This window comes from Amblyomma mixtum, chromosome 10 (assembly GCF_055824585.1).
Source record: "Amblyomma mixtum isolate Tamu chromosome 10, ASM5582458v1, whole genome shotgun sequence".
NCBI lineage: Eukaryota > Metazoa > Arthropoda > Arachnida > Ixodida > Ixodidae > Amblyomma > Amblyomma mixtum.
The window spans coordinates 41438996-41727353 of NC_143021.1; the positions used below are offsets into that span (position 1 = coordinate 41438996).

Sequence of the window (288358 nt, forward strand, 5' to 3'; positions counted from 1 at the left end):
CTTCAAAATCCTGCAAAATGTTCTACACAGAATCCTCTCCCATCTATTTTGTCATATCAGTGCTCTCCTATATCAACTGTGGCAGTCCCGTGTGCACACAACCACCGGTGTCTTCCTACAAAAACTGCAACGAGCGCCCCCCTTCATCATTCAGTAGAGCAGGAGAAGTGGCGATTGCGGTGTCCCATGCACTCCGCCTAAACCTGTCTTCAAATTTATGCAAAAAGTTCTACACAGAATCGTCTCCCATCTATTTTGTCAAATCAAAGCTCTCCTATATCAACTGTGGCAGTCCCATGTGCACCCAACCACCGGTGTCTCTCTACGAAAGCTGCAACGAGCGGCCCCCTTCTTCATACAGTGGAGCAAGGGCAGTGGCGCCGCCACGGAGTCCCTTGTACTCCGCCCAAACCTGTCTTTAAATTCATGCCAAAAATTCTACACTGAATAGTCCACCATCTATTTCTTCATACAAAGCTCTCATATATCAACTGTGGAAACCCCATGTGCACCCAACCGCGGGTGTCTTCCTACAAAAGCTGCAACGAGCGGCCCCCTTCATCATTCCGTGGAGCAGGAGAAGTGGCGATTGCGGTGTCCCATGTACTCCGCCTAAACCTGTCTTCAAATTTATGCAAAAAGTTCTACACAGAATCGTCTCCCATCTATTTTGTCAAATCAAAGCTCTCCTATATCAACTGTGGCAGTCCCATGTGCACCCAACCACCGGTGTCTCCCTACGAAAGCTGCAACGAGCGGCCCCCTTCGTCATACAGTGGAGCAAGGGCAGTGGCGATTGCGGAGTCCCATGTACTCCGCGTAAACCTGTCTTCAAACTTATGCAAAAATTTCTACACAGAATCGTCCACCATCTCTTTCGTCATATCAAAGCTCTCCTATATCAACTGTGGCAGTCCCGTGTGCACCCAGCCACCGGTGTCTCCCTATAAAAGGTGCAGCGGGCGGCCTCCTTCGTCATAAAGTGGAGCAGGGGCAGTGGCGATTGTGGTTGCCCATGTACTCCGCCTAAACCTGTCTTCAAATTCATGCAAAAGTTTCTGCACGGAATCGTCCCCCATCATTTCGCCGTATCAGAGCTCTCCTGTATCAACTGTGGCAGTCCCGTGTGCACAAAACCACCGGGACCTTCCTACAGAAGCTGCAGCGAGAGGCCTCAGTCATCATTCAGCGCAGCAGGAGCGGTCGCGATAGCGGAGTCCAATGTACTGCGCTTAAACCTGTCTTTAAATTCGTTAAAAATTTCCTACACGGACTCGTCCACCATCAGTTTGTCGTATCAAAGCATATAAAAGGACAAGGCTCACCTGTGCCCCCCACACTTGCTCAGCGGCGGTGGCGGAAGCAACAGCGGCACAGAGTAACTGCAAATCCTTCACTTTGCAGTTCTTGGCCAGGCTTTGCAGTTCTTGGCCAGGCTTGCAGCGATACACGTGGTGAACTAAAGTGGCAAGAGCGACGACGATCGGCCCCGCAAGATAACGACACAAGCAGCACCAGCCAGGAGCATATAAAAGGACAAGGCTCACCTGTGCCCCCCACACTTGCTCAGCGGCGGTGGCGGAAGCAACAGCGGCACAGAGTAACTGCAAATCCTTCACTTTGCAGGTTGGTGTGCTTTCACTTATTGAAGTCATAAGAAACCTTCTGCCAAACGCCGCCGCCGCTTGAGTCTGTGCTGTTGCTGTAGTTGTTTTCTACTGTGCCGCATGCTTTTCCATCGCGAGTGCTATGGGTGATCCTGTTTGTGATATATGCCTAGTTTGTAATCAGCCACTTCCAGCAGAGGGCTCGTCCCTTACCTGCTCAGAATGCCGATACGGTTACCACTTAGGCGCTTGTTCTAATACGACGAAAGCTGCCTACAAAGCAATGACAGATATCGATAAAAAAAGTTGGAAGTGTCAAACATGTGTAGTTTCAGCTGCTCGAGGCTCAAACATTGTAACAAAGGTACAGAAGGAGCAGTCTCTGACAGAAAGGATGCTAATGGAAATCAACAAAAAGCTCTGTGAACTACCGGAAATCAAACAGAAGTTAGATATCCTTTTCCAGGTAAAAGAGACAGTGGAAAGTATGGAAAAGTCTGTTCAGCATCTTTCAGATCAGTATGATGAAGTGCTGGCCAAAATGCAGCTTCAGTCCACTGAGATTGTCACTTTATCGAAAAGGGTTGAAAAGATTGAGGCACAGATTCAGTCAGAGAACACTAACACCGAAGTCTGCGAACTACGACAGCAAATAAACAGTCTGGAACAGTACAGCAGGCGGAATAACTTGGAAGTACATGGACTTGCGCAAACCAAAAATGAAAACTTGTTCCAAAAAATCAATGCTATAGCCCAGGGCCTAGAGCTTCCTCAGTTGACTGAGCACGACGTTGAAGGCCTTCATAGACTGCCCGCTAAACGTGGCAAAACCCCGGCAGTTCTGGTTCGCTTTTCCTCACGTGTAATGAAGGACCAATGGATGGCAAAGAAGCAAAGTATGCAGGAAGCTGAATCCACAGTGTACTTTCTTGACAATTTAACAGCGCAGAACAAAAAGCTCATGTGGATGATGAGGACAAGGGCCACAGAAAAGCAGTACGAATATGCTTGGCACAGTAAAGGAAAGCTTTTTGTACGCAAGTGCCAGGGTGAAACGGCAATACGGATCGCGTGTGTTGCTGACCTGGAAAATATCATCTGAGCAGGCACCGCCTATACTTCGCCTTACTGATCAGTTTTTTTTCATTATTTTTCTTTGATGGCATCACAAACACAGCCTCTTTACTACAATGCTTTATCTTTTAACTCTGCGGTGCGCAGTTGTCTTGTTCACGAAAATGACAGGATGTCAGTCTTGCATGTGAATATTAGAAGTCTAAAAAATAAGCACTTTGAAATGCAATCAGCTTTGGATTCCCTGAATCACAGATTTGATATACTAGCGTACACCGAAACATGGTTCACAAATCAAAATGATGTTATCTTCTTTCGTGGCTACAAGTTTGAAGGCGTGTTCAGAGAAAACCGTAGAGGAGGTGGCGTCGCATTGTATGTTAAAGAAAACCTTGACTATGAAGTTTTATCAGATTTTTCTCTTGTCGATACCCACTACGAATCGGTTGCTATAAAATGTCATGGAACACTGATCGCTTGCATTTATCGGCCCCCATCTAGTGAAAGTACCGAATTTATCAAGTTTGTGCGTGATCTTCTTGAATATGCTTGTATCGTAAATATCCCTGTTGTTTTGGTTGGAGACTTTAACATTGATCTTTTGACAAACAGCTCCCCGCGACGTCTTTTTTGTGAAACCATTGATGCGTTTCTCTGCACCAATGTTATTCAGTCACCAACAAGAATAACCTTAGAGAGGGACTCATTATTAGATTTATGTGTTACAAATCATGAGTTATCAAGAGTGCTATCAGGTGTGCTTACATTTGATTTGAGCGACCATCTGCCTATATTCTGTTTTTTTCCTCGGGCGATAAAAAAAAGGAAGCAAGTACCAACTCCCCAGATAGTATATCGCAGTTTCAATCAAGAAAACTTAGCTAGGTTTAGATCCATGATGGAAAGCACTGCCTGGAGCGAAGTTTACAATGAGTTAAATCCTAGTATAGCGTACAATATCTTTCTTCAGTTAGTAGAAAGCAAATATGATACCGCATTTCCTTTGACAGTGGGAAAAACTCACAAAAAGTCTCGAAAGCCGTGGGTTACGAGAGAGTTATATCGACGAATTCAAACCCGTGACAGGCTTTTTGACAAATTCATCCAATCAAAAGATCCAGTCATACTTAAGGAATACAAAAAACTTAGAAATAAGTTAGGCTCTGATATTAAAAAAGCTAAGAAACAGTATTATCAGAATAAATTTTCAGCAGTCTCCAATTGCCCTAAGAAAATATGGGATTGTTTGAGCGACCTCATGGGAAGGGCGACAACCCATATTCCCAGCACATTAACATTCAATGGTGTTGAATACAGTGGCGCTGCTTTGGCAGACAAGTTTAATGCTCATTTCCTATCCTCTGGCGAATCATCTCAGAAGCAGGATAGAAATCATGAAATTGCTCAGTATATTGCCTCTCCAATTGGTAGTTCCATATTCTTGAATCCTTGCAGCGAACATGAAGTATTCACATTTCTTAGAAGCCTAGACAAATCCACTGCGGCAGGCGCAGATGAAATTAAGGCCGAGCCTATTATTGCTGTTGCCGATCTAATTAGCTTGCCCTTGCAGCATATATGTAACAACGCGTTAGTTCAAGGTATTTTTCCAGATGGTATGAAAATTGCCAGAGTGGTTGTTTTACACAAAGGTGGCCCTTGTGACAATATAAACCACTACAGACCTATATCTGTACTCCCTTTGTTTTCTAAACTGCTGGAATATTTGATCAAAATCAGACTGTGTAAGTTCTTTGACGACAGACAAATTTTTGTTAACGAACAGTTCGGATTTCGTGAGAAGAAGTCAACAGAAATGGCATTGCTTAGTATAAAGGAAAAAATATTTTCTAATATGGATGACAAACAATTTACAGTTGGACTTTTTTTAGATTTCAGGAAGGCATTTGATTCAGTTAAACATGATATTTTATTTTATAAGCTACCTTTTTACGGCATTCGAGGAGTTGCCTTAAATCTGATCCGTACTTATCTTTCCGGTCGCGTTCAGTATACATGTTTGAATGGTCATCAATCACAACTTGGTCAATTAATATACGGTGTCCCACAAGGGTCTATTTTGGGTCCAGTATTTTTCATTCTTTATATCAACGATATAATAGCCATCCCTCGAACTCCCACAATAATTTTATATGCAGATGATACCAGTGTATTTTTTTCTGGCATGCATCTTAGTAATATTCAGGCTGAGGCAAATGCATGGTTAGAAGAATTGTCTTTATGGTTGAATATAAATAAACTAGAGTTAAATGTAAATAAAACAAAGCTTATTGTATTTAAGGCACGTAACAAGCCTGATAACAGTGAAATTAATCTTACATTCAAAAATAGCGTAATTGAGCGTGTTTCTTCCTACAAATTTTTAGGCATAATCTTTGAAGAACACTTGAGTTGGACCCTGCATATTAATAAGATTCATGCCAGCATATCAAGGTCATTATGTGTATTATATAAACTTCGAGACCTTGTTCCGAAATGGCTGAAGTGGCAGTTATATTATACCCTAATTCAATCACATCTTCATTATTGTTTACTTGTTTGGGGATCTACAACGAAAACTAACCTCACGAGGCTGATAACATTACAGAAAAAAGCAATACGATATGTCGAAAACCTTGCATACAATGATCATACAGGTTTGTACTTCACTAAGCATACTATTCTAAAAGTCAATGAATTATTTGAGTTGAAACTGCTTTCTAATGTGTTTAACGATTTCAAACATCATCCCACTAAATATGTTCAATTAAACTCTAGTAGTGACGCGCCTTATAAATTAAGGCACGTCAGTTACAGAGTACCATTTGTAAGAACTAACTATGGAACCGAAATGCTTTCATATTTAATTCCCAGTCTTCTAAATAAACATACACAGGCCATAGAAATTATTCAGAAATCTGTTTCCCAAAAGTCATTCAATAGAAATGCTAAAGCTTACCTCCTTTCTCGCCCGAATGATTAAAATTCTTGATGTCCCTGTTTTTCCGTCAACTCTTTCAATTCTCGTGTTTTTCTTGTTGTGATGTGTCTTGTAAATATTTACTTTAATTATGTCATTGCAAAAGTATGCACCTTCCTCCTACTTTTACCTTGTATAATTATGTGTTGTTTTTTCTAATGAGAGTGTATGAAGCTCTTGCTTCTTTTGCCGCTTGCCGTGAGCATTGTGTCGGGTGCTTGGGCCCCGTCAGGCAGAGTGCATCTGCCTTTTGCCCCTGTATCCGAGACCTTGTTGTCTGAAATAAAGATCTATCTATCTATCTATCTATCTCCTATATCCACCGTGGCATTCCCGTGCACACCAAACCACCGGGATCTTCCTACAAAACCTGCAACGAGCGGCCCCGTTCATCATTCAGTGGAGCAGGGGCAGTGGCGATTGCGGTGACCCATGTACTCCGCCTAAACCTGTCTTCAAATTTATGCAAAATTTTCTACACAGATGCGTCCGCCATCTAGTTCGTCATATCAAAGGTCTCCTATATCAACAGTGGCAGTCCCGTGTGCACCCAACCACCGGTGTCTTCCTACAAAAGCTGCAACAAGCGGCATCCTTCATCATTCCGTGGAGCAGGAGCGGTGTCGTTAGTGGACTCCCATGTACTCCGCCCAAACCTGTCTTCAAATTCCTGAAATTTTCTACACAGATGCGTCCACCATCTAGTTCGTCGTATCAATGCTCTCCTATATCAGCTGTGGCAGTCGCTTGGCACCTAACCACCGGTGTCTTCCTACAAAAGCTGCAACGAGCGGCGCCATTCAACATTCAGTGGAGCAAGAGCAGTGGCGATTGCGGTGACCCATGTATTCCGCCTAAACGTGTCTTCAAACTTATGCAAAAATTTCTACACAGAATCGTCCACCATCTCTTTCGTCATATCAAAGCTCTCCTATATCAACTGTGGCAGTCCCGTGTGCACCCAGCCACCGGTGTCTCCCTATAAAAGGTGCAACGGGCGGCCTCCTTCGTCATAAAGTGGAGCAGGGGCAGTGGCGATTGTGGATGCCCATATACTCCGCCTAAACCTTTCTTCAAATTCATGCAAAAGTTTCTACACGGAATCGTCCCCCATCATTTCGCCGTATCAGAGCTCTCCTGTATCAACTGTGGCAGTCCCCTGTGCAGAAAACCACCGCGATCTTCCTACAGAAGCTGCAACGAGAGGCCTCAGTCATTATTCATCGCAGCAGGAGCGGTCGCGATAGCGGAGTCGAATGTACTGCGCTTAAACCTGTCTTTAAATTCGTTAAAAATTTTCTACACGGACTCGTCCACCATCAATTTGTCGTATCAAAGCTCTCCTATATCCACCGTGGCATTCCCGTGTACACCCAACCACCGGGATCTTCCTACGAAAGCTGCAACGAGCGGGGCCCTTCATCATTCCGTGGAGCAGGAGTGGTGTCGTTAGCGGAGTCCCATGTACTCCGCCCAAATCTGTCTTTAAATTCATGCCAAAAATTCTACACGGAATAGTCGACCATCTATTTCGTCATATCAAAGCCCTCCTATATCAACTGTGGGAACCCCGTGTGCACCCAACCACCGGTGTCTCCCTACAAAAGCTGCAACGAGCGGCCCCCTTCGTCATACAGTGGAGCAGGGGCAGTGGCGATTGCGGAGGCCCATGTACTCCGCCTAAACCTGTCTTCAAACTTATGCAAAAATTTCTACACAGAATCGTCCACCATCTCTTTCGTCAAATCAAAGCTCTCCTATATCAAGAAGAACTCTAGTTTGGGCTAGTTGGTTCATGATTCAACAGGAAAATGGCGCAAAAGACGTGGACAAAAGAGACAAACACGACAGGACCAGCGCCAACTTACAACTGAATTTTATTTCGCACCAAACCCGCCCTTATGTAGGCCAACACGCCCTAACAACCATAAAAAAGCTAAAAGGGCATAAAAAAGCTGGCCCAGGAAGAAAAAGGAAGGTCTCTGGAAGTTTTCTTCACCGTGAAGACCCACAAGCCTGGTTTACCGCTACGCACCATCGTTTCGGAAAGGGGGACGTGGCAACGTCTTGTCAGTAGCTACCTTGAAACCCACCTTGGACGCCTGGTAGGCAAGGACCCGTTTCTTGTGCGCAGTTCGTGCGAGGTGCAAAACCACCTGGAGTCTTTGCCCCCCAAGCACTACACAGGGTTTTCCATCGACATTGAAGAGCTGTTTTATTCCGTTCCCCATCAAGGACTTTTAAAGGCTGTCAGGGAAACCATCCAGTCCACCGGCGAAGTCCCTTTTCAAAATGCAGCAGGAGTAAGCGTTGACAATTTCATTTCTTTGTTAGAATTTTACCTAAGTTCGACTGCTGTTTTGTTTGATGGAAAATTCTTTGTTCAGAAGAAGGGAATCTGCATTGGCTCGTCTGTAGCTCCCGCCCTTTGTGATATTTTTCTCTCCATTGTAGGAGCTGACATCAGATGCCACCTTGTTGATCCGCACGTAGTCTCTGTACATAGGTATGTTGACGATTTCTTAGTTATCCTTAAAGACACTTCTGAGCATGATCTAGACGCTGCGGTCGCAAGGATTATGTCCGTGTTTTCAGAACACAGCCAAGGCCTCAGTTTTACTAAGGAGGTCCCGACAAATGGCGAACTCCAGTTCTTGGACCTTAGGGTACGGTTTTGCAAAGATGGCTTGTGTTGGATGTACAATCCGCGTTCGAAGAAAGGTTTGCTCCCCTTTGACAGTGCTCATTCGAAGCTTGTGAAGCGGGCAATTGTTTCGAACTCCTTGCAAGCGTCTTTGAACAAATCATGCCCCCATATGGTCTCGTCCAGTTTCAGTGCTCAAGTTCAGCGGTTAAAAGTAGCAGGATACCCCTCTTGTATGGTTACTTCCGTGTGTGAAGCCATACTGCAGAAGCTGAAGCAAGGTCCTAAAAGCAAAGATCCGGTTTCACGCAACCGTGTGGCAGTAATACCGTATATCCACAAGGTTTCACACAACCTTAAAAAAGTAGCAGGCAGACATAATGTTCAGGTCGCATTCTCAGCCCCCTGCAATCTTTCTAAGCTTTGTGCAATGACTAACGGGAAAAAACAACCGGCTTGTACTGTGAAACATCAAAACAAGTTCACACGGTGCAGGACGCGGGTTGTTTACCAGATTCCCTTAAGTTGCGGGCTCAGCTACATTGGCCAAACTGGTCGATGTTTTAACGAGCGAGGCAGCGAGCACTGCCGGAATCTGCGGAATAACGAAGGAAGCTTTCTAGTGGATCACTGCAAAGCCTGCAGGGGTTGCCGTCCGGAGTTCGAGAAAACGATTTTTTTGAGGAGTGGGAAGGACAGATTTGAGAGAGAGGTGGTCGAAGCCTTTTACATCAGGAAAGAAGGGAGCAGATGCGTCAGCAAGCCATCCATTACGCTTAGCAACGAGGAGTACACTTTTCTAGAAAGTTTTCTGTAGGCTCTTCGTTTTGTTTTGTTGTGCACGCTCTTTCCTTTGGCATTGGTTGCAATTATTGACGATTTTTTTTTGACGATGTGCGGTTTTTGCGCGGTTTTTGTTCTCGTTTTTTACACCTTTGACGCTGACCTTGGTCTGAGCTCCGCATTCATCCTTTTTCATGTTTCTTGTTGGTCATCGGTTATCATTCATATGGCTGCTGGTTGTTCGTTTCCAATTTTTTTCTCGTTTTTATACCTTTGACGCCGACTTTGGTCTCAGCTTCGTGTCCATCTTTTTTTTTTTTTTCTGGTTGGTTATCGGTTATCATTCATGTGGCTGCTGGTTTTAGGTTTCCAATTTTTAAGGTTTGCACTCTTCATCCATTTCAACCTTTTTTTTACCTTTGACACTGCTTTGGTCTTAACGCTTCATTCTTCACCTTTTTTCCACGTTTATTGTTGGTCATCTGGTATCACTCATGAGTGTGTATCATTTTTGGTGTTGAAGAGTTGCTTGGCCATGACCGTTTTAGTGTTGTTTGCTATACTTTTGTTGGTTTTTTGGGTTTTTTTTTTTTCAGCCATGATAGTATGTTACGTGGTTGCTATTGCGCTTCATGTGCTAGATATCTTACTGTGATCTTTTCTACTGCCTGTGCGTGATTACACGGTTGTTAGGGCGTGTTGGCCTACATAAGGGCGGGTTTGGTGCGAAATAAAATTCAGTTGTAAGTTGGCGCTGGTCCTGTCGTGTTTGTCTCTTTTGTCCACGTCTTTTGCGCCATTTTCCTGTTGACTCCTATATCAACTGTGGCAGTCCCGTGTGCGCCCAACAACCGGTGTCTCCCTACAAAAGCTGCAACGAGCGGCCCCCTTCGTCATACAGTGGAGCAGGGGCAGTGGCGATTGTGGAGTCCCATGTACTCCGCGTAAACCTGTCTTAATACTTAAGCAAAAATTTCTACACAGAATCGTCCACCATCTCTTCCGTCATATCAAAGCTCTCCTATATCAACTGTGGCAGTCCCGTGTGCACCCAACCACCGGTGTCTCCCTACAAAAGCTGCAACGAGCGGCACCCTTCATCATTCCGTGGAGCAGGAATGCTCGCGATAGCGGAGGCCTATGTACTTCGCCTAAACCTGTCTTCAAATTCCTGCAAAATTTTCTGCACAGAATCCTCTCCCATCTATTTTGTCATATCAATGCTCTCCTATATCAACTGTGGCAGTCCCGTGTGCACACAACCACCGATGTCTTCCTACAATAACTGCAACGAGCGCCCCCCTTCATCATTCAGTAGAGCAGGAGCGGTGTAGTTACCGGAGTCCCATGTACTCCGCCCAAACCTGTCTTTAAATTCATGCCAAAAATTCTACACTGAATAGTCCACCATCTATTTCTTCATACAAAGCTCTCCTATATCAACTGTGGAAACCCCATGTGCACCCAACCGCGGGTGTCTTCCTACAAAAGCTGCAACGAGCGGCCCCCTTCATCATTCCGTGGAGCAGGAGAAGTGGCGATTGCGGTGTCCCATGTACTCCGCCTAAACCTGTCTTCAAATTTATGCAAAAAGTTCTACACAGAATCGTCTCCCATCTATTTTGTCAAATCAAAGCTCTCCTATATCAACTGTGGCAGTCCCATGTCCACCCAACCACCGGTGTCTCCCTACAAAAGCTGCAACGAGCGGCCCCCTTCGTGATACAGTGGAGCAAGGGCAGTGGCGATTGCTGAGTCCCATGTACTCCGCGTAAACCTGTCTTCAAACTTATGCAAAAATTTCTACACAGAATCGTCCACCATCTCTTTCGTCATATCAAAGCTCTCCTATATCAACTGTGGCAGTCCCGTGTGCACCCAGCCACCGGTGTCTCCCTATAAAAGGTGCAACGGGCGGCCTCCTTCGTCATAAAGTGGAGCAGGGGCAGTGGCGATTGTGGTTGCCCATGTACTCCGCCTAAACCTGTCTTCAAATTCATGCAAAAGTTTCTGCACGGAATCGTCCCCCATCATTTCGCCGTATCAGAGCTCTCCTGTATCAACTGTGGCAGTCTCGTGTGCACAAAACCACCGGGACCTTCCCACAGAAGCTGCAACGAGAGGCCTCAGTCATCATTCAGCGCAGCAGGAGCGGTCGCGATAGCGGAGTCCAATGTACTGCGCTTAAACCTGTCTTTAAATTCGTTAAAAATTTCCTACACGGACTCGTCCACCATCAGTTTGTCGTATCAAAGCTCTCCTATATAAACCGTGGCATTCCCGTGCACACCAAACCACCGGGATCTTCCTACAAAACCTGCAACGAGCGGCCCCGTTCATCATTCAGTGGAGCAGGGGCAGTGGCGATTGCGGAGACCCATGTACTCCGCCTAAACCTGTCTTCAAATTTATGCAAAATTTTCTACACAGATGCGTCCGCCATCTAGTTCGTCATATCAAAGGTCTCCTATATCAACAGTGGCAGTCCCGTGTGCACCCAACCACCGGTGTCTTCCTACAAAAGCTGCAACGAGCGGCACCCTTCATCATTCCGTGGAGCAGGAGCGGTGTCGTTAGTGGAGTCCCATGTACTCCGCCCAAACCTGTCTTCAAATTCCTGAAATTTTCTACAGAGATGCGTCCACCATCTAGTTCGTCGTATCAAAGCTCTCCTATATCAGCTGTGGCAGTCGCTTGGCACCTAACCACCGGTGTCTTCCTACAAAAGCTGCAACGAGCGGCGCCATTCAACATTCAGTGGAGCAAGAGCAGTGGCGATTGCGGTGACCAATGTATTCCACCTAAACGTGTCTTTAAATTTATGCGAAAATTACTACACAGGTGCGTCCACCATCTAGTTCGTCGTATCAAAGCTCTCCTGTATCAACTGTGGCAGAGCCATGTGCATCCAACCACCGGTGTCTTCCTACAAAAACTGGAACGAGTGGCCCCCTTCGTCATACAGTGAAGCAGGGGCAGTGGCGATTGCGGGGGCCCATGTACTCCGCCTAAACCTGTCTTCAAACTTATGCAAAAATTTCTACACAGAATCGTCCACCATCTCTTTCGTCATATCAAAGCTCTCCTATATCAACTGTGGCAGTCCCGTGTGCACCCAGCCACCGGTGTCTCCCTATAAAAGGTGCAACGGGCGGCCTCCTTCGTGATAAAGTGGAGCAGGGGCAGTGGCGATTGTGGATGCCCATGTACTCCGCCTAAACCTGTCTTCAAATTCATGCAAAAGTTTCTACACGGAATCGTCCCCCATCATTTCGCCGTATCAGAGCTCTCCTGTATCAACTGTGGCAGTCCCCTGTGCAGAAAACCACCGCGATCTTCCTACAGAAGCTGCAACGAGAGGCCTCAGTCATCATTCATCGCAGCAGGAGCGCTCGCGATAGCGGAGTCCAATGTACGGCGCTTAAACCTGTCTTTAAATTCGTTAAACATTTTCTACACGGACTCGTCCACCATCAGTTTGTCGTATCAAAGCTCTCCTACATCCACCGTGGCATTCCCGTGTACACCAAACCACCGGGATCTTCCTACGAAAGCTGCAACGAGCGGGGCCCTTCATCATTCCGTGGAGCAGGAGCGATGTCGTTAGCGGAGTCCCATGTGCTCCGCCCAAATCTGTCTTTAAATTCATGCCAAAAATTCTACACGGAATAGTCGACCATCTATTCCGTCATATCAATGCTCTCCTATATCAACTGTGGGAACCCCGTGTGCACCCAACCACCAGTGTCTTCCTACAAAAGCTGCAACGAGCGGCACCCTTCATCATTCCGTGGAGCAGGAGCGCTCGCGATAGAGGAGGCCCATGTACTCCGCCTAAACCTGTCTTCAAATTTTTGCAAAATTTTCTACACAGATGCGTCCGCCATCTAGTTCGTCGTATCAAAGCTCTCCTATATCAACTGTGGCAGTCCTGTGTGCACCCAACCACTGGTGTCGTCCTACAAAACCTGCAACGAGCGGCCCCGTTCATCATTCAGTGGAGCAGGAGCCGTGGCGATTGCGGAGACCCATGTACTCCGCCTAAACCTGTCTTCAAATTTATGCAAAATTTTCTACACAGATGCGTCCGCCATCTAGTTCGTCGTATCGAAGCTCTCCTGTATCAACTGTGGCAGTCCCGTGTGCACCCAACCACCGGTGTCTCCCTACAAATGGTGCTACGAGCGGCCCCCTTCGACATACACTGGAGCAGGAGCAGTGGCGATTGCGGAGGACCATGTACTCCGAGTAAACCTGTCTTCAAATTTATTCAAACTTTTCTACACAGAATCGTCCCCAATCTATTTTGTCATATCAAAACTCTCCTATATCAACTGTGGCAGTCCCGTCTGCACCCTACCACCGGTGTCTTCCTACAAAACCTGCAACGAGCGGCCCCCTTCATCATTCAGTGGAGCAGGAGCAGTGGCGATTGTGGAGACCCATGTACTGTGCCTAAACCTGTCTTCAAATTTATGCAAACTTTTCTACACAGATGCGTCCGCCTTCTAGCTCGTCGTATCAAAGCCCTCCTATATAAACTGTGGCAGTCCCGTGTGCACCCAACCACCGGTGTCTTCCTAGAAAACCTGCAACGAGCGCCCCCTTCATCATTCAGTGGAGCAGGAGCAGTGGCGATAGCGGAGGCACATGTACGCTGCCTAAACCTGTCTGCAAATTTGTTCAAACTTTTCTACACAGATGCGTCCACCATCTAGTTCGTCGTATCAAAGCTCTCCTATATCAGCTGTGGCAGTTCCGTGTGCACCCAACCACTGGTGTCTTCCTACAAAACCTGCAACAAGCGGCCCCCTTCATCATTCAGTGGAGCAGGAGCAGTGGCGATTGAGGAGACCCATGTACTCCGCCTAAACTTGTCTTCAAATTTATGCAAAAGTTTCTACACAGATGCGTCCGCCATCTAGTTCTTCGTATCAAAGCTCTCCTATATCAACAGTGGCAGTCCCTTTTGCAGCCAAACACCCATGTCATCCTACAAAAGATGAACGAGCGGCTCCCTTCACCATTCCGTGGAGCAGGAGAAGTGGCGATTTCGCTGTCCCATGTACTCCGCCTAAACCTGTCTTCAAATTTATGCAAAAATTTCTACACAGAATCGTCCACCATCTCTTTCGTCATATCAAAGCTCTCCTATATCAACTGTGGCAGTCCCGTCTGCACCCAACCACCGGTGTCTCCCTACAAAAGCTGCAACGAGCGGCATCCTTCGTCATAAAGTGGAGCAGGGGCAGTGGCGATTGTGGAGGCCCATGTACACCGCCTAAACCTGTCTTCAAATTCATGCAAAAGTTTCTACACGGAATCGTCCCCCATCATTTCGCTGTATCAGAGCTCTCCTGTATCAACTGCGGCAGTCCCGTGGGCACAAAACCACCGGGATCTTCCTACAGAAGCCGCAACGAGAGGCCTCAGTCATCATTCAGCGCAGCAGGAGCGGTCGCGATAGCGGAGTCCAATGTACTGCGCTTAAACCTGTCTTTAAATTCGTGCAAAATTTTCTACACGGACTCGTCCACCATCAGTTCGTCGTATCAAAGCTCTCCTATATCCACCGTGGCAGTCCCGTGTACACCAAACCACCGGGATCTTCCTACGAAAGCTGCAACGAGCGGCACCCTTCATCATTCCGTGGAGCAGGAGCGGTGTCGTTAGCGGAGTCCCATGTAATCCACCCAATCCTGTCTTTAAATTCATGCCAAATATTCTACACGGAATAGTCGACCATCTATTTCGTCATATCAAAGCTCTCCTATATCAACTGTGGGAACCCCGTGTGCACCCAACCACCGGTGTCTTCCTACAAAAGCTGCAACGAGCGGCACCCTTCATCATTCCGTGGAGCAGGAGCGCTCGCGATAGCGGAGGCCCATGTACTTCGCCTAAACCTGTCTTCAAATTCATGCAACAATTTTCTACACAGATGCGTCCACCATCTAGTTCGTCGTATCAAATCTCTCCTATATCAACTGTGGCAGTCCCGTGTGCACCCAACCACTGGTGTCTTCCTACAAAACCTGCAACGAGCGGCCCCGTTCATCATTCAGTGGAGCAGGAGCAGTGGCGATTGCGGTGACCCATGTACTCCGCCTAAACCTGTCTTCAAATTTATGCGAAAATTACTACACAGATGCGTCCACCATCGAGTTCCTCGTATCAAAGCTCTCCTGTATCAACTGTGGCAGTCCCGTGTGCACCCAACCACCGGTGTCTTCCTACAAAAGCTGGAACGAGTGGCCCCCTTCGTTATACAGTGAAGCAGGGGCAGTGGCGATTGCGGGGGCCCATGTACTCCGCCTAAACCTGTCTTCAAACTTATGCAAAAATTTCTACACAGAATCGTCCACCATCTCTTTCGTCATATCAAAGCTCTCCTATATCAACTGTGGCAGTCCCGTGTGCACCCAACCACAAGTGTCTCCCTACAAAAGCTGCAACGACCGGCCCCCTTCGTCATGCAGTGGAGCAGCGGCAGTGGCAATTGCGGAGGCCCATGTACTCCGCCTAAAGCTGTCTTCAAACTTATGCAAAAATTTCTACACAGATGCGTATTCCATCTAGTTCGTCGTATCAAAGCTCTCCTATATCAACTGTGGCAGTCCCGTGTGCACCCAACCACCGGTGTCTCCCTACAAAAGCTGCAACGAGCGGCCCCCTTCGTCATACAGTGGAGCAGGGGCAGTGGCGATTGCGGAGGCCCATGTACTCCGCCTAAACCTGTCTTCAAACTTATGCAAAAATTTCTACACAGAATCGTCCACCATCTCTTTCGTCAAATCAAAGCTCTCCTATATCAACTGTGGCAGTCCCGTGTGCACCCAACCACCGGTGTCTCCCTACAAAAGCTGCAACGAGCGGCCCCCTTCGTCATACAGTGGAGCAGGGGCAGTGGCGATTGCGGAGTCCCATGTACTCCGCGTAAACCTGTCTTAATACTTAAGCAAAAATTTCTACACAGAATCGTCCACCATCTCTTCGGTCATATCAAAGCTCTCCTATATCAACTGTGGCAGTCCCGTATGCACCCAACCACCGGTGTCTCCCTACAAAAGCTGCAACGAGCGGCCTCCTTCGTCATAAAGTGGAGCAGGGGCAGTGGCGATTGTGGAGGCCCATGTACTCCGCCTAAACCTGTCTCCAAATTCCTGCAAAATTTTCTACACAGATGCGTCCACCATCTAGATCGTCGTATCAAAGCTCTCCTATATCAGCTGTGGAAGTCCCGTGTGCACCTAACCACCGGTGTCTTCCTACAAAAGCTGCAACGAGCGGCACCCTTCTTCATTCCGTGGAGCAGGAGCGCTCGCTATAGCGGAGGCCTATGTACTCCGCCTAAACCTCTCTTCAAATTCCTGCAAAATTTTCTACACAGATGCGTCCGCCATCTAGTTCGTCATATCAAAGCTCTCCTATATCAACAGCGGCAGTCCCGTCTGCAGCCAACCACCCGTGTCTTCCTACAAAAGCTGCAACGAGCGGCACCCTTCATCATTCCGTGGAGCAGGAATGCTCGCGATAGCGGAGGCCTATTTACTTCGCCTAAACCTGTCTTCAAATTCCTGCAAAATTTTCTACACAGAATCCTCTCCCATCTATTTTGTCATATCAATGCTCTCCTATATCAACTGTGGCAGTCCCGTGTGCACACAACCACCGGTGTCTTCCTACAAAAACTGCAACGAGCGCCCCCCTTCATCATTCAGTAGAACAGGAGCGGTGTAGTTACCGGAGTCCCATGAACTCCGCCCAAACCTGTCTTTAAATTCATGCCAAAAATTCTACACTGAATAGTCCACCATCTATTTCTTCATACAACGCTCTCCTATATCAACTGTGGAAACCCCATGTGCACCCAACCGCGGGTGTCTTCCTACAAAAGCTGCAACGAGCGGCCCCCTTCATCATTCCGTGGAGCAGGAGAAGTGGCGAATGCGGTGTCCCATGTACTCCGCCTAAACCTGTCTTCAAATTTATGCAAAAAGTTCTACACAGAATCGTCTCCCATCTATTTTGTCAAATCAAAGCTCTCCTATATCAACTGTGGCAGTCCCATGTCCACCCAACCACCGGTGTCTCCCTACAAAAGCTGCAACGAGCGGCCCCCTTCGTCATACAGTGGAGGAAGCGCAGTGGCGATTGCGGAGTCCCATGTACTCCGCGTAAACCTGTCTTCAAACTTATGCAAAAATTTCTACACAGAATCGTCCACCATCTCTTTCGTCATATCAAAGCTCTCTTATATCAACTGTGGCAGTCCCGTGTGCACCCAGCCACCGGTGTCTCCCTATAAAAGGTGCAACGGGCGGCCTCCTTCGTCATAAAGTGGAGCAGGGGCAGTGGCGATTGTGGTTGCCCATGTACTCCGCCTAAACCTGTCTTCAAATTCATGCAAAAGTTTCTGCACGGAATCGTCCCCCATCATTTCGCCGTATCAGAGCTCTCCTGTATCAACTGCGGCAGTCCCGTGGGCACAAAACCACCGGGATCTTCCTACAGAAGCCGCAACGAGAGGCCTCAGTCATCATTCAGCGCAGCAGGAGTGGTCGCGATAGCGGAGTCCAATGTACTGCGCTTAAACCTGTCTTTAAATTCGTGCAAAATTTTCTACACGGACTCGTCCACCATCAGTTCGTCGTATCAAAGCTCTCCTATATCCACCGTGGCAGTCCCGTGTACACCAAACCACCGGGATCTTCCTACGAAAGCTGCAACGAGCGGCACCCTTCATCATTCCGTGGAGCAGGAGCGGTGTCGTTAGCGGAGTCCCATGTACTCCACCCAATCCTGTCTTTAAATTCATGCCAAATATTCTACACGGAATAGTCGACCATCTATTTCGTCATATCAAAGCTCTCCTATATCAACTGTGGGAACCCCGTGTGCACCCAACCACCGGTGTCTTCCTACAAAAGCTGCAACGAGCGGCACCCTTCATCATTCCGTGGAGCAGGAGCGCTCGCGATAGCGGAGGCCCATGTACTTCGCCTAAACCTGTCTTCAAATTCATGCAACAATTTTCTACACAGATGCGTCCACCATCTAGTTCGTCGTATCAAATCTCTCCTATATCGACTGTGGCAGTCCCGTGTGCACCCAACCACAGGTGTCTTCCTACAAAAGCTGCAACGAGCGGCACCCTTCACCATTCAGTGGAGCAGGAGCAGTGGCGATTGCGGAGACCCATGTACTCCGCCTAAACCTGTCTTCAAATTTATGCAATATTTTCTTCACAGATGCGTCCGCCATCTAGTTCGTCGTATCAAAGCTCTCCTATATCAACAGTGGCAGCCCTGTGTGCAGCCAACCACCCGTGTCTTCCTACAAAAGCTGCAACGAGCGGCCCCCTTCATCATTCAGTGGAGCAGGAGCAGTGGCGATTGCGGTGACCCATGTGGCCTAAACCTGTCTTTAAATTTATGCGAAAATTACTACAAGATGCGTCCACCATCGAGTTCATCGTATCAAAGCTCTCCTGTATCAACTGTGGCAGTCCCGTGTGCACCCAACCACCGGTGTCTTCCTACAAAAGCTGGAACGAGTGGCCCCCTTCGTTATACAGTGAAGCAGGGGCAGTGGCGATTGCGGGGTCCCATGTACTCCGCCCAAACCTGTCTTCAAATTTATGCGAAAATTACTACACAGAATCCTCTCCCATCTATTTTGTCATATCAATGCTCTCCTATATCAACTGTGGCAGTCCCGTGTGCACACAACCACCGGTGTCTTCCTACAAAAACTGCAACGAGCGGCCCCCTTCATCATTCAGTAGAGCAGGAGCGGTGTAGTTAGCGGAGTCCCATGTACTCCGCCCAAACCTGTCTTTAAATTCATGCCAAGAATTCTACACAGAATATTCACCATCTATTTCTTCATATCAAAGCTCTCCTATATCAACTGTGGAAACCCCATGTGCACCCAACCGCCGGTGTCTTCCTACAAAAGCTGCAACGAGCGGCCCCCTTCATCATTCCGTGGAGCAGGAGAAGTTGCGATTGCGGTGTCCCATGTACTCCGCCTAAACATGTCTTCAAATTTATGCAAAAAGTTCTACACAGAATTGTCTCCCATCTATTTCGTCATATCAAAGCTCTCCTATATCAACTGTGGCAGTCCCGTGTGCACCCAGCCACCGGTGTCTCCCTATAAAAGGTGCAACGGGCGGCCTCCTTCGTCATAAAGTGGAGCAGGGGCAGTGGCGATTGTGGATGCCCATGTACTCCGCCTAAACCTGTCTTCAAATTCATGCAAATGTTTCTGCACGGAATCGTTCCCCATCATTTCGCCGTATCAGAGCTCTCCTGTATCAACTGTGGCAGTCCCGTGTGCACAAAACCACCGGGATCTTCCTACAGAAGCTGCAACGAGCGGCCTCAGTCATCATTCAGCGCAGCAGGAGCGGTCGCGATAGCGGAGTCCAATGTACTGCGCTTAAACCTGTCTTTAAATTCGTTAAACATTTCCTACACGGACTCGTCCACCATCAGTTTGTCGTATCAAAGCTCTCCTATATCCACCGTGGCATTCCCGTGCACACCAAACCACCGGGATCTTCCTACGAAAGCTGCAACGAGAGGCGCCCTTCATCATTCCGTGGAGCAGGAGCGGTGTCGTTAGGGGAGTCCCATGTACTCCGCCCAAACCTGTCTTTAAATTCATGCCAAAACTTCTACACGGAATAGTCGACCATCTATTTCGTCATATCAAAGCTCTCCTATATCAACTGTGGGAACCCCGTGTGCACCCAACCACCAGTGTCTTCCTACAAAAGCTGCAACGAGCGGCACCCTTCATCATTCCGTGGAGCAGGAGCGCTCGCGATAGAGGAGGCCCATGTACTCCGCCTAAACCTGTCTTCAAATTTATGCAACATTTTCTACACAGATGCGTCCACCATCTAGTTCGTCGTATCAAAGCTCTCCTATATCAACTGTGGCAGTCCCGTGTGCACTCAACCACTGGTGTCTTCCTACAAATCCTGCAACGATCGGACCCCTTCATCATTCAGTGGAGCAGGAGCACTGGCGATTGAGGAGACCCATGTACTCCGCCTAAACCTGTCTTCAAATTTATGCAAAAGTTTCTACACAGATGCGTCCGCCCTCTAGTTCGTCATTACAAAGCTCTCCTATATCAACAGTGGCAGTCCCGTGTGCACCCAACCACCGGTGTCTTCCTACAAAAGCTGCAACGAGCGGCACCCTTCATCATTCCGTGGAGCAGGAGCGGTGTCGTTAGTGGAGTCCCATGTACTCCGCCCAAACCTGTCTTCAAATTCCTGAAATTTTCTACACAGATGCGTCCACCATCTAGTTCGCCGTATCAAAGCTCTCCTATATCAGCTGTGGCAGTCCCTTGGCACCTAACCACCGGTGTCTTCCTACAAAAGCTGCAACGAGCGGCCCCATTCAAAATTCAGTGGAGCAATAGCAGTGGCGATTGCGGTGACCCATGTATTCCGACTAAACGTGTCTTTAAATTTATGCGAAAATTACTACACAGGTGCGTCCACCATCTAGTTCGTCGTATCAAAGCTCTCCTGTATCAACTGTGGCAGTGCCATGTGCACCCAGCCACTGGTGTCTTGCTACAAAAACTGGAACGAGTGGCCCCCTTCGTCATAAAGTGGAGCAGGGGCAGTGGCAATTGTGGATGCCCATGTACTCCGCCTAAACCTGTCTTCAAATTCATGCAAAAGTTTCTACACGGAATCGTCCCCCATTATTTCGCCGTATCAGAGCTCTCCTGTATCAACTGTGGCAGTCTCCTGTGCACAAAACCACCGGGATCTTCCTACAGAAGCTGCAACGAGAGGCCTCAGTCATCATTCAGCGCAGCAGGAGCGGTCGCGATAGCGGAGTCCAATGTACTGCGCTTAAACCTGTCTTTAAATTCGTTAAAAATTTTCTACACGGACTCGTCCACCATCAGTTTGTCGTATCAAAGCTCTCCTATATCCACCGTGGCATTCCCGTGTACACCAAACCACCGGGATCTTCCTACGAAAGCTGCAACGAGCGGCGCCGTTCATCATTCCGTGGAGCAGGAGCGGTGTCGTTAGCGGAGTCCCATGTACTCCGCCCAAACCTGTCTGTAAATTCATGCCAAAAATTCTACACGGAATAGTCGACCATCTATTTCGTCATATCTAAGCTCTCCTATATCAACTGTGGGAACCCCGTGTGCACCCAGCCACCAGTGTCTTCCTACAAAAGCTGCAACGAGCGGCACCCTTCATCATTCCGTGGAGCAGTAGCGCTCGCGATAGAGGAGGCCCATGTACTCCGCCTAAACCTGTCTTCAAATTTATGCAACATTTTCTACACAGATGCGTCCCCCATCTAGTTCGTCGTATCAAAGCTCTCCTATATCAACTGTGGCAGTCCCGTGTGCACCCAACCACTGGTGTGTTCCTACAAAACCTGCAACGAGCGGCCCCGTTCATCATTCAGTGGAGCAGGGGCAGTGGCGATAGCGGAGACCCATGTACTCCGCCTAAACCTGTCTTCAAATTTATGCAAAATTTCCTACACAGATGCGTCCGCCACCTATTTCGTCATATCAAAGCTCTCCTATATCAACAGTGGCAGTCCCGTGTGCACCCAACCACCGGTGTCTTCCTACAAAAGCTGCAACGAGCGGCGCCCTTCATCATTCCGTGGAGCAGGAGCGGTGTCGTTAGTGGAGTCCCATGTGCTCCGCCCAAACCTGTCTTCAAATTCCTGAAATTTTCTACACAGATGCGTGCGCCATCTAGTTCGTCGTATCAAAGCTCTCCTATACCAGCTGTGGCAGTCCCGTGTGCACCTAACCACCGGTGTCTTCCTACAAAAACTGCAACGAGCGGCCCCCTTCGTCATTCAGTAGAGCAGAAGCGGTGTCTTTAGCGGAGTCCCATGTACTCCGCCCAAACCTGTATTTAAATTCATCCCAAAAATTCTACACCTAATAGTCCACCATCTATTTCGTCATATCAAAGCTCTCCTATATCAACTGTGGAAACCCCATGTGCACCCAACCACCGGTGTCTTCCTGCAAAAGCTGCAACGAGCGGCACCCTTCATCATTCCGTGGAGCAGCAGCGGCGTCGTTAGCGGAGTCCCATGTACTCCGCCCAAACCTGTATTTAAATTCATGCCAAAAATTCTACACAGAATCGTCTCCCATCTATTTTGTCAAATCAAAGCTCTCCTATATCAACTGTGGCAGTGCCGTGTGCACCCAACCACCGGTGTGTCCCTACAAAAGCTGCAACGAGCGGCCTCCTTCGTCATAAAGTGGAGCAGGGGCAGTGTCGATTGTGGAGGCCCATGTACTCCGCCTAAACTTGTCTTCAAATTCATGCAAAAATTTTCTACAGAGATGCGTCCACCATCTAGTTCGTCGTATCAAAGCTCTCCTATATCATCTGTGGGAACCCCGTGTGCACCCAACCACCGGTGTCTTCCTAGAAAACCTGCAACGAGCGGCCCCCTTCATCATTCCGTAGAGCAGGAGCGCTCGCGATAGCGGAGGCCCATGTACTCCGCCTAAACCTGTCTTCAAATTCATGCAAAAATTTTCTACACAGATGCGTCCACCATCTAGTTGGTCGTATCAAAGCTCTCCTATATCATCTGTGGGAACCCCGTGTGCACCCAACCACCGGTGTCTTCCTACAAAAGCTGCAACGAGCGGCACCCTTCATCATTCCGTGGAGCAGGAGCGCTCGCGATAGCGGAGGCCCATGTACTCCGCCTAAACCTGTCTTCAAATTCATGCAAAAATTTTCTACACAGATGCGTCCACCATCTATTTCGTCGTATCAAATCTCTCCTATATCAACTGTGGCAGTCCCGTGTGCACCCAACCACCGGTGTCTTCCTGCAAAAGCTGCAACGAGCGGCACCCTTCATCATTCCGGGGAGCAGCAGCGGCGTCGTTAGCGGAGTCCCATGTACTCCGCCCAAACCTGTATTTAAATTCATGCCAAAAATTCTACACGGAATAGTCCACCATCTAGTTCGTCGTATCAAAGCTCTCCTATATCAACTGTGGCAGTGCCGTGTGCACCCAACCACCGGTGTGTCCCTACAAAAGCTGCAACGAGCGGCACCCTTCATCATTCAGTGGAGCAGGTACAGTGGCGATTGCGGAGACCCATGTACTCTGCCTAAACCTGTCATCAAATTTATGCAAAATTTTCTACACAGATGCGTCCGCCATCTAGTTCGTCGTATCAGAGATCTCCTATATCAACTGTGGCAGTCCTGTGTGCACCCAACCACTGGTGTCTTCCTACAAAACCTGCAACGAGCGGCCCCGTTCATCATTCAGTGGAGCAGGAGCAGTGGCGATTGCGGAGACCCATGTACTCCGCCTAAACCTGTCTTCAAATTTATGCAAAATTTTCTACACAGATGCGTCCGCCATCTAGTTTATTTATTTTATTTATAGATACTGCGATCTTGTACAGATCATAGCAGGGTGGGAAAAAAAACAAAATACAAGCTGTAATGAGACGACTCGCACAATTAGTGTGAACGGCCGGTCTTTGTTCAAGCGGTGCTGTTCAGCAGGCCAGCGTTCGCAAGCGCGCTCCCGAGCTTCGTCAGCTTCGTCTTCTATCTTCTTCGTCTCCTTCGTCGGCGCTAGCCGCTGGGGCAGCAAACCCCAACTCTCTTTATTACAATACCCCCGGGGTGAAAAGGCGCCATCCGGGCTGCCTAAGGGCTCGAGACGATGGCTGGGTCGTAGTAGGGCTTCAGGCGGTCTTGGTGCACAATTTCACGGCCGCGGCGGCGATTGTCAGACGAAGGCGTGAGGGGCTCGATCAGGTAGTTAACTGGGGATGTCTGCTGAACAACGCGATAGGGGCCTTGGTATTTGCTCAGCAGTTTTGTAGACTGCCCCGAGCTGGAGGAGGGCACCCAAAGCCAAACCAAGGATTGAGGAGCATAAGACGGCGGCAGACCGGGGGAAGCGGCGCGGGCGCTTTTCTGACGGTGCTGGTCGTGAGAAGTAAAGGAACGGGCCAGTTGACGGCATTCTTCGGCGTACGCAGCGGCTTAAGAGACGGTGGTCAATTCGGACGAATCGGGGCAGTAAGGGAGTATGGTGTCCATGATGGAGGAAGGCTCGCGACCATAGACAAGAAAATACGGGGAAAAACCAGTAGTGGCTTGCGTTGCAGAATTGTAAGCGTAGGTAACGAAAGGGAGAACTCGGTCCCAGTCTGAGTGATCGGCAGAAATGTACTTGGCCATCATATCGCCGAGGGTCCGGTTAAAGCGCTCGGTCATGCCGTTGGTCTGCGGATGGTACGAAGACGTCGTGCGGTGAACGATATGACATTCCCGAAGGAGGGCTTCCACGACGCCGGACAAGAAGACGCGACCCCGATCGCTGAGCAATTCCTTAGGCGCACCGTGACGAAGAATGATGTTCTGAAGTATGAAACCGGCTACTTCAGAGGCGGTCGCAGCTGGTAACGGTGCAGTTTCCGCATAGCGCGTGAGATGATCAATGGCGACGATGATCCAGCGGTGGCCGGCGGCAGTGAAGGGAAGAGGGCCATAAAGGTCAATTCCAACACGGTCAAATGGCCGGACGGGACACAGTAAAGGTTGCAGAGGAGCAGGAGAGTGCGGTGGTGGGTTCTTGCGACGCTGACATTCCAGGCAAGAGCGTATGTACTGGCGGACAAAACGGTACATGCCCCGCCAATAATACCGAAGGCGTAGGCGGGTAAAAGTTTTTAGCAGACCGGCATGACCGCATTGCGGGTCATCGTGATAACTGGCACAAATGGCGGAGCGGAGATGCCTAGGAATCACGAGCAGCCATTTGCGACCATCGGGGAGGTAGTTCCGACGGTACAGCAGCTGGTCACGCACGACAAAGTGATGGGCTTGACGACGGAGCGCTCGAGAAGGGAGGTGCGCTGAGCGGTTGGCTAGGAAATCCAGAAGAGAAGTAATCCAAGGATCCTTGCGCTGCTCAGAAGCCATATCAATAGAGTCAAGAGAAGGTGTGAGGCCGGAAATAGATGGTGGGTCAGGCTCAGAGGTCACAGGGGAGCGCGAGAGAGCGTCGGCGTCGGAGTGTTTACGGCCGGAACGATAAATGACCCGAATGTCGTAATCTTGTAAATGCAGAGCCCAACGAGCGAGGCGGCCAGATGGATCTTTGAGTGACGACAGCCAACAAAGGGCATGGTGATCGGTAATGACATCGAACGGGCGCCCATATAAGTAAGGACGAAATTTTGTGATCGCCCTAATAATCGCCAAACATTCGTTTTCTGTGACGGAATAATTAGTCTCCGCTTTTGTGAGCGCACGGCTGGCGTAAGCAACAACGTACTCATTGAAACCGGGTTTCCGCTGAGCTAGAACGGCACCGAGACCAATGCCGCTGGCGTCTGTGTGCAGTTCTGTAGGCGCGGAAGGGTCGAAATGGCGCAAGATCGGAGGAGAGGTGAGGAGCTGGCGCAGCGTTGCAAAAGCTTCGTCGCATGCAGGGGACCAAGCCGACAAGTCGTTGCTACCAGCGAGAAGTTGCGTCAGCGGGGCGATAACGGCAGCAAAATTCTTGATGAACCGGCGAAAGTAGGAGCAAAGGCCAAGAAAGCTTCTGAGTTCTTTCAGGGATGTGGGCTTCGGGAAATAAGCAACTGCGCGGAGCTTGGCAGGGTCCGGGAGTACACCATCCTTGGACACGACGTGGCCTAGGATAGTCAGCTGTCGGGCGCCGAAGTGACACTTTTTCAAGTTTAGCTGCAGTCCAGCGTCACTGAGGCAGCGAAGAACACTCTCGAGGCGAAGAAGATGGGAAGGAAAATTCTGGGAGAAGATGACAACATCGTCCAAGTAGAAGAGGCAGGTCTGCCATTTAAGCCCACGGAGGATGTTGTCCATCATACGCTCAAATGTGGCAGGCGCGTTGCAGAGACCGAAGGGCATCACATTAAATTCATACAGCCCATCAGGTGTGATGAAAGCTGTTTTCGGGCGATCGACTTCGGCCATCGGCACCTGCCAGTACCCAGAGCGCAGATCCAACGAAGAAAAGTACTCTGCTCCCTGCAAGCAATCCAGCGCGTCATCTATACGAGGCAGGGGGTAGACGTCCTTCCGAGTAATTTTGTTTAGCCGGCGGTAGTCTACGCAGAATCTAATGGAGCCGTCCTTTTTCTTCACGAGCACGACCGGAGAAGCCCACGGGCTGTTAGAGGGCTGGATCACGCCGCGGTGTAGCACCTGTTCATCAATGATGCGGCGCTCGGCGGAGGAGACGCGGTAGGGGCGTTGGCGCAAGGGTCCATGGGTGCCAGTGTCGATATGGTGGCGAACCGCTGCTGCACGACCCAACGGTGCTTGAGGGGAGTCGAAGGATGCGCGGAAGCGGGTTCGCGACGTACAGGGCACCACAACCACCAGAAAGTGTGAGCACGGCATGAGGGAGCATGACAGATTTTCGGTGCGCACAAAGAGGAGAGGGAGGACAATAGCGTCAGAGAGGGCAGCACAAGTCAGCGGCACGAGAACAGATGAGAAAGCTGGCACGTCGACGTCGTCAGCGGCGAGAATAGGCGCGGCGGTAACAGGGAAGGCGTCCAGAAGAGCATCACACAGCGGCGACAAATTAATTTCAGCACGTGCACAGTCAATGATGGCGTGATGCGCGGACAGAAAGTCCCACCCGAGGATGATGTCATGAGAGGAGCGGGTGAGAACGAAGAACTCAATGGTGTAGGAGAGGCCATGGATGAATGGCGGGCAGTGCACGCTGCCAGAGGGCGAATGGGGTCAGCGCTGGCGGTGCGAAGCGAAAGGTCCGAAAGCGGCGTCATCACTTTTTTTAGTCTGCGGCACAAGTTGCGACTAATGATGGACACGGCAGCACCAGTGTCAATGAGCGCGTCAACAGTAACACCTTCAACGATCACTTCAATAACATTCGTAGGAGCGGTGATAGGGCTTGAGACGGTCGTCGACGGCGCAGTTCTTGCCTCCGGAACTGCGGCGCCTAGTTTTCCGCTTGGAGGGGTGGTGACCGGCGGCGCATAGGAGAGAGCGAGCGGCGTCGAGGAGACGGCGACCGATGGCTGCGGTTGTAGGAGTCGGAGCTGGACGGGGAGGGATTCTGAGGAGGCAGAGCAGAAGAGACAGGTACGGAAGGCAACGGAACGTCGTACGTCGGCGGGCGCCCGTAGTCGTGAGAACCGGATCCGCGCGTGCGGCACCAGCGGGCCACGTGACCAGCGAGACCGCAAGCATAGCATATCGGGCGGTTATCTTGGGTACGCCACGGATTCATAGGGCGGGGACCGGTACGAGGCAGATGATGGTGAGTGAGTGGCAGAGCAGGGGCGAGCTGCCGCTGAGGGTACACGGTGACAGGTGGCGAATAAGCAGGCACAACTGGCTGAGCTCGTGGCCCGGCGAGTGCTTCTGCATAGGTCAGCGGTGCAGTGACCAGAGGGGGTGGATTAGTGGGTGGCAGGACCTCAGCTACCTGCTCCTGGATGACACGCTGAATAGATGGCGACAGCGATGGCGTTGGGGTGGATTGGCAGGTAACGAGCGATAATTGACGAGCGACTTCCTCCCGCACAAACTGCTTGATGTGCTGAAGAAGTGCCGGCTGAACGTGGGCAAGACTGCCTGCTGCCAAGCTCGAAATGGTGTCGTCCGAGCAAGTGGTACGGCGGGTGACATGTCGCTGTTTGCGAAGCTCGTCATAACTCTGACACAAAGACACCACGTCGGAAACGGTTTGGGGATCTTTGGACAACATTTGAAACGCATCGTCCTCAATCCCTTTCAGAATGTGTCGGATTTTTTCTGCTTCGCTCATAGATGGATTGAGCCGCTTACACAAATCAACGACGTCCTCGATATAGCTCGTGAAGTTCTCGCCGTTCTGCTGGGCACGACTGCGCAACCGTTGTTCAGCACGAAGTTTTCGGACAGCGGGGCGGCCGAAGACGTCAGTCAGGCTGGTTTTTAGAGCCGCCCAGGTAGTAAAATCCGCTTCGTGGTTGCGGAACCACAAATTGGCGACATCAGTCAAGTAGAAGATGACATTCGTGAGCTTTACGACGTCATCCCACTTGTTGTAAGCACTCACGCGTTCGTAGGAGGCCAGCCAATCTTCTACATCGGTGTCGTCAGTGCCGCTGAAAATCGCAGGGTCGCGCTGACGGACGGCACCGGAACAGATGACAGCGGTGGGGACAGGTTGGGCCGACGTTTCGGTTGTCGTGGTAGAGCCTGGTAGCCTGGGCATCGTGGCGTAGCTCCAGGAGAAGAGCAAGCAGCACCTCCACCAAGTGTAATGAGACGACTCGCACAATTAGTGTGAACGGCCGGTCTTTGTTCAAGCGGTGCTGTTCAGCAGGCCAGCGTTCGCAAGCGCGCTCCCGAGCTTCGTCAGCTTCGTCTTCTATCTTCTTCGTCTCCTTCGTCGGCGCTAGCCGCTGGGGCAGCAAACCCCAACTCTCTTTATTACAAAGCATATAAACACACACAAATTCACAACATTTACAGGCACTTTTCAAACAGAAGTAAAGAATTTTGATTAACAGTCTCGCTATTAAGTTTGTTCCAATCAGTAATTGTCCTCGGAAAAAAAGAATATTTAAAGCAGTTATTTCGCGCGTTCAAAGGGGTGATTGTTAGTGCATGCCTTTGTCTCGTGTTATAACCTAAGGAGTAAGAAAAATAATTAGAGGTATCAACTTTATAATGTCCTTTTACAAGCTGGAAGAAAAACTTTAATCGACAAACACGATTGCGCTCAGTGACGGGGGGTAACCCACTTCGCCTCACGAGCTCACTTACAGATGCACGGCCATATGAGTTAAAAACAAATCTAGCTACTTTATGCTGTATTCGCTCTAATTTCTGAATGTTTGTTAACGTGAAAGGGTCCCAAATGATTACGGCATATTCTAGTAACGGACGGATGAGGGAATTGTACGCCAATAGACGAACACTAGATGGGGATGACTTTAGGGAGCGCCTCAAGAAAAATAGTTTCCGCATTGAGTTTGCTACTACAGCGTCTATGTGTTTTGACCACGAAAGGTTTTTAGTAATCCATAGGCCCAAATATTTATACTCTGTCACTTCTAATAATGATATGCTGTTAGTACCGTACACAAAATGAAGAGGCATTTTCTTGTTTGTAATTTTCATGAACACGGTTTTTTCAAAATTAATGCACATCTGCCATTTGTTGCACCACGCAACCACCTTCGCTAGGTCATTATTTAGACGCACCTGGTCGTCAACTGAAGACACCATTTGATACAGGACACAGTCATCCGCGTACAGCCTCACGCGAACTGAAAGATCTGCCACAATGTCATTAATAAACAACAGAAATAAGAGTGGTCCCAAAACAGATCCCTGGGGGACGCCAGACATAACCCGGACACTGCTAGAAGAAATATTGTTCAGAGTGACGAACTGACATCTGTTCGAGAGATAAGCTTTAATCCATGCAAGTATCCTGTCGTTTTTAATGTAATAACTTAATTTATGAATTAGTTTGTTATGTGACACCTTATCGAATGCTTTACGGAAATCCATGAATATTGCGTCTGTTTGTTTTCCCTGGTTAATCGACTGAGAAAAGTCATGCACAGTTTCAACTAACTGTGTACTTGTGGACAACCCACGCCTGAAGCCATGCTGAAAATCGGTAAGTACTTTGTGCTGTTCCAAGAAACCTAATATACGTTTATGAATTATATGTTCTAAAATTTTACATGACGTGGAAGTTAGAGATATGGGTCGGTAATTCTCGATGTGTGCTTTTTTTCCGGTTTTGTGCAGAGGTTTAATCGCGGCTGTCCTCCAGTCATCCGGTAAAGATCCGTCATGTAAAGATCTGTTGAATATTACTGTCAAGTACTTTGCGCACCACTCCGCATAGCGCTTCAAAAAAGTGTTTGGTATGTTATCGGGACCTGCTGATTTTTTGACATCAAGGTTCAAAAGCAAATTACAAACACCAGTCTCTGAAATTACAACATCAGATATGGCAGGGAGTGCTGCAGAAAAGTTGGGCAGGCATCCATTATCCTCTGTGAATACTGACTGAAAAAATTTGTTGAACGCAGAACAAACAACAGCCTCATCACGCACACATTTGCCGTCTACTATGAATTCGTTCGTGCAAGAAGATTTGGGCGTGATTTGGCGCCAGAATCTCTCGGGAGACGTTTTAATGAACGAGGGCAGGAGCGTTCCGTAATACTTTTCTTTGTCGCAAATTATTTTCTGCTTAAGTTCCTCTGAAATTGCTTCCACAATTGGTTTTAATGATGAATTCCTGCTTGATTTCTTTTTTAACCTTTTAAGCCTTCGCTGCAAGCGTAACGTCTCCCGAGAAATCCAAGGATTGCGGTACACAGACTTTTTTGCAATTTTGGGAACGAAACGGGCAATACAATGGGAGACGATCATTTTAAAAGTGAGCCATAGGTCATTCACTTTATCAGTGCTATTCCTAAAATTCTCATAACATGGATCAAGCATGTCCGGAATAGATTCGTCTTCCGCACGCGAAAAATTGGGAAAAAATTGCACGCTAGTTTGACGATCTGGGTACACATTTGACAAGCTCAGCAGCACAGCTTTGTGATCGGATATTCCGTTTGTGACTTCACAGGCTACGAAATTGCGGATGGCACCACTGACAAAAAATAGATCTAGAATTGATACCGCGGCTCCTTGCATTCTCGTAAAATTATTTACTACTTGCAGCAGGTCAAATGTGAACACAATGTCGAGCATTACAGTATCAGCATTATGGGCAGAGAATGATGAAAAGGTGTTCCAGTCAATATTAGGCAAGTTGAAATCATCAGCCAGTATTAGTCTATCGTCTCTTTTTACATGGCATTGTAAATATGCTCTTAAGTTTTCCAAGACCGCAACCGAAGAGTTGGGAGGCCTGTAAAAACACCAAGAACAAAGCGAACCCTGTTGATGTATGTTTTACAAAATATGGCTTCAATGCCTTGAGCATCAGGCATCCTGAAAAGTTGCAATGATGATTTCATTAAAATTGCCACTCCTCCACCTCTTCTGTCACGGTCACTACGAAAAACCTTATAATCTTTAGGTACAAATTCACTGTCAAATATTTCATTGCATAGCCAGGTCTCGGTAAGCATGGCAACGTCCGCGTCATGTGAGAACAGCATGCCTTCGAGTTCTGCAGCTTTGTTTACGACGCTGCGACAGTTTATGTTAAGGATTTTGAAAACCAGACTGTTCCCTTGTTGGTGTCACTTTTGGTTCCTCGGGATTTTATACCGAGTGTTTCTTGCATTATCCCATCCGAACATGTTACCGTCGATGTTAAGCTTGTCAAACACCAGCTTAACCTTGGCACCATTGCTCTTTTGCCGAGATGCGCTTTCCCATAACTTTTTTCTGACGTCACGAATTCTTTTTGAGAAGTCTTCACTAACCGAAAACTCTGTGCCTTTCAACTTCGGGCATGCCTTCATTATTGAAGCCTTTTCTCGGTAGTCACTCAATTTTATGATAACAGGGCGATTCTTTGTTGATTTCATACCTATTCTGTGGCACCTTTCTATACTGTTTATTGCCACTCCTAACTTCTCGTCAAAAATTTCCCTTGTTATTTTCTCCCTAAGCTCTGCTTCTGATTCTTCATTCTCTTCTTTTACTCCGAAAATAAGTAGGTTGTTCCTACGGCTCCTGTTTTCCAGGTCGTCTGTTTTATTTAACAGGTATGTAATGGTGTCTTCCATTTTAGTTACAGTCGACTTCAGGTCCTGCAATTCCGTTTTTAAAGTATTGATCGTTGCTACCTCATTTTCAAGACTTTTAATCCTATCTGTCAAGCCATCTATTTTTTCTTCAAAAGAACCCTGTTTTGCCAGAATGTCGTTCACAGACGACGCCAGGGTGCTTTGGCCCAAGAGCAGCTGCTGCAGCATTTCCTTTTCTGTCATATCTGGGCCTGGATTTGATTCTGTCACCACATTTTAACAGATCGTCTTGGAAAGAATAAACGTACGACAAAGCATTTTTTATACACAGTGGGCAGGGCAGCAGCAACAGAAAGCGGTTATCGCTACGATAGCAACTGGCAGATAAATAGTTACCAACCTGCGCAATGAAGCAAAATGGGTTCCTGAGCATTGTGCTCGATGTGCTGCTGCCGAGCCCGCTGGATGCCGGCGGCGATGAGGAGTTTCTTATATAGGCGTCGATACCCTCGTGATGTGACGTTCCCAGTGATGGCGCAGTCGCAGAAACGGTGGTGATAGGCACGCTGGGGTGGTTAATCAAGCAAAGGGTGGCACGTGCTGGAGTCTCGAAGCAAACGTCACTTGCTTGATATGAAGGCACTTCGAAGAAATCATAACCGAGGCATGATGGTTGTACGGGCAGTAAGACGGCCAAAACCTGCGCAATGAAGCAAAATGGGTTCCTGAGCATTGTGCTCGATGTGCTGCTGCCGAGCCCACTCGAGCCCAGTTCGTCGTATCAAAGCTCTCCTATATCAACAGTGGCAGTCCCGTGTGCAGCCAACCACCCGTGTCTTCCTACAAAAGCTGCAACGAGCGGCCCCCTTCATCATTCAGTGGAGCAGCAGCAGTGGCGATTGCGGTGACCCATGTACTCCGCCTACACCTGTCTTCAAATTTATGCGAAAATTACTACACAGATGCGTCCACCATCTAGTTCGTCGTATCAAAGCTCTCCTGTATCAACTGTGGCAGTCCCGTGTGCACCCAACCACCGGTGTCTCCCTACAAATGGTGCTACGAGCGGCCCCCTTCGACATACACTGGAGCAGGAGCAGTGGCGATTGCGGAGGACCATGTACTCCACGTAAACCTGTCTTCAAACTTATGCAAAAATTTCTACACAGAATCGTCCACCATCTCTTTCGTCATATCGAAGCTCTCCTATATCAACTGTGGCAGTCCCGTGTGCACCCAACCACCGGTGTCTCCCTACAAAAGCTGCAACGAGCGGCCTCCGTCGTCATAAAGTGGAGCAGGGGCAGTGGCGATAGAGGAGGCCCATGTACGATGCCTAAACATGTCTTCAAATTTATTCACTTTTCTACACAGAATCGTCTCCCATCTATTTTGTCATATCAAAATTCTCCTATATCAACTGTGGCAGTCCCGTCTGCACCCTACCACCGGTGTCTTCCTACAAAACCTGCAACGAGCGGCCCCCTTCATCATTCAGTGGAGCAGGAGCAGTGGCGATTGTGGAGACCCATGTACTGTGCCTAAACCTGTCTTCAAATTTATGCAAAATTGTCTACACAGATGCGTCCGCCTTCTAGCTCGTCGTATCAAAGCCCTCCTATATAAACTGTGGCAGTCCCGTGTGCACTCAACAACCGGTGTCTTCCTACAAAACCTGCAACGAGCGGCCCCCTTCATCATTCAGTGGAGCAGGAGCAGTGGCGATAGCGGAGGCCCATGTACGCTGCCTAAACCTGTCTGCAAATTTGTTCAAACTTTTCTACACAGATGCGTCCACCATCTAGTTCGTCGTATAAAAGCTCTCCTATATCAGCTGTGGCAGTTCCGTGTGCACCTAACCACCGGTGTCTTCCTACAAAACCTGCAACGAGCGGCCCCCTTCATCATTCAGTGGAGCAGGAGCAGTGGCGATAGCGGAGGCCCATGTACGCTGCCTAAACCTGTCTTCAAATTTATTCAAAGTTTTCTACACAGATGCGTCTCCCATCTATTTTGTCATATCAAAGCTCTCCTATATCAACTGTGGCAGTCACGTGTGCACCCAACCACCTGTTTCTTCCTACAAAACCTGAAACGAGCAGCCCCCTTCATCATTCAGTGGAGCAGGAGCAGTGGCGATAGCGGAGGGCCATGTACGCTGCCTAAACCTGAACGCAAATTTATTCAAACTTTTCTACACAGATGCATCCACCATCTAGTTCGTCGTATCAAAGCTCTCTTATATCAGCTGTGGCAGTTCCGTGTGCACCTAACCACCGGTGTCTTCGTACAAAACCTGCAACGAGCGGCCCCCTTCATCATTCAGTGGACCAGGAGCAGTGGCGATTGCGGAGACCCATGTGCTCCGCCTACACCTGTCTTCAAATTTATGCGAAAATTACTACACAGATGCGTCCAAGATCTAGTTCGTCGTATCAAAGCTCTCCTATATCAGCTGTGGCAGTTCCGTGTGCACCTAACCACCGGTGTCTTCCTACAAAACCTGCAACGAGCGGCCCCCTTCATCATTCAGTGGAGCAGGAGCAGTGGCGATTGCGGAGACCCATGTACTCTGCGTAAACCTGCCTTCAAATTTATGCAAAAAGTTGTACACAGAATCGTCTCCCATCTATTTTGTCATATCAAAGCTCTCCTATATCAACCTTGGCAGTCCCGTGTGCACCCAACCACCGGTGTCTTCCTACAAAACCTGCAACGAGCGGCCCCCTTCATCATTCAGTGGAGCAGGAACAGTGGCGATTGCGGAGACCCATGTACTCTGCCTAAACCTGTCTTCAAATTTATGCAAAAAGTTCTACACAGAATCGTCTCCCATCCTTTTTGTCATATCAAAGCTCTCCTATATCAACTGTGGCGGTCCCGTGTGCACCCAACCACCGGTGTCTTCCTACACAAGCTGCCACGAGCGGCCCCCGACTTCATTCAGCGGAGCAGGAGCAGGAGCAGTGGCGATAGCGGAGGCCCATGTACTCCACCTAAACCTGTCTTCAAATTCATGCAAAATTTTCTATACACATGCGTCCGCCTTCTAGTTCGTCGTATCAAAGCTCTCCTATATAAACTGTGGCAGTTCCGTGTGCACCCAACCACCGGTGTCTTCCTACAAAACCTGCAACGAGCGGCCCCCTTCATCATTCAGTGGAGCAGAAGCAGTGGCGATAGCGGAGGCCCATCTACGATGCCTAAACCTGTCTTCAAATTTATTCACACTTTTCTACACAGAATCGTCTCCCATCTATTTTGTCATATCAAAGCTCTCCTATATCAACTGTGGCAGTCCCGTGTGCACCCAACCACCGGTGTCTTCCTACAAAACCTGCAACCGGCGGCCCCCGTCTTCATTCAGCGGAGCAGGAGCAGGAGCAGTGGCGATAGCGGAGGCCCATGAACTCCACCTAAACCTGTCTTCAAATTCATGCAACATTTTTTACACAGATGCGTCCACCATCTAGTTCGTCGTATCAAAACTCTCCTATATCAGCTGTGGCAGTTCCGTGTGCACCTAACCACCGGTGTCTTCCCACAAAACCTGCAACGAGCGGCCCCCTTCATCATTCAGTGGAGCAGGAGCAGTGGCGATTGCGGAGACCCATGTGCTCTGCCTAAACCTGTCTTCAAATTTATGCAAAAAGTTCTACACAGAATCGTCTCCCATCTATTTTGTCATATCAAAGCTCTCCTATATCAACTGTGGCAGTCCCGTGTGCACCAACCCACCGGGATCTTCCTACAAAAGCTGCAACCGGCGGCCCCCGTCTTCATTGAGCGGAGCAGGAGCAGTGGCGATAGCGGAGGCCCATGTACTATGCCTAAACCTGCCTTCACATTTATGCAAAATTTTCTACACAGATGAGTCCGCCTTCTAGTTCGTCGTATCAAAGCTCTCCTATATAAACTGTGGCAGTCCCGTGTGCACCGAACCACCGGCGTCTTCCTACAAAACCTGCAACGAGCGGCCCCCTTCATCATTCAGTGGAGCAGGAGCAGTGGCGATTGCGGAGACCCATGTACTCTGCCTAAACCTGTCTTCAAATTTATGAAAAAAGCTCTACACAGAATCGTCTCCCATCTATTTTGTCATATCAAACCTCTCCTATATCAACTGTGGCAGTCCCGTGTGCACCCAACCACCGGTGTCTTCCTACAAAACCTGCAACGAGCGGCCCCCTTCATCATTCAGTGGAGCAGGAGCAGTGGCGATTGCGGAGACCCATGTACTGTGCCTAAACCTGTCTTCAAATTTATGCAAAATTTTCTACACAGATGCGTCCGCCTTCTTGTTCGTCGTATCAAAGCTCTCCTATATCAACTGTGGCAGTCCCGTGTGCACCGAACCACCGGGATCTTCCTACAAAAGCTGCAACCGGCGGCCCCCGTCTTCATTCAGCGGAGCAGGAGCAGGAGCAGTGGCGATAGCGGAGGCCCATGAACTCCACCTAAACTTGTCTTCAAATTCATGCAACATTTTTTACACAGATGCGTCCACCATCTAGTTCGTCGTATCAAAACTATCCGATATCAGCTGTGGCAGTTCCGTGTGCACCTAACCACCGGTGTCTTCCCACAAAACCTGCAACGAGCGGCCCCCTTCATCATTCAGTGGAGCAGGAGCAGTGGCGATTGCGGAGACCCATGTGCTCTGCCTAAACCTGTCTTCAAATTTATGCAAAAAGTTCTACACAGAATCGTCTCCCATCTATTTTGTCATATCAAAGCTCTCCTATATCAACTGTGGCAGTCCCGTGTGCACCAACCCACCGGGATCTTCCTACAAAAGCTGCAACCGGCGGCCCCCGTCTTCATTGAGCGGAGCAGGAGCAGTGGCGATAGCGGAGGCCCATGTACTATGCCTAAACCTGCCTTCACATTTATGCAAAATTTTCTACACAGATGAGTCCGCCTTCTAGTTCGTCGTATCAAAGCTCTCCTATATAAACTGTGGCAGTCCCGTGTGCACCCAACCACCGGCGTCTTCCTACAAAACCTGCAACGAGCGGCCCCCTTCATCATTCAGTGGAGCAGGAGCAGTGGCGATTGCGGAGACCCATGTACTCTGCCTAAACCTGTCTTCAAATTTATGAAAAAAGCTCTACACAGAATCGTCTCCCATCTATTTTGTCATATCAAAGCTCTCCTATATCAACTGTGGCAGTCCCGTGTGCACCCAACCACCGGTGTCTTTCTACAAAAGCTGCCACGAGCGGCCCCCGTCTTCATTCAGCCGAGCAGGAGCAGGAGCAGTGGCGATAGCGGAGGCCCATGTACTCCACCTAAACCTGTTCTCAAATTCATGCAAAATTTTCTATACACATGCGTCCGCCTTCTAGTTCGTCGTATCAAAGCTCTCCTATATCAACTGTGGCAGTCCCGTGTGCACCCAACCACCGGTGTCTTCCTACAAAACCGGCAACGAGCGGCCCCCTTCATCATTCAGTGGAGCAGGAGCAGTGGCGATAGCGGAGGCCCATGTACACTGCCTAAACCTGTCTTCAAATTTATTCAAACTTTTCTACACAGATGCGTCCACCATCTAGTTCGTCGTATCAAAGCTCTCCTGTATCAGCTGTGGCAGTTCCGTGTGCACCTAACCACCGGTGTCTTCCTACAAAACCTGCAACGAGCGGCCCCCTTCATCATTCAGTGGAGCAGGAGCGGTGGCGATTGCGGAGGCCCATGTACGCTGCCTAAACCTGTCTTCAAATTTATTCAAACTTTTCTACACAGATGCGTCCACCATCTAGTTCGTCGTATCAAAGCTCTCCTATATCAGCTGTGGCAGTTCCGTGTGCACCTAACCACCGGTGTCTTCCTACAAAACCTGCAACGAGCGGCCCCCTTCATCATTCAGTGGAGCAGGAGCAGTGGCGATAGCGGAGGCCCATGTACGATGCCTAAACCTGTCTTCAATTTTATTCAAACTTTTCTACACAGAATCGTCTCCCATCTATTTTGTCATATCAAAGCTCTCCTATATCAACTGTGGCAGTCCCGTGTGCACCCAACCACCGGTGTCTTCCTACAAAACCTGCAACGAGCGGCCCCCTTCATCATTCAGTGGAGCAGGAGCAGTGGCGATTGCGGAGACCCATGTACTGTGCCTAAACCTGTCTTCAAATTTATGCAAAAGTTTCTACACAGATGCGTCCGCCTTCTAGTTCGTCGTATCAAAGCTCTCCTATATCAGCTGTGGCAGTTCCGTGTGCACCTAACCACCGGTGTCTTCCTACAAAACCTGCAACGAGCGGCCCCCTTCATCATTCAGTGGAGCAGGAGCAGTGGCGATAGCGGAGGCCCATGTACGCTGCCTAAACCTGTCTTCAAATTTATTCAAACTTTTCTACACAGATACGTCCACCATCTAGTTCGTCGTATCAAAGCTCTTCTATATCAGCTGTGGCAGTTCCGTGTGCAGCTAACCACCGGTGTCTTCATACAAAACCTGCAACGAGCGGCCCCCTTCAACATTCAGTGGAGCAGGAGCAGTGGCGATAGCGGAGGCCCATGTACGCTGCCTAAACCTGTCTTCAAATTTATTCAAACTTTTCTACACAGATGCGTCCACCATCTAGTTCGTCGTATCAAAGCTCTTCTATATCAGCTGTGGCAGTTCCGTGTGCAGCTAACCACCGGTGTCTTCCTACAAAACCTGCAACGAGCGGCCCCCTTCATCATTCAGTGGAGCAGGAGCAGTGGCGATAGAGGAGGCCCATGTACGCTGCCTAAACCTGTCTTCAAATTTATTCAAACGTTTCCTCACAGATGCGTCCACCATCTAGTTCGTCGTATCGAAGCTCTCCTATATCAACTGTGGCAGTCCCGCGTGCACCCAACCACCGGGATCTTCCTACAAAAGCTGCAACCGGCGGCCCCCGTCTTCATTCAGCAGAGCAGGAGCAGAAGCAGTGGCGATAGCGGAGGCCCATGTACTCCACCTAAACCTGTCTTCATATTCATGCAAAATTTTTTACACAGATGCGTCCACCATCTAGTTCGTCGTATCAAAGCTCTCCTATATCAGTTGTGGCACTTCCGTGTGCACCTAACCACCGGTGTCTTCCTACAAAACCTGCAACGAGCGGCCCCCTTCATCATTCAGTGAAGCAGGAGCAGTGCCGATTGCGGAGACCTATGTACTCTGCCTAAACCTGTCTTCAAATTTATGCAAAAAGTTCTACACAGAATCGTCTCCCATCTATTTTGTCATATCAAAGCTCTCCTATATCAACTGTATTAGTCCCGTGTGCACCCAACCACCGGTGTCTTCCTACAAAACCTGCAACCGGCGGCCCCCGTCTTCATTCAGCGGAGCAGGAGCAGGAGCAGTGGCGATAGCGGAGGCCCATGAACTCCACCTAAACCTGTCTTCAAATTCATGCAACATTTTTTACACAGATGCGTCCACCATCTAGTTCGTCGTATCAAAACTCTCCTATATCAGCTGTGGCAGTTCCGTGTGCACCTAACCACCGGTGTCTTCCCACAAAACCTGCAACGAGCGGCCCCCTTCATCATTCAGTGGAGCAGGAGCAGTGGCGATTGCGGAGACCCATGTGCTCTGCCTAAACCTGTCTTCAAATTTATGCAAAAAGTTCTACACAGAATCGTCTCCCATCTATTTTGTCATATCAAAGCTCTCCTATATCAACTGTGGCAGTCCCGTGTGCACCAACCCACCGGGATCTTCCTACAAAAGCTGCAACCGGCGGCCCCCGTCTTCATTGAGCGGAGCAGGAGCAGTGGCGATAGCGGAGGCCCATGTACTATGCCTAAACCTGCCTTCACATTTATGCAAAATTTTCTACACAGATGAGTCCGCCTTCTAGTTCGTCGTATCAAAGCTCTCCTATATAAACTGTGGCAGTCCCGTGTGCACCGAACCACCGGCGTCTTCCTACAAAACCTGCAACGAGCGGCCCCCTTCATCATTCAGTGGAGCAGGAGCAGTGGCGATTGCGGAGACCCATGTACTCTGCCTAAACCTGTCTTCAAATTTATGAAAAAAGCTCTACACAGAATCGTCTCCCATCTATTTTGTCATATCAAACCTCTCCTATATCAACTGTGGCAGTCCCGTGTGCACCCAACCACCGGTGTCTTCCTACAAAACCTGCAACGAGCGGCCCCCTTCATCATTCAGTGGAGCAGGAGCAGTGGCGATTGCGGAGACCCATGTACTGTGCCTAAACCTGTCTTCAAATTTATGCAAAATTTTCTACACAGATGCGTCCGCCTTCTTGTTCGTCGTATCAAAGCTCTCCTATATCAACTGTGGCAGTCCCGTGTGCACCGAACCACCGGGATCTTCCTACAAAAGCTGCAACCGGCGGCCCCCGTCTTCATTCAGCGGAGCAGGAGCAGGAGCAGTGGCGATAGCGGAGGCCCATGAACTCCACCTAAACTTGTCTTCAAATTCATGCAACATTTTTTACACAGATGCGTCCACCATCTAGTTCGTCGTATCAAAACTATCCGATATCAGCTGTGGCAGTTCCGTGTGCACCTAACCACCGGTGTCTTCCCACAAAACCTGCAACGAGCGGCCCCCTTCATCATTCAGTGGAGCAGGAGCAGTGGCGATTGCGGAGACCCATGTGCTCTGCCTAAACCTGTCTTCAAATTTATGCAAAAAGTTCTACACAGAATCGTCTCCCATCTATTTTGTCATATCAAAGCTCTCCTATATCAACTGTGGCAGTCCCGTGTGCACCAACCCACCGGGATCTTCCTACAAAAGCTGCAACCGGCGGCCCCCGTCTTCATTGAGCGGAGCAGGAGCAGTGGCGATAGCGGAGGCCCATGTACTATGCCTAAACCTGCCTTCACATTTATGAAAAATTTTCTACACAGATGAGTCCGCCTTCTAGTTCGTCGTATCAAAGCTCTCCTATATAAACTGTGGCAGTCCCGTGTGCACCCAACCACCGGCGTCTTCCTAGAAAACCTGCAACGAGCGGCCCCCTTCATCATTCAGTGGAGCAGGAGCAGTGGCGATTGCGGAGACCCATGTACTCTGCCTAAACCTGTCTTCAAATTTATGAAAAAAGCTCTACACAGAATCGTCTCCCATCTATTTTGTCATATCAAAGCTCTCCTATATCAACTGTGGCAGTCCCGTGTGCACCCAACCACCGGTGTCTTTCTACAAAAGCTGCCACGAGCGGCCCCCGTCTTCATTCAGCCGAGCAGGAGCAGGAGCAGTGGCGATAGCGGAGGCCCATGTACTCCACCTAAACCTGTTCTCAAATTCATGCAAAATTTTCTATACACATGCGTCCGCCTTCTAGTTCGTCGTATCAAAGCTCTCCTATATCAACTGTGGCAGTCCCGTGTGCACCCAACCACCGGTGTCTTCCTACAAAACCGGCAACGAGCGGCCCCCTTCATCATTCAGTGGAGCAGGAGCAGTGGCGATAGCGGAGGCCCATGTACACTGCCTAAACCTGTCTTCAAATTTATTCAAACCTTTCTACACAGATGCGTCCACCATCTAGTTCGTCGTATCAAAGCTCTCCTGTATCAGCTGTGGCAGTTCCGTGTGCACCTAACCACCGGTGTCTTCCTACAAAACCTGCAACGAGCGGCCCCCTTCATCATTCAGTGGAGCAGGAGCGGTGGCGGTTGCGGAGGCCCATGTACGCTGCCTAAACCTGTCTTCAAATTTATTCAAACTTTTCTACACAGATGCGTCCACCATCTAGTTCGTCGTATCAAAGCTCTCCTATATCAGCTGTGGCAGTTCCGTGTGCACCTAACCACCGGTGTCTTCCTACAAAACCTGCAACGAGCGGCCCCCTTCATCATTCAGTGGAGCAGGAGCAGTGGCGATAGCGGAGGCCCATGTACGATGCCTAAACCTGTCTTCAATTTTATTCAAACTTTTCTACACAGAATCGTCTCCCATCTATTTTGTCATATCAAAGCTCTCCTATATCAACTGTGGCAGTCCCGTGTGCACCCAACCACCGGTGTCTTCCTACAAAACCTGCAACGAGCGGCCCCCTTCATCATTCAGTGGAGCAGGAGCAGTGGCGATTGCGGAGACCCATTTACTGTGCCTAAACCTGTCTTCAAATTTATGCAAAAGTTTCTACACAGATGCGTCCGCCTTCTAGTTCGTCGTATCAAAGCTCTCCTATATCAGCTGTGGCAGTTCCGTGTGCACCTAACCACCGGTGTCTTCCTACAAAACCTGCAACGACCGGCCCCCTTCATCATTCAGTGGAGCAGGAGCAGTGGCGATAGCGGAGGCCCATGTACGCTGCCTAAACCTGTCTTCAAATTTATTCAAACTTTTCTACACAGATACGTCCACCATCTAGTTCGTCGTATCAAAGCTCTTCTATATCAGCTGTGGCAGTTCCGTGTGCAGCTAAGCACCGGTGTCTTCATACAAAACCTGCAACGAGCGGCCCCCTTCATCATTCAGTGGAGCAGGAGCAGTGGCGATAGAGGAGGCCCATGTACGCTGCCTAAACCTGTCTTCAAATTTATTCAAACGTTTCCTCACAGATGCGTCCACCATCTAGTTCGTCGTATCGAAGCTCTCCTATATCAACTGTGGCAGTCCCGCGTGCACCCAACCACCGGGATCTTCCTACAAAAGCTGCAACCGGCGGCCCCCGTCTTCATTCAGCAGAGCAGGAGCAGAAGCAGTGGCGATAGCGGACGCCCATGTACTCCACCTAAACCTGTCTTCATATTCATGCAAAATTTTTTACACAGATGCGTCCACCATCTAGTTCGTCGTATCAAAGCTCTCCTATATCAGCTGTGGCACTTCCGTGTGCACCTAACCACCGGTGTCTTCCTACAAAACCTGCAACGAGCGGCCCCCTTCATCATTCAGTGAAGCAGGAGCAGTGCCGATTGCGGAGACCTATGTACTCTGCCTAAACCTGTCTTCAAATTTATGCAAAAAGTTCTACACAGAATCGTCTCCCATCTATTTTGTCATATCAAAGCTCTCCTATATCAACTGTGGCGGTCCCGTGTGCACCAACCCACAGGGATCTTCCTACAAAAGCTGCAACCGGCGGCCCCTGTCTTCATTCAGCGGATCAGGACCAGGAGTAGTGGCGATAACGGAGGCCCATGTACTATGCCTAAACCTGTCTTCACATTTATGGAAAATTTTCTACACAGATGAGTCCGCCTTCTAGTTCGTCGTATCAAAGCTCTCCTATATCAGCTGTGGCAGTTCCGTGTGCACCTAACCAACGGTGTCTTCCTACAAAACCTGCAACGAGCGGCCCCCTTTATCATTCAGTGGAGCACGAGCAGTGGCGATTGCGGAGACCCATGTACTCTGCCTAAACCTGTCTTAAAATTTATGTAAAAGAAGTACAGGAAGGTGGGCAAGTTGGGTATTACTATCCATGGTAAAACAGCGCGGAAAAAACACGAGGACGGAACAAACACGACAACACGAGCGCTGCTTTTTCTTTGAACTGACAATTTATTACGCACATGTGTACATATATAGCATTCCCGCCAAACACTAAAAAAAAAACACTGCATCATCACTGAAAATATTAAATCTACATATCTACAAATGCATGCTCCAAAAAGGTGATTTCGCGGTTAGCCAGAGATAATGAGGGCTTACTAATGCATGCTTTACCCCCTTTGTCAATGTGATATGCCTCTACTATTTCCCTTACTATCTGATCCTTATGTTTGAAGATGACGGATGTCTGATGAAGAAATGGGGCGCTCGTGTGCTCAGGTTGCCTGCAGTGAAGCGCCAAATTCGAACCGGCTGCCTTGTCCAGACTGGGAGATGTCTAAACGAACGCCTGAGGGGGCACCATAATTCTTTGGACAAGGCAGCCGGTTCGAATTTGGCGCTTCACTGCAGGCAACCTGAGCACACGTGCGCCCCATTGCTTCATCAGACATCAGTCATCTTCAAACATAAGGATCAGATAGTAAAGGAAATAGTAGAGGCATATCACATTGACAAAGGGGGTACAGCATGCATTAGTAAGCCCTCATTATCTCTGGCTAACCGCGAAATCACCTTTTTGAGCATGCATTTGTAGATATGTAGATTTAATATTTTCAGTGATGATGCAGTGTTTTTTTTTGTTCTGTTTAGTGTTTGGCGGGAATGCTATATATGTACACATGTGCGTAATAAATTGTCAGTTGAAAGAAACAGCGCTCGTGTTGTCGTGTTTGTTCCGTCCTCGTGTTTTTTCAGCGCTGTTTTACCTTGGATAGTTTATGCAAAAGTTCTACACAGAATCGTCTCCCATATATTTTGTCATATCAAAGCTCTCCTATATCAACTGTGGCAGTCCCCTGTGCACCCAACCACCGGTGTCTTCCTACAAAACCTGCAACGAGCGGCCCGCTTCATCATTCAGTGGAGCAGGAGCAGTGGCGATAGTGGAGGCCCATGTACGCTGCCTAAACCTGTCTACAAATTTATTCAAACTTTTCTACACAGATGCGTCCACCATCTAGTTCGTCGTATCAAAGCTCTCCTATATGAGCTGTGGCAGTTCCGTGTGTACCTAACCACCGGTGTCTTCCTACAAAACCTGAAACGAGCGGCCCCCTTCATCATTCAGTGGAGCAGGAGCAGTGGCGATTGCGGAGACCCATGTACTGTGCCTAAACCTGTCTTCAAATTTATGCAAAATGTTCTACACAGAATCGTCTCCCATCTATTTTGGCATATCAAAGCTCTCTTATATCAACTGTGGCAGTCCCGTGTGCACCCAACCACCGGGATCTTCCTACAAAAGCTGCAACCGGCCCCCCGTCTTCATTCAGCGGAGCAGAAGCAGGAGCAGTGGCGATAGCGGAGGCCCATGTACTCCACCTAAACCTGTCTTCAAATTCATGCAAAATTTTCTGCACAGATGCGTCCACCATGTATTTCGTCGTATCAAAGCTCTCCTATATCAGCTGTGGCAGTCCCGCGTGCACCTAACCACCGATGTCTTCCTTACAAAAGCTGCAACGAGCGGCCCCCTTCATCATTCAGGGGAGCAGGAGAAGTGGCGATTGCTGTGTCCCATGTACTCCGCCTAAACCTGTCTTCAAATTTATGCAAAAAGTTCTACACAGAATCGTCTCCCATCTATTTTGTCATATCAAAGCTCTCCGATATCAACTGTGGCAGTCCCGTGTGCACCCAACCACCGGGATATTCCTACAAAAGCTGCAACCGGCGGCCCCCGTCTTCATTCAGCGGAGCAGAAGCAGGAGCAGTGGCGATAGCGGAGGCCCATGTACTCCACCTAAACGTGTCTTCAAATTCATGCAAAATTTTCTACACAGATGCGTCCACCATCTATTTCGTCGTATCAAAGCTCTCCTATATCAGCTGTGGCAGTCCCGTGTGCACCTAACCACCGGTGTCTTCCTACAAAAGCTGCCACGAGCGGCCCCCTTCATCATTCAGTAGAGCAGGAGCGGTGTCGTTAGCGGAGTCCAATGTACTCCGCCCAAACCTGTCTTTACATTCATGCTAAAAATTCTACACAGAATAGGCCACCATCTATTTCGTCATATCAAAGCTCTCCTATATCAACTGTGGAAACCCCACGTGCACCCAACCACCGGTGTCTCCCTAGAAAAGCTGCAACGAGCGGCCCTCTTCGTCATACAGTGGAGCAGGGGCAGTGTCGATTGCGTAGGCCCATGTACTCTGCCTAAACCTGTCTTCAAATTTATGCACAAATTTCTACACAGAATCGTCTCCCATATATTTCGTCATATCCAAGCTCTCTTATATCAACTATGGCAGTCCCGTGTGCACCCAACCACCGGTGTCTCTCTACAAAAGCTGCTTCAAGCGGCCCCCTTCGTCAAACAGTGGAGCAGGAGCAGTGGCGATAGCGGAGGCCCAAGTACTCCACCTAAACCTGTCTTCAAATTCATGCAAAATTTTCTATACACATGCGTCCGCCTTCTAGTTCGTCGAATCAAACCTCTCCTATATCAACTGTGGCAGTCCCGTGTGCACCCAACCACCAGTGTCTTCCTACAAAACCTCCGACGAGCGGCCCCCTTCATCATTCAGTGCAGCAGGAGCAGTGGCGATTGCGGAGACCCATGTACTCCGCCTAAACATGTCTTCAAATTTATGCAACATTTTCTACACAGATGCGTCCGCCATCTAGTTCGTCCTATCAAAGCTCTCCTATATCAACTCTGGCAGTCTCGTGTGCACCCCACCACCGGTGTCATCCTACAAAGCCTGCAACGAGCGGCCCCGTTCATCATTCAGTGGAGCAGGAGCAGTGGCGATTGCGGAGACCCATGCACTCCGCCTAAACCTGTCTTCAAATTTATGAAAAATTTTCTACACAGATGCGTCCGCCATCTAGTTCGTCGTATCAAAGCTCTCCTATATCAACAGTGGCAGTCCCGTGTGCAGCCAACCACCCGTGTCTTCCTACAAAAGCTGCAACGAGCGGCCCCCTTCATCATTCAGTGGAGCAGGAGCAGTGGCGATTGCGGGGACCCATGTACTCCGCCTACACCTGTCTTCACATTTATGCGAAAATTACTACACAGATGCGTCCACCATCTAGTTCGTCGTATCAAAGCTCTCCTATATCAGCTGTGGCAGTTCCGTATGCACCTAACCACCGGTGTGTTCCTACAAAACCTGCAACGAGTGGCCCCCTTCATCATTCAGTGGAGCAGGAGCAGTGGCGAATGCGGAGACCCATGTACGCTGCCTAAACCTCTCTTCAAATTTATTCAAACTTTTCTACACAGATGCGTCCGCCATCTAGTTTGTCATATCAAAGCTCTCCTATATAAACTGTGGCAGTCCCGTATGCACCCAACCACCGGGATCTTCCTACAAAAGCTGCAACCGGCGGCCCCCGTCTTCATTCAGCGGAGCAGGAGCAGTGGCGATAGCGGAGGCCCATGTACTCCACCTAAACCTGTCTTCAAATTCATGCAAAATTTTTTACACAGATGCGTCCACCATCTAGTTCGTCGTATCAAAGCTCTCCTATATCAGCTGTGGCAGTTCCGTGTGCACCTAACCACCGGTGTCTTCCTACAAAACCTGCAACGAGCGGCCCCCTTCTTCATTCAGTGGAGCAGGAGCAGTGGCGATTGCGGAGACCCATGTACTCTGTGTAAACCTGCCTTCAAATTTATGCAAAAAGTTCTACACAGATGCGTCCGCCTTCTAGTTCGTCGTATCAAAGCTCTCCTATATAAACTGTGGAAGTCCCGTGTGCACCCAACCACCGGTGTCTTCCTACAAAACCTGCAACGAGCGGCCCCCTTCATCATTCAGTGGAGCAGGAGCAGTGGCGATTGCGGAGACCATGTACTCTCCCTAAACCTGTCTTCAAATTTATGCAACATTTTCTACACAGATGCGTCCGCCTTCTAGTTCGTCGTATCAAAGCTCTCCTATATAAACTATGGCAGTCCCGTGTGCACCCAACCACCGGTGTCTTCCTAGAAAACCTGCAACGAGCGGCCCCCTTCGTCATTCTGTGGAGCAGGAGCAGTGGCGATAGCGGAGGCCCATGTACGCTGCCTAAACCTGAACGCAAATTTATTCAAACTTTTCTACACAGATGCGTCCACTATCTAGTTCGTCGTATCAAAGCTCTCCTATATCAGCTGTGGCAGTTCCGTGTGCACCTAACCACCGGTGTCTTCCTACTAAACATGCAACGAGCGGCCCCCTTCATTATTCAGTGGAGCAGGAGCAGTGGCGATTGCGGAGACCCATGTACTCTGCCTAAACCTGTCTTCAAATTTATGCAAAAAGTTCTGCACAGAATCGTCTCCCATCCTTTTTGTCATATCAAAGCTCTCCTATATCAACTGTGGCAGTCCCGTGTGCACCCAACCACCGGTGTCTTCCTACAAAAGCTGCCACGAGCGGCCCCCGACTTCATTCAGCGGAGCAAGAGCAGGAGCAGTGGCGATAGCGGAGGCCCATGTACTCCACCTAAACCTGTCTTCAAACTCATGCAAAATTTTCTATACACATGCGTCCGCCTTCTAGTTCGTCGTATTAAAGCTCTCCTATATAAACTGCGGCAGGTCCGTGTGCACCCAACCACCGGTGAATTCCTACAAAACCTGCAACGAGCGGCCCCCTTCTTCATTCAGTGGAGCAGGAGCAGTGACGATTGCGGAGACCCATGTACTCTGTGTAAACCTGCCTTCAAATTTATGCAAAAAGTTCTACACAGATGCGTCCGCCTTCTAGTTCGTCGTATCAAAGCTCTCCTATATAAACTGTGGCAGTCCCGTGTGCACCCAACCACCGGTGTCTTCCTACAAAACCTGCAACGAGCGGCCCCCTTCATCATTCAGTGGAGCAGGAGCAGTGGCGATTGCGGAGACCATGTACTCTCCCTAAACCTGTCTTAAAATTTATGCAACATTTTCTACACAGATGCGTCCGCCTTCTAGTTCGTCGTATCAAAGCTCTCCTATATAAACTATGGCAGTCCCGTGTGCACCCAACCACCGGTGTCTTCCTAGAAAACCTGCAACGACTGGCCCCCTTCATCATTCTGTGGAGCAGGAGCAGTGGCGATAGCGGAGGCCCATGTACGCTGCCTAAACCTGAACGCAAATTTATTCAAACTTTTCTACACAGATACGTCCACTATCTAGTTCGTCGTATCAAAGCTCTCCTATATCAGCTGTGGCAGTTCCGTGTGCACCTAACCACCGGTGCCTTCCTATTAAACATGCAACGAGCGGCCCCCTTCATCATTCAGTGGAGCAGGAGCAGTGGCGATAGCGGTGGCCCATGTACGATCCCTAAACCTGTCTTCAAGTTTATTCAAACTTTTCTACACAGAATCGTCTCCCATCTATTTTGTCGTATCAAAGCTCTCCTATATCAACTGTGGCAGTCCCGTGTGCACCAAACCACCGGTGTCTTCCTACAAAACCTGCAACGAGCGGCCCCCTTCATCATTCAGTGGAACAGGAGCAGTGGCGATTGCGGAGACCCATGTACTGTGCCTAAACCTGTCTTCAAATTTATGCAAAATTTTCTACACAGATGCGTCCGCCTTCTAGTTCGTCGTATAAAAGCCCTCCTATATAAACTGTGGCAGTCCCGTGTGCACCCAACCACCGGTGTCTTCCTACAAAACCTGCAACGAGCGGCCCCCTTCATCATTCAGTGGAGCAGGAGCAGTGGCGATAGCGGAGGCCCATGTACGCTGCCTAAACGTGTCTGCAAATTTATTCAATCTTTTCTACACAGATGCGTTCACCATCTAGTTCGTCGTATCAAAGCTCTCCTATATCATCTGTGGCAGTTCCGTGTGCACCTAACCACCGGTGTCTTCCTACAAAACCTGCAACGAGCGGCCCCCTTCATCATTCAGTGGAGCAGGAGCAGTGGCGATAGCAGAGGACCATGTACGCTGCCTAAACCTGTCTTCAAATTTATTCAAGCTTTTCTACACAGAATCGTCTCCCATCTATTTTGTCGTATCAAAGCTCTCCTATATCAACTGTGGCAGTCCCGTGTGCACCCAACCACCGGTGTCTTCCTACAAAACCTGAAACGAGCGGCCCACTTCATCATTCAGTGGAGCAGGAGCAATGGCGATTGCGGACACCCATGTACTCTGCCTAAACCTGTCTTCAAATTTATGCAAAAAGTTCTACACAGAGTCATCTCCCATCTATTTTGTCATATCAAAGCTCTCCTATATAAACTGTGGCAGTCCCGTGTGCACCCAACCACCGGGATCTTCCTACAAAAGCTGCAACTGGCGGCCCCCGTCTTCATTCAGCGGAGCAGGAGCTGTGGCGATAGCAGAGGCCCATGTACTCCACCTAAACCTGTCTTCAAATTCATGCAAAATTTTTTACATAGATGCGTCCACCATCTAGTTCGTCGTATCAAAGCTCTCCTATATCAGCTGTGGCAGTTCCGTGTGCACCTAACCACCGGTGTCTTCCTACAAAACCTGCAACGAGCGGCCCCCTTCATCATTCAGTGGAGCAGGAGCAGTGGCGATTGCGGAGACCCATGTACTCTGCGTAAACCTGCCTTCAAATTTATGCAAAAAGTTCTACACAGAATCGTCTCCCTTCTATTTTGTCATATCAAAGCTCTCCTATATCAACTGTGGCAGTCCCGTGTGCACCCAACCACCGGTGTCTTCCTACAAAACCTGCAACGAGCGGCCCCCTTCATCATTCAGTGGAGCAGGAGCAGTGGCGATTGCGGTGACCATGTACTCTCCCTAAACCTGTCTTCAAATTTATGCAAAATTTTCTACACAGATGCGTCCGCCTTCTAGTTCGTTGTATCAAAGCTCTCCTATATAAACTGTGCAAGTCCCGTGTGCACCCAACCACCGGTGTCCTCCTAGAAAACCTGCAACGAGCGGCCCCCTTCATCATTCTGTGGAGCAGGAGCAGTGGCGATAGCGGAGGCCCATGTACGCTGCCTAAACCTGAACGCAAATTTATTCAAACTTTTCTACACAGATGCGTCCACCATCTAGTTCGTCGTATCAAAGCTCTCCTATATCAGCTGTGGCAGTTCCGTGTGCACCTAACCACCGGTGTCTTCCTACAAAACCTGCAACGAGCGGCCCCCTTCATCATTCAGTGGAGCAGGAGCAGTGGCGATTGCGGCGACCCATGTACTCTGCCTAAACCTGTCTTCAAATTTATGCAAAAAGTTCTATACAGAATCGTCTCCCATCCTTTTTGTCATATCAAAGCTCTCCTATATCAACTGTGGCAGTCTGGTGTGCACCCAACCACCGGTGTCTTCCTACAAAAGCTGCCACGAGCGGCCCCCTTCATCATTCAGTAGAGCAGGAGCGGTGTCGTTAGCGGAGTCCCATGTACTCCGCCCAAACCTGTCTTTACATTCATGCTAAAAATTCTACACAGAATAATCCACCATCTATTTCGTCATATCAAAGCTCTCCTATATCAACTGTGGAAACTCCACGTGCACCCAACCACCGGTGTCTCCCTAGAAAAGCTTTAACGAGCGGCCCTCTTCGTCATACAGTGGAGCAGGGGCAGTGTCGATTGCGTAGGCCCATGTACTCTGCCTAAACCTGTCTTCAAATTTATTCAAACTTTTCTACACAGATGCGTCTCCCATCTATTTCGTCATATCAAAGCTCTCCTATATACACTGTGGCAGTCCCGTGTGCACCCAACCACCGGTGTCTTCCTACAAAACCTGCAACGAGCGGCCCCCTTCATCATTCAGTGGAGCAGGAGCAGTGGCGATTGCGGAGACCATGTACTCTCCCTAAACCTGTCTTAAAATTTATGCAACATTTTCTACACAGATGCGTCCGCCTTCTAGTTCGTCGTATCAAAGCTCTCCTATATAAACTATGGCAGTCCCGTGTGCACCCAACCACCGGTGTCTTCCTAGAAAACCTGCAACGACTGGCCCCCTTCATCATTCTGTGGAGCAGGAGCAGTGGCGATAGCGGAGGCCCATGTACGCTGCCTAAACCTGAACGCAAATTTATTCAAACTTTTCTACACAGATACGTCCACTATCTAGTTCGTCGTATCAAAGCTCTCCTATATCAACTGTGGCAGTCCCGTGTGCACCAAACCACCGGTGTCTTCCTACAAAACCTGCAACGAGCGGCCCCCTTCATCATTCAGTGGAACAGGAGCAGTGGCGATTGCGGAGACCCATGTACTGTGCCTAAACCTGTCTTCAAATTTATGCAAAATTTTCTACACAGATGCGTCCGCCTTCTAGTTCGTCGTATAAAAGCCCTCCTATATAAACTGTGGCAGTCCCGTGTGCACCCAACCACCGGTGTCTTCCTACAAAACCTGCAACGAGCGGCCCCCTTCATCATTCAGTGGAGCAGGAGCAGTGGCGATAGCGGAGGCCCATGTACGCTGCCTAAACGTGTCTGCAAATTTATTCAATCTTTTCTACGCAGATGCGTTCACCATCTAGTTCGTCGTATCAAAGCTCTCCTATATCATCTGTGGCAGTTCCGTGTGCACCTAACCACCGGTGTCTTCCTACAAAACCTGCAACGAGCGGCCCCCTTCATCATTCAGTGGAGCAGGAGCAGTGGCGATAGCAGAGGACCATGTACGCTGCCTAAACCTGTCTTCAAATTTATTCAAGCTTTTCTACACAGAATCGTCTCCCATCTATTTTGTCGTATCAAAGCTCTCCTATATCAACTGTGGCAGTCCCGTGTGCACCCAACCACCGGTGTCTTCCTACAAAACCTGAAACGAGCGGCCCACTTCATCATTCAGTGGAGCAGGAGCAATGGCGATTGCGGACACCCATGTACTCTGCCTAAACCTGTCTTCAAATTTATGCAAAAAGTTCTACACAGAGTCATCTCCCATCTATTTTGTCATATCAAAGCTCTCCTATATAAACTGTGGCAGTCCCGTGTGCACCCAACCACCGGGATCTTCCTACAAAAGCTGCAACTGGCGGCCCCCGTCTTCATTCAGCGGAGCAGGAGCTGTGGCGATAGCAGAGGCCCATGTACTCCACCTAAACCTGTCTTCAAATTCATGCAAAATTTTTTACATAGATGCGTCCACCATCTAGTTCGTCGTATCAAAGCTCTCCTATATCAGCTGTGGCAGTTCCGTGTGCACCTAACCACCGGTGTCTTCCTACAAAACCTGCAACGAGCGGCCCCCTTCATCATTCAGTGGAGCAGGAGCAGTGGCGATTGCGGAGACCCATGTACTCTGCGTAAACCTGCCTTCAAATTTATGCAAAAAGTTCTACACAGAATCGTCTCCCTTCTATTTTGTCATATCAAAGCTCTCCTATATCAACTGTGGCAGTCCCGTGTGCACCCAACCACCGGTGTCTTCCTACAAAACCTGCAACGAGCGGCCCCCTTCATCATTCAGTGGAGCAGGAGCAGTGGCGATTGCGGTGACCATGTACTCTCCCTAAACCTGTCTTCAAATTTATGCAAAATTTTCTACACAGATGCGTCCGCCTTCTAGTTCGTTGTATCAAAGCTCTCCTATATAAACTGTGCAAGTCCCGTGTGCACCCAACCACCGGTGTCCTCCTAGAAAACCTGCAACGAGCGGCCCCCTTCATCATTCTGTGGAGCAGGAGCAGTGGCGATAGCGGAGGCCCATGTACGCTGCCTAAACCTGAACGCAAATTTATTCAAACTTTTCTACACAGATGCGTCCACCATCTAGTTCGTCGTATCAAAGCTCTCCTATATCAGCTGTGGCAGTTCCGTGTGCACCTAACCACCGGTGTCTTCCTACAAAACCTGCAACGAGCGGCCCCCTTCATCATTCAGTGGAGCAGGAGCAGTGGCGATTGCGGAGACCCATGTACTCTGCCTAAACCTGTCTTCAAATTTATGCAAAAAGTTCTATACAGAATCGTCTCCCATCCTTTTTGTCATATCAAAGCTCTCCTATATCAACTGTGGCAGTCCGGTGTGCACCCAACCACCGGTGTCTTCCTACAAAAGCTGCCACGAGCGGCCCCCTTCATCATTCAGTAGAGCAGGAGCGGTGTCGTTAGCGGAGTCCCATGTACTCCGCCCAAACCTGTCTTTACATTCATGCTAAAAATTCTACACAGAATAATCCACCATCTATTTCGTCATATCAAAGCTCTCCTATATCAACTGTGGAAACTCCACGTGCACCCAACCACCGGTGTCTCCCTAGAAAAGCTTTAACGAGCGGCCCTCTTCGTCATACAGTGGAGCAGGGGCAGTGTCGATTGCGTAGGCCCATGTACTCTGCCTAAACCTGTCTTCAAATTTATTCAAACTTTTCTACACAGATGCGTCTCCCATCTATTTCGTCATATCAAAGCTCTTCTATATACACTGTGGCAGTCCCGTGTGCACCCAACCACCGGTGTCTTCCTACAAAACCTGAAACGAGCGGCCCACTTCATCATTCAGTGGAGCAGGAGCAATGGCGATTGCGGACACCCATGTACTCTCCCTAAACCTGCCTTCAAATTTATGCAAAATTTTCTACACAGATGCGTCCGCCTTCTAGTTCGTCGTATCAAAGCTCTCCTATATAAACTGTGGCAGTCCCGTGTGCACCCAACCACCGGTGTCTTCCTAGAAAACCTGCAACGAGCGGCCCCCTTCATCATTCTGTGGAGGAGGAGCAGTGGCGATAGCGGAGGCCCATGTACGCTGCCTAAACCTGAACGCAAATTTATTCAAACTTTTCTACACAGATGCGTCCACTATCTAGTTCGTCGTATCAAAGCTCTCCTATATCAGCTGTGGCAGTTCCGTGTGCACCTAACCACCGGTGTCTTCCTACTAAACCTGCAACGAGCGGCCCCCTTCATCATTCAGTGGAGCAGGAGCAGTGGCGATTGCGGAGACCCATGTACTCTGCCTAAACCTGTCTTCAAATTTATGCAAAAAGTTCTGCACAGAATCGTCTCCCATCCTTTTTGTCATATCAAAGCTCTCCTATATCAACTGTGAAAGTCCCGTGTGCACCCAACCACCGGTGTCTTCCTACAAAAGCTGCCACGAGCGGCCCCCGACTTCATTCAGCGGAGCAGGAGCAGGAGCAGTGGCGATAGCGGAGGCCCATGTACTCCACCTAAACCTGTCTTCAAACTCATGCAAAATTTTCTATACACATGCGTCCGCCTTCTAGTTCGTCGTATTAAAGCTCTCCTATATAAACTGCGGCAGGTCCGTGTGCACCCAACCACCGGTGTCTTCCTACAAAACCTGCAACGAACGGCCCCCTTCATCATTCAGTGGAGCAGGAGCAGTGGCGATAGCGGTGGCCCATGTACGATCCCTAAACCTGTCTTCAAGTTTATTCAAACTTTTCTACACAGAATCGTCTCCCATCTATTTTGTCGTATCAAAGCTCTCCTATATCAACTGTGGCAGTCCCGTGTGCACCCAACCACCGGTGTCTTCCTACAAAACCTGCAACGAGCGGCCCCCTTCATCATTCAGTGGAGCAGGAGCAGTGGCGATTGCGATGACCCATGTACTGCGCCTAAACCTGTCTTCAAATTTATGCAAAATTTTCTACACAGATGCGTCCGCCTTCTAGTTCGTCGTATCAAAGCCCTCCTATAGAAACTGTGGCAGTCCCGTGTGCACCCAACCACCGGTGTCTTCCTACAAAACCTGCAACGAGCGGCCCCCTTCATCATTCAGTGGAGCAGGAGCAGTGGCGATAGCCGAGGCCCATGTACGCTGCCTAAACGTGTCTGCAAATTTATTCAATCTTTTCTACACAGATGCGTTCACCATCTAGTTCGTCGTATCAAAGCTCTCCTATATCATCTGTGGCAGTTCCGTGTGCACCTAACCACCGGTGTCTTCCTACAAAACCTGCTACGAGCGGCCCCCTTCATCATTCAGTGGAGCAGGAGCAGTGGCGATAGCGGAGGCCCATGTACGCTGCCTAAACCTGTCTTCAAATTTATTCAAGCTTTTCTACACAGAATCGTCTCCTATCTATTTTGTCGTATCAAAGCTCTCCTATATCAACTGTGGCAGTCCCGTGTGCACCCAACCACCGGTGTCTTCCTACAAAACCTGAAACGAGCGGCCCCCTTGATCATTTAGTGGAGCAAGACCAGTGGCGATTGCGGAGACCCATGTGCTCTGCCTAAACCTGTCTTCAAATTTATGCAAAATTTTCTACACAGATGCGTCCGCCTTCTAGTTCGTCGTATCAAAGCTCTCCTATATCAGCTGTGGCAGTTCCGTGTGCACCTAACCACCGGTGTCTTCCTACAAAACCTGCAACGAGCGGCCCCCTTCATCTTTCAGTGGAGCAGGAGCAGTGGCGATAGCGGAGGCCCATGTACGCTGCCTAAACCTGTCTTCAAATTTATTCAAGCTTTTCTACACAGAATCGTCTCCCATCTATTTTGTCGTATCAAAGCTCTCCTATATCAACTGTGGCAGTCCCGTGTGCACCCAACCACCGGTGTCTTCCTACAAAACCTGAAACGAGCGGCCCCCTTGACCATTCAGTGGAGCAGGAGCAGTGGCGATTGCGGAGACCCATGTGCTCTGCCTAAACCTGTCTTCAAATTTATGCAAAAAGTTCTACACAGAATCGTCTCCCATGTATTTTGTCATATCAAAGCTCTCCTATATCAACTGTGGCAGTCCCGTGTGCACCAACCCACCGGGATCTTCCTACAAAAGCTGCAACCGGCGGCCCCCGTCTTCATTGAGCGGAGCAGGAGCAGTGGCGATAGCGGAGGCCCATGTACTCCACCTAAACCTGTTCTCGAATTCATGCAAAATTTTCTATACACCTTCATCCGCCTTCTAGTTCGTCGTATCAAAGCTCTCCTATATCAACTCTGGCAGTCCCGTGTGCACCCAACCACCGGTGTCTGCCTACAAAACCTGCAACGAGCGGCCCCGTTCATCATTCAGTGGAGCAGGAGCAGTGGCGATTGCGGACAACCCATGTACTCCGCCTAAACCTGTCTTGAAATTTATGCAAATTTTTCTATACAGATGCGTCCGCCATCTAGTTCGTCGTATCAAAGCTCTCCTATATCAACAGTGGCAGTCCCGTGTGCAGCCAACCACCCGTGTCTTCCTACAAGAGCTGCAACTAGCGGCCCCCTTCATCATTCAGTGGAGCAGGAGCAGTGGCGATTGCGGTGACCCATGTACTCCGCCTGCACCTGTCTTCAAATTTATGCGAAAATTACTACACAGATGCGTCCACCATCTAGTTCGTCGTATCAAAGCTCTCCTATATCAGCTGTGGCAGTTCCGTGTGCACCTAACCTCCGGTGTCTTCCTACAAAACCTGCAACGAGCGGCCCCCTTCATCATTCAGTGGAGCAGGAGCAGTGGCGATTGCGGAGACCCATGTACTCTGCCTAAACCTGTCTTCAAATTTATGCAAAATTTTCTACACAGATGCGTCCGCCTTCTAGTTCGTCGTATCAAAGTTCTCCTATATCAGCTATGGCAGTTCCGTGTGCACCTAACCTCCGGTGTCTTCCTACAAAACCTGCAACGAGCGGCCCCCTTCATCATTCAGTGGAGCAGGAGCAGTGGCGATTGCGGAGACCCATGTACTCTGCCTAAACCTGTCTTCAAATTTATTCAAACTTTTCTACACAGATGCGTCCACCGTCTAGTTCGTCGTATCAAAGCTCTCCTATATCAGCTGTGGCAGTTCCGTGTGCACCTAACCACCGGTGTCTTCCTACAAATCCTGCAACGAGCGGCCCCCTTCATCATTCAGTGGAGCAGGAGCAGTGGCGATTGCGGAGACCCATGTACTCTGCGTAAACCTGCCTTCAAATTTATGCAAAAAGTTCTACACAGAATCGTCTCCCATCTATTTTGTCATATCAAAGCTCTCCTATATCAACTGTGGCAGTCCCGTGTGCACCCAACCACCGGTGTCTTCCTACAAAAGCTGCCACGAGCGGCCCCCTTCATCATTCAGTAGAGCAGGAGCGGTGTCGTTAGCGGAGTCCCATGTACTCCGCCCAAACCTGTCTTTACATTCATGCTAAAAATTCTACACAGAATAATCCACCATCTATTTCGTCATATCAAAGCTCTCCTATATCAACTGTGGAAACCCCACGTGCACCCAACCACCGGTGTCTCCCTAGAAAAGCTGCAACGAGCGGCCCTCTTCGTCATACAGTGGAGCAGGGGCAGTGTCGATTGCGTAGGCACATGTACTCTGCCTAAACCTGTCTTCAAATTTATTCAAACTTTTCTACACAGATGCGTCTCCCATCTATTTCGTCATATCAAAGCTCTCCTATATACACTGTGGCAGTCTCGTGTGCACCCAACCACCGGTGTCTTCCTACAAAACCTGAAACGAGCGGCCCACTTCATCATTCAGTGGAGCAGGAGCAGTGGCGATAGCGGAGGACCATGTACGCTGCCTAAACGTGTCTTCAAATTTATTCAAGCTTTTCTACACAGAATCGTCTCCCATCTATTTTGTCATATCAAAGCTCTCCTATATCAACTGTGGCAGTCCCGTGTGCACCCAACCACCGGTGTCTTCCTACAAAACCTGCAACGAGCGGCCCCCTTCATCATTCAGTGGAGCAGGAGCAGTGGCGATTGCGGTGACCATGTACTCTCCCTAAACCTGTCTTCAAATTTATGCAAAATTTTCTACACAGATGCGTCCGCCTTCTAGTTCGTTGTATCAAAGCTCTCCTATATAAACTGTGCAAGTCCCGTGTGCACCCAACCACCGGTGTCTTCCTAGAAAACCTGCAACGAGCGGCCCCCTTCATCATTCTGTGGAGCAGGAGCAGTGGCGATAGCGGAGGCCCATGTACGCTGCCTAAACCTGAACGCAAATTTATTCAAACTTTTCTACACAGATGCGTCCACCATCTAGTTCGTCGTATCAAAGCTCTCCTATATCAGCTGTGGCAGTTCCGTGTGCACCTAACAACCGGTGTCTTCGTACAAAACCTGCAACGAGCGGCCCCCTTCATCATTCAGTGGAGCAGGAGCAGTGGCGATTGCGGAGACCCATGTACTCTGCCTAAACCTGTCTTCAAATTTATGCAAAAAGTTCTATACAGAATCGTCTCCCATCCTTTTTGTCATATCAAAGCTCTCCTATATCAACTGTGGCAGTCCCGTGTGCACCCAACCACCGGTGTCTTCCTACAAAAGCTGCCACGAGCGGCCCCCTTCATCATTCAGTAGAGCAGGAGCGGTGTCGTTAGCGGAGTCCCATGTACTCCGCCCAAACCTGTCTTTACATTCATGCTAAAAATTCTACACAGAATAATCCACCATCTATTTCGTCATATCAAAGCTCTCCTATATCAACTGTGGAAACTCCACGTGCACCCAACCACCGGTGTCTCCCTAGAAAAGCTTTAACGAGCGGCCCTCTTCGTCATACAGTGGAGCAGGGGCAGTGTCGATTGCGTAGGCCCATGTACTCTGCCTAAACCTGTCTTCAAATTTATGCACAAATTTCTACACAGAATCGTCTCCCATATATTTCGTCATATCAAAGCTCTCCTATATACACTGTGGCAGTCCCGTGTGCACCCAACCACCGGTGTCTTCCTACAAAACCTGAAACGAGCGGCCCACTTCATCATTCAGTGGAGCAGGAGCAATGGCGATTGCGGACACCCATGTACTCTCCCTAAACCTGCCTTCAAATTTATGCAAAATTTTCTACACAGATGCGTCCGCCTTCTAGTTCGTCGTATCAAAGCTCTCCTATATAAACTGTGGCAGTCCCGTGTGCACCCAACCACCGGTGTCTTCCTAGAAAACCTGCAACGAGCGGCCCCCTTCATCATTCTGTGGAGCAGGAGCAGTGGCGATAGCGGAGGCCCATGTACGCTGCCTAAACCTGAACGCAAATTTATTCAAACTTTTCTACAGAGATGCGTGCACTATCTAGTTCGTCGTATCAAAGCTCTCCTATATCAGCTGTGGCAGTCCCGTGTGCAGCCAACCACCCGTGTCTTCCTACAAGAGCTGCAACGAGCGGCCCCCTTCATCATTCAGTGGAGCAGGAGCAGTGGCGATTGCGGTGACCCATGTACTCCGCCTACACCTGTCTTCAAATTTATGCGAAAATTACTACACAGATGCGTCCACCATCTAGTTCGTCGTATCAAAGCTCTCCTATATCAGCTGTGGCAGTTCCGTGTGCACCTAACCTCCGGTGTCTTCCTACAAAACCTGCAACGAGCGGCCCCCTTCATCATTCAGTGGAGCAGGAGCAGTGGCGATTGCGGAGACCCATGTACTCTGCCTAAACCTGTCTTCAAATTTATGCAAAATTTTCTACACAGATGCGTCCGCCTTCTAGTTCGTCGTATCAAAGATTTCCTATATCAGCTGTGGCAGTTCCGTGTGCACCTAACCACCGGTGTCTTCCTACAAAACCTGCAACGAGCGGCCCCCTTCATCATTCAGTGGAGCAGGAGCTGTGGCGATAGCGGAGGCCCATGTACGCTGCCTAAACCTGTCTTCAAATTTATTCAAACTTTTCTACACAGATGCGTCCACCGTCTAGTTCGTCGTATCAAAGCTCTCCTATATCAGCTGTGGCAGTTCCGTGTGCACCTAACCACCGGTGTCTTCCTACAAAACCTGCAACGAGCGGCCCCCTTCATCATTCAGTGGAGCAGGAGCAGTGGCGATTGCGGAGACCCATGTACTCTGCGTAAACCTGCCTTCAAATTTATGCAAAAAGTTCTACACAGAATCGTCTCCCATCTATTTTGTCATGTCAAAGCTCTCCTATATCAACTGTGGCAGTCCCGTGTGCACCCAACCACCGATGTCTTCCTACAAAAGCTGCCACGAGCGGCCCCCTTCATCATTCAGTAGAGGAGGAACGGTGTCGTTAGCGGAGTCCCATGTACTCCGCCCAAACCTGTCTTTACATTCATGCTAAAAATTCTACACAGAATAATCCACCATCTATTTCGTCATATCAAAGCTCTCCTATATCAACTGTGGAAACCCCACGTGCACCCAACCACCGGTGTCTCCCTAGAAAAGCTGCAACGAGCGGCCCTCTTCGTCATACAGTGGAGCAGGGGCAGTGTCGATTGCGTAGGCACATGTACTCTGCCTAAACCTGTCTTCAAATTTATTCAAACTTTTCTACACAGATGCGTCTCCCATCTATTTCGTCATATCAAAGCTCTCCTATATACACTGTGGCAGTCCCGTGTGCACCCAACCACCGGTGTCTTCCTACAAAACCTGAACCGAGCGGCCCACTTCATCATTCAGTGGAGCAGGAGCAGTGGCGATTGCGGACACCCATGTACTCTGCCTAAACCTGTCTTCAAATTTATGCAAAAAGTTCTACACAGAGTCATCTCAAATCTATTTTGTCATATCAAAGCTCTCCTATATAAACTGTGGCAGTCCCGTGTGCACCCAACCACCGGGATCTTCCTACAAAAGCTGCAACCGGCGGCCCCCGTCTTCATTCAGCAGAGCAGGAGCAGTGGCGATAGCAGAGGCCCATGTACTCCACCTAAACCTGTCTTCAAATTCATGCAAAAGTTTTTACACAGATGCGTCCACCATCTAGTTCGTCGTATCAAAGCTCTCCTATATCAGCTGTGGCAGTTCCGTGAGCACCTAACCACCGGTGTCTTCCTACAAAACCTGCAACGAGCGGCCCCCTTCATCATTCAGTGGAGCAGGAGCAGTGGCGATTGCGGAGACCCATGTACGCTGCCTAAACCTGTCTTCAAATTTATTCAAACTTTTCCTCACAGATGCGTCCACCATCTAGTTCGTCGTATCGAAGCTCTCCTATATCAACTGTGGCAGTCCCGCGTGCACCCAACAACCGGGATCTTCTTACAAAAGCTGCAACCGGCGGCCCCCGTCTTCATTCAGCAGAGCAGGAGCAGAAGCAGTGGCGATAGCGGAGGCCCATGTACTCCACCTAAACCTGTCTTCATATTCATGCAAAATGTTTTACACAGATGCGTCCACCATCTAGTTCGTCGTATCAAAGCTCTCCTATATCAGCTGTGGCACTTCCGTGTGCACCTAACCACCGGTGTCTTCCTACAAAACCTGCAACGAGCGGCCCCCTTCATCATTCAGTGAAGCAGGAGCAGTGCCGATTGCGGAGACCTATGTACTCTGCCTAAACCTGTCTTCAAATTTATGCAAAAAGTTCTACACAGAATCGTCTCCCATCTATTTTGTCATATCAAAGCTCTCCTATATCAACCGTGGCGGTCCCGTGTGCACCAACCCACAGGGATCTTCCTACAAAAGCTGCAACCGGCGGCCCCTGTCTTCATTCAGCGGATCAGGACCAGGAGCAGTGGCGATAACGGAGGCCCATGTACTATGCCTAAACCTGTCTTCACATTTATGCAAAATTTTCTACACAGATGAGTCCGCCTTCTAGTTCGTCGTATCAAAGCTCTCCTATATAAACTGTGGCAGTGCCGTGTGCACCGAACCACCGGTGTCTTCCTACAAAACCTGCAACGAGCGGCCCCCTTCATCATTCAGTGGAGCAGGAGCAGTGGCGATAGCGGAGGCCCATGTACGCTGCCTAAACCTGTCTTCAAATTTATTCAAACATTTCTACACAGATGCGTCCACCATCTAGTTCGTCGATCAAAGCTCTCCTATATCAGCTGTGGCAGTTCCGTGTGCACCTAACCAACGGTGTCTTCCTACAAAACCTGCAACGAGCGGCCCCCTTTATCATTCAGTGGAGCACGAGCAGTGGCGATTGCGGAGACCCATGTACTCTGCCTAAACCTGTCTTAAAATTTATGTAAAAGAAGTACAGGAAGGTGGGCAAGTTGGGTATTACTATCCATGGTAAAACAGCGCGAAAAAAACACGAGGACGGAACAAACACGACAACACGAGCGCTGCTTTTTCTTTGAACTGACAATTTATTACGCACATGTGTACATATATAGCATTCCCGCCAAAGACTAAAAAAAAAACACTGCATCATCACTGAAATATATTAAATCTACATATCTACAAATGCATGCTCCAAAAAGGTGATTTCGCGGTTAGCCAGAGATAATGATGGCTTACTAATGCATGCTTTACCCCCTTTGTCAATGTGATATGCCTCTACTATTTCCCTTACTATCTGATCCTTATGTTTGAAGATGACGGATGTCTGATGAAGCAATGGGGCGCTCGTGTGCTCAGGTTGCCTGCAGTGAAGCGCCAAATTCGAACCGGCTGCCTTGTCCAGACTGGGAGATGTCTAAACGAACGCCTGAGGGGGCACCATAATTCTTTGGACAAGGCAGCCGGTTCGAATTTGGCGCTTCACTGCAGGCAACCTGAGCACACGTGCGCCCCATTGCTTCATCAGACATCAGTCATCTTCAAACATAAGGATCAGATAGTAAAGGAAATAGTAGAGGCATATCACATTGACAAAGGGGGTACAGCATGCATTAGTAAGCCCTCATTATCTCTGGCTAACCGCGAAATCACCTTTTTGAGCATGCATTTGTAGATATGTAGATTTAATATTTTCAGTGATGATGCAGTGTTTTTTTTTGTTCTGTTTAGTGTTTGGCGGGAATGCTATATATGTACACATGTGCGTAATAAATTGTCAGTTGAAAGAAACAGCGCTCGTGTTGTCGTGTTTGTTCCGTCCTCGTGTTTTTTCAGCGCTGTTTTACCTTGGATAGTTTATGCAAAAGTTCTACACAGAATCGTCTCCCATATATTTTGTCATATCAAAGCTCTCCTATATCAACTGTGGCAGTCCCCTGTGCACCCAACCACCGGTGTCTTCCTACAAAACCTGCAACGAGCGGCAAGCTTCATCATTCAGTGGAGCAGGAGCAGTGGCGATAGTGGAGGCCCATGTACGCTGCCTAAACCTGTCTGCAAATTTATTCAAACTTTTCTACACAGATGCGTCCACCATCTAGTTCGTCGTATCAAAGCTCTCCTATATCAGCTGTGGCAGTTCCGTGTGTACCTAACCACCGGTGTCTTCCTACAAAACCTGAAACGAGCGGCCCCCTTCATCATTCAGTGGAGCAGGAGCAGTGGCGATTGCGGAGACCCATGTACTGTGCCTAAACCTGTCTTCAAATTTATGCAAAATGTTCTACACAGAATCGTCTCCCATCTATTTTGGCATATCAAAGCTCTCTTATATCAACTGTGGCAGTCCCGTGTGCACCCAACCACCGGGATCTTCCTACAAAAGCTGCAACCGGCCCCCCGTCTTCATTCAGCGGAGCAGAAGCAGGAGCAGTGGCGATAGCGGAGGCCCATGTACTCCACCTAAACCTGTCTTCAAATTCATGCAAAATTTTCTGCACAGATGCGTCCACCATGTATTTCGTCGTATCAAAGCTCTCCTATATCAGCTGTGGCAGTCCCGCGTGCACCTAACCACCGGTGTCTTCCTTACAAAAGCTGCAACGAGCGGCCCCCTTCATCATTCAGCGGAGCAGGAGAAGTGGCGATTGCTGTGTCCCATGTACTCCGCCTAAACCTGTCTTCAAATTTATGCAAAAAGTTCTACACAGAATCGTCTCCCATCTATTTTGTCATATCAAAGCTCTCCGATATCAACTGTGGCAGTCCCGTGTGCACCCAACCACCGGGATATTCCTACAAAAGCTGCAACCGGCGGCCCCCGTCTTCATTCAGCGGAGCAGAAGCAGGAGCAGTGGCGATAGCGGAGGCCCATGTACTCCACCTAAACGTGTCTTCAAATTCATGCAAAATTTTCTACACAGATGCGTCCACCATCTATTTCGTCGTATCAAAGCTCTCCTATATCAGCTGTGGCAGTCCCGTGTGCACCTAACCACCGGTGTCTTCCTACAAAAGCTGCCACGAGCGGCCCCCTTCATCATTCAGTAGAGCAGGAGCGGTGTCGTTAGCGGAGTCCCATGTACTCCGCCCAAACCTGTCTTTACATTCATGCTAAAAATTCTACACAGAATAATCCACCATCTATTTCGTCATATCAAAGCTCTCCTATATCAACTGTGGAAACTCCACGTGCACCCAACCACCGGTGTCTCCCTAGAAAAGCTTTAACGAGCGGCCCTCTTCGTCATACAGTGGAGCAGGGGCAGTGTCGATTGCGTAGGCCCTTGTACTCTGCCTTAACCTGTCTTCAAATTTATTCAAACTTTTCTACACAGATGCGTCTCCCATCTATTTCGTCATATCAAAGCTCTTCTATATACACTGTGGCAGTCCCGTGTGCACCCAACCACCGGTGTCTTCCTACAAAACCTGAAACGAGCGGCCCACTTCATCATTCAGTGGAGCAGGAGCAATGGCGATTGCGGACACCCATGTACTCTGCCTAAACCTGTCTTCAAATTTATGCAAAAAGTTCTACACAGAGTCATCTCCCATCTATTTTGTCATATCAAAGCTCTCCTATATAAACTGTGGCAGTCCCGTGTGCACCCAACCACCGGGATCTTCCTACAAAAGCTGCAACCGGCGGCCCCCGTCTTCATTCAGCGGAGCAGGAGCTGTGGCGATAGCAGAGGCCCATGTACTCCACCTAAACCTGTCTTCAAATTCATGCAAAATTTTTTACATAGATGCGTCCACCATCTAGTTCGTCGTATCAAAGCTCTCCTATATCAGCTGTGGCAGTTCCGTGTGCACCTAACCACCGGTGTCTTCCTACTAAACCTGCAACGAGCGGCCCCCTTCATCATTCGGTGGAGCAGGAGCAGTGGCGATTGCGGAGACCCATCTACTCTGCCTAAACCTGTCTTCAAATTTATGCAAAAAGTTCTGCACAGAATCGTCTCCCATCCTTTTTGTCATATCAAAGCTCTCCTATATCAACTGTGGCACTCCCGTGTGCACCCAACCACCGGTGTCTTCCTACAAAAGCTGCCACGAGCGGCCCCCGACTTCATTCAGCGGAGCAGGAGCAGGAGCAGTGGCGATAGCGGAGGCCCATGTACTCCACCTAAACCTGTCTTCAAACTCATGCAAAATTTTCTATACACATGCGTCCGCCTTCTAGTTCGTCGTATTAAAGCTCTCCTATATAAACTGCGGCAGGTCCGTGTGCACCCAACCACCGGTGTCTTCCTACAAAACCTGCAACGAGCGGCCCCCTTCATCATTCAGTGGAGCAGGAGCAGTGGCGATAGCGGTGGCCCATGTACGATCCCTAAACCTGTCTTCAAGTTTATTCAAACTTTTCTACACAGAATCGTCTCCCATCTATTTTGTCGTATCAAAGCTCTCCTATATCAACTGTGGCAGTCCCGTGTGCACCCAACCACCGGTGTCTTCCTACAAAACCTGCAACGAGCGGCCCCCTTCATCATTCAGTGGAGCAGGAGCAGTGGCGATTGCGGAGACCCATGTACTGTGCCTAAACCTGTCTTCAAATTTATGCAAAATTTTCTACACAGATGCGTCCGCCTTCTAGTTCGTCGTATCAAAGCCGTCCTATATAAACTGTGGCAGTCCCGTGTGCACCCAACCACCGGTGTCTTCCTACAAAACCTGCAACGAGCGGCCCCCTTCATCATTCCGTGGAGCAGGAGCAGTGGCGATAGCGGAGGCCCATGTACGCTGCCTAAACGTGTCTGCAAATTTATTCAATCTTTTCTACACAGATGCGTTCACCATCTAGTTCGTCGTATCAAAGCTCTCCTATATCATCTGTGGCAGTTCCGTGTGCACCTAACCACCGGTGTCTTCCTACAAAACCTGCTACGAGCGGCCCCCTTCATCATTCAGTGGAGCAGGAGCAGTGGCGATAGCGGAGGCCCATGTACACTGCCTAAACCTGTCTTCAAATTTATTCAAGCTTTTCTACACAGAATCGTCTCCCACCTATTTTGTCGTATCAAAGCTCTCCTATATCAACTGTGGCAGTCCCGTGTGCACCCAACCACCGGTGTCTTCCTACAAAACCTGAAACGAGCGGCCCCCTTGATCATTCAGTGGAGCAGGACCAGTGGCGATTGCGGAGACCCATGTGCTCTGCCTAAACCTGTCTTCAAATTTATGCAAAAAGTTCTACACAGAATCGTCTCCCATCTATTTTGTCATATCAAAGCTCTCCTATATCAACTGTGGCAGTCCCGTGTGCACCCAACCACCGGGATCTTCCTACAAAAGCTGCCACGAGCGGCCCCCGACTTCATTCAGCGGAGCAGGAGCAGGAGCAGTGGCGATAGCGGAGGCCCATGTACTCCACTTAAACCTGTCTTCAAATTCATGCAAAATTTTCTATACACATGCGTCCGCCTTCTAGTTCGTCGTATCAAAGCTCTCCTATATAAACTGTGGCAGGTCCGTGTGCACCCAACCACCGGTGTCTTCCTACAAAACCTGCAACGAGCGGCCCCCTTCATCATTCAGTGGAGCAGGAGCAGTGGCGATAGCGGAGGCCCATGTACGATGCCTAAACCTGTCTTCAAGTTTATTGAAACTTTTCTACACAGAATCGTCTCCCATCTATTTGTCATATCAAAGCTCTCCTATATCAACTGTGGCAGTCCCGTGTGCAGCCAACCACCGGTGTCTTCCTACAAAACCTGCAACGAGCGGCCCCCTTCATCATTCAGTGGAGCAGGAGCAGTGGCGATTGCGGAGACCCATGTACTGTGCCTAAACCTGTCTTCAAATTTATGCAAAATTTTCTACACAGATGCGTCCGCCTTCTAGTTCGTCGTATCAAAGCTCTCCTATATCAGCTGTGGCAGTTCCGTGTGCACCTAACCACCGGAGTCTTCCTACAAAACCTGCAACGAGCGGCCCCCTTCATCATTCAGTGGAGCAGGAGCAGTGGCGATAGCGGAGGCCCATGTACGCTGGCTAAACCTGTCTTCAAATTTATTCAAGCCTTTCTACACAGAATCGTCTCCCATCTATTTTGTCGTATCAAAGCTCTCCTATATCAACTGTGGCAGTCCCGTGTGCACCCAACCACCGGTGTCTTCCTACAAAACCTGAAACGAGCGGCCCCCTTGATCATTCAGTGGAGCAGGAGCAGTGGCGATTGCGGAGACCCATGTGCTCTGCCTAAACCTGTCTTCAAATTTATGCAAAAAGTTCTACACAGAATCGTCTCCCATCTATTTTGTCATATCAAAGCTCTCCTATATCAACTGTGGCAGTCCCGTGTGCACCAATCCACCGGGATCTTCCTACAAAAGCTGCAACCGGCGGCCCCCGTCTTCATTGAGCGGATCAGGAGCAGTGGCGATAGCGGAGGCCCATGTACTCCACCTAAACCTGTTCTCGAATTCATGCAAAATTTTCTATACACCTTCGTCCGCCTTCTAGTTCGTCGTATCAAAGCTCTCCTATATCAACTCTGGCAGTCCCGTGTGCACCCAACCACCGGTGTCTGCCTACAAAACCTGCAACGAGCGGCCCCGTTCATCATTCAGTGGAGCAGGAGCAGTGGCGATTGCGGAGACCCATGTACTCCGCCTAAACCTGTCTTGAAATTTATGCAAATTTTTCTATACAGATGCGTCCGCCATATAGTTCGTCGTATCAAAGCTCTCCTATATCAACAGTGGCAGTCCCGTGTGCAGCCAACCACCCGTGTCTTCCTACAAGAGCTGCAACGAGCGGCCCCCTTCATCATTCAGTGGAGCAGGAGCAGTGGCGATTGCGGTGACCCATGTACTCCGCCTACACCTGTCTTCAAATTTATGCAAAAATTACTACACAGATGCGTCCACCATCTAGTTCGTCGTATCAAAGCTCTCCTATATCAGCTGTGGCAGTTCCGTGTGCACCTAACCTCCGGTGTCTTCCTACAAAACCTGCAACGAGCGGCCCCCTTCATCATTCAGTGGAGCAGGAGCAGTGGCGATTGCGGAGACCCATGTACTCTGCCTAAACCTGTCTTCAAATTTATGCAAAATTTTCTACACAGATGCGTCCGCCTTCTAGTTCGTCGTATCAAAGTTTTCCTATATCAGCTGTGGCAGTTCCGTGTGCACCTAACCACCGGTGTCTTCCTACAAAACCTGCAACGAGCGGCCCCCTTCATCATTCAGTGGAGCAGGAGCTGTGGCGATAGCGGAGGCCCATGTACGCTGCCTAAACCTGTCTTCAAATTTATTCAAACTTTTCTACACAGATGCGTCCACAGTCTAGTTCGTCGTATCAAAGCTCTCCTATATCAGCTGTGGCAGTTCCGTGTGCACCTAACCACCGGTGTCTTCCTACAAGACCTGCAACGAGCGGCCCCCTTCATCATTCAGTGGAGCAGGAGCAGTGGCGATTGCGGAGACCCATGTACTCTGCGTAAACCTGCCTTCAAATTTATGCAAAAAGTTCTACACAGAATCGTCTCCCATCTATTTTGTCATATCAAAGCTCTCCTATATCAACTGTGGCAGTCCCGTGTGCACCCAACCACCGGTGTCTTCCTACAAAAGCTGCCACGAGCGGCCCCCTTCATCATTCAGTAGAGCAGGAGCGGTGTCGTTAGCGGAGTCCCATGTACTCCGCCCAAACCTGTCTTTACATTCATGCTAAAAATTCTACACAGAATAATCCACCATCTATTTCGTCATATCAAAGCTCTCCTATATCAACTGTGGAAACCCCACGTGCACCCAACCACCGGTGTCTCCCTAGAAAAGCTGCAACGAGCGGCCCTCTTCGTCATACAGTGGAGCAGGGGCAGTGTCGATTGCGTAGGCACATGTACTCTGCCTAAACCTGTCTTCAAATTTATTCAAACTTTTCTACACAGATGCGTCTCCCATCTATTTCGTCATATCAAAGCTCTCCTATATACACTGTGGCAGTCCCGTGTGCACCCAACCACCGGTGTCTTCCTACAAAACCTGAAACGAGCGGCCCACTTCATCATTCAGTGGAGCAGGAGCAGTGGCGATTGCGGACACCCATGTACTCTGCCTAAACCTGTCTTCAAATTTATGCAAAAAGTTCTACACAGAGTCATCTCAAATCTATTTTGTCATATCAAAGCTCTCCTATATAAACTGTGGCAGTCCCGTGTGCACCCAACCACCGGGATCTTCCTACAAAAGCTGCAACCGGCGGCCCCCGTCTTCATTCAGCGGAGCAGGAGCAGTGGCGATAGCAGAGGCCCATGTACTCCACCTAAACCTGTCTTCAAATTGATTCAAAAGTTTTTACACAGATGCGTCCACCATCTAGTTCGTCGTATCAAAGCTCTCCTATATCAGCTGTGGCAGTTCCGTGAGCACCTAACCACCGGTGTCTTCCTACAAAACCTGCAACGAGCGGCCCCCTTCATCATTCAGTGGAGCAGGAGCAGTGGCGATTGCGGAGACCCATGTACTCTGCGTAAACCTGCCTTCAAATTTATGCAAAAAGTTCTACACAGAATCGTCTCCCATCTATTTTGTCATATCAAAGCTCTCCTATATCAACTGTGGCAGTCCCGTGTGCACCCAACCACCGGTGTCTTCCTACAAAACCTGCAACGAGCGGCCCCCTTCATCATTCTGTGGAGCAGGAGCAGTGGCGATAGCGGAGGCCCATGTACGCTGCCTAAACCTGAACGCAAATTTATTCAAACTTTTCTACACAGATGCGTCCACCATCTAGTTCGTCGTATCAAAGATCTCCTATATCAGCTGTGGCAGTTCCGTGTGCACCTAACCACCGGTGTCTTCCTACAAAACCTGCAACGAGCGGCCCCCTTCATCATTCAGTGGAGCAGGAGCAGTGGCGATTGCGGAGACCCATGTACTCTGCCTAAACCTGTCTTCAAATTTATGCAAAAAGTTGTATACAGAATCGTCTCCCATCCTTTTTGTCATATCAAAGCTCTCCTATATCAACTGTGGCAGTCCCGTGTGCACCCAACCACCGGTGTCTTCCTACAAAAGCTGCCACGAGCGGCCCCCGACTTCATTCAGCGGAGCAGGAGCAGGAGCAGTGGCGATAGCGGAGGCCCATGTACTCCACCTAAACCTGTCTTCAAATTCATGCAAAATTTTCTATACACATGCGTCCGCCTTCTAGTTCGTCGTATCAAAGCTCTCCTATATAAACTGTGGCAGGTCCGTGTGCACCCAACCACCGGTGTCTTCCCACAAAACCTGCAACGAGCGGCCCCCTTCATCATTCAGTGGAGCAGGAGCAGTGGCGATTGCGGAGACCCATGTACTGTGCCTAAACCTGTCTTCAAATTTGTGCAAAATTTTCTACACAGATGCGTCCGCCTTCTAGTTCGTCGTATCAAAGCTCTCCTATACAAGCTGTGGCAGTTCCGTGTGCACCTAACCACCGGTGTCTTCCTACAAAACCTGCAACGAGCGGCCCCCTTCATCATTCAGTGGAGCAGGAGCAGTGGCGATAGCGGAGGCCATTGTACGCTGCCTAAACCTGTCTTGAAATTTATTCAAGCTTTTCTACACAGAATCGTCTCCCATCTATTTTGTCGTATCAAAGCTCTCCTATATCAACTGTGGCAGTCCCGTGTGCACCCAACCACCGGTGTCTTCCTACAAAACCTGAAACGAGCGGCCCCTTTGATCATTCAGTGGAGCAGGAGCAGTGGCGATTGCGGAGACCCATGTGCTCTGCCTAAACCTGTCTTCAAATTTATGCAAAAAGTTCTACACAGAATCGTCTCCCATCTATTTTGTCATATCAAAGCTCTCCTATATCAACTGTGGCACTCCCGTGTGCACCAACCCACCGGGATCTTCCTACAAAAGCTGCAACCGGCGGCCCCCGTCTTCATTGAGCGGAGCAGGAGCAGTGGCGATAGCGGAGGCCCATGTACTCCACCTAAACCTGTTCTCGAATTCATGCAAAATTTTCTATACACATGCGTCCGCCTTCTAGTTCGTCGTATCAAAGCTCTCCTATATCAACTGTGGCAGTCCCGTGTGCACCCAACCACCGGTGTCTTCCTACAAAACCTGAAACGAGCGGCCCCCTTGATCATTCAGTGGAGCAGGAGCAGTGGCGATTGCGGAGACCCATGTGCTCTGCCTAAACCTGTCTTCAAATTTATGCAAAAAGTTCTACACAGAATCGTCTCCCATCTATTTTGTCATATCAAAGCTCTCCTATATCAACAGTGGCAGTCCCGTGTGCAGCCAACCACCCGTGTCTTCCTACAAGAGCTGCAACGAGCGGCCCCCTTCATCATTCAGTGGAGCAGGAGCAGTGGCGATTGCGGTGACCCATGTACTCCGCCTACACCTGTCTTCAAATTTATGCGAAAATTACTACACAGATGCGTCCACCATCTAGTTCGTCGTATCAAAGCCCTCCTATATCAGCTGTGGCAGTTCCGTGTGCACCTAACCTCCGGTGTCTTCCTACAAAACCTGCAACGAGCGGCCCCCTTCATCATTCAGTGGAGCAGGAGCAGTGGCGATTGCGGAGACCCATGTACTCTGCCTAAACCTGTCTTCAAATTTATGCAAAATTTTCTACACAGATGCGTCCGCCTTCTAGTTCGTCGTATCAAAGTTCTCCTATATCAGCTGTGGCAGTTCCGTGTGCACCTAACCACCGGTGTCTTCCTACAAAACCTGCAACGAGCGGCCCCCTTCATCTTTCAGTGGAGCAGGAGCAGTGGCGATTGCGGAGACCCATGTACTCTGCGTAAACCAGCCTTCAAATTTATGCAAAAAGTTCTACACAGAATCGTCTCCCATCTATTTTGTCATATCAAAGCTCTCCTATATCAACTGTGGCAGTCCCGTGTGCACCCAACCACCGGTGTCTTCCTACAAAAGCTGCCACGAGCGGCCCCCTTCATCATTCAGTAGAGCAGGAGCGGTGTCGTTAGCGGAGTCCCATGTACTCCGCCCAAACCTGTCTTTACATTCATGCTAAAAATTCTACACAGAATAATCCACCATCTATTTCGTCATATCAAAGCTCTCCTATATCAACTGTGGAAACCCCACGTGCACCCAACCACCGGTGTCTCCCTAGAAAAGCTGCAACGAGCGGCCCTCTTCGTCATACAGTGGAGCAGGGGCAGTGTCGATTGCGTAGGCACATGTACTCTGCCTAAACCTGTCTTCAAATTTATTCAAACTTTTATACACAGATGCGTCTCCCATCTATTTCGTCATATCAAAGCTCTCCTATATACACTGTGGCAGTCCCGTGTGCACCCAACCACCGGTGTCTTCCTACAAAACCTGAAACGAGCGGCCCACTTCATCATTCAGTGGAGCAGGAGCAGTGGCGATTGCGGACACCCATGTACTCTGCCTAAACCTGTCTTCAAATTTGTGCAAAAAGTTCTACACAGGGTCATCTCCCATCTATTTTGTCATATCAAAGCTCTCCTATATAAACTGTGACAGTCCCGTGTGCACCCAACCACCGGGATCTTCCTACAAAAGCTGCAACCGGCGGCCCCCGTCTTCATTCAGCGGAGCAGGAGCAGTGGCGATAGCAGAGGCCCATGTACTCCACCTAAACCTGTCTTGAAATTCATGCAAAATTTTTTACACAGATGCGTCCACCATCTAGTTCGTCGTATCAAAGCTCTCCTATATCAGCTGTGGCAGTTCCGTGAGCACCTAACCACTGGTGTCTTCCTACAAAACCTGCAACGAGCGGCCCCCTTCATCATTCAGTGGAGCAGGAGCAGTGGCGATTGCGGAGACCCATGTACTCTGCGTAAACCTGCCTTCAAATTTATGCAAAAAGTTCTACACAGAATCGTCTCCCATCTATTTTGTCATATCAAAGCTCTCCTATATCAACTGTGGCAGTCCCGTGTGCACCCAACCACCGGTGTCTTCCTACAAAACCTGCAACGAGCGGCCCCCTTCATCATTCTGTGGAGCAGGAGCAGTGGCGATAGCGGAGGCCCATGTACGCTGCCTAAACCTGAACGCAAATTTATTCAAACTTTTCTACACAGATGCGTCCACCATCTAGTTCGCCGTATCAAAGCTCTCCTATATCAGCTGTGGCAGTTCCGTGTGCACCTAACCACCGGTGTCTTCCTACAAAACCTGCAACGAGCGGCCCCCTTCATCATTCAGTGGAGCAGGAGCAGTGGCGATTGCGGAGACCCATGTACTCTGCCTAAACCTGTCTTCAAATTTATGCAAAAAGTTCTATACAGAATCGTCTCCCATCCTTTTTGTCATATCAAAGCTCTCCTATATCAACTGTGGCAGTCCCGTGTGCACCCAACCACCGGTGTCTTCCTACAAAAGCAGCCACGAGCGGCCCCCGACTTCATTCAGCGGAGCAGGAGCAGGAGCAGTGGCGATAGCGGAGGCCCATGTACTCCACCTAAACCTGTCTTCAAATTCATGCAAAATTTTCTATACACATGCGTCCGCCTTCTAGTTCGTCGTATCAAAGCTCTCCTATATAAACTGTGGCAGGTCCGTGTGCACCCAACCACCGGTGTCTTCCTACAAAACCTGCAACGAGCGGCCCCCTTCATCATTCAGTGGAGCAGGAGCAGTGGCGATTGCGGTGACCCATGTACTGTGCCTAAACCTGTCTTCAAATTTATGCAAAATTTTCTACACAGATGCGTCCGCCTTCTAGTTCGTCGTATCAAAGCTCTCCTATATAAGCTGTGGCAGTCCCGTGTGCACCAACCCACCGGGATCTTTCTACAAAAGCTGCAACCGGCGGCCCCCGTCTTCATTGAGCGAAGCAGGAGCAGTGGCGATAGCGGAGGCCCATGTGCTCCACCTAAACCTGTTCTCGAATTCATGCAAAATTTTCTATACACATGCGTCCGCCTTCTAGTTCGTCGTATCAAAGCTCTCCTATATCAACTGTGGCAGTCCCGTGTGCACCCAACCACCGGTGTCTTCCTACAAAACCTCCAGCGAGCGGCCCCCTTCATCATTCAGTGGAGCAGGAGGAGTGACAATTGCGGAGACCCATGTACTCTGCCTAAACCTGTCTTCAAATTATGCAACATTTTCTACACAGATGCGTCCGCCATCTAGTTCGTTGTATCAAAGCTCTCCTATATCAACTGTGGCAGTCCCGTGTGCACCCAACCACCGGTGTCTTCCTACAAAACCTCCAGCGAGCGGCCCGCTTCATCATTCAGTGGAGCAGGAGCAGTGACAATTGCGGAGACCCATGTACTCCACCTAAACCTGTCTTCAAATTCATGCAACATTTTCTACACAGATGCGTCCGCCATTTAGTTCGTCGTATCAATGCTCTCCTATATAAACTGTGGCAGTTCCGTGTGCACCCAACCACCGGTGTCTTCCTACAAAACCGGCAACGAGCGGCCCCCTTCATCATTCAGTGGAGCAGGAGCAGTGGCGATAGCGGAGGCCCATGTACGCTGCCTAAACCTGTCTTCAAATTTATTCAAACTTTTCTACACAGATGCGTCCACCATCTAGTTCGTCGTATCAAAGCTCTCCTATATCAGCTGTGGCAGTTCCGTGTGCACCTTACCACCGGTGTCTTCCTAGAAAACCTGCAATGAGCGGCCCCCTTCATCATTCAGTGGAGCAGGAGAAGTGGCGATAGCGGAGGCCCATGTACGATGTCTAAACCTGTCTTCAAATTTATTCAAGCTTTTCTACACAGAATCGTCTCCCATCTATTTTGTCGTATCAAAGCTCTCCTATATCAACTGTGGCAGTCCCGTGTGCACCCAACCACCGGTGTCTTCCTACAAAACCTGAAACGAGCGGCCCCCTTGATCATTCAGTGGAGCAGGAGCAGTGGCGATTGCGGAGACCCATGTGCTCTGCCTAAACCTGTCTTCAAATTTATGCAAAAAGTTCTACACAGAATCGTCTCCCATCTATTTTGTCATATCAAAGCTCTCCTATATCAACTGTGGCAGTCCCGTGTGCACCAACCCACCGGGATCTTCCTACAAAAGCTGCAACCGGCGGCCCCCGTATTCATTGAGCGGAGCAGGAGCAGTGGCGATAGCGGAGGCCCATGTACTCCACCTAAACCTGTTCTCGAATTCATGCAAAATTTTCTATACACCTTCGTCCGCCTTCTAGTTCGTCGTATCAAAGCTCTCCTATATCAACTCTGGCAGTCCCGTGTGCACCCAACCACCGGTGTCTGCCTACAAAACCTGCAACGAGCGGCCCCGTTCATCATTCAGTGGAGGAGGAGCAGTGGCGATTGCGGAGACCCATGTACTCCGCCTAAACCTGTCTTGAAATTTATGCAAATTTTTCTATAGAGATGCGTCCGCCATCTAGTTCGTCGTATCAAAGCTCTCCTATATCAACAGTGGCAGTCCCGTGTGCACCTAACCTCCGGTGTCTTCCTACAAAACCTGCAACGAGCGGCCCCCTTCATCATTCAGTGGAGCAGGAGCAGTGGCGATTGCGGAGACCCATGTACTCTGCCTAAACCTGTCTTCAAATTTATGCAAAATTTTCTACACAGATGCGTCCGCCTTCTAGTTCGTCGTATCAAAGTTCTCCTATATCAGCTGTGGCAGTTCCGTGTGCACCTAACCACCGGTGTCTTCCTACAAAACCTGCAACGAGCGGCCCCCTTCATCATTCAGTGGAGCAGGAGCTGTGGCGATAGCGGAGGCCCATGTACGCTGCCTAAACCTGTCTTCAAATTTATTCAAACTTTTCTACACAGATGCGTCCACCGTCTAGTTCGTCGTATCAAAGCTCTCCTATATCAGCTGTGGCAGTTCCGTGTGCACCTAACCACCGGTGTCTTCCTACAAAACCTGCAACGAGCGGCCCCCTTCATCATTCAGTGGAGCAGGAGCAGTGGCGATTGCGGAGACCCATGTAATCTGCGTAAACCTGCCTTCAAATTTATGCAAAAAGTTCTACACAGAATCGTCTCCCATCTATTTTGTCATATCAAAGCTCTCCTATATCAACTGTGGCAGTCCCGTGTGCACCCAACCACCGGTGTCTTCCTACAAAAGCTGCCACGAGCGGCCCCCTTCATCATTCAGTAGAGCAGGAGCGGTGTCGTTAGCGGAGTCCCATGTACTCCGCCCAAACCTGTCTTTACATTCATGCTAAAAATTCTACACAGAATAATCCACCATCTATTTCGTCATATCAAAGCTCTCCTATATCAACTGTGGAAACCCCACGTGCACCCAACCACCGGTGTCTCCCTAGAAAAGCTGCAACGAGCGGCCCTCTTCGTCATACAGTGGAGCAGGAGCAGTGTCGATTGCGTAGGCACATGTACTCTGCCTAAACCTGTCTTCAAATTTATTCAAACTTTTCTACACAGATGCGTCTCCCATCTATTTCGTCATATCAAAGTTCTCCTATATACACTGTGGCAGTCCCGTGTGCACCCAACCACCGGTGTCTTCCTACAAAACCTGAAACGAGCGGCCCACTTCATCATTCAGTGGAGCAGGAGCAGTGGCGATTGCGGACACCCATGTACTCTGCCTAAACCTGTCTTCAAATTTATGCAAAAAGTTCTACACAGAGTCATCTCCCATCTATTTTGTCATATCAAAGCTCTCCTATATAAACTGTGGCAGTCCCGTGTGCACCCAACCACCGGGATCTTCCTACAAAAGCTGCAACCGGCGGCCCCCGTCTTCATTCAGCGGAGCAGGAGCAGTGGCGATAGCAGAGGCCCATGTACTCCACCTAAACCTGTCTTCAAATTTATGCAAAAAGTTCTATACAGAATCGTCTCCCATCCTTTTCGTCGTATCAAAGCTCTCCTATATCAGTTGTGGCAGTTCCGTGAGCACCTAACCACCGGTGTCTTCCTACAAAACCTGCAACGAGCGGCCCCCTTCATCATTCAGTGGAGAAGGAGCAGTGGCGATTGCGGAGACCCATGTACTCTGCGTAAACCTGCCTTCAAATTTATGCAAAAAGTTCTACACAGAATCGTCTCCCATCTATTTTGTCATATCAAAGCTCTCCTATATCAACTGTGGCAGTCCCGTGTGCACCCAACCACCGGTGTCTTCCTACAAAACCTGCAACGAGCGGCCCCCTTCATCATTCTGTGGAGCAGGAGCAGTGGCGATAGCGGAGGCCCATGTACGCTGCCTAAACCTGTCGTCAGATTTATTCAAGCTTTTGTACACAGAATCGTCCCCCATCTATTTTGTTGTATCAAAGCTCTCCTATATCAACTGTGGCAGTCCCGTGTGCACCCAACCACCGGTGTCTTCCTAGAAAACCTTAAACGAGCGGCCCCCTTGATCATTCAGTGGAGCAGGAGCAGTGGCGATTGCGGAGACCCATGTGCTCTGCCTAAACCTGTCTTCAAATTTATGCGAAAATTACTACACAGATGCGTCCACCATCTAGTTCGTCGTATCAAAGCTCTCCTATATCAGCTGTGGCAGTTCCGTGTGCACCTAACCTCCGGTGTCTTCCTACAAAACCTGCAACGAGCGGCCCCCTTCATCATTCAGTGGAGCAGGAGCAGTGGCGATTGCGGAGACCCATGTACTCTGCCTAAACCTGTCTTCAAATTTATGCAAAATTTTCTACACAGATGCGTCCGCCTTCTAGTTCGTCGTATCAAAGTTCTCCTATATCAGCTGTGGCAGTTCCGTGTGCACCTAACCACCGGTGTCTTCCTACAAAACCTGCAACGAGCGGCCCCCTTCATCATTCAGTGGAGCAGGAGCTGTGGCGATAGCGGAGGCACATGTACGCTGCCTAAACCTGTCTTTACATTCATGCTAAAAATTCTACACAGAATAATCCACCATCTATTTCGTCATATCAAAGCTCTCCTATATCAACTGTGGAAACCCCACGTGCACCCAACCACCGGTGTCTCCCTAGAAAAACTGCAACGAGCGGCCCTCTTCGTCATACAGTGGAGCAGGAGCAGTGTCGATTGCGTAGGCACATGTACTCTGCCTAAACCTGTATTCAAATTTATTCAAACTTTTCTACACAGATGCGTCTCCCATCTATTTCGTCATATCAAAGCTCTCCTATATACACTGTGGCAGTCCCGTGTGCACCCAACCACCGGTGTCTTCCTACAAAACCTGAAACGAGCGGCCCACTTCATCATTCAGTGGAGCAGGAGCAGTGGCGATTGCGGACACCCATGTACTCTGCCTAAACCTGTCTTCAAATTTATGCAAAAAGTTCTACACAGAGTCATCTCCCATCTATTTTGTCATATCAAAGCTCTCCTATATAAACTGTGGCAGTCCCGTGTGCACCCAACCACCGGGATCTTCCTACAAAAGCTGCAACCGGCGGCCCCCGTCTTCATTCAGCGGAGCAGGAGCAGTGGCGATAGCAGAGGCCCATGTACTCCACCTAAACCTGTCTTCAAATTCATGCAAAATTTTTTACACAGATGCGTCCACCATCTAGTTCGTCGTATCAAAGCTCTCCTATATCAGCTTTGGCAGTTCCGTGAGCACCTAACCACCGGTGTCTTCCTACAAAACCTGCAACGAGCGGCCCCCTTCATCATTCAGTGGAGCAGGAGCAGTGGCGATTGCGGAGACCCATGTACTCTGCGTAAACCTGCCTTCAAATTTATGCAAAAAGTTCTACACAGAATCGTCTCCCATCTATTTTGTCATATCAAAGCTCTCCTATATCAACTGTGGCAGTCCCGTGTGCACCCAACCACCGGTGTCTTCCTACAAACCCTGCAACGAGCGGCCCCCTTCATCATTCTGTGGAGCAGGAGCAGTGGCGATAGCGGAGGCCCATGTACGCTGCCTAAACCTGAACGCAAATTTATTCAAACTTTTCTACACAGATGCGTCCACCATCTAGTTCGTCGTATCAAAGCTCGCCTATATCAGCTGTGGCAGTTCCGTGTGCACCTAACCACCGGTGTCTTCCTACAAAACCTGCAACGAGCGGCCCCCTTCATCATTCAGTGGAGCAGGAGCAGTGGCGATTGCGGAGACCCATGTACTCTGCCTAAACCTGTCTTCAAATTTATGCAAAAAGTTCTATACAGAATCGTCTCCCATCCTTTTTGTCATATCAAAGCTCTCCTATATCAACTGTGGCAGTCCCGTGTGCACCCAACCACCGGTGTCTTCCTACAAAACCTGAAACGAGCGGCCCCCTTGATCATTCAGTGGAGCAGGAGCAGTGGCGATTGCGGAGACCCATGTGCTCTGCCTAAACCTGTCTTCAAATTTATGCAAAAAGTTCTACACAGAATCGTCTCCCATCTATTTTGTCATATCAAAGCTCTCCTATATCAACTGTGGCAGTCCCGTGTGCACCAACCCACCGGGATCTTCCTACAAAAGCTGCAACCGGCGGCCCCCGTCTTCATTGAGCGGAGCAGGAGCAGTGGCGATAGCGGAGGCCCATGTACTCCACCTAAACCTGTTCTCGAATTCATGCAAAATTTTCTATACACCTTCGTCCGCCTTCTAGTTCGTCGTATCAAAGCTCTCCTATATCAACTCTGGCAGTCCCGTGTGCACCCAACCACCGGTGTCTGCCTACAAAACCTGCAACGAGCGGCCCCGTTCATCATTCAGTGGAGGAGGAGCAGTGGCGATTGCGGAGACCCATGTACTCCGCCTAAACCTGTCTTGAAATTTATGCAAATTTTTCTATAGAGATGCGTCCGCCATCTAGTTCGTCGTATCAAAGCTCTCCTATATCAACAGTGGCAGTCCCGTGTGCAGCCAACCACCCGTGTCTTCCTACAAAACCTGCAACGAGCGGCCCCCTTCATCATTCAGTGGAGCAGGAGCTGTGGCGATAGCGGAGGCCCATGTACGCTGCCTAAACCTGTCTTCAAATTTATTCAAACTTTTCTACACAGATGCGTCCACCGTCTAGTTCGTCGTATCAAAGCTCTCCTATATCAGCTGTGGCAGTTCCGTGTGCACCTAACCACCGGTGTCTTCCTACAAAACCTGCAACGAGCGGCCCCCTTCATCATTCAGTGGAGCAGGAGCAGTGGCGATTGCGGAGACCCATGTAATCTGCGTAAACCTGCCTTCAAATTTATGCAAAGTTTTCTACACAGATGCGTCCGCCTTCTAGTTCGTCGTATCAAAGTTCTCCTATATCAGCTGTGGCAGTTCCGTGTGCACCTAACCACCGGTGTCTTCCTACAAAACCTGCAACGAGCGGCCCCCTTCATCATTCAGTGGAGCAGGAGCTGTGGCGATAGCGGAGGCCCATGTACGCTGCCTAAACCTGTCTTCAAATTTATTCAAACTTTTCTACACAGATGCGTCCACCGTCTAGTTCGTCGTATCAAAGCTCTCCTATATCAGCTGTGGCAGTTCCGTGTGCACCTAACCACCGGTGTCTTCCTACAAAACCTGCAACGAGCGGCCCCCTTCATCATTCAGTGGAGCAGGAGCAGTGGCGATTGCGGAGACCCATGTAATCTGCGTAAACCTGCCTTCAAATTTATGCAAAAAGTTCTACACAGAATCGTCTCCCATCTATTTTGTCATATCAAAGCTCTCCTATATCAACTGTGGCAGTCCCGTGTGCACCCAACCACCGGTGTCTTCCTACAAAAGCTGCCACGAGCGGCCCCCTTCATCATTCAGTAGAGCAGGAGCGGTGTCGTTAGCGGAGTCCCATGTACTCCGCCCAAACCTGTCTTTACATTCATGCTAAAAATTCTACACAGAATAATCCACCATCTATTTCGTCATATCAAAGCTCTCCTATATCAACTGTGGAAACCCCACGTGCACCCAACCACCGGTGTCTCCCTAGAAAAGCTGCAACGAGCGGCCCTCTTCGTCATACAGTGGAGCAGGAGCAGTGTCGATTGCGTAGGCACATGTACTCTGCCTAAACCTGTCTTCAAATTTATTCAAACTTTTCTACACAGATGCGTCTCCCATCTATTTCGTCATATCAAAGCTCTCCTATATACACTGTGGCAGTCCCGTGTGCACCCAACCACCGGTGTCTTCCTACAAAACCTGAAACGAGCGGCCCACTTCATCATTCAGTGGAGCAGGAGCAGTGGCGATTGCGGACACCCATGTACTCTGCCTAAACCTGTCTTCAAATTTATGCAAAAAGTTCTACACAGAGTCATCTCCCATCTATTTTGTCATATCAAAGCTCTCCTATATAAACTGTGGCAGTCCCGTGTGCACCCAACCACCGGGATCTTCCTACAAAAGCTGCAACCGGCGGCCCCCGTCTTCATTCAGCGGAGCAGGAGCAGTGGCGATAGCAGAGGCCCATGTACTCCACCTAAACCTGTCTTCAAATTCATGCAAAATTTTTTACACAGATGCGTCCACCATCTAGTTCGTCGTATCAAAGCTCTCCTATATCAGTTGTGGCAGTTCCGTGAGCACCTAACCACCGGTGTCTTCCTACAAAACCTGCAACGAGCGGCCCCCTTCATCATTCAGTGGAGAAGGAGCAGTGGCGATTGCGGAGACCCATGTACTCTGCGTAAACCTGCCTTCAAATTTATGCAAAAAGTTCTACACAGAATCGTCTCCCATCTATTTTGTCATATCAAAGCTCTCCTATATCAACTGTGGCAGTCCCGTGTGCACCCAACCACCGGTGTCTTCCTACAAAACCTGCAACGAGCGGCCCCCTTCATCATTCTGTGGAGCAGGAGCAGTGGCGATAGCGGAGGCCCATGTACGCTGCCTAAACCTGAACGCAAATTTATTCAAACTTTTCTACACAGATGCGTCCACCATCTAGTTCGTCGTATCAAAGCTCTCCTATATCAGCTGTGGCAGTTCCGTGTGCACCTAACCACCGGTGTCTTCCTACAAAACCTGCAACGAGCGGCCCCCTTCATCATTCAGTGGAGCAGGAGCAGTGGCGATTGCGGAGACCCATGTACTCTGCCTAAACCTGTCTTCAAATGTATGCAAAAAGTTCTATATAGAATCGTCTCCCATCCTTTTCGTCGTATCAAAGCTCTCCTATATCAACTGTGGCAGTCCCGTGTGCACCCAACCACCGGTGTCTTCCTACAAAAGCTGCCACGAGCGGCCCCCGACTTCATTCAGCGGAGCAGGAGCAGGAGCAGTGGCGATAGCGGAGGCCCATGTACTCCACCTAAACCTGTCTTCAAATTCATGCAAAATTTTCTATACACATGCGTCCGCCTTCTAGTTCGTCGTATCAAAGCTCTCCTATATAAACTGTGGCAGGTCCGTGTGCACCCAACCACCGGTGTCTTCCTACAAAACCTGCAACGAGCGGCCCCCTTCATCATTCAGTGGAGCAGGAGCAGTGGCGATTGCGGAGACCCATGTACTGTGCCTAAACCTGTCTTCAAATTTATGCAAAATTTTCTACACAGATGCGTCCGCCTTCTAGTTCGTCGTATCAAAGCTCTCCTATATAAGCTGGGGCAGTTCCATGTGCACCTAAACACCGGTGTCTTCCTACAAAACCTGCAACGAGCGGCCCCCTTCATCATTCAGTGGAGCAGGAGCAGTGGCGATAGCGTAGGCCCATGTACGCTGCCTAAACCTGTCTTCAAATTTATTCAAGCTTTTCTACACAGAATCGTCTCCCATCTATTTTGTCGTATCAAAGCTCTCCTATATCAACTGTGGCAGTCCCGTGTGCACCCAACCACCGGTGTCTTCCTACAAAACCTGAAACGAGCGGCCCCCTTGATCATTCAGTGGAGCAGGAGCAGTGGCGATTGCGGAGACCCATGTGCTCTGCCTAAACCTGTCTTCAAATTTATGCAAAAAGTTCTACACAGAATCGTCTCCCATCTATTCTGTCATATCAAAGCTCTCCTATATCAACTGTGGCAGTCCCGTGTGCACCAAGCCACCGGGATCTTCCTACAAAAGCTGCAACCGGCGGCCCCCGTCTTCATTGAGCGGAGCAGGAGCAGTGGCGATAGCGGAGGCCCATGTACTCCACCTAAACCTGTTCTCGAATTCATGCAAAATTTTCTATACACATGCGTCCGCCTTCTAGTTCGTCGTATCAAAGCTCTCCTATATCAACTGTGGCAGTCCCGTGTGCACCCAACCACCGGTGTCTTCCTACAAAACCTCCAGCGAGCGGCCCCCTTCATCATTCAGTGGAGCAGGAGGAGTGACAATTGCGGAGACCCATGTACTCTGCCTAAACCTGTCTTCAAATTATGCAACATTTTCTACACAGATGCGTCCGCCATCTAGTTCGTTGTATCAAAGCTCTCCTATATCAACTGTGGCAGTCCCGTGTGCACCCAACCACCGGTGTCTTCCTACAAAACCTCCAGCGAGCGGCCCGCTTCATCATTCAGTGGAGCAGGAGCAGTGACAATTGCGGAGACCCATGTACTCCACCTAAACCTGTCTTCAAATTCATGCAACATTTTCTACACAGATGCGTCCACCATCTAGTTCGTCGTATCAAAGCTCTCCTATATCAGCTGTGGCAGTTCCGTGTGCACCTAACCACCGGTGTCTTCCTAGAAAACCTGCAATGAGCGGCCCCCTTCATCATTCAGTGGAGCAGGAGAAGTGGCGATAGCGGAGGCCCATGTACGATGTCTAAACCTGTCTTCAATTTTATTCAAACTTTTCTACACAGAATAGTCTCCCATCTATTTTGTCATATCAAAGCTCTCCTATATCAACTGTGGCAGTCCCGTGTGCACCCAACCACCGGTGTCTTCCTACAAAACCTGCAACGAGCGGCCCCCTTCATCATTCAGTGGAGCAGGAGCAGTGGCGATTGCGGAGACCCATGTACTGTGCCTAACCTGTCTTCAAATTTATGCAAACTTTTCTACACAGATGCGTCCGCCTTCTAGTTCGTCGTATCAAAGTTCTCCTATATCAGCTGTGGCAGTTCCGTGTGCACCTAACCACCGGTGTCTTCCTACAAAACCTGCAACGAGTGGCCCCGTTCATCATTCAATGGAGCAGGAGATGTGGCGATAGCGGAGGCCCATGCACGCTGCCTAAACCTGTCTTCAAATTTATTCAAACTTTTCTACACAGATGCATCCACCATCTAGTTCGTCGTATCAAAGCTCTCCTATATCAGCTGTGGCAGTTCCGTGTGCACCTAACCACCGGTGTCTTCCTACAAATCCTGCAATGAGCGGCCCCCTTCATCATTCAGTGGAGCAGGAGCAGTGGCGATTGCGGAGACCCGTGTACTCTGCGTAAACCTGCCTTCAAATTAATGCAAAAAGTTCTACACAGAATCGTCTCCCATCTATTTTGTCATATCAAAGCTCTCCTATATCAACTGTGGCAGTCCCGTGTGCACCCAACCACCGGTGTCTTCCTACAAAACCTGCAACGAGCGGCCCCCTTCATCATTCAGTGGAGCAGGAGCAGTGGCGATTGCGGAGACCCATGTACTGTGCCTAAACCTGTCTTCAAATTTATGCAAAATTTTCTACACAGATGCGTCCGCCTTCTAGTTCGTCGTATCAAAGCTCTCCTATATAAGCTGTGGCAGTTCCGTGTGCGCCTAACCACCGGTGTCTTCCTACAAAACCTGCAACGAGCGGCCCCCTTCATCATTCAGTGGAGCAGGAGCAGTGGCGATAGCGGAGGCCCATGTACGCTGCCTAAACCTGTCTTCAAATTTATTCAAGCTTTTCTACACAGAATCGTCTCCCATCTATTTTGTCGTATCAAAGCTCTCCTATATCAACTGTGGCAGTCCCGTGTGCACCCAACCACCGGTGTCTTCCTACAAAACCTGAAACGAGCGGCCCCCTTGATCATTCAGTGGAGCAGGAGCAGTGGCGATTGCGGAGACCCATGTACTCTGCCTAAGCCTGTCTTCAAATTCAAGCAAAAAGTTCTACACAGAATCGTCCCCATCTATTTTGTCATATCAAAGCTCTCCTATATCAACTGTGGCAGTCCCGTGTGCACCCAACCACCGGTGTCTTCCTACAAAACCTGCAACGAGCGGCCCCCTTCATGATTCAGTGGAGCAGGAGCAGTGGCGATAGCGGAGGCCCATGTACGCTGCCTAAACGTGTCTGCAAATTTATTCAAACTTTTCTACACAGATGCGTTCACCATCTAGTTCGTCGTATCAAAGCTCTCCTATATCAGCTGTGGCACTTCCGTGTGCACCTAACCACCGGTGTCTTCCTACAAAACCTGCAACGAGCGGCCCCCTTCATCATTCAGTGGAGCAGGAGCAGTGGCGATAGCGGAGGCCCATGTACGCTGCCTAAACCTGTCGTCAGATTTATTCAAGCTTTTGTACACAGAATCGTCCCCCATCTATTTTGTTGTATCAAAGCTCTCCTATATCAACTGTGGCAGTCCCGTGTGCACCCAACCACCGGTGTCTTCCTAGAAAACCTTAAACGAGCGGCCCCCTTGATCATTCAGTGGAGCAGGAGCAGTGGCGATTGCGGAGACCCATGTGCTCTGCCTAAACCTGTCTTCAAATTAATGCAAAAGACCTACACAGAATCGTCTCCCATCTATTTTGTCATATCAAAGCTCTCCTATATCAACTGTGGCAGTCCCGTGTGCACAAACCCACCGGGATCTTCCTACAAAAGCTGCAACCGGCGGCCCCCGTCTTCATTGAGCGGAGCAGGAGCAGTGGCGATAGCGGAGGCCCATGTACTCCACCTAAACCTGTTCTCGAATTCATGCAAAATTTTCTATACACATGCGTCCGCCTTCTAGTTCGTCGCATCAAAGCTCTCCTATATCAACTGTGGCAGTCCCGTGTGCACCCAACCACCGGTGTCTTCCTACAAAACCTCCAGCGAGCGGCCCCCTTCATCATTCAGTGGAGCAGGAGCAGTGACAATTGCGGAGACCCATGTACTCTGCCTAAACCTGTCTTCAAATTATGCAACATTTTCTACACAGATGCGTCCGCCATCTAGTTCGTTGTATCAAAGCTCTCCTGTATCAACTGTGGCAGTCCCGTGTGCACCCAACCACCGGTGTCTTCCTACAAAACCTCCAGCGAGCGGCCCGCTTCATCATTCAGTGGAGCAGGAGCAGTGACAATTGCGGAGACCCATGTACTCCACCTAAACCTGTCTTCAAATCCATGCAACATTTTCTACACAGATGCGTCCGCCATTTTGTTCGTCGTATCAAAGCTCTCCTATATCAGCTGTGGCAGTTCCGTGTGCACCTAACCACCGGTGTCTTCCTAGAAAACCTGCAATGAGCGGCCCCCTTCATCATTCAGTGGAGCAGGAGAAGTGGCGATAGCGGAGGCCCATGTAAGATGTCTAAACCTGTCTTCAAATTTATTCAAGCTTTTCTACACAGAATCGTCTCCCATCTATTTTGTCGTATCAAAGCTCTCCTATATCAACTGTGGCAGTCCCGTGTGCACCCAACCACCGGTGTCTTCCTACAAAACCTGAAACGAGCGGCCCCCTTGATCATTCAGTGGAGCAGGAGCAGTGGCGATTGCGGAGACCCATGTGCTCTGCCTAAACCTGTCTTCAAATTTATGCAAAAAGTTCTACGCAGAATCGTCTCCCATCTATTTTGTCATATCAAAGCTCTCCTATATCAACTGTGGCAGTCCCGTGTGCACCAACCCACCGGGATCTTCCTACAAAAGCTGCAACCGGCGGCCCCCGTCTTCATTGAGCGGAGCAGGAGCAGTGGCGATAGCGGAGGCCCATGTACTCCACCTAAACCTGTTCTCGAATTCATGCAAAATTTTCTATACACCTTCGTCCGCCTTCTAGTTCGTCGTATCAAAGCTCTCCTATATCAACTCTGGCAGTCCCGTGTGCACCCAACCACCGGTGTCTGCCTACAAAACCTGCAACGAGCGGCCCCGTTCATCATTCAGTGGAGCAGGAGCAGTGGCGATTGCGGGGACCCATGTACTCCGCCTAAACCTGTCTTGAAATTTATGCAAATTTTTCTATACAGATGCGTCCGCCATCTAGTTCGTCGTATCAAAGCTCTCCTATATCAACAGTGGCAGTCCCGTGTGCAGCCAACCACCCGTGTCTTCCTACAAGAGCTGCAACGAGCGGCCCCCTTCATCATTCAGTGGAGCAGGAGCAGTGGCGATTGCGGTGACCCTATGTACTCCGCCTACACCTGTCTTCAAATTTATGCGAAAATTACTACACAGATGCGTCCACCATCTAGTTCGTCGTATCAAAGCTCTCCTATATCAGCTGTGGCAGTTCCGTGTGCACCTAACCTCCGGTGTCTTCCTACAAAACCTGCAACGAGCGGCCCCCTTCATCATTCAGTGGAGCAGGAGCTGTGGCGATAGCGGAGGCACATGTACGCTGCCTAAACCTGTCTTTACATTCATGCTAAAAATTCTACACAGAATAATCCACCATCTATTTCGTCATATCAAAGCTCTCCTATATCAACTGTGGAAACCCCACGTGCACCCAACCACCGGTGTCTCCCTAGAAAAACTGCAACGAGCGGCCCTCTTCGTCATACAGTGGAGCAGGAGCAGTGTCGATTGCGTAGGCACATGTACTCTGCCTAAACCTGTATTCAAATTTATTCAAACTTTTCTAAACAGATGCGTCTCCCATCTATTTCGTCATATCAAAGCTCTCCTATATACACTGTGGCAGTCCCGTGTGCACCCAACCACCGGTGTCTTCCTACAAAACCTGAAACGACCGGCCCACTTCATCATTCAGTGGAGCAGGAGCAGTGGCGATTGCGGACACCCATGTACTCTGCCTAAACCTGTCTTCAAATTTATGCAAAAAGTTCTACACAGAGTCATCTCCCATCTATTTTGTCATATCAAAGCTCTCCTATATAAACTGTGGCAGTCCCGTCTGCACCCAACCACCGGGATCTTCCTACAAAAGCTGCAACCGGCGGCCCCCGTCTTCATTCAGCGGAGCAGGAGCAGTGGCGATAGCAGAGGCCCATGTACTCCACCTAAACCTGTCTTCAAATTCATGCAAAATTTTTTACACAGATGCGTCCACCATCTAGTTCGTCGTATCAAAGCTCTCCTATATCAGCTTTGGCAGTTCCGTGAGCACCTAACCACCGGTGTCTTCCTACAAAACCTGCAACGAGCGGCCCCCTTCATCATTCAGTGGAGCAGGAGCAGTGGCGATTGCGGAGACCCATGTACTCTGCGTAAACCTGCCTTCAAATTTATGCAAAAAGTTCTACACAGAATCGTCTCCCATCTATTTTGTCATATCAAAGCTCTCCTATATCAACTGTGGCAGTCCCGTGTGCACCCAACCACCGATGTCTTCCTACAAACCCTGCAACGAGCGGCCCCCTTCATCATTCTGTGGAGCAGGAGCAGTGGCGATAGCGGAGGCCCATGTACGCTGCCTAAACCTGAACGCAAATTTATTCAAACTTTTCTACACAGATGCGTCCACCATCTAGTTCGTCGTATCAAAGCTCGCCTATATCAGCTGTGGCAGTTCCGTGTGCACCTAACCACCGGTGTCTTCCTACAAAACCTGCAACGAGCGGCCCCCTTCATCATTCAGTGGAGCAGGAGCAGTGGCGATTGCGGAGACCCATGTACTCTGCCTAAACCTGTCTTCAAATTTATGCAAAAAGTTCTATACAGAATCGTCTCCCATCCTTTTTGTCATATCAAAGCTCTCCTATATCAACTGTGGCAGTCCCGTGTGCACCCAACCACCGGTGTCTTCCTACAAAAGCTGCCACGAGCGGCCCCCGACTTCATTCAGCGGAGCAGGAGCAGGAGCAGTGGCGATAGCGGAGGCCCATGTACTCCACCTAAACCTGTCTTCAAATTCATGCAAAATTTTCTATACACATGCGTCCGCCTTCTAGTTCGTCGTATCAAAGCTCTCCTATATAAACTGTGGCAGGTCCGTGTGCACCCAACCACCGGTGTCTTCCTACAAAACCTGCAACGAGCGGCCCCCTTCATCATTCAGTGGAGCAGGAGCAGTGGCGATTGCGGAGACCCATGTACTGTGCCTAAACCTGTCTTCAAATTTATGCAAAATTTTCTACACAGATGCGTCCGCCTTCTAGTTCGTCGTATCAAAGCTCTCCTATATAAGCTGTGGCAGTTCCGTGTGCACCTAACCACCGGTGTCTTCCTACAAAACCTGCAACGAGCGGCCCCCTTCATCATTCAGTGGAGCAGGAGCAGTGGCGATAGCGGAGGCCCATGTACGCTGCCTAAACCTGTCTTCAAATTTATTCAAACTTTTCTACACAGAATCGTCTCCCATCTATTTTGTCGTATCAAAGCTCTCCTATATCAACTGTGGCAGTCCCGTGTGCACCCAACCACCGGTGTCTTCCTACAAAACCTGAAACGAGCGGCCCCCTTGATCATTCAGTGGAGCAGCAGCAGTGGCGATTGCGGAGACCCATGTGCTCTGCCTAAACCTGTCTTCAAATTTATGCAAAAAGTTCTACACAGAATCGTCTTCCATCTATTTTGTCATATCAAAGCTCTCCTATATCAACTGTGGCAGTCCCGTGTGCACCAACCCACCGGGATCTTCCTACAAAAGCTGCAACCGGCGGCCCCCGTCTTCATTGAGCGGAGCAGGAGCAGTGGCGATAGCGGAGGCCCATGTACTCCACCTAAACCTGTTCTCGAATTCATGCAAAATTTTCTATACACATGCGTCCGCCTTCTAGTTCGTCGTATCAAAGCTCTCCTATATCAACTGTGGCAGTCCCGTGTGCACCCAACCACCGGTGTCTTCCTACAAAACCTCCAGCGAGCGGCCCCCTTCATCATTCAGTGGAGCAGGAGGAGTGACAATTGCGGAGACCCATGTACTCTGCCTAAACCTGTCTTCAAATTATGACACATTTTCTACACAGATGCGTCCGCCATCTAGTTCGTTGTATCAAAGCTCTCCTGTATCAACTGTGGCAGTCCCGTGTGCACCCAACCACCGGTGTCTTCCTACAAAACCTCCATGGAGCGGCCCGCTTCATCATTCAGTGGAGCAGGAGCAGTGACAATTGCGGAGACCCATGTACTCCACCTAAACCTGTCTTCAAATTCATGCAACATTTTCTACACAGATGCGTCCGCCATTTAGTTCGTCGTATCAAAGCTCTCCTATATAAACTGTGGCAGTTCCGTGTGCACCCAACCACCGGTGTCTTCCTACAAAACCGGCAACGAGCGGCCCCCTTCATCATTCAGTGGAGCAGGAGCAGTGGCGATAGCGGAGGCCCATGTACGCTGCCTAAACCTGTCTTCAAATTTATTCAAACTTTTCTACACAGATGCGTCCACCATCTAGTTCGTCGTATCAAAGCTCTCCTATATCAGCTGTGACAGTTCCGTGTGCACCTAACCACCGGTGTCTTCCTAGAAAACCTGCAATGAGCGGCCCCCTTCATCATTCAGTGGAGCAGGAGAAGTGGCGATAGCGGAGGCCCATGTACGATGTCTAAACCTGTCTTCAATTTTATTCAAACTTTTCTACACAGAATCGTCTCCCATCTATTTTGTCATATCAAAGCTCTCCTATATCAACAGTGGCAGTCCCGTGTGCACCCAACCACCGGTGTCTTCCTACAAAACCTGCAACGAGCGGCCCCCTTCATCATTCAGTGGAGCAGGAGCAGTGGCGATTGCAGAGACCCATGTACTGTGCCTAAACCTGTCTTCAAATTTATGCAAAAGTTTCTACACAGATGCGTCCGCCTTCTAGTTCGTCGTATCAAAGTTCTCCTATATCAGCTGTGGCAGTTCCGTGTGCACCTAACCACCGGTGTCTTCCTACAAAACCTGCAACGAGTGGCCCCGTTCATCATTCAATGGAGCAGGAGATGTGGCGATAGCGGAGGCCCATGTACGCTGCCTAAACCTGTCTTCAAATTTATTCAAACTTTTCTACACAGATGCATCCACCATCTATTTTGTGATATCAAAGCTCTCCTATATCAACTGTGGCAGTCCCGTGTGCACCCAACCACCGGTGTCTTCCTACAAAACCTGAAACGAGCGGCCCCCTTGATCATTCAGTGGAGCAGGAGCAGTGGCGATTGCGGAGACCATGTACTCTCCCTAAACCTGTCTTCAAATTTATGCAAAAATTTCTACACAGATGCGTCCGCCTTCTAGTTCGTCGTATCAAAGCTCTCCTATATAAACTGTGGCAGTCCCGTGTGTACCCAACCACCGGTGTCTTCCTAGAAAACCTGCAACGAGCGGCCCCCTTCATCATTCTGTGGAGCAGGAGCAGTGGCGATAGCGGAGGCCCATGTACGCTGCCTAAACCTGAACGCAAATTTATTCAAACTTTTCTACTCAGATGCGTCCACCATCTAGTTCGTCGTATCAAAGCTCTCCTATATCAGCTGTGCCAGTTCCGTGTGCACCTAACCACCGGTGTCTTCCTACAAAACCTGCAACGAGCGGCCCCCTTCATCATTCGGTGGAGCAGGAGCAGTGGCGATTGCGGAGACCCATGTACTCTGCCTAAGCCTGTCTTCAAATTCATGCAAAAAGTTCTACACAGAATCGTCCCCCATCTATTTTGTCATATCAAAGCTCTCCTATATCAACTGTGGCAGTCCCGTGTGCACCCAACCACCGGTGTCTTCCTACAAAACCTGCAACGAGCGGCCCCCTTCATGATTCAGTGGAGCAGGAGCAGTGGCGATAGCGGAGGCCCATGTACGCTGCCTAAACGTGTCTGCAAATTTATTCAAACTTTTCTACACAGATGCGTTCACCATCTAGTTCGTCGTATCAAAGCTCTCCTATATCAGCTGTGGCACTTCCGTGTGCACCTAACCACCGGTGTCTTCCTACAAAACCTGCAACGAGCGGCCCCCTTCATCATTCAGTGGAGCAGGAGCAGTGGCGATAGCGGAGGCCCATGTACGCTGCCTAAACCTGTCGTCAGATTTATTCAAGCTTTTCTACACAGAATCGTCCCCCATCTATTTTGTCGTATCAAAGCTCTCCTATATCAACTGTGGCAGTCCCGTGTGCACCCAACCACCGGTGTCTTCCTACAAAACCTTAAACGAGCGGCCCCCTTGATCATTCAGTGGAGCAGGAGCAGTGGCGATTGCGGAGACCCATGTGCTCTGCCTAAACCTGTCTTCAAATTAATGCAAAAGACCTACACAGAATCGTCTCTCATCTATTTTCTCATATCAAAGCTCTCCTATATCAACTGTGGCAGTCCCGTGTGCACAAACCCACCGGGATCTTCCTACAAAAGCTGCAACCGGCGGCCCCCGTCTTCATTGAGCGGAGCAGGAGCAGTGGCGATAGCGGAGGCCCATGTACTCCACCTAAACCTGTTCTCGAATTCATGCAAAATTTTCTATACACATGCGTCCGCCTTCTAGTTCGTCGCATCAAAGCTCTCCTATATCAACTGTGGCAGTCCCGTGTGCACCTAACCACCGGTGTCTTCCTACAAATCCTCCAGCGAGCGGCCCCCTTCATCATTCAGTGGAGCAGGAGCAGTGACAATTGCGGAGACCCATGTACTCTGCCTAAACCTGTCTTCAAATTATGCAACATTTTCTACACAGATGCGTCCGCCATCTAGTTCGTTGTATCAAAGCTCTCCTGTATCAACTGTGGCAGTCCCATGTGCACCCAACCACCGGTGTCTTCCTACAAAACCTCCAGCGAGCGGCCCGCTTCATCATTCAGTGGAGCAGGAGCAGTGACAATTGCGGAGACCCATGTACTCCACCTAAACCTGTCTTCAAATCCATGCAACGTTTTCTACACAGATGCGTCCGCCATTTAGTTCGTCATATCAAAGCTCTCCTATATCAACTGTGGCAGTCCCGTGTGCACCCAACCACCGGTTTCTTCCTACAAAACCTGCAACGAGCGGCCCCCTTCATCATTCAGTGGAGCAGGAGCAGTGGCAATTGCGGAGACCCATGTACGGTGCCTAAACCTGTCTTCAAATTTATGCAAAATTTTCTACACAGATGCGTCCGCCTTCTAGTTCGTCGTATCAAAGTTCTCCTATATCAGCTGTGGCAGTTCCGTGTGCACCTAACCACCGGTGTCTTCCTACAAAACCTGCAACGAGCGGCCCCCTTCGTCATTCAATGGAGCAGGAGATGTGGCGATAGCGGAGGCCCATGTATGCTGCCTAAACCTGTCTTCAAATTTATTCAAACTTTTCTACACAGATGCGTCCACCATCTAGTTCGTCGTATCAAAGCTCTCCTATATCAGCTGTGGCAGTTCCGTGTGCACCTAACCACCGGTGTCTTCCTACAAAACCTGCAACGAGCGGCCCCCTTCATCATTCAGTGGAGCAGGAGCAGTGGCGATTGCGGAGACCCATCTACTGTGCCTAAACCTGTCTTCAAATTTATGCAAAATTTTCTACACAGATGCGTCCGCCTTCTAGTTCGTCGTATCAAAGCCCTCCTATATAAACTGTGGCAGTCCCGTGTGCACCCAACCACCGGTGTCTTCCTACAAAACCTGCAACGAGCGGCCCCCTTCATCATTCAGTAGAGCAGGAGCAGTGGCGATAGCGGAGGCCCATGTACGCTGCCTAAACGTGTCTGCAAATTTATTCAAACTTTTCTATACAGATGCGTTCACCATCTAGTTCGTCGTATCAAAGCTCTCCTATATAAACTGTGGCAGTCCCGTGTGCACCCAACCACCGGTGTCTTCCTACAAAACCTGCAACGAGCGGCCCCCTTCATCATTCAGTGGAGCAGGAGCAGTGGCGATAGCGGAGGCCCATGTACGCTGCCTAAACCTGAACGCAAATTTATTCAAACTTTTCTACACAGATGCGTCCACCATCTAGTTCGTCGTATCAAAGCTCTCCTATATCAGCTGTGGCAGTTCCGTGTGCACCTAACCACCGGTGTCTTCCTACAAAACCTGCAACGAGCGGCCCCCTTCATCATTCAGTGGAGCAGGAGGAGTGGCGATTGCGGTGACCCATGTACTCTGCCTAAACCTGAACGCAAATTTATTCAAACTTTTCTACTCAGATGCGTCCACCATCTAGTTCGTCGTATCAAAGCTCTCCTATATCAGCTGTGCCAGTTCCGTGTGCACCTAACCACCGGTGTCTTCCTACAAAACCTGCAACGAGCGGCCCCCTTCATCATTCGGTGGAGCAGGAGCAGTGGCGATTGCGGAGACCCATGTACTCCACCTAAACCTGTCTTCAAATTCATGCAACATTTTCTACACAGATGCGTCCGCCATTTAGTTCGTCGTATCAAAGCTCTCCTATATAAACTGTGGCAGTTCCGTGTGCACCCAACCACCGGTGTCTTCCTACAAAACCGGCAACGAGCGGCCCCCTTCATCATTCAGTGGAGCAGGAGCAGTGGCGATAGCGGAGGCCCATGTACGCTGCCTAAACCTGTCTTCAAATTTATTCAAACTTTTCTACACAGATGCGTCCACCATCTAGTTCGTCGTATCAAAGCTCTCCTATATCAGCTGTGGCAGTTCCGTGTGCACCTAACCACCGGTGTCTTCCTAGAAAACCTGCAATGAGCGGCCCCCTTCATCATTCAGTGGAGCAGGAGAAGTGGCGATAGCGGAGGCCCATGTACGATGTCTAAACCTGTCTTCAATTTTATTCAAACTTTTCTACACAGAATCGTCTCCCATCTATTTTGTCATATCAAAGCTCTCCTATATCAACTGTGGCAGTCCCGTGTGCACCCAACCACCGGTGTCTTCCTACAAAACCTGCAACGAGCGGCCCCCTTCATCATTCAGTGGAGCAGGAGCAGTGGCGATTGCGGAGACCCATGTACTGTGCCTAAACCTGTCTTCAAATTTATGCAAAATTTTCTACACAGATGCGTCCGCCTTCTAGTTCGTCGTATCAAAGTTCTCCTATATCAGCTGTGGCAGTTCCGTGTGCACCTAACCACCGGTGTCTTCCTACAAAACCTGCAACGAGTGGCCCCGTTCATCATTCAATGGAGCAGGAGATGTGGCGATAGCGGAGGCCCATGTACGCTGCCTAAACCTGTCTTCAAATTTATTCAAACTTTTCTACACAGATGCATCCACCATCTATTTTGTCATATCAAAGCTCTCCTATATCAACTGTGGCAGTCCCGTGTGCACCCAACCACCGGTGTCTTCCTACAAAACCTGCAACGAGCGGCCCCCTTCATCATTCAGTGGAGCAGGAGCAGTGGCGATTGCGGAGACCCATGTACTGTGCCTAAACCTGTCTTCAAATTTATGCAAAATTTTCTACACAGATGGGTCCGCCTTCTAGTTCGTCGTATCAAAGTTCTCCTATATCAGCTGTGGCAGTTCCGTGTGCACCTAACCACCGGTGTCTTCCTACAAAACCTGCAACGAGCGGCCCCCTTCGTCATTCAATGGAGCAGGAGATGTGGCGATAGCGGAGGCCCATGTATGCTGCCTAAACCTGTCTTCAAATTTATTCAAACTTTTCTACACAGATGCGTCCACCATCTAGTTCGTCGTATCAAAGCTCTCCTATATCAGCTGTGGCAGTTCCGTGTGCACCTAACCACCGGTCTCTTCCTACAAAACCTGCAACGAGCGGCCCCCTTCATCATTCAGTGGAGCAGGAGCAGTGGCGATTGCGGAGACCCATCTACTGTGCCTAAACCTGTCTTCAAATTTATGCAAAATTTTCTACACAGATGCGTCCGCCTTCTAGTTCGTCGTATCAAAGCCCTCCTATATAAACTGTGGCAGTCCCGTGTGCACCCAACCACCGGTGTCTTCCTACAAAACCTGCAACGAGCGGCCCCCTTCATCATTCAGTAGAGCAGGAGCAGTGGCGATAGCGGAGGCCCATGTACGCTGCCTAAACGTGTCTGCAAATTTATTCAAACTTTTCTATACAGATGCGTTCACCATCTAGTTCGTCGTATCAAAGCTCTCCTATATAAACTGTGGCAGTCCCGTGTGCACCCAACCACCGGTGTCTTCCTACAAAACCTGCAACGAGCGGCCCCCTTCAGCATTCAGTGGAGCAGGAGCAGTGGCGATAGCGGAGGCCCATGTACGCTGCCTAAACCTGAACGCAAATTTATTCAAACTTTTCTACACAGATGCGTCCACCATCTAGTTCGTCGTATCAAAGCTCTCCTATATCAGCTGTGGCACTTCCGTGTGCACCTAACCACCGGTGTCTTCCTACAAAACCTGCAACGAGCGGCCCCCTTCATCATTCAGTGGAGCAGGAGCAGTGGCGATAGCGGAGGCCCATGTACGCTGCCTAAACCTGTCGTCAGATTTATTCAAGCTTTTCTACACAGAATCGTCCCCCATCTATTTTGTCGTATCAAAGCTCTCCTATATCAACTGTGGCAGTCCCGTGTGCACCCAACCACCGGTGTCTTCCTACAAAACCTTAAACGAGCGGCCCCCTTGATCATTCAGTGGAGCAGGAGCAGTGGCGATTGCGGAGACCCATGTGCTCTGCCTAAACCTGCCTTCAAATTAATGCAAAAGACCTACACAGAATCGTCTCTCATCTATTTTGTCATATCAAAGCTCTCCTATATCAACTGTGGCAGTCCCGTGTGCACAAACCCACCGGGATCTTCCTACAAAAGCTGCAACCGGCGGCCCCCGTCTTCATTGAGCGGAGCAGGAGCAGTGGCGATAGCGGAGGCCCATGTACTCCACCTAAACCTGTTCTCGAATTCATGCAAAATTTTCTATACACATGCGTCCGCCTTCTAGTTCGTCGCATCAAAGCTCTCCTATATCAACTGTGGCAGTCCCGTGTGCACCTAACCAGCGGTGTCTTCCTACAAAACCTCCAGCGAGCGGCCCCCTTCATCATTCAGTGGAGCAGGAGCAGTGACAATTGCGGAGACCCATGTACTCTGCCTAAACCTGTCTTCAAATTATGCAACATTTTCTACACAGATGCGTCCGCCATCTAGTTCGTTGTATCAAAGCTCTCCTGTATCAACTGTGGCAGTCCCGTGTGCACCCAACCACCGGTGTCTTCCTACAAAACCTCCAGCGAGCGGCCCGCTTCATCATTCAGTGGAGCAGGAGCAGTGACAATTGCGGAGACCCATGTACTCCACCTAAACCTGTCTTCAAATCCATGCAACATTTTCTACACAGATGCGTCCGCCATTTAGTTCGTCATATCAAAGCTCTCCTATATCAACTGTGGCAGTCCCGTGTGCACCCAACCACCGGTTTCTTCCTACAAAACCTGCAACGAGCGGCCCCCTTCATCATTCAGTGGAGCAGGAGCAGTGGCGATTGCGGAGACCCATGTACGGTGCCTAAACCTGTCTTCAAATTTATGCAAAATTTTCTACACAGATGCGTCCGCCTTCTAGTTCGTCGTATCAAAGTTCTCCTATATCAGCTGTGGCAGTTCCGTGTGCACCTAACCACCGGTGTCTTCCTACAAAACCTGCAACGAGCGGCCCCCTTCGTCATTCAATGGAGCAGGAGATGTGGCGATAGCGGAGGCCCATGTATGCTGCCTAAACCTGTCTTCAAATTTATTCAAACTTTTCTACACAGATGCGTCCACCATCTAGTTCGTCGTATCAAAGCTCTCCTATATCAGCTGTGGCAGTTCCGTGTGCACCTAACCACCGGTGTCTTCCTACAAAACCTGCAACGAGCGGCCCCCTTCATCATTCAGTGGAGCAGGAGCAGTGGCGATTGCGGAGACCCATCTACTGTGCCTAAACCTGTCTACAAATTTATGCAAAATTTTCTACACAGATGCGTCCGCCTTCTAGTTCGTCGTATCAAAGCCCTCCTATATAAACTGTGGCAGTCCCGTGTGCACCCAACCACCGGTGTCTTCCTACAAAACCTGCAACGAGCGGCCCCCTTCATCATTCAGTAGAGCAGGAGCAGTGGCGATAGCGGAGGCCCATGTACGCTGCCTAAACGTGTCTGCAAATTTATTCAAACTTTTCTATACAGATGCGTTCACCATCTAGTTCGTCGTATCAAAGCTCTCCTATATAAACTGTGGCAGTCCCGTGTGCACCCAACCACCGGTGTCTTCCTACAAAACCTGCAACGAGCGGCCCCCTTCATCATTCAGTGGAGCAGGAGCAGTGGCGATAGCGGAGGCCCATGTACGCTGCCTAAACCTGAACGCAAATTTATTCAAACTTTTCTACACAGATGCGTCCACCATCTAGTTCGTCGTATCAAAGCTCTCCTATATCAGCTGTGGCAGTTCCGTGTGCACCTAACCACCGGTGTCTTCCTACAAAACCTGCAACGAGCGGCCCCCTTCATCATTCAGTGGAGCAGGAGCAGTGGCGATTGCGGAGACCCGTGTACTCTGCCTAAACCTGTCTTCAAATTTATGCAAAAAGTTCTGCACAGAATCGTCTCCCATCCTTTTGTCATATCAAAGCTCTCCTATATCAACTGTGGCAGTCCCGTGTGCACCCAACCACCGGTGTCTTCCTACAAAACCTGCAACGAGCGGCCCCCTTCATCATTCAGTGGAGCAGGAGCAGTGGCGATTGCGGAGACCCATGTACTGTGCCTAAACCTGTCTTCAAATTTATGCAAAATTTTCTACACAGATGCGTCCGCCATTGAGTTCGTCATATCAAAGCTCTCCTATATCAACTGTGGCAGTCCCGTGTGCACCCAACCACCGGTGTCTTCCTACAAAACCTGCAACGAGCGGCCCCCTTCATCATTCAGTGGAGCAGGAGCAGTGGCGATTGCGGAGACCCATGTACTGTGCCTAAACCTGTCTTCAAATTTATGCAAAATTTTCTACACAGATGCGTCCGCCTTCTAGTTCGTCGTATCAAAGTTCTCCTATATCAGCTGTGGCAGTTCCGTGTGCACCTAACCACCGGTGTCGTCCTACAAAACCTGCAACGAGCGGCCCCCTTCGTCATTCAATGGAGCAGGAGATGTGGCGATAGCGGAGGCCCATGTACGCTGCCTAAACCTGTCTTCAAATTTATTCAAACTTTTCTACACAGATGCGTCAACCATCTAGTTCGTCGTATCAAAGCTCTCCTATATCAGCTGTGGCAGTTCCGTGTGCACCTAACCACCGGTGTCTTCCTACAAAACCTGCAATGAGCGGCCCCCTTCATCATTCACTGGAGCAGGAGCAGTGGCGATTGCGGAGACCCATGTACTCTGCGTAAACCTGCCTTCAAATTTATGCAAAAAGTTCTACACAGAATCGTCTCCCATCTATTTTGTCATATCAAAGCTCTCCTATATCAACTGTGGCAGTCCCGTGTGCACCAAACCACCGGTGTCTTCCTACAAAACCTGCAACGAGCGGCCCCCTTCATCATTCAGTGGAGCAGGAGCAGTGGCGATTGCGGAGACAATGTACTCTCCCTAAACCTGTCTTCAAATTTATGCAAAATTTTCTACACAGATGCGTCCGCCTTCTAGTTCGTCGTATCAAAGCTCTCCTATATCAGCTGTGCCAGTTCCGTGTGCACCTAACCACCGGTGTCTTCCTACAAAACCTGCAACGAGCGGCCCCCTTCATCATTCAGTGGAGCAGGAGCAGTGGCGATTGCGGAGACCCATGTACTCTGCCTAAGCCTGTCTTCAAATTCATGCAAAAAGTTCTACACAGAATCGTCCCCATCTATTTTGTCATATCAAAGCTCTCCTATATCAACTGTGGCAGTCCCGTGTGCACCCAACCACCGGTGTCTTCCTACAAAACCTGAAACGAGCGGCCCCCTTGATCATTCAGTGGAGCAGGAGCAGTGGCGATTGCGGAGACCATGTACTCTCCCTAAACCTGTCTTCAAATTTATGCAAAAATTTCTACACAGATGCGTCCGCCTTCTAGTTCGTCGTATCAAAGCTCTCCTATATAAACTGTGGCAGTCCCGTGTGTACCCAACCACCGGTGTCTTCCTAGAAAACCTGCAACGAGCGGCCCCCTTCATCATTCAGTGGAGCAGGAGCAGTGGCGATTGCGGAGACAATGTACTCTCCCTAAACCTGTCTTCAAATTTATGCAAAATTTTCTACACAGATGCGTCCGCCTTCTAGTTCGTCGTATCAAAGCTCTCCTATATCAGCTGTGCCAGTTCCGTGTGCACCTAACCACCGGTGTCTTCCTACAAAACCTGCAACGAGCGGCCCCCTTCATCATTCAGTGGAGCAGGAGCAGTGGCGATTGCGGAGACCCATGTACTCTGCCTAAGCCTGTCTTCAAATTCATGCAAAAAGTTCTACACAGAATCGTCCCCCATCTATTTTGTCATATCAAAGCTCTCCTATATCAACTGTGGCAGTCCCGTGTGCACCCAACCACCGGTGTCTTCCTACAAAACCTGCAACGAGCGGCCCCCTTCATGATTCAGTGGAGCAGGAGCAGTGGCGATAGCGGAGGCCCATGTACGCTGCCTAAACGTGTCTGCAAATTTATTCAAACTTTTCTACACAGATGCGTTCACCATCTAGTTCGTCGTATCAAAGCTCTCCAATATCAGCTGTGGCACTTCCGTGTGCACCTAACCACCGGTGTCTTCCTACAAAACCTGCAACGAGCGGCCCCCTTCATCATTCAGTGGAGCAGGAGCAGTGGCGATAGCGGAGGCCCATGTACGCTGCCTAAACCTGTCGTCAGATTTATTCAAGCTTTTCTACACAGAATCGTCCCCCATCTATTTTGTCGTATCAAAGCTCTCCTATATCAACTGTGGCAGTCCCGTGTGCACCCAACCACCGGTGTCTTCCTACAAAACCTTAAACGAGCGGCCCCCTTGATCATTCAGTGGAGCAGGAGCAGTGGCGATTGCGGAGACCCATGTGCTCTGCCTAAACCTGTCTTCAAATTAATGCAAAAGACCTACACAGAATCGTCTCCCATCTATTTTGTCATATCAAAGCTCTCCTATATCAACTGTGGCAGTCTCGTGTGCACCCAACCACCGGTGTCTTCCTACAAAACCTCCAGCGAGCGGCCCCCTTCATCATTCAGTGGGGCAGGAGCAGTGACAATTGCGGAGACCCATGTACTCTGCCTAAACCTGTCTTCAAATTATGCAACATTTTCTTCACAGATGCGTCCGCCATCTAGTTCGTTGTATCAAAGCTCTCCTGTATCAACTGTGGCAGTCCCGTGTGCACCCAACCACCGGTGTCTTCCTACAAAACCTCCAGCGAGCGGCCCGCTTCATCATTCAGTGGAGCAGGAGCAGTGACAATTGCGGAGACCCATGTACTCCACCTAAACCTGTCTTCAAATCCATGCAACATTTTCTACACAGATGCGTCCGCCATTTATTTCGTCATATCAAAGCTCTCCTATATCAACTGTGGCAGTCCCGTGTGCACCCAACCACCGGTGTCTTCCTACAAAACCTGCAACGAGCGGCCCCCTTCATCATTCAGTGGAGCAGGAGCAGTGGCGATTGCGGAGACCCATGTACGGTGCCTAAACCTGTCTTCAAATTTATGCAAAATTTTCTACACAGATGCGTCCGCCTTCTAGTTCGTCGTATCAAAGTTCTCCTATATCAGCTGTGGCAGTTCCGTGTGCACCTAACCACCGGTGTCTTCCTACAAAACCTGCAACGAGCGGCCCCCTTCGTCATTCAATGGAGCAGGAGATGTGGCGATAGCGGAGGCCCATGTATGCTGCCTAAACCTGTCTTCAAATTTATTCAAACTTTTCTACACAGATGCGTCCACCATCTAGTTCGTCGTATCAAAGCTCTCCTATATCAGCTGTGGCAGTTCCGTGTGCACCTAACCACCGGTGTCTTCCTACAAAACCTGCAACGAGCGGCCCCCTTCATCATTCAGTGGAGCAGGAGCAGTGGCGATTGCGGAGACCCATCTACTGTGCCTAAACCTGTCTTCAAATTTATGCAAAATTTTCTACACAGATGCGTCCGCCTTCTAGTTCGTCGTATCAAAGCCCTTCTAAATAAACTGTGGCAGTCCCGTGTGCACCCAACCACCGGTGTCTTCCTACAAAACCTGCAACGAGCGGCCCCCTTCATCATTCAGTAGAGCAGGAGCAGTGGCGATAGCGGAGGCCCATGTACGCTGCCTAAACGTGTCTGCAAATTTATTCAAACTTTTCTATACAGATGCGTTCACCATCTAGTTCGTCGTATCAAAGCTCTCCTATATAAACTGTGGCAGTCCCGTGTGCACCCTACCACCGGTGTCTTCCTACAAAACCTGCAACGAGCGGCCCCCTTCATCATTCAGTGGAGCAGGAGCAGTGGCGATAGCGAGGCCCATGTACGCTGCCTAAACCTGAACGCAAATTTATTCAAACTTTTCTACACAGATGCGTCCACCATCTAGTTCGTCGTATCAAAGCTCTCCTATAATAGCTGTGGCAGTTCCGTGTGCACCTAACCACCGGTGTCTTCCTACAAAACCTGCAACGAGCGGCCCCCTTCATCATTCAGTGGAGCAGTAGCAGTGGCGATTGCGGAGACCCATGTACTCTGCCTAAACCTGTCTTCAAATTTATGCAAAAAGTTCTGCACAGAATCGTCTCCCATCCTTTTTGTCATATCAAAGCTCTCCAATATCAACTGTGGCAGTCCCGTGTGTACCCAACCACCGGTGTCTTCCTACAAAACCTTAAACGAGCGGCCCCCTTGATCATTCAGTGGAGCAGGAGCAGTGGCGATTGCGGAGACCCATGTGCTCTGCCTAAACCTGTCTTCAAATTAATGCAAAAGACCTACACAGAATCGTCTCCCATCTATTTTGTCATATCAAAGCCCTCCTATATCAACTGTGGCAGTCCCGTGTGCACAAACCCACCGGGATCTTCCTACAAAAGCTGCAACCGGCGGCCCCCGTCTTCATTGAGCGGAGCAGGAGCAGTGGCGATAGCGGAGGCCCATGTACTCCACCTAAACCTGTTCTCGAATTCATGCAAAATTTTCTATACACATGCGTCCGCCTTCTAGTTCGTCGCATCAAAGCTCTCCTATATCAACTGTGGCAGTCCCGTGTGCACCCAACCACCGGTGTCTTCCTACAAAACCTCCAGCGAGCGGCCCCCTTCATCATTCAGTGGAGCAGGAGCAGTGACAATTGCGGAGACCCATGTACTCTGCCTAAACCTGTCTTCAAATTATGCAACATTTTCTACACAGATGCGTCCGCCATCTAGTTCGTTGTATCAAAGCTCTCCTGTATCAACTGTGGCAGTCCCGTGTGCACCCAACCACCGGTGTCTTCCTACAAAACCTCCAGCGAGCGGCCCGCTTCATCATTCAGTGGAGCAGGAGCAGTGACAATTGCGGAGACCCATGTACTCCACCTAAACCTGTCTTCAAATCCATGCAACATTTTCTACACAGATGCGTCCGCCATTTAGTTCGTCTTATCAAAGCTCTCCTATATCAACTGTGGCAGTCCCGTGTGCACCCAACCACCGGTTTCTTCCTACAAAACCTGCAACGAGCGGCCCCCTTCATCATTCAGTGGAGCAGGAGCAGTGGCGATTGCGGAGACCCATGTACGGTGCCTAAACCTGTCTTCAAATTTATGCAAAATTTTCTACACAGATGCGTCCGCCTTCTAGTTCGTCGTATCAAAGTTCTCCTATATCAGCTGTGGCAGTTCCGTGTGCACCTAACCACCGGTGTCTTCCTACAAAACCTGCAACGAGCGGCCCCCTTCGTCATTCAATGGAGCAGGAGATGTGGCGATAGCGGAGGCCCATGTATGCTGCCTAAACCTGTCTTCAAATTTATTCAAACTTTTCTACACAGATGCGTCCACCATCTAGTTCGTCGTATCAAAGTTCTCCTATATCAGCTGTGGCAGTTCCGTGTGCACCTAACCACCGGTGTCGTCCTACAAAACCTGCAACGAGCGGCCCCCTTCGTCATTCAATGGAGCAGGAGATGTGGCGATAGCGGAGGCCCATGTACGCTGCCTAAACGTGTCTTCAAATTTATTCAAACTTTTCTACACAGATGCGTCAACCATCTAGTTCGTCGTATCAAAGCTCTCCTATATCAGCTGTGGCAGTTCCGTGTGCACCTAACCACCGGTGTCTTCCTACAAAACCTGCAATGAGCGGCCCCCTTCATCATTCACTGGAGCAGGAGCAGTGGCGATTGCGGAGACCCATGTACTCTGCGTAAACCTGCCTTCAAATTTATGCAAAAAGTTCTACACAGAATCGTCTCCCATCTATTTTGTCATATCAAAGCTCTCCTATATCAACTGTGGCAGTCCCGTGTGCACCAAACCACCGGTGTCTTCCTACAAAACCTGCAACGAGCGGCCCCCTTCATCATTCAGTGGAGCAGGAGCAGTGGCGATTGCGGAGACAATGTACTCTCCCTAAACCTGTCTCCAAATTTATGCAAAATTTTCTACACAGATGCGTCCGCCTTCTAGTTCGTCGTATCAAAGCTCTCCTATATCAGCTGTGGCACTTCCGTGTGCACCTAACCACCGGTGTCTTCCTACAAAACCTGCAACGAGCGGCCCCCTTCATCATTCAGTGGAGCAGGAGCAGTGGCGATAGCGGAGGCCCATGTACGCTGCCTAAACCTGTCGTCAGATTTATTCAAGCTTTTCTACACAGAATCGTCCCCCATCTATTTTGTCGTATCAAAGCTCTCCTATATCAACTGTGGCAGTCCCGTGTGTACCCAACCACCGGTGTCTTCCTACAAAACCTTAAACGAGCGGCCCCCTTGATCATTCAGTGGAGCAGGAGCAGTGGCGATTGCGGAGACCCATGTGCTCTGCCTAAACCTGTCTTCAAATTAATGCAAAAGACCTACACAGAATCGTCTTCCATCTATTTTGTCATATCAAAGCCCTCCTATATCAACTGTGGCAGTCCCGTGTGCACAAACCCACCGGGATCTTCCTACAAAAGCTGCAACCGGCGGCCCCCGTCTTCATTGAGCGGAGCAGGAGCAGTGGCGATAGCGGAGGCCCATGTACTCTGCCTAAACCTGTCTTCAAATTATGCAACATTTTCTACACAGATGCGTCCGCCATCTAGTTCGTTGTATCAAAGCTCTCCTGTATCAACTGTGGCAGTCCCGTGTGCACCCAACCACCGGTGTCTTCCTACAAAACCTCCAGCGAGCGGCCCGCTTCATCATTCAGTGGAGCAGGAGCAGTGACAATTGCGGAGACCCATGTACTCCACCTAAACCTGTCTTCAAATCCATGCAACATTTTCTACACAGATGCGTCCGCCATTTATTTCGTCATATCAAAGCTCTCCTATATCAACTGTGGCAGTCCCGTGTGCACCCAACCACCGGTGTCTTCCTACAAAACCTGCAACGAGCGGCCCCCTTCATCATTCAGTGGAGCAGGAGCAGTGGCGATTGCGGAGACCCATGTACGGTGCCTAAACCTGTCTTCAAATTTATGCAAAATTTTCTACACAGATGCGTCCGCCTTCTAGTTCGTCGTATCAAAGTTCTCCTATATCAGCTGTGGCAGTTCCGTGTGCACCTAACCACCGGTGTCTTCCTACAAAACCTGCAACGAGCGGCCCCCTTCGTCATTCAATGGAGCAGGAGATGTGGCGATCGCGGAGGCCCATGTATGCTGCCTAAACCTGTCTTCAAATTTATTCAAACTTTTCTACACAGATGCGTCCACCATCTAGTTCGTCGTATCAAAGCTCTCCTATATCAGCTGTGGCAGTTCCGTGTGCACCTAACCACCGGTGTCTTCCTACAAAACCTGCAACGAGCGGCCCCCTTCATCATTCAGTGGAGCAGGAGCAGTGGCGATTGCGGAGGCCCATGTACGCTGCCTAAACGTGTCTGCAAATTTATTCAAACTTTTCTATACAGATGCGTTCACCATCTAGTTCGTCGTATCAAAGCTCTCCTATATAAACTGTGGCAGTCCCGTGTGCACCCAACCACCGGTGTCTTCCTACAAAACCTGCAACGAGCGGCCCCCTTCATCATTCAGTGGAGCAGGAGCAGTGGCGATAGCGGAGGCCCATGTACGCTGCCTAAACCTGAACGCAAATTTATTCAAACTTTTCTACACAGATGCGTCCACCATCTAGTTCGTCGTATCAAAGCTCTCCTATATCAGCTGTGGCAGTTCCGTGTGCACCTAACCACCGGTGTCTTCCTACAAAACCTGCAACGAGCGGCCCCCTTCATCATTCAGTGGAGCAGGAGCAGTGGCGATTGCGGAGACCCATGTACTCTGCCTAAACCTGTCTTCAAATTTATGCAAAAAGTTCTGCACAGAATCGTCTCCCATCCTTTTGTCATATCAAAGCTCTCCTATATCAACTGTGGCAGTCCCGTGTGCACCCAACCACCGGTGTCTTCCTACAAAACCTGCAACGAGCGGCCCCCTTCATCATTCAGTGGAGCAGGAGCAGTGGCGATTGCGGAGACCCATGTACTGTGCCTAAACCTGTCTTCAAATTTATGCAAAATTTTCTACACAGATGCGTCCGCCATTGAGTTCGTCATATCAAAGCTCTCCTATATCAACTGTGGCAGTCCCGTGTGCACCCAACCACCGGTGTCTTCCTACAAAACCTGCAACGAGCGGCCCCCTTCATCATTCAGTGGAGCAGGAGCAGTGGCGATTGCGGAGACCCATCTACTGTGCCTAAACCTGTCTTCAAATTTATGCAAAATTTTCTACACAGATGCGTCCGCCTTCTAGTTCGTCGTATCAAAGTTCTCCTATATCAGCTGTGGCAGTTCCGTGTGCACCTAACCACCGGTGTCGTCCTACAAAACCTGCAACGAGCGGCCCCCTTCGTCATTCAATGGAGCAGGAGATGTGGCGATAGCGGAGGCCCATGTACGCTGCCTAAACGTGTCTTCAAATTTATTCAAACTTTTCTACACAGATGCGTCAACCATCTAGTTCGTCGTATCAAAGCTCTCCTATATCAGCTGTGGCAGTTCCGTGTGCACCTAACCACCGGTGTCTTCCTACAAAACCTGCAATGAGCGGCCCCCTTCATCATTCACTGGAGCAGGAGCAGTGGCGATTGCGGAGACCCATGTACTCTGCGTAAACCTGCCTTCAAATTTATGCAAAAAGTTCTACACAGAATCGTCTCCCATCTATTTTGTCATATCAAAGCTCTCCTATATCAACTGTGGCAGTCCCGTGTGCACCAAACCACCGGTGTCTTCCTACAAAACCTGCAACGAGCGGCCCCCTTCATCATTCAGTGGAGCAGGAGCAGTGGCGATTGCGGAGACAATGTACTCTCCCTAAACCTGTCTTCAAATTTATGCAAAATTTTCTACACAGATGCGTCCGCCTTCTAGTTCGTCGTATCAAAGCTCTCCTATATCAGCTGTGCCAGTTCCGTGTGCACCTAACCACCGGTGTCTTCCTACAAAACCTGCAACGAGCGGCCCCCTTCATCATTCAGTGGAGCAGGAGCAGTGGCGATTGCGGAGACCCATGTACTCTGCCTAAGCCTGTCTTCAAATTCATGCAAAAAGTTCTACACAGAATCGTCCCCCATCTATTTTGTCATATCAAAGCTCTCCTATATCAACTGTGGCAGTCCCGTGTGCACCCAACCACCGGTGTCTTCCTACAAAACCTGCAACGAGCGGCCCCCTTCATGATTCAGTGGAGCAGGAGCAGTGGCGATAGCGGAGGCCCATGTACGCTGCCTAAACGTGTCTGCAAATTTATTCAAACTTTTCTACACAGATGCGTTCACCATCTAGTTCGTCGTATCAAAGCTCTCCTATATCAGCTGTGGCACTTCCGTGTGCACCTAACCACCGGTGTCTTCCTACAAAACCTGCAACGAGCGGCCCCCTTCATCATTCAGTGGAGCAGGAGCAGTGGCGATAGCGGAGGCCCATGTACGCTGCCTAAACCTGTCGTCAGATTTATTCAAGCTTTTCTACACAGAATCGTCCCCCATCTATTTTGTCGTATCAAAGCTCTCCTATATCAACTGTGGCAGTCCCGTGTGCACCCAACCACCGGTGTCTTCCTACAAAACCTTAAACGAGCGGCCCCCTTGATCATTCAGTGGAGCAGGAGCAGTGGCGATTGCGGAGACCCATGTGCTCTGCCTAAACCTGTCTTCAAATTAATGCAAAAGACCTACACAGAATCGTCTCCCATCTATTTTGTCATATCAAAGCTCTCCTATATCAACTGTGGCAGTCTCGTGTGCACCCAACCACCGGTGTCTTCCTACAAAACCTCCAGCGAGCGGCCCCCTTCATCATTCAGTGGAGCAGGAGCAGTGACAATTGCGGAGACCCATGTACTCTGCCTAAACCTGTCTTCAAATTATGCAACATTTTCTTCACAGATGCGTCCGCCATCTAGTTCGTTGTATCAAAGCTCTCCTGTATCAACTGTGGCAGTCCCGTGTGCACCCAACCACCGGTGTCTTCCTACAAAACCTCCAGCGAGCGGCCCGCTTCATCATTCAGTGGAGCAGGAGCAGTGACAATTGCGGAGACCCATGTACTCCACCTAAACCTGTCTTCAAATCCATGCAACATTTTCTACACAGATGCGTCCGCCATTTATTTCGTCATATCAAAGCTCTCCTATATCAACTGTGGCAGTCCCGTGTGCACCCAACCACCGGTGTCTTCCTACAAAACCTGCAACGAGCGGCCCCCTTCATCATTCAGTGGAGCAGGAGCAGTGGCGATTGCGGAGACCCATGTACGGTGCCTAAACCTGTCTTCAAATTTATGCAAAATTTTCTACACAGATGCGTCCGCCTTCTAGTTCGTCGTATCAAAGTTCTCCTATATCAGCTGTGGCAGTTCCGTGTGCACCTAACCACCGGTGTCTTCCTACAAAACCTGCAACGAGCGGCCCCCTTCGTCATTCAATGGAGCAGGAGATGTGGCGATAGCGGAGGCCCATGTATGCTGCCTAAACCTGTCTTCAAATTTATTCAAACTTTTCTACACAGATGCGTCCACCATCTAGTTCGTCGTATCAAAGCTCTCCTATATCAGCTGTGGCAGTTCCGTGTGCACCTAACCACCGGTGTCTTCCTACAAAACCTGCAACGAGCGGCCCCCTTCATCATTCAGTGGAGCAGGAGCAGTGGCGATTGCGGAGACCCATCTACTGTGCCTAAACCTGTCTTCAAATTTATGCAAAATTTTCTACACGGATGCGTCCGCCTTCTAGTTCGTCGTATCAAAGCCCTCCTAAATAAACTGTGGCAGTCCCGTGTGCACCCAACCACCGGTGTCTTCCTACAAAACCTGCAACGAGCGGCCCCCTTCATCATTCAGTAGAGCAGGAGCAGTGGCGATAGCGGAGGCCCATGTACGCTGCCTAAACGTGTCTGCAAATTTATTCAAACTTTTCTATACAGATGCGTTCACCATCTAGTTCGTCGTATCAAAGCTCTCCTATATAAACTGTGGCAGTCCCGTGTGCACCCTACCACCGGTGTCTTCCTACAAAACCTGCAACGAGCGGCCCCCTTCATCATTCAGTGGAGCAGGAGCAGTGGCGATAGCGAGGCCCATGTACGCTGCCTAAACCTGAACGCAAATTTATTCAAACTTTTCTACACAGATGCGTCCACCATCTAGTTCGTCGTATCAAAGCTCTCCTATAATAGCTGTGGCAGTTCCGTGTGCACCTAACCACCGGTGTCTTCCTACAAAACCTGCAACGAGCGGCCCCCTTCATCATTCAGTGGAGCAGTAGCAGTGGCGATTGCGGAGACCCATGTACTCTGCCTAAACCTGTCTTCAAATTTATGCAAAAAGTTCTGCACAGAATCGTCTCCCATCCTTTTTGTCATATCAAAGCTCTCCTATATCAACTGTGGCAGTCCCGTGTGCACCCAACCACCGGTGTCTTCCTACAAAACCTGCAACGAGCGGCCCCCTTCATCATTCAGTGGAGCAGGAGCAGTGGCGATTGCGGAGACCCATGTACTGTGCCTAAACCTGTCTTCAAATTTATGCAAAAGTTTCTACACAGATGCGTCCGCCTTCTAGTTCGTCGTATCAAAGTTCTCCTATATCAGCTGTGGCAGTTCCGTGTGCACCTAACCACCGGTGTCTTCCTACAAAACCTGCAACGAGCGGCCCCCTTCGTCATTCAATGGAGCAGGAGATGTGGCGATAGCGGAGGCCCATGTATGCTGCCTAAACCTGTCTTCAAATTTATTCAAACTTTTCTACACAGATGCGTCCACCATCTAGTTCGTCGTATCAAAGCTCTCCTATATCAGCTGTGGCAGTTCCGTGTGCACCTAACCACCGGTGTCCTCCTACAAAACCTGCAACGAGCGGCCCCCTTCATCATTCAGTGGAGCAGGAGCAGTGGCGATTGCGGAGACCCATCTACTGTGCCTAAACCTGTCTTCAAATTTATGCAAAATTTTCTACACAGATGCGTCCGCCTTCTAGTTCGTCGTATCAAAGCCCTCCTAAATAAACTGTGGCAGTCCCGTGTGCACCCAACCACCGGTGTCTTCCTACAAAACCTGCAACGAGCGGCCCCCTTCATCATTCAGTAGAGCAGGAGGAGTGGCGATAGCGGTGGCCCATGTACGCTGCCTAAACGTGTCTGCAAATTTATTCAAACTTTTCTATACAGATGCGTTCACCATCTAGTTCGTCGTATCAAAGCTCTCCTATATAAACTGTGGCAGTCCCGTGTGCACCCAACCACCGGTGTCTTCCTACAAAACCTGCAACGAGCGGCCCCCTTCATCATTCAGTGGAGCAGGAGCAGTGGCGATAGCGGAGGCCCATGTACGCTGCCTAAACCTGAACGCAAATTTATTCAAACTTTTCTACACAGATGCGTCCACCATCTAGTTCGTCGTATCAAAGCTCTCCTATATCAGCTGTGGCAGTTCCGTGTGCACCTAACCACCGGTGTCTTCCTACAAAACCTGCAACGAGCGGCCCCCTTCATCATTCAGTGGAGCAGTAGCAGTGGCGATTGCGGAGACCCATGTACTCTGCCTAAACCTGTCTTCAAATTTATGCAAAAAGTTCTGCACAGAATCGTCTCCCATCCTTTTTGTCATATCAAAGCTCTCCTATATCAACTGTGGCAGTCCCGTGTGCACCCAACCACCGGTGTCTTCGTACAAAACCTGCAACGAGCGGCCCCCTTCATCATTCAGTGGAGCAGGAGCAGTGGCGATTGCGGAGACCCATGTACTGTGCCTAAACCTGTCTTCAAATTTATGCAAAACTTTCCACACAGATGCGTCCGCCATTTAGTTCGTCATATCAAAGCTCTCCTATATCAACTGTGGCAGTCCCGTGTGCACCCAACCGCCGGTGTCTTCCTACAAAACCTGCAACGAGCGGCCCCCTTCATCATTCAGTGGAGCAGGAGCAGTGGCGATTGCGGAGACCCATGTACTGTGCCTAAACCTGTCTTCAAATTTATGCAAAATTTTCTCCACAGATGCGTCCGCCTTCTAGTTCGTCGTATCAAAGTTCTCCTATATCAGCTGTGGCAGTTCCGTGTGCACCTAACCACCGGTGTCTTCCTACAAAACCTGCAACGAGCGGCCCCCTTCGTCATTCAATGGAGCAGGAGATGTGGCGATAGCGGAGGCCCATGTACGCTGCCTAAACCTGTCTTCAAATTTATTCAAACTTTTCTACACAGATGCGTCAACCATCTATTTCGTCGTATCAAAGCTCTCCTATATCAGCTGTGGCAGTTCCGTGTGCACCTAACCACCGGTGTCTTCCTACAAAACCTGCAATGAGCGGCCCCCTTCATCATTCAGTGGAGAAGGAGAAGTGGCGATTGCGGAGACCCATGTACTCTGCGTAAACCTGCCTTCAAATTTATGCAAAAAGTTCTACACAGAATCGTCTCCCATCTATTTTGTCATATCAAAGCTCTCCTATATCAACTGTGGCAGTCCCGTGTGCACCAAACCACCGGTGTCTTCCTACAAAACCTGCAACGAGCGGCCCCCTTCATCATTCAGTGGAGCAGGAGCAGTGGCGATTGCGGAGACCATGTACTCTCCCTAAACCTGTCTTCAAATTTATGCAAAATTTTCTACACAGATGCGTCCGCCTTCTAGTTCGTCGTATCAAAGCTCTCCTATATAAACTGTGGCAGTCCCGTGTGCACCCAACCACCGGTGTCTTCCTAGAAAACCTGCAACGAGCGGCCCCCTTCATCATTCTGTGGAGCAGGAGCAGTGGCGATAGCGGAGGCCCATGTACGCTGCCTAAACCTGAACGCAAATTTATTCAAACTTTTCTACACAGATGCGTCCACCATCTAGTTCGTCGTATCAAAGCTCTCCTATATCAGCTGTGGCAGTTCCGTGTGCACCTAACCACCGGTGTCTTCCTACAAAACCTGCAACGAGCAGCCCCCTTCATCATTCAGTGGAGCAGGAGCAGTGGCGATTGCGGAGACCCATGTACACTGCCTAAACCTGTCTTCAAATTTATGCAAAAAGTTCTACACAGAATCGTCTCCCATCCTTTTTGTCATATCAAAGCTCTCCTATATCAACTGTGGCAGTCCCGTGTGCACCCAACCACCGGTGTCTTCCTACAAAACCTGCAACGAGCGGCCCCCTTCATCATTCAGTGGAGCAGGAGCAGTGGCGATTGCGGAGACCCATCTACTGTGCCTAAACCTGTCTTCAAATTTATGCAAGATTTTCTACACAGATGCGTCCGCCTTCTAGTTCGTCGTATCAAAGCCCTCCTATATAAACTGTGGCAGTCCCGTGTGCACCCAACCACCGGTGTCTTCCTACAAAACCTGCAACGAGCGGCCCCCTTCATCATTCAGTAGAGCAGGAGCAGTGGCGATAGCGGAGGCCCATGTACGCTGCCTAAACGTGTCTGCAAATTTATTCAAACTTTTCTATACAGATGCGTTCACCATCTAGTTCGTCGTATCAAAGCTCTCCTATATAAACTATGGCAGTCCCGTGTGCACCCAACCACCGGTGTCTTCCTACAAAACCTGCAACGAGCGGCCCCCTTCATCATTCAGTGGAGCCGGAGCAGTGGCGATAGCGGAGGCCCATGTGCGATGCCTAAACCTGTCTTCAAGTTTATTCAAACTTTTCTACACAGAATCGTCTCCCAACTATTTGTCATATCAAAGCTCTCCTTTATCAACTGTGGCAGTCCCGTGTGCACCCAACCACCGGTGTCTTCCTACAAAACCTGCAACGAGCGGCCCCCTTCATCATTCAGTGGAGCAGGAGCAGTGGCGATAGCGGAGGCCCATGTACGACGCCTAAACCTGTCTTCAAATGTATGCAAAAAGTTCTATACAGAATCGTCTCCCATCCTTTTTGTCATATCAAAGCTCTCCTATATCAACTGTGGCAGTCCCGTGTGCACCCAACCACCGGTGTCTTCCTACAAAAGCTGCCACGAGCGGCCCCCGACTTCATTCAGCGGAGCAGGAGCAGGAGCAGTGGCGATAGCGGAGGCCCATGTACTCCACCTAAACCTGTCTTCAAATTCATGCAAAATTTTCTATACACATGCGTCCGCCTTCTAGTTCGTCGTATCAAAGCTCTCCTATATAAACTGTGGCAGGTCCGTGTGCACCCAACCACCGGTGTCTTCCTACAAAACCTGCAACGAGCGGCCCCCTTCATCATTCAGTGGAGCAGGAGCAGTGGCGATTGCGGAGACCCATGTACTGTGCCTAAACCTGTCTTCAAGTTTATGCAAAATTTTCTACACAGATGCGTCCGCCTTCAAGTTCGTCGTATCAAAGCTCTCCTATATAAACTGTGGCAGTTCCGTGTGCACCTAACCACCGGTGTCTTCCTACAAAACCTGCAAAGAGCGGCCCCCTTCATCATTCAGTGGAGCAGGAGCAGTGGCGATAGCGGAGGCCCATGTACGCTGCCTAAACCTGTCTTCAAATTTATTCAAGCTTTTCTACACAGAATCGTCTCCCATCTATTTTGTCGTATCAAAGCTCTCCTATATCAACTGTGGCAGTCCCGTGTGCACCCAACCACCGGTGTCTTCCTAGAAAACCTGAAACGAGCGGCCCCCTTGATCATTCAGTGGAGCAGGAGCAGTGGCGATTGCGGAGACCCATGTGCTCTGCCTAAACCTGCCTTCAAATTTATGCAAAAAGTTCTACACAGAATCGTCTCCCATCTATTTTGTCATATCAAAGCTCTCCTATATCAACTGTGGCAGTCCCGTGTGCACCAACCCACCGGGATCTTCCTACAAAAGCTGCAACCGGCGGCCCCCGTCTTCATTGAGCGGAGCAGGAGCAGTGGCGATAGCGGAGGCCCATGTACTCCACCTAAACCTGTTCTCGAATTCATGCAAAATTTTCTATACACATGCGTCCGCCTACTAGTTCGTCGTATCAAAGCTCTCCTATATCAACTGTGGCAGTCCCGTGTGCACCCAACCACCGGTGTCTTCCTACAAAACCTGCAACGAGCGGCCCCCTTCATCATTCAGTGGAGCAGGAGCAGTGGCGATTGCGGAGACCCATGTACTGTGCCTAAACCTGTCTTCAAATTTATGCAAAAGTTTCTACACAGATGCGTCCGCCTTCTAGTTCGTCGTATCAAAGTTCTCCTATATCAGCTGTGGCAGTTCCGTGTGCACCTAACCACCGGTGTCTTCCTACAAAACCTGCAACGAGCGGCCCCCTTCGTCATTCAATGGAGCAGGAGATGTGGCAATAGCGGAGGCCCATGTATGCTGCCTAAACCTGTCTTCAAATTTATTCAAACTTTTCTACACAGATGCGTCCACCATCTAGTTCGTCGTATCAAAGCTCTCCTATATCAGCTGTGGCAGTTCCGTGTGCACCTAACCACCGGTGTCCTCCTACAAAACCTGCAACGAGCGGCCCCCTTCATCATTCAGTGGAGCAGGAGCAGTGGCGATTGCGGAGACCCATCTACTGTGCCTAAACCTGTCTTCAAATTTATGCAAAATTTTCTACACAGATGCGTCCGCCTTCTAGTTCGTCGTATCAAAGCCCTCCTAAATAAACTGTGGCAGTCCCGTGTGCACCCAACCACCGGTGTCTTCCTACAAAACCTGCAACGAGCGGCCCCCTTCATCATTCAGTAGAGCAGGAGGAGTGGCGATAGCGGTGGCCCATGTACGCTGCCTAAACGTGTCTGCAAATTTATTCAAACTTTTCTATACAGATGCGTTCACCATCTAGTTCGTCGTATCAAAGCTCTCCTATATAAACTGTGGCAGTTCCGTGTGCACCTAACCACCGGTGTCTTCCTACAAAACCTGCAACGAGCGGCCCCCTTCATCATTCAGTGGAGCAGGAGCAGTGGCGATAGCGGAGGCCCATGTACGCTGCCTAAACCTGAACGCAAATTTATTCAAACTTTTCTACACAGATGCGTCCACCATCTAGTTCGTCGTATCAAAGCTCTCCTATATCAGCTGTGGCAGTTCCGTGTGCACCTAACCACCGGTGTCTTCCTACAAAACCTGCAACGAGCGGCCCCCTTCATCATTCAGTGGAGCAGTAGCAGTGGCGATTGCGGAGACCCATGTACTCTGCCTAAACCTGTCTTCAAATTTATGCAAAAAGTTCTGCACAGAATCGTCTCCCATCCTTTTTGTCATATCAAAGCTCTCCTATATCAACTGTGGCAGTCCCGTGTGCACCCAACCACCGGTGTCTTCCTACAAAACCTGCAACGAGCGGCCCCCTTCATCATTCAGTGGAGCAGGAGCAGTGGCGATTGCGGAGACCCATGTACTGTGCCTAAACCTGTCTTCAAATTTATGCAAAACTTTCCACACAGATGCGTCCGCCATTTAGTTCGTCATATCAAAGCTCTCCTATATCAACTGTGGCAGTCCCGTGTGCACCCAACCGCCGGTGTCTTCCTACAAAACCTGCAACGAGCGGCCCCCTTCATCATTCAGTGGAGCAGGAGCAGTGGCGATTGCGGAGACCCATGTACTGTGCCTAAACCTGTCTTCAAATTTATGCAAAATTTTCTCCACAGATGCGTCCGCCTTCTAGTTCGTCGTATCAAAGTTCTCCTATATCAGCTGTGGCAGTTCCGTGTGCACCTAACCACCGGTGTCTTCCTACAAAACCTGCAACGAGCGGCCCCCTTCGTCATTCAATGGAGCAGGAGATGTGGCGATAGCGGAGGCCCATGTACGCTGCCTAAACCTGTCTTCAAATTTATTCAAACTTTTCTACACAGATGCGTCAACCATCTATTTCGTCGTATCAAAGCTCTCCTATATCAGCTGTGGCAGTTCCGTGTGCACCTAACCACCGGTGTCTTCCTACAAAACCTGCAATGAGCGGCCCCCTTCATCATTCAGTGGAGAAGGAGAAGTGGCGATTGCGGAGACCCATGTACTCTGCGTAAACCTGCCTTCAAATTTATGCAAAAAGTTCTACACAGAATCGTCTCCCATCTATTTTGTCATATCAAAGCTCTCCTATATCAACTGTGGCAGTCCCGTGTGCACCAACCCACCGGGATCTTCCTACAAAAGCTGCAACCGGCGGCCCCCGTCTTCATTGAGCGGAGCAGGAGCAGTGGCGATTGCGGAGACCCATGTACTGTGCCTAAACCTGTCTTCAAATTTATGCAAAATTTTCTCCACAGATGCGTCCGCCTTCTAGTTCGTCGTATCAAAGTTCTCCTATATCAGCTGTGGCAGTTCCGTGTGCACCTAACCACCGGTGTCTTCCTACAAAACCTGCAACGAGCGGCCCCCTTCGTCATTCAATGGAGCAGGAGATGTGGCGATAGCGGAGGCCCATGTACGCTGCCTAAACCTGTCTTCAAATTTATTCAAACTTTTCTACACAGATGCGTCAACCATCTATTTCGTCGTATCAAAGCTCTCCTATATCAGCTGTGGCAGTTCCGTGTGCACCTAACCACCGGTGTCTTCCTACAAAACCTGCAATGAGCGGCCCCCTTCATCATTCAGTGGAGAAGGAGAAGTGGCGATTGCGGAGACCCATGTACTCTGCGTAAACCTGCCTTCAAATTTATGCAAAAAGTTCTACACAGAATCGTCTCCCATCTATTTTGTCATATCAAAGCTCTCCTATATCAACTGTGGCAGTCCCGTGTGCACCAAACCACCGGTGTCTTCCTACAAAACCTGCAACGAGCGGCCCCCTTCATCATTCAGTGGAGCAGGAGCAGTGGCGATTGCGGAGACCATGTACTCTCCCTAAACCTGTCTTCAAATTTATGCAAAATTTTCTACACAGATGCGTCCGCCTTCTAGTTCGTCGTATCAAAGCTCTCCTATATAAACTGTGGCAGTCCCGTGTGCACCCAACCACCGGTGTCTTCCTAGAAAACCTGCAACGAGCGGCCCCCTTCATCATTCTGTGGAGCAGGAGCAGTGGCGATAGCGGAGGCCCATGTACGCTGCCTAAACCTGAACGCAAATTTATTCAAACTTTTCTACACAGATGCGTCCACCATCTAGTTCGTCGTATCAAAGCTCTCCTATATCAGCTGTGGCAGTTCCGTGTGCACCTAACCACCGGTGTCTTCCTACAAAACCTGCAACGAGCAGCCCCCTTCATCATTCAGTGGAGCAGGAGCAGTGGCGATTGCGGAGACCCATGTACACTGCCTAAACCTGTCTTCAAATTTATGCAAAAAGTTCTACACAGAATCGTCTCCCATCCTTTTTGTCATATCAAAGCTCTCCTATATCAACTGTGGCAGTCCCGTGTGCACCCAACCACCGGTGTCTTCCTACAAAACCTGCAACGAGCGGCCCCCTTCATCATTCAGTGGAGCAGGAGCAGTGGCGATTGCGGAGACCCATCTACTGTGCCTAAACCTGTCTTCAAATTTATGCAAGATTTTCTACACAGATGCGTCCGCCTTCTAGTTCGTCGTATCAAAGCCCTCCTATATAAACTGTGGCAGTCCCGTGTGCACCCAACCACCGGTGTCTTCCTACAAAACCTGCAACGAGCGGCCCCCTTCATCATTCAGTAGAGCAGGAGCAGTGGCGATAGCGGAGGCCCATGTACGCTGCCTAAACGTGTCTGCAAATTTATTCAAACTTTTCTATACAGATGCGTTCACCATCTAGTTCGTCGTATCAAAGCTCTCCTATATAAACTATGGCAGTCCCGTGTGCACCCAACCACCGGTGTCTTCCTACAAAACCTGCAACGAGCGGCCCCCTTCATCATTCAGTGGAGCCGGAGCAGTGGCGATAGCGGAGGCCCATGTGCGATGCCTAAACCTGTCTTCAAGTTTATTCAAACTTTTCTACACAGAATCGTCTCCCAACTATTTGTCATATCAAAGCTCTCCTTTATCAACTGTGGCAGTCCCGTGTGCACCCAACCACCGGTGTCTTCCTACAAAACCTGCAACGAGCGGCCCCCTTCATCATTCAGTGGAGCAGGAGCAGTGGCGATAGCGGAGGCCCATGTACGTGCCTAAACGTGTCTGCAAATTTATTCAAACTTTTCTATACAGATGCGTTCACCATCTAGTTCGTCGTATCAAAGCTCTCCTATATAAACTATGGCAGTCCCGTGTGCACCCAACCACCGGTGTCTTCCTACAAAACCTGCAACGAGCGGCCCCCTTCATCATTCAGTGGAGCCGGAGCAGTGGCGATAGCGGAGGCCCATGTGCGATGCCTAAACCTGTCTTCAAATGTATGCAAAAAGTTCTATACAGAATCGTCTCCCATCCTTTTTGTCATATCAAAGCTCTCCTATATCAACTGTGGCAGTCCCGTGTGCACCCAACCACCGGTGTCTTCCTACAAAAGCTGCCACGAGCGGCCCCCGACTTCATTCAGCGGAGCAGGAGCAGGAGCAGTGGCGATAGCGGAGGCCCATGTACTCCACCTAAACCTGTCTTCAAATTCATGCAAAATTTTCTATACACATGCGTCCGCCTTCTAGTTCGTCGTATCAAAGCTCTCCTATATAAACTGTGGCAGGTCCGTGTGCACCCAACCACCGGTGTCTTCCTACAAAACCTGCAACGAGCGGCCCCCTTCATCATTCAGTGGAGCAGGAGCAGTGGCGATTGCGGAGACCCATGTACTGTGCCTAAACCTGTCTTCAAGTTTATGCAAAATTTTCTACACAGATGCGTCCGCCTTCAAGTTCGTCGTATCAAAGCTCTCCTATATAAACTGTGGCAGTTCCGTGTGCACCTAACCACCGGTGTCTTCCTACAAAACCTGCAAAGAGCGGCCCCCTTCATCATTCAGTGGAGCAGGAGCAGTGGCGATAGCGGAGGCCCATGTACGCTGCCTAAACCTGTCTTCAAATTTATTCAAGCTTTTCTACACAGAATCGTCTCCCATCTATTTTGTCGTATCAAAGCTCTCCTATATCAACTGTGGCAGTCCCGTGTGCACCCAACCACCGGTGTCTTCCTAGAAAACCTGAAACGAGCGGCCCCCTTGATCATTCAGTGGAGCAGGAGCAGTGGCGATTGCGGAGACCCATGTGCTCTGCCTAAACCTGCCTTCAAATTTATGCAAAAAGTTCTACACAGAATCGTCTCCCATCTATTTTGTCATATCAAAGCTCTCCTATATCAACTGTGGCAGTCCCGTGTGCACCAACCCACCGGGATCTTCCTACAAAAGCTGCAACCGGCGGCCCCGTCTTCATTGAGCGGAGCAGGAGCAGTGGCGATAGCGGAGGCCCATGTACTCCACCTAAACCTGTTCTCGAATTCATGCAAAATTTTCTATACACATGCGTCCGCCTACTAGTTCGTCGTATCAAAGCTCTCCTATATCAACTGTGGCAGTCCCGTGTGCACCCAACCACCGGTGTCTTCCTACAAAACCTCCAGCGAGCGGCCCCCTTCATCATTCAGTGGAGCAGGAGGAGTGACAATTGCGGAGACCCATGTACTCTGCCTAAACCTGTCTTCAAATTATGCAACATTTTCTACACAGATGCGTCCGCCATCTAGTTCGTTGTATCAAAGCCCTCCTATATCAACTGTGGCAGTCCCGTGTGCACCCAACCACCGGTGTCTTCCTACAAAACCTCCAGCGAGCGGCCCGCTTCATCATTCAGTGGAGCAGGAGCAGTGACAATTGCGGAGACCCATGTACTCCACCTAAACCTGTCTTCAAATTCATGCAACATTTTCTACACAGATGCGTCCGCCATTTAGTTCGTCGTATCAAAGCTCTCCTATATAAACTGTGGCAGTTCCGTGTGCACCCAACCACCGGTGTCTTCCTACAAAACCGGCAACGAGCGGCCCCCTTCATCATTCAGTGGAGCAGGAGCAGTGGCGATTGCGGAGACCCATGTGCTCTGCGTAAACCTGCCTTCAAATTTATGCAAAAAGTTCTACACAGAATCGTCTCCCATCTATTTTGTCATATCAAAGCTCTCCTATATCAACTGTGGCAGTCCCGTGTGCACCCAACCACCGGTGTCTTCCTACAAAACCTGCAACGAGCGGCCCCCTTCATCATTCAGTGGAGCAGGAGCAGTGGCGATTGCGGAGACCCATGTACTGTGCCTAAACCTGTCTTCAAATTTATGCAAAATTTTCTACACAGATGCGTCCGCCTTCTAGTTCGTCGTATCAAAGCTCTCCTATATAAGCTGTGGCAGTTCCGTGTGCACCTAACCACCGGTGTCTTCCTACAAAACCTGCAACGAGCGGCCCCCTTCATCATTCAGTGGAGCAGGAGCAGTGGCGATAGCGGAGGCCCATGTACGCTGCCTAAACCTGTCTTCAAATTTATTCAAGCTTTTCTACACAGAATCGTCTCCCATCTATTTTGTCGTATCAAAGCTCTCCTATATCAACTGTGGCAGTCCCGTGTGCACCCAACCACCGGTGTCTTCCTACAAAACCTGAAACGAGCGGCCCCCTTGATCATTCAGTGGAGCAGGAGCAGTGGCGATTGCGGACCCATGTACTCTCCCTAAACCTGTCTTCAAATTTATGCAAAAATTTCTACACAGATGCGTCCGCCTTCTAGTTCGTCGTATCAAAGCTTTCCTATATAAACTGTGGCAGTCCCGTGTGTACCCAACCACCGGTGTCTTCCTAGAAAACCTGCAACGAGCGGCCCCCTTCATCATTCTGTGGAGCAGGAGCAGTGGCGATAGCGGAGGCCCATGTACGCTGCCTAAACCTGAACGCAAATTTATTCAAACTTTTCTACTCAGATGCGTCCACCATCTAGTTCGTCGTATCAAAGCTCTCCTATATCAGCTGTGGCAGTTCCGTGTGCACCTAACCACCGGTGTCTTCCTACAAAACCTGCAACGAGCGGCCCCCTTCATCATTCAGTGGAGCAGGAGCAGTGGCGATTGCGGAGACCCATGTACTCTGCCTAAGCCTGTCTTCAAATTCATCCAAAAAGTTCTACACAGAATCGTCCCCCATCTATTTTGTCATATCAAAGCTCTCCTATATCAACTGTGGCAGTCCCGTGTGCACCCAACCACCGGTGTCTTCCTACAAAACCTGCAACGAGCGGCCCCCTTCATGATTCAGTGGAGCAGGAGCAGTGGCGATAGCGGAGGCCCATGTACGCTGCCTAAACGTGTCTGCAAATTTATTCAAACTTTTCTACACAGATGCGTTCACCATCTAGTTCGTCGTATCAAAGCTCTCCTATATCAGCTGTGGCACTTCCGTGTGCACCTAACCACCGGTGTCTTCCTACAAAACCTGCAACGAGCGGCCCCCTTCATCATTCAGTGGAGCAGGAGCAGTGGCGATAGCGGAGGCCCATGTACGCTGCCTAAACCTGTCGTCAAATTTATTCAAGCTTTTCTACACAGAATCGTCCCCCATCTATTTTGTCGTATCAAAGCTCTCCTATATCAACTGTGGCAGTCCCGTGTGCACCCAACCACCGGTGTCTTCCTACAAAACCTTAAACGAGCGGCCCCCTTGATCATTCAGTGGAGCAGGAGCAGTGGCGATTGCGGAGACCCATGTGCTCTGCCTAAAAACCTGTCTTCAAATTAATGCAAAAGACCTACACAGAATCGTCTCCCATCTATTTTGTCATATCAAAGCTCTCCTATATCAACTGTGGCATTCCCGTGTGCACAAACCCACCGGGATCTTCCTACAAAAGCTGCAACCGGCGGCCCCCGTCTTCATTGAGCGGAGCAGGAGCAGTGGCGATAGCGGAGGCCCATGTACTCCACCTAAACCTGTTCTCGAATTCATGCAAAATTTTCTATACACATGCGTCCGCCTTCTAGTTCGTCGCATCAAAGCTCTCCTATATCAACTGTGGCAGTCCCGTGTGCACCCAACCACCGGTGTCTTCCTACAAAACCTGCAACGAGCGGCCCCCTTCGTCATTCAATGGAGCAGGAGATGTGGCGATAGCGGAGGCCCATGTATGCTGCCTAAACCTGTCTTCAAATTTATTAAAACTTTTCTACACAGATGCGTCCACCATCTAGTTCGTCGTATCAAAGCTCTCCTATATCAGCTGTGGCAGTTCCGTGTGCACCTAACCACCGGTGTCTTCCTACAAAACCTGCAACGAGCGGCCCCCTTCATCATTCAGTGGAGCAGGAGCAGTGGCGATTGCGGAGACCCATCTACTGTGCCTAAACCTGTCTTCAAATTTATGCAAAATTTTCTACACAGATGCGTCCGCCTTCTAGTTCGTCGTATCAAAGTTCTCCTATATTAGCTGTGGCAGTTCCGTGTGCACCTAACCACCGGTGTCTTCCTACAAAACCTGCAACGAGCGGCCCCCTTCGTCATTCAATGGAGCAGGAGATGTGGCGATAGCGGAGGCCCATGTACGCTGCCTAAACCTGTCTTCAAATTTATTCAAACTTTTCTACACAGATGCGTCAACCATCTAGTTCGTCGTATCAAAGCTCTCCTATATCAGCTGTGGCAGTTCCGTGTGCACCTAACCACCGGTGTCTTCCTACAAAACCTGCAATGAGCGGCCCCTTCATCATTCAGTGGAGCAGGAGCAGTGGCGATTGCGGAGACCCATGTACTCTGCGTAAACCTGCCTTCAAATTTATGCAAAAAGTTCTACACAGAATCGTCTCCCATCTATTTTGTCATATCAAAGCTCTCCTATATCAACTGTGGCAGTCCCGTGTGCACCAAACCACCGGTGTCTTCCTTCAAAACCTGCAACGAGCGGCCCCCTTCATCATTCAGTGGAGCAGGAGCAGTGGCGATTGCGGAGACCATGTACTCTCCCTAAACCTGTCTTCAAATTTATGCAAAATTTTCTACACAGATGCGTCCGCCTTCTAGTTCGTCGTATCAAAGCTCTCCTATATAAACTGTGGCAGTCCCGTGTGCACCCAACCACCGGTGTCTTCCTAGAAAACCTGCAACGAGCGGCCCCCTTCATCATTCTGTGGAGCAGGAGCAGTGGCGATAGCGGAGGCCCATGTACGCTGTCTAAACCTGAACGCAAATTTATTCAAACTTTTCTACACAGATGCGTCCACCATCTAGTTCGTCGTATCAAAGCTCTCCTATATCAGCTGTGGCAGTTCCGTGTGCACCTAACCACCGGTGTCTTCCTACAAAACCTGCAACGAGCGGCCCCCTTCATCATTCAGTGGAGCAGGAGCAGTGGCGATTGCGGAGACCCATGTACTCTGCCTAAACCTGTCTTCAAATTTATGCAAAAAGTTCTACACAGAATCGTCTCCCATCATTTTTGTCATATCAAAGCTCTCCTATATCAACTGTGGCAGTCCCGTGTGCACCCAACCACCGGTGTCTTCCTACAAAACCTGCAACGAGCGGCCCCCTTCATCATTCAGTGGAGCAGGAGCAGTGGCGATTGCGGAGACCCATCTACTGTGCCTAAACCTGTCTTCAAATTTATGCAAAATTTTCTACACAGATGCGTCCGCCTTCTAGTTCGTCGTATCAAAGCCCTCCTATATAAACTGTGGCAGTCCCGTGTGCACCCAACCACCGGTGTCTTCCTACAAAACCTGCAACGAGCGGCCCCCTTCATCATTCAGTAGAGCAGGAGCAGTGGCGATAGCGGAGGCCCATGTACGCTGCCTAAACGTGTCTGCAAATTTATTCAAACTTTTCTATACAGATGCGTTCACCATCTAGTTCGTCGTATCAAAGCTCTCCTATATAAACTGTGGCAGTCCCGTGTGCACCCAACCACCGGTGTCTTCCTACAAAACCTGCAACGAGCGGCCCCCTTCATCATTCAGTGGAGCAGGAGCAGTGGCGATAGCGGAGGCCCATGTACGATGCCTAAACCTGTCTTCAAGTTTATTCAAACTTTTCTACACAGAATCGTCTCCCATCTATTTGTCATATCAAAGCTCTCCTATATCAACTGTGGCAGTCCCGTGTGCACCCAACCACCGGTGTCTTCCTACAAAACCTGCAACGAGCGGCCCCCTTCATCATTCAGTGGAGCAGGAGCAGTGGCGATTGCGGAGACCCATGTACTGTGCCTAAACCTGTCTTCAAATTTATGCAAAATTTTCTACACAGATGCGTCCGCCTTCTAGTTCGTCGTATCAAAGCCCTCCTATATAAACGGTGGCAGTCCCGTGTGCACCCAACCACCGGTGTCTTCCTACAAAACCTGCAACGAGCGGCCCCCTTCATCATTCAGTGGAGCAGGAGCAGTGGCGATAGCGGAGGCCCATGTACGCTGCCTAAACGTGTCTGCAAATTTATTCAAACTTTTCTACACAGACGCGTTCACCATCTAGTTCGTCGTATCAAAGCTCTCCTATATCAGCTGTGGCAGTTCCGTGTGCACCTAACCACCGGTGTCTTCCTACAAAACCTGCAACGAGCGGCCCCCTTCATCATTCAGTGGAGCAGGAGCAGTGGCGATAGCGGAGGCCCATGTACGCTGCCTAAACCTGTCTTCAAATTTATTCAAGCTTTTCTACACAGAATCGTCTCCCATCTATTTTGTCGTATCAAATCTCTCTTATATCAACTGTGGCAGTCCCGTGTGCACCCAACCACCGGTGTCTTCCTACAAAACCTGAAACGAGCGGCCCCCTTGATCATTCAGTGGAGCAGGAGCAGTGGCGATTGCGGAGACCCATGTGCTCTGCCTAAACCTGTCTTCAAATTTATGCAAAAAGTTCTACACAGAATCGTCTCACATCTATTTTGTCATATCAAAGCTCTCCTATATCAACTGTGGCAGTCCCGTGTGCACCAACCCACCGGGATCTTCCTACAAAAGCTGGAACCGGCGGCCCCCGTCTTCAATGAGCGGAGCAGGAGCAGTGGCGATAGCGGAGGCCCATGTACTCCACCTAAACCTGTTCTCGAATTCATGCAAAATTTTCTATACACATGCGGCCGCCTTCTAGTTCGTCGTATCAAAGCTCTCCTATATCAACTGTGGCAGTCCCGTGTGCACCCAAACACCGGTGTCTTCCTACAAAACCTCCAGCGAGCGGCCCCCTTCATCATTCAGTGGAGCAGGAGCAGTGACAATTGCGGAGACCCATGTACTCCATCTAAACCTGTCTTCAAATTCATGCAACATTTTCTACACAGATGCGTCCGCCATTTAGTTCGTCGTATCAAAGCTCTCCTATATAAACTGTGGCAGTTCCGTGTGCACCCAACCACCGGTGTCTTCCTACAAAACCGGCAACGAGCGGCCCCCTTCATCATTCAGTGGAGCAGGAGCAGTGGCGATAGCGGAGGCCCATGTACGCTGCCTAAACCTGTCTTCAAATTTATTCAAACTTTTCTACACAGATGCGTCCACCATCTAGTTCGTCGTATCAAAGCTCTCCTATATCAGCTGTGGCAGTTCCGTGTGCACCTAACCACCGGTGTCTTCCTAGAAAACCTGCAATGAGCGGCCCCCTTCATCATTCTGTCGAGCAGGAGAAGTGGCGATAGCGGAGGCCCACGTACGATGCATAAACCTGTCTTCAATTTTATTCAAACTTTTCTACACAGAATCGTCTGCCATCTATTTTGTCATATCAAAGCTCTCCTATATCAACTGTGGCAGTCCCGTGTGCACCCAACCACCGGTGTCTTCCTACAAAACCTGCAACGAGCGGCCCCCTTCATCATTCAGTGGAGCAGGAGCAGTGGCGATTGCAGAGACCCATGTACTGTGCCTAAACCTGTCTTCAAATTTATGCAAAATTTTCTACACAGATGCGTCCGCCTTCTAGTTCGTCGTATCAAATTTCTCCTATATCAGCTGTGTCAGTTCCGTGTGCACCTAACCACCGGTGTCTTCCTACAAAACCTGCAACGAGCGGCCCCCTTCATCATTCATTGGAGCAGGAGATGTGGCGATAGCTGAGGCCCATGTATGCTGCCTAAACCTGTCTTCAAATTTATTCAAACTTTTCTACACAGATGCGTCCACCATCTAGTTCGTCGTATCAAAGCTCTCCTATATCAGCTGTGGCAGTTTCGTGTGCACCTAACCACCGGTGTCTTCCTACAAAACCTGCAACGAGCGGCCCCCTTCATCATTCAGTGGAGCAGGAGCAGTGGCGATTGCGGAGACCCATGTACTCTGCGTAAACCTGCCTTCAAATTTATGCAAAAAGTTCTACACAGAATCGTCTCCCATCTATTTTGTCATATCAAAGCTCTCCTATATCAACTGTGGCAGTCCCGTGTGCACCCAACCACCGGTGTCTTCCTACAAAACCTGCAACGAGCGGCCCCCTTCATCATTCAGTGGAGCAGGAGCAGTGGCGATTGCGGAGACCCATGTACTGTTCCTAAACCTGTCTTCAAATTTATGCAAAATTTTCTACACAGATGCGTCCGCCTTCTAGTTCGTCGTATCAAAGCTCTCCTATATAAGCTGTGGCAGTTCCGTGTGCACCTAACCACCGGTGTCTTCCTACAAAACCTGCAACGAGCGGCCCCCTTCATCATTCAGTGGAGCAGGAGCAGTGGCGATAGCGGAGGCCCATGTACGCTGCCTAAACCTGTCTTCAAATTTATTCAAGCTTTTCTACACAGAATCGTCTGCCATCTATTTTGTCGTATCAAAGCTCTCCTATATCAACTGTGGCAGTCCCGTGTGCACCCAACCACCGGTGTCTTCCTACAAAACCTGAAACGAGCGGCCCCCTTGATCATTCAGTGGAGCAGGAGCAGTGGCGATTGCGGACCCATGTACTCTCCCTAAACCTGTCTTCAAATTTATGCAAAAATTTCTACACAGATGCGTCCGCCTTCTAGTTCGTCGTATCAAAGCTCTCCTATATAAACTGTGGCAGTCCCGTGTGTACCCAACCACCGGTGTCTTCCCAGAAAACCTGCAACGAGCGGCCCCCTTCATCATTCTGTGGAGCAGGAGCAGTGGCGATAGCGGAGGCCCATGTACGCTGCCTAAACCTGAACGCAAATTTATTCAAACTTTTCTACTCAGATGCGTCCACCATCTAGTTCGTCGTATCAAAGCTCTCCTATATCAGCTGTGGCAGTTCCGTGTGCACCTAACCACCGGTGTCTTCCTACAAAACCTGCAACGAGCGGCCCCCTTCATCATTCAGTGGAGCAGGAGCAGTGGCGATTGCGGAGACCCATGTACTCTGCCTAAGCCTGTCTTCAAATTCATGCAAAAAGTTCTACGCAGAATCGTCCCCCATCTATTTTGTCATATCAAAGCTCTCCTATACCAACTGTGGCAGTCCCGTGTGCACCCAACCACCGGTGTCTTCCTACAAAACCTGCAACGAGCGGCCCCCTTCATGATTCAGTGGAGCAGGAGCAGTGGCGATAGCGGAGGCCCATGTACGCTGCCTAAACGTATCTGCAAATTTATTCAAACTTTTCTACACAGATGCGTTCACCATCTAGTTCGTCGTATCAAAGCTCTCCTATATCAGCTGTGGCACTTCCGTGTGCACCTAACCACCGGTGTCTTCCTACAAAACCTGCAACGAGCGGCCCCCTTCATCATTCAGTGGAGCAGGAGCAGTGGCGATAGCGGAGGCCCATGTACGCTGCCTAAACCTGTCTTCAAATTTATTCAAGCTTTTCTACACAGAATCGTCTCCCATCTATTTTGTCGTATCAAAGCTCTCCTATATCAACTGTGGCAGTCCCGTGTGCACCCAACCACCGGTGTCTTCCTACAAAACCTGAAACGAGCGGCCCCCTTGATCATTCAGTGGAGCAGGAGCAGTGGCGATTGCGGACCCATGTACTCTCACTAAACCTGTCTTCAAATTTATGCAAAAATTTCTACACAGATGCGTCCGCCTTCTAGTTAGTCGTATCAAGGCTCTCCTATATAAACTGTGGCAGTCCCGTGTGTACCCAACCACCGGTGTCTTCCTAGAAAACCTGCAACGAGCGGCCCCCTTCATCATTCTGTGGAGCAGGAGCAGTGGCGATAGCGGAGGCCCATGTACGCTGCCTAAACCTGAACGCAAATTTATTCAAACTTTTCTACTCAGATGCGTCCACCATCTAGTTCGTCGTATCAAAGCTCTCCTATATCAGCTGTGGCAGTTCCGTGTGCACCTAACCACCGGTGTCTTCCTACAAAACCTGCAACGAGCGGCCCCCTTCATAATTCAGTGGAGCAGGAGCAGTGGCGATTGCGGAGACCCATGTACTCTGCCTAAGCCTGTCTTCAAATTCATGCAAAAAGTTCTACACAGAATCGTCCCCCATCTATTTTGTCATATCAAAGCCCTCCTATATAAACGGTGGCAGTCCCGCGTGCACCCAACCACAGGTGTCTTCCTACAAAACCTGCAACGAGCGGCCCCCTTCATCATTCAGTGGAGCAGGAGCAGTGGCGATAGCGGAGGCCCATGTACGCTGCCTAAACGTGTCTGCAAATTTATTCAAACTTTTCTACACAGAATCGTCCCCCATCTATTTTGTCGTATCAAAGCTCTCCTATATCAACTGTGGCAGTCCCGTGTGCACCCAACCACCGATGTCTTCCTACAAAACCTTAAACGAGCGGCCCCCTTGATCATTCAGTGGAGCAGGAGCAGTGGCGATTGCGGAGACCCATGTGCTCTGCCTAAACCTGTCTTCAAATTAATGCAAAAGACCTACACAGAATCGTCTCCCATCTATTTTGTCATATCAAAGCTCTCCTATATAAACTGTGGCAGTCCCGTGTGCACAAACCCACCGGGATCTTCCTACAAAAGCTGCAACCGGCGGCCCCCGTCTTCATTGAGCGGAGCAGGAGCAGTGGCGATAGCGGAGGCCCATGTACTCCACCTAAACCTGTTCTCGAATTCATGCAAAATTTTCTATACACATGCGTCCGCCTTCTAGTTCGTCGCATCAAAGCTCTCCTATATCAACTGTGGCAGTCCCGTGTGCACCCAACCACCGGTGTCTTCCTACAAAACCTCCAGCGAGCGGCCCCCTTCTTCATTCAGTGGAGCAGGAGATGTGGCGATAGCGGAGGCCCATGTACGCTGCCTAAACCTGTCTTCAAATTTATTCAAACTTTTCTACACAGATGCGTCCACCATCTAGTTCGTCGTATCAAAGCTCTCCTATATCAGCTGTGGCAGTTCCGTGTGCACCTAACCACCGGTGTCTTCCTAAAAAACCTGCAACGAGCGGCCCCCTTCATCATTCAGTGGAGCAGGAGCAGTGGCGATTGCGGAGACCCATGTACTCTGCGTAAACCTGCCTTCAAATTTATGCACAAAGTTCTACACAGAATCGCCTCCCATCTATTTTGTCATATCAAAGCTCTCCTATATCAACTGTGGCAGTCCCGTGTGCACCCAACCACCGGTGTCTTCCTACAAAACCTGCAACGAGCGGCCCCCTTCATCATTCAGTGGAGCAGGAGCAGTGGCGATTGCGGAGACCCATGTACTGTTCCTAAACCTGTCTTCAAATTTATGCAAAATTTTCTACACAGATGCGTCCGCCTTCTAGTTCGTCGTATCAAAGCTCTCCTATATACGCTGTGGCAGTTCCGTGTGCACCTAACCACCGGTGTCTTCCTACAAAACCTGCAACGAGCGGCCCCCTTCATCATTCAGTGGAGCAGGAGCAGTGGCGATAGCGGAGGCCCATGTACGCTGCCTAAACCTGTCTTCAAATTTATTCAAGCTTTTCTACACAGAATCGTCTCCCATCTATTTTGTCGTATCAAAGCTCTCCTATATCAACTGTGGCAGTCCCGTGTGCACCCAACCACCGGTGTCTTCCTACAAAACCTGAAACGAGCGGCCCCCTTGATCATTCAGTGGAGCAGGAGCAGTGGCGATTGCGGACCCATGTACTCTCCCTAAACCTGTCTTCAAATTTATGCAAAAATTTCTACACAGATGCGTCCGCCTTCTAGTTCGTCGTATCAAAGCTCTCCTATATAAACTGTGGCAGTCCCGTGTGTACCCAACCACCGGTGTCTTCCTAGAAAACCTGCAACGAGCGGCCCCCTTCATCATTCTGTGGAGCAGGAGCAGTGGCGATAGCGGAGGCCCATGTACGCTGCCTAAACCTGAACGCAAATTTATTCAAACTTTTCTACTCAGATGCGTCCACCATCTAGTTCGTCGTATCAAAGCTCTCCTATATCAGCTGTGGCAGTTCCGTGTGCACCTAACCACCGGTGTCTTCCTACAAAACCTGCAACGAGCGGCCCCCTTCATCATTCAGTGGAGCAGGAGCAGTGGCGATTGCGGAGACCCATGTGCTCTGCCTAAACCTGTCTTCAAATTAATGCAAAAGACCTACACAGAATCGTCTCCCATCTATTTTGTCATATCAAAGCTCTCCTATATCAACTGTGGCAGTCCCGTGTGCACAAACCCACCGGGATCTTCCTACAAAAGCTGCAACCGGCGGCCCCCGTCTTCATTGAGCGGAGCAGGAGCAGTGGCGATAGCGGAGGCCCATGTACTCCACCTAAACCTGTTCTCGAATTCATGCAAAATTTTCTATACACATGCGTCCGCCTTCTAGTTCGTCGCATCAAAGCTCTCCTATATCAACTGTGGCAGTCCCGTGTGCACCCAACCACCGGTGTCTTCCTACAAAACCTCCAGCGAGCGGCCCCCTTCATCATTCAGTGGAGCAGGAGATGTGGCGATAGCGGAGGCCCATGTACGCTGCCTAAACCTGTCTTCAAATTTATTCAAACTTTTCTACACAGATGCGTCAACCATCTAGTTCGTCGTATCAAAGCTCTCCTATATCAGCTGTGGCAGTTCCGTGTGCACCTAACCACCGGTGTCTTCCTACAAAACCTGCAACGAGCGGCCCCCTTCATCATTCAGTGGAGCAGGAGCAGTGGCGATTGCGGAGACCCATGTACTCTGCGTAAACCTGCCTTCAAATTTATGCAAAAAGTTCTACACAGATGCGTCCGCCTTCTAGTTCGTCGTATCAAAGTTCTCCTATATCAGCTGTGGCAGTTCCGTGTGCACCTAACCACCGGTGTCTTCCTACAAAACCTGCAACGAGCGGCCCCCTTCGTCATTCAATGGAGCAGGAGATGTGGCGATAGCGGAGGCCCATGTATGCTGCCTAAACCTGTCTTCAAATTTATTCAAACTTTTCTACACAGATGCGTCCACCATCTAGTTCGTCGTATCAAAGCTCTCCTATATCAGCTGTGGCAGTTCCGTGCGCACCTAACCACCGGTGTCTTCCTACAAAACCTGCAACGAGCGGCCCCCTTCATCATTCAGTGGAGCAGGAGCAGTGGCGATTGCGGAGACCCATCTACTGTGCCTAAACCTGTCTTCAAATTTATGCAAAATTTTCTACACAGATGCGTCCGCCTTCTAGTTCGTCGTATCAAAGTTCTCCTATATCAGCTGTGGCAGTTCCGTGTGCACCTAACCACCGGTGTCTTCCTACAAAACCTGCAACGAGCGGCCCCCTTCGTCATTCAATGGAGCAGGAGATGTGGCGATAGCGGAGGCCCATGTACGCTGCCTAAACCTGTCTTCAAATTTATTCAAACTTTTCTACACAGATGCGTCAACCATCTAGTTCGTCGTATCAAAGCTCTCCTATATCGGCTGTGGCAGTTCCGTGTGCACCTAACCACCGGTGTCTTCCTACAAAACCTGCAATGAGCGGCCCCCTTCATCATTCAGTGGAGCAGGAGCAGTGGCGATTGCGGAGACCCATGTACTCTGCGTAAACCTGCCTTCAAATTTATGCAAAAAGTTCTACACAGAATCGTCTCCCATCTATTTTGTCATATCAAAGCTCTCCTATATCAGCTGTGGCAGTCCCGTGTGCACCAAACCACCGGTGTCTTCCTACAAAACCTGCAACGAGCGGCCCCCTTCATCATTCAGTGGAGCAGGAGCAGTGGCGATTGCGGAGACCATGTACTCTCCCTAAACCTGTCTTCAAATTTATGCAAAATTTTCTACACAGATGCGTCCGCCTTCTAGTTCGTCGTATCAAAGCTCTCCTATATAAACTGTGGCAGTCCCGTGTGCACCCAACCACCGGTGTCTTCCTAGAAAACCTGCAACGAGCGGCCCCCTTCATCATTCTGTGGAGCAGGAGCAGTGGCGATAGCGGAGGCCCATGTACGCTGCCTAAACCTGAACGCAAATTTATTCAAACTTTTCTATACACATGCGTTCACCATCTAGTTCGTCGTATCAAAGCTCTCCTATATAAACTGTGGCAGTCCCGTGTGCACCCAACCACCGGTGTCTTCCTACAAAACCTGCAACGAGCGGCCCCCTTCATCATTCAGTGGAGCAGGAGCAGTGGCGATAGCGGAGGCCCATGTACGATGCCTAAACCTGTCTTCAAGTTTATTCAAACTTTTCTACACAGAATCGTCTCCCATCTATTTGTCATATCAAAGCTCTCCTATATCAACTGTGGCAGTCCCGTGTGCACCCAACCACCGGTGTCTTCCTACAAAACCTGCAACGAGCGGCCCCCTTCATCATTCAGTGGAGCAGGAGCAGTGGCGATTGCGGAGACCATATACTCTCCCTAAACCTGTCTTCAAATTTATGCAAAATTTTCTACACAGATGCGTCCGCCTTCTAGTTCGTCGTATCAAAGCTCTCCTATATAAACTGTGGCAGTCCCGTGTGCACCCAACCACCGGTGTCTTCCTAGAAAACCTGCAACGAGCGGCCCCCTTCATCATTCTGTGGAGCAGGAGCAGTGGCGATAGCGGAGGCCCATGTACGCTGCCTAAACCTGAACGCAAATTTATTCAAACTTTTCTACACAGATGCGTCCACCATCTAGTTCGTCGTATCAAAGCTCTCCTATATCAGCTGTGGCAGTTCCGTGTGCACCTAACCACCGGTGTCTTCCTACAAAACCTGCAATGAGCGGCCCCCTTCATCATTCAGTGGAGCAGGAGCAGTGGCGATTGCGGAGACCCATGTACTCTGCCTAAACCTGTCTTCAAATTTATGCAAAAGGTTCTACACAGAATCGTCTCCCATCCTTTTTGTCATATCAAAGCTCTCCTATATCAACTGTGGCAGTCCCGTGTGCACCCAACCACCGGTGTCTTCCTACAAAAGCTGCCACGAGCGGCCCCCGACTTCATTCAGCGGAGCAGGAGCAGTGGCGATAGCGGAGGCCCATGTACTCCACCTAAACCTGTCTTCAAATTCATGCAAAATTTTCTATACACATGCGTCCGCCTTCTAGTTCGTCGTATCAAAGCTCTCCTATATAAACTGTGGCAGGTCCGTGTCCACCCAACCACCGGTGTCTTCCTACAAAACCTGCAACGAGCGGCCCCCTTCATCATTCAGTGGAGCAGGAGCAGTGGCGATAGCGGAGGCCCATGTACGATGCCTAAACCTGTCTTCAAGTTTATTCAAACTTTTCTACACAGAATCGTCTCCCATCTATTTGTCATATCAAAGCTCTCCTATATAAACTGTGGCAGTCCCGTGTGCACCCAACCACCGGTGTCTGCCTACAAAACCTGCAACGAGCGGCCCCCTTCATCATTCAGTGGAGCAGGAGCAGTGGCGATTGCGGAGACCCATGTACTGTGCCTAAACGTGTCTTCAAAGTTATGCAAAATTTTCTACAGAGATGCGTCCGCCTTCTAGTTCGTCGTATCAAAGCCCTCCTATATAAACTGTGGCAGTCCCGTGTGCACCCAACCACCGGTGTCTTCCTACAAAACCTGCAACGAGCGGCCCCCTTCATCATTCAGTGGAGCAGGAGCAGTGGCGATAGCGGAGGCCCATGTACGCTGCCTAAACCTGTCTTCAAATTTATTCAAGCTTTTCTACACAGAATCGTCTCCCATCTATTTTGTCGTATCAAAGCTCTCCTATATCAACTGTGGCAGTCCCGTGTGCACCCAACCACCGCTGTCTTCCTACAAAACCTGAAACGAGCGGCCCCCTTGATCATTCAGTGGAGCAGGAGCAGTGGCGATTGCGGAGACCCATGTGCTCTGCCTAAACCTGTCTTAAAATTTATGCAAAAAGTTCTACACAGAATCGTCTCCCATCTATTTTGTCATATCAAAGCACTCCTATATCGACTGTGGCAGTCCCGTGCGCACCAACCCACCGGGATCTTCCTACAAAAGCTGCAACCGGCGGCCCCCGTCTTCATTGAGCGGAGCAGGAGCAGTGGCGATAGCGGAGGCCCATGTACTTTGCCTAAACCTGTCTTCAAGTTTATTCAAACTTTTCTACAGAGAATCGTCTCCCATCTATTTGTCATATCAAAGCTCTCCTATATCAACTGTGGCAGTCCCGTGTGCACCCAACCACCGGTGTCTTCCTACAAAACCTGCAACGAGCGGCCCCATTCATCATTCAGTGGAGCAGGAGCAGTGGCGATAGCGGAGGCCCATGTACGCTGCCTAAACGTGTCTGCAAATTTATTCAAACTTTTCTACACAGATGCGTTCACCATCTAGTTCGTCGTATCAAAGCTCTCCTATATCAGCTGTGGCAGAGTCGTGTGCACCTAACCACCGGTGTCTTCCTACAAAACCTGCAACGAGCGGCCCCCTTCATCATTCAGTGGAGCAGGAGCAGTGGCGATAGCGGAGGCCCATGTACGCTGCCTAAACCTGTCTTCAAATTTATTCAAGCTTTTCTACACAGAATCGTCTCCCATCTATTTTGTCGTATCAAATCTCTCCTATATCAACTGTGGCAGTCCCGTGTGCACCCAACCACCGGTGTCTTCCTAAAAAACCTGAAACGAGCGGCCCCCTTGATCATTCAGTGGAGCAGGAGCAGTGGCGATTGCGGAGACCCATGTGCTCTGCCTAAACCTGTCTTCAAATTTATGCAAAAAGTTCTACACAGAATCGTCTCCCATCTATTTTGTCATATCAAAGCTCTCCTATATCAACTGTGGCAGTCCCGTGTGCACCAACCCACCGGGATCTTCCTACAAAAGCTGCAACCTGCGGCCCCCGTCTTCAATGAGCGGAGCAGGAGCAGTGGCGATAGCGGAGACCCATGTACTCCACCTAAACCTATTCTCGAATTCATGCAAAATTTTCTATACACATGCGGCCGCCTTCTAGTTCGTCGTATCAAAGCTCTCCTATATCAACTGTGGCAGTCCCGTGTGCACCCAAACACCGGTGTCTTCCTACAAAACCTCCAGCGAGCGGCCCCCTTCATCATTCAGTGGAGCAGGAGCAGTGACAATTGCGGAGACCCATGTACTCCATCTAAACCTGTCTTCAAATTCATGCAACATTTTCTACACAGATGCGTCCGCCATTTAGTTCGTCGTATCAAAGCTCTCCTATATAAACTGTGGCAGTTCCGTGTGCACCTAACCACCGGTGTCTTCCTACAAAACCGGCAACGAGCGGCCCCCTTCATCATTCAGTGGAGCAGGAGCAGTGGCGATAGCGGAGGCCCATGTACGCTGCCTAAACCTGTCTTCAAATTTATTCAAACTTTTCTACACAGATGCGTCCACCATCTAGTTCGTCGTATCAAAGCTCTCCTATATCAGCTGTGGCAGTTCCGTGTGCACCTAACCACCGGTGTCTTCCTAGAAAACCTGCAATGAGCGGCGCCCTTCATCATTCTGTCGAGCAGGAGAAGTGGCGATAGCGGAGGCCCACGTACGATGCATAAACCTGTCTTCAATTTTATTCATACCTTTCTACACAGAATCGTCTCCCATCTATTTTGTCATATCAAAGCTCTCCTATATCAACTGTGGCAGTCCCGTGTGCACCCAACCACCGGTGTCTTCCTACAAAACCTGCAACGAGCGGCCCCCTTCATCATTCAGTGGAGCAGGAGCAGTGGCGATTGCAGAAACCCATGTACTGTGCCTAAACCTGTCTTCAAATTTATGCAAAATTTTCTACACAGATGCGTCCGCCTTCTAGTTCGTCGTATCAAAGTTCTCCTATATCAGCTGTGGCAGTTCCGTGTGCACCTAACCACCGGTGTCTTCCTACAAAACCTGCAACGAGCGGCCCCCTTCATCATTCAATGGAGCAGGAGATGTGGCGATAGCGGAGGCCCATGTACGCTGCCTAAACCTGTCTTCAAATTTTTTCAAACTTTTCTACACAGATGCGTCCACCATCTAGTTCGTCGTATCAAAGCTCTCCTATATCAGCTGTGGCAGTTCCGTGTGCACCTAACCACCGGTGTCTTCCTACAAAACCTGCAACGAGCGGCCCCCTTCATCATTCAGTGGAGCAGGAGCAGTGGCGATTGCGGAGACCCATGTACTCTGCGTAAACCTGCCTTCAAATTTATGCAAAAAGTTCTACACAGAATCGTCTCGCATCTATTTTGTCATATCAAAGCTCTCCTATATCAACTGTGGCAGTCCCGTGTGCACCCAACCACCGGTGTCTTCCTACAAAAGCTGCCACGAGCGGCCCCCGACTTCATTCAGCGGAGCAGGAGCAGTGGCGATAGCGGAGGCCCATGTACTCCACCTAAACCTGTCTTCAAATTCATGCAAAATTTTCTATACTCATGCGTCCGCCTTCTAGTTCGTCGTATCAAAGCTCTCCTATATAAACTGTGGCAGTCCCGTGTGCACCCAACCACCGGTGTCTTCCTAGAAAACCTGCAACGAGCGGCCCCCTTCATCATTCTGTGGAGCAGGAGCACTGGCGATAGCGGAGGCCCATGTACGCTGCCTAAACCTGAACGCAAATTTATTCAAACTTTTCTACACAGATGCGTCCACCATCTAGTTCGTCGTATCAAAGCTCTCCTATATCAGCTGTGGCAGTTCCGTGTGCACCTAACCACCGGTGTCTTCCTACAAAACCTGCAACGAGCGGCCCCCTTCATCATTCAGTGGAGCAGGAGCAGTGGCGATTGCGGAGACCCATGTACTCTGCCTAAACCTGTCTTCAAATTTATGCAAAAAGTTCTACACAGAATCGGCTCCCATCCTTTTTGTCATATCAAAGCTCTCCTATATCAACTGTGGCAGTCCCGTGTGCACCCAACCACCGGTGTCTTCCTACAAAAGCTGCCACGAGCGGCCCCCGACTTCATTCAGCGGAGCAGGAGCAGTGGCGATAGCGGAGGCCCATGTACTCCACCTAAACCTGTCTTCAAATTCATGCAAAATTTTCTATACACATGCGTCCGCCTTCTAGTTCGTCGTATCAAAGCTCTCCTATATAAACTGTGGCAGGTCCGTGTCCACCCAACCACCGGTGTCTTCCTACAAAACCTGCAACGAGCGGCCCCCTTCATCATTCAGTGGAGCAGGAGCAGTGGCGATAGCGGAGGCCCATGTACGATGCCTAAACCTGTCTTCAAGTTTACTCAAACTTTTCTACACAGAATCGTCTCCCATCTATTTGTCATATCAAAGCTCTCCTATATCAACTGTGGCAGTCCCGTGTGCACCCAACCACCGGTGTCTGCCTACAAAACCTGCAACGAGCGGCCCCCTTCATCATTCAGTGGAGCAGGAGTAGTGGCGATTGCGGAGACCCATGTACTGTGCCTAAACCTGTCTTCAAAGTTATGCAAAATTTTCTACACAGATGCGTCCGCCTTCTAGTTCGTCGTATCAAAGCCCTCCTATATAAACTGTGGCAGTCCCGTGTGCACCCAACCACCGGTGTCTTCCTACAAAACCTGCAACGAGCGGCCCCCTTCATCATTCAGTGGAGCAGGAGCAGTGGCGATAGCGGAGGCCCATGTACGCTGCCTAAACCTGTCTTCAAATTTATTCAAGCTTTTCTACACAGAATCGTCTCCCATCTATTTTGTCGTATCAAAGCTCTCCTATATCAACTGTGGCAGTCCCGTGTGCACCCAACCACCGCTGTCTTCCTACAAAACCTGAAACGAGCGGCCCCCTTGATCATTCAGTGGAGCAGGAGCAGTGGCGATTGCGGAGACCCATGTGCTCTGCCTAAACCTGTCTTCAAATTTATGCAAAAAGTTCTACACAGAATCGTCTCCCATCTATTTTGTCATATCAAAGCACTCCTATATCGACTGTGGCAGTCCCGTGTGCACCAACCCACCGGGATCTTCCTACAAAAGCTGCAACCGGCGGCCCCCGTCTTCATTGAGCGGAGCAGGAGCAGTGGCGATAGCGGAGGCCCATGTACTATGCCTAAACCTGTCTTCAAGTTTATTCAAACTTTTCTACACAGAATCGTCTCCCATCTATTTGTCATATCAAAGCTCTCCTATATCAACTGTGGCAGTCCCGTGTGCACCCAACCACCGGTGTCTTCCTACAAAACCTGCAACGAGCGGCCCCCTTCATCATTCAGTGGAGCAGAAGATGTGGCGATTGCGGAGACCCATGTACTGTGCCTAAACCTGTCTTCAAATTTATGCAAAATTTTCTACACAGATGCGTCCGCCTTCTAGTTCGTCGTATCAAAGCCCTCCTATATAAACTGAGGCAGTCCCGTGTGCACCCAACCACCGGTGTCTTCCTACAAAACCTGCAACGAGCGGCCCCCTTCATCATTCAGTGGAGCAGGAGCAGTGGCGATAGCGGAGGCCCATGTACGCTGCCTAAACGTGTCTGCAAATTTATTCAAACTTTTCTACACAGATGCGTTCACCATCTAGTTCGTCGTATCAAAGCTCTCCTATATCAGCTGTGGCAATTCCCTGTGCACCTAACCACCGGTGTCTTCCTACAAAACCTGCAACGAGCGGCCCCCTTCATCATTCAGTGGAGCAGGAGCAGTGGCGATAGCGGAGGCCCATGTACGATGCCTAAACCTGTCTTCAAATTTATGCAAAAAGTTCTACACAGAATCGTCTCCCATCCTTTTTGTCATATCAAAGCTCTCCTATATCAACTGTGGCAGTCCCGTGTGCACCCAACCACCGGTGTCTTCCTACAAAAGCAGCCACGAGCGGCCCCCGACTTCATTCAGCGGAGCAGGAGCAGTGGCGATAGCGGAGGCCCATGTACTCCACCTAAACCTGTCTTCAAATTCATGCAAAATTTTCTATACACATGCGTCCGCGTTCTAGTTCGTCGTATCAAAGCTCTCCTATATAAACTGTGGCAGGTCCGTGTCCACCCAACCACCGGTGTCTTCCTACAAAACCTGCAACGAGCGGCCCCCTTCATCATTCAGTGGAGCAGGAGCAGTGGCGATAGCGGAGGCCCATGTACGATGCCTAAACCTGTCTTCAAGTTTATTCAAACTTTTCTACACAGAATCGTCTCCCATCTATTTGTCATATCAAAGCTCTCCTATATCAACTGTGGCAGTCCTGTGTGCACCCAACCACCGGTGTCTGCCTACAAAACCTGCAACGAGCGGCCCCCTTCATCATTCAGTGGAGCAGGAGCAGTGGCGATTGCGGAGACCCATGTACAGTGCCTAAACCTGTCTTCAAAGTTATGCAAAATTTTCTACACAGATGCGTCCGCCTTCTAGTTCGTCGTATCAAAGCCCTCCTATATAAACTGTGGCAGTCCCGTGTGCACCCAACCACCGGTGTCTTCCTACAAAACCTGCAACGAGCGGCTCCCTTCATCATTCAGTGGAGCAGGAGCAGTGGCGATAGCGGAGGCCCATGTACGCTGCCTAAACCTGTCTTCAAATTTATTCAAGCTTTTCTACACAGAATCGTCTCCCATCTATTCTGTCGTATCAAAGCTCTCCTATATCAACTGTGGCAGTCCCGTGTGCACCCAACCACCGCTGTCTTCCTACAAAACCTGAAACGAGCGGCCCCCTTGATCATTCAGTGGAGCAGGAGCAGTGGCGATTGCGGAGACCCATGTGCTCTGCCTAAACCTGTCTTCAAATTTATGCAAAAAGTTCTACACAGAATCGTCTCCCATCTATTTTGTCATATCAAAGCACTCCTATATCAACTGTGGCAGTCCCGTGTGCACCAACCCACCGGGATCTTCCTACAAAAGCTGCAACCGGCGGCCCCCGTCTTCATTGAGCGGAGCAGGAGCAGTGGCGATAGCGGAGGCCCATGTACTATGCCTAAACCTGTCTTCAAGTTTATTCAAACTTTTCTACACAGAATCGTCTCCCATCTATTTGTCATATCAAAGCTCTCCTATATCAACTGTGGCAGTCCCGTGTGCACCCAACCACCGGTGTCTTCCTACAAAACCTGCAACGAGCGGCCCCCTTAATCATTCAGTGGAGCAGGAGCTGTGGCGATTGCGGAGACCCATGTACTGTGCCTAAACCTGTCTTCAAATTTATGCAAAATTTTCTACACAGATGCGTCCGCCTTCTAGTTCGTCGTATCAAAGCCCTCCTATATAAACTGTGGCAGTCCCGTGTGCACCCAACCACCGGTGTCTTCCTACAAAACCTGCAACGAGCGACCCCCTTCATCATTCAGTGGAGCAGGAGCAGTGGCGATAGCGGAGGCCCATGTACGCTGCCTAAACGTGTCTGCAAATTTATTCAAACTTTTCTACACAGATGCGTTCACCATCTAGTTCGTCGTATCAAAGTTCTGCTATATAAGCTGTGGCAGTTCCGTGTGCACCTAACCACCGGTGTCTTCCTACAAAACCTGCAACGAGCGGCCCCCTTCATCATTCAGTGGAGCAGGAGCAGTGGCGATAGCGGAGGCCCATGTACGGTGCCTATACCTGTCTTCAAATTTATTCAAGCTTTTCTACACAGAATCGTCTCCCATCTATTTTGTCGTATCAAAGCTCTCCTATATCAACTGTGGCAGTTCCGTGTGCACCTAACCACCGGTGTCTTCTTAGAAAACCTGCAATGAGCGGCCCCCTTCATCATTCAGTGGAGCAGGAGAAGTGGCGATAGCGGAGGCCCACGTACGATGCCTAAACCTGTCTTCAATTTTATTCAAACTTTTCTACACAGAATCGTCTCCCATCTATTTTGTCATATCAAAGCTCTCCTATATCAACTGTGGCAGTCCCGTGTGCACCCAACCACCGGTGTCTTCCTACAAAACCTGCAACGAGCGGCCCCGTTCATCATTCAGTGAAGCAGGAGCAGTGGCGATTGCAGAGACCCATGTACTGTGCCTAAACCTGTCTTCAAATTTATGCAAAATTTTCTACACAGATGCGTCCGCCTTCTAGTTCGTCGTATCAAAGTTCTCCTATATCAGCTGTGGCAGTTCCGATTGCACCTAACCACCGGTGTCTTCCTAGAAAACCTGCAACGAGCGGCCCCCTTAATCATTCTGTGGAGCAGGAGCAGTGGCGATAGCGGAGGCCCATGTACGCTGCCTAAACCTGAACGCAAATTTATTCAAACTTTTCTACACAGATGCGTCCACCATCTAGTTCGTCGTATCAAAGCTCTCCTATATCAGCTGTGGCAGTTCCGTGTGCACCTAACCACCGGTGTCTTCCTACAAAACCTGCAACGAGCGGCCCCCTTCATCATTCAGTGGAGCAGGAGCAGTGGCGATTGCGGAGACCCATGTACTCTGCCTAAACCTGTCTTCAAATTTATGCAAAAAGTTCTACACAGAATTGTCTCCCATCCTTTTTGTCATATCAAAGCTCTCCTATATCAACTGTGGCAGTCCCGTGTGCACCCAACCACCGGTGTCTTCCTACAAAACCTGCAACGAGCGGCCCCCTTCATCATTCAGTGGAGCAGGAGCAGTGGAGATTGCGGAGACCCATGTACTGTGCCTAAACCTGTCTTCAAATTTATGCAACATTTACTACACAGATGCGTCCGCCTTCTAGTTCGTCGTATCAAAGCCCTCCTATATAAACTGTGGCAGTCCCGTGTGCACCCAACCACCGGTGTCTTCCTACAAAACCTGCAACGAGCGGCCCCCTTCATCATTCAGTGGAGCAGGAGCAGTGGCGATAGCGGAGGCCCATGTACGCTGCCTAAACGTGTCTGCAAATTTATTCAAACTTTTCTACACAGATGCGTTCACCATCTAGTTCGTCGTATCAAAGCTCTGCTATATAAGCTGTGGTAGTTCCGTGTGCACCTAACCACCGGTGTCTTCCTACAAAACCTGCAACGAGCGGCCCCGACTTCTTTCAGCGGAGCAGGAGCAGTGGCAATAGCGGAGGCCCATGTACTCCACCTAAACCTGTCTTCAAATTCATGCAAAATTTTCTATACACATGCGTCCGCCTTCTAGTTCGTCGTATCAAAGCTCTCCTATATAAACTGTGGCAGGTCCGTGTCCACCCAACCACCGGTGTCTTCCTACAAAACCTGCAACGAGCGGCCCCCTTCATCATTCAGTGGAGCAGGAGGAGTGGCGATAGCGGAGGCCCATGTACGATGCCTAAACCTGTCTTCAAGTTTATTCAAACTTTTCTACACAGAATCGTCTCCCATCTATTTGTCATATCAAAGCTCTCCTATATCAACTGTGGCAGTCCCGTGTGCACCCAACCACCGGTGTCTTCCTACAAAACCTGCAACGAGCGGCCCCCTTCATCATTCAGTGGAGCAGGAGCAGTGGCGATTGCGGAGACCCATGTACTGTGCCTAAACCTGTCTTCAAATTTATGCAAAAAGCTCTACACAGAATCGTCTCCCATCTATTTTGTCATATCAAAGCTCTCCTATATCAACTGTGGCAGTCCCGTGTGCACCCAACCACCGGTGTCTTCCTACAAAACCTCCAGCGAGCGGCCCCCTTCATCATTCAGTGAAGCAGGAGCAGTGACAATTGCGGAGACCCATGTACTCTGCCTAAACCTGTCTTCAAATTATGCAACATTTTCTACACAGATGCGTCCGCCATCTAGTTCGTTGTATCAAAGCTCTCCTATATCAACTGTGGCAGTCCCGTGTGCACCCAACCACCGGTGTCTTCCTACAAAACCTCCAGCGAGCGGCCCCCTTCATCATTCAGTGGAGCAGGAGCAGTGACAATTGCGGAGACCCATGTACTCCACCTAAACCTGTCTTCAAATTCATGCAACATTTTCTACACAGATGCGTCCGCTATCTAGTTCGTCGTATCAAAGCTCTCCTATATAAACTGTGGCAGTGCCGTGTGCACCCAACCACCGGTGTCTTCCTACAAACCCTGCAACGAGTGGCCCCCTTCATCATTCAGTGGAGCAGGAGCAGTGGCGATTGCGGAGACCCATGTACTCTGCCTAAACCTGTCTTCAAATTTATGCAAAAAGCTCTACACAGAATCGTCTCCCATCTATTTTGTCATATCAAAGCTCTCCTATATCAACTGCGGCAGTCCCGTGTGCACCCAACCACCGGTGTCTTCCTACAAAACCTGCCACGAGCGGCCCCCGTCTTCATTCAGCGGAGGAGGAGCAGTGGCGATAGCGGAGGCCCATGTACTCCACCTAAACCTGTCTTCAAATTCATGCAAAATTTTCTATACACATGCGTCCTCCTTCTAGTTCGTCGTATCAAAGCTCTCCTATATAAACTATGGCAGGTCGGTGTGCACCCAACCACCGGTGTCTTCCTACAAAACCTGCAACGAGCGGCCCCCTTCATCATTCAGTGGAGCAGGAGCAGTGGCGATAGCTGAGGCCCATGTACGATGCCTAAACCTGTCTTCAAGTTTATTCAAACTTTTCTACACAGAATCGTCTCCCATCTATTTGTCATATCAAAGCTCTCCTATATCAACTGTGGCAGTCCCGTGTGCACCCAACCACCGGTGTCTTCCTACAAAACCTGCAACGAGCGGCCCCCTTCATCATTCAGTGGAGCAGGAGCAGTGGCGATTGCGGAGACCCATGTACTGTGCCTAAACCTGTCTTCAAAGTTATGCAAAATTTTCTACACAGATGCTCTAGTTCGTCGTATCAAAGCCCTCCTATATAAACTGTGGCAGTCCCGTGTGCACCCAACCACCGGTGTCTTCCTACAAAACCTGCAACGAGCGGCCCCCTTCATCATTCAGTGGAGCAGGAGCAGTGGCGATAGCGGAGGCCCATGTACGCTGCCTAAACGTGTCTGCAAATTTATTCAAACTTTTCTACACAGATGCGTTCACCATCTAGTTCGTCGTATCAAAGCTCTCCTATATCAGCTGTGGCAGTTCCGTGTGCACCTAACCACCGGTGTCTTCCTACAAAACCTGCAACGAGCGGCCCCCTTCATCATTCAGTGGAGCAGGAGCAGTGGCGATAGCGGAGGCCCATGTGCGCTGCCTAAACCTGTCTTCAAATTTATTCAAGCTTTTCTACACAGAATCGTCTCCCATCTATTTTGTCGTATCAAAGCTCTCCTATATCAACTGTGGCAGTCCCGTGTGCACCCAACCACCGCTGTCTTCCTACAAAACCTGAAACGAGCGGCCCCCTTGATCATTCAGTGGAGCAGGAGCAGTGGCGATTGCGGAGACCCATGTGCTCTGCCTAAACCTGTCTTCAAATTTATGCAAAAAGTTCTACACAGAATCGTCTCCCATCTATTTTGTCATATCAAAGCACTCCTATATCAACTGTGGCAGTCCCGTGTGCACCAGCCCACCGGGATCTTCCTACAAAAGCTGCAACCGGCGGCCCCCGTCTTCATTGAGCGGAGCAGGAGCAGTGGCGATAGCGGAGGCCCATGTACTATGCCTAAACCTGTCTTCACATTTATGCAAAATTTTCTACACAGATGAGTCCGCCTTCTAGTTCGTCGTATCAAAGCTCTCCTATATAAACTGTGGCAGTGCCGTGTGCACCCAACCAACGGTGTCTTCCTACAAACCCTGCAACGAGTGGCCCCCTTCATCATTCAGTGGAGCAGGAGCAGTGGCGATTGCGGAGACCCATGTACTCTGCCTAAACCTGTCTTCAAATGTATGCAAAAAGCTCTACACAGAATCGTCTCCCATCTATTTTGTCATATCAAAGCTCTCCTATATCAACTGTGGCAGTCCCGTGTGCACCCAACCACCGGTGTCTTCCTACAAAACCTCCAGCGAGCGGCCCCCTTCATCATTCAGAGAAGCAGGAGCAGTGACAATTGCGGAGACCCATGTACTCTGCCTAAACCTGTCTTCAAATTATGCAACATTTTCTACACAGATGCGTCCGCCATCTAGTTCGTTGTATCAAAGCTCTCCTATATCAACTGTGGCAGTCCCGTGTGCACCCAACCACCGGTGTCGTCCTAGAAAACCTCCAGCGAGCGGCCCCCTTCATCATTCAGTGGAGCAGGAGCAGTGACAATTGCGGAGACCCATGTACTCCACCTAAACCTGTCTTCAAATTCATGCAACATTTTCTACACAGATGCGTCCGCCATCTAGTTCGTCGTATCAAAGCTCTCCTATATAAACTGTGGCAGTTCCGTGTGCACCCAACCACCGGTGTCTTCCTACAAAACCGGCAACGAGCGGCCCCCTTCATCATTCAGTGGAGCAGGAGCAGTGGCGATAGCGGAGGCCCATGTACGCTGCCTAAACCTGTCTTCAAATTTATGCAAAAAAATCTACACAGAATCGTCTCCCATCCTTTTTGTCATATCAAAGCTCTCCTATATCAACTGTGGCAGTCCCGTGTGCACCCAACCACCGGTGTCTTCCTACAAAAGCTGCCACGAGCGGCCCCCGACTTCATTCAGCGGAGCAGGAGCAGGGGCGATAGCGGAGGCCCATGTACTCCACCTAAACCTGTCTTCAAATTCATGCAAAATTTTCTATACACATGCGTCCGCATTCTAGTTCGTCGTATCAAAGCTCTCCTATATAAACTGTGGCAGGTCCGTGTGCACGCAACCACCGGTGTCTTCCTACAAAACCTGCAACGAGCGGCCCCCTTCATCATTCAGTGGAGCAGGAGCAGTGGCGATAGCGGAGACCCATGTACGATGCCTAAACCTGTCTTCAACTTTATTCAAACTTTTCTACACAGAATCGTCTCCCATCTATTTGTCATATCAAAGCTCTCCTATATCAACTGTGGCAGTCCCGTGTGCACCCAACCACCGGTGTCTTCCTACAAAACCTGCAACGAGCGGCCCCCTTCATCATTCAGTGGAGCAGGAGCAGTGGCGATTGCGGAGACCCATGTACTGTGCCTAAACCTGTCTTCAAAGTTATGCGAAATTTTCTACACAGATGCGTCCGCCTTCTAGTTCGTCGTATCAAAGCCCTCCTATATAAACTGTGGCAGTCCCAGGTGCACCCAACCACCGGTGTCTTCCTACAAAACCTGCAACGAGCGGCCCCCTTCATCATTCAGTGGAGCAGGAGCAGTGGCGATAGCGGAGGCCCATGTACGCTGCCTAAACGTGTCTGCAAATTTATTCAAACTTTTCTACACAGATGCGTTCACCATCTAGTTCGTCGTATCAAAGCTCTCCTATATCAGCTGTGGCAGTTCCGTGTGCACCTAACCAGCGGTGTCTTCCTACAAAACCTGCAACGAGCGGCCCCCTTCATCATTCAGTGGAGCAGGAGCAGTGGCGATAGCGGAGGCCCATGTGCGCTGCCTAAACCTGTCTTCAAATTTATTCAAGCTTTTCTACACAGAATCGTCTCCCATCTATTTTGTCGTATCAAAGCTCTCCTATATCAACTGTGGCAGTCCCGTGTGCACCCAACCACCGCTGTCTTCCTACAAAACCTGAAACGAGCGGCCCCCTTGATCATTCAGTGGAGCAGGAGCAGTGGCGATTGCGGAGACCCATGTGCTCTGCCTAAACCTGTCTTCAAATTTATGCAAAAAGTTCTACACAGAATCGTCTCCCATCTATTTTGTCATATCAAAGCACTCCTATATCAACTGTGGCAGTCCCGTGTGCACCAGCCCACCGGGATCTTCCTACAAAAGCTGCAACCGGCGGCCCCCGTCTTCATTGAGCGGAGCAGGAGCAGTGGCGATAGCGGAGGCCCATGTACTATGCCTAAACCTGTCTTCACATTTATGCAAAATTTTCTACACAGATGAGTCCGCCTTCTAGTTCGTCGTATCAAAGCTCTCCTATATAAACTGTGGCAGTGCCGTGTGCACCCAACCAACGGTGTCTTCCTACAAACCCTGCAACGAGTGGCCCCCTTCATCATTCAGTGGAGCAGGAGCAGTGGCGATTGCGGAGACCCATGTACTCTGCCTAAACCTGTCTTCAAATGTATGCAAAAAGCTCTACACAGAATCGTCTCCCATCTATTTTGTCATATCAAAGCTCTCCTATATCAACTGTGGCAGTCCCGTGTGCACCCAACCACCGGTGTCTTCCTACAAAACCTCCAGCGAGCGGCCCCCTTCATCATTCAGTGAAGCAGGAGCAGTGACAATTGCGGAGACCCATGTACTCTCCCTAAACCTGTCTTCAAATTATGCAACATTTTCTACACAGATGCGTCCGCCATCTAGTTCGTTGTATCAAAGCTCTCCTATATCAACTGTGGCAGTCCCGTGTGCACCCAACCACCGGTGTCTTCCTACAAAACCTCCAGCGAGCGGCCCCCTTCATCATTCAGTGGAGCAGGAGCAGTGCCAATTGCGGAGACCCACTTACTCCACCTAAACCTGTCTTCAAATTCATGCAACATTTTCTACACAGATGCGTCCGCCATCTAGTTCGTCGTATCAAAGCTCTCCTATATAAACTGTGGCAGTTCCGTGTGCACCCAACCACCGGTGTCTTCCTACAAAACCGGCAACGAGCGGCCCCCTTCATCATTCAGTGGAGCAGGAGCAGTGGCGATAGCGGAGGCCCATGTACGCTGCCTAAACCTGTCTTCAAATTTATGCAAAAAGTTCTACACAGAATCGTCTCCCATCCTTTTTGTCATATCAAAGCTCTCCTATATCAACTGTGGCAGTCCCGTGTGCACCCAACCACCGGTGTCTTCCTACAAAAGCTGCCACGAGCGGCCCCCGACTTCATTCAGCGGAGCAGGAGCAGGAGCAGGGGCGATAGCGGAGGCCCATGTACTCCACCTAAACCTGTCTTCAAATTCATGCAAAATTTTCTATACACATGCGTCCGCATTCTAGTTCGTCGTATCAAAGCTCTCCTATATAAACTGTGGCAGGTCCGTGTGCACCCAACCACCGGTGTCTTCCTACAAAACCTGCAACGAGCGGCCCCCTTCATCATTCAGTGGAGCAGGAGCAGTGGCGATAGCGGAGACCCATGTACGATGCCTAAACCTGTCTTCAAGTTTATTCAAACTTTTCTACACAGAATCGTCTCCCATCTATTTTGTCATATCAAAGCTCTCCTATATCAACTGTGGCAGTCCCGTGTCCACCCAACCACCGGTGTCTTCCTACAAAACCTGCAACGAGCGGCCCCCTTCATCATTCAGTGGAGCAGGAGCAGTGGCAATTGCGGAGACCCATGTACTGTGCCTAAACCTGTCTTCAAATTTATGCAAAATTTTCTACACAGATGCGTCCGCCTTCTAGTTCGTCGTATCAAAGCCCTCCTATATAAACTGTGGCAGTCCCGTGTGCACCCAACCACCGGTGTCTTCCTACAAAACCTGCAACGAGCGGCCCCCTTCATCATTCAGTGGAGCAGGAGCAGTGGCGATTGCGGAGACCCATGTACTCTGCCTAAACCTGTCTTCAAATTTATGCAAAAAGCTCTACACAGAATCGTCTCCCATCTATTTTGTCATATCAAAGCTCTCCTATATCAACTGTGGCAGTCCCGTGTGCACCCAACCACCGGTGTCTTCCTACAAAACCTGCCACGAGCGGCCCCCGTCTTCATTCAGCGGAGGAGGAGCAGGAGCAGTGGCGATAGCGGAGGCCCATGTACTCCACCTAAACCTGTTCTCGAATTCATGCAAAATTTTCTATACACATGCGTCCGCCTTCTAGTTCGTCGTATCAAAGCTCTCCTATATCAACTGTGACAGTCCCGTGTGCACCCAACCACCGGTGTCTTCCTACAAAACCTCCAGCGAGCGGCCCCCTTCATCATTCAGTGAAGCAGGAGCAGTGACAATTGCGGAGACCCATGTACTCTGCCTAAACCTGTCTTCAAATTATGCAACATTCTCTACACAGATGCGTCCGCCATCTAGTTCGTTGTATCAAAGCTCTCCTATATCAACTGTGGTAGTCCCGTGTGCACCCAACCACCGGTGTCTTCCTACAAAACCTGCAACGAGCGGCCCCCTTCATCATTCAGTGGAGCAGGAGCAGTGGCGATTGCGGTGACCATGTACTCTCCCTAAACCTGTCTTCAAATTTATGCAAAATTTTCTACACAGATGCGTCCGCCTTCTAGTTCGTCGTATCAAAGCTCTCCTATATAAACTGTGGCAGTCCCGTGTGCACCCAACCACCGGTGTCTTCCTAGAAAACCTGCAACGAGCGGCCCCCTTCATCATTCAGTCGAGCAGGAGCAGTGGCGATTGCGGAGACCCATGTACTCTGCCTAAACCTGTCTTAAAATTTATGTAAAAGAAGTACAGAAAGGTGGGCAAGTTGGGTATTACTATCCATGGTAAAACAGCGCGGAAAAAACACGAGGACGGAACAAACACGACAACACGAGCGCTGCTTTTTCTTTCAACTGACAATTTATTACGCACATGTGTACATATATAGCATTCCCGCCAAACACTAAACAGAACAAAAAAACACTGCATCATCACTGAAAATATTAAATCTACATATCTACAAATGCATGCTCCAAAAAGGTGATTTCGCGGTTAGCCAGAGATAATGAGGGCTTACTAATGCATGCTTTACCCCCTTTGTCAATGTGATATGCCTCTACTATTTCCCTTACTATCTGATCCTTATGTTTGAAGATGACGGATGTCTGATGAAGCAATGGGGCGCACGTGTGCTCAGGTTGCCTGCAGTGAAGCGCCAAATTCGAACCGGCTGCCTTGTCCAGACTGGGAGATGTCTAAACGAACGCCTGAGGGAGCACCATAATTCTTTGGACAAGGTAGCCGGTTCGAATTTGGCGCTTCACTGCGGGCAACCTGAGCACACGTGCGCCCCATTGCTTCATCAGACATCCGTCATCTTCAAACATAAGGATCAGATAGTAAGGGAAATAGTAGAGGCATATCACATTGACAAAGGGGGTACAGCATGCATTAGTAAGCCCTCATTATCTCTGGCTAACCGCGAAATCACCTTTTTGGAGCATGCATTTGTAGATATGTAGTTTTAATATTTTCAGTGATGATGCAGTGTTTTTTTGTTCTGTTTAGTGTTTGGCGGGAATGCTATATATGTACACATGTGCGTAATAAATTGTCAGTTGAAAGAAACAGCGCTCGTGTTGTGTTTGTTCCGTCCTCGTGTTTTTTCAGCGCTGTTTTACCATGGATAGTTCATGCAAAAGTTCTACACAGAATCGTCTCCCATCTATTTTGTCATATCAAAGCTCTCCTATATCAACTGTGGCAGTCCCCTGTGCACCCTACCACCGGTGTCATCCTACAAAACCTGCAACGAGCGGCCCCCTTCATCATTCAGTGGAGCAGGAGCAGTGGCGATAGCGGAGGCCCATGTACGCTGCCTAAACCTGTCTGCAAATTTATTCAAACTTTTCTACACAGATGCGTCCACCATCTAGTTCGTCGTATCAAAGCTCTCCTATATCAGCTGTGGCAGTTCCGTGTGTACCTAACCACCGGTGTCTTCCTACAAAACCTGAAACGAGCGGCCCCCTTCATCAATCAGTGGAGCAGGAGCAGTGGCGATTGCGGAGACCCATGTACTCTGCCTAAACCTGTCTTCAAATTTATGCAAAATGTTCTACAATGAATCGTCTCCCATCTATTTTGTCATATCAAAGCTCTCCTATATCAGCTGTGGCAGTCCCGTGTGCACCCAATACCGGGATCTTCCGACAAAAGGTGCAACCGGCGGCCCCCGTCTTCATTCAGCGGAGCAGAAGCAGGAGCAGTGGCGATAGCGGAGGCCCATGTACTCCGCCCAAACCTGTCTTTACATTCATGCTAAAAATTCTACACAGAACAGTCCACCATCTATTTCGTCATATCAAAGCTCTCCTATATCAACTGTGGAAACCCCACGTGCACCCAACCACCGGTGTCTCCCTAGAAAAGCTGCTTCGAGCGGCCCCCTTCGTCATACAGTGGAGCAGGAGCAGTGGCGATAGCGGAGGCCCAAGTACTCCACCTAAACCTGTCTTCAAATTCATGCAAAACTTTCTATACACATGCGTCCGCCTTCTAGTTCGTCGAATCAAATCTCTCCTATATCAACTGTGGCAGTCCCGTGTGCACTCAACACCGGTGTCTTCCTACAAAACCTCCGACGAGCGGCCCCCTTCAACATTGAGTGGAGCAGGAGCAGTGGCGATTGCGGAGACCCATGTACTCCGCCTAAACATGTCTTCAAATTTATGCAAAATTTTCTACACAGATGCGTCCGCCATCTAGTTCGTCGTATCAAAGCTCTCCTATATCAACTCTGGCAGTCCCGTGTGCACCCAACCACCGGTGTCTGCCTACAAAACCTGCAACGAGCGGCCCCGTTCATCATTCAGTGGAGCAGGAGCAGTGGCGATTGCGGGGACCCATGTACTCTGCCTAAACCTGTCTTCACATTTATGCAAATTTTTCTATACAGATGCGTCCGCCATCTAGTTCGTCGTATCAAAGCTCTCCTATATCAACAGTGGCAGTCCCGTGTGCAGCCAACCACCCGTGTCTTCCTACAAAAGCTGCAACGAGCGGCCCCCTTCATCATTCAGTGGAGCAGGAGCAGTGGCGATTGCGGTGACCCATGTACTCCGCCTACACCTGTCTTCAAATTTATGCGAAAATTACTACACAGATGCGTCCACCATCTAGTTTGTCGTATCAAAGCTCTCCTATATCAGCTGTGGCAGTTCCGTGTGCACCTAACCTCCGGTGTCTTCCTACAAAACCTGCAACGAGCGGCCCCCTTCATCATTCAGTGGAGCAGGAGCAGTGGCGATTGCGGACACCCATGTACTCTGCCTAAACCTGTCTTCGAATTTATGCAAAATTTTCTACACAGATGCGTCCGCCTTCTAGTTCGTCGTATCAAAGTTCTCCTATATCAGCTGTGGCAGTTCCGTGTGCACCTAACCACCGGTGTCTTCCTACAAAACCTGCAACGAGCGGCCCCCTTCATCATTCAGTGGAGCAGGAGCAGTGGCGATTGCGGAGACCCATGTACTCTGCGTAAACCTGCCTTCAAATTTATGCAAAAAGTTCTACACAGAATCGTCTCCCATCTATTTTGTCATATCAAAGCTCTCCTATATCAACTGTGGCAGTCCCGTGTGCACCCAACCACCGGTGTCTTCCTACAAAAGCTGCCACGAGCGGCCCCCTTCATCATTCAGTAGAGCAGGAGCCGTGTCGTTAGCGGAGTCCCATGTACTCCGCCCAAACCTGTCTTTACATTCATGCTAAAAATTCTACACAGAATAGTCCACCATCTATTTCGTCATATCAAAGCTCTCCTATATCAACTGTGGAAACCCCACGTGCACCCAACCACCGGTGTCTCCCTAGAAAAGCTGCAACGAGCGGCCCTCTTCGTCATACAGTGGAGCAGGGGCAGTGTCGATTGCGTAGGCCCATGTACTCCGCCTAAACCTGTCTTCAAATTTATTCAAACTTTTCTACACAGATGCGTCTCCCATCTATTTCGTCATATCAAAGCTCTCCTATATACACTGTGGCAGTCCCGTGTGCACCCAACCACCGGTGTCTTCCTACAAAACCTGAAACGAGCGGCCCCCTTCATCATTCAGTGGAGCAGGAGCAGTGGCGATTGCGGACACCCATGTACTCTGCCTAAACCTGTCTTCAAATTTATGCAAAAAGTTCTACACAGAGTCATCTCCCATCTATTTTGTCATATCAAAGCTCACCTATATAAACTGTGGCAGTCCCGTGTGCACCCAACCACCGGGATCTTCCTACAAAAGCTGCAACCGGCGGCCCCCGTCTCCATTCAGCGGAGCAGGAGCAGTGGCGATAGCAGAGGCCCATGTACTCCACCTAAACCTGTCTTCAAATTCATGCAAAATTTTTTACACAGATGCGTCCACCATCTAGTTCGTCGTATCAAAGCTCTCCTATATCAGCTGTGGCAGTTCCGTGTGCACCTAACCACCGGTGTCTTCCTACAAAACCTGCAACGAGCGGCCCCCTTCATCATTCAGTGGAGCAGGAGCAGTGGCGATTGCGGAGACCCATGTACTCTGCGTAAACCTGCCTTCAGATTTATGCAAAAAGTTCTACACAGAATCGTCTCCCATCTATTTTGTCATATCAAAGCTCTCCTATATCAACTGTGGCAGTCCCGTGTGCACCCAACCACCGGTGTCTTCCTACAACACCTGCAACGAGCGGCCCCCTTCATCATTCAGTGGAGGAGGAGCAGTGGCGATTGCGGAGACCATGTACTCTCCCTAAACCTGTCTTCAAATTTATGCAAAATTTTCTACACAGATGCGTCCGCCTTCTAGTTCGTTGTATCAAAGCTCTCCTATATAAACTGTGGCAGTCCCGTGTGCACCCAACCACCGGTGTCTTCCTAGAAAACCTGCAACGAGCGGCCCCCTTCATCATTCTGTGGAGCAGGAGCAGTGGCGATAGCGGAGGCCTATGTACGCTGCCTAAACCTGAACGCAAATTTATTCAAACTTTTCTACACAGATGCGTCCACCATCTAGTTCGCGGTATCAAACGACAAAAGCATTTGTTGGCCGAGTTGGTGTTTTTGATGATCCATAACTACAGCGCAAACGACAGGACAGAGATGAAGAAGGGACACCACACAGCGCTGACTCACAACTAAAGTTTATTGGATGCCAGAAGGTATAAATACCTCCCTGGCGGCCAGAAAGAATGCAGTCGACACTTACATGCGTGACTGACATAATAGTGTACCAGTCATATGCCGCCAAGCAAATCACATGCGCGAGAATACAATATAAGCAGTGACAGAATACAATATAATCAGTGAGCAAGCACTTGTCAAAATTCGCAATCAAGGTATCTTCTTTCTTTTTCTGACAACGCGACAGATGAAGCACTGATGCATTCTTCCGAGAGCCTACCTATTAAGTGAGCTTCAATGATCTCCCTTGCTAACGAGTCACGGTTCTTTTCTAACACTGCACTTTCCTGATAGTTTGGCGCACAGACGTAGGTGTCATCGTCATCTTCATTGCCTTTGCAGTGCCTGCAATGTTTCGCCACGTGGCCAGAGATAGCGACACGGGAGACATTATACTCATGCTCTCTGAGTCTTTCGTTTAAACATCGGCTGGTTTGGCCGATGTATCGCTTACCACAAGACAGTGGCAGCGAATATATCACCCCTTCCTGGCAAGGCACGAACTGTTTTGCGTGCTTTATCGGGCACTTGCGCGATTCTTTAATCTCTGAATTGACATTCTTAATCAGGCTGGACAGTCGTTTGGGCGCCGAAAAGACGACATCAACGCCTGCATGTTTTCCGATTCTTTTCAGATTGTGCGACACTTTGTGAAGATATGGCACCACAACAATCTTCCTTTTCTTCGTCTCTTTCGTACATTTACTATTTCCTTTTGATTTTAACTTTTCCAGTAGTTTTCCTGCCACGGAAACTAATAATTCAGACGGGTAGCCTGCCTTTGCCAGGCGGTCTACTTGGTTGCTGAAGCTATGCTTCAACCTGTGTTCACAGGATTTGTTGACTGTGTTGCTAAAAACGGTATGTACAATTGCTCTCTTCACCAGCTTGGAGTGAGCTGATGAAAACGGCAAGATGGGCTTAACAGCACGGGGCTCATAAGCCCAACAAACATGAGATGGACTGAAATGAAGCGAAAGATCTAAAAACCTAATAAAATCATTCAATGGTACTTCGTGTGTTAAAACCAATGGCGTGAGGCATTCTGAGAACACCGAAAGGACGTCAGGGAATTGCTGCTCGAAATCGAGGTTGTCACAATCTAAAAACACAAGGTAGTCATCAACAAATCTAAAAATGCTACAAACTCTGGAACCTTTAAATCGCTCTTTCATGCTTTTGTCTCGTGCTGCTAGGAACACGTCACTAAGGAAAGGCGCTAGACATGAACCAATACAGATCCCCTCTTTCTGAATAAAAACTCCGCCATTCCATTCCGCAAAAGTTGAGCCAAGATACAGTGACAACAATTCAAGGAACCCAGTAGTGGAAATTCCGCTCTCATTCTGAAATGCAACAGCACCATATTCATCAATCAGATCGTTAACAGAAGACAAAATTTCTGCTTGAGGAATGGTGTAATAAAGATCCTTTACATCGACGGAAAATCCACAAAGCTTCTTATTGTAGTTACTTTCTAGGAACGCGATAACATCTTTCGAACTTTTTACTCTAAAAGGGTCGTCAATTGATAAAAGATTCAGTTTTTTCTGCAGGAACTTAGCTACATGCTGCTGCCATGTTCCAATTTCCGAGACAATTACACGAAACGGCCACTCTAGTTTATGTGTTTTCGCAGTGAAAAACATTTGCAACCACTTTCCTGAGCTGCTGTCGATCTTACTTGATAGCCTAGTTAATTCCAGCCTATTAGCAAGTTTCTTCGCCTTGCTCTTAGCTTTTGAGGCGGACACATCACTGCGTTTTTCAAACATCGCAAGAACAGCTTCCGATGCTTTCGACAAATATACGTTCCTGTCCAAGACAACAAAACCTCCGTCCTTATCAGAAACTAGCAGAGAGAACGAGTTCTCTTTCAGCCAACTAACCGTCTTATGCAGAGGTAGCTTCGTCCCCGATGCCCTGTACCTCGTTAACATGTCCACACCTTCCGAAATGCAACGGTCCACCTCAGCTCTGTCGGCCTGCTTGGAAACTTGCTTTACCATGGCTAAAAGTTCCGGTCTGGATTTCTTGGGCTCCACAGCAAACTTCAGGCATCCTTCTGGCATCCAATAAACTTTAGTTGTGAGTCAGCGCTGTGTGGTGTCCCTTCTTCATCTCTGTCCTGTCGTTTGCGCTGTAGTTATGGATCGTCGTATCAAAGCTCTCCTATATCAGCTGTGGCAGTTCCGTGTGCACCTAACCACCGGTGTCTTCCTACAAAACCTGCAGCGAGCGGCCCCCTTCATCATTCAGTGGAGCAGGAGCAGTGGCGATTGCGGAGACCCATGTAATCTGCCTAAACCTGTCTTCAAATTTATGCAAAAAGTTCTATACAGAATCGTCTCCCATCCTTTTTGTCATATCAAAGCTCTCCTATATCAACTGTGGCAGTCCCGTGTGCACCCAACCACCGGTGTCTTCCTACAAAAGCTGCCACGAGCGGCCCCCGACTTCATTCAGCGGGGCAGGAGCAGGAGCAGTGGCGATAGCGGAGGCCCATGTACTCCACCTAAACCTGTCTTCAAATTCATGCAAAATTTTCTATACACATGCGTCCGCCTTCTAGTTCGTCGTATCAAAGCTCTCCTATATAAACTGTGGCAGGTCCGTGTGCACCCAACCACCGGTGTCTTCCTACAAAACCTGCAACGAGCGGCCCCCTTCATCATTCAGTGGAGCAGGAGCAGTGGCGATTGCGGAGACCCATGTACTGTGCCTAAACCTGTCTTCAAATTTATGCAAAATTTTCTACACAGATGCGTCCGCCTTCTAGTTCGTCGTATCAAAGCCCTCCTATATAAACTGTGGCAGTCCCGTGTGCACCCAACCACCGGTGTCTTCCTACAAAACCTCCAGCGAGCGGCCCCCTTCATCATTCAGTGGAGCAGGAGCAGTGACAATTGCGGAGACCCATGTACTCTGCCTAAACCTGTCTTCAAATTTATGCAAAAAGTTCTACACAGAATCGTCTCCCATCTATTTTGTCATATCAAAGCTCTCCTATATCAACTGTGGCAGTCCCGTGTGCACCAACCCACCGGGATCTTCCTACAAAAGCTGCAACCGGCGGCCCCCGTCTTCATTGAGCGGAGCAGGAGCAGTGGCGATAGCGGAGGCCCATGTACTCCACCTAAACCTGTTCTCGAATTCATGCAAAATTTTCGATACACATGCGTCCGCCTTCTAGTTCGTCGTATCAAAGCTCTCCTATATCAACTGTGGCAGTCCCGTGTGCACCCAACCACCGGTGTCTTCCTACAAAACCTGCAACGAGCGGCCCCCTTCATCATTCAGTGGAGCAGGAGCAGTGACAATTGCGGAGACCCATGTACTCTGCCTAAACCTGTCTTCAAATTATGCAACATTTTCTACACAGATGCGTCCGCCATCTAGTTCGTTGTATCAAAGCTCTCCTATATCAACTGTGGCAGTTCCGTGTGCACCTAACCACCGGTGTCTTCCTACAAAACCTGCAACGAGCGGCCCCCTTCATCATTCAGTGGAGCAGGAGCAGTGGCGATTGCGGAGACCCATGTACTCTGCGTAAACCTGCCTTCAAATTTATGCAAAAAGTTCTACACAGAATCGTCTCCCATCTATTTTGTCATATCAAAGCTCTCCTATATCAACTGTGGCAGTCCCGTGTGCACCCAACCACCGGTGTCTTCCTACAAAAGCTGCCACGAGCGGCCCCCTTCATCATTCAGTAGAGCAGGAGCGGTGTCGTTAGCGGAGTCCCATGTACTCCGCCCAAACCTGTCTTTACATTCATGCTAAAAATTCTACACAGAATAGTCCACCATCTATTTCGTCATATCAAAGCTCTCCTATATCAACTGTGGAAACCCCACGTGCACCCAACCACCGGTGTCTCCCTAGAAAAGCTGCAACGAGCGGCCCTCTTCGTCATACAGTGGAGCAGGGGCAGTGTCGATTGCGTAGGCCCATGTATTCCTCCTAAACCTGTTCTCGAATTCATGCAAAATTTTCGATACACATGCGTCCGCCTTCTAGTTCGTCGTATCAAAGCTCTCCTATATCAACTGTGGCAGTCCCGTGTGCACCCAACCACCGGTGTCTTCCTACAAAACCTCCAGCGAGCGGCCCCCTTCATCATTCAGTGGAGCAGGAGCAGTGACAATTGCGGAGACCCATGTACTCTGCCTAAACCTGTCTTCAAATTATGCAACATTTTCTACACAGATGCGTCCGCCATCTAGTTCGTTGTATCAAAGCTCTCCTATATCAACTGTGGCAGTTCCGTGTGCACCTAACCACCGGTGTCTTCCTGCAAAACCTGCAACGAGCGGCCCCCTTCATCATTCAGTGGAGCAGGAGCAGTGGCGATTGCGGAGACCCGTGTACTCTGCGTAAACCTGCCTTCAAATTTATGCAAAAAGTTCTACACAGAATCGTCTCCCATATATTTTGTCATATCAAAGCTCTCCTATATAAACTGTGGCAGTCCCGTGTGCACCCAACCACCGGTGTCTTCCTACAAAACCTGCAACGAGCGGCCCCCTTCATGATTCAGTGGAGCAGGAGCAGTGGCGATAGCGGAGGCCCATGTACGCTGCCTAAACGTGTCTGCAAATTTATTCAAACTTTTCTACACAGATGCGTCTCCCATCTATTTCGTCATATCAAAGCTCTCCTATATACACTGTGGCAGTCCCGTGTGCACCCAACCACCGGTGTCTTCCTACAAAACCTGAAACGAGCGGCCCCCTTCATCATTCAGTGGAGCAGGAGCAGTGGCGATTGCGGACACCCATGTACTCTGCCTAAACCTGTCTTCAAATTTATGCAAAAAGTTCTACACAGAGTCATCTCCCATCTATTTTGTCATATCAAAGCTCTCCTATATAAACTGTGGCAGTCCCGTGTGCACCCAACCACCGGGATCTTCCTACAAAAGCTGCAACCGGCGGCCCCCGTCTCCATTCAGCGGAGCAGGAGCAGTGGCGATAGCAGAGGCCCATGTACTCCACCTAAACCTGTCTTCAAATTCATGCAAAATTTTTTACACAGATGCGTCCACCATCTAGTTCGTCGTATCAAAGCTCTCCTATATGAGCTGTGGCAGTTCCGTGTGCACCTAACCACCGGTGTCTTCCTACAAAACCTGCAACGAGCGGCCCCCTTCATCATTCAGTGGAGCAGGAGCAGTGGCGATTGCGGAGACCCATGTACTCTGCGTAAACCTGCCTTCAAATTTATGCAAATTTTTCTACACAGATGCGTCCGCCTTCTAGTTCGTTGTATCAAAGCTCTCCTATATAAACTGTGGCAGTCCCGTGTGCACCCAACCACCGGTGTCTTTCTAGAAAACCTGCAACGAGCGGCCCCATTCATCATTCTGTGGAGCAGGAGCAGTGGCGATAGTGGAGGCCCATGTACGCTGCCTAAACCTGAACGCAAATTTATTCAAACTTTTCTACACAGATGCGTCCACCATCTAGTTCGTCGTATCAAAGCTCTCCTATATCAGCTGTGGCAGTCCCGTGTGCACCCAACCACCGGTGTCTTCCTACAAAACCTGCAACGAGCGGCCCCCTTCATCATTCAGTGGAGGAGGAGGAGTGGCGATTGCGGACACCATGTACTCTCCCTAAACCTGTCTTCAAATTTATGCAAAATTTTCTACACAGATGCGTCCGCCTTCTAGTTCGTTGTATCAAAGCTCTCCTATATAAACTGTGGCAGTCCCGTGTGCACCCAACCACCGGTGTCTTTCTAGAAAACCTGCAACGAGCGGCCCCCTTCATCATTCTGTGGAGCAGGAGCAGTGGCGATAGCGGAGGCCCATGTACGCTGCCTAAACCTGAACGCAAATTTATTCAAACTTTTCTACACAGATGCGTCCACCATCTAGTTCGTCGTATCAAAGCTCTCCTATATCAGCTGTGGCAGTTCCGTGTGCACCTAACCACCGGTGTCTTCCTACAAAACCTGCAACGAGCGGCCCCCTTCATCATTCAGTGGAGCAGGAGCAGTGGCGATTGCGGAGACCCATGTACTCTGCCTAAACCTGTCTTGAAATTTATGCAAAAAGTTCTATACAGAATCGTCTCCCATCCTTTTTCTCATATCAAAGCTCTCCTATATCAACTGTGGCAGTCCCGTGTGCACCCAACCACCGGTGTCTTCCTACAAAAGCTGCCACGAGCGGCCCCCGACTTCATTCAGCGGAGCAGGAGCAGGAGCAGTGGCGATAGCGGAGGCCCATGTACTCCACCTAAACCTGTCTTCAAATTCATGCAAAATTGTCTATACACATGCGTCCGCCTTCTAGTTCGTCGTATCAAAGCTCTCCTATATAAACTGTGGCAGGTCCGTGTGCACCCAACCACCGGTGTCTTCCTACAAAACCTGCAACGAGCGGCCCCCTTCATCATTCAGTGGAGCAGGAGCAGTGGCGATTGCGGAGACCCATCTACTGTGCCTAAACCTGTCTTCAAATTTATGCAAAATTTTCTACACAGATGCGTCCGCCTTCTAGTTCGTCGTATCAAAGTTCTCCTATATCAACTGTGGCAGTCCCGTGTGCACCCAACCACCGGTGTCTTCCTATAAAACCTGAAACGAGCGGCCCCCTTCATCATTCAGTGGAGCAGGAGCAGTGGCGATTGCGGACACCCATGTACTCTGCCTAAACCTGTCTTCAAATTTATGCAAAAAGTTCTACACAGAGTCATCTCCCACCTATTTTGTCATATCAAAGCTCTCCTATATCAGCTGTGGCAGTTCCGTGTGCACCTAACCACCGGTGTCTTCCTACAAAACCTGCAACGAGCGGCCCCCTTCATCATTCAGTGGAGCAGGAGCAGTGGCGATTGCGGAGACCCATGCACGCTGCCTAAACCTGAACGCAAATTTATTCAAACTTTTCTACACAGATGCGTCCACCATCTAGTTCGTCGTATCAAAGCTCTCCTATATCAGCTGTGGCAGTCCCGTGTGCACCCAACCACCGGTGTCTTCCTACAAAACCTGCAACGAGCGGCCCCCTTCATCATTCAGTGGAGGAGGAGCAGTGGCGATTGCGGAGACCATGTACTCTCCCTAAACCTGTCTTCAAATTTATGCAAAATTTTCTACACAGATGCGTCCGCCTTCTAGTTCGTTGTATCAAAGCTCTCCTATATAAACTGTGGCAGTCCCGTGTGCACCCAACCACCGGTGTCTTTCTAGAAAACCTGCAACGAGCGGCCCCCTTCATCATTCTGTGGAGCAGGAGCAGTGGCGATAGCGGAGGCCCATGTACGCTGCCTAAACCTGAACGCAAATTTATTCAAACTTTTCTACACAGATGCGTCCACCATCTAGTTCGTCGTATCAAAGCTCTCCTATATCAGCTGTGGCAGTTCCGTGTGCACCTAACCACCGGTGTCTTCCTACAAAACCTGCAACGAGCGGCCCCCTTCATCATTCAGTGGAGCAGGAGCAGTGGCGATTGCGGAGACCCATGTACTCTGCCTAAACCTGTCTTCAAATTTATGCAAAAAGTTCTATACAGAATCGTCTCCCATCCTTTTTGTCATATCAAAGCTCTCCTATATCAACTGTGGCAGTCCCGTGTGCACCCAACCACCGGTGTCTTCCTACAAAAGCTGCCACGAGCGGCCCCCGACTTCATTCAGCGGAGCAGGAGCAGGAGCAGTGGCGATAGCGGAGGCCCATGTACTCCACCTAAACCTGTCTTCAAATTCATGCAAAAATTTTCTATACACATGCGTCCGCCTTCTAGTTCGTCGTATCAAAGCTCTCCTATATAAACTGTGGCAGGTCCGTGTGCACCCAACCACCGGTGTCTTCCTACAAAACCTGCAACGAGCGGCCCCCTTCATCATTCAGTGGAGCAGGAGCAGTGGCGATTGCGGAGACCCATGTACTGTGCCTAAACCTGTGTTCAAATTTATGCAAAATTTTCTACACAGATGCGTCCGCCTTCTAGTTCGTCGTATCAAAGCCCTCCTATATAAACTGTGGCAGTCCCGTGTGCACCCAACCACCGGTGTCTTCCTACAAAACCTGCAACGAGCGGCCCCCTTCATGATTCAGTGGAGCAGGAGCAGTGGCGATAGCGGAGGCCCATGTACGCTGCCTAAACGTGTCTGCAAATTTATTCAAACTTTTCTACACAGATGCGTTCACCATCTAGTTCGTCGTATCAAAGTTCTCCTATATCAACTGTGGCAGTCCTGTGTGCACCCAACCACCGGTGTCTTCCTATAAAACCTGAAACGAGCGGCCCCCTTGATCATTCAATGGAGCAGGAGCAGTGGTGATTGCGGAGACCCATGTGCTCTGCCTAAACCTGTCTTCAAATTTATGCAAAAAGTTCTACACAGAATCGTCTCCCATCTATGTTGTCATATCAAAGCTCTCCTATATCAACTGTGGCAGTCCCGTGTGCACCAACCCACCGGGATCTTCCTACAAAAGCTGCAACCGGCGGCCCCCGTCTTCATTGAGCGGAGCAGGAGCAGTGGCGTTAGCGGAGGCCCATGTACTCCACCTAAACCTGTTCTCGAATTCATGCAAAATTTTCGATACACATGCGTCCGCCTTCTAGTTCGTCGTATCAAAGCTCTCCTATATCAACTGTGGCAGTCCCGTGTGCACCCAACCACCGGTGTCTTCCTACAAAACCTCCAGCGAGCGGCCCCCTTCATCATTCAGTGGAGCAGGAGCAGTGACAATTGCGGAGATCCATGTACTCTGCCTAAACCTGTCTTCAAATTATGCAACATTTTCTACACAGATGCGTCCGCCATCTAGTTCGTTGTATCAAAGCTCTCCTATATCAACTGTGGCAGTTCCGTGTGCACCTAACCACCGGTGTCTTCCTACAAAACCTGCAACGAGCGGCCCTCTTCATCATTCAGTGGAGCAGGAGCAGTGGCGATTGCGGAGACCCATGTACTCTGCGTAAACCTGCCTTCAAATTTATGCAAAATGTTCTACACAGAATCGTCTCCCATCTATTTTGTCATATTGTCACGTTGTAGTGACGGCAGTCCAGCGGTCAGGAAGACACCAGAAAGACTTGTAAACGAAGCTCTTTATTTGGGCTGACTTGCGCCCTCAAAAGAACTGAATCACTCGGCGGCGGCGTAAGCAACAGGCGTGCTCGGCGGTCGTCGAACTACGAATGTCCGCCGCTCGCGGCATCGCTCAGTTTAAAGCCGGCAAGGAACTTTCCAGATAACAGGTCAAGATCATCTACGGTAATCTGGAAAAACCTAGATGCAGCCTTTCATGGCTGCGAACAATCGAGATTAGTCTGGTCGCTTCTCGCGCCACGAACAAAAGTGATAACGACCCTTTCCTGCTGCCTTGAGCGTGAACGAACAAACACTGCAATGATACGTGGCATTACCCCCCTTCCAAAGAAGCATCGTCTCGATGCTTTAAAATGAAAATAAACACGGACAATGAAAACTTCCAGTCCTTTAGCGTTCATAATATGGCTTCAGGCGTACGACATGTACAACTTCCGGGCGTGTGCGGCGTCGCTGAGATGCTGTCGTGCCGTCGGGGATGACTTCGTAGTCGAGGTCACCGATGCGACGGAGAACCTTGTACGGGCCAAAGTAGCGTCGCAACAACTTTTCACTCAATCCACGGCGGCTAACTGGCGTCCATATCCAAACACGATCACCTGGCTTGTAATGCGTGTCTCGTCGGCGCAGATTGTAGCGTCGGGCGTCGGTGTGCTGCTGGTCTTGAATGCGAAGCCGCGCAAGTCTTCGGGCTTCCTCGGCGCGATGAAGGTAGGCGGCGACGTCGAGGTTGTCTTCGTCAGAAACGTGCGGGAGCATTGCGTCGAGTGTTGTCGTGGGCTTCCTGCCGTATACCAGCTGGAATGGGGTAAACCTGGTTGTCTCCTGGACGGCAGTATTATAAGCGAAGATCACGTAGGGCAGAATGGAGTCCCACGTCTTGTGTTCGGCGTCGATGTACAGGCGCGGCCATAAGTAAACGGAGCACGCTATTGCGTTCGAACTGCAATCACGCTTTCTCCATTGGTAATGAAGAAGCGTTGTTTGTCTACAAGGAAGCCCACCAACCTCCGCTACCAGCATGCGCGTACCACTGCTGGAAGTTTCAATTAGGTGACGCGTGAAAAATATTCGAAGACAGTTGCGTGCTCCGTTTACTTTTGTCCGCGCCTGTACATGGAGAGCATGTCTGCGATGGTCTTGTTCAGACGCTCTGTGAGTCCGTTGGTTTGTGGATGATAGGCAGTGGTCCTCCGATGGCTTGTCTGGCTGTAGTTTAAAATGGCTTGCGTCAGCTCCGCTGTAAACGCCGTTCCTCTGTCTGTGATGAGCACTTCCGGGGCGCCGTGTCGCAGCAGAATTTGTTCGACAAAAAATTTTGCGACTTCTGTTGCGGTACCACTAGGCAACGCTTTTGCTTCGGCGTAGCGGGTCATGTAGTCGGTGGCCACGATGATCCACTTGTTTCCTGATGAAGAGGTCGGAAAGGGGCCGAGGAGGTCCATCCCTATTTGCTGAAAGGGCTTAGTTGGCGGTGGTAAGGGGTTCAGGAGTCCGGCTGGTCTAGTCGGAGGCGTTTTGCGTCGCTGACACTCACGGCACGTTTTCACGTAATGGGAAACGTCGGTAGCTAGCCGTGGCCAATAGTACTTCTCCTGGATGCGGTGCAACGTGCGAGCAATCCCGAGATGCCCTGCAGTCGGCTCATCATGACATGCCTGCATAATTTCTTGCCTAAGATTCTTGGGCACGACAAGAAGATGTACTGTCCTGCTGGGCGCGAAGTTCTTATTCAGGAGGACATTATTGTTAAGGACGAAGGACGACAGTTGGCGCTTGAACCCCCGGGGAGGCGAGGTGGTCTTGCCTTTCAAATAATCAACTAGGCTTTGCAACTCAGGATCCGAGCGCTGGTGCTGCGCGAAACTGCTGGCGCTTACCGGTCCTAGGAAAGCATCGTCGTCTTCCTCTTCCGGTGCTGCGTCTACGGGGGCTCGCGATAGGCAGTCAGCATCGGAATGTTTGCGGCCAGATTTGTAGACTACAGTTATGTCAAATTCTTGAAGACGCAGGCTCCAACGAGCAAGGCGGCCGGAGGGATCTTTCAAATTGGCCAGCCAGCACAGAGCATGGTGATCGCTCACAACCTTGAATGGTCGTCCGTATAGGTAGGGGCGAAATTTGGACGTGGCCCAAATAATGGCGAGACATTCTTTCTCTGTCGTCGAATAGTTGGCTTCGGCTCTCGACAGTGAACGGCTAGCGTACGCGATAACTTTCTCCTGTCTGCCATTTTTCTGAACGAGGACCGCTCCTAAGCCCACCCCGCTTGCATCGGTATGAACTTCGGTTTCGGCGTTTTCATCAAAGTGCCCGAGCACAGGAGGGGACTGTAAGCGGCGCTTCAGCTCGTTGAAAGCTTCCTCTTGTGGCCTTTCCCATTTAAAAGGCACGTCAGCCTTGGTAAGTTGAGTCAAAGGTTCAGCGATGCGCGAAAAGTTCTTGACGAATCGTCGGTAATAAGCGCACAATCCAAGGAATCTGCGTATAGCCTTCTTGTCATTAGGCTGTGGAAACTCTGCGATCGCAGCCGTCTTCTGGGGGTCGGGGCGAACTCCATCCTTGCTTACGACGTGACCAAGGAACAGCAGCTCCTCGTAGGCGAAGTGGCACTTCTCTGGTTTTAGCGTCAGGCGTGAAGACTTGATCGTTTCCAGCACTATCCGAAGCCTTCTGAGGTGGTCTTCAAAGCTTGAGGAGAAGACAACAACGTCATCTAAGTAGACTAGGCAAATCTGCCACTTCAAGCCTGCGAGCACTGTATCCATTACTCGCTGGAACGTCGCTGGGGCAGAGCAGAGGCCGAATGGCATCACCTTGAACTCGAAGAGTCCGTCTGGCGTAATGAACGCAGTCTTTTCGCGATCTCTTTCGTCGACTTCAATTTGCCAGTAGCCGCTCTTCAGGTCCATCGATGAGAAGTACTTAGCGTTGCACAGCCGGTCCAATGTATCGTCGATGCGGGGGAGGGGGTAGACATCCTTCTTCGTAATGCTGTTCAAGCGGCGGTAATCGACGCAAAAGCGAAGGGTGCCGTCTTTCTTTTTCACTAGGACGACTGGTGCTGCCCAGGGGCTCCTTGATGGCTGGATAACGTCGTCACGAAGCATTTCCTCAACTTGCTTACGGATAGCTTGGCGTTCTAGCGGCGATACGCGGTAGGGGCTCTGTCGCAGTGGTCGGGCGTGTTCGTCTGTGACAATTCGGTGCTTGGCAAGCCTCGTTCGTCGCACATTCGATGCTGATGAGAAGCAATCGCTGTACTCTTGAAGAAGACTGCGTATTTGGTCTTGTCTGCTCCGTGGTAATGCTGGGTTGATATCAAACGTTGGTTGATGGCGTTGGTCAGATGGTTCTACAGGTTGGTCGGGTAGGGCAAATATGTCTCTGATGTCTGCCAGCTCGTCGAGGAAAGCGATCGTCGTACCTTTGTTTAGATGCCGGTATTCTTCGGTGAAGTTGGTTAGCAAGACCTGGGCTTGGCCATTTCGGATTTGGGCGACTCCCCTTGCGACGGCCAGTCCTCGATCCAGGAGTAGCTGGGTGTTCCCCTCGATGACGCCTTCGGCAGTTTCGATGTCTCCAGTACCTATGCAGGCGACGACACTTGATCTGGGCGGCACGCTCAATGCTTCGTCGAGGACGTTCAAGGCAACGGGATGAGTCGCTGTCGTCGCTGCAGATATGGCTTTGTCCGTGGAAAGCTTGATCGACTTAGATCGAAGGTCGATGATCGCTCGATGTTCATTCAGGAAGTCCATTCCCAAAATCACATCTCGCGAGCATTGCTGTAGGATCAGGAAGGTTGTCGCATAGGTTCTCCCGTTTACACTAACTCTCGCGGTGCAGCGTCCTGACGGCGTAATCAGGTTGCCACCTGCGGTGCGGATCAGGGGGCCATCCCAAGTTGTTGTTACCTTCCTGAGTCGGACAGCGAGTGGGCCACTCATGACAGAGTAGTCAGCTCCAGTGTCGACCAAGGCAGTAACCGCGTGACCGTCGACCGTAACTTCAAGGTCACTTGTTCGCGTTCTCGTATTGTACGTTGTCTTCGGTGTCCGATCTCGGCTTCGTCGAGTAGTAAGGCTGCGGTGGGCGTACTCCGACGTTACTTCACTGGGCAGCGGTAAAAGTTTCAAGTCTGGCCGCGTTGTCGTCGTCGTCGTTGTCGGTGGTGTCGTCGTTGTTGTCGGCGTTGATGTCGTCGGTGTTGTCGTCGGTGTTGTCGTCGGTGTTGTCGTCGGTGTTGTCGTCGGTGTTGTCGTCGTAGTTGAGGCATGGACTTGGGTTTTCGTCGATGGAGGATCTTCGTGCTTGCGCTCGGAAGCAACCTCACCTCCAGAGGCTGCTCTATTCAGTTTAACCTTCGGGGGCTGGGGGAGCGTCCACGCACTGCGTAGCCTCGGCTAGGAGATACAAAGCGCGGAGACGAAGGCGACGGGGAACGTGATAGGCGGCTGGGCGGTGAGCATTCTTCCCGGCGCAAAAACTCCTCGATTTCGGCTGGTCGCTGCCCGGGTCGGGGTCGTGGAGCGTCGTAAGAGAACCCTCGGATGCCCAGTCGTCTGTATGGGCAGTGCCGGAGGACGTGACCGGCTTCGCCACAGTGGAAGCATAGTGGGCGGCGCTGGTCGGGAGTTCTCCACTCGTCGCATTTCCTCGGCTGCGCGCGTCGCTCGTAGGACGGGCGGGTTGGGGCGAGTGGGCGGCGGTCCAACGCAGCTGGCTGAGGGCGATAGGGGCTTGGGTCCCCTCGTCGAGGTGCAGGACGGCGCACAGCTGCGGCGTAAGTCATGGCTGGGGGCTGCAGAGGCTGCGTGGGTGTCGGCGTCACACCCAAGGCCTGTTGAACCTCGTCCCGGATGACGTCAGTGAGCGATGAAAGTTGCGGCTGCGTTCCCGTTGGCAGCAACCGTCGGAGCTCCTCTCGCACAACTTCACGTATAACCTCCCGCAGGTTATCATTGTTAGCGGTGTCCATGCAGCTTGCTGACAAAAAGCGCTGCTGGCGGTCATACTGGCGGGCTCGGGCGTCGAGAGTTTTCTCCATTGTGGATGCCTCTTCTACGAATTCAGCGACGGTTTTCGGTGGGTTGCGAACGAGGCCGGCGAATAGTTGCTCTTTAACTCCTCGCATAAGACACTTCACCTTCTCTTCTTCCTTCATGTTCATGTCGGCACGCCGGAAGAGACGCTTCATCTCCTCAGTATACACTGCAACGGTCTCGTTTGGGTGTTGTATGCGAGACTGTAGCAGCTGCTGGGCTCTCTCCTTTCGCACGACGTTTGTGAAGGTCTTCAGAAGCTGTTCCTTGAAGGTTTCCCAGTTGGCAAGGCTGGCTTCCTCATTCTCGAACCAGACTCTTGCTGGTCCCTCCAGGGCGAAGAAGACGTACCTAAATTTCATGGCGTCGTCCCAGTTGTTGAAGACAGCCACACGGTCGAACTGCTCCAGCCATTCCTCGGGGTCGGCGCCAGGCGAAGCGTCGAAGGTTGGTGGCACCCGAGCCTGCTGCAGAATGATTGGAGTGGTCGTCTGGGGCAAGGTCATGATGGACGTTGGTACTTGCTTTCGCTTCCGGGTAGGGTCCGGCAGGGTCCCGAACTCAGGTGCGTCCCCTTGCAGGCGTCGGCTTGCGCGGTGGACTGGACTCAGGTCCTGCGGTAGATGACTCAGAGGGCTGGCGTCACGACTTGTTGGGGGTGTCCGGAACATGAAAGGCTACCCAGCACCTCCACCAGATGTCACGTTGTAGTGACGGCAGTCCAGCGGTCAGGAAGACACCAGAAAGACTTGTAAACGAAGCTCTTTATTTGGGCTGACTTGCGCCCTCAAAAGAACTGAATCACTCGGCGGCGGCGTAAGCAACAGGCGTGCTCGGCGGTCGTCGAACTACGAATGTCCGCCGCTCGCGGCATCGCTCAATTTAAAGCCGGCAAGGAACTTTCCAGATAACAGGTCAAGATCATCTACGGTAATCTGGAAAAACCTAGATGCAGCCTTTCATGGCTGCGAACAATCGAGATTAGTCTGGTCGCTTCTCGCGCCACGAACAAAAGTGATAACGACCCTTTCCTGCTGCCTTGAGCGTGAACGAACAAACACTGCAATGATACGTGGCAATATCAAAGCTCTCCTATATCAACTGTGGCAGTCCCGTGTGCACCCAACCACCGGTGTCTTCCTACAAAAGCTGCCACGAGCGGCCCCCTTCATCATTCAGTAGAGCAGGAGCGGTGTCGTTAGCGGAGTCCCATGTACACCGCCCAAACCTGTCTTTACATTCATGCTAAAAATTCTACACAGAATAGTCCACCATCTATTTCGTCATATCAAAGCTCTCCCATATCAACTGTGGAAACCCCACGTGCACCCAACCACCGGTGTCTCCCTAGAAAAGCGGCAACGAGCGGCCCTCTTCGTCATACAGTGGAGCAGGGGCAGTGTCGATTGCGTAGGCCCATGTACTCCGCCTAAACCTGTCTTCAAATTTATGCAAAAAGTTCTACACAGAGTCATCTCCCATCTATTTTGTCATATCAAAGCTCTCCTATATAAACGAGGGCAGTCCCGTGTGCACCCAACCACCGGGATCTTCCTACAAAAGCTGCAACCGGCGGCCCCCGTCTCCATTCAGCGGAGCAGGAGCAGTGGCGATAGCAGAGGCCCATGTACTCCACCTAAACCTGTCTTCAAATTCATGCAAAATTTTTTACACAGATGCGTCCACCATCTAGTTCGTCGTATCAAAGCTCTCCTATATCAGCTGTGGCAGTTCCGTGTGCACCTAACCACCGGTGTCTTCCTACAAAACCTGCAACGAGCGGCCCCCTTCATCATTCAGTGGAGCAGGAGCAGTGGCGATTGCGGAGACCCATGTACTCTGCGTAAACCTGCCTTCAAATTTATGCAAAAAGTTCTACACAGAATCGTCTCCCATCTATTTTGTCATATCAAAGCTCTCCTATATCAACTGTGGCAGTCCCGTGTGCACCCAACCACCGGTGTCTTCCTACAAAACCTGCAACGAGCGGCCCCCTTCATCATTCAGTGGAGGAGGAGCAGTGGCGATTGCGGAGACCATGTACTCTCTCTAAACCTGTCTTCAAATTTATGCAAAATTTTCTACACAGAATCGTCTCCCGTCTATTTTGTCATATCAGAGCTCTCCTATATCAACTGTGGCAGTCCCGTGTGCACCCAACCACCGGTGTCTTCCTACAAAACCTGCAACGAGCGGTCCCCTTCATCATTCAGTGGAGCAGGAGCAGTGGCGATTGCGGAGACCCATGTACTGTGCCTAAACCTGTCTTCAAATTTATGCAAAATTTTCTACACAGATGCGTCCGCCTTCTAGTTCGTCGTATCAAAGCCCTCCTATATAAACTGTGGCAGTCCCGTGCGCACCCAACCACCGGTGTCTTCCTACAAAACCTGCAACGAGCGGCCCCCTTCATGATTCAGTGGAGCAGGAGCAGTGGCGATAGCGGAGGCCCATGTATGCTGTCTAAATGTGTCTGCAAATTTATTCAAGCTTTTCTACACAGATGCGTTCACCATCTAGTTCGTCGTATCAAAGCTCTCCTATATCAACTGTGGCAGTCCCGTGTGCACCCAACCACCGGTGTCTTCCTACAAAACCTGAAACGAGCGGCCCCCTTGATCATTCAATGGAGCAGGAGCAGTGGCGATGGCGGAGACCCATGTGCTCTGCCTAAACCTGTCTTCAAATTTATGCAAAAAGTTCTACACAGAATCGTCTCACATCTATTTTGTCATATCAAAGCTCTCCTATATCAACCGTGGCAGTCCCGTGTGCACCAACCCACCGGGATCTTCCTACAAAAGCTGCAACCGGCGGCCCCCGTCTTCATTGAGCGGAGCAGGAGCAGTGGCGATAGCGGAGGCCCATGTACTCCACCTAAACCTGTTCTCGAATTCATGCAAAATTTTCGATACACATGCGTCCGCCTTCTAGTTCTTCGTATCAAAGCTCTCCTATATCAACTGTGGCAGTCCCGTGTGCACCCAACCACCGGTGTCTTCCTAGAAAACCTCCAGCGAGCGGCCCCCTTCATCATTCAGTGGAGCAGGAGCAGTGACAATTGCGGAGACCCATGTACTCTGCCTAAACCTGTCTTCAAATTATGCAACATTTTCTACACAGATGCGTCCGCCATCTAGTTCGTTGTATCAAAGCTCTCCTATATCAACTGTGGCAGTCCCGTGTGCACCCAACCACCGGTGTCTTCCTACAAAACCTCCAGCGAGCGGCCCGCTTCATCATTCAGTGGAGCAGGAGCAGTGACAATTGAGGAGACCCATGTACTCCACCTAAACCTGTCTTCAAATTCATGCAACATTTTCTACACAGATGCGTCCGCCATTTAGTTCGTCGTATCAAAGCTCTCCTATATAAACTGTGGCAGTTCCGTGTGCACCCAACCACCGGTGTCTTCCTACAAAACCGGCAACGAGCGGCCCCCTTCATCATTCAGTGGAGCAGGAGCAGTGGCGATAGCGGAGGCCCATGTACGCTGCCTAAACCTGTCTTCAAATTTATTCAAACTTTTCTGCACAGATGCGTCCACCATCTAGTTCGTCGTATCAAAGCTCTCCTATATCAGCTGTTGCAGTTCCGTGTGCACCTAAGCACCGGTGTCTTCCTAGAAAACCTGCAATGAGCGGCCCCCTTCATCATTCAGTGGAGCAGGAGAAGTGGCGATAGCGGAGGCCCATGTACGGTGCCTAAACCTGTCTTCAATTTTATTGAAACTTTTCTACACAGAATAGTCTCCCATCTATTTTGTCATATCAAAGCTCTCCTATATCAACTGTGGCAGTCCCGTGTGCACCCAACCACCGGTGTCTTCCTACAAAACCTGCAACGAGCGGCCCCCTTCATCATTCAATGGAGCAGGAGCAGTGGCGATTGCGGAGACCCATGTACTGTGCCTAAACCTGTCTTCTAATTTATGCAAAATTTTCTACACAGATGCGTCCGCTTTCTAGTTCGTCGTATCAAAGTTCTCCTATATCAGCTGTGGCAGTTCCGTGTGCACCTAACCACCGGTGTCTTCCTACAAAACCTGCAACGAGCGGCCCCCTTCATCATTCAATGGAGCAGGAGATGTGGCGATAGCGGAGGCCCATGTACGCTGCCTAAACCTGTCTTCAAATTCATTCAAACTTTTCTACACAGATGCGTCCACCATCTAGTTCGTCGTATCAGCTGAATTCGTATATCAGCTGTGGCAGTTCCGTGTGCACCTAACCACCGGTGTCTTCCTACAAAACCTGCAACGAGCGGCCCCCTTCATCATTCAGTGGAGCAGGAGCAGTGGCGATTGCGGAGACCCATGTACTCTGCGTAAACCTGCCTTCAAATTTATGCAAAAAGTTCTACACAGAATCGTCTCCCATCTATTTTGTCATATCAAAGCTCTCCTATATCAACTGTGGCAGTCCCGTGTGCACCCAACCACCGGTGTCTTCCTACAAAACCTGCAACGAGCGGCCCCCTTCATCATTCAGTGGAGCAGGAGCAGTGGCTATTGCGGAGACCATGTACTCTCCCTAAACCTGTCTTCAAATTTATGCAAAATTTTCTACACAGATGCGTCCGCCTTCGAGTTCGTCGTATCAAAGCTCTCCTGTATAAACTGTGGCAGTCCCGTGTGCACCCAACCACCTGTCTCTTCCTAGAAAACCTGGCGAGCGGCCCCCTTCATCATTCTGTGGAGCAGGAGCAGTGGCGATAGCGGAGGCCCATGTACGCTGCCTAAACCTGAACGCAAATTTATTCAAACTTTTCTACACAGATGCGTCCACCATCTAGTTCGTCGTATCAAAGCTCTCCTATATCAGCTGTGGCAGTTCCGTGTGCACCTAACCACCGGTGTCTTCCTACAAAACCTGCAACGAGCGGCCCCCTTCATCATTCAGTGGAGCAGGAGCAGTGGCGATTGCGGAGACCCATGTACTCTGCCTAAACCTGTCTTCAAATTTATGAAAAAAGTTCTACACAGAATCGTCTCCCATCCTTTTTCTCATATCAAAGCTCTCCTATATCAACTGTGGCAGTCCAGTGTGCACCCAACCACCGGTGTCTTCCTACAAAAGCTGCCACGAGCGGCCCCCGACTTCATTCAGCGGAGCAGGAGCAGTGGCGATAGCGGAGGCCCATGTACTCCACCTAAACCTGTATTCAAATTCATGCAAAATTTTCTATACACATGCGTCCGCCTTCTAGTTCCTCGTATCAAAGCTCTCCTATATAGACTGTGGCAGGTCCGTGTGCACCCAACCACCGGTGTCTTCCTACAAAACCTGCAACGAGCGGCCCCCTTCATCATTCAGTGGAGCAGGAGCAGTGGCGATAGCGGAGGCCCATGTACGATGCCTAAACCTGTCTTCAAGTTTATTCGAACTTTTCTACACAGAATCGTCTCCCATCTATTTGTCATATCAAAGCTCTCCTATATCAACTGTGGCAGTCCCGTGTGCACCCAACCACCGGTGTCTTCCTACAAAACCTGCAACGAGCGGCCCCCTTCATCATTCAGTGGAGCAGGAGCAGTGGCGATTGCGGAGACCCATGTACTGTGCCTAAACCTGTCTTCAAATTTATGCAAAATTTTCTACACAGATTCGTCCGCCTTCTAATTCGTCGTATCAAAGCCCTCCTATATAAACTGTGGCAGTCCCGTGTGCACCCAACCACCGGTGTCTTCCTACAAAACCTGCAACGAGCGGCCCCCTTCATCATTCAGTGGAGCAGGAGCAGTGGCGATAGCGGAGGCCCATGTACGCTGCCTAAACGTGCCTGCACATTTATTCAAACTTTTCTACACAGAGGCGTTCACCATCTAGTTCGTCGTGTCAAAGCTCTCCTATATCAGCTGTGGCAGTTCCGTGTGCACCCAACCACCGCTGTCTTCCTACAAAACCTGCAACGAGCGGCCCCCTTCATCATTCAGTGGAGCAGGAGCAGTGGCGATAGCGGAGGCCCATGTACGCTGCCTAAACCTGTCTTCAAATTTATTCAAGCTTTTCTACACAGAATCGTCTCCCATCTATTTTGTCGTATCAAAGCTCTCCTATATCAACTGTGGCAGTCCCGTGTGCACGCAACCACCGCTGTCTTCCTACAAATCCTGAAACGAGCGGCCCCCTTGATCATTCAGTGGAGCAGGAGCAGTGGCGATTGCGGAGACCCATGTGCTCTGCCTAAACCTGTCTTCAAATTTATGCAAAAAGTTCTACACAGAATCGTCTCCCATCTATTTTGTCATATCAAAGCTCTCCTATATCAACTGTGGCAGTCCCGTGTGCACCAACCCACCGGGATCTTCCTACAAAAGCTGCAACCGGCGGCCCCCGTCTTCATTGAGCGGAGCAGGAGCAGTGGCGATAGCGGAGGCCCATGTACTATGCCTAAACCTGTCTTCACATTTATGCAAAATTTTCTACACAGATGAGTCCGCCTTCTAGTTCGTCGCATCGAAGCTCTCCTATATAAACTGTGGCAGTGCCGTGTGCACCCAACCACCGGTGTCTTCCTACAAACCCTGCAACGAGTGGCCCCCTTCATCATTCAGTGGAGCAGGAGCAGTGGCGATTGCGGAGACCCATGTACTCTGCCTAAACCTGTCTTCAAATTTATGCAAAAAGCTCTACACAGAATCGTCTCCCATCTATTTTGTCATATCAAAGCTCTCCTATATCAACTGTGGCAGTCCCGTGTGCACCCAACCACCGGTGTCTTCCTACAAAAGCTGCCACGAGCGGCCCCCTTCATCATTCAGTAGAGCAGGAGCGGTGTCGTTAGCGTAGGCCCATGTATTCCTCCTAAACCTGTCTTCAAATTTATTCAAACTTTTCTACACAGATGCGTCTCCCATCTATTTCGTCATATCAAAGCTCTCCTATATACACTGTGGCAGTCCCGTGTGCACCCAACCTCCGGTGTCTTCCTACAAATCCTGAAACGAGCGGCCCCCTTCATCATTCAGTGGAGCAGGAGCAGTGGCGATTGCGGACACCCATGTACTCTGCCTAAACCTGTCTTCAAATTTATGCAAAAAGTTCTACACAGAGTCATCTCCCATTTATTTTGTCATATCAAAGCTCTCCTATATAAACTGTGGCAGTCCCGCGTGCACCCAACCACCGGGATCTTCCTACAAAAGCTGCAACCGGCGGCCCCCGTCTCCATTCAGCGGAGCAGGAGCAGTGGCGATAGCAGAGGCCCATGTACTCCACCTAAACCTGTCTTTAAATTCATGCAAAATTTTTTACACAGATGCGTCCACCATCTAGTTCGTCGTATCAAAGCTCTCCTATATCAGCTGTGGCAGTTCCGTGTGCACCTAACCACCGGTGTCTTCCTACAAAACCTGCAACGAGCGGCCCCCTTCATCATTCTGTGGAGCAGGAGCAGTGGCGATAGCGGAGGCCCATGTACGCTGCCTAAACCTGAACGCAAATTTATTCAAACTTTTCTACACAGATGCGTCCACCATCTAGTTCGTCGTATCAAAGCTCTCCTATATCAGCTGTGGCAGTCCCGTGTGCACCCAACCACCGGTGTCTTCCTACAAAACCTGCAACGAGCGGCCCCCTTCATCATTCAGTGGAGGAGGAGCAGTGGCGATTGCGGAGACCATGTACTCTCCCTAAACCTGTCTTCAAATTTATGCAAAATTTTCTACACAGATGCGTCCGCCTTCTAGTTCGTTGTATCAAAGCTCTCCTATATAAACTGTGGCAGTCCCGTGTGCACCCAACCACCGGTGTCTTTCTAGAAAACCTGCAACGAGCGGCCCCCTTCATCATTCTGTGGAGCAGGAGCAGTGGCGATAGCGGAGGCCCATGTACGCTGCCTAAACCTGAACGCAAATTTATTCAAACTTTTCTACACAGATGCGTCCACCATCTAGTTCGTCGTATCAAAGCTCTCCTATATCAGCTGTGGCAGTTCCGTGTGCACCTAACCACCGGTGTCTTCCTACAAAACCTGCAACGAGCGGCCCCCTTCATCATTCAGTGGAGCAGGAGCAGTGGCGATTGCGGAGACCCATGTACTCTGCCTAAACCTGTCTTCAAATTTATGCAAAAAGTTCTATACAGAATCGTCTCCCATCCTTTTTGTCATATCAAAGCTCTCCTATATCAACTGTGGCAGTCCCGTGTGCACCCAACCACCGGTGTCTTCCTACAAAAGCTGCCACGAGCGGCCCCCGACTTCATTCAGCGGAGCAGGAGCAGGAGCAGTGGCGATAGCGGAGGCCCATGTACTCCACCTAAACCTGTCTTCAAATTCATGCAAAATTTTCTATACACATGCGTCCGCCTTCTAGTTCGTCGTATCAAAGCTCTCCTATATAAACTGTGGCAGGTCCGTGTGCACCCAACCACCGGTGTCTTCCTACAAAACCTGCAACGAGCGGCCCCCTTCATCATTCAGTGGAGCAGGAGCAGTGGCGATTGCGGAGACCCATGTACTGTGCCTAAACCTGTCTTCAAATTTATGCAAAATTTTCTACGCAGATGCGTCCGCCTTCTAGTTCGTCGTATCAAAGCCCTCCTATATAAACTGTGGCAGTCCCGTGTGCACCCAACCACCGGTGTCTTCCTACAAAACCTGCAACGAGCGGCCCCCTTCATGATTCAGTGGAGCAGGAGCAGTGGCGATAGCGGAGGCCCATGTACGCTGCCTAAACGTGTCTGAAAATTTATTCAAACTTTTCTACACAGATGCGTTCACCATCTAGTTCGTCGTATCAAAGCTCTCCTATATAAACTGTGGCAGTCCCGTGTGCACGCAACCACCGCTGTCTTCCTACAAATCCTGAAACGAGCGGCCCCCTTGATCATTCAGTGGAGCAGGAGCAGTGGCGATTGCGGAGACCCATGTGCTCTGCCTAAACCTGTCTTCAAATTTATGCAAAAAGTTCTACACAGAATCGTCTCCCATCTATTTTGTCATATCAAAGCTCTCCTATATCAACTGTGGCAGTCCCGTGTGCACCAACCCACCGGGATCTTCCTACAAAAGCTGCAACCGGCGGCCCCCGTCTTCATTGAGCGGAGCAGGAGCAGTGGCGATAGCGGAGGCCCATGTACTATGCCTAAACCTGTCTTCACATTTATGCAAAATTTTCTACACAGATGAGTCCGCCTTCTAGTTCGTCGCATCGAAGCTCTCCTATATAAACTGTGGCAGTGCCGTGTGCACCCAACCACCGGTGTCTTCCTACAAACCCTGCAACGAGTGGCCCCCTTCATCATTCAGTGGAGCAGGAGCAGTGGCGATTGCGGAGACCCATGTACTCTGCCTAAACCTGTCTTCAAATTTATGCAAAAAGCTCTACACAGAATCGTCTCCCATCTATTTTGTCATATCAAAGCTCTCCTATATCAACTGTGGCAGTCCCGTGTGCACCCAACCACCGGTGTCTTCCTACAAAAGCTGCCACGAGCGGCCCCCATCATCATTCAGTAGAGCAGGAGTGGTGTCGTTAGCGGAGTCCCATGTACTCCGCCCAAACCTGCTAAAAATTCTACACAGAATAGTCCACCATCTATTTCGTCATATCAAAGCTCTCCTATATCAACTGTGGAAACCCCACGTGCACCCAACCACCGGTGTCTCCCTAGAAAAGCTGCAACGAGCGGCCCTCTTCGTCATACAGTGGAGCAGGGGCAGTGTCGATTGCGTAGGCCCATGTATTCCTCCTAAACCTGTCTTCAAATTTATTCAAACTTTTCTACACAGATGCGTCTCCCATCTATTTCGTCATATCAAAGCTCTCCTATATACACTGTGGCAGTCCCGTGTGCACCCAACCCCCGGTGTCTTCCTACAAATCCTGAAACGAGCGGCCCCCTTCATCATTCAGTGGAGCAGGAGCAGTGGCGATTGCGGACACCCATGTACTCTGCCTAAACCTGTCTTCAAATTTATGCAAAAAGTTCTACACAGAGTCATCTCCCATCTATTTTGTCATATCAAAGCTCTCCTATATAAACTGTGGCAGTCCCGCGTGCACCCAACCACCGGGATCTTCCTACAAAAGCTGCAACCGGCGGCCCCCGTCTCCATTCAGCGGAGCAGGAGCAGTGGCGATAGCAGAGGCCCATGTACTCCACCTAAACCTGTCTTTAAATTCATGCAAAATTTTTTACACAGATGCGTCCACCATCTAGTTCGTCGTATCAAAGCTCTCCTATATCAGCTGTGGCAGTTCCGTGTGCACCTAATCACCGGTGTCTTCCTACAAAACCTGCAACGAGCGGCCCCCTTCATCATTCAGTGGAGCAGGAGCAGTGGCGATTGCGGAGACCCATGTACTCTGCGTAAACCTGCCTTCAAATTTATGCAAATTTTTCTACACAGATGCGTCCGCCTTCTAGTTCGTTGTATCAAAGCTCTCCTATATAAACTGTGGCAGTCCCGTGTGCACCCAACCACCGGTGTCTTTCTAGAAAACCTGCAACGAGCGGCCCCCTTCATCATTCTGTGGAGCAGGAGCAGTGGCGATAGCTGAGGCCCATGTACGCTGCCTAAACCTGAACGCAAATTTATTCAAACTTTTCTACACAGATGCGTCCACCATCTAGTTCGTCGTATCAAAGCTCTCCTATATCAGCTGTGGCAGTCCCGTGTGCACCCAACCACCGGTGTCTTCCTACAAAACCTGCAACGAGCGGCCCCCTTCATCATTCAGTGGAGGAGGAGCAGTGGCGATTGCGGAGACCATGTACTCTCCCTAAACCTGTCTTGAAATTTATGCAACATTTTCTACACAGATGCGTCCGCCTTCTAGTTCGTTGTATCAAAGCTCTCCTATATAAACTGTGGCAGTCCCGTGTGCACCCAACCACCGGTGTCTTTCTAGAAAACCTGCAACGAGCGGCCCCCTTCATCATTCTGTGGAGCAGGAGCAGTGGCGATAGCTGAGGCCCATGTACGCTGCCTAAACCTGAACGCAAATTTATTCAAACTTTTCTACACAGATGCGTCCACCATCTAGTTCGTCGTATCAAAGCTCTCCTATATCAGCTGTGGCAGTTCCGTGTGCACCTAACCACCGGTGTCTTCCTACAAAACCTGCAACGAGCGGCCCCCTTCATCATTCAGTGGAGCAGGAGCAGTGGCGATTGCGGAGACCCATGTACTCTGCCTAAACCTGTCTTCAAATTTATGCAAAAAGTTCTATACAGAATCGTCTCCCATCCTTTTTCTCATATCAAAGCTCTCCTATATCAACTGTGGCAGTCCCGTGTGCACCGAACCACCGGTGTCTTCCTACAAAAGCTGCCACGAGCGGCCCCCAACTTCATTCAGCGGAGCAGGAGCAGGAGCAGTGGCGATAGCGGAGGCCCATGTACTCCGCCTAAACCTGTCTTCAAATTCATGCAAAATTTTCTATACACATGCGTCCGCCTTCTAGTTCGTCGTATCAAAGCTCTCCTATATAAACTGTGGCAGGTCCGTGTGCACCCAACCACCGGTGTCTTCCTACAAAACCTGCAACGAGCGGCCCCCTTCATCATTCAGTGGAGCAGGAGCAGTGGCGATTGCGGAGACCCATGTACTGTGCCTAAACCTGTCTTCAAATTTATGCAAAATTTTCTACACAGATGCGTCCGCCTTCTAGTTCGTCGTATCAAAGCCCTCCTATATAAACTGTGGCAGTCCCGTGTGCACCCAACCACCGGTGTCTTCCTACAAAACCTGCAACGAGCGGCCCCCTTCATGATTCAGTGGAGCAGGAGCAGTGGCGATAGCGGAGGCCCATGTACGCTGCCTAAACGTGTCTGAAAATTTATTCAAACTTTTCTACACAGATGCGTTCACCATCTAGTTCGTCGTATCAAAGTTCTCCTATATCAACTGTGGCAGTCCCGTGTGCACCCAACCACCGGTGTCTTCCTATAAAACCTGAAACGAGCGGCCCCCTTCATCATTCAGTGGAGCAGGAGCTGTGGCGATTGCGGACACCCATGTACTCTGCCTAAACCTGTCTTCAAATTTATGCAAAATGTTCTACACAGAGTCATCTCCCACCTATTTTGTCATATCAAAGCTCTCCTATATAAACTGTGGCAGTCCCGTGTGCACCCAACCACCGGGATCTTCCTACAAAAGCTGCAACCGGCGGCCCCCGTCTCCATTCAGCGGAGCAGGAGCAGTGGCGATAGCAGAGGCCCATGTACTCCACCTAAACCTGTCTTCAAATTCATGCAAAATTTTTTACACAGATGCGTCCACCATCTAGTTCGTCGTATCAAAGCTCTCCTATATCAGCTGTGGCAGTTCCGTGTGCACCTAACCACCGGTGTCTTCCTACAAAACCTGCAACGAGCGGCCCCCTTCATCATTCAGTGGAGCAGGAGCAGTGGCGATTGCGGAGACCCATGTACGCTGCCTAAACCTGAACGCAAATTTATTCAAACTTTTCTACACAGATGCGTCCACCATCTAGTTCGTCGTATCAAAGCTCTCCTATATCAGCTGTGGCAGTCCCGTGTGCACCCAACCACCGGTGTCTTCCTACAAAACCTGCAACGAGCGGCCCCCTTCATCATTCAGTGGAGGAGGAGCAGTGGCGATTGCGGAGACCATGTACTCTCCCTAAACCTGTCTTCAAATTTATGCAAAATTTTCTACACAGATGCGTCCGCCTTCTAGTTCGTTGTATCAAAGCTCTCCTATATAAACTGTGGCAGTCCCGTGTGCACCCAACCACCGGTGTCTTTCTAGAAAACCTGCAACGAGCGGCCCCCTTCATCATTCTGTGGAGCAGGAGCTGTGGCGATAGCGGAGGCCCATGTACGCTGCCTAAACCTGAACGCAAATTTATTCAAACTTTTCTACACAGATGCGCCCACCATCTAGTTCTTCGTATCAAAGCTTTCCTATATCAGCTGTGGCAGTTCCGTGTGCACCTAACCACCGGTGTCTTCCTACAAAACCTGCAACGAGCGGCCCCCTTCATCATTCAGTGGAGCAGGAGCAGTGGCGATTGCGGAGACCCATGTACTCTGCCTAAACCTGTCTTCAAATTTATGCAAAAAGTTCTATACAGAATCGTCTCCCATCCTTTTTGTCATATCAAAGCTCTCCTATATCAACTGTGGCAGTCCCGTGTGCACCCAACCACCGGTGTCTTCCTACAAAAGCTGCCACGAGCGGCCCCCGACTTCATTCAGCGGAGCAGGAGCAGGAGCAGTGGCGATAGCGGAGGCCCATGTACTCCACCTAAACCTGTCTTCAAATTCATGCAAAATTTTCTATACACATGCGTCCGCCTTCTAGTTCGTCGTATCAAAGCTCTCCTATATAAACTGTGGCAGGTCCGTGTGCACCCAACCACCGGTGTCTTCCTACAAAACCTGCAACGAGCGGCCCCCTTCATTCAGTGGAGCAGGAGCAGTGGCGATTGCGGAGACCCATGTACTGTGCCTAAACCTGTGTTCAAATTTATGCAAAATTTTCTACACAGATGCGTCCGCCTTCTAGTTCGTCGTATCAAAGCCCTCCTATATAAACTGTGGCAGTCCCGTGTGCACCCAACCACCGGTGTCTTCCTACAAAACCTGCAACGAGCGGCCCCCTTCATGATTCAGTGGAGCAGGAGCAGTGGCGATAGCGGAGGCCCATGTACGCTGCCTAAACGTGTCTGCAAATTTATTCAAACTTTTCTACACAGATGCGTTCACCATCTAGTTCGTCGTATCAAAGTTCTCCCATATCAACTGTGGCAGTCCCGTGTGCACCCAACCACCGGTGTCTTCCTATAAAACCTGAAACGAGCGGCCCCCTTGATCATTCAATGGAGCAGGAGCAGTGGCGATTGCGGAGACCCATGTGCTCTGCCTAAACCTGTCTTCAAATTTATGCAAAAAGTTCTACACAGAATCGTCTCCCATCTATTTTGTCATATCAAAGCTCTCCTATATAAACTGTGGCAGTCCCGTGTGCACCCAACCACCGGGATCTTCCTACAAAAGCTGCAACCGGCGGCCCCCGTCTCCATTCAGCGGAGCAGGAGCAGTGGCGATAGCAGAGGCCCATGTACTCCACCTAAACCTGTCTTCAAATTCATGCAAAATTTTTTACACAGATGCGTCCACCATCTAGTTCGTTGTATCAAAGCTCTCCTATATAAACTGTGGCAGTCCCGTGTGCACCCAACCACCGGTGTCTTTCTAGAAAACCTGCAACGAGCGGCCCCCTTCATCATTCTGTGGAGCAGGAGCAGTGGCGATAGCGGAGGCCCATGTACGCTGCCTAAACCTGAACGCAAATTTATTCAAACTTTTCTACACAGATGCGTCCACCATCTAGTTCGTCGTATCAAAGCTCTCCTATATCAGCTGTGGCAGTCCCGTGTGCACCCAACCACCGGTGTCTTCCTACAAAACCTGCAACGAGCGGCCCCCTTCATCATTCAGTGCAGGAGGAGCAGTGGCGATTGCGGAGACCATGTACTCTTCCTAAACCTGTCTTCAAATTTATGCAAAATTTTCTACACAGATGCGTCCGCCTTCTAGTTCGTTGTATCAAAGCTCTCCTATATAAACTGTGGCAGTCCCGTGTGCACCCAACCACCGGTGTCTTTCTAGAAAACCTGCAACGAGCGGCCCCCTTCATCATTCTGTGGAGCAGGAGCAGTGGCGATAGCGGAGGCCCATGTACGCTGCCTAAACCTGAACGCAAATTTATTCAAACTTTTCTACACAGATGCGTCCACCATCTAGTTCGTCGTATCAAAGCTCTCCTATATCAGCTGTGGCAGTTCCGTGTGCACCTAACCACCGGTGTCTTCCTACAAAACCTGCAACGAGCGGCCCCCTTCATCATTCAGTGGAGCAGGAGCAGTGGCGATTGCGGAGACCCATGTACTCTGCCTAAACCTCTCTTCAAATTTATGCAAAAAGTTCTATACAGAATCGTCTCCCATCCTTTTTGTCATATCAAAGCTCTCCTATATCAACTGTGGCAGTCCCGTGTGCACCCAACCACCGGTGTCTTCCTACAAAAGCTGCCACGAGCGGCCCCCGACTTCATTCAGCGGAGCAGGAGCAGGAGCAGTGGCGATAGCGGAGGCCCATGTACTCCACCTAAACCTGTCTTCAAATTCATGCAAAATTTTCTATACACATGCGTCCGCCTTCTAGTTCGTCGTATCAAAGCTCTCCTATATAAACTGTGGCAGGTCCGTGTGCACCCAACCACCGGTGTCTTCCTATAAAACCTGCAACGAGCGGCCCCCTTCATCATTCAGTGGAGCAGGAGCAGTGGCGATTGCGGAGACCCATGTACTGTGCCTAAACCTGTCTTCAAATTTATGCAAAATTTTCTACACAGATGCGTCCGCCTTCTAGTTCGTCGTATCAAAGCCCTCCTATATAAACTGTGGCAGTCCCGTGTGCACCCAACCACCGGTGTCTTCCTACAAAACCTGCAACGAGCGGCCCCCTTGATCATTCAATGGAGCAGGAGCAGTGGCGATTGCGGAGACCCATGTGCTCTGCCTAAACCTGTCTTCAAATTTATGCAAAAAGTTCTACACAGAACCGTCTCCCATCTATGTTGTCATATCAAAGCTCTCCTATATCAACTGTGGCAGTCCCGTGTGCACCAACCCACCGGGATCTTCCTACAAAAGCTGCAACCGGCGGCCCCCGTCTTCATTGAGCGGAGCAGGAGCAGTGGCGATAGCGGAGGCCCATGTACTCCACCTAAACCTGTTCTCGAATTCATGCAAAATTTTCGATACACACGCGTCCGCCTTCTAGTTCGTCGTATCAAAGCTCTCCTATATCAACTGTGGCAGTCCCGTGTTCACCCAACCACCGGTGTCTTCCTACAAAACCTGCAACGAGCGGCCCCCTTCATCATTCAGTGGAGCAGGAGCAGTGGCGATTGCGGAGACCCATGTACTGTGCCTAAACCTGTCTTCAAATTTATGCAAAATTTTCTACACAGATGCGTCCGCCTTCTAGTTCGTCGTATCAAAGCCCTCCTATATAAACTGTGGCAGTCCCGTGTGCACCCAACCACCGGTGTCTTCCTACAAAACCTGCAACGAGCGGCCCCCTTCATGATTCAGTGGAGCAGGAGCAGTGGCGATAGCGGAGGCCCATGTACGCTGCCTAAACGTGTCTGAAAATTTATTCAAACTTTTCTACACAGATGCGTTCACCATCTAGTTCGTCGTATCAAAGTTCTCCTATATCAACTGTGGCAGTCCCGTGTGCACCCAACCACCGGTGTCTTCCTATAAAACCTGAAACGAGCGGCCCCCGTCTCCATTCAGCGGAGCAGGAGCAGTGGCGATAGCAGAGGCCCATGTACTCCACCTAAACCTGTCTTCAAATTCATGCAAAATTTTTTACACAGATGCGTCCACCATCTAGTTCGTCGTATCAAAGCTCTCCTATATCAGCTGTGGCAGTTCCGTGTGCACCTAACCACCGGTGTCTTCCTACAAAACCTGCAACGAGCGGCCCCCTTCATCATTCAGTGGAGCAGGAGCAGTGGCGATTGCGGAGACCCATGTACGCTGCCTAAACCTGAACGCAAATTTATTCAAACTTTTCTACACAGATGCGTCCACCATCTAGTTCGTCGTATCAAAGCTCTCCTATATCAGCTGTGGCAGTCCCGTGTGCACCCAACCACCGGTGTCTTCCTACAAAACCTGCAACGAGCGGCCCCCTTCATCATTCAGTGGAGGAGGAGCAGTGGCGATTGCGGAGACCATGTACTCTCCCTAAACCTGTCTTCAAATTTATGCAAAATTTTCTACACAGATGCGTCCGCCTTCTAGTTCGTTGTATCAAAGCTCTCCTATATAAACTGTGGCAGTCCCGTGTGCACCCAACCACCGGTGTCTTTCTAGAAAACCTGCAACGAGCGGCCCCCTTCATCATTCTGTGGAGCAGGAGCTGTGGCGATAGCGGAGGCCCATGTACGCTGCCTAAACCTGAACGCAAATTTATTCAAACTTTTCTACACAGATGCGTCCACCATCTAGTTCGTCGTATCAAAGCTTTCCTATATCAGCTGTGGCAGTTCCGTGTGCACCTAACCACCGGTGTCTTCCTACAAAACCTGCAACGAGCGGCCCCCTTCATCATTCAGTGGAGCAGGAGCAGTGGCGATTGCGGAGACCCATGTACTCTGCCTAAACCTGTCTTCAAATTTATGCAAAAAGTTCTATACAGAATCGTCTCCCATCCTTTTTGTCATATCAAAGCTCTCCTATATCAACTGTGGCAGTCCCGTGTGCACCCAACCACCGGTGTCTTCCTACAAAAGCTGCCACGAGCGGCCCCCGACTTCATTCAGCGGAGCAGGAGCAGGAGCAGTGGCGATAGCGGAGGCCCATGTACTCCACCTAAACCTGTCTTCAAATTCATGCAAAATTTTCTATACACATGCGTCCGCCTTCTAGTTCGTCGTATCAAAGCTCTCCTATATAAACTGTGGCAGGTCCGTGTGCACCCAACCACCGGTGTCTTCCTACAAAACCTGCAACGAGCGGCCCCCTTCATGATTCAGTGGAGCAGGAGCAGTGGCGATAGCGGAGGCCCATGTACGCTGCCTAAACGTGTCTGCAAATTTATTCAAACTTTTCTACACAGATGCGTTCACCATCTAGTTCTTCGTATCAAAGTTCTCCTATATCAACTGTGGCAGTCCCGTGTGCACCCAACCACCGGTGTCTTCCTATAAAACCTGAAACGAGCGGCCCCCTTGATCATTCAATGGAGCAGGAGCAGTGGCGATTGCGGAGACCCATGTGCTCTGCCTAAACCTGTCTTCAAATTTATGCAAAATGTTCTACACAGAATCGTCTCCCATCTATGTTGTCATATCAAAGCTCTCCTATATCAACTGTGGCAGTCCCGTGTGCACCAACCCACCGGGATCTTCCTACAAAAGCTGCAACCGGCGGCCCCCGTCTTCATTGAGCGGAGCAGGAGCAGTGGCGATAGCGGAGGCCCATGTACTCCACCTAAACCTGTTCTCGAATTCATGCAAAATTTTCGATACACATGCGTCCGCCTTCTAGTTCGTCGTATCAAAGCTCTCCTATATCAACTGTGGCAGTCCCGTGTGCACCCAACCACCGGTGTCTTCCTATAAAACCTGAAACGAGCGGCCCCCTTCATCATTCAGTGGAGCAGGAGCTGTGGCGATTGCGGACACCCATGTACTCTGCCTAAACCTGTCTTCAAATTTATGCAAAAAGTTCTACACAGAGTCATCTCCCACCTATTTTGTCATATCAAAGCTCTCCTATATAAACTGTGGCAGTCCCGTGTGCACCCAACCACCGGGATCTTCCTACAAAAGCTGCAACCGGCGGCCCCCGTCTCCATTCAGCGGAGCAGGAGCAGTGGCGATAGCAGAGGCCCATGTACTCCACCTAAACCTGTCTTCAAATTCATGCAAAATTTTTTACACAGATGCGTCCACCATCTAGTTCGTCGTATCAAAGCTCTCCTATATCAGCTGTGGCAGTCCCGTGTGCACCCAACCACCGGTGTCTTTCTAGAAAACCTGCAACGAGCGGCCCCCTTCATCATTCTGTGGAGCAGGAGCAGTGGCGATAGCGGAGGCCCATGTACGCTGCCTAAACCTGAACGCAAATTTATTCAAACTTTTCTACACGGATGCGTCCACCATCTAGTTCGTCGTATCAAAGCTCTCCTATATCAGCTGTGGCAGTTCCGTGTGCACCTAACCACCGGTGTCTTCCTACAAAACCTGCAACGAGCGGCCCCCTTCATCATTCAGTGGAGCAGGAGCAGTGGCGATTGCGGAGACCCATGTACTCTGCCTAAACCTGTCTTCAAATTTATGCAAAAAGTTCTATACAGAATCGTCTCCCATCCTTTTTGTCATATCAAAGCTCTCCTATATCAACTGTGGCAGTCCCGTGTGCACCGAACCACCGGTGTCTTCCTACAAAAGCTGCCACGAGCGGCCCCCAACTTCATTCAGCGGAGCAGGAGCAGGAGCAGTGGCGATAGCGGAGGCCCATGTACTCCACCTAAACCTGTCTTCAAATTCATGCAAAATTTTCTATACACATGCGTCCGCCTTCTAGTTCGTCGTATCAAAGCTCTCCTATATAAACTGTGGCAGGTCCGTGTGCACCCAACCACCGGTGTCTTCCTACAAAACCTGCAACGAGCGGCCCCCTTCATCATTCAGTGGAGCAGGAGCAGTGGCGATTGCGGAGACCCATGTACTGTGCCTAAACCTGTCTTCAAATTTATGCAAAATTTTCTACACAGATGCGTCCGCCTTCTAGTTCGTCGTATCAAAGCCCTCCTATATAAACTGTGGCAGTCCCGTGTGCACCCAACCACCGGTGTCTTCCTACAAAACCTGCAACGAGCGGCCCCCTTCATGATTCAGTGGAGCAGGAGCAGTGGCGATAGCGGAGGCCCATGTACGCTGCCTAAACGTGTCTGAAAATTTATTCAAACTTTTCTACACAGATGCGTTCACCATCTAGTTCGTCGTATCAAAGTTCTCCTATATCAACTGTGGCAGTCCCGTGTGCACCCAACCACCGGTGTCTTCCTATAAAACCTGAAACGAGCGGCCCCCTTCATCATTCAGTGGAGCAGGAGCTGTGGCGATTGCGGACACCCATGTACTCTGCCTAAACCTGTCTTCAAATTTATGCAAAATGTTCTACACAGAGTCATCTCCCACCTATTTTGTCATATCAAAGCTCTCCTATATAAACTGTGGCAGTCCCGTGTGCACCCAACCACCGGGATCTTCCTACAAAAGCTGCAACCGGCGGCCCCCGTCTCCATTCAGCGGAGCAGGAGCAGTGGCGATAGCAGAGGCCCATGTACTCCACCTAAACCTGTCTTCAAATTCATGCAAAATTTTTTACACAGATGCGTCCACCATCTAGTTCGTCGTATCAAAGCTCTCCTATATCAGCTGTGGCAGTTCCGTGTGCACCTAACCACCGGTGTCTTCCTACAAAACCTGCAACGAGCGGCCCCCTTCATCATTCAGTGGAGCAGGAGCAGTGGCGATTGCGGAGACCATGTACTCTCCCTAAACCTGTCTTCAAATTTATGCAAAATTTTCTACACAGATGCGTCCGCCTTCTAGTTCGTTGTATCAAAGCTCTCCTATATAAACTGTGGCAGTCCCGTGTGCACCCAACCACCGGTGTCTTTCTAGAAAACCTGCAACGAGCGGCCCCCTTCATCATTCTGTGGAGCAGGAGCTGTGGCGATAGCGGAGGCCCATGTACGCTGCCTAAACCTGAACGCAAATTTATTCAAACTTTTCTACACAGATGCGCCCACCATCTAGTTCGTCGTATCAAAGCTTTCCTATATCAGCTGTGGCAGTTCCGTGTGCACCTAACGACCGGTGTCTTCCTACAAAACCTGCAACGAGCGGCCCCCTTCATCATTCAGTGGAGCAGGAGCAGTGGCGATTGCGGAGACCCATGTACTCTGCCTAAACCTGTCTTCAAATTTATGCAAAAAGTTCTATACAGAATCGTCTCCCATCCTTTTTGTCATATCAAAGCTCTCCTATATCAACTGTGGCAGTCCCGTGTGCACCCAACCACCGGTGTCTTCCTACAAAAGCTGCCACGAGCGGCCCCCGACTTCATTCAGCGGAGCAGGAGCAGGAGCAGTGGCGATAGCGGAGGCCCATGTACTCCACCTAAACCTGTCTTCAAATTCATGCAAAATTTTCTATACACATGCGTCCGCCTTCTAGTTCGTCGTATCAAAGCTCTCCTATATAAACTGTGGCAGGTCCGTGTGCACCCAACCACCGGTGTCTTCCTACAAAACCTGCAACGAGCGGCCCCCTTCATCATTCAGTGGAGCAGGAGCAGTGGCGATTGCGGAGACCCATGTACTGTGCCTAAACCTGTGTTCAAATTTATGCAAAATTTTCTACACAGATGCGTCCGCCTTCTAGTTCGTCGTATCAAAGCCCTCCTATATAAACTGTGGCAGTCCCGTGTGCACCCAACCACCGGTGTCTTCCTACAAAACCTGCAACGAGCGGCCCCCTTCATGATTCAGTGGAGCAGGAGCAGTGGCGATAGCGGAGGCCCATGTACGCTGCCTAAACGTGTCTGCAAATTTATTCAAACTTTTCTACACAGATGCGTTCACCATCTAGTTCGTCGTATCAAAGTTCTCCCATATCAACTGTGGCAGTCCCGTGTGCACCCAACCACCGGTGTCTTCCTATAAAACCTGAAACGAGCGGCCCCCTTGATCATTCAATGGAGCAGGAGCAGTGGCGATTGCGGAGACCCATGTGCTCTGCCTAAACCTGTCTTCAAATTTATGCAAAAAGTTCTACACAGAATCGTCTCCCATCTATTTTGTCATATCAAAGCTCTCCTATATAAACTGTGGCAGTCCCGTGTGCACCCAACCACCGGGATCTTCCTACAAAAGCTGCAACCGGCGGCCCCCGTCTCCATTCAGCGGAGCAGGAGCAGTGGCGATAGCAGAGGCCCATGTACTCCACCTAAACCTGTCTTCAAATTCATGCAAAATTTTTTACACAGATGCGTCCACCATCTAGTTCGTTGTATCAAAGCTCTCCTATATAAACTGTGGCAGTCCCGTGTGCACCCAACCACCGGTGTCTTTCTAGAAAACCTGCAACGAGCGGCCCCCTTCATCATTCTGTGGAGCAGGAGCAGTGGCGATAGCGGAGGCCCATGTACGCTGCCTAAACCTGAACGCAAATTTATTCAAACTTTTCTACACAGATGCGTCCACCATCTAGTTCGTCGTATCAAAGCTCTCCTATATCAGCTGTGGCAGTCCCGTGTGCACCCAACCACCGGTGTCTTCCTACAAAACCTGCAACGAGCGGCCCCCTTCATCATTCAGTGCAGGAGGAGCAGTGGCGATTGCGGAGACCATGTACTCTTCCTAAACCTGTCTTCAAATTTATGCAAAATTTTCTACACAGATGCGTCCGCCTTCTAGTTCGTTGTATCAAAGCTCTCCTATATAAACTGTGGCAGTCCCGTGTGCACCCAACCACCGGTGTCTTTCTAGAAAACCTGCAACGAGCGGCCCCCTTCATCATTCTGTGGAGCAGGAGCAGTGGCGATAGCGGAGGCCCATGTACGCTGCCTAAACCTGAACGCAAATTTATTCAAACTTTTCTACACAGATGCGTCCACCATCTAGTTCGTCGTATCAAAGCTCTCCTATATCAGCTGTGACAGTTCCGTGTGCACCTAACCACCGGTGTCTTCCTACAAAACCTGCAACGAGCGGCCCCCTTCATCATTCAGTGGAGCAGGAGCAGTGGCGATTGCGGAGACCCATGTACTCTGCCTAAACCTCTCTTCAAATTTATGCAAAAAGTTCTATACAGAATCGTCTCCCATCCTTTTTGTCATATCAAAGCTCTCCTATATCAACTGTGGCAGTCCCGTGTGCACCCAACCACCGGTGTCTTCCTACAAAAGCTGCCACGAGCGGCCCCCGACTTCATTCAGCGGAGCAGGAGCAGGAGCAGTGGCGATAGCGGAGGCCCATGTACTCCACCTAAACCTGTCTTCAAATTCATGCAAAATTTTCTATACACATGCGTCCGCCTTCTAGTTCGTCGTATCAAAGCTCTCCTATATAAACTGTGGCAGGTCCGTGTGCACCCAACCACCGGTGTCTTCCTACAAAACCTGCAACGAGCGGCCCCCTTCATCATTCAGTGGAGCAGGAGCAGTGGCGATTGCGGAGACCCATGTACTGTGCCTAAACCTGTCTTCAAATTTATGCAAAATTTTCTACACAGATGCGTCCGCCTTCTAGTTCGTCGTATCAAAGCCCTCCTATATAAACTGTGGCAGTCCCGTGTGCACCCAACCACCGGTGTCTTCCTACAAAACCTGCAACGAGCGGCCCCCTTGATCATTCAATGGAGCAGGAGCAGTGGCGATTGCGGAGACCCATGTGCTCTGCCTAAACCTGTCTTCAAATTTATGCAAAAAGTTCTACACAGAATCGTCTCCCATCTATGTTGTCATATCAAAGCTCTCCTATATCAACTGTGGCAGTCCCGTGTGCACCAACCCACCGGGATCTTCCTACAAAAGCTGCAACCGGCGGCCCCCGTCTTCATTGAGCGGAGCAGGAGCAGTGGCGATAGCGGAGGCCCATGTACTCCACCTAAACCTGTTCTCGAATTCATGCAAAATTTTCGATACACACGCGTCCGCCTTCTAGTTGGTCGTATCAAAGCTCTCCTATATCAACTGTGGCAGTCCCGTGTTCACCCAACCACCGGTGTCTTCCTACAAAACCTGCAACGAGCGGCCCCCTTCATCATTCAGTGGAGCAGGAGCAGTGGCGATTGCGGAGACCCATGTACTGTGCCTAAACCTGTCTTCAAATTTATGCAAAATTTTCTACACAGATGCGTCCGCCTTCTAGTTCGTCGTATCAAAGCCCTCCTATATAAACTGTGGCAGTCCCGTGTGCACCCAACCACCGGTGTCTTCCTACAAAACCTGCAACGAGCGGCCCCCTTCATGATTCAGTGGAGCAGGAGCAGTGGCGATAGCGGAGGCCCATGTACGCTGCCTAAACGTGTCTGAAAATTTATTCAAACTTTTCTACACAGATGCGTTCACCATCTAGTTCGTCGTATCAAAGTTCTCCTATATCAACTGTGGCAGTCCCGTGTGCACCCAACCACCGGTGTCTTCCTATAAAACCTGAAACGAGCGGCCCCCGTCTCCATTCAGCGGAGCAGGAGCAGTGGCGATAGCAGAGGCCCATGTACTCCACCTAAACCTGTCTTCAAATTCATGCAAAATTTTTTACACAGATGCGTCCACCATCTAGTTCGTCGTATCAAAGCTCTCCTATATCAGCTGTGGCAGTTCCGTGTGCACCTAACCACCGGTGTCTTCCTACAAAACCTGCAACGAGCGGCCCCCTTCATCATTCAGTGGAGCAGGAGCAGTGGCGATTGCGGAGACCCATGTACGCTGCCTAAACCTGAACGCAAATTTATTCAAACTTTTCTACACAGATGCGTCCACCATCTAGTTCGTCGTATCAAAGCTCTCCTATATCAGCTGTGGCAGTCCCGTGTGCACCCAACCACCGGTGTCTTCCTACAAAACCTGCAACGAGCGGCCCCCTTCATCATTCAGTGGAGGAGGAGCAGTGGCGATTGCGGAGACCATGTACTCTCCCTAAACCTGTCTTCAAATTTATGCAAAATTTTCTACACAGATGCGTCCGCCTTCTAGTTCGTTGTATCAAAGCTCTCCTATATAAACTGTGGCAGTCCCGTGTGCACCCAACCACCGGTGTCTTTCTAGAAAACCTGCAACGAGCGGCCCCCTTCATCATTCTGTGGAGCAGGAGCTGTGGCGATAGCGGAGGCCCATGTACGCTGCCTAAACCTGAACGCAAATTTATTCAAACTTTTCTACACAGATGCGTCCACCATCTAGTTCGTCGTATCAAAGCTTTCCTATATCAGCTGTGGCAGTTCCGTGTGCACCTAACCACCGGTGTCTTCCTACAAAACCTGCAACGAGCGGCCCCCTTCATCATTCAGTGGAGCAGGAGCAGTGGCGATTGCGGAGACCCATGTACTCTGCCTAAACCTGTCTTCAAATTTATGCAAAAAGTTCTATACAGAATCGTCTCCCATCCTTTTTGTCATATCAAAGCTCTCCTATATCAACTGTGGCAGTCCCGTGTGCACCCAACCACCGGTCTCTTCCTACAAAAGCTGCCACGAGCGGCCCCCGACTTCATTCAGCGGAGCAGGAGCAGGAGCAGTGGCGATAGCGGAGGCCCATGTACTCCACCTAAACCTGTCTTCAAATTCATGCAAAATTTTCTATACACATGCGTCCGCCTTCTAGTTCGTCGTATCAAAGCTCTCCTATATAAACTGTGGCAGGTCCGTGTGCACCCAACCACCGGTGTCTTCCTACAAAACCTGCAACGAGCGGCCCCCTTCATGATTCAGTGGAGCAGGAGCAGTGGCGATAGCGGAGGCCCATGTACGCTGCCTAAACGTGTCTGCAAATTTATTCAAACTTTTCTACACAGATGCGTTCACCATCTAGTTCTTCGTATCAAAGTTCTCCTATATCAACTGTGGCAGTCCCGTGTGCACCCAACCACCGGTGTCTTCCTATAAAACCTGAAACGAGCGGCCCCCTTGATCATTCAATGGAGCAGGAGCAGTGGCGATTGCGGAGACCCATGTGCTCTGCCTAAACCTGTCTTCAAATTTATGCAAAAAGTTCTACACAGAATCGTCTCCCATCTATGTTGTCATATCAAAGCTCTCCTATATCAACTGTGGCAGTCCCGTGTGCACCAACCCACCGGGATCTTCCTACAAAAGCTGCAACCGGCGGCCCCCGTCTTCATTGAGCGGAGCAGGAGCAGTGGCGATAGCGGAGGCCCATGTACTCCACCTAAACCTGTTCTCGAATTCATGCAAAATTTTCGATACACATGCGTCCGCCTTCTAGTTCGTCGTATCAAAGCTCTCCTATATCAACTGTGGCAGTCCCGTGTGCACCCAACCACCGGTGTCTTCCTATAAAACCTGAAACGAGCGGCCCCCTTCATCATTCAGTGGAGCAGGAGCTGTGGCGATTGCGGACACCCATGTACTCTGCCTAAACCTGTCTTCAAATTTATGCAAAAAGTTCTACACAGAGTCATCTCCCACCTATTTTGTCATATCAAAGCTCTCCTATATAAACTGTGGCAGTCCCGTGTGCACCCAACCACCGGGATCTTCCTACAAAAGCTGCAACCGGCGGCCCCCGTCTCCATTCAGCGGAGCAGGAGCAGTGGCGATAGCAGAGGCCCATGTACTCCACCTAAACCTGTCTTCAAATTCATGCAAAATTTTTTACACAGATGCGTCCACCATCTAGTTCGTCGTATCAAAGCTCTCCTATATCAGCTGTGGCAGTTCCGTGTGCACCTAACCACCGGTGTCTTCCTACAAAACCTGCAACGAGCGGCCCCCTTCATCATTCAGTGGAGCAGGAGCAGTGGCGATTGCGAAGACCCATGTACGCTGCCTAAACCTGAACGCAAATTTATTCAAACTTTTCTACACAGATGCGTCCACCATCTAGTTCGTCGTATCAAAGCTCTCCTATATCAGCTGTGGCAGTCCCGTGTGCACCCAACCACCGGTGTCTTCCTACAAAACCTGCAACGAGCGGCCCCCTTCATCATTCAGTGGAGGAGGAGCAGTGGCGATTGCGGAGACCATGTACTCTCCCTAAACCTGTCTTCAAATTTATGCAAAATTTTCTACACAGATGCGTCCGCCTTCTAGTTCGTTGTATCAAAGCTCTCCTATATAAACTGTGGCAGTCCCGTGTGCACCCAACCACCGGTGTCTTTCTAGAAAACCTGCAACGAGCGGCCCCCTTCATCATTCTGTGGAGCAGGAGCAGTGGCGATAGCGGAGGCCCATGTACGCTGCCTAAACCTGAACGCAAATTTATTCAAACTTTTCTACACAGATGCGTCCACCATCTAGTTCGTCGTATCAAAGCTTTCCTATATCAGCTGTGGCAGTTCCGTGTGCACCTAACCACCGGTGTCTTCCTACAAAACCTGCAACGAGCGGCCCCTTTCATCATTCAGTGGAGCAGGAGCAGTGGCGATTGCGGAGACCCATGTACTCTGCCTAAACCTGTCTTCAAATTTATGCAAAAAGTTCTATACAGAATCGTCTCCCATCCTTTTTGTCATATCAAAGCTCTCCTATATCAACTGTGGCAGTCCCGTGTGCACCCAACCACCGGTGTCTTCCTACAAAAGCTGCCACGAGCGGCCCCCGACTTCATTCAGCGGAGCAGGAGCAGGAGCAGTGGCGATAGCGGAGGCCCATGTACTCCACCTAAACCTGTCTTCAAATTCATGCAAAATTTTCTATACACATGCGTCCGCCTTCTAGTTCGTCGTATCAAAGCTCTCCTATATAAACTGTGGCAGGTCCGTGTGCACCCAACCACCGGTGTCTTCCTACAAAACCTGCAACGAGCGGCCCCCTTCATCATTCAGTGGAGCAGGAGCAGTGGCGATTGCGGAGACCCATGTACTGTGCCTAAACCTGTGTTCAAATTTATGCAAAATTTTCTACACAGATGCGTCCGCCTTCTAGTTCGTCGTATCAAAGCCCTCCTATATAAACTGTGGCAGTCCCGTGTGCACCCAACCACCGGTGTCTTCCTACAAAACCTGCAACGAGCGGCCCCCTTCATGATTCAGTGGAGCAGGAGCAGTGGCGATAGCGGAGGCCCATGTACGCTGCCTAAACGTGTCTGTAAATTTATTCAAACTTTTCTACACAGATGCGTTCACCATCTAGTTCGTCGTATCAAAGTTCTCCTATATCAACTGTGGCAGTCCCGTGTGCACCCAACCACCGGTGTCTTCCTATAAAACCTGAAACGAGCGGCCCCCTTGATCATTCAATGGAGCAGGAGCAGTGGCGATTGCGGAGACCCATGTGCTCTGCCTAAACCTGTCTTCAAATTTATGCAAAAAGTTCTACACAGAATCGTCTCCCATCTATGTTGTCATATCAAAGCTCTCCTATATCAACTGTGGCAGTCCCGTGTGCACCAACCCACCGGGATCTTCCTACAAAAGCTGCAACCGGCGGCCCCCGTCTTCATTGAGCGGAGCAGGAGCAGTGGCGATAGCGGAGGCCCATGTACTCCACCTAAACCTGTTCTCGAATTCATGCAAAATTTTCGATACACATGCGTCCGCCTTCTAGTTCGTCGTATCAAAGCTCTCCTATATCAACTGTGGCAGTCCCGTGTGCACCCAACCACCGGTGTCTTCCTACAAAACCTCCAGCGAGCGGCCCCCTTCATCATTCAGTGGAGCAGGAGCAGTGGCGATTGCGGAGACCCATGTACGCTGCGTAAACCTGCCTACAAATTTATGCAAAATGTTCTACACAGAATCGTCTCCCATCTATTTTGTCATATTGTCACGTTGTAGTGACGGCAGTCCAGCGGTCAGGAAGACACCAGAAAGACTTGTAAACGAAGCTCTTTATTTGGGCTGACTTGCGCCCTCAAAATAACTGAATCACTCGGCGGCGGCGTAAGCAACAGGCGTGCTCGGCGGTCGTCGAACTACGAATGTCCGCCGCTCGCGGCATCGCTCAATTTAAAGCCGGCAAGGAACTTTCCAGATAACAGGTCAAGATCATCTACGGTAATCTGGAAAAACCTAGATGCAGCCTTTCATGGCTGCGAACAATCGAGATTAGTCTGGTCGCTTCTCGCGCCACGAACAAAAGTGATAACGACCCTTTCCTGCTGCCTTGAGCGTCAACGAACAAACACTGCAATGATACGTGGCATTACCCCCCTTCCAAAGAAGCATCGTCTCGATGCTTTAAAATGAAAATAAACACGGACAATGAAAACTTCCAGTCCTTTAGCGTTCATAATATGGCTTCAGGCGTACGACATGTACAACTTCCGGGCGTGTGCGGCGTCGCTGAGATGCTGTCGTGCCGTCGGGGATGACTTCGTAGTCGAGGTCACCGATGCGACGGAGAACCTTGTACGGGCCAAAGTAGCGTCGCAACAACTTTTCACTCAATCCACGGCGGCGAACTGGCGTCCATATCCAAACACGATCACCTGGCTTGTAATGCGTGTCTCGTCGGCGCAGATTGTAGCGTCGGGCGTCGGTGTGCTGCTGGTCTTGAATGCGAAGCCGCGCAAGTCTTCGGGCTTCCTCGGCGCGATGAAGGTAGGCGGCGACGTCGAGGTTGTCTTCGTCAGAAACGTGCGGGAGCATTGCGTCGAGTGTTGTCGTGGGCTTCCTGCCGTATACCAGCTGGAATGGGGTAAACCTGGTTGTCTCCTGGACGGCAGTATTATAAGCGAAGATCACGTAGGGCAGAATGGAGTCCCACGTCTTGTGTTCGGCGTCGATGTACATGGAGAGCATGTCTGCGATGGTCTTGTTCAGACGCTCTGTGAGTCCGTTGGTTTGTGGATGATAGGCAGTGGTCCTCCGATGGCTTGTCTGGCTGTAGTTTAAAATGGCTTGCGTCAGCTCCGCTGTAAACGCCGTTCCTCTGTCTGTGATGAGCACTTCCGGGGCGCCGTGTCGCAGCAGAATTTGTTCGACAAAAAATTTTGCGACTTCTGTTGCGGTACCACTAGGCAACGCTTTTGCTTCGGCGTAGCGGGTCATGTAGTCGGTGGCCACGATGGTCCACTTGTTTCCTGATGAAGAGGTCGGAAAGGGGCCGAGGAGGTCCATCCCTATTTGCTGAAAGGGCTTAGTTGGCGGTGGTATGGGGTTCAGGAGTCCGGCTGGTCTAGTCGGAGGCGTTTTGCGTCGCTGACACTCACGGCACGTTTTCACGTAATGGGAAACGTCGGTAGCTAGCCGTGGCCAATAGTACTTCTCCTGGATGCGGTGCAACGTGCGAGCAATCCCGAGATGCCCTGCAGTCGGCTCATCATGACATGCCTGCATAATTTCTTGCCTAAGATTCTTGGGCACGACAAGAAGATGTACTGTCCTGTTGGGCGCGAAGTTCTTCTTCAGGAGGACATTATTGTTAAGGACGAAGGACGACAGTTGGCGCTTGAACCCCCGGGGAGGCGAGGTGGTCTTGCCTTTCAAATAATCAACTAGGCTTTGCAACTCAGGATCCGAGCGCTGGTGCTGCGCGAAACTGCTGGCGCTTACCGGTCCTAGGAAAGCATCGTCGTCTTCCTCTTCCGGTGCTGCGTCTACGGGGGCTCGCGATAGGCAGTCAGCATCGGAATGTTTGCGGCCAGATTTGTAGACTACAGTTATGTCAAATTCTTGAAGACGCAGGCTCCAACGAGCAAGGCGGCCGGAGGGATCTTTCAAATTGGCCAGCCAGCACAGAGCATGGTGATCGCTCACAACCTTGAATGGTCGTCCGTATAGGTAGGGGCGAAATTTGGACGTGGCCCAAATAATGGCGAGACATTCTTTCTCTGTCGTCGAATAGTTGGCTTCGGCTCTCGACAGTGAACGGCTAGCGTACGCGATAACTTTCTCCTGTCTGCCATTTTTCTGAACGAGGACCGCTCCTAAGCCCACCCCGCTTGCATCGGTATGAACTTCGGTTTCGGCGTTTTCATCAAAGTGCCCGAGCACAGGAGGGGACTGTAAGCGGCGCTCCAGCTCGTTGAAAGCTTCCTCTTGTGGCCTTTCCCATTTAAAAGGCACGTCAGCCTTGGTAAGTTGAGTCAAAGGTTCAGCGATGCGCGAAAAGTTCTTGACGAATCGTCGGTAATAAGCGCACAATCCAAGGAATCTGCGTATAGCCTTCTTGTCATTAGGCTGTGGAAACTCTGCGATCGCAGCCGTCTTCTGGGGGTCGGGGCGAACTCCATCCTTGCTTACGACGTGACCAAGGAACAGCAGCTCCTTGTAGGCGAAGTGGCACTTCTCTGGTTTTAGCGTCAGGCCTGAAGACTTGATCGTTTCCAGCACTATCCGAAGCCTTCTGAGGTGGTCTTCAAAGCTTGAGGAGAAGACAACAACGTCATCTAAGTAGACTAGGCAAATCTGCCACTTCAAGCCTGCGAGCACTGTATCCATTACTCGCTGGAACGTCGCTGGGGCAGAGCAGAGGCCGAATGGCATCACCTTGAACTCGAAGAGTCCGTCTGGCGTAATGAACGCAGTCTTTTCGCGATCTCTTTCGTCGACTTCAATTTGCCAGTAGCCGCACTTCAGGTCCATCGATGAGAAGTACTTAGCGTTGCACAGCCGGTCCAATGTATCGTCGATGCGGGGGAGGGGGTAGACATCCTTCTTCGTAATGCTGTTCAAGCGGCGGTAATCGACGCAAAAGCGAAGGGTGCCGTCTTTCTTTTTCACTAGGACGACTGGTGCTGCCCAGGGGCTCCTTGATGGCTGGATAACGTCGTCACGATGCATTTGCTCAACTTGCTTACGGATAGCTTGGCGTTCTAGCGGCGATACGCGGTAGGGGCTCTGTCGCAGTGGTCGGGCGTGTTCGTCTGTGACAATTCGGTGCTTGGCAAGCCTCGTTCGTCGCACATTCGATGCTGATGAGAAGCAATCGCTGTACTCTTGAAGAAGACTGCGTATTTGGTCTTGTCTGCTCCGTGGTAATGCTGGGTTGATATCAAACGTTGGTTGATGGCGTTGGTCAGATGGTTCTACAGGTTGGTCGGGTAGGGCAAATATGTCTCTGATGTCTGCCAGCTCGTCGAGGAAAGCGATCGTCGTACCTTTGTTTAGATGCCGGTATTCTTCGGTGAAGTTGGTTAGCAAGACCTGGGCTTGGCCATTTCGGATTTGGGCGACTCCCCTTGCGACGGCCAGTCCTCGATCCAGGAGTAGCTGGGTGTTCCCCTCGATGACGCCTTCGGCAGTTTCGATGTCTCCAGTACCTATGCAGGCGACGACACTTGATCTGGGCGGCACGCTCAATGCTTCGTCGAGGACGTTCAAGGCAACGGGATGAGTCGCTGTCGTCGCTGCAGATATGGCTTTGTCCGTGGAAAGCTTGATCGACTTAGATCGAAGGTCGATGATCGCTCGATGTTCATTCAGGAAGTCCATTCCCAAAATCACATCTCGCGAGCATTGCTGTAGGATCAGGAAGGTTGTCGCATAGGTTCTCCCGTTTACACTAACTCTCGCGGTGCAGCGTCCTGACAGCGTAATCAGGTTGCCACCTGCGGTGCGGATCAGCGGGCCATCCCAAGTTGTTGTTACCTTCCTGAGTCGGACAGCGAGTGGGCCACTCATGACAGAGTAGTCAGCTCCAGTGTCGACCAAGGCAGTAACCGCGTGACCGTCGACCGTAACTTCAAGGTAACTTGTTCGCGTTCTCGTATTGTACGTTGTCTTCGGTGTCCGATCTCGGCTTCGTCGAGTAGTAAGGCTGCGGTGGGCGTACTCCGACGTTACTTCACTGGGCAGCGGTAAAAGTTTCAAGTCTGGCCGCGTTGTCGTCGTCGTCGTTGTCGGTGGTGTCGTCGTTGTTGTCGGCGTTGCTGTCGTCGGTGTTGTCGTCGGTGTTGTCGTCGGTGTTGTCGTCGGTGTTGTCGTCGGTGTTGTCGTCGTAGTTGAGGCATGGACTTGGGTTTTCGTCGATGGAGGATCTTTGTGCTTGCGCTCGGAAGCAACCTCACCTCCAGAGGCTGCTTTATTCAGTTTAACCTTCGGGGGCTGGGGGAGCGTCCACGCACTGCGTAGCCTCGGCTAGGAGATACAAAGCGCGGAGACGAAGGCGATGGGGAACGTGATAGGCGGCTGGGCGGTGAGCATTCTTCCCGGCGCAAAAACTCCTCGATTTCGGCTGGTCGCTGCCCGGGTCGGGGTCGTGGAGCGTCGTAAGAGAACCCTCGGATGCCCAGTCGTCTGTATGGGCAGTGCCGGAGGACGTGACCGGCTTCGCCACAGTGGAAGCATAGTGGGCGGCGCTGGTCGGGAGTTCTCCACTCGTCGCATTTCCTCGGCTGCGCGCGTCGCTCGTAGGACGGGCGGGTTGGGGCGAGTGGGCGGCGGTCCAACGCAGCTGGCTGAGGGCGATAGGGGCTTGGGTCCCCTCGTCGAGGTGCAGGACGGCGCACAGCTGCGGCGTACGTCATGGCTGGGGGCTGCAGAGGCTGCGTGGGTGTCGGCGTCACACCCAAGGCCTGTTGAACCTCGTCCCGGATGACGTCAGTGAGCGATGAAAGTTGCGGCTGCGTTCCCGTTGGCAGCAACCGTCGGAGCTCCTCTCGCACAACTTCACGTATAACCTCCCGCAGGTTATCATTGTTAGCGGTGTCCATGCAGCTTGCTGACAAAAAGCGCTGCTGGCGGTCATACTGGCGGGCTCGGGCGTCGAGAGTTTTCTCCATTGTGGATGCCTCTTCTACGAATTCAGCGACGGTTTTCGGTGGGTTGCGAACGAGGCCGGCGAATAGTTGCTCTTTAACTCCTCGCATAAGCAACTTCACCTTCTCTTCTTCCTTCATGTTCATGTCGGCACGCCGGAAGAGACGCTTCATCTCCTCAGTATACACTGCAACGGTCTCGTTCGGGTGTTGTATGCGAGACTGTAGCAGCTGCTGGGCTCTCTCCTTTCGCACGACGTTTGTGAAGGTCTTCAGAAGCTGTTCCTTGAAGGTTTCCCAGTTGGCAAGGCTGGCTTCCTCATTCTCGAACCAGACTCTTGCTGGTCCCTCCAGGGCGAAGAAGACGTACCTAAATTTCATGGCGTCGTCCCAGTTGTTGAAGACAGCCACACGGTCGAACTGCTCCAGCCATTCCTCGGGGTCGGCGCCAGGCGAAGCGTCGAAGGTTGGTGGCACCCGAGGCTGCTGCAGAATGATTGGAGTGGTCGTCTGGGGCAAGGTCATGATGGACGTTGGTACTTGCTTTCGCTTCCGGGTAGGGTCCGGCAGGGTCCCGAACTCAGGTGCGTCCCCTTGCAGGCGTCGGCTTGCGCGGTGGACTGGACTCAGGTCCTGCGGTAGATGACTCAGAGGGCTGGCGTCACGACTTTTTGGGGGTGTCCGGAACATGAAAGGCTACCCAGCACCTCCACCAGATGTCACGTTGTAGTGACGGCAGTCCAGCGGTCAGGAAGACACCAGAAAGACTTGTAAACGAAGCTCTTTATTTGGGCTGACTTGCGCCCTCAAAAGAACTGAATCACTCGGCGGCGGCGTAAGCAACAGGCGTGCTCGGCGGTCGTCGAACTACGAATGTCCGCCGCTCGCGGCATCGCTCAATTTAAAGCCGGCAAGGAACTTTCCAGATAACAGGTCAAGATCATCTACGGTAATCTGGAAAAACCTAGATGCAGCCTTTCATGGCTGCGAACAATCGAGATTAGTCTGGTCGCTTCTCGCGCCACGAACAAAAGTGATAACGACCCTTTCCTGCTGCCTTGAGCGTGAACGAACAAACACTGCAATGATACGTGGCAATATTAAAGCTCTCCTATATCAAATGTGGCAGTCCCGTGTGCACCCAACCACCGGTGTCTTCCTACAAAAGCTGCCACGAGCGGCCCCCTTCATCATTCAGTAGAGCAGGAGCGGTGTCGTTAGCGGAGTCCCACGTACACCGCCCAAACCTGTCTTTACATTCATGCTAAAAATTCTACACAGAATAGTCCACCATCTATTTCGTCATATCAAAGCTCTCCCATATCAACTGTGGAAACCCCACGTGCACCCAACCACCGGTGTCTGCCTAGAAAAGCTGCAACGAGCGGCCCTCTTCGTCATACAGTGGAGCAGGGGCAGTGTCGATTGCGTAGGCCCATGTACTCCGCCTAAACCTGTCTTCAAATTTATGCAAAAAGTTCTACACAGAGTCATCTCCCATCTATTTTGTCATATCAAAGCTCTCCTATATAAACGAGGGCAGTCCCGTGTGCACCCAACCACCGGGATCTTCCTACAAAAGCTGCAACCGGCGGCCCCCGTCTCCATTCAGCGGAGCAGGAGCAGTGGCGATAGCAGAGGCCCATGTACTCCACCTAAACCTGTCTTCAAATTCATGCAAAATTTTTTACACAGATGCGTCCACCATCTAGTTCGTCGTATCAAAGCTCTCCTATATCAGCTGTGGCAGTTCCGTGTGCACCTAACCACCGGTGTCTTCCTACAAAACCTGCAACGAGCGGCCCCCTTCATCATTCAGTGGAGCAGGAGAAGTGGCGATTGCGGAGACCCATGTACTCTGCGTAAACCTGCCTTCAAATTTATGCAAAAAGTTCTACACAGAATCGTCTCCCATCTATTTTGTCATATCAAAGCTCTCCTATATCAACTGTGGCAGTCCCGTGTGCACCCAACCACCGGTGTCTTCCTACAAAACCTGCAACGAGCGGCCCCCTTCATCATTCAGTGGAGGAGGAGCAGTGGCGATTGCGGAGACCATGTACTCTCTCTAAACCTGTCTTCAAATTTATGCAAAATTTTCTACACAGATGCGTCCGCCTTCTAGTTCGTTGTATCAAAGCTCTCCTATATAAACTGTGGCAGTCCCGTGTGCACCCAACCACCGGTGTCTTCCTAGAAAACCTGCAACGAGCGGCCCCCTTCATCATTCTGTGTAGCAGGAGCAGTGGCGATAGCGGAGGCCCATGTACGCTGCCTAAACCTGAACGCAAATTTATTCAAATTTTTCTACACAGATGCGTCCACCACCTAGTTCGTCGTATCAAATCAAATCAAATCAAATCAAATCAAATTTATTCATTTTCATTTAGTACATGAGTTTTCCCGTCCAACCTAAGCACAGCGTGCTTGTTGGTTGTTCAGGCAGTACAGTGAATCACCGAATGTGTACAAAAATTATGCACAAAACAATAAATTTGAGAACACTAATGCATGCATATTATACAAAAATTATGTATGCATATTGAGCAAATAGGAATGCAACTCGAGAAAAACGAAAACAAACATGAACAGACGTCATCACAACTTGAAATGAGCCATCTAAACAACTGAACAAATCTAAAAATATCTAAACAACTCTAAAATCTGAAGCAAAAGGGAAAGTAGATTATAGCAAAAACAGAGAAAGTAGATTATAACATGTAAGAGGCCATCAGTGATTTATCTGCAAGGATATGCACCATTTTCTTATTGCTTTAGTCATTTTACGTTTTGTTTTGAAATTGTAAAATTCTTCACCAAGTGTATTGAATACCTGTGGCACGTAATATCTCCGTATCTTTTTCCCATAATGCGTGAAGCAGCGCGGCTTAATATAAGCTTCTGTCTTTCTTAAGGCAGCGTTTTTCTTGACGGGTATTTTGAAAGCATTTGTAAAGTAATGACGTGTGAGCACTGTGTAATAAAATAGTTCCCGCATTTCCAGTACACCTAGTATACTGTATTTTTCCTCCTTATCAACCTCCTGCAGCATAGTACCATAAGTTATACTGTTTACAATTCTTTTAATTATGCGATTTATGGATCCCATTTTGTGATCAGAGCAGGTGCCATATAATGTAATGCCGTAGGTTATAATAGATTCAGCTAGTGCCTTGAATATGACGCGCCTTAAGTGCATCGAAGTCTTACCTCTGAGGTTGTACATCATCGCGGACACGGCTCTAAGCCTGTTACATATATACTGCACATGATTAGTCCATGCCATATGCTCATCAAATATTATTCCGAGATATTTTACTGAAGGTTCAAATGGTATGACATTACATGTGCACGAATCACAATGCGAGCCATGTAAAAAAAGTGACTCATTTAGGAGTACTCGCTTGTGCGGGTTTCTAAAACAGAGAAGTTTCGTTTTTTGCTGGTTTAAATAAATTGAGTTTTGAGCAAGCCAGTCTATTACCTTGCATATATCCTGCTGAAAGCTTTTGCTTGCAAAATGAAGATCAGTGAATTCTAGTGCTAGTGCTGTGTCGTCTGCATACTGAAAGATTCTCGACGTTAATTTCAAAAAACCGAGTTCAGAGACGTACATATTGAATAGTAATGGGCCCAGTGTACTTCCTTGTGGAACACCAAATTTGATCGCCCTAAATTCACTGTATTTATCATCAATTCTAACGCACTGTGCTCTGTCTGTGAAATAGCCCTGAAAGAATTGATGAAATCGTCCCCGGAAACCCATGTTTTCTAACTTTTGCAACATTAATGCGTGATCAATAGTGTCAACGGCTTTCGATAGGTCTAAAAATAGTGCTAATGTAAGATGATTGTTTTCAATGGCGGTGTTAACGTAATCCGAGAATTCTTCTAAGAGCGTAGTTGTGTTCCGGTCCTTTGTAAAGCCGTATTGTGCCGGGTTATTTAAAGAAAACTTCTCGCAAAAAGACTGCATAACTAATCCCACGTGTTTTTCCAAAATATGCGCAAGAGCAGATATAATAGAAATCGGTCTGTAGTTTGCGCAGTCATTTCTTTTTCCGCTTTTATACACAGGCCTCACTATCGATATTTTCAATTGTCTGGGCATTATTCCGGTTTCTAATATGCCGTTTAGTATTTTGAGGATCACACCTTTTAATATGTTAAAGTTGCAGTACAGATCGCGCACACGGATCTTATCAAAACCTGGCGGCTTGAACATCTTCATTCTACGTATGATGTTCCACAACTCAGTCTCTGTTAACTCGGGAAGGTACGCTGTTTGTGCGCATGTAAGTATTGGCTTATATTCTAGACGTTTTGTTCCATGAGCGACGCGCAGCTTATCTGTTGCGTGAATGAATGTGTCGTTAAACAGTTCACACAATGACTGTGTTTCTTCCTTCGGAAAGTTTTTTTCGATCGTCTCCTCAATCGTAGACTGTTTGACCCGGCCCATTAAACTGTTTGCTAATTTCCATGTCTTTTTTCCGTCGTTCTTGTTCAGTGCAAACTGCTGGGATAGGTATCTTCTTTTAGCCAGTCGCGTTTTGGCTGTTACAAGATTTCGCAATGTGCGAAATTGCTGTCTAAGTGCAGTGTTTTCAGGGTCCCTCCTACAGTTTTGCCAGGCTTTATCCTTTAAGTAACACAACTCCATAATTTCCTGCGTTATCCAGTGGTTGTCTGGTTTTCTTTGTTTAATTTTGACAGATTTGTATGATGTCGAGTATATTAGGTGCAACTTTGCAAGAAATGTATTATACAAAGTCATGTGATCCAGAGATAACATCGCATCCCAGTTTGTTTGCTGAATTGCATTGTCTACACTCCTGTCGTCTAAAATTTTCCTAGCTATAGGTCTTATGTTCGCACTACCTTCGTAGTTGGAAGTTTCTGTCATGGTTACTAGTGCCACAAAGTAGTGATCTGCGAGTTTCAGCTTAATTACTCCTGAAGAGCAGTGTTTGTCTGCCATGCGAACAACTATATGGTCGATGCACGATGTCGTTATCTTGGAACCTAAAAATTCCTCTCTAGTACATTTATTAATAAGGTTAGCTAAGCCAAACTCTGCCAGTAGATCAAGATAGTCCCTGACTACCCTCTTTGACTCTTGCATTATATCTATATTTAGATCTCCGGCTAAAATAAAATGCTTCTCGTTCATATATGTTTTTACTAGTGAGCTAAGTTCTTCCAGGAATAAAGTGGTGTTCTTGCTGGGTGGTCTGTATATTGCACACACAGTGTAAGTTACATTCAATTTGTTAAGAGAAACAACAACCATTTCTGCGTTGTCTATGGATACCTGAATTTCGTATGACAGCCAGGTATCATTAACAAACACGATCACACCTCCTCCTTTTCTGTTTTCTCGACACCAAGTGTAATGACAGTAACCAACAAGGCTGTAAATGTTTTGTTGTGTTGCGTCTAGATTAACCTCGGTTAGGACAATTACATCTTCTTTCTTCTGCCGGCTATTCACATAAGCACATAGCTGATCCCAGTTTTTTTTTATGCTACGTATGTTTACATGCAATAAACTTAGTTCCTGAATCAACCCTTCTTCTTTTGCAACCTGTTTTACATGAGAATCCCACTCAAAAAAAGACATGAACTCAGCCATTAATTCATTTTTTCCAAATCACTTTCCGTTGCAATGTTGATAGCAGTACTTCCTTCTTCCCGCCTTGCAAAGATTTTGCCATTGCGCATCCAGACAAACTTGTAGCCCTGCTGTTTGCCCCTCTGTTTACTCTGCCAAAATAACTTCTTTTGTGCTCGTGTCAGATTTTCATTTATGTAAATGTCATCAGACTTCAGTGCATACTTCTTCGAAATCCAAAGGTCACGATCAGCCAAGTCCTTAAATCTGACAATGATTGGGGGTATCTTATCTTTCTGCTCTTTTAACCTGTGAACGGCTTCTAGTGAGTGACGCTCGACTGTCGCTATTTCTAGCTTTGCCCTCAGTTCCGCTAGAACTTTGTACAGATCTTCGCCCTGCTTATAGGGAACGCCATGCAGCTCGACGTTTTTCCGCCTTGAGTACTGTTCAGCACTCTCAACGTTTTCCTTCAGTCGTGCGATTTCAGTGTCCTTTTCTGAAATCCTTTGCATCAGCTCTGCTGAAGTGGTTTTTAGTTCAGCAATATCCTTTTCTTGCCTTGCCATGGTGGCGATAACTTCGTCATATTTATGCGACAGGAGTTCCATCGATGCTTCTATTCCTGCTGTTGTCGTGCACTGGCTGTCTACCTTTGTTTCCAGCGCTTCCAGCCGAACCAAGACTGCAGCCATCTTTTGGCTAATCTCCTCAATCAGTTTTGCTACATGACTCATTCGACTTTTCTTTTCTCCCCTTCGTTCTGTACTTAGTTCTGTGTCACTGGTTTCTGATGTTTCTTCCTCTGTGTCCTTCTTTTTACAGCTCTCACACATCCAGCGGTCGATTTCGCGTGCTGTCATGTTTTTGAAAGTTTTTTTAGTCATTCCCGCACATTTACCTGCATGGTATACTTTTTTGCATTTAGCACATGATACACTCTCTTGACCGTTTTCAAGCAACTTTGAACATTTCATGCAATCTCGCGGCGGCATGGTTCAATACAGGAATGCAGTCCAGTGGAGCAAAGAAAGACGTCTGAACTCAGCTGAAAGGCCTCTTACCTAGAAGTAAGCAGCAAGATCAGCACGTAGCTCGGTGCTCCACCGGACTGCACCCCAGCATCGTTTGGCTCTTCCTTTTGTAGGCTTCAGCTCCTTCCAGGCCCCTGACGTCACCGCTGCCGTTGAACATCAAGCGATGATGTTATCGCTGGCCCGCCCACGCTCTTGGCTTAGATGTTGCGCCGTGCGTATTCCGTTGCTCGCTCGTTGATCAGCCGGCAAGTAGCCGGCAGGCGGCAAAGTGAACGGGGGCAGCAGGCAGCTCTCCTATATCAGCTATGGCAGTTCCGTGTGCACCTAACCACCGGTGTCTTCCTACAAAACCTGCAACGAGCGGCCCCCTTCATCATTCAGTGGAGCAGGAGCAGTGGCGATTGCGGAGACCCATGTACTGTGCCTAAACCTGTCTTCAAATTTATGCAAAATTTTCTACACAGATGCGTCCGCCTTCTAGTTCGTCGTATCAAAGCCCTCCTATATAAACTGTGGCAGTCCCGTGCGCACCCAACCACCGGTGTCTTCCTACAAAACCTGCAACGAGCGGCCCCCTTCATGATTCAGTGGAGCAGGAGCAGTGGCGATAGCGGAGGCCCATGTATGCTGTCTAAACGTGTCTGCAAATTTATTCAAACTTTTCTACACAGATGCGTTCACCATCTAGTTCGTCGTATCAAAGCTCTCCTATATCAACTGTGGCAGTCCCGTGTGCACCCAACCACCGGTGTCTTCCTACAAAACCTGAAACGAGCGGCCCCCTTGATCATTCAATGGAGCAGGAGCAGTGGCGATAGCGGAGGCCCATGTACGCTGCCTAAACCTGTCTTCAAATTTATTCAAACTTTTCTGCACAGATGCGTCCACCATCTAGTTCGTCGTATCAAAGCTCTCCTATATCAGCTGTGGCAGTTCCGTGTGCACCTAAGCACCGGTGTCTTCCTAGAAAACCTGCAATGAGCGGCCCCCTTCATCATTCAGTGGAGCAGGAGAAGTGGCGATAGCGGAGGCCCATGTACGATGCCTAAACCTGTCTTCAATTTTATTGAAACCTTTCTACACAGAATCGTCTTCCATCTATTTTGTCATATCAAAGCTCTCCTATATCAACTGTGGCAGTCCCGTGTGCACCCAACCACCGGTGTCTTCCTACAAAACCTGCAACGAGCGGCCCCCTTCATCATTCAATGGAGCAGGAGCAGTGGCGATTGCGGAGACCCATGTACTGTGCCTAAACCTGTCTTCTAATTTATGCAAAATTTTCTACACAGATGCGTCCGCTTTCTAGTTCGTCGTATCAAAGTTCTCCTATATCAGCTGTGGCAGTTCCGTGTGCACCTAACCACCGGTGTCTTCCTACAAAACCTGCAACGAGCGGCCCCCTTCATCATTCAATGGAGCAGGAGATGTGGCGATAGCGGAGGCCCATGTACGCTGCCTAAACCTGTCTTCAAATTCATTCAAACTTTTCTACACAGATGCGTCCGCCTTCTAGTTCGTCGTATCAAAGCCCTCCTATATAAACTGTGGCAGTCCCGTGCGCACCCAACCACCGGTGTCTTCCTACAAATCCTGCAACGAGCGGCCCCCTTCATGATTCAGTGGAGCAGGAGCAGTGGCGATAGCGGAGGCACATGTATGCTGTCTAAACGTGTCTGCAAATTTATTCAAACTTTTCTACACAGATGCGTTCACCATCTAGTTCGTCGTATCAAAGCTCTCCTATATCAACTGTGGCAGTCCCGTGTGCACCCAACCACCGGTGTCTTCCTACAAAACCTGAAACGAGCGGCCCCCTTGATCATTCAATGGAGCAGGAGCAGTGGCGATGGCGGAGACCCATGTGCTCTGCCTAAACCTGTCTTCAAATTTATGCAAAACGTTCTACACAGAATCGTCTCACATCTATTTTGTCATATCAAAGCTCTCCTATATCAACTGTGGCAGTCCCGTGTGCACCAACCCACCGGGATCTTCCTACAAAAGCTGCAACCGGCGGCCCCCGTCTTCATTGAGCGGAGCAGGAGCAGTGGCGATAGCGGAGGCCCATGTACTCCACCTAAACCTGTTCTCGAATTCATGCAAAATTTTCGATACACATGCGTCCGCCTTCTAGTTCTTCGTATCAAAGCTCTCCTATATCAACTGTGGCAGTCCCGTGTGCACCCAACCACCGGTGTCTTCCTACAAAACCTCCAGCGAGCGGCCCCCTTCATCATTCAGTGGAGCAGGAGCAGTGACAATTGCGGAGACCCATGTACTCTGCCTAAACCTGTCTTCAAATTATGCAACATTTTCTACACAGATGCGTCCGCCATCTAGTTCGTTGTATCAAAGCTCTCCTATATCAACTGTGGCAGTCCCGTGTGCACCCAACCACCGGTGTCTTCCTACAAAACCTCCAGCGAGCGGCCCGCTTCATCATTCAGTGGAGCAGGAGCAGTGACAATTGAGGAGACCCATGTACTCCACCTAAACCTGTCTTCAAATTCATGCAACATTTTCTACACAGATGCGTCCGCCATTTAGTTCGTCGTATCAAAGCTCTCCTATGTAAACTGTGGCAGTTCCGTGTGCACCCAACCACCGGTGTCTTCCTACAAAACCGGCAACGAGCGGCCCCCTTCATCATTCAGTGGAGCAGGAGCAGTGGCGATAGCGGAGGCCCATGTACGCTGCCTAAACCTGTCTTCAAATTTATTCAAACTTTTGTACACAGATGCGTCCACCATCTAGTTCGTCGTATCAAAGCTCTCCTATATACGCTGTCGCAGTTCCGTGTGCACCTAACCACCGGTGTCTTCCTACAAAACCTGCAACGAGCGGCCCCCTTCATCATTCAGTGGAGCAGGAGCAGTGGCGATAGCGGAGGCCCATGTACGCTGCCTAAACCTGTCTTCAAATTTATTCAAACTTTTCTGCACAGATGCGTCCACCATCTAGTTCGTCGTATCAAAGCTCTCCTATATCAGCTGTTGCAGTTCCGTGTGCACCTAAGCACCGGTGTCTTCCTAGAAAACCTGCAATGAGCGGCCCCCTTCATCATTCAGTGGAGCAGGAGAAGTGGCGATAGCGGAGGCCCATGTACGATGCCTAAACCTGTCTTAAATTTTATTGAAACTTTTCTACACAGAATCGTCTCCCATCTATTTTGTCATATCAAAGCTCTCCTATATCAACTGTGGCAGTCCCGTGTGCACCCAACCACCGGTGTCTTCCTACAAAACCTGCAACGAGCGGCCCCCTTCATCATTCAATGGAGCAGGAGCAGTGGCGATTGCGGAGACCCATGTACTGTGCCTAAACCTGTCTTCTAATTTATGCAAAATTTTCTACACAGATGCGTCCGCTTTCTAGTTCGTCGTATCAAAGTTCTCCTATATCAGCTGTGGCAGTTCCGTGTGCACCTAACCACCGGTGTCTTCCTACAAAACCTGCAACGAGCGGCCCCCTTCATCATTCAATGGAGCAGGAGATGTGGCGATAGCGGAGGCCCATGTACGCTGCCTAAACCTGTCTTCAAATTCATTCAAACTTTTCTACACAGATGCGTCCACCATCTAGTTCGTCGTATCAAAGCTCTCCTATATCAGCTGTGGCAGTTCCGTGTGCACCTAACCACCGGTGTCTTCCTACAAAACCTGCAACGAGCGGCCCCCTTCATCATTCAGTGGAGCAGGAGCAGTGGCGATTGCGGAGACCCATGTACTCTGCGTAAACCTGCCTTCAAATTTATGCAAAAAGTTCTACACAGAATCGTCTCCCATCTATTTTGTCTTATCAAAGCTCTCCTATATCAACTGTGGCAGTCCCGTGTGCACCCAACCACCGGTGTCTTCCTACAAAACCTGCAACGAGCGGCCCCCTTCATCATTCAGTGGAGCAGGAGCAGTGGCTATTGCGGAGACCATGTACTCTCCCTAAACCTGTCTTCAAATTTATGCAAAATTTTCTACACAGATGCGTCCGCCTTCTAGTTCGTCGTATCAAAGCTCTCCTGTATAAACTGTGGCAGTCCCGTGTGCACCCAACCACCTGTCTCTTCCTAGAAAACCTGGCGAGCGGCCCCCTTCATCATTCTGTGGAGCAGGAGCAGTGGCGATAGCGGAGGCCCATGTACGCTGCCTAAACCTGAACGCAAATTTATTCAAACTTTTCTACACAGATGCGTCCACCATCTAGTTCGTCGTATCAAAGCTCTCCTATATAAACTGTGGCAGGTCCGTGTGCACCCAACCACCGGTGTCTTCCTACAAAACCTGCAACGAGCGGCCCCCTTCATCATTCAGTGGAGCAGGAGCAGTGGCGATTGCGGAGACCCATGTACTCTGCCTAAACCTGTCTTCAAATTTATGAAAAAAGTTCTACACAGAATCGTCTCCCATCCTTTTTCTCATATCAAAGCTCTCCTATATCAACTGTGGCAGTCCAGTGTGCACCCAACCACCGGTGTCTTCCTACAAAAGCTGCCACGAGCGGCCCCCGACTTCATTCAGCGGAGCAGGAGCAGTGGCGATAGCGGAGGCCCATGTACTCCACCTAAACCTGTCTTCAAATTCATGCAAAATTTTCTATACACATGCGTCCGCCTTCTAGTTCGTCGTATCAAAGCTCTCCTATATAAACTGTGGCAGGTCCGTGTGCACCCAACCACCGGTGTCTTCCTACAAAACCTGCAACGAGCGGCCCCCTTCATCATTCAGTGGAGCAGGAGCATTGGCGATAGCGGAGGCCCATGTACGATGCCTAAACCTGTCTTCAAGTTTATTCGAACTTTTCTACACAGAATCGTCTCCCATCTATTTGTCATATCAAAGCTCTCCTATATCAACTGTGGCAGTCCCGTGTGCACCCAACCACCGGTGTCTTCCTACAAAACCTGCAACGAGCGGCCCCCTTCATCATTCAGTGGAGCAGGAGCAGTGGCGATTGCGGAGACCCATGTACTGTGCCTAAACCTGTCTTCAAATTTATGCAAAATTTTCTACACAGATTCGTCCGCCTTCTAATTCGTCGTATCAAAGCCCTCCTATATAAACTGTGGCAGTCCCGTGTGCACCCAACCACCGGTGTCTTCCTACAAAACCTGCAACGAGCGGCCCCCTTCATCATTCAGTGGAGCAGGAGCAGTGGCGATAGCGGAGGCCCATGTACGCTGCCTAAACGTGCCTGCACATTTATTCAAACTTTTCTACACAGAGGCGTTCACCATCTAGTTCGTCGTGTCAAAGCTCTCCTATATCAGCTGTGGCAGTTCCGTGTGCACCCAACCACCGCTGTCTTCCTACAAAACCTGCAACGAGCGGCCCCCTTCATCATTCAGTGGAGCAGGAGCAGTGGCGATAGCGGAGGCCCATGTACGCTGCCTAAACCTGTCTTCAAATTTATTCAAGCTTTTCTACACAGGATCGTCTCCCATCTATTTTGTCGTATCAAAGCTCTCCTATATCAACTGTGGCAGTCCCGTGTGCACGCAACCACCGCTGTCTTCCTACAAATCCTGAAACGAGCGGCCCCCTTGATCATTCAGTGGAGCAGGAGCAGTGGCGATTGCGGAGACCCATGTGCTCTGCCTAAACCTGTCTTCAAATTTATGCAAAAAGTTCTACACAGAATCGTCTCCCATCTATTTTGTCATATCAAAGCTCTCCTATATCAACTGTGGCAGTCCCGTGTGCACCAACCCACCGGGATCTTCCTACAAAAGCTGCAACCGGCGGCCCCCGTCTTCATTGAGCGGAGCAGGAGCAGTGGCGATAGCGGAGGCCCATGTACTATGCCTAAACCTGTCTTCACATTTATGCAAAATTTTCTACACAGATGAGTCCGCCTTCTAGTTCGTCGTATCGAAGCTCTCCTATATAAACTGTGGCAGTGCCGTGTGCACCCAACCACCGGTGTCTTCCTACAAACCCTGCAACGAGTGGCCCCCTTCATCATTCAGTGGAGCAGGAGCAGTGGCGATTGCGGAGACCCATGTACTCTGCCTAAACCTGTCTTCAAATTTATGCAAAAAGCTCTACACAGAATCGTCTCCCATCTATTTTGTCATATCAAAGCTCTCCTATATCAACTGTGGCAGTCCCGTGTGCACCCAACCACCGGTGTCTTCCTACAAAACCTGCCACGTGCGGCCCCCGTCTTCATTCAGCGGAGCAGGAGCAGGAGGAGTGGCGATAGCGGAGGCCCATGAACTCCACCTAAACTTGTTCTCGAATTCACGCACAATTTTCTATACACATGCGTCCGCCTTCTAGTTCGTCGTATCAAAGCTCTCCTATATCAACTGTGGCAGTCCCGTGTGCACCCAACCACCGGTGTCTTCCTACAAAACCTCCAGCGAGCGGCCCCCTTCATCATTCAGTGAAGCAGGAGCAGTGACAATTGCGGGGACCCATGTACTCTGCCTAAACCTGTCTTTAAATTATGCAACATTTTCTACACAGATGCGTCCGCCATCTAGTTCGTTGTATCAAAGCTCTCCTATATCAACTGTGGCAGTCCCGTGTGCACCCAACCATCGGTGTATTCCTACAAAACCTCCAGCGAGCGGCCCGCTTCATCATTCAGTGGAGCAGGAGCAGTAACAATTGCGGAGACCCATGTACTCCACCTAAACCTGTCTTCAAAATTATTCAAACTTTTCTACACAGATGTGTCCACCATCTAGTTCGTCGTATCAAAGCTCTCCTATATCAGCTGTGGCAGTTCCGTGTGCACCCAACCACCGGTGTCTTCCTACAAAACCGGCAACGAGCGGCCCCCTTCATCATTCAGTGGAGCAGGAGCTGTGGCGATAGCGGAGGCCCATGTACGCTGCCTAAACATGTCTTCAAATTTATTTAAACTTTTCTACACAGATGCGTCCACCATCTAGTTCGTCGTATCAAAGCTCTCCTATATCAGCTGTGGCAGTTCCGTGTGCACCTAACCACCGGTGTCTTCCTACAAAACCTGCAACGAGCGGCCCCCTTCATCATTCAGTGGAGCAGGAGCAGTGGCGATAGCGGAGGCCCATGTACGCTGCCTAAACCTGTCTTCAAATTTATTCAAACTTTTCTACACAGATGTGTCCACCATCTAGTTCGTCGTATCAAAGCTCTCCTATATCAGCTGTGGCAGTTCCGTGTGCACCTAACCACCGGTGTCTTCCTAGAAAACCTGCAACGAGCGGCCCCCTTCATCATTCAGTGGAGCAGGAGCAGTGGCGATTGCGGAGACCCATGTACTCTGCGTAAACCTGCCTTCAAATTTATGCAAAAAGTTCTACACAGAATCGTCTCCCATCTATTTTGTCATATCAAAGCTCTCCTATATCAACTGTGGCAGTCCCGTGTGCACCCAACCACCGGTGTCTTCCTACAAAAGCTGCCACGAGCGGCCCCTTTCATCATTCAGTAGAGCAGGAGCGGTGTCGTTAGCGGAGTCCCATGTACTCCGCCCAAACCTGTCTTTACATTCATGCTAAAAATTCTACACAGAATAGTCCACCATCTATTTCGTCATATCAAAGCTCTCCTATATCAACTGTGGAAACCCCACGTGCACCCAACCACCGGTGTCTCCCTAGAAAACCTGCAACGAGCGGCCCTCTTCGTCATACAGTGGAGCAGGGGCAGTGTCGATTGCGTAGGCCCATGTACTCTGCCTAAACCTGTCTTCAAATTTATTCAAACTTTTCTACACAGATGCGTCTCCCATCTATTTCGTCATATCAAAGCTCTTTTATATACACTGTGGCAGTCCCGTGTGCACCCAACCACCGGTGTCTTCCTACAAAACCTGAAACGAGCGGCCCCCTTCATCATTCAGTGGAGCAGGAGCAGTGGCGATAGCGGAGGCCCATGTACTGTGCCTAAACCTGTCTTCAAATTTATGCAAAATTTTCTACACAGATGCGTCCGCCTTCTAGTTCGTCGTATCAAAGCCCTCCTATATAAACTGTGGCAGTCCCGTGTGCACCCAACCACCGCTGTCTTCCTACAAAACCTGAAACGAGCGGCCCCCTTGATCATTCAGTGGAGCAGGAGCAGTGGCGATTGCGGAGACCGATTTGCTCTGCCTAAACTAGTCTTCAAATTTATGCAACATTTTCTACACAGATGAGTCCGCCTTCTAGTTCGTCGTATCAAAGCTTTCCTATATAAACTGTGGCAGTGCCGTGTGCACCCAACCACCGGTGTCTTCCTACAAACCCTGCAACGAGTGGCCCCCTTCATCATTCAGTGGAGCAGGAGCAGTGGCGATTGCGGAGAGCCATGTACTCTGCCTAAACCTGTCTTCAAATTTATGCAAAAAGCTCTACACAGAATCGTCTCCCATCTATTTTGTCATATCAAAGCTCTCCTATATCAACTGTGGCAGTCCCGTGCGCACCCAACCACCGGTGTCTTCCTACAAAACCTGCCACGAGCGGCCCCCGTCTTCAATCAGCGGAGGAGGAGCAGGAGCAGTGGCGATAGAGGAGGCCCATGTACTCCACCTAAACCTGTTCTCGAATTCATGCAATATTTTCTATACACATGCGTCCGCCTTCCAGTTCGTCGTATCAAAGCTCTCCTATATCAACTTTGGCAGTCCCGTGTGCACCCAACCACCGGTGTCTTCCTACAAAACCTCCAGCGAGCGGCCCCCTTCATCATTCAGTGAAGCAGGAGCAGTGACAATTGCGGAGACCCATGTACTCTGCCTAAACCTGTCTTCAAATTATGCAACATTTTCTACACAGGTGCGTCCGCCATCTAGTTCGTTGTATCAAAGCTCTTATATATCAACTGTGGCAGTCCCGTGTGCACCCAACCACCGGTGTCTTCCTACAAAACCTCCAGCGAGCGGCCCCCTTCATCATTCAGTGGAGCAGGAGCAGTGACAATTGCGGAGACCCATGTACTCCACCTAAACCTGTCTTCAAATTCATGCAACATTTTGTACACAGATGCGTCCGCCATCTAGTTCGTCGTATCAAAGCTCTCCTATATAAACTGTGGCAGTTCCCTGTGCACCCAACCACCGGTGTCTTCCTACAAAACCGGCAACGAGCGGCCCCCTTCATCATTCAGTGGAGCAGGAGCAGTGGCGATAGCGGAGGCCCATGTACGCTGCCTAAACTTGTCTTCAAATTTATTCAATCTTTTCTACACAGATGCGTCCACCATCTAGTTCGTCGTATCAAAGCTCTCCTATATCAGCTGTGGCAGTTCCGTGTGCACCTCACCACCGGTGTCTTCCTACAAAACCTGCAACGAGCGGCCCCCTTCATCATTCAGTGGAGCAGGAGCAGTGGCGATAGCGGAGGCCCATGTACTCCGCCCAAACCTGTCTTTACATTCATGCTAAAAATTCTACACAGAATAGTCCACCATCTATTTCGTCATATCAAACTCTCCTATATCAACTGTGGAAACCCCACGTGCACCCAACCACCGGTGTCTCCCTAGAAAAGCTGCAACGAGCGGCCCTCTTCGTCATACAGTGGAGCAGGGGCAGTGTCGATTGCGTAGGCCCATGTACTCTGCCTAAACCTGTCTTCAAATTTATTCAAACTTTTCTACACAGATGCGTCTCCCATCTATTTCGTCATATCAAAGCTCTCCTATATACACTGTGGCAGTCCCGTGTGCACCCAACCACCGGTGTCTTCCTACAAAACCTGAAACGAGCGGCCCCCTTCATCATTCAGTGGAGCAGGAGCAGTGGCGATTGCGGACACCCATGTACTCTGCCTAAACCTGTCTTCAAATTTATGCAAAAAATTCTACACAGAGTCATCTCCCATCTATTTTGTCATATCAAAGCTCTCCTATATAAACTGTGGCAGTCTCGTGTGCACCCAACCACCGGGATCTTCCTACAAAAGCTGCAACCGGCGGCCCCCGTCTTCATTCAGCGGAGCAGGAGCAGTGGCGATAGCAGAGGCCCATGTACTCCACCTAAACCTGTCTTCAAATTCATGCAAAATTTTTTACACAGATGCGTCCACCATCGTCGTCGTATCAAAGCTCTCCTATATCAGCTGTGGCAGTTCCGTGTGCACCTAACCACCGGTGTCTTCCTACAAAACCTGCAACGAGCGGCCCCCTTCATCATTCAGTGGAGCAGGAGCAGTGGCAATTGCGGAGACCCATGTACTCTGCGTAAACCTGCCTTCAAATTTATGCAAAAAGTTCTACACAGAATCGTCTCCCATCTATTTTGTCATATCAAAGCTCTCCTATATCAACTGTGGCAGTCCCGTGTGCACCCAACCACCGGTGTCTTCCTACAAAAGCTGCCACGAGCGGCCCCCGACTTCATTCAGCGGAGCAGGAGCAGGAGCAGTGGCGATAGCGGAGGCCCTTGTACTCCACCTAAACCTGTCTTCAAATTCATGAAAAATTTTCTATACACATGCGTCCGCCTTCTAGTTCGTCGAATCAAAGCTCTCCTATATAAACTTTGGCAGGTCCGTGTGCACCCAACCACCGGTGCCTTCCTACAAAACCTGCAACGAGCGGCCCCCTTCATCATTCAGTGGAGCAGGAGCAGTGGCGATAGCGGAGGCCCATGTACGATGCCTAAACCTGTCTTCAAGTTTATTCAAACTTTTCTACACAGAATCGTCTCCCATCTATTTGTCATATCAAAGCTCTCCTATATCAACTGTGGCAGTCCCGTGTGCACCCAACCACCGGTGTCTTCCTACAAAACCTGCAACGAGCGGCCCCCTTCATCATTCAGTGGAGCAGGAGCAGTGGCGATTGCGGAGACCCATGTACTGTGCCTAAACCTGTCTTCAAATTTATGCAAAATTTTCTACACAGATGCGTCCGCCGTCTAATTCGTCGTATCAAAGCCCTCCTATATAAACTGTGGCAGTCCCGTGTGCACCCAACCACCGGTGTCTTCCTACAAAACCTGCAACGAGCGGCCCCCTTCATGATTCAGTGGAGCAGGAGCAGTGGCGATAGCGGAGGCCCATGTACGCTGCCTAAACGTGTCTGCAAATTTATTCACACTTTTCTACACAGATGCGTTCACCATCTAGTTCGTCGTATCAAAGCTCTCCTATATCAGCTGTGGCAGTTCCGTGTGCACCTAACCACCGGTGTCTTCCTACAAAACCTGCAACGAGCGGCCCCCTTCATCATTCAGTGGAGCAGGAGCAGTTGCGATAGCGGAGGCCCATGTACGCTGCCTAAACCTGTCTTCAAATTTATTCAAGCTTTTCTACACAGAATCGTCTCCCATCTATTTTGTCGTATCAAACCTCTCCTATATCAACTGTGGCAGTCCCGTGTGCACCCAACCACCGGTGTCTTCCTACAAAACCTGAAACGAGCGGCCCCCTTGATCATTCAGTGGAGCAGGAGCAGTCGCGATTGCGGAGACCCATGTGCTCTGCCTAAACCTGTCTTCAAATTTATGCAAAAAGTTCTACACAGAATCGTCTCCCATCTCTTTTGTCATATCAAAGCTCTCCTATATCATCTGTGGCAGTCCCGTGTGCACCAACCCACCGGGATCTTCCTACAAAAGCTGCAACCGGCGGCCCCCGTCTTCATTGAGCGGAGCAGGAGCAGTGTCGATAGCGGAGGCCCATGTACTCCACCTAAACCTGTTCTCGAATTCATGCAAAATTTTTTATACACATGCGTCCGCCTTCTAGTTTGTCGTATCAAAGCTCTCCTATATCAACTGTGGCAGTCCCATGTGCACTCAACCACCGGTGTCTTCCTACAAAACCTCCAGCGAGCGGCCCCCTTCATCATTCAGTGGAGCAGGAGCAGTGACAATTGCGGAGACCCATGTACTCCACCTAAACCTGTCTTCAAATTCATGCAACATTTTCTACACAGATGCGTCCGCCATTTAGTTCGTCGTATCAAAGCTCTCCTATATAAACTGTGGCAGTTCCGTGTGCACCCAACCACCGGTGTCTTCCTACAAAACCGGCAACGAGCGGCCCCCTTCATCATTCAGTGGAGCAGGAGCAGTGGCGATAGCGGAGGCCCATGTACGCTGCCTAAACCTGTCTTCAAATTTATTCAAACTTTTCTACACAGATGCGTCCACCATCTAGTTCGTCGTATCAAAGCTCTCCTATATCAGCTGTGGCAGTTCCGTGTGCACCTAACCACCGGTGTCTTCCTACAAAACCTGCAACGAGCGGCCCCCTTCATCATTCAGTAGAGCAGGAGCAGTGGCGATAGCGGAGGCCCATGTACGCTGCCTAAACCTGTCTTCAAATTTATGCAAAATTTTCTACACAGATGCGTCCGCCTTCTAGTTCGTCGTATCAAAGTTCTCCTATATCAGCTGTGGCAGTTCCGTGTGCACCTAACCACCGGTGTCTTCCTACAAAACCTGCAACGAGCGGCCCCCTTCATCATTCAATAGAGCAGGAGATGTGGCGATAGCGGAGGCCCATGTACGCTGCCTAAACCTGTCTTCAAATTTATTCAAACTTTTCTACACAGATGCGTCCACCATCTAGTTCGTCGTATCAAAGCTCTCCTATATCAGCTGTGACAGTTCCGTGTGCACCTAACCACCGGTGTCTTCCTACACAACCTGCAACGAGCGGCCCCCTTCATCATTCAGTGGAGCAGGAGCAGTGGCGATTGCGGAGACCATGTACTCTCCCCAAACCTGCCTTCAAATTTATGCAAAATTTTCTACACAGATGCGTCCGCCTTCTAGTTCGTCGTATCAAAGCTCTCCTATATAAACTGTGACAGTCCCGTGTGCACCCAACCACCGGTGTCTTCCTAGAAAACCTGCAACGAGCGGCCCCCTTCATCATTCTGTGGAGCAGGAGCAGTGGCGATAGCGGAGGCCCATGTACGCTGCCTAAACCTAAACGCAAATTTATTCAAACTTTTCTACACAGATGCGTCCACCATCTAGTTCGTCGTATCAAAGCTCTCCTATATCAGCTGTGGCAGTTCCGTGTGCACCTAACCACCGGTGTCTTCCTACAAAACCTGCAACGAGCGGCCCCCTTCATCATTCAGTGGAGCAGGAGCAGTGGCGATTGCGGAGACCCATGTACTCCACCTAAACCTGTCTTCAAATTCATGCAAAATTTTCTATACACGTGCGTCCGCCTTCTAGTTCGTCGTATCAAAGCTCTCCTATATAAACTGTGGCAGGTCCGTGTGCACCCAACCACCGGTGTCTTCCTACAAAACCTGCAACGAGCGGCCCCCTTCATCATTCAGTGGAGCAGGAGCAGTGGCGATAGCGGAGGCCCATGTACGATGCCTAAACCTGTCTTCAAGTTTATTCAAACTTTTCTACACAGAATCGTCTCCCATCTATTTGTCATATCAAAGCTCTCCTATATCAACTGTGGCAGTCCCGTGTGCACCCAACCACCGGTGTCTTCCTACAAAACCTGCAACGAGCGGCCCCCTTCATCATTCAGTGGAGCAGGAGCAGTGACGATTGCGGAGACCCATGTACTGTGCCTAAACCTGTCTTCAAAGTTATGCAAAATTTTCTACAGAGATGCGTCCGCCTTCTAGTTCGTCGTATCAAAGCCCTCCTATATAAACTGTGGCAGTCCCGTGTGCACCCAACCACCGGTGTCTTCCTACAAAACCTGCAACGACCGGCCCCTTTCATCATTCAGTGGAGCAGGAGCAGTGGCGATAGCGGAAGCCCATGTACGCTGCCTAAACCTGTCGTCAAATTTATTCAAGCTTTTCTACACAGAATCGTCTCCCATCTATTTTGTCGTATCAAAGCTCTCCTATATCAACTGTGGCAGTCCCGTGTGCACCTAACCACCGGTGTCTTCCTACAAAACCTGAAACGAGCGGCCGCCTTGATCATTCAGTGGAGCAGGAGCAGTGGCGATTGCGGAGACCCATGTGCTCTGCCTAAACCTGTCTTCAAATTTGTGCAAAAAGTTCTACACAGAATCGTCTCCCATCTATTTTGTCATATCAAAGCTCTCCTATATCAACTGTGGCAGTCCCGTGTGCACCAAACCACCGGTGTCTTCCTACAAAACCTGCAACGAGCGGCCCCCTTCATCATTCAGTGGAGCAGGAGCAGTGGCGATAGCGGAGGCCCATGTACGCTGCCTAAACCTGAACGCAAATTTATTCAAACTTTTCTACACAGATGCGTCCACCATCTAGTTCGTCGTATCAAAGCTCTCCTATATCAGCTGTGGCAGTTCCGTGTGCACCTAAGCACCGGTGTCTTCCTACAAAACCTGCAACGAGCGGCCCCCTTCATCATTCAGTGGAGCAGGAGCAGTGGCTATTGCGGAGACCCACGTACTCTGCCTAAACCTGTCTTCAAATTTATGCAAAAAGTTTTGCACAAAATCGTCTCCCATCCTTTTTGTCATATCAAAGCTCTCCTATATCAACTGTGGCAGTCCCGTGTGCACCCAACCACCGGTGTCTTCCTACAAAACTTGCAACGAGCGGCCCCCTTCATCATTCAGTGGAGCAGGAGCAGTGGCGATTGCGGAGACCCATGTACTGTGCCTAAAACTGTCTTCAAATTTATGCAAAATTTTCTACACAGATGCGTCCGCCTTCTAGTTCGTCGTATCAAAGTTCTCCTATATCAGCTGTGGCAGTTCCGTGTGCAATTAACCACCGGTGTCTTCCTACAAAACCTGCAACGAGCGGCCCCCTTCGTCATTCAGCGGAGCAGGAGCAGTGGCGATAGCGGAGGCCCATGTGCTCCACCTAAACCTGTCTTCAAATTCATGCAAAATTTTCTATACACATGCGTCCGCCTTCTAGTTCGTCGTATCAAAGCTCTCCTATATAAACTGTGGCAGGTCCGTGTGCACCCAACCACCGGTGTCTTCCTACAAAACCTGCAACGAGCGGCCCCCTTCATCATTCAGTGGAGCAGGAGCAGTGGCGATAGCGGAGGCCCATGTACGATGCCTAAACCTGTCTTCAAGTTTATTCAAACTTTTCTACACAGAATCGTCTCCCATCTATTTGTCATATCAAAGCTCTCTTATATCAACTGTGGCAGTCCCGTGTGCACCCAACCACCGGTGTCTTCCTACAAAACCTGCAACGAGCGGCCCCCTTCATCATTCAGTGGAGCAGGAGCAGTGGCGATTGCGGAGACCCATGTACTGTGCCTAAACCTGTCTTCAAATTTATGCAAAATTTTCTACACAGATGCGTCCGCCTTCTAGTTCGTCGTATCAAAGCCCTCCTATATAAACGGTGGCAGTCCCGTGTGCACCCAACCACCGGTGTCTTCCTACAAAACCTGCAACGAGCGGCCCCCTTCATCATTCAGTGGAGCAGGAGCAGTGGCGATAGCGGAGGCCCATGTACGCTGCCTAAACGTGTCTGCAAATTTATTCAAAGTTTTCTACACAGATGCGTTCACCATCTAGTTCGTCGTATCAAAGCTCTCCTATATCAGCTGTGGCAGTTCCGTGTGCACCTAGCCACCGGTGTCTTCCTACAAAACCTGCAACGAGCGGCCCCCTTCATCATTCAGTGGAGCAGGAGCAGTGGCGATTGCGGAGACCCATGTACTCCACCTAAACCTGTCTTCAAATTCATGCAAAATTTTCTATACACGTGCGTCCGCCTTCTAGTTCGTCGTATCAAAGCTCTCCTATATAAACTGTGGCAGGTCCGTGTGCACCCAACCACCGGTGTCTTCCTACAAAACCTGCAACGAGCGGCCCCCTTCATCATTCAGTGGAGCAGGAGCAGTGGCGATAGCGGAGGCCCATGTACGATGCCTAAACCTGTCTTCAAGTTTATTCAAACTTTTCTACACAGAATCGTCTCCCATCTATTTGTCATATCAAAGCTCTCCTATATCAACTGTGGCAGTCCCGTGTGCACCCAACCACCGGTGTCTTCCTACAAAACCTGCAACGAGCGGCCCCCTTCATCATTCAGTGGAGCAGGAGCAGTGACGATTGCGGAGACCCATGTACTGTGCCTAAACCTGTCTTCAAAGTTATGCAAAATTTTCTACAGAGATGCGTCCGCCTTCTAGTTCGTCGTATCAAAGCCCTCCTATATAAACTGTGGCAGTCCCGTGTGCACCCAACCACCGGTGTCTTCCTACAAAACCTGCAACGACCGGCCCCTTTCATCATTCAGTGGAGCAGGAGCAGTGGCGATAGCGGAGGCCCATGTACGCTGCCTAAACCTGTCGTCAAATTTATTCAAGCTTTTCTACACAGAATCGTCTCCCATCTATTTTGTCGTATCAAAGCTCTCCTATATCAACTGTGGCAGTCCCGTGTGCACCCAACCACCGGTGTCTTCCTACAAAACCTGAAACGAGCGGCCGCCTTGATCATTCAGTGGAGCAGGAGCAGTGGCGATTGCGGAGACCCATGTGCTCTGCCTAAACCTGTCTTCAAATTTGTGCAAAAAGTTCTACACAGAATCGTCTCCCATCTATTTTGTCATATCAAAGCTCTCCTATATCAACTGTGGCAGTCCCGTGTGCACAAACCCACCGGGATCTTCCTACAAAAGCTGCAACCGGCGGCCCCCGTCTTCATTGAGCGGAGCAGGAGCAGTGGCGATAGCGGAGGCCCATGTACTCCACCTAAACCTGTTCTCGAATTCATGCAAAATTTTCTATACACATGCGTCCGCCTTCTAGTTCGTCGTATCAAAGCTCTCCTATATCAACTGTGGCAGTCCCGTGTGCACCCAACCACCGGTGTCTTCCTACAAAACCTCCAGCGAGCGGCCCCCTTCATCATTCAGTGGAGCAGGAGCAGTGACAATTGCGGAGACCCATGTACTCTGCCTAAACCTGTCTTCAAATTATGCAACATTTTCTACACAGATGCGTCCGCCATCTAGTTCGTTGTATCAAAGCTCTCCTATATCAACTGTGGCAGTCCCGTGTGCACCCAACCACCGGTGTCTTCCTACAAAACCTCCAGCGAGCGGCCCGCTTCATCATTCAGTGAAGCAGGAGCAGTGACAATTGCGGAGACCCATGTACTCCACCTAAACCTGTCTTCAAATTCATGCAACATTTTCTACACAGATGCGTCCGCCATTTAGTTCGTCATATCAAAGCTCTCCTATATCAACTGTGGCAGTCCCGTGGGCACCCAACCACCGGTGTCTTCCTACAAAACCTTCAACGAGCGGCCCCCTTCATCATTCAGTGGAGCAGGAGCAGTGGCGATTGCGGAGACCCATGTACTGTGCCTAAACCTGTCTTCAAATTTATGCAAAATTTTCTACACAGATGCGTCCGCCTTCTAGTTCGTCGTATCAAAGTTCTCCTATATCAGCTGTGGCAGTTCCGTGTGCACCTAACCACCGGTGTCTTCCTACAAAACCTGCAACGAGCGGCCCCCTTCGTCATTCAATGGAGCAGGAGATGTGGCGATAGCGGAGGCCCATGTACGCTGCCTAAACCTGTCTTCAAATTTATTCAAACTTTTCTACACAGATGCGTCCACCATCTAGTTCGTCGTATCGAAGCTCTCCTATATCAGCTGTGGCAGTTCCGTGTGCACCTAACCACCGGTGTCTTCCTACAAAACCTGCAATGAGCGGCCCCCTTCATCATTCAGTGGAGCAGGAGCAGTGGCGATTGCGGAGACCCATGTACTCTGCGTAAACCTGCCTTCAAATTTATGCAAAAAGTTGTACACAGAATCGTCTCCCATCTATTTTGTCATATCAAAGCTCTCCTATATCAACTGTGGCAGTCCCGTGTGCACCAAACCACCGGTGTCTTCCTACAAAACCTGCAACGAGCGGCCCCCTTCATCATTCAGTGGAGCAGGAGCAGTGGCGATAGCGGAGGCCCATGTACGCTGCCTAAACCTGAACGCAAATTTATTCAAACTTTTCTACACAGATGCGTCCACCATCTAGTTCGTCGTATCAAAGCTCTCCTATATCAGCTGTGGCAGTTCCGTGTGCACCTAAGCACCGGTGTCTTCCTACAAAACCTGCAACGAGCGGCCCCCTTCATCATTCAGTGGAGCAGGAGCAGTGGCTATTGCGGAGACCCACGTACTCTGCCTAAACCTGTCTTCAAATTTATGCAAAAAGTTTTGCACAAAATCGTCTCCCATCCTTTTTGTCATATCAAAGCTCTCCTATATCAACTGTGGCAGTCCCGTGTGCACCCAACCACCGGTGTCTTCCTACAAAACTTGCAACGAGCGGCCCCCTTCATCATTCAGTGGAGCAGGAGCAGTGGCGATTGCGGAGACCCATGTACTGTGCCTAAAACTGTCTTCAAATTTATGCAAAATTTTCTACACAGATGCGTCCGCCTTCTAGTTCGTCGTATCAAAGTTCTCCTATATCAGCTGTGGCAGTTCCGTGTGCAATTAACCACCGGTGTCTTCCTACAAAACCTGCAACGAGCGGCCCCCTTCGTCATTCAGCGGAGCAGGAGCAGTGGCGATAGCGGAGGCCCATGTGCTCCACCTAAACCTGTCTTCAAATTCATGCAAAATTTTCTATACACATGCGTCCGCCTTCTAGTTCGTCGTATCAAAGCTCTCCTATATAAACTGTGGCAGGTCCGTGTGCACCCAACCACCGGTGTCTTCCTACAAAACCTGCAACGAGCGGCCCCCTTCATCATTCAGTGGAGCAGGAGCAGTGGCGATAGCGGAGGCCCATGTACGATGCCTAAACCTGTCTTCAAGTTTATTCAAACTTTTCTACACAGAATCGTCTCCCATCTATTTGTCATATCAAAGCTCTCTTATATCAACTGTGGCAGTCCCGTGTGCACCCAACCACCGGTGTCTTCCTACAAAACCTGCAACGAGCGGCCCCCTTCATCATTCAGTGGAGCAGGAGCAGTGGCGATTGCGGAGACCCATGTACTGTGCCTAAACCTGTCTTCAAATTTATGCAAAATTTTCTACACAGATGCGTCCGCCTTCTAGTTCGTCGTATCAAAGCCCTCCTATATAAACGGTGGCAGTCCCGTGTGCACCCAACCACCGGTGTCTTCCTACAAAACCTGCAACGAGCGGCCCCCTTCATCATTCAGTGGAGCAGGAGCAGTGGCGATAGCGGAGGCCCATGTACGCTGCCTAAACGTGTCTGCAAATTTATTCAAAGTTTTCTACACAGATGCGTTCACCATCTAGTTCGTCGTATCAAAGCTCTCCTATATCAGCTGTGGCAGTTCCGTGTGCACCTAGCCACCGGTGTCTTCCTACAAAACCTGCAACGAGCGGCCCCCTTCATCATTCAGTGGAGCAGGAGCAGTGGCGATTGCGGAGACCCATGTACTCCACCTAAATCTGTCTTCAAATTCATGCAAAATTTTCTATACACGTGCGTCCGCCTTCTAGTTCGTCGTATCAAAGCTCTCCTATATAAACTGTGGCAGGTCCGTGTGCACCCAACCACCGGTGTCTTCCTACAAAACCTGCAACGAGCGGCCCCCTTCATCATTCAGTGGAGCAGGAGCAGTGGCGATAGCGGAGGCCCATGTACGATGCCTAAACCTGTCTTCAAGTTTATTCAAACTTTTCTACACAGAATCGTCTCCCATCTATTTGTCATATCAAAGCTCTCCTATATCAACTGTGGCAGTCCCGTGTGCACCCAACCACCGGTGTCTTCCTACAAAACCTGCAACGAGCGGCCCCCTTCATCATTCAGTGGAGCAGGAGCAGTGACGATTGCGGAGACCCATGTACTGTGCCTAAACCTGTCTTCAAAGTTATGCAAAATTTTCTACAGAGATGCGTCCGCCTTCTAGTTCGTCGTATCAAAGCCCTCCTATATAAACTGTGGCAGTCCCGTGTGCACCCAACCACCGGTGTCTTCCTACAAAACCTGCAACGACCGGCCCCTTTCATCATTCAGTGGAGCAGGAGCAGTGGCGATAGCGGAGGCCCATGTACGCTGCCTAAACCTGTCGTCAAATTTATTCAAGCTTTTCTACACAGAATCGTCTCCCATATATTTTGTCGTATCAAAGCTCTCCTATATCAACTGTGGCAGTCCCGTGTGCACCCAACCACCGGTGTCTTCCTACAAAACCTGAAACGAGCGGCCGCCTTGATCATTCAGTGGAGCAGGAGCAGTGGCGATTGCGGAGACCCATGTGCTCTGCCTAAACCTGTCTTCAAATTTGTGCAAAAAGTTCTACACAGAATCGTCTCCCATCTATTTTGTCATATCAAAGCTCTCCTATATCAACTGTGGCAGTCCCGTGTGCACAAACCCACCGGGATCTTCCTACAAAAGCTGCAACCGGCGGCCCCCGTCTTCATTGAGCGGAGCAGGAGCAGTGGCGATAGCGGAGGCCCATGTACTCCACCTAAACCTGTTCTCGAATTCATGCAAAATTTTCTATACACATGCGTCCGCCTTCTAGTTCGTCGTATCAAAGCTCTCCTATATCAACTGTGGCAGTCCCGTGTGCACCCAACCACCGGTGTCTTCCTACAAAACCTCCAGCGAGCGGCCCCCTTCATCATTCAGTGGAGCAGGAGCAGTGACAACTGCGGAGACCCATGTACTCTGCCTAAACCTGTCTTCAAATTATGCAACATTTTCTACACAGATGCGTCCGCCATCTAGTTCGTTGTATCAAAGCTCTCCTATATCAACTGTGGCAGTCCCGTGTGCACCCAACCACCGGTGTCTTCCTTCAAAACCTCCAGCGAGCGGCCCGCTTCATCATTCAGTGAAGCAGGAGCAGTGACAATTGCGGAGACCCATGTACTCCACCTAAACCTGTCTTCAAATTCATGCAACATTTTCTACACAGATGCGTCCGCCATTTATTTCGTCATATCAAAGCTCTCCTATATCAACTGTGGCAGTCCCGTGGGCACCCAACCACCGGTGTCTTCCTACAAAACCTTCAACGAGCGGCCCCCTTCATCATTCAGTGGAGCAGGAGCAGTGGCGATTGCGGAGACCCATGTACTGTGCCTAAACCTGTCTTCAAATTTATGCAAAATTTTCTACACAGATGCGTCCGCCTTCTAGTTCGTCGTATCAAAGTTCTCCTATATCAGCTGTGGCAGTTCCGTGTGCACCTAACCACCGGTGTCTTCCTACAAAACCTGCAACGAGCGGCCCCCTTCGTCATTCAATGGAGCAGGAGATGTGGCGATAGCGGAGGCCCATGTACGCTGCCTAAACCTGTCTTCAAATTTATTCAAACTTTTCTACACAGATGCGTCCACCATCTAGTTCGTCGTATCGAAGCTCTCCTATATCAGCTGTGGCAGTTCCGTGTGCACCTAACCACCGGTGTCTTCCTACAAAACCTGCAATGAGCGGCCCCCTTCATCATTCAGTGGAGCAGGAGCAGTGGCGATTGCGGAGACCCATGTACTCTGCGTAAACCTGCCTTCAAATTTATGCAAAAAGTTGTACACAGAATCGTCTCCCATCTATTTTGTCATATCAAAGCTCTCCTATATCAACTGTGGCAGTCCCGTGTGCACCAAACCACCGGTGTCTTCCTACAAAACCTGCAACGAGCGGCCCCCTTCATCATTCAGTGGAGCAGGAGCAGTGGCGATAGCGGAGGCCCATGTACGCTGCCTAAACCTGAACGCAAATTTATTCAAACTTTTCTACACAGATGCGTCCACCATCTAGTTCGTCGTATCAAAGCTCTCCTATATCAGCTGTGGCAGTTCCGTGTGCACCTAACCACCGGTGTCTTCCTACAAAACCTGCAACGAGCGGCCCCCTTCATCATTCAGTGGAGCAGGAGCAGTGGCTATTGCGGAGACCCACGTACTCTGCTAAAACCTGTCTTCAAATTTATGCAAAAAGTTTTGCACAAAATCGTCTCCCATCCTTTTTGTCATATCAAAGCTCTCCTATATCAACTGTGGCAGTCCCGTGTGCACCCAACCACCGGTGTCTTCCTACAAAACTTGCAACGAGCGGCCCCCTTCATCATTCAGTGGAGCAGGAGCAGTGGCGATTGCGGAGACCCATGTACTGTGCCTAAAACTGTCTTCAAATTTATGCAAAATTTTCTACACAGATGCGTCCGCCTTCTAGTTCGTCGTATCAAAGTTCTCCTATATCAGCTGTGGCAGTTCCGTGTGCACCTAACCACCGGTGTCTTCCTACAAAACCTGCAACGAGCGGCCCCCTTCGTCATTCAGCGGAGCAGGAGCAGTGGCGATAGCGGAGGCCCATGTACTCCACCTAAACCTGTCTTCAAATTCATGCAAAATTTTCTATACACATGCGTCCGCCTTCTAGTTCGTCGTATCAAAGCTCTCCTATATAAACTGTGGCAGGTCCGTGTGCACCCAACCACCGGTGTCTTCCTACAAAACCTGCAACGACCGGCCCCCTTCATCATTCAGTGGAGCAGGAGCAGTGGCGATAGCGGAGGCCCATGTACGATGCCTAAACCTGTCTTCAAGTTTATTCAAACTTTTCTACACAGAATCGTCTCCCATCTATTTGTCATATCAAAGCTCTCTTATATCAACTGTGGCAGTCCCGTGTGCACCCAACCACCGGTGTCTTCCTACAAAACCTGCAACGAGCGGCCCCCTTCATCATTCAGTGGAGCAGGAGCAGTGGCGATTGCGGAGACCCATGTACTGTGCCTAAACCTGTCTTCAAATTTATGCAAAATTTTCTACACAGATGCGTCCGCCTTCTAGTTCGTCGTATCAAAGCCCTCCTATATAAACGGTGGCAGTCCCGTGTGCACCCAACCACCGGTGTCTTCCTACAAAACCTGCAACGAGCGGCCCCCTTCATCATTCAGTGGAGCAGGAGCAGTGGCGATAGCGGAGGCCCATGTACGCTGCCTAAACGTGTCTGCAAATTTATTCAAAGTTTTCTACACAGATGCGTTCACCATCTAGTTCGTCGTATCAAAGCTCTCCTATATCAGCTGTGGCAGTTCCGTGTGCACCTAGCCACCGGTGTCTTCCTACAAAACCTGCAACGAGCGGCCCCCTTCATCATTCAGTGGAGCAGGAGCAGTGGCGATAGCGGAGGCCCATGTACGCTGCCTAAACCTGTCTTCAAATTTATTCAAGTTTTTCTACACAGAATCGTCTCCCATCTATTTTGTCGTATCAAAGCTCTCCTATATCAACTGTGGCAGTCCCGTGTGCACCCAACCACCGGTGTCTTCCTACAAAACCTGAAGCGAGCGGCCCCCTTGATCATTCAGTGGAGCAGGAGCAGTGGCGATTGCGGAGACCCATGTGCTCTGCCTAAACCTGTCTTCAAATTTATGCAAAAAGTTCTAGACAGAATCGTCTCCCATCTATTTTGTCATATCAAAGCTCTCCTATATCAACTGTGGCAGTCCTGTGTGCACCAACCCACCGGGATCTTCCTACAAAAGCTGCAACCGGCGGCCCCCGTCTTCATTGAGCGGAGCAGGAGCAGTGGCGATAGCGGAGGCCCATGTACTCCACCTAAACCTGTTCTCGAATTCATGCAAAATTTTCTATACACATGCGGCCGCCTTCTAGTTCGTCGTATCAAAGCTCTCCTATATCAACTGTGGCAGTCCCGTGTGCACCCAAACACCGGTGTCTTCCTACAAAACCTCCAGCGAGCGGCCCCTTTCGTTCGTCCGGCGTTCGTCCTGTCTCGTCTACCTTCGTCCGTGTCTTTTTAGCCGCTGGAATGTATCATAATAGTACTACCAACCAACTAGCCCAACTTTCTACCCTTTCATCATTCAGTGGAGCAGGAGCAGTGACAATTGCGGAGACCCATGTACTCCACCTAAACCTGTCTTCAAATTCATGCAACATTTTCTACACAGGTGCGTCCGCCATTTAGTTCGTCGTATCAAAGCTCTCCTATATAAACTGTGGCAGTTCCGTGTGCACCTAACCACCGGTGTCTTCCTAGAAAACCTGCAATGTGCGGCCCCCTTCATCATTCTGTGGAGCAGGAGCAGTGGCGATAGCGGAGGCCCATGTACGCTGCCTAAACCTGAACGCAAATTTATTCAAACTTTTCTACACAGATGCGTCCACCATCTAGTTCGTCGTATCAAAGCTCTCCTATATCAGCTGTGGCAGTTCCGTGTGCACCTAACCACCGGTGTCTTCCTACAAAACCTGCAACGAGCGGCCCCCTTCATCATTCAGTGGAGGAGGAGCAGTGGCGATTGCGGAGACCCATGTACTCTGCCTAAACCTGTCTTCAAATGTATGCAAAAAGTTCTACACAGAATCGTCTCCCATCCTTTTTGTCATATCAAAGCTCTCCTATATCAACTGTGGCAGTCCCGTGTGCACCCAACCACCGGTGTCTTCCTACAAAAGCTGCCACGAGCGGCCCCCGACTTCATTCAGCGGAGCAGGAGCAGTGGCGATAGCGGAGGCCCATGTACTCCACCTAAACCTGTCTTCAAATTCATGCAAAATTTTCTATACACATGCGTCCGCCTTCTAGTTCGTCGTATCAAAGCTCTCCTATATAAACTGTGGCAGGTCCGTGTCCACCCAACCACCGGTGTCTTCCTACAAAACCTGCAACGAGCGGCCCCCTTCATCATTCAGTGGAGCAGGAGCAGTGGCGATAGCGGAGGCCCATGTACGATGCCTAAACCTGTCTTCAAGTTTATTCAAACTTTTCTACACAGAATCGTCTCCCATCTATTTGTCATATCAAAGCTCTCCTATATCAACTGTGGCAGTCCCGTGTGCACCCAACCACCGGTGTCTGCCTACAAAACCTGCAACGAGCGGCCCCCTTCATCATTCAATGGAGCAGGAGCAGTGGCGATTGCGGAGACCCATGTACTGTGCCTAAACCTGTCTTCAAAGTTATGCAAAATTTTCTACACAGATGCGTCCGCCTTCTAGTTCGTCGTATCAAAGCCCTCCTATATAAACTGTGGCAGTCCCGTGTGCACCCAACCACCGGTGTCTTCCTACAAAACCTGCAAAGAGCGGCCCCCTTCATCATTCAGTGGAGCAGGAGCAGTGGCGATAGCGGAGGCCCATGTACGCTGTATAAACCTGTCTTCAAATTTATTCAAGCTTTTCTACACAGAATCGTCTCCCATCTATTTTGTCGTATCAAAGCTCTCCTATATCAACTGTGGCAGTCCCGTGTGCACCCAACCACCGCTGTCTTCCTACAAAACCTGAAACGAGCGGCCCCCTTGATCATTCAGTGGAGCAGGAGCAGTGGCGATAGCGGAGGCCCATGTACGCTGCCTAAACCTAAACGCAAATTTATTCAAACTTTTCTACACAGATGCGTCCACCATCTAGTTCGTCGTATCAAAGCTCTCCTATATCAGCTGTGGCAGTTCCGTGTGCACCTAACCACCGGTGTCTTCCTACAAAACCTGCAACGAGCGGCCCCCTTCATCATTCAGTGGAGCAGGAGCAGTGGCGATTGCGGAGACCCATGTACTCCACCTAAACCTGTCTTCAAATTCATGCAAAATTTTCTATACACGTGCGTCCGCCTTCTAGTTCGTCGTATCAATGCTCTCCTATATAAACTGTGGCAGGTCCGTGTGCACCCAACCACCGGTGTCTTCCTACAAAACCTGCAACGAGCGGCCCCCTTCATCATTCAGTGGAGCAGGAGCAGTGGCGATAGCGGAGGCCCATGTACGATGCCTAAACCTGTCTTCAAGTTTATTCAAACTTTTCTACACAGAATCGTCTCCCATCTATTTGTCATATCAAAGCTCTCCTATATCAACTGTGGCAGTCCCGTGTGCACCCAACCACCGGTGTCTTCCTACAAAACCTGCAACGAGCGGCCCCCTTCATCATTCAGTGGAGCAGGAGCAGTGACGATTGCGGAGACCCATGTACTGTGCCTAAACCTGTCTTCAAAGTTATGCAAAATTTTCTACAGAGATGCGTCCGCCTTCTAGTTCGTCGTATCAAAGCCCTCCTATATAAACTGTGGCAGTCCCGTGTGCACCCAACCACCGGTGTCTTCCTACAAAACCTGCAACGACCGGCCCCTTTCATCATTCAGTGGAGCAGGAGCAGTGGCGATAGCGGAAGCCCATGTACGCTGCCTAAACCTGTCGTCAAATTTATTCAAGCTTTTCTACACAGAATCGTCTCCCATCTATTTTGTCGTATCAAAGCTCTCCTATATCAACTGTGGCAGTCCCGTGTGCACCCAACCACCGGTGTCTTCCTACAAAACCTGAAACGAGCGGCCGCCTTGATCATTCAGTGGAGCAGGAGCAGTGGCGATTGCGGAGACCCATGTGCTCTGCCTAAACCTGTCTTCAAATTTGTGCAAAAAGTTCTACACAGAATCGTCTCCCATCTATTTTGTCATATCAAAGCTCTCCTATATCAACTGTGGCAGTCCCGTGTGCACAAACCCACCGGGATCTTCCTACAAAAGCTGCAACCGGCGGCCCCCGTCTTCATTGAGCGGAGCAGGAGCAGTGGCGATAGCGGAGGCCCATGTACTCCACCTAAACCTGTTCACGAATTCATGCAAAATTTTCTATACACATGCGTCCGCCTTCTAGTTCGTCGTATCAAAGCTCTCCTATATCAACTGTGGCAGTCCCGTGTGCACCCAACCACCGGTGTCTTCCTACAAAACCTCCAGCGAGCGGCCCCCTTCATCATTCAGTGGAGCAGGAGCAGTGACAATTGCGGAGACCCATGTACTCTGCCTAAACCTGTCTTCAAATTATGCAACATTTTCTACACAGATGCGTCCGCCATCTAGTTCGTTGTATCAAAGCTCTCCTATATCAACTGTGGCAGTCCCGTGTGCACCCAACCACCGGTGTCTTCCTACAAAACCTCCTGCGAGCGGCCCGCTTCATCATTCAGTGAAGCAGGAGCAGTGACAATTGCGGAGACCCATGTACTCCACCTAAACCTGTCTTCAAATTCATGCAACATTTTCTACACAGATGCGTCCGCCATTTAGTTCGTCATATCAAAGCTCTCCTATATCAACTGTGGCAGTCCCGTGGGCACCCAACCACCGGTGTCTTCCTACAAAACCTTCAACGAGCGGCCCCCTTCATCATTCAGTGGAGCAGGAGCAGTGGCGATTGCGGAGACCCATGTACTGTGCCTAAACCTGTCTTCAAATTTATGCAAAATTTTCTACACAGATGCGTCCGCCTTCTAGTTCGTCGTATCAAAGTTCTCCTATATCAGCTGTGGCAGTTCCGTGTGCACCTAACCACCGGTGTCTTCCTACAAAACCTGCAACGAGCGGCCCCCTTCGTCATTCAATGGAGCAGGAGATGTGGCGATAGCGGAGGCCCATGTACGCTGCCTAAACCTGTCTTCAAATTTATTCAAACTTTTCTACACAGATGCGTCCACCATCTAGTTCGTCGTATCGAAGCTCTCCTATATCAGCTGTGGGAGTTCCGTGTGCACCTAACCACCGGTGTCTTCCTACAAAACCTGCAATGAGCGGCCCCCTTCATCATTCAGTGGAGCAGGAGCAGTGGCGATTGCGGAGACCCATGTACTCTGCGTAAACCTGCCTTCAAATTTATGCAAAAAGTTGTACACAGAATCGTCTCCCATCTATTTTGTCATATCAAAGCTCTCCTATATCAACTGTGGCAGGTCCGTGTCCACCCAACCACCGGTGTCTTCCTACAAAACCTGCAACGAGCGGCCCCCTTCATCATTCAGTGGAGCAGGAGCAGTGGCGATAGCGGAGGCCCATGTACGATGCCTAAACCTGTCTTCAAGTTTATTCAAACTTTTCTACACAGAATCGTCTCCCATCTATTTGTCATATCAAAGCTCTCCTATATCAACTGTGGCAGTCCCGTGTGCACCCAACCACCGGTGTCTGCCTACAAAACCTGCAACGAGCGGCCCCCTTCATCATTCAATGGAGCAGGAGCAGTGGCGATTGCGGAGACCCATGTACTGTGCCTAAACCTGTCTTCAAAGTTATGCAAAATTTTCTACACAGATGCGTCCGCCTTCTAGTTCGTCGTATCAAAGCCCTCCTATATAAACTGTGGCAGTCCCGTGTGCACCCAACCACCGGTGTCTTCCTACAAAACCTGCAAAGAGCGGCCCCCTTCATCATTCAGTGGAGCAGGAACAGTGGCGATAGCGGAGGCCCATGTACGCTGTATAAACCTGTCTTCAAATTTATTCAAGCTTTTCTACACAGAATCGTCTCCCATCTATTTTGTCGTATCAAAGCTCTCCTATATCAACTGTGGCAGTCCCGTGTGCACCCAACCACCGCTGTCTTCCTACAAAACCTGAAACGAGCGGCCCCCTTGATCATTCAGTGGAGCAGGAGCAGTGGCGATAGCGGAGGCCCATGTACGCTGCCTAAACCTAAACGCAAATTTATTCAAACTTTTCTACACAGATGCGTCCACCATCTAGTTCGTCGTATCAAAGCTCTCCTATATCAGCTGTGGCAGTTCCGTGTGCACCTAACCACCGGTGTCTTCCTACAAAACCTGCAACGAGCGGCCCCCTTCATCATTCAGTGGAGCAGGAGCAGTGGCGATTGCGGAGACCCATGTACTCCACCTAAACCTGTCTTCAAATTCATGCAAAATTTTCTATACACGTGCGTCCGCCTTCTAGTTCGTCGTATCAATGCTCTCCTATATAAACTGTGGCAGGTCCGTGTGCACCCAACCACCGGTGTCTTCCTACAAAACCTGCAACGAGCGGCCCCCTTCATCATTCAGTGGAGCAGGAGCAGTGGCGATAGCGGAGGCCCATGTACGATGCCTAAACCTGTCTTCAAGTTTATTCAAACTTTTCTACACAGAATCGTCTCCCATCTATTTGTCATATCAAAGCTCTCCTATATCAACTGTGGCAGTCCCGTGTGCACCCAACCACCGGTGTCTTCCTACAAAACCTGCAACGAGCGGCCCCCTTCATCATTCAGTGGAGCAGGAGCAGTGACGATTGCGGAGACCCATGTACTGTGCCTAAACCTGTCTTCAAAGTTATGCAAAATTTTCTACAGAGATGCGTCCGCCTTCTAGTTCGTCGTATCAAAGCCCTCCTATATAAACTGTGGCAGTCCCGTGTGCACCCAACCACCGGTGTCTTCCTACAAAACCTGCAACGACCGGCCCCTTTCATCATTCAGTGGAGCAGGAGCAGTGGCGATAGCGGAAGCCCATGTACGCTGCCTAAACCTGTCGTCAAATTTATTCAAGCTTTTCTACACAGAATCGTCTCCCATCTATTTTGTCGTATCAAAGCTCTCCTATATCAACTGTGGCAGTCCCGTGTGCACCCAACCACCGGTGTCTTCCTACAAAACCTGAAACGAGCGGCCGCCTTGATCATTCAGTGGAGCAGGAGCAGTGGCGATTGCGGAGACCCATGTGCTCTGCCTAAACCTGTCTTCAAATTTGTGCAAAAAGTTCTACACAGAATCGTCTCCCATCTATTTTGTCATATCAAAGCTCTCCTATATCAACTGTGGCAGTCCCGTGTGCACAAACCCACCGGGATCTTCCTACAAAAGCTGCAACCGGCGGCCCCCGTCTTCATTGAGCGGAGCAGGAGCAGTGGCGATAGCGGAGGCCCATGTACTCCACCTAAACCTGTTCACGAATTCATGCAAAATTTTCTATACACATGCGTCCGCCTTCTAGTTCGTCGTATCAAAGCTCTCCTATATCAACTGTGGCAGTCCCGTGTGCACCCAACCACCGGTGTCTTCCTACAAAACCTCCAGCGAGCGGCCCCCTTCATCATTCAGTGGAGCAGGAGCAGTGACAATTGCGGAGACCCATGTACTCTGCCTAAACCTGTCTTCAAATTATGCAACATTTTCTTCACAGATGCGTCCGCCATCTAGTTCGTTGTATCAAAGCTCTCCTATATCAACTGTGGCAGTCCCGTGTGCACCCAACCACCGGTGTCTTCCTACAAAACCTCCTGCGAGCGGCCCGCTTCATCATTCAGTGAAGCAGGAGCAGTGACAATTGCGGAGACCCATGTACTCCACCTAAACCTGTCTTCAAATTCATGCAACATTTTCTACACAGATGCGTCCGCCATTTAGTTCGTCATATCAAAGCTCTCCTATATCAACTGTGGCAGTCCCGTGGGCACCCAACCACCGGTGTCTTCCTACAAAACCTTCAACGAGCGGCCCCCTTCATCATTCAGTGGAGCAGGAGCAGTGGCGATTGCGGAGACCCATGTACTGTGCCTAAACCTGTCTTCAAATTTATGCAAAATTTTCTACACAGATGCGTCCGCCTTCTAGTTCGTCGTATCAAAGTTCTCCTATATCAGCTGTGGCAGTTCCGTGTGCACCTAACCACCGGTGTCTTCCTACAAAACCTGCAACGAGCGGCCCCCTTCGTCATTCAATGGAGCAGGAGATGTGGCGATAGCGGAGGCCCATGTACGCTGCCTAAACCTGTCTTCAAATTTATTCAAACTTTTCTACACAGATGCGTCCACCATCTAGTTCGTCGTATCGAAGCTCTCCTATATCAGCTGTGGGAGTTCCGTGTGCACCTAACCACCGGTGTCTTCCTACAAAACCTGCAATGAGCGGCCCCCTTCATCATTCAGTGGAGCAGGAGCAGTGGCGATTGCGGAGACCCATGTACTCTGCGTAAACCTGCCTTCAAATTTATGCAAAAAGTTGTACACAGAATCGTCTCCCATCTATTTTGTCATATCAAAGCTCTCCTATATCAACTGTGGCAGTCCCGTGTGCACCAAACCACCGGTGTCTTCCTACAAAACCTGCAACGAGCGGCCCCCTTCATCATTCAGTGGAGCAGGAGCAGTGGCGATAGCGGAGGCCCATGTACGCTGCCTAAACCTGAACGCAAATTTATTCAAACTTTTCTACACAGATGCGTCCACCATCTAGTTCGTCGTATCAAAGTTCTCCTATATCAGCTGTGGCAGTTCCGTGTGCACCTAACCACCGGTGTCTTCCTACAAAACCTGCAACGAGCGGCCCCCTTCATCATTCAGTGGAGCAGGAGCAGTGGCTATTGCGGAGACCCACGTACTCTGCCTAAACCTGTCTTCAAATTTATGCAAAAAGTTTTGCACAAAATCGTCTCCCATCCTTTTTGTCATATCAAAGCTCTCCTATATCAACTGTGGCAGTCCCGTGTGCACCCAACCACCGGTGTCTTCCTACAAAACTTGCAACGAGCGGCCCCCTTCATCATTCAGTGGAGCAGGAGCAGTGGCGATTGCGGAGACCCATGTACTGTGCCTAAAACTGTCTTCAAATTTATGCAAAATTTTCTACACAGATGCGTCCGCCTTCTAGTTCGTCGTATCAAAGCCCTCCTATATAAACGGTGGCAGTCCCGTGTGCACCGAACCACCGGTGTCTTCCTACAAAACCTGCAACGAGCGGCCCCCTTCATCATTCAGTGGAGCAGGAGCAGTGGCGATTGCGGAGACCCATGTGCTCTGCCTAAACCTGTCTTCAAATTTGTGCAAAAAGTTCTACACAGAATCGTCTCCCATCTATTTTGTCATATCAAAGCTCTCCTATATCAACTGTGGCAGTCCCGTGTGCACAAACCCACCGGGATCTTCCTACAAAAGCTGCAACCGGCGGCCCCCGTCTTCATTGAGCGGAGCAGGAGCAGTGGCGATAGCGGAGGCCCATGTACTCCACCTAAACCTGTTCTCGAATTCATGCAAAATTTTCTATACACATGCGTCCGCCTTCTAGTTCGTCGTATCAAAGCTCTCCTATATGAACTGTGGCAGTCCCGTGTGCACCCAACCACCGGTGTCTTCCTACAAAACCTCCAGCGAGCGGCCCCCTTCATCATTCAGTGGAGCAGGAGCAGTGACAATTGCGGAGACCCATGTACTCTGCCTAAACCTGTCTTCAAATTATGCAACATTTTCTACACAGATGCGTCCGCCATCTAGTTCGTTGTATCAAAGCTCTCCTATATCAACTGTGGCAGTCCCGTGGGCACCCAACCACCGGTGTCTTCCTACAAAACCTTCAACGAGCGGCCCCCTTCATCATTCAGTGGAGCAGGAGCAGTGGCGATTGCGGAGACCCATGTACTGTGCCTAAACCTGTCTTCAAATTTATGCAAAAGTTTCTACACAGATGCGTCCGCCTTCTAGTTCGTCGTATCAAAGTTCTCTTATATCAGCTGTGGCAGTTCCGTGTGCACCTAACCACCGGTGTCTTCCTACAAAACCTGCAACGAGCGGCCCCCTTCGTCATTCAATGGAGCAGGAGATGTGGCGATAGCGGAGGCCCATGTACGCTGCCTAAACCTGTCTTCAAATTTATTCAAACTTTTCTACACAGATGCGTCCACCATCTAGTTCGTCGTATCTAAGCTCTCCTATATCAGCTGTGGCAGTTCCGTGTGCACCTAACCACCGGTGTCTTCCTACAAAACCTGCAACGAGCGGCCCCCTTCATCATTCAGTGGAGCAGGAGCAGTGGCTATTGCGGAGACCCACGTACTCTGCCTAAACCTGTCTTCAAATTTATGCAAAAAGTTTTGCACAAAATCGTCTCCCATCCTTTTTGTCATATCAAAGCTCTCCTATATCAACTGTGGCAGACCCGTGTGCACCCAACCACCGGTGTCTTCCTACAAAACTTGCAACGAGCGGCCCCCTTCATCATTCAGTGGAGCAGGAGCAGTGGCGATTGCGGAGACCCATGTACTGTGCCTAAAACTGTCTTCAAATTTATGCAAAATTTTCTACACAGATGCGTCCGCCTTCTAGTTCGTCGTATCAAAGCCCTCCTATATAAACGGTGGCAGTCCCGTGTGCACCGAACCACCGGTGTCTTCCTACAAAACCTGCAACGAGCGGCCCCCTTCATCATTCAGTGGAGCAGGAGCAGTGGCGATTGCGGAGACCCATGTGCTCTGCCTAAACCTGTCTTCAAATTTGTGCAAAAAGTTCTACACAGAATCGTCTCCCATCTATTTTGTCATATCAAAGCTCTCCTATATCAACTGTGGCAGTCCCGTGTGCACAAACCCACCGGGATCTTCCTACAAAAGCTGCAACCGGCGGCCCCCGTCTTCATTGAGCGGAGCAGGAGCAGTGGCGATAGCGGAGGCCCATGTACTCCACCTAAACCTGTTCTCGAATTCATGCAAAATTTTCTATACACATGCGTCCGCCTTCTAGTTCGTCGTATCAAAGCTCTCCTATATGAACTGTGGCAGTCCCGTGTGCACCCAACCACCGGTGTCTTCCTACAAAACCTCCAGCGAGCGGCCCCCTTCATCATTCAGTGGAGCAGGAGCAGTGACAATTGCGGAGACCCATGTACTCTGCCTAAACCTGTCTTCAAATTATGCAACATTTTCTACACAGATGCGTCCGCCATCTAGTTCGTTGTATCAAAGCTCTCCTATATCAACTGTGGCAGTCCCGTGTGCACCCAACCACCGGTGTCTTCCTACGAAACCTCCTGCGAGCGGCCCGCTTCATCATTCAGTGAAGCAGGAGCAGTGACAATTGCGGAGACCCATGTACTCCACCTAAACCTGTCTTCAAATTCATGCAACATTTTCTACACAGATGCGTCCGCCATTTAGTTCGTCATATCAAAGCTCTCCTATATCAACTGTGGCAGTCCCGTGGGCACCCAACCACCGGTGTCTTCCTACAAAACCTTCAACGAGCGGCCCCCTTCATCATTCAGTGGAGCAGGAGCAGTGGCGATTGCGGAGACCCATGTACTGTGCCTAAACCTGTCTTCAAATTTATGCAAAAGTTTCTACACAGATGCGTCCGCCTTCTAGTTCGTCGTATCAAAGTTCTCCTATATCAGCTGTGGCAGTTCCGTGTGCACCTAACCACCGGTGTCTTCCTACAAAACCTGCAACGAGCGGCCCCCTTCGTCATTCAATGGAGCAGGAGATGTGGCGATAGCGGAGGCCCATGTACGCTGCCTAAACCTGTCTTCAAATTTATTCAAACTTTTCTACACAGATGCGTCCACCATCTAGTTCGTCGTATCTAAGCTCTCCTATATCAGCTGTGGCAGTTCCGTGTGCACCTAACCACCGGTGTCTTCCTACAAAACCTGCAATGAGCGGCCCCCTTCATCATTCAGTGGAGCAGGAGCAGTGGCGATTGCGGAGACCCATGTACTCTGCGTAAACCTGCCTTCAAATTTATGCAAAAAGTTGTACACAGAATCGTCTCCCATCTATTTTGTCATATCAAAGCTCTCCTATATCAACTGTGGCAGTCCCGTGTGCACCAAACCACCGGTGTCTTCCTACAAAACCTGCAACGAGCGGCCCCCTTCATCATTCAGTGGAGCAGGAGCAGTGGCGATAGCGGAGGCCCATGTACGCTGCCTAAACCTGAACGCAAATTTATTCAAACTTTTCTACACAGATGCGTCCACCATCTAGTTCGTCGTATCAAAGCTCTCCTATATCAGCTGTGGCAGTTCCGTGTGCACCTAACCACCGGTGTCTTCCCACAAAACCTGCAACGAGCGGCCCCCTTCATCATTCAGTGGAGCAGGAGCAGTGGCTATTGCGGAGACCCACGTACTCTGCCTAAACCTGTCTTCAAATTTATGCAAAAAGTTTTGCACAAAATCGTCTCCCATCCTTTTTGTCATATCAAAGCTCTCCTATATCAACTGTGGCAGTCCCGTGTGCACCCAACCACCGGTGTCTTCCTACAAAACTTGCAACGAGCGGCCCCCTTCATCATTCAGTGGAGCAGGAGCAGTGGCGATTGCGGAGACCCATGTACTGTGCCTAAAACTGTCTTCAAATTTATGCAAAATTTTCTACACAGATGCGTCCGCCTTCTAGTTCGTCGTATCAAAGTTCTCCTATATCAGCTGTGGCAGTTCCGTGTGCACCTAACCACCGGTGTCTTCCTACAAAACCTGCAACGAGCGGCCCCCTTCGTCATTCAGCGGAGCAGGAGCAGTGGCGATAGCGGAGGCCCATGTACTCCACCTAAACCTGTCTTCAAATTCATGCAAAATTTTCTATACACATGCGTCCGCCTTCTAGTTCGTCGTATCAAAGCTCTCCTATATAAACTGTGGCAGGTCCGTGTGCAACCAACCACCGGTGTCTTCCTACAAAACCTGCAACGAGCGGCCCCCTTCATCATTCAGTGGAGCAGGAGCACTGGCGATAGCGGAGGCCCATGTACGATGCCTAAACCTGTCTTCAAGTTTATTCAAACTTTTCTACACAGAATCGTCTCCCATCTATTTGTCATATCAAAGCTCTCTTATATCAACTGTGGCAGTCCCGTGTGCACCCAACCACCGGTGTCTTCCTACAAAACCTGCAACGAGCGGCCCCCTTCATCATTCAGTGGAGCAGGAGCAGTGGCGATTGCGGAGACCCATGTACTGTGCCTAAACCTGTCTTCAAATTTATGCAAAATTTTCTACACAGATGCGTCCGCCTTCTAGTTCGTCGTATCAAAGCCCTCCTATATAAACGGTGGCAGTCCCGTGTGCACCGAACCACCGGTGTCTTCCTACAAAACCTGCAACGAGCGGCCCCCTTCATCATTCAGTGGAGCAGGAGCAGTGGCGATAGCGGAGGCCCATGTACGCTGCCTAAACGTGTCTGCAAATTTATTCAAAGTTTTCTACACAGATGCGTTCACCATCTAGTTCGTCGTATCAAAGCTCTCCTATATCAGCTGTGGCAGTTCCGTGTGCACCTAGCCACCGGTGTCTTCCTACAAAACCTGCAACGAGCGGCCCCCTTCATCATTCAGTGGAGCAGGAGCAGTGGCGATTGCGGAGACCCATGTACTCCACCTAAACCTGTCTTCAAATTCATGCAAAATTTTCTATACACGTGCGTCCGCCTTCTAGTTCGTCGTATCAAAGCTCTCCTATATAAACTGTGGCAGGTCCGAGTGCACCCAACCACCGGTGTCTTCCTACAAAACCTGCAACGAGCGGCCCCCTTCATCATTCAGTGGAGCAGGAGCAGTGGCGATAGCGGAGGCCCATGTACGATGCCTAAACCTGTCTTCAAGTTTATTCAAACTTTTCTACACAGAATCGTCTCCCATCTATTTGTCATATCAAAGCTCTCCTATATCAACTGTGGCAGTCCCGTGTGCACCCAACCACCGGTGTCTTCCTACAAAACCTGCAACGAGCGGCCCCCTTCATCATTCAGTGGAGCAGGAGCAGTGACGATTGCGGAGACCCATGTACTGTGCCTAAACCTGTCTTCAAAGTTATGCAAAATTTTCTACAGAGATGCGTCCGCCTTCTAGTTCGTCGTATCAAAGCCCTCCTATATAAACTGTGGCAGTCCCGTGTGCACCCAACCACCGGTGTCTTCCTACAAAACCTGCAACGACCGGCCCCTTTCATCATTCAGTGGAGCAGGAGCAGTGGCGATAGCGGAGGCCCATGTACGCTGCCTAAACCTGTCGTCAAATTTATTCAAGCTTTTCTACACAGAATCGTCTCCCATCTATTTTGTCGTATCAAAGCTCTCCTATATCAACTGTGGCAGTCCCGTGTGCACCCAACCACCGGTGTCTTCCTACAAAACCTGAAACGAGCGGCCGCCTTGATCATTCAGTGGAGCAGGAGCAGTGGCGATTGCGGTGACCCATGTGCTCTGCCTAAACCTGTCTTCAAATTTGTGCAAAAAGTTCTACACAGAATCGTCTCCCATCTATTTTGTCATATCAAAGCTCTCCTATATCAACTGTGGCAGTCCCGTGTGCACAAACCCACCGGGATCTTCCTACAAAAGCTGCAACCAGCGGCCCCCGTCTTCATTGAGCGGAGCAGGAGCAGTGGCGATAGCGGAGGCCCATGTACTCCACCTAAACCTGTTCTCGAATTCATGCAAAATTTTCTATACACATGCGTCCGCCTTCTAGTTCGTCGTATCAAAGCTCTCCTATATCAACTGTGGCAGTCCCGTGTGCACCCAACCACCGGTGTCTTCCTACAAAACCTCCAGCGAGCGGCCCCCTTCATCATTCAGTGGAGCAGGAGCAGTGACAATTGCGGAGACCCATGTACTCTGCCTAAACCTGTCTTCAAATTATGCAACATTTTCTACACAAATGCGTCCGCCATCTAGTTCGTTGTATCAAAGCTCTCCTATATCAACTGTGGCAGTCCCGTGTGCACCCAACCACCGGTGTCTTCCTACAAAACCTCCAGCGAGCGGCCCGCTTCATCATTCAGTGAAGCAGGAGCAGTGACAATTGCGGAGACCCATGTACTCCACCTAAACCTGTCTTCAAATTCATGCAACATTTTCTACACAGATGCGTCCGCCATTTAGTTCGTCATATCAAGGCTCTCCTATATCAACTGTGGCAGTCCCGTGGGCACCCAACCACCGGTGTCTTCCTACAAAACCTTCAACGAGCGGCCCCCTTCATCATTCAGTGGAGCAGGAGCAGTGGCGATTGCGGAGACCCATGTACTGTGCCTAAACCTGTCTTCAAATTTATGCAAAATTTTCTACACAGATGCGTCCGCCTTCTAGTTCGTCGTATCAAAGTTCTCCTATATCAGCTGTGGCAGTTCCGTGTGCACCTAACCACCGGTGTCTTCCTACAAAACCTGCAACGAGCGGCCCCCTTCGTCATTCAATGGAGCAGGAGATGTGGCGATAGCGGAGGCCCATGTACGCTGCCTAAACCTGTCTTCAAATTTATTCAAACTTTTCTACACAGATGCGTCCACCATCTAGTTCGTCGTATCGAAGCTCTCCTATATCAGCTGTGGCAGTTCCGTGTGCACCTAACCACCGGTGTCTTCCTACAAAACCTGCAATGAGCGGCCCCCTTCATCATTCAGTGGAGCAGGAGCAGTGGCGATTGCGGAGACCCATGTACTCTCCGTAAACCTGCCTTCAAATTTATGCAAAAAGTTGTACACAGAATCGTCTCCCATCTATTTTGTCATATCAAAGCTCTCCTATATCAACTGTGGCAGTCCCGTGTGCACCAAACCACCGGTGTCTTCCTACAAAACCTGCAACGAGCGGCCCCCTTCATCATTCAGTGGAGCAGGAGCAGTGGCGATAGCGGAGGCCCATGTACGCTGCCTAAACCTGAACGCAAATTTATTCAAACTTTTCTACACAGATGCGTCCACCATCTAGTTCGTCGTATCAAAGCTCTCCTATATCAGCTGTGGCAGTTCCGTGTCCACCTAACCACCGGTGTCTTCCTACAAAACCTGCAACGAGCGGCCCCCTTCATCATTCAGTGGAGCAGGAGCAGTGGCTATTGCGGAGACCCACGTACTCTGCCTAAACCTGTCTTCAAATTTATGCAAAAAGTTTTGCACAAAATCGTCTCCCATCCTTTTTGTCATATCAAAGCTCTCCTATATCAACTGTGGCAGTCCCGTGTGCACCCAACCACCGGTGTCTTCCTACAAAACTTGCAACGAGCGGCCCCCTTCATCATTCAGTGGAGCAGGAGCAGTGGCGATTGCGGAGACCCATGTACTGTGCCTAAAACTGTCTTCAAATTTATGCAAAATTTTCTACACAGATGCGTCCGCCTTCTAGTTCGTCGTATCAAAGTTCTCCTATATCAGCTGTGGCAGTTCCGTGTGCACCTAACCACCGGTGTCTTCCTACAAAACCTGCAACGAGCGGCCCCCTTCGTCATTCAGCGGAGCAGGAGCAGTGGCGATAGCGGAGGCCCATGTACTCCACCTAAACCTGTCTTCAAATTCATGCAAAATTTTCTATACACATGCGTCCGCCTTCTAGTTCGTCGTATCAAAGCTCTCCTATATAAACTGTGGCAGGTCCGTGTGCACCCAACCACCGGTGTCTTCCTACAAAACCTGCAACGAGCGGCCCCCTTCATCATTCAGTGGAGCAGGAGCAGTGGCGATAGCGGAGGCCCATGTACGATGCCTAAACCTGTCTTCAAGTTTATTCAAACTTTTCTACACAGAATCGTCTCCCATCTATTTGTCATATCAAAGCTCTCTTATATCAACTGTGGCAGTCCCGTGTGCACCCAACCACCGGTGTCTTCCTACAAAACCTGCAACGAGCGGCCCCCTTCATCATTCAGTGGAGCAGGAGCAGTGGCGATTGCGGAGACCCATGTACTGTGCCTAAACCTGTCTTCAAATTTATGCAAAATTTTCTACACAGATGCGTCCGCCTTCTAGTTCGTCGTATCAAAGCCCTCCTATATAAACGGTGGCAGTCCCGTGTGCACCCAACCACCGGTGTCTTCCTACAAAACCTGCAACGAGCGGCCCCCTTCATCATTCAGTGGAGCAGGAGCAGTGGCGATAGCGGAGGCCCATGTACGCTGCCTAAACGTGTCTGCAAATTTATTCAAAGTTTTCTACACAGATGCGTTCACCATCTAGTTCGTCGTATCAAAGCTCTCCTATATCAGCTGTGGCAGTTCCGTGTGCACCTAGCCACCGGTGTCTTCCTACAAAACCTGCAACGAGCGGCCCCCTTCATCATTCAGTGGAGCAGGAGCAGTGGCGATAGCGGAGGCCCATGTACGCTGCTTAACCTGTCTTCAAATTTATTCAAGTTTTTCTACACAGAATCGTCTCCCATCAATTTTGTCGTATCAAAGCTCTCCTATATCAACTGTGGCAGTCCCGTGTGCACCCAACCACCGGTGTCTTCCTACAAAACCTGAAGCGAGCGGCCCCCTTGATCATTCAGTGGAGCAGGAGCAGTGGCGATTGCGGAGACCCATGTGCTCTGCCTAAACCTGTCTTCAAATTTATGCAAAAAGTTCTAGACAGAATCGTCTCCCATCTATTTTGTCATATCAAAGCTCTCCTATATCAACTGTGGCAGTCCTGTGTGCACCAACCCACCGGGATCTTCCTACAAAAGCTGCAACCGGCGGCCCCCGTCTTCATTGAGCGGAGCAGGAGCAGTGGCGATAGCGGAGGCCCATGTACTCCACCTAAACCTGTTCTCGAATTCATGCAAAATTTTCTATACACATGCGGCCGCCTTCTAGTTCGTCGTATCAAAGCTCTCCTATATCAACTGTGGCAGTCCCGTGTGCACCCAAACACCGGTGTCTTCCTACAAAACCTCCAGCGAGCGGCCCCTTTCGTTCGTCCGGCGTTCGTCCTGTCTCGTCTACCTTCGTCCGTGTCTTTTTAGCCGCTGGAATGTATCATAATAGTACTACCAACCAACTAGCCCAACTTTCTACCCTTTCATCATTCAGTGGAGCAGGAGCAGTGACAATTGCGGAGACCCATGTACTCCACCTAAACCTGTCTTCAAATTCATGCAACATTTTCTACACAGATGCGTCCGCCATTTAGTTCGTCGTATCAAAGCTCTCCTATATAAACTGTGGCAGTTCCGTGTGCACCTAACCACCGGTGTCTTCCTAGAAAACCTGCAATGTGCGGCCCCCTTCATCATTCTGTGGAGCAGGAGAAGTGGCGATAGCGGAGGCCCACGTACGATGCATAAACCTGTCTTCAATTTTATTCAAACTTTTCTACACAGATGCGTCCACCATCTAGTTCGTCGTATCAAAGCTCTCCTATATCAGCTGTGGCAGTTCCGTGTGCACCTAACCACCGGTGTCTTCCTACAAAACCTGCAACGAGCGGCCCCCTTCATCATTCAGTGGAGCAGGAGCAGTGGCGATTGCGGAGACCATGTACTCTCCCTAAACCTGTCTTCAAATTTATGCAACATTTTCTACACAGATGCGTCCGCCTTCTAGTTCGTCGTATCAAAGCTCTCCTATATAAACTGTGGCAGTCCCGTGTGCACCCAACCACCGGTGTCTTCCTAGAAAACCTGCAACGAGCGGCCCCCTTCATCATTCTGTGGAGCAGGAGCAGTGGCGATAGCGGAGGCCCATGTACGCTGCCTAAGCCTGAACGCAAATTTATTCAAACTTTTCTACACAGATGCGTCCACCATCTAGTTCGTCGTATCAAAGCTCTCCTATATCAGCTGTGGCAGTTCCGTGTGCACCTAACCACCGGTGTCTTCCTACAAAACCTGCAACGAGCGGCCCCCTTCATCATTCAGTGGAGGAGGAGCAGTCACGATTGCGGAGACCCATGTACTCTGCCTAAACCTGTCTTCAAATGTATGCAAAAAGTTCTACACAGAATCGTCTCCCATCCTTTTTGTCATATCAAAGCTCTCCTATATCAACTGTGGCAGTCCCGTGTGCACCCAACCACCGGTGTCTTCCTACAAAAGCTGCCACGAGCGGCCCCCGACTTCATTCAGCGGAGCAGGAGCAGTGGCGATAGCGGAGGCCCATGTACTCCACCTAAACCTGTCTTCAAATTCATGCAAAATTTTCTATACACATGCGTCCGCCTTCTAGTTCGTCGTATCAAAGCTCTCCTATATAAACTGTGGCAGGTCCGTGTCCACCCAACCACCGGTGTCTTCCTACAAAACCTGCAACGAGCGGCCCCCTTCATCATTCAGTGGAGCAGGAGCAGTGGCGATAGCGGAGGCCCATGTACGATGCCTAAACCTGTCTTCAAGTTTATTCAAACTTTTCTACACAGAATCGTCTCCCATCTATTTGTCATATCAAAGCTCTCCTATATCAACTGTGGCAGTCCCGTGTGCACCCAACCACCGGTGTCTGCCTACAAAACCTGCAACGAGCGGCCCCCTTCATCATTCAATGGAGCAGGAGCAGTGGCGATTGCGGAGACCCATGTACTGTGCCTAAACCTGTCTTCAAAGTTATGCAAAATTTTCTACACAGATGCGTCGGCCTTCTAGTTCGTCGTATCAAAGCCCTCCTATATAAACTGTGGCAGTCCCGTGTGCACCCAACCACCGGTGTCTTCCTACAAAACCTGCAAAGAGCGGCCCCCTTCATCATTCAGTGGAGCAGGAGCAGTGGCGATAGCGGAGGCCCATGTACGCTGTATAAACCTGTCTTCAAATTTATTCAAGCTTTTCTACACAGAATCGTCTCCCATCTATTTTGTCGTATCAAAGCTCTCCTATATCAACTGTGGCAGTCCCGTGTGCACCCAACCACCGCTGTCTTCCTACAAAACCTGAAACGAGCGGCCCCCTTGATCATTCAGTGGAGCAGGAGCAGTGGCGATTGCGGAGACCCATGTGCTGTGCCTAAACCTGTCTTCAAATTTATGCAAAAAGTTCTACACAGAATCGTCTCCCATCTATTTTGTCATATCAAAGCACTCCTATATCGACTGTGGCAGTCCCGTGTGCACCAACCCACCGGGATCTTCCTACAAAACCTGCAACGAGCGGCCCCCTTCATCATTCAGTGGAGCAGGAGCAGTGGCGATAGCGGAGGCCCATGTACGCTGCCTAAACGTGTCTGCAAATTTATTCAAACTTTTCTACACAGATGCGTTCACCATCTAGTTCGTCGTATCAAAGCTCTCCTATATCAGCTGTGGCAGTTCCGTGTGCACCTAACCACCGGTGTCTTCCTACAAAACCTGCAACGAGCGGCCCCCTTCATCATTCAGTGGAGCAGGAGCAGTGGCGATAGCGGAGGCCCATGTACGATGCCCAAACCTGTCTTCAAGTTTATTCAAACTTTTCTACACAGAATCGTCTCCCATCTATTTGTCATATCAAAGCTCTCCTATATGAAATGTGGCAGTCCCGTGTGCACCCAACCACCGGTGTCTTCCTACAAAACCTGCAACGAGCGGCCCCCTTCATCATTCAGTGGAGCAGGAGCAGTTGCGATTGCGGAGACCCATGTACTGTGCCTAAACCTGTCTTCAAATTTATGCAAAATTTTCTACACAGATGCGTCCGCCTTCTAGTTCGTCGTATCAAAGCCTTCCTATATAAACTGTGGCAGTCCCGTGTGCACCCAACCACCGGTGTCTTCCTACAAAACCTGCAACGAGGGGCCCCCTTCATCATTCAGTGGAGCAGGAGCAGTGGCGATAGCGGAGGCCCATGTACGCTGCCTAAACGTGTCTGCAAATTTATTCAAACTTTTCTACACAGATGCGTTCACCATCTAGTTCGTCGTATCAAAGCTCTCCTATATAAGCTGTGGCAGTTCCGTGTGCACCTAACCACCGGTGTCTTCCTACAAAACCTGCAACGAGCGGCCCCCTTCATCATTCAGTGGAGCAGGAGCAGTGGCGATAGCGGAGGCCCATGTACGCTGCCTAAACCTGTCTTCAAATTTATTCAAGCTTTTCTACACAGAATCGTCTCCCATCTATTTTGTCGTATCAAAGCTCTCCTATATCAGCTGTGGCAGTTCCGTGTGCACCTAACCACCGGTGTCTTCCTAGAAAACCTGCAATGAGCGGCCCCCTTCATCATTCAGTGGAGCAGGAGAAGTGGCGATAGCGGAGGCCCACGTACGATGCCTAAACCTGTCTTCAATTTTATTCAAACTTTTCTACACAGAATCGTCTCCCATGTATTTTGTCATATCAAAGCTCTCCTATATCAACTGTGGCAGTCCCGTGTGCACCCAACCACCGGTGTCTTCCTACAAAACCTGCAACGAGCGGCCCCCTTCATCATTCAGTGGAGCAGGAGCAGTGGCGATTGCAGAGACCCATGTACTGTGCCTAAACCTGTCTTCAAATTTATGCAAAATTTTCTACACAGATGCGTCCGCCTTCTAGTTCGTCGTATCAAAGTTCTCCTATATCAGCTGTGGCAGTTCCGTGTGCACCTAACCACCGGTGTCTTCTTACAAAACCTGCAACGAGCGGCCCCCTTCATCATTCAATGGAGCAGGAGATGTGGCGATAGCGGAGGCCCATGTACGCTGCCTAAACCTGTCTTCAAATTTATTCAAACTTTTCTACACGGATGCGTCCACCATCTAGTTCGTCGTATCAAAGCTCTCCTATATCAGCTGTGGCAGTTCCGTGTGCACCTAACCACCGGTGTCTTCCTACAAAACCTGCAACGAGCGGCCCCCTTCATCATTCAGTGGAGCAGGAGCAGTGGCGATTGCGGAGACCCATGTACTCTGTGTAAACCTGCCTTCAAATTTATGCAAAAAGTTCTACACAGAATCGTCTCCCATCTATTTTGTCATATCAAAGCTCTCCTATATCAGCTGTGGCAGTTCCGTGTGCACCTAACCACCGGTGTCTTCCTACAAAACCTGCAACGAGCGGCCCCCTTCATCATTCAGTGGAGCAGGAGCAGTGGCGATTGCAGAGACCCATGTACTCTGCCTAAACCTGTCTTCAAATTTATGCAAAAAGTTCTACACAGAATCGTCTCCCATCCTTTTTGTAATATCAAAGCTCTCCTATATCAACTGTGGCAGTCCCGTGTGCACCCAACCACCGGTGTCTTCCTACAAAAGCTGCCACGAGCGGCCCCCGACTTCTTTCAGCGGAGCAGGAGCAGTGACGATAGCGGAGGCCCTTGTACTCCACCTAAACCTGTCTTCAAATTCATGAAAAATTTTCTATACACATGCGTCCGCCTTCTTGTTCGTCGAATCAAAGCTCTCCTATATAAACTTTGGCAGGTCCGTGTGCACCCAACCACCGGTGCCTTCCTACAAAACCTGCAACGAGCGGCCCCCTTCATCATTCAGTGGAGCAGGAGCAGTGGCGATAGCGGAGGCCCATGTACGATGCCTAAACCTGTCTTCAAGTTTATTCAAACTTTTCTACACAGAATCGTCTCCCATCTATTTGTCATATCAAAGCTCTCCTATATCAACTGTGGCAGTCCCGTGTGCACCCAACCTCCGGTGTCTTCCTACAAAACCTGCAACGAGCGGCCCCCTTCTTCATTCAGTGGAGCAGGAGCAGTGCCGATTGCGGAGACCCATGTACTGTGCCTAAACCTGTCTTCAAATTTATGCAAAATTTTCTACACAGATGCGTCCGCCGTCTAGTTCGTCGTATCAAAGCCCTCCTATATAAACTGTGGCAGTCCCGTGTGCACCCAACCACCGGTGTCTTCCTACAAAACCTGCAACGAGCGGCCCCCTTCATGATTCAGTGGAGCAGGAGCAGTGGCGATAGCGGAGGCCCATGTACGCTGCCTAAACGTGTCTGCAAATTTATTCACACTTTTCTACACAGATGCGTTCACCATCTAGTTCGTCGTATCAAAGCTCTCCTATATCAGCTGTGGCAGTTCCGTGTGCACCTAACTACCGGTGTCTTCCTACAAAACCTGCAACGAGCGGCCCCCTTCATCATTCAGTGGAGCAGGAGCAGTGGCGATAGCGGAGGCCCATGTACGCTGCCTAAACCTGTCTTCCAATTTATTCAAGCTTTTCTACACAGAATCGTCTCCCATCTATTTTGTCGTATCAAAGCTCTCCTATATCAACTGTGGCAGTCCCGTGTGCACCCAACCACCGGTGTCTTCCTACAAAACCTGAAACGAGCGGCCCCCTTGATCATTCAGTGGAGCAGGAGCAGTCGCGATTGCGGAGACCCATGTGCTCTGCCTAAACCTGTCTTCAAATTTATGCAAAAAGTTCTACACAGAATCGTCTCCCATCTATTTTGTCATATCAAAGCTCTCCTATATCAACTGTGGCAGTCCCGTGTGCACCAACCCACCGGGATCTTCCTACAAAAGCTGCAACCGGCGGCCCCCGTCTTCATTGAGCGGAGCAGGAGCAGTGGCGATAGCGGAGGCCCATGTACTCCACCTAAACCTGTTCTCGAATTCATGCAAAATTTTCTATACACATGCGTCCGCCTTCTAGTTCGTCGTATCAAAGCTCTCCTATATCAACTGTGGCAGTCCCATGTGCACTCAACCACCGGTGTCTTCCTACAAAACCTCCAGCGAGCGGCCCCCTTCATCATTCAGTGGAGCAGGAGCAGTGACAATTGCGGAGACCCATGTAGTCTGCCTAAACCTGTCTTCAAATTATGCAACATTTTCTACACAGATGCGTCCGCCATCTAGTTCGTTGTATCAAAGCTCTCCTATATCAACTGTGGCAGTCCCGTGTGCACCCAACCACCGGTGTCTTCCTACAAAACCTCCAGCGAGCGGCCCGCTTCATCATTCAGTGGAGCAGGAGCAGTGACAATTGCGGAGACCCATGTACTCCACCTAAACCTGTCTTCAAATTCATGCAACATTTTCTACACAGATGCGTCCGCCATTTAGTTCGTCGTATCAAAGCTCTCCTATATAAACTGTGGCAGTTCCGTGTGCACCCAACCACCGGTGTCTTCCTACAAAACCGGCAACGAGCGGCCCCCTTCATCATTCAGTGGAGCAGGAGCAGTGGCGATAGCGGAGGCCCATGTACGCTGCCTAAACCTGTCTTCAAATTTATTCAAACTTTTCTACACAGATGCGTCCACCATCTAGTTCGTCGTATCAAAGCTCTCCTATATCAGCTGTGGCAGTTCCGTGTGCACCTAACCACCGGTGTCTTCCTAGAAAACCTGCAATGAGCGGCCCCCTTCATCATTCAGTGGAGCAGGAGAAGTGGCGATAGCGGAGGCCCATGTACGATGCCTAAACCTGTCTTCAATTTTATTCAAACTTTTCTACACAGAATCGTCTCCCAACTATTTTGTCATATCAAAGCTCTCCTATATCAACTGTGGCAGTCCCGTGTGCACCCAACCACCGGTGTCTTCCTACAAAAGCTGCCGCGAGCGGCCCCCGACTTCATTCAGCGGAGCAGGAGCAGGAGCAGTGGCGATAGCGGAGGCCCTTGTACTCCACCTAAACCTGTCTTCAAATTCATGAAAAATTTTCTATACACATGCGTCCGCCTTCTAGTTCGTCGAATCAAAGCTCTCCTATATAAACTTTGGCAGGTCCGTGTGCACCCAACCACCGGTGCCTTCCTACAAAACCTGCAACGAGCGGCCCCCTTCATCATTCAGTGGAGCAGGAGCAGTGGCGATAGCGGAGGCCCATGTACGATGCCTAAACCTGTCTTCAAGTTTATTCAAACTTTTCTACACAGAATCGTCTCCCATCTATTTGTCATATCAAAGCTCTCCTATATCAACTGTGGCAGTCCCGTGTGCACCCAACCTCCGGTGTCTTCCTACAAAACCTGCAACGAGCGGCCCCCTTCTTCATTCAGTGGAGCAGGAGCAGTGCCGATTGCGGAGACCCATGTACTGTGCCTAAACCTGTCTTCAAATTTATGCAAAATTTTCTACACAGATGCGTCCGCCGTCTAGTTCGTCGTATCAAAGCCCTCCTATATAAACTGTGGCAGTCCCGTGTGCACCCAACCACCGGTGTCTTCCTACAAAACCTGCAACGAGCGGCCCCCTTCATGATTCAGTGGAGCAGGAGCAGTGGCGATAGCGGAGGCCCATGTACGCTGCCTAAACGTGTCTGCAAATTTATTCACACTTTTCTACACAGATGCGTTCACCATCTAGTTCGTCGTATCAAAGCTCTCCTATATTAGCTGTGGCAGTTCCGTGTGCACCTAACCACCGGTGTCTTCCTACAAAACCTGCAACGAGCGGCCCCCTTCATCATTCAGTGGAGCAGGAGCAGTGGCGATAGCGGAGGCCCATGTACGCTGCCTAAACCTGTCTTCAAATTTATGCAAAAAGTTCTACACAGAATCGTCTCCCATCTATTTTGTCGTATCAAAGCTCTCCTATATCAACTGTGGCAGTCCCGTGTGCACCCAACCACAGGTGTCTTCCTACAAAACCTGAAACGAGCGGCCCCCTTGATCATTCAGTGGAGCAGGAGCAGTCGCGATTGCGGAGACCCATGTGCTCTGCCTAAACCTGTCTTCAAATTTATGCAAAAAGTTCTACACAGAATCGTCTCCCATCTATTTTGTCATATCAAAGCTCTCCTATATCAACTGTGGCAGTCCCGTGTGCACCAACCCACCGGGATCTTCCTACAAAAGCTGCAACCGGCGGCCCCCTCTTCATTGAGCGGAGCAGGAGCAGTGGCGATAGCGGAGGCCCATGTACTCCACCTAAACCTGTTCTCGAATTCATGCAAAATTTTCTATACACATGCGTCCGCCTTCTAGTTCGTCGTATCAAAGCTCTCCTATATCAACTGTGGCAGTCCCATGTGCACTCAACCACCGGTGTCTTCCTACAAAACCTCCAGCGAGCGGCCCCCTTCATCATTCAGTGGAGCAGGAGCAGTGACAATTGCGGAGACCCATGTAGTCTGCCTAAACCTGTCTTCAAATTATGCAACATTTTCTACACAGATGCGTCCGCCATCTAGTTCGTTGTATCAAAGCTCTCCTATATCAACTGTGGCAGTCCCGTGTGCACCCAACCACCGGTGTCTTCCTACAAAACCTCCAGCGAGCGGCTCGCTTCATCATTCAGTGGAGCAGGAGCAGTGACAATTGCGGAGACCCATGTACTCCACCTAAACCTGTCTTCAAATTCATGCAACATTTTCTACACAGATGCGTCCGCCATTTAGTTCGTCGTATCAAAGCTCTCCTATATAAACTGTGGCAGTTCCGTGTGCACCCAACCACCGGTGTCTTCCTACAAAACCGGCAACGAGCGGCCCCCTTCATCATTCAGTGGAGCAGGAGCAGTGGCGATAGCGGAGGCCCATGTACGCTGCCTAAACCTGTCTTCAAATTTATTCAAACTTTTCTACACAGATGCGTCCACCATCTAGTTCGTCGTATCAAAGCTCTCCTATATCAGCTGTGGCAGTTCCGTGTGCACCTAACCACCGGTGTCTTCCTACAAAACCTGCAACGAGCGGCCCCCTTCATCATTCAGTGGAGCAGGAGCAGTGGCGATAGCGGAGGCCCATGTACGCTGCCTAAACCTGTCTTCAAATTTATTCAAACTTTTCTACACAGATGCGTCCACCATCTAGTTCGTCGTATCAAAGCTCTCCTATATCAGCTGTGGCAGTTCCGTGTGCACCTAACCACCGGTGTCTTCCTACAAAACCTGCAACGAGCGGCCCCCTTCATCATTCAGTGGAGCAGGAGAAGTGGCGATAGCGGAGGCCCATGTACGATGCCTAAACCTGTCTTCAATTTTATTCAAACTTTTCTACACAGAATCGTCTCCCATCTATTTTGTCATATCAAAGCTCTCCTATATCAACTGTGGCAGTCCCGTGTGCACCCAACCACCGGTGTCTTCCTACAAAACCTGCAACGAGCGGCCCCCTTCATCATTCAGTGGAGCAGCAGCAGTGGCGATTGCGGAGACCCATGTACTGTGTCTAAACCTGTCTTCAAATTTATGCAAAATTTTCTACACAGATGCGTCCGCCTTCTAGTTCGTCGTATCAAAGTTCTCCTATATCATCTGTGGCAGTTCCGTGTGCACCTAACCACCGGTGTCTTCCTACAAAACCTGCAACGAGCGGCCCCCTTCATCATTCAATGGAGCAGGAGATGTGGCGATAGCGGAGGCCCATGTACGCTGCCTAAACCTGTCTTCAAATTTATTCAAACTTTTCTACACAGATGCGTCCACCATCTAGTTCGTCGTATCAAAGCTCTCCTATATCAGCTGTGGCAGTTCCGTGTGCACCTAACCACCGGTGTCTTCCTACACAACCTGCAACGAGCGGCCCCCTTCATCATTCAGTGGAGCAGGAGCAGTGGCGATTGCGGTGACCATGTACTCTCCCTAAACCTGTCTTCAAATTTACGCAAAATTTTCTACACAGATGCGTCCGCCTTCTAGTTCGTCGTATCAAAGCTCTCCTATATAAACTGTGGCAGTCCCGTGTGCACCCAACCACCGGTGTCTTCCTAGAAAACCTGCAACGAGCGGCCCCCTTCATCATTCTGTGGAGCAGGAGCAGTGGCGATAGCGGAGGCCCATGTACGCTGCCTAAACCTGAACGCAAATTTATTCAAACTTTTCTACACAGATGCGTCCACCATCTAGTTCGTCGTATCAAAGCTCTCCTATATCAGCTGTGGCAGTTCCGTGTGCACCTAACCACCGGTGTCTTCCTACAAAACCTGCAACGAGCGGCCCCCTTCATCATTCAGTGGAGCAGGAGCAGTGGCGATTGCGGAGACCCATGTACTCCACCTAAACCTGTCTTCAAATTCATGCAAAATTTTCTATACACATGCGTCCGCCTTCTAGTTCGTCGTATCAAAGCTCTCCTATATAAACTGTGGCAGATCCGTGTGCACCCAACCACCGGTGTCTTCCTACAAAACCTGCAACGAGCGGCCCCCTTCATCATTCAGTGGAGCAGGAGCAGTGGCGATAGCGGAGGCCCATGTACGATGCCTAAACCTGTCTTCAAGTTTATTCAAACTTTTCTACACAGAATCGTCTCCCATCTATTTGTCATATCAAAGCTCTCCTATATCAACTGTGGCAGTCCCGTGTGCACCAACCCACCGGGATCTTCCTACAAAAGCTGCAACCGGCGGCCCCCGTCTTCATTGAGCGGAGCAGGAGCAGTGGCGATTGCGGAGACCCATGTACTGTGCCTAAACCTGTCTTCAAAGTTATGCAAAATTTTCTACAGAGATGCGTCCGCCTTCTAGTTCGTGGTATCAAAGCCCTCCTATATAAACTGTTGCAGTCCCGTGTGCACCCAACCACCGGTGTCTTCCTACAAAACCTGCAACGACCGGCCCCTTTCATCATTCAGTGGAGCAGGAGCAGTGGCGATAGCGGAGGCCCATGTATGCTGCCTAAACGTGTCTGCAAATTTATTCAAACTTTTCTACACAGATGCGTTCACCATCTAGTTCGTCGTATCAAAGCTCTCCTATATCAGCTGTGGCAGTTCCGTGTGCACCTAACCACCGGTGGCTTCCTACAAAACCTGCAACGAGCGGCCCCCTTCATCAATCAGTGGAGCAGGAGCAGTGGCGATAGCGGAGGCCCATGTACGCTGCCTATACCTGAACGCAAATTTATTCAAACTTTTCTACACAGATGCGTCCACCATCTAGTTCGTCGTATCAAAGCTCTCCTATATCAGCTGTGGCAGTTCCGTGTGCACCTAACCACCGGTGTCTTCCTACAAAACCTGCACCGAGCGGCCCCCTTCATCATTCAGTGGAGCAGGAGCAGTGGCGATTGCGGAGACCCATGTACTCTGCCTAAACCTGTCTTCAAATTCATGCAAAAAGTTCTACACAGAATCGTCTCCCATCTATTTTGTCATATCAAAGCTCTCCTATATCAACTGTGGCAGTCCCGTGTGCACCCAACCACCGGTGTCTTCCTACAAAACCTGCAACGAGCGGCCCCCTTCATGATTCAGTGGAGCAGGAGCAGTGGCGATAGCGGAGGCCCATGTACGCTGCCTAAACGTGTCTGCAAATTTATTCAAACTTTTCTACACAGATGCGTTCACCATCTAGTTCGTCGTATCAAAACTCTCCTATATCAGCTGTTGCAGTTCCGTGTGCACCTAACCACCGGTGTCTTCCTACAAAACCTGCAACGAGCGGCCCCCTTCACCATTCAGTGGAGCAGGAGCAGTGGCGATAGCGGAGGCCCATGTACGCTGCCTAAACCTGTCGTCAAATTTATTCAAGCTTTTCTACACAGAATCGCCTCCCATCTATTTTGTCGTATCAAAGCTCTCCTATATCAACTGTGGCAGTCCCGTGTGCACCCAACCACCGGTGTCTTCCTACAAAACCTGAAACGAGCGGCCCCCTTGATCATTCAGTGGAGCAGGAGCAGTGGCGATTGCGGAGACCCATGTGCTCTGCCTAAACCTGTCTTCAAATTTATGCAAAAAGTTCTACACAGAATCGTCTCCCATCTATTTTGTCATATCAAAGCTCTCCTATATCAACTGTGGCAGTTCCGTGTGCACCTAACCACCGGTGTCTTCCTACAAAACCTGCAATGAGCGGCCCCCTTCATCATTTAGTGGAGCAGGAGCAGTGGCGATTGCGGAGACCCATGTACTCTGCGTAAACCTGCCTTCAAATTTATGCAAAAAGTTGTACACAGAATCGTCTCCCATCTATTTTGTCATATCAAAGCTCTCCTATATCAACTGTGGCAGTTCCGTGTGCACCTAACCACCGGTGTCTTCCTACAAAACCTGCAACGAGCGGCCCCCTTCGTCATTCAGCGGAGCAGGAGCAGTGGCAGGTTTTCTAGGAAGACACCGGTGGTTAGGTGCACACGGAACTGCCACAGCTGATATAGGAGAGCTTTGATACGACGAACTAAATGGCGGACGCATCTGTGTAGAAAATGTTGCATGAATTTGAAGACAGGTTTAGGTGGAGTACATGGGTCTCCGCAATTGTCACTGCTCCTGCTCCACTGAATGATGAAGGGGGCCGCTCGCTGGAGGTTTTGTAGGAAGACACCGGTGTTTGGGTGCACACGGGACTGCCACAGTTGATATAGGAGAGCTTTGATACGACGAACTAGAAGGCGGCCGCATGTGTATAGAAAATTTTGCATGAATTCGAGAACAGGTTTAGGTGGAGTACATGGGCCTCCGCTATCGCCACTGCTCCTGCTCCGCTCATTGAAGACGGGGGCCGCCGGTTGCAGCTTTTGTAGGAAGATCCCGGTGGGTTGGTGCACACGGGACTGCCACAGTTGATATAGGAGAGCTTTGATATGACAAAATAGATGGGAGACGATTCTGTGTAGAACTTTTTGCATAAATTTGAAGACAGGTTTAGGCAGAGCACATGGGTCTCCGCAATCGCCACTGCTCCTGCTCCACTGAATGATCAAGGGGGCCGCTCGTTTCAGGTTTTGTAGGAAGACACCGGTGGTTGGGTGCACACGGGACTGCCACAGTTGATATAGGAGAGCTTTGATACGACAAAATAGATGGGAGACGATTCTGTGTAGAAAAGCTTGAATAAATTTGAAGACAGGTTTAGGCAGCGTACATGGGCCTCCGCTATCGCCACTGCTCCTGATCCACTGAATGATGAAGGGGGCCGCTCGTTGCAGGTTTTGTAGGAAGACACCGGTGGTTAGGTGCACACGGAACTGCCACAGCTGATATAGGAGAGCTTTGATACGACGAACTAGATGGTGAACGCATCTGTGTAGAAAAGTTTGAATAAATTTGCAGACACGTTTAGGCAGCGTACATGGGCCTCCGCTATCGCCACTGCTCCTGCTCCACTGAATGATGAAGGGGGCCGCTCGTTGCAGGTTTTGTAGGAAGACACCGGTGGTTGGGTGCACACGGGACTGCCACCGTTTATATAGGAGGGCTTTGATACGACGAACTAGAAGGCGGACGCATCTGTGTAGAAAATTTTGCATAAATTTGAAGACAGGTTTAGGCACAGTACATGGGTCTCCGCAATCGCCACTGCTCCTGCTCCACTGAATGATGAAGGGGGCCGCTCGTTGCAGGTTTTGTAGGAAGACACCGGTGGTTGGGTGCACACGGGACTGCCACAGTTGATATAGGAGAGCTTTGATATGACAAATAGATGGGAGACGATTCTGTGTAGAAAAGTTTGAATAAACTTGAAGACAGGTTTAGGCATCGTACATGGGCCTCCGCTATCGCCACTGCTCCTGCTCCACTGAATGATGAAGGGGGCCGCTCTCTGCAACCTGCAACGAGCGGCCCCCTTCATCATTCAGTGGAGCAGGAGCAGTGGCGATTGCGGAGACCCATGTACTCTGCCTAAACCTGTCTTCAAATTTATGCAAAAAGTTCTACACAGAATCGTCTCCAATCCTTTTTGTCATATCAAAGCTCTCCTATATCAACTGTGGCAGTCCCGTGTGCACCCAACCACCGGTGTCTTCCTACAAAAGCTGCCACGAGCGGCCCCCGACTTCATTCAGCGGAGCAGGAGCAGTGGCGATAGCGGAGGCCCATGTACTCCACCTAAACCTGTCTTCAAATTCATGCAAAATTTTCTATACACATGCGTCCGCCTTCTAGTTCGTCGTATCAAAGCTCTCCTATATAAACTGTGGCAGGTCCGTGTCCACCCAACCACCGGTGTCTTCCTACAAAACCTGCAACGAGCGGCCCCCTTCATCATTCAGTGGAGCAGGAGCAGTGGCGATTGCGGAGACCCATGTACTGTGCCTAAACCTGTCTCAAATTTATGCAAAATTTTCTACACAGATGCGTTCACCATCTAGTTCGTCGTATCAAAGCTCTCCTATATCAGCTGTGGCAGTTCCGTGTGCACCTAACCACCGGTGTCTTCCTACAAAACCTGCAACGAGCGGTCCCCTTCATCATTCAGTGGAGCAGGAGCAGTGGCGATAGCGGAGGCCCATGTACGATGCCTAAACCTGTCTTCAAGTTTATTCAAACTTTTCTACACAGAATCGTCTCCCTTCTATTTGTCATATCAAAGCTCTCCTATATCAACTGTGGCAGTCCCGTGTGCACCCAACCACCGGTGTCTTCCTACAAAACCTGCAACGAGCGGCCCCCTTCATCATTCAGTGGAGCAGGAGCAGTGGCGATTGCGGAGACCCATGTACTGTGCCTAAACCTGTCTTCAAATTTATGCAAAATTTTCTACACAGATGCGTCCGCCTTCTAGTTCGTCGTATCAAAGCCCTCCTATATAAACTGTGGCAGTCCCGTGTGCACCCAACCACCGGTGTCTTCCTACAAAACCTGCAACGAGCGGCCACCTTCATCATTCAGTGGAGCAGGAGCAGTGGCGATAGCGGAGGCCCATGTACGCTGCCTAAACGTGTCTGCAAATTTATTCAAACTTTTCTACACAGATGCGTTCACCATCTAGTTCGTCGTATCAAAGCTCTCCTATATAAGCTGTGGCAGTTCCGTGTGCACCTAACCACCGGTGTCTTCCTACAAAACCTGCAACGAGCGGCCCCCTTCATCATTCAGTGGAGCAGAAGCAGTGGCGATTGCAGAGACCCATGTACTGTGCCTAAACCTGTCTTCAAATTCATGCAAAATTTTCTACACAGATGCGTCCGCCTTCTAGTTCGTCGTATCAAAGTTCTCCTATATCAGCTGTGGCAGTTCCGTGTGCACCTAACCACCGGTGTCTTCCTACAAAACCTGCAACGAGCGGCCCCCTTCATCATTCAGTGGAGCAGAAGCAGTGGCGATTGCAGAGACCCATGTACTGTGCCTAAACCTGCCTTCAAATTTATGCAAAAAGTTCTACACAGAATCGTCTCCCATCTATTTTGTCATATCAAAGCTCTCCTATATCAACTGTGGCAGTCCCGTGTGCACCCAACCACCGGTGTCTTCCTACAAAACCTGCAACGAGCGGCCCCCTTCATCATTCAGTGGAGCAGGAGCAGTGGCGATTGCGGAGACCATGTACTCTCCCTAAACCTGTCTTCAAATTTATGCAAAATTTTCTACACAGATGCGTCCGCCTTCTAGTTCGTCGTATCAGAGCTCTCCTATATAAACTGTGGCCGTCCCGTGTGCACCCAACCGCCGGTGTCTTCCTAGAAAACCTGCAACGAGCGGCCCCCTTCATCATTCTGTGGAGCAGGAGCAGTGGCGATAGCGGAGGCCCATGTACGCTGCCTAAATCTGAACGCAAATTAATTCAAACTTTTCTACACAGATGCGTCCACCATCTAGTTCGTCGTATCAAAGCTCTCCTATATCAGCTGTGGCAGTTCCGTGTGCACCTAACCACCGGTGTCTTCCTACAAAACCTGCAACGAGCGGCCCCCTTCATCATTCAGTGGAGCAGGAGCAGTGGCGATTGCGGAGACCCATGTACTCTGCCTAAACGTGTCTTCAAATTTATGCAAAAAGTTCTACACAGAATCGTCTCCCATCCTTTTTGTCATATCAAAGCTCTCCTATATCAACTGTGGCAGTCCCGTGTGCACCCAACCACCGGTGTCTTCCTACAAAAGCTGCCACGAGCGGCCCCCGACTTCTTTCAGCGGAGCAGGAGCAGTGGCGATAGCGGAGGCCCATGTACTCCACCTAAACCTGTCTTCAAATTCATGCAAAATTTTCTATACACATGCGTCCGCCTTCTAGTTCGTCGTATCAAAGCTCTGCTATATAAACTGTGGCAGGTCCGTGTCCACCCAACCACCGGTGTCTTCCTACAAAACCTGCAACGAGCGGCCCCCTTCATCATTCAGTGGAGCAGGAGGAGTGGCGATAGCGGAGGCCCATGTACGATGCCTAAACCTGTCTTCAAGTTTATTCAAACTTTTCTACACAGAATCGTCTCCCATCTATTTGTCATATCAAAGCTCTCCTATATCAACTGTGGCAGTCCCGTGTGCACATAACCACCGGTGTCTTCCTACAAAACCTGCAACGAGCGGCCCCCTTCATCATTCAGTGGAGCAGGAGCAGTGGCGATTTCGGAGACCCATGTACTGTGCCTAAACCTGTCTTCAAAGTTATGCAAAATTTTCTACACAGATGCGTCCGCCTTCTAGTTCGTCGTATCAAAGCCCTCCTATATAAACTGTGGCAGTCCCGTGTGCACCCAACCACCGGTGTCTTCCTACAAAACCTGCAACGAGCGGCCCCCTTCATCATTCAGTGGAGCAGGAGCAGTGGCGATAGCGGAGGCCCATGTACGCTGCCTAAACCTGTCTTCAAATTTATTCAAGCTTTTCTACACAGAATCGTCTCCCATCTATTTTGTCGTATCAAAGCTCTCCTATATCAACTGTGGCAGTCCCGTGTGCACCCAACCACCGCTGTCTTCCTACAAAACCTGAAACGAGCGGCCCCCTTGATCATTCAGTGGAGCAGGAGCAGTGGCGATTGCGGAGACCCATGTGCTCTGCCTAAACCTCTCTTCAAATTTATGCAAAAAGTCCTACACAGAATCGTCTCCCATCTATTTTGTCATATCAAAGCACTCCTATATCGACTGTGGCATTCCCGTGTGCACCAACCCACCGGGATCTTCCTACAAAAGCTGCAACCGGCGGCCCCCGTCTTCACTGAGCGGAGCAGGAGCAGTGGCGATAGCGGCGGCCCATGTACTATGCCTAAACCTGTCTTCACATTTATGCAAAATTTTCTACACAGATGAGTCCGCCTTCTAGTTCGTCGTATCAAAGCTCTCCTATATAAACTGTGGCAGTCCCGTGTGCACCCAACCACCGGTGTCTTCCTACAAAACCTGCCACGAGCGGCCCCCGTCTTCATTCAGCGGAGGAGGAGCAGGAGCAGTGGCGATAGCGGAGGCCCATGTACTCCACCTAAACCTGTTCTCGAATTCATGCAAAATTTTCTATACACATGCGTCCGCCTTCTAGTTCGTCGTATCAAAGCTCTCCTATATCAACTGTGGCAGTCCCGTGTGCACCAAACCACCGGTGTCTTCCTACAAAACCTCCAGTGAGCGGCCGCCTTCATCATTCAGTGAAGCAGGAGCAGTGACAATTGCGGAGACCCATGTACTCTGCCTAAACCTGTCTTCAAATTATGCAACATTTTCTACACAGATGCGTCCGCCATCTAGTTCGTTGTATCAAAGCTCTCCTATATCTGCTGTGGCAGTTCCGTGTGCACCTAACCACCGGTGTCTTCCTACAAAACCTGCAACGAGCGGTCCCCTTCATCATTCAATGGAGCAGGAGATGTGGCGATAGCGGAGGCCCATGTGGCTGCCTAAACCTGTCTTCAAATTTATTCAAACTTTTCTACACAGATGCGTCCACCATCTAGTTCGTCGTATCAAAGCTCTCCTATATCAGCTATGGCAGTTCCGTGTGCACCTAACCACCGGTGTCTTCCTACAAAACCTGCAACGAGCGGCCCCCTTCATCATTCAGTGGAGCAGGAGCAGTGGCGAGTGCGGAGACCCATGTACTCTGCGTAAACCTGCCTTCAAATTTATGCAAAAAGTTCTACACAGAATCGTCTCCCATCTATTTTGTCATATCAAAGCTCTCCTATATCAACTGTGGCAGTCCCGAGTGCACCCAACCACCGGTGTCTTCCTAAAAAACCTGCAACGAGCGGCCCCCTTCATCATTCAGTGGAGCAGGAGCAGTGGCGATTGCGGAGACCATGTACTCTCCGTAAACCTGTCTTCAAATTTATGCAAAATTTTCTACACAGATGCGTCCGCCTTCTAGTTCGTCGTATCAAAGTTCTCCTATATCAGCTGTGGCAGTTCCGTGTGCACCTAACCACCGGTGTCTTCCTACAAAACCTGCAACGAGCGGCCCCCTTCATCATTCAGTGGAGCAGAAGCAGTGGCGATTGCAGAGACCCATGTACTGTGCCTAAACCTGCCTTCAAATTTATGCAAAAAGTTCTACACAGAATCGTCTCCCATCTATTTTGTCATATCAAAGCTCTCCTATATCAACTGTGGCAGTCCCGTGTGCACCCAACCACCGGTGTCTTCCTACAAAACCTGCAACGAGCGGCCCCCTTCATCATTCAGTGGAGCAGGAGCAGTGGCGATTGCGGAGACCATGTACTCTCCCTAAACCTGTCTTCAAATTTATGCAAAATTTTCTACACAGATGCGTCCGCCTTCTAGTTCGTCGTATCAGAGCTCTCCTATATAAACTGTGGCCGTCCCGTGTGCACCCAACCGCCGGTGTCTTCCTAGAAAACCTGCAACGAGCGGCCCCCTTCATCATTCTGTGGAGCAGGAGCAGTGGCGATAGCGGAGGCCCATGTACGCTGCCTAAATCTGAACGCAAATTAATTCAAACTTTTCTACACAGATGCGTCCACCATCTAGTTCGTCGTATCAAAGCTCTCCTATATCAGCTGTGGCAGTTCCGTGTGCACCTAACCACCGGTGTCTTCCTACAAAACCTGCAACGAGCGGCCCCCTTCATCATTCAGTGGAGCAGGAGCAGTGGCGATTGCGGAGACCCATGTACTCTGCCTAAACGTGTCTTCAAATTTATGCAAAAAGTTCTACACAGAATCGTCTCCCATCCTTTTTGTCATATCAAAGCTCTCCTATATCAACTGTGGCAGTCCCGTGTGCACCCAACCACCGGTGTCTTCCTACAAAAGCTGCCACGAGCGGCCCCCGACTTCTTTCAGCGGAGCAGGAGCAGTGGCGATAGCGGAGGCCCATGTACTCCACCTAAACCTGTCTTCAAATTCATGCAAAATTTTCTATACACATGCGTCCGCCTTCTAGTTCGTCGTATCAAAGCTCTGCTATATAAACTGTGGCAGGTCCGTGTCCACCCAACCACCGGTGTCTTCCTACAAAACCTGCAACGAGCGGCCCCCTTCATCATTCAGTGGAGCAGGAGGAGTGGCGATAGCGGAGGCCCATGTACGATGCCTAAACCTGTCTTCAAGTTTATTCAAACTTTTCTACACAGAATCGTCTCCCATCTATTTGTCATATCAAAGCTCTCCTATATCAACTGTGGCAGTCCCGTGTGCACATAACCACCGGTGTCTTCCTACAAAACCTGCAACGAGCGGCCCCCTTCATCATTCAGTGGAGCAGGAGCAGTGGCGATTTCGGAGACCCATGTACTGTGCCTAAACCTGTCTTCAAAGTTATGCAAAATTTTCTACACAGATGCGTCCGCCTTCTAGTTCGTCGTATCAAAGCCCTCCTATATAAACTGTGGCAGTCCCGTGTGCACCCAACCACCGGTGTCTTCCTACAAAACCTGCAACGAGCGGCCCCCTTCATCATTCAGTGGAGCAGGAGCAGTGGCGATAGCGGAGGCCCATGTACGCTGCCTAAACCTGTCTTCAAATTTATTCAAGCTTTTCTACACAGAATCGTCTCCCATCTATTTTGTCGTATCAAAGCTCTCCTATATCAACTGTGGCAGTCCCGTGTGCACCCAACCACCGCTGTCTTCCTACAAAACCTGAAACGAGCGGCCCCCTTGATCATTCAGTGGAGCAGGAGCAGTGGCGATTGCGGAGACCCATGTGCTCTGCCTAAACCTCTCTTCAAATTTATGCAAAAAGTCCTACACAGAATCGTCTCCCATCTATTTTGTCATATCAAAGCACTCCTATATCGACTGTGGCATTCCCGTGTGCACCAACCCACCGGGATCTTCCTACAAAAGCTGAACCGGCGGCCCCCGTCTTCACTGAGCGGAGCAGGAGCAGTGGCGATAGCGGAGGCCCATGTACTATGCCTAAACCTGTCTTCACATTTATGCAAAATTTTCTACACAGATGAGTCCGCCTTCTAGTTCGTCGTATCAAAGCTCTCCTATATAAACTGTGGCAGTCCCGTGTGCACCCAACCACCGGTGTCTTCCTACAAAACCTGCCACGAGCGGCCCCCGTCTTCATTCAGCGGAGGAGGAGCAGGAGCAGTGGCGATAGCGGAGGCCCATGTACTCCACCTAAACCTGTTCTCGAATTCATGCAAAATTTTCTATACACATGCGTCCGCCTTCTAGTTCGTCGTATCAAAGCTCTCCTATATCAACTGTGGCAGTCCCGTGTGCACCAAACCACCGGTGTCTTCCTACAAAACCTCCAGTGAGCGGCCGCCTTCATCATTCAGTGAAGCAGGAGCAGTGACAATTGCGGAGACCCATGTACTCTGCCTAAACCTGTCTTCAAATTATGCAACATTTTCTACACAGATGCGTCCGCCATCTAGTTCGTTGTATCAAAGCTCTCCTATATCTGCTGTGGCAGTTCCGTGTGCACCTAACCACCGGTGTCTTCCTACAAAACCTGCAACGAGCGGTCCCCTTCATCATTCAATGGAGCAGGAGATGTGGCGATAGCGGAGGCCCATGTGGCTGCCTAAACCTGTCTTCAAATTTATTCAAACTTTTCTACACAGATGCGTCCACCATCTAGTTCGTCGTATCAAAGCTCTCCTATATCAGCTATGGCAGTTCCGTGTGCACCTAACCACCGGTGTCTTCCTACAAAACCTGCAACGAGCGGCCCCCTTCATCATTCAGTGGAGCAGGAGCAGTGGCGAGTGCGGAGACCCATGTACTCTGCGTAAACCTGCCTTCAAATTTATGCAAAAAGTTCTACACAGAATCGTCTCCCATCTATTTTGTCATATCAAAGCTCTCCTATATCAACTGTGGCAGTCCCGAGTGCACCCAACCACCGGTGTCTTCCTAAAAAACCTGCAACGAGCGGCCCCCTTCATCATTCAGTGGAGCAGGAGCAGTGGCGATTGCGGAGACCATGTACTCTCCGTAAACCTGTCTTCAAATTTATGCAAAATTTTCTACACAGATGCGTCCACCATCTAGTTCGTCGTATCAAAGCTCTCCTATATCAGCTGTGGCAGTTCCGTGTGCACCTAACCACCGGTGTCTTCCTACAAAACCTGCAACGAGCGGCCCCCTTCTTCATTCAGTGGAGCAGGAGCAGTGGCGATTGCGGAGACCCATGTACTCTGCCTAAACCTGTCTTCAAATTTATGCAAAAAGTTCTACACAGAATCGTCTCCCATCGTTTTTGTCATATCAAAGCTCTCCTATATCAACTGTGGCAGTGCCGTGTGCACCCAACCACCGGTGTCTTCCTACAAAAGCTGCCACGAGCGGCCCCCGACTTCATTCAGCGGAGCAGGAGCAGTGGCGATAGCGGAGGCCCATGTACTCCACCTAAACCTGTCTTCAAATTCAAGCAAAATTTTCTATACACATGCGTCCGCCTTCTAGTTCGTCGTATCAAAGCTCTCCTATATAAACTATGGCAGGTCCGTGTGCACCCAACCACCGGTGTCTTCCTACAAAACCTGCAACGAGCGGCCCCCTTCATCATTCAGTGGAGCAGGAGCAGTGGCGATAGCGGAGGCCCATGTACGATGCCTAAACCTGTCTTCAAGTTTATTCAAACTTCTCTACACAGAATCGTCTCCCATCTATTTGTCATATCAATGCTCTCCTATATCAACTGTGGCAGTCCCGTGTGCACCCAACCACCGGTGTCTTCCTACAAAACATGCAACGAGGGGCCCCCTTCACCATTCAGTGGAGCAGGAGCAGTGGCGATTGCGGAGACCCATGTACTGTGCCTAAACCTGTCTTCAAAGTTATGCAAAATATTCTACACAGATGCGTCCGCCTTCTAGTTCGTCGTATCAAAGCCCTCCTATATAAACTGTGGCAGTCCCGTGTGCACCCAACCACCGGTGTCTTCCTACAAAACCTGCAACGAGCGGCCCCCTTCATCATTCAGTGGAGCAGGAGCAGTGGCGATAGCGGAGGCCCATGTACGCTGCCTAAACCTGTCTTCAAATTTATTCAAGCTTTTCTACACAGAATCGTCTCCCATCTATTTTGTCGTATCAAAGCTCTCCTATATCAACTGTGGCAGTCCCGAGTGCACCCAACCACCGGTGTCTTCCTACAAAACCTGCAACGAGCGGCCCCCTTCATCATTCAGTGGAGCAGGAGCAGTGGCGATTGCGGAGACCATGTACTCTCCGTAAACCTGTCTTCAAATTTATGCAAAATTTTCTACACAGATGCGTCCACCATCTAGTTCGTCGTATGAAAGCTCTCCTATATAAACTGTGGCAGGTCCGTGTCCACCCAACCACCGGTGTCTTCCTACAAAACCTGCAACGAGCGGCCCCCTTCATCATTCAGTGGAGCAGGAGGAGTGGCGATAGCGGAGGCCCATGTACCATGCCTAAACCTGTCTTCAAGTTTATTCAAACTTTTCTACACAGAATCGTCTCCCATCTATTTGTCATATCAAAGATCTCCTATATCAACTGTGGCAGTCCCGTGTGCACCCAACCACCGGTGTCTTCCTACAAAACCTGCAACGAGCGGCCCCCTTCATCATTCAGTGGAGCAGGAGCAGTGGCGATTTCGGAGACCCATGTACTGTGCCTAAACCTGTCTTCAAAGTTATGCAAAATTTTCTACACAGATGCGTCCGCCTTCTAGTTCGTCGTATCAAAGCCCTCCTATATAAACTGTGGCAGTCCCGTGTGCACCCAACCACCGGTGTCTTCCTACAAAACCTGCAACGAGCGGCCCCCTTCATCATTCAGTGGAGCAGGAGCAGTGGCGATAGCGGAGGCCCATGTACGCTGCCTAAACCTGTCTTCAAATTTATTCAAGCTTTTCTACACAGAATCGTCTCCCATCTATTTTGTCGTATCAAGGCTCTCCTATATCAACTGTGGCAGTCCCGTGTGCACCCAACCACCGCTGTCTTCCTACAAAACCTGAAACGAGCGGCCCCCTTGATCATTTAGTCGAGCAGGAGCAGTGGCGATTGCGGAGACCCATGTGCTCTGCCTAAACCTTTCATCAAATTTATGCAAAAAGTCCTACACAGAATCGTCTCCCATCTATTTTCTCATATCAAAGCACTCCTATATCGACTGTGGCAGTCCCGTGTGCACCAACCCACCGGGATCTTCCTACAAAAGCTGCAACCGGCGGCCCCCGTCTTCACTGAGCGGAGCAGGAGCAGTGGCGATAGCGGAGGCCCATGTACTATGCCTAAACCTGTCTTCACATTTATGCAAAATTTTCTACACAGATGAGTCCGCCTTCTAGTTCGTCGTATCAAAGCTCTCCTATATAAACTGTGGCAGTGCCGTGTGCACCCAACCACCGGTGTCTTCCTACAAACCCTGCAACGAGTGGCCCCCTTCATCATTAAGTGGAGCAGGAGCAGTGGCGATTGCGGAGACCCATGTACTCTGCCTAAACCTGTCTTCAAATTTATGCAAAAAGCTCTACACAGAATCGTCTCCCATCTATTTTGTCATATCAAAGCTCTCCTATATCAACTGCGGCAGTCCCGTGCGCACCCAACCACCGGTGTCTTCCTACAAAACCTGCCACGAGCGGCCCCCGTCTTCATTCAGCGGAGGAGGAGCAGGAGCAGTGGCGATAGCGGAGGCCCATGTACTCCACCTAAACCTGTTCTCGAATTCATGCAAAATTTTCTATACACATGCGTCCGCCTTCTAGTTCGTCGTATCAAAGCTCTCCTATATCAACTGTGGCAGTCCCGTGTGCACCAAACCACCGGTGTCTTCCTACAAAACCTCCAGCGAGCGGCCCCCTTCATCATTCAGTGAAGCAGGAGCAGTGACAATTGCGGAGACCCATGTACTCTGCCTAAACCTGTCTTCAAATTATGCAACATTTTCTACACAGATGCGTCCGCCATCTAGTTCGTTGTATCAAAGCTCTCCTATATCAGCTGTGGCAGTTCCGTGTGCACCTAACCACCGGTGTCTTCCTACAAAACCTGCAACGAGCGGCCCCCTTCATCATTCAATGGAGCAGGAGTTGTGGCGATAGCGGAGGCCCATGTGGCTGCCTAAACCTGTCTTCAAATTTATTCAAACTTTTCTACACAGATGCGTCCACCATCTAGTTCGTCGTATCAAAGCTCTCCTATATCAGCTGTGGCAGTCCCGTGTGCACCCAACCACCGGGATCTTCCTACAAAAGCTGCAACCGGCGGCCCCCGTCTCCATTCAGCGGAGCAGGAGCAGTGGCGATAGCAGAGGCCCATGTACTCCACCTAAACCTGTTCTCGAATTCATGCAAAATTTTCGATACACATGCGTCCGCCTTCTAGTTCGTCGTATCAAAGCTCTCCTATATCAACTGTGGCAGTCCCGTGTGCACCCAACCACCGGTGTCTTCCTACAAAACCTCCAGCGAGCGGCCCCCTTCATCATTCAGTGGAGCAGGAGCAGAGACAATTGCGGAGACCCATGTACTCTGCCTAAACCTGTCTTCAAATTATGCAACATTTTCTACACAGATGCGTCCGCCTTCTAGTTCGTTGTATCAAAGCTCTCCTATATAAACTGTGGCAGTCCCGTGTGCACCCAACCACCGGTGTCTTTCTAGAAAACCTGCAACGAGCGGCCCCCTTCATCATTCTGTGGAGCAGGAGCAGTGGCGATAGCGGAGGCCCATGTACGCTGCCTAAACCTGAACGCAAATTTATTCAAACTTTTCTACACAGATGCGTCCACCATCTAGTTCGTGGTATCAAAGCTCTCCTATATCAGCTGTGGCAGTTCTGTGTGCACCTAACCACCGGTGTCTTCCTACAAAACCTGCAACGAGCGGCCCCCTTCATCATTCAGTGGAGCAGGAGCAGTGGCGATTGCGGAGACCCATGTACTCCGCCTAAACCTGTCTTCAAATTTATGCAAAATTTTCTACACAGATGCGTCCGCCATCTAGTTCGCCGTATCAAAGCTCTCCTATATCAACTGTGGCAGTCCCGTGTGCACCCAACCACCGGTGTCTTCCTACAAAAGCTGCCACGAGCGGCCCCCGACTTCATTCAGCGGAGCAGGAGCAGGAGGAGTGGCGATAGCGGAGGCCCATGTACTCCACCTAAACCTGTCTTCAAATTCATGCAAAATTTTCTATACACATGCGTCCGCCTTCTAGTTCGTCGTAACAAAGCTCTCCTATATAAACTGTGGCAGGTCCGTGTGCACCCAACCACCGGTGTCTTCCTACAAAACCTGCAACGAGCGGCCCCCTTCATCATTCAGTGGAGCAGGAGCAGTGGCGATTGCGGAGACCCATGTACTGTGCCTAAACCTGTCTTCAAATTTATGCAAAATTTTCTACACAGATGCGTCCGCCTTCTAGTTCGTCGTATCAAAGCCCTCCTATATAAACTGTGGCAGTCCCGTGTGCACCCAACCACCGGTGTCTTCCTACAAAACCTGCAACGAGCGGCCCCCTTCATGATTCAGTGGAGCAGGAGCAGTGGCGAAGGCCCATGTACGCTGCCTAAACGTGTCTGCAAATTTATTCAAACTTTTCTACACAGATGCGTTCACCATCTAGTTCGTCGTATCAAAGTTCTCCTATATCAACTGTGGCAGTCCCGTGTGCACCCAATCACCGGTGTCTTCCTACAAAACCTGAAACGAGCGGCCCCCTTGATCATTCAATGGAGCAGGAGCAGTGACAATTGCGGAGACCCATGTACTCTGCCTAAACCTGTCTTCAAATTATGCAACATTTTCTACACAGATGCGTCCGCCATCTAGTTCGTTGTATCAAAGCTCTCCTATATAAACTGTGGCAGTTCCGTGTGCACCCAACCACCGGTGTCTTCCTACAAAACCGGCAACGAGCGGCCCCCTTCATCATTCAGTGGAGCAGGAGGAGTGGCGATAGCGGAGGCCCATGTACGCTGCCTAAACCTGTCATCAAATTTATTCAAACTTTTGTACACAGATGCGTCCACCATCTAGTTCGTCGTATCAAAGCTCTCCTATATACGCTGTGGCAGTTCCGTGTGCACCTAACCACCGGTGTCTTCCTACAAAACCTGCAACGAGCGGCCCCCTTCATCATTCAGTGGAGCAGGAGCAGTGGCGATAGCGGAGGCCCATGTACGCTGCCTAAACCTGTCTTCAAATTTATTCAAACTTTTCTGCACAGATGCGTCCACCATCTAGTTCGTCGTATCAAAGCTCTCCTATATCAGCTGTGGCAGTTCCGTGTGCACCTAAGCACCGGTGTCTTCCTAGAAAACCTGCAATGAGCGGCCCCCTTCATCATTCAGTGGAGCAGGGGAAGTGGCGATAGCGGAGGCCCATGTACGATGCCTAAACCTGTCTTCAATTTTATTGAAACTTTTCTACACAGAATCGTCTCCCATCTATTTTGTCATATCAAAGATCTCCTATATCAACTGTGGCAGTCCCGTGTGCACCCAACCACCGGTGTCTTCCTACAAAACCTGCAACGAGCGGCCCCCTTCATCATTCAGTGGAGCAGGAGCAGTGGCGATTGCGGAGACCCATGTACTGTGCATAAACCTGTCTTCAAATTTATGCAAAATTTTCTACACAGATGCGTCCGCTTTCTAGTTCGTCGTATCAAAGTTCTCCTATATCAGCTGTGGCAGTTCCGTGTGCACCTAACCACCGGTGTCTTCCTACAAAACCTGCAACGAGCGGCCCCCTTCATCATTCAATGGAGCAGGAGATGTGGCGATAGCGGAGGCCCATGTACGCTGCCTAAACCTGTCTTCAAGTTTATTCGAACTTTTCTACACAGAATCGTCTCCCATCTATTTGTCATATCAAAGCTCTCCTATATCAACTGTGGCAGTCCCGTGTGCACCTAACCACCGGTGTCTTCCTACAAAACCTGCAACGAGCGGCCCCCTTCATCATTCAGTGGAGCAGGAGCAGTGGCGATTGCGGAGACCATATACTCTCCCTAAACCTGTCTTCAAATTTATGCAAACTTTTCTACACAGATGCGTCCGCCTTCTAGTTCGTCGTATCAAAGCTCTCCTGTATAAACTGTGGCAGTCCCGTGTGCACCCAACCACCTCTGTCTTCCTAGAAAACCTGGCGAGCGGCCCCCTTCATCATTCTGTGGAGCAGGAAAAGTGGCGATAGCGGAGGCCCATGTACGCTGCCTAAACCTGAACGCAAATTTATTCAAACTTTTCTACACAGATGCGTCCACCATCTAGTTCGTCGTATCAAAGCTCTCCTATATCAGCTGTGGCAGTTCCGTGTGCACCTAACCACCGGTGTCTTCCTACAAAACCTGCAACGAGCGGCCCCCTTCATCATTCAGTGGAGCAGGAGCAGTGGCGATTGCGGAGACCCATGTACTCTGCCTAAACGTGTCTTCAAATTTATGAAAAAAGTTCTACACAGAATCGTCTCCCATCCTTTTTCTCATATCAAAGCTCTCCTATATCAATTGTGGCAGTTCAGTGTGCACCCAACCACCGGTGTCTTCCTACAAAAGCTGCCACGAGCGGCCCCCGACTTCATTCAGCGGAGCAGGAGCAGTGGCGATAGCGGAGGCCCATGTACTCCACCTAAACCTGTCTTCAAATTCATGCAAAATTTTCTATACAGATGCGTCCGCCTTCTAGTTCGTCGTATCAAAGCTCTCCTATATAAACTGTGGCAGGTCCGTGTGCACCCAACCACCGGTGTCTTCCTACAAAACCTGCAACGAGCGGCCCCCTTCATCATTCAGTGGAGCAGGAGCAGTGGCGATAGCGGAGGCCCATGTACGATGCCTAAACCTGTCTTCAAGTTTATTCGAACTTTTCTACACAGAATCGTCTCCCATCTATTTGTCATATCAAAGCTCTCCTATATCAACTGTGGCAGTCCTGTGTGCACCCAACCACCGGTGTCTTCCTACAAAACCTGCAACGAGAGGCCCCCTTCATCATTCAGTGGAGCAGGAGCAGTGGCGATTGCGGAGACCCATGTACTGTGCCTAAACCTGTCTTCAAATTTATGCAAAATTTTCTACACAGATGCGTCCGCCTTCTAGTTCGTCGTATCAAAGCCCTCCTATATAAACTGTGGCAGTCCCGTGTGCACCCAACCACCGGTGTCTTCCTACAAAACCTGCAACGAGCGGCCCCCTTCATCATTCAGTGGAGCAGGAGCAGTGCCGATAGCGGAGGCCCATGTACGCTGCCTAAACCTGTCTTCAAATTTATTCAAGCTTTTCTACACAGAATCGTCTCCCATCTATTTTGTCGTATCAAAGCTCTCCTATATCAACTGTGGCAGTCCCGTGTGCACCCAACCACCGCTGTCTTCCTACAAAACCTGAAACGAGCGGCCCCCTTGATCATTCAGTGGAGCAGGAGCAGTGGCGATTGCGGAGACCCATGTGCTCTGCCTAAACCTGTCTTCAAATTTATGCAAAAAGTTCTACACAGAATCGTCTCCCATCTATTTTGTCATATCAAAGCTCTCCTATATCAACTGTGGCAGTCCCGTGTGCACCAACCCACCGGGATCTTCCTACAAAAGCTGCAACCGGCGGCCCCCGTCTTCATTGAGCGGAGCAGGAGCAGTGGCGATAGCGGAGGCCCATGTACTATGCCTAAACCTGTCTTCACAATTATGCAAAATTTTCTACACTGATGAGTCTGCCTTCTAGTTCGTCGTATCAAAGCTCTCCTATATAAACTGTGGCAGTGCCGTGTGCACCCAACCACCGGTGTCTTCCTACAAAACCTGCCACGAGCGGCCCCCGTCTTCATTCAGCGGAGGAGGAGCAGGAGCAGTGGCGATAGCGGAGGCCCATGTACTCCACCTAAACCTGTTCTCGAATTCATGCAATATTTTCTATACACATGCGTCCGCCTTCTAGTTCGTCGTATCAAAGCTCTCCTATATCAACTGTGGCAGTCCCGTGTGCACCCAACCACCGGTGTCTTCCTACAAAACCTCCAGCGAGCGGCCCCCTTCATCATTCAGTGAAGCAGGAGCAGTGACAATTGCGGAGACCCATGTACTCTGCCTAAACCTGTCTTCAAATTATGCAACATTTTCTACACAGGTGCGTCCGCCATCTAGTTCGTTGTATCAAAGCTCTCCTATATCAACTGTGGCAGTCCCGTGTGCACCCAACCACCGGTGTCTTCCTACAAAACCTCCAGCGAGCGGCCCCCTTCATCATTCAGTGGAGCAGGAGCAGTGACAATTGCGGAGACCCATGTACTCCACCTAAACCTGTCTTCAAATTCATGCAACATTTTGTACACAGATGCGTCCGCCATCTAGTTCGTCGTATCAAAGCTCTCCTATATAAACTGTGGCAGTTCCGTGTGCACCCAAACACCGGTGTCTTCCTACAAAACCGGCAACGAGCGGCCCCCTTCATCATTCAGTGGAGCAGGAGCAGTGGCGATAGCGGAGGCCCATGTACGCTGCCTAAACCTGTCTTCAAATTTATTCAAACTTTTCTACACAGATGCGTCCACCATCTAGTTCGTCGTATCAAAGCTCTCCTATATCAGCTGTGGCAGTTCCGTGTGCACCTAACCACCGGTGTCTTCCTACAAAACCTGCAACGAGCGGCCCCCTTCATCATTCAGTGGAGCAGGAGCAGTGGCGATAGCGGAGGCCCATGTACGCTGCCTAAACCTGTCTTCAAATTTATTCAAACTTTTCTACACAGATGTGTCCACCATCTAGTTCGTCGTATCAAAGCTCTCCTATATCAGCTCTGGCAGTCCCGTGTGCACCCAACCACCGGTGTCTTCCTACAAAAGCTGCCACGAGCGGCCCCCTTCATCATTCAGTAGAGCAGGAGCGGTGTCGTTAGCCGAGTCCCATGTACTCCGCCCAAACCTGTCTTTACATTCATGCTAAAAATTCTACACAGAATAGTCCACCATCTATTTCGTCATATCAAAGCTCTCCTATATCAACTGTGGAAACCCCACGTGCACCCAACCACCGGTGTCTCCCTAGAAAAGCTGCAACGAGCGGCCCTCTTCGTCATACAGTGGAGCAGGGGCAGTGTCGATTGCGTAGGCCCATGTACTCTGCCTAAACCTGTCTTCAAATTTATTCAAACTTTTCTACACAGAATCGTCTCCCATCTATTTTGTCGTATCAAAGCTCTCCTATATCAACTGTGGCAGTCCCGTGTGCACCCAACCACCGCTGTCTTCCTACAAAACCTGAAACGAGCGGCCCCCTTGATCATTCAGTGGAGCAGGAGCAGTGGCGATTGCGGAGACCCATGTGCTCTGCCTAAACCTGTCTTCAAATTTATGCAAAAAGTTCTACACAGAATCGTCTCCCATCTATTTTGTCATATCAAAGCTCTCCTATATCAACTGTGGCAGTCCCGTGTGCACCAACCCACCGGGATCTTCCTACAAAAGCTGCAACCGGCGGCCCCCGTCTTCATTGAGCGGAGCAGGAGCAGTGGCGATAGCGGAGGCCCATGTACTATGCCTAAACCTGTCTTCACAATTATGCAAAATTTTCTACACAGATGAGTCTGCCTTCTAGTTCGTCGTATCAAAGCTCTCCTATATAAACTGTGGCAGTGCCGTGTGCACCCAACCACCGGTGTCTTCCTACAAACCCTGCAACGAGTGGCCCCCTTCATCATTCAGTGGAGCAGGAGCAGTGGCGATTGCGGAGACCCACGTACTCTGCCTAAACCTGTCTTCAAATTTATGCAAAAAGCTCTACACAGAATCGTCTCCCATCTATTTTGTCATATCAAAGCTCTCCAATATCAACTGTGGCAGTCCCGTGCGCACCCAACCACCGGTGTCTTCCTACAAAACCTGCCACGAGCGGCCCCCGTCTTCATTCAGCGGAGGAGGAGGAGGAGCAGTGGCGATAGCGGAGGCCCATGTACTCCACCTAAACCTGTTCTCGAATTCATGCAATATTTTCTATACACATGCGTCCGCCTTCTAGTTCGTCGTATCAAAGCTCTCCTATATCAACTGTGGCAGTCCCGTGTGCACCCAACCACCGGTGTCTTCCTACAAAACCTCCAGCGAGCGGCCCCCTTCATCATTCAGTGAAGCAGGAGCAGTGACAATTGCGGAGACCCATGTACTCTGCCTAAACCTGTCTTCAAATTATGCAACATTTTCTACACAGGTGCGTCCGCCATCTAGTTCGTTGTATCAAAGCTCTCCTATATCAACTGTGGCAGTCCCGTGTGCACCCAACCACCGGTGTCTTCCTACAAAACCTCCAGCGAGCGGCCCCCTTCATCATTCAGTGGAGCAGGAGCAGTGACAATTGCGGAGACCCATGTACTCCACCTAAACCTGTCTTCAAATTCATGCAACATTTTGTACACAGATGCGTCCGCCATCTAGTTCGTCGTATCAAAGCTCTCCTATATAAACTGTGGCAGTTCCGTGTGCACCCAACCACCGGTGTCTTCCTACAAAACCGGCTACGAGCGGCCCCCTTCATCATTCAGTGGAGCAGGAGCAGTGGCGATAGCGGAGGCCCATGTACGCTGCCTAAACCTGTCTTCAAATTTATTCAAACTTTTCTACACAGATGCGTCCACCATCTAGTTCGTCGTATCAAAGCTCTCCTATATCAGCTGTGGCAGTTCCGTGTGCACCTAACCACCGGTGTCTTCCTACAAAACCTGCAACGAGCGGCCCCCTTCATCATTCAGTGGAGCAGGAGCAGTGGCGATAGCGGAGGCCCATGTACGCTGCCTAAACCTGTCTTCAAATTTATTCAAACTTTTCTACACAGATGTGTCCACCATCTAGTTCGTCGTATCAAAGCTCTCCTATATCAGCTCTGGCAGTCCCGTGTGCACCCAACCACCGGTGTCTTCCTACAAAAGCTGCCACGAGCGGCCCCCTTCATCATTCAGTAGAGCAGGAGCGGTGTCGTTAGCCGAGTCCCATGTACTCCGCCCAAACCTGTCTTTACATTCATGCTAAAAATTCTACACAGAATAGTCCACCATCTATTTCGTCATATCAAAGCTCTCCTATATCAACTGTGGAAACCCCACGTGCACCCAACCACCGGTGTCTCCCTAGAAAAGCTGCAACGAGCGGCCCTCTTCGTCATACAGTGGAGCAGGGGCAGTGTCGATTGCGTAGGCCCATGTACTCTGCCTAAACCTGTCTTCAAATTTATTCAAACTTTTCTACACAGATGCGTCTCCCATCTATTTCGTCATATCAAAGCTCTCCTATATACACTGTGGCAGTCCCGTGTGCACCCAACCACCGGTGTCTTCCTACAAAACCTGAAACGAGCGGCCCGCTTCATCATTCAGTGGAGCAGGAGCAGTGGCGATTGCGGACACCCATGTACTCTGCCTAAACCTGTCTTCAAATTTATGCAAAAAGTTCTACACAGAGTCATCTCCCATCTATTTTGTCATATCAAAGCTCTCCTATATAAACTGTGGCAGTCCCGTGTGCACCCAACCACCGGGATCTTCCTACAAAAGCTGCAACCGGCGGCCCCCTTGTCTTCATTCAGCGCAGCAGGAGCAGTGGCGATAGCAGAGGCCCATGTACTCCACCTAAACCTGTCTTCAAATTCATGCAAAATTTTTTACACAGATGCGTCCACCATCGTCGTCGTATCAAAGCTCTCCTATATCAGCTGTGGCAGTTCCGTGTGCACCTAACCACCGGTGTCTTCCTACAAAACCTGCAACGAGCGGCCCCCTTCATCATTCAGTGGAGCAGGAGCAGTGGCGATTGCGGAGACCCATGTACTCTGCGTAAACCTGCCTTCAAATTTATGCAAAAAGTTCTACACAGAATCGTCTCCCATCTATTTTGTCATATCAAAGCTCTCCTATATCAACTGTGGCAGTCCCGTGTGCACCCAACCACCGGTGTCTTCCTACAAAAGCTGCCACGAGCGGCCCCCGACTTCATTCAGCGGAGCAGGAGCAGGAGCAGTGGCGATAGCGGAGGCCCTTGTACTCCACCTAAACCTGTCTTCAAATTCATGAAACATTTTCTATACACATGCGTCCGCCTTCTAGTTCGTCGAATCAACGCTCTCCTATATAAACTTTGGCAGGTCCGTGTGCACCCAACCACCGGTGCCTTCCTACAAAACCTGCAACGAGCGGCCCCCTTCATCATTCAGTGGAGCAGGAGCAGTGGCGGTAGCGGAGGCCCATGTACTCCACCTAAACCTGTTCTCGAATTCATGCAATATTTTCTATACACATGCGTCCGCCTTCTAGTTCGTCGTATCAAAGCTCTCCTATATCAACTGTGGCAGTCCCGTGTGCACCCAACCACCGGTGTCTTCCTACAAAACCTCCAGCGAGCGGCCCCCTTCATCATTCAGTGAAGCAGGAGCAGTGACAATTGCGGAGACCCATGTACTCTGCCTAAACCTGTCTTCAAATTATGCAACATTTTCTACACAGGTGCGTCCGCCATCTAGTTCGTTGTATCAAAGCTCTCCTATATCAACTGTGGCAGTCCCGTGTGCACCCAACCACCGGTGTCTTCCTACAAAACCTCCAGCGAGCGGCCCCCTTCATCATTCAGTGGAGCAGGAGCAGTGACAATTGCGGAGACCCATGTACTCCACCTAAACCTGTCTTCAAATTCATGCAACATTTTGTACACAGATGCGTCCGCCATCTAGTTCGTCGTATCAAAGCTCTCCTATATAAACTGTGGCAGTTCCGTGTGCACCCAAACACCGGTGTCTTCCTACAAAACCGGCAACGAGCGGCCCCCTTCATCATTCAGTGGAGCAGGAGCAGTGGCGATAGCGGAGGCCCATGTACGCTGCCTAAACCTGTCTTCAAATTTATTCAAACTTTTCTACACAGATGCGTCCACCATCTAGTTCGTCGTATCAAAGCTCTCCTATATCAGCTGTGGCAGTTCCGTGTGCACCTAACCACCGGTGTCTTCCTACAAAACCTGCAACGAGCGGCCCCCTTCATCATTCAGTGGAGCAGGAGCAGTGGCGATAGCGGAGGCCCATGTACGCTGCCTAAACCTGTCTTCAAATTTATTCAAACTTTTCTACACAGATGTGTCCACCATCTAGTTCGTCGTATCAAAGCTCTCCTATATCAGCTCTGGCAGTCCCGTGTGCACCCAACCACCGGTGTCTTCCTACAAAAGCTGCCACGAGCGGCCCCCTTCATCATTCAGTAGAGCAGGAGCGGTGTCGTTAGCCGAGTCCCATGTACTCCGCCCAAACCTGTCTTTACATTCATGCTAAAAATTCTACACAGAATAGTCCACCATCTATTTCGTCATATCAAAGCTCTCCTATATCAACTGTGGAAACCCCACGTGCACCCAACCACCGGTGTCTCCCTAGAAAAGCTGCAACGAGCGGCCCTCTTCGTCATACAGTGGAGCAGGGGCAGTGTCGATTGCGTAGGCCCATGTACTCTGCCTAAACCTGTCTTCAAATTTATTCAAACTTTTCTACACAGAATCGTCTCCCATCTATTTTGTCGTATCAAAGCTCTCCTATATCAACTGTGGCAGTCCCGTGTGCACCCAACCACCGCTGTCTTCCTACAAAACCTGAAACGAGCGGCCCCCTTGATCATTCAGTGGAGCAGGAGCAGTGGCGATTGCGGAGACCCATGTGCTCTGCCTAAACCTGTCTTCAAATTTATGCAAAAAGTTCTACACAGAATCGTCTCCCATCTATTTTGTCATATCAAAGCTCTCCTATATCAACTGTGGCAGTCCCGTGTGCACCAACCCACCGGGATCTTCCTACAAAAGCTGCAACCGGCGGCCCCCGTCTTCATTGAGCGGAGCAGGAGCAGTGGCGATAGCGGAGGCCCATGTACTATGCCTAAACCTGTCTTCACAATTATGCAAAATTTTCTACACAGATGAGTCTGCCTTCTAGTTCGTCGTATCAAAGCTCTCCTATATAAACTGTGGCAGTGCCGTGTGCACCCAACCACCGGTGTCTTCCTACAAACCCTGCAACGAGTGGCCCCCTTCATCATTCAGTGGAGCAGGAGCAGTGGCGATTGCGGAGACCCACGTACTCTGCCTAAACCTGTCTTCAAATTTATGCAAAAAGCTCTACACAGAATCGTCTCCCATCTATTTTGTCATATCAAAGCTCTCCAATATCAACTGTGGCAGTCCCGTGCGCACCCAACCACCGGTGTCTTCCTACAAAACCTGCCACGAGCGGCCCCCGTCTTCATTCAGCGGAGGAGGAGGAGGAGCAGTGGCGATAGCGGAGGCCCATGTACTCCACCTAAACCTGTTCTCGAATTCATGCAATATTTTCTATACACATGCGTCCGCCTTCTAGTTCGTCGTATCAAAGCTCTCCTATATCAACTGTGGCAGTCCCGTGTGCACCCAACCACCGGTGTCTTCCTACAAAACCTCCAGCGAGCGGCCCCCTTCATCATTCAGTGAAGCAGGAGCAGTGACAATTGCGGAGACCCATGTACTCTGCCTAAACCTGTCTTCAAATTATGCAACATTTTCTACACAGGTGCGTCCGCCATCTAGTTCGTTGTATCAAAGCTCTCCTATATCAACTGTGGCAGTCCCGTGTGCACCCAACCACCGGTGTCTTCCTACAAAACCTCCAGCGAGCGGCCCCCTTCATCATTCAGTGGAGCAGGAGCAGTGACAATTGCGGAGACCCATGTACTCCACCTAAACCTGTCTTCAAATTCATGCAACATTTTGTACACAGATGCGTCCGCCATCTAGTTCGTCGTATCAAAGCTCTCCTATATAAACTGTGGCAGTTCCGTGTGCACCCAACCACCGGTGTCTTCCTACAAAACCGGCTACGAGCGGCCCCCTTCATCATTCAGTGGAGCAGGAGCAGTGGCGATAGCGGAGGCCCATGTACGCTGCCTAAACCTGTCTTCAAATTTATTCAAACTTTTCTACACAGATGCGTCCACCATCTAGTTCGTCGTATCAAAGCTCTCCTATATCAGCTGTGGCAGTTCCGTGTGCACCTAACCACCGGTGTCTTCCTACAAAACCTGCAACGAGCGGCCCCCTTCATCATTCAGTGGAGCAGGAGCAGTGGCGATAGCGGAGGCCCATGTACGCTGCCTAAACCTGTCTTCAAATTTATTCAAACTTTTCTACACAGATGTGTCCACCATCTAGTTCGTCGTATCAAAGCTCTCCTATATCAGCTCTGGCAGTCCCGTGTGCACCCAACCACCGGTGTCTTCCTACAAAAGCTGCCACGAGCGGCCCCCTTCATCATTCAGTAGAGCAGGAGCGGTGTCGTTAGCCGAGTCCCATGTACTCCGCCCAAACCTGTCTTTACATTCATGCTAAAAATTCTACACAGAATAGTCCACCATCTATTTCGTCATATCAAAGCTCTCCTATATCAACTGTGGAAACCCCACGTGCACCCAACCACCGGTGTCTCCCTAGAAAAGCTGCAACGAGCGGCCCTCTTCGTCATACAGTGGAGCAGGGGCAGTGTCGATTGCGTAGGCCCATGTACTCTGCCTAAACCTGTCTTCAAATTTATTCAAACTTTTCTACACAGATGCGTCTCCCATCTATTTCGTCATATCAAAGCTCTCCTATATACACTGTGGCAGTCCCGTGTGCACCCAACCACCGGTGTCTTCCTACAAAACCTGAAACGAGCGGCCCGCTTCATCATTCAGTGGAGCAGGAGCAGTGGCGATTGCGGACACCCATGTACTCTGCCTAAACCTGTCTTCAAATTTATGCAAAAAGTTCTACACAGAGTCATCTCCCATCTATTTTGTCATATCAAAGCTCTCCTATATAAACTGTGGCAGTCCCGTGTGCACCCAACCACCGGGATCTTCCTACAAAAGCTGCAACCGGCGGCCCCCTTGTCTTCATTCAGCGCAGCAGGAGCAGTGGCGATAGCAGAGGCCCATGTACTCCACCTAAACCTGTCTTCAAATTCATGCAAAATTTTTTACACAGATGCGTCCACCATCGTCGTCGTATCAAAGCTCTCCTATATCAGCTGTGGCAGTTCCGTGTGCACCTAACCACCGGTGTCTTCCTACAAAACCTGCAACGAGCGGCCCCCTTCATCATTCAGTGGAGCAGGAGCAGTGGCGATTGCGGAGACCCATGTACTCTGCGTAAACCTGCCTTCAAATTTATGCAAAAAGTTCTACACAGAATCGTCTCCCATCTATTTTGTCATATCAAAGCTCTCCTATATCAACTGTGGCAGTCCCGTGTGCACCCAACCACCGGTGTCTTCCTACAAAAGCTGCCACGAGCGGCCCCCGACTTCATTCAGCGGAGCAGGAGCAGGAGCAGTGGCGATAGCGGAGGCCCTTGTACTCCACCTAAACCTGTCTTCAAATTCATGAAACATTTTCTATACACATGCGTCCGCCTTCTAGTTCGTCGAATCAACGCTCTCCTATATAAACTTTGGCAGGTCCGTGTGCACCCAACCACCGGTGCCTTCCTACAAAACCTGCAACGAGCGGCCCCCTTCATCATTCAGTGGAGCAGGAGCAGTGGCGGTAGCGGAGGCCCATGTACTCCACCTAAACCTGTTCTCGAATTCATGCAATATTTTCTATACACATGCGTCCGCCTTCTAGTTCGTCGTATCAAAGCTCTCCTATATCAACTGTGGCAGTCCCGTGTGCACCCAACCACCGGTGTCTTCCTACAAAACCTCCAGCGAGCGGCCCCCTTCATCATTCAGTGAAGCAGGAGCAGTGACAATTGCGGAGACCCATGTACTCTGCCTAAACCTGTCTTCAAATTATGCAACATTTTCTACACAGGTGCGTCCGCCATCTAGTTCGTTGTATCAAAGCTCTCCTATATCAACTGTGGCAGTCCCGTGTGCACCCAACCACCGGTGTCTTCCTACAAAACCTCCAGCGAGCGGCCCCCTTCATCATTCAGTGGAGCAGGAGCAGTGACAATTGCGGAGACCCATGTACTCCACCTAAACCTGTCTTCAAATTCATGCAACATTTTGTACACAGATGCGTCCGCCATCTAGTTCGTCGTATCAAAGCTCTCCTATATAAACTGTGGCAGTTCCGTGTGCACCCAAACACCGGTGTCTTCCTACAAAACCGGCAACGAGCGGCCCCCTTCATCATTCAGTGGAGCAGGAGCAGTGGCGATAGCGGAGGCCCATGTACGCTGCCTAAACCTGTCTTCAAATTTATTCAAACTTTTCTACACAGATGCGTCCACCATCTAGTTCGTCGTATCAAAGCTCTCCTATATCAGCTGTGGCAGTTCCGTGTGCACCTAACCACCGGTGTCTTCCTACAAAACCTGCAACGAGCGGCCCCCTTCATCATTCAGTGGAGCAGGAGCAGTGGCGATAGCGGAGGCCCATGTACGCTGCCTAAACCTGTCTTCAAATTTATTCAAACTTTTCTACACAGATGTGTCCACCATCTAGTTCGTCGTATCAAAGCTCTCCTATATCAGCTCTGGCAGTCCCGTGTGCACCCAACCACCGGTGTCTTCCTACAAAAGCTGCCACGAGCGGCCTCCTTCATCATTCAGTAGAGCAGGAGCGGTGTCGTTAGCCGAGTCCCATGTACTCCGCCCAAACCTGTCTTTACATTCATGCTAAAAATTCTACACAGAATAGTCCACCATCTATTTCGTCATATCAAAGCTCTCCTATATCAACTGTGGAAACCCCACGTGCACCCAACCACCGGTGTCTCCCTAGAAAAGCTGCAACGAGCGGCCCTCTTCGTCATACAGTGGAGCAGGGGCAGTGTCGATTGCGTAGGCCCATGTACTCTGCCTAAACCTGTCTTCAAATTTATTCAAACTTTTCTACACAGAATCGTCTCCCATCTATTTTGTCGTATCAAAGCTCTCCTATATCAACTGTGGCAGTCCCGTGTGCACCCAACCACCGCTGTCTTCCTACAAAACCTGAAACGAGCGGCCCCCTTCATCATTCAGTAGAGCAGGAGCGGTGTCGTTAGCCGAGTCCCATGTACTCCGCCCAAACCTGTCTTTACATTCATGCTAAAAATTCTACACAGAATAGTCCACCATCTATTTCGTCATATCAAAGCTCTCCTATATCAACTGTGGAAACCCCACGTGCACCCAACCACCGGTGTCTCCCTAGAAAAGCTGCAACGAGCGGCCCTCTTCGTCATACAGTGGAGCAGGGGCAGTGTCGATTGCGTAGGCCCATGTACTCTGCCTAAACCTGTCTTCAAATTTATTCAAACTTTTCTACACAGAATCGTCTCCCATCTATTTTGTCGTATCAAAGCTCTCCTATATCAACTGTGGCAGTCCCGTGTGCACCCAACCACCGCTGTCTTCCTACAAAACCTGAAACGAGCGGCCCCCTTGATCATTCAGTGGAGCAGGAGCAGTGGCGATTGCGGAGACCCATGTGCTCTGCCTAAACCTGTCTTCAAATTTATGCAAAAAGTTCTACACAGAATCGTCTCCCATCTATTTTGTCATATCAAAGCTCTCCTATATCAACTGTGGCAGTCCCGTGTGCACCAACCCACCGGGATCTTCCTACAAAAGCTGCAACCGGCGGCCCCCGTCTTCATTGAGCGGAGCAGGAGCAGTGGCGATAGCGGAGGCCCATGTACTATGCCTAAACCTGTCTTCACAATTATGCAAAATTTTCTACACAGATGAGTCTGCCTTCTAGTTCGTCGTATCAAAGCTCTCCTATATAAACTGTGGCAGTGCCGTGTGCACCCAACCACCGGTGTCTTCCTACAAACCCTGCAACGAGTGGCCCCCTTCATCATTCAGTGGAGCAGGAGCAGTGGCGATTGCGGAGACCCACGTACTCTGCCTAAACCTGTCTTCAAATTTATGCAAAAAGCTCTACACAGAATCGTCTCCCATCTATTTTGTCATATCAAAGCTCTCCAATATCAACTGTGGCAGTCCCGTGCGCACCCAACCACCGGTGTCTTCCTACAAAACCTGCCACGAGCGGCCCCCGTCTTCATTCAGCGGAGGAGGAGGAGGAGCAGTGGCGATAGCGGAGGCCCATGTACTCCACCTAAACCTGTTCTCGAATTCATGCAATATTTTCTATACACATGCGTCCGCCTTCTAGTTCGTCGTATCAAAGCTCTCCTATATCAACTGTGGCAGTCCCGTGTGCACCCAACCACCGGTGGCTTCCTACAAAACCTCCAGCGAGCGGCCCCCTTCATCATTCAGTGAAGCAGGAGCAGTGACAATTGCGGAGACCCATGTACTCTGCCTAAACCTGTCTTCAAATTATGCAACATTTTCTACACAGGTGCGTCCGCCATCTAGTTCGTTGTATCAAAGCTCTCCTATATCAACTGGGCAGTCCCGTGTGCACCCAACCACCGGTGTCTTCCTACAAAACCTCCAGCGAGCGGCCCCCTTCATCATTCAGTGGAGCAGGAGCAGTGACAATTGCGGAGACCCATGTACTCCACCTAAACCTGTCTTCAAATTCATGCAACATTTTGTACACAGATGCGTCCGCCATCTAGTTCGTCGTATCAAAGCTCTCCTATATAAACTGTGGCAGTCCCGTGTGCACCCAACCACCGGTGTCTTCCTACAAAACCTG

General features: G+C 49.9%; 1 protein-coding gene across 1 annotated transcript; it reads right to left on the bottom strand.

Moving 5' to 3' along the window:
- Positions 1-150746: 150746 nt before the first annotated feature.
- LOC149325659 (uncharacterized) lies at positions 150747-156174 on the bottom strand. Its single transcript, XM_089564358.1, has 2 exons — positions 154620-156174; positions 150747-150760 (listed from the first exon to the last, which is right to left on the bottom strand). Exons 1-2 carry the CDS (start codon positions 156172-156174, stop codon positions 150747-150749), a joined length of 1569 nt encoding a protein of 522 aa, XP_089420484.1.
- Between the last annotated feature and the right edge of the window lie 132184 nt (positions 156175-288358).

Bases quoted from the DNA above. Each gene is read 5' to 3' on its own strand.
- LOC149325659 (XM_089564358.1), bottom strand. From the start codon at position 156,174: ATGGTAAAGCAAGTTTCCAAGCAGGCCGACAGAGCTGAGGTGGACCGT.